Source organism: Choloepus didactylus, chromosome 11, assembly GCF_015220235.1.
Source record: "Choloepus didactylus isolate mChoDid1 chromosome 11, mChoDid1.pri, whole genome shotgun sequence".
NCBI classification, from domain to species: domain Eukaryota; kingdom Metazoa; phylum Chordata; class Mammalia; order Pilosa; family Megalonychidae; genus Choloepus; species Choloepus didactylus.
In genome coordinates, this window is record NC_051317.1 from 61,554,327 (window position 1) to 61,842,684 (window position 288,358).

The window sequence follows — 288,358 nt, forward strand, 5'->3', positions numbered from 1 at the left end:
AAACACCTTTCCTTATTGGATTCCTTTTGCCAGAGGGTGGTGTTTTCCCCAGTCCGACTTTGCACTTGAGGGCAGAGATGTTCAAGATTCCTTCCACAGGCCTTTACTCTGGTTCCCCCAGAGAAAACCTTGTTCCAGGATCAGCAGATACCCCCAAGGTAGCCCTTTGCTTCAGGGCTTACTTACTACTCTATTTTAAGGTTTTTTGTTTTGTTTGCCGCTGTGAAATTCACTTACTTTCTTATAAGTTAAGCTGTGCTTTTAACCAAATGTTTGCTGTATCTTCCCCACTGTTCTCTGTGTTCTTAGAGAGAAATTTTTCAGAATATCTAGAGGCAGAAGCCTATTCCCTGGCTATGTTGTTTGGGATTTCTGCAACCACTAGACTTTCATTAGTTATGTCTGAGGAATTGTGTTCTTGCTACAGTTATGGATTATAGAATGCCTCCTTCCCATTGTGCTTCTATGAATGGGATTCCAAAAATCCATAGAAATATTATATTGCAGCAAACAGATCCTGGGCCTGGGATTCAGAAAATCATGATTTTAGTCTTGAGTCCACCCCTTAGACAAATCACTAAAACTCTTTGTAACTTAGTTTTGTCACCTGCAGAATAGGATAGTGATAATTGCCATGTATATATAAAATGATCGGGAGAATAAAAATGAGATAAATGGGTCTGAAAGTACTTTGTTAACTCTAAAGAGTGGTATAAATGCAAGCTATTCTGTTATGAACTAAGGTAAAGGATACGTCTTAGTTTGCCTGGCTACTAAGACAGATGCCACTCAGTGGGTTGCCTTAAAACAAGCATTTATTGGCTCATGGTTTTGAGGGTAGAAGTGCAAAATCAAGACAATTAGCAAGACCACATTTTCTCGCTGAAGACTAGTGTTCTTTTGCTGGCTTGCTGCAATCCTTGGGGTTCCTTGGCTTGCATCTCTGCCTCCCAACACATAGTGGGCTTTCCCCTGTGTTAGCTTTTCTGGCTTCCACTGACTTCTGACTTCTCCCTGTAGCCTTGTCCAGTTTTGTGGCATCTGGTTTCTTCTCTTTATAAGGCCTCCAGTGATATGGATTAAGACCCACCCTCATTCAGTTTGGCCACACCTTAACTAAAAATAACATATGCAAGAGGTTCTATTTACAATGGGCTCACACCCAAAGAAATGCAGATTAAGAACACATCTAAATTGGGGTACATAATTCAATCTACCACAAGGTACAAAGCTGGCCTTCTGAAAGGAAATGAATTATGCTCAGATATGGCTGCTCCTGGGCATTTTCCTAATTAGGGTATCCAGGCTCATCTGTGAGTTTTTTAAATATTAAAAATAGACCTTTTTAGTAAACTAGCACAGATTGTATAGTGTCAGTATCTTCCTTCTACTTATAAACAACATAATACCACAGTAAAAAGTGAAAGCTGAAAGAAAACAAACACATAAATGCAAATTGAGTTCTCTTGCACCTTATGAGTTCAGCCTCTTGCACCTTATGAGTTCAGCCTATCTACATATTTGTGTTCATTTATTTTGCTCTGTCTCACTCCTTGAACTTCTTTGAGTTCTTTTCACAGTTTCTGGGCAACTCAGGTCAGATTCATTAGAAAAATGCCTTCACAACTGTCCTGTTGCTTAAGCACCTGCCCATCTGTCTCACATGGACCAGGAGAGTCCACTCCAAACATCTCTTGGTTTAGCCCACCCTAAGCTGCTTTTTGCTGCCTGTTGCTGATATATCTGTGGCTTTTATCAGTGACCTTTCCCTTTGGAAAGGGCAGTGACACTGTCTTCTAGTGTAGAGGAGCAGGGGACACCCCCACCCCATCACTGTTGTTTATATCTGCCTCTATATTTTACTATCCCAAAGGGCCTGGATTTGATTTTTCCTCACTTTGTTTTTGGTAGCTCCTCACTACTGAAACTGATTTCTCAGACAAGCAAACTCATGGGGAACTTGTGAGAAATGCAGAATCTCAAGTCTACCTTCAGACCTACAGATGAGAATCTGCTTTGTACAGAGATCCCAAGTGAGTCACGTGCACATTAAAGTTTAAGAAGCACTGTTTTAAAATCATCATATTAAAAGGACTTTTTAAACCAGCAATTTGCAAATGTATTGTGTTTGAGAATCAATTGAGAAGTCCTTCAAAGATGCAGATTTTCTGACCCACCCACTGGAGATTCTGATTCAGTATTTCTGCATACTGAATAAACTACAGACTGCACTTTGAGAAACAGTTTTAAACAGATAAAGAAGACTATCTTCTCTGTGTTTTACATAAGTTGGAGGTATTTTCAGCATGTTAGGGGACTCACTCGACATTTAGTCCAGAGACATATTCAGTAAACTTTTTTCCCTTTCAAAGATCCCCTCGAAGGATTCCTCAAACAAAACTCAAAGCTGTTCGGACTTCTTCCCTAGGTTTTCCCAAGGCCAAAGACAACTGTCTGACTATTCCTGCCTAATTCTTGTCTTAATCTTCTGACTTCCAGCTGTCTACATTCTGTGAAGATGGTCCTAGAATTCACTGGACCACCAGACAAGAGAAGCGAGTGAGCACTTTCTTTATAGTTCTGCCTCAAATCTGATAGGTAGGGATATCACATTTTTCTCTCTGTATCTGCTGAACAAGGAGAGCAAGGAGGATGATACTAAAAATGTGGGGAAAGAATTTCTTTAATGACTATTACACTAGATCCCTGCTACTTGATTTCCTCCTGTATTCCCACCTCCCTACAACCAGAATGTGCCCACAAATCCCTGTCTGAGCTGAACGTTCAGGCTGGGTTCAGTTGTAGACTAGGTGTTTTCTTATTGTGTGACTGTGGGCAAGTTTCATAACCTTTCTAAATCTATTCCCTCATCTCTAAATGGAGATAATAAGAGTATCTACTTCATAAGGTTGTAGTAAGGATTCTCAGAGTTAATGATGGCAGTCAGTATTCAGCTTGAACTTTTTACAAAATAGCAAGTGATAAGTTATAAAATACAATTATCAGATGATGTTGTGGCAAAGATATCTAGATGCCTCCCCATGGTGGACTGTTAGTGTGGTGGTCTCCAGTGAATTGTGCTTCCCAGCATTCATGCCTTTGTGCAGTCCCTTCCCACTTTTACTTGGGCCGTGCAGCTAGCTTTGGCCAATCTGACTTTGGCAACCACAATACAAGTGGATGCTTGATAAGCATTTGTACATTGGCACATTGGGGCTCATCCTCTTGGACACTTCTTGGATCCCAGCCAGCATGCCATGAGGAAGCCCAAAGAACGTCATGAAGGAGAACTAAAGTTCCAGTTAACAATCCCTGGCTGAACTCCAGCCAAGGACAAATGCCAACAACAGGTCCTACAAGTGAAGCCATTTTGGATCTTTCAGCTATCTCAGTGCCTCAGCTAACACCACGTGAAGCAGATGAACCATCTGGTTAACCCACAGAAACATGAGAAATAATAAATTATATTGTTGTTTTAAGCTATTAAGTTTTGAGGTGGTTTGTTTCACAGCAATACATAAACCAAAATCCATTCTTCCTTTTCTCCCACTAGCAGAACCCTAATCTTATTTGGTGTGAAATGTACCCAGCTATGAATCTATATTTCTCTCCTTCCCTTTCAGATGGGAGTAGTCATATGATACAGTTTGGGCCAATTAAATTTAGATGTTGGGTGGAACTTTTAGAAAATCTCCCTAAAAGGAATGTGCTAAGTTGGCTATCCACTCCCCCTCTGCCTCCTGGAACACAGACTCGATGCTGTCTTGGGAATCCAATGAGAAACCGTCTTGTAGTAATGAAGGAAAAATCAAGAGACACCCAAAGACCTCAGCCCTGACCTCGCTGAGCTACAAATCCAAAGTCAGCAACTTTTCAAAATACGAGAAAACAAACCCCTATTTTGTTAAAAGTCGCTGTTATTTTGTTACAGGCAAATGATCCTTATGCTAATGAGGTTTCAATCACATTATTCACCCGCATGGAAGCTAGTAAGTGGTAGTCATGCTCAACCCTGGCTCACATTAGAATAGGAATCTCTGTGGGTGGGACAGAGTTGACATATTTTGGTTCCCATTGTACTCTGTTTCATAACATTTCAGCAGAAGAGTATGTATCGTATTTTTGATGGTACACTTTGCCAGGCAACATGGCTCAGCAAAGCCACAGAATGGTGCTGTGCTAAATAGCCAGAGAGCAACATGAAGACATTGGCTGCCCTGTTAACTCTCTGTCCATGCAGGTCTATATGTCCCTTCTCCAAATGGGTTGGAAGCTCCTTGAGGATTGAGGACATTTCATGTTTTTATTTTGTGTGTGTGTTCAATACGGTACCTTACATATTGGTCAATAAATAAAGATTTCCATCTAGGACTTAGCAAATAGAACCCTAGAACTGTTTGAACTATAGCCTATTAAATTTTTAATGACAGTTGAATTAATTTCCACATACACCACCATTTTATTTTCCCTCAGATTTTATGATTCTTTTATGCTTCTCCATACTAGTAATAATATCAATATCATTTCTTTAGCTCTTACTCTGTGCTAGTCACTGTTGTATGTGCTTCATACATATTAATTATTCAATCTCCACAATGACCCCATTTTACAAATGAGGAGATTGAGGTCAAGAGTGATTTAAATGATCTCCCTCAAATCATGCAGCAGGTAAGGGAAGGTGAAGTTCAAACTCACTACCTGGCAGAGTAGTTCTCCTTTATTAAAAAAAAAAAAAAAAACTATAAAAAAATTTATCATTCTTACTTCATGTTTCAAAACAAAGTGAGATTAAATGAGGGTGGGGGTTGCAGAGAGTTCACCTGTGATTGCAGCCCACTAGCTGGCCAGCCTGCTGTGACCCCACACTCGGAGGGCCCCTGCCTGCAGCACTGCAATCTCTTCTCAACTGGCCTTCTGCAGAAGTGGTGATAGACATGACTCTAAAATTTCTCAAAAATGCCCCTCCAACCTCGAATTCTTTTCCATCCCTCCGAATCAAGTATGCAAGTAAGAATGCCCAGATTTGGAGCAGAAGGCCATGTGGTTAGGGAGGGAGAATCAGAATAAGAAAGAATATGCTGAATGCTCTCATAGTTTCTATTTGTTAATGTGAGTGCATTATGTTGGATGTAGAAATGGAGTCCTTCTTATGACACACACTGTTTAAATAAGAATGTTTCAAAATGCTTCCCAGAAGCCCACAAAGCAAATATGAGAGCCTCTTAGACCTCCCCTTCCCTCTCTTTGTCCCTGAGCCCTGGGACTTTTCGGGGCAAATGTTCCCAGACTTATTCAGCACCAACTTACTTTGTCTTCCGGTTCTCTCAAAGAGCCTCCAAAATTCCCTTTCCTGTTACGTAATTCAAAAGGACAAACTCCCCTCTGGTTGGCCAACAGTGACCTGGATATCCTTAACCCCAGAACCCTGCCCTCCTTCCTTTTATTGGTCCATTATTTTGAAGCCAATTTGTCTTCTTGGCATTTGGATTCTAAGAGTTCCAGGAATCTAAGGCAGGAAGTCACCCTCGCCCGTCTTCCTGCCTCTGCTGGCGGCTGTGGACCTTCCCTCCCCACCACTGCTCTGATGAAGGACCATCTTCACAGGGATCTTTCTGGTTCCCCCAATCCTTCCCCGCTCCTCTCTTCCGGCACACCACAGGACAGACAAACATTTCCAAGGTCTTAATCTTTTTATTCTGAAACTCCAGCAGGAAGTCTAAAACAAAAAATAACAGGACACTCTTTGAAAGAGAAGGCAAAGAATGGTAACTACCTTAGCAGAGTCTTCATCTTGGATCTGAGAAACCCGCTTAAGGTGCATATTTGGATAGTTCAGGAATTTGTATTAAGGCAAAACAAGCAAAGAACTTGTGGTGGAATTTCGTGAAATCTCTTTACAGTGACATGGTCATATAATTAAAGTTTGCTCTGGAAGATGTGTCTTAAAAATGTGTTCACTCCCATAGTGGAAAGTCTAATTTAAAAAATAAAAAGCCGTCTACTTCACATGGCCTATTAAGGATTTTAAGAGAGCAAACGAGAATGGAAAAGTGAAAATGAGTAACAGAAGCCAAATGGCTACAGAGCTTAAAATATATCTATAAATAAGAAGCCACTGGCAGATGAGAAATAACTCAAAGGAAAAGGAACACATGAATGTATTATGGGTGAACTATTTGGATAAAGGAAGATGAATTAAAATGTCCCATAAGCAGAAGATTATCTCAATGAAGGAAACAAAAATCTTGGAGCTTAGGTTTAGTATCCTAACAGAAAACAATTACACCCAGCCAACAAAAACAGCGGCTTGGTTTAGACTCACTCGATCAAGAAATCTTTCTAGAGCATTGGTTTTTGCCATGCCCATTGCAAAACAACCCCTTCCTTGTCACCTAATCTCACTCTGTTTGCAATACTAAATCAAGAACCAGCTGTTCCAGGTAAAGCCGGGATAGCCAATAAAGCAATGGTGGCACATTATAGTGATCTAGAGAGATTATAAAATACTGACACCTGGCACCAGACCAGACCAATTTAATCAGTATCCTAGGATAGGAGGCCAACACATTGGTGGTTTTTAATAGCAGGTAATCCTGATGGACTGCCAAGATTGACACCCACTAGAGAGCAAACAAGAAAAGCCACACCTGTACACTTATGGATTCACATGCGATGTTATTGTTTCTGACTTTGTGGAGCTTTGGTGAATGTCCCTTCTCTTATTCTTCTGATGATCAACTAACTGCTTTTTTGATGCTTGTGAGCTCCTCAGCCAGTCATAATGGCAGAATATTTTCTGGAATTTTTGGTGTGCATAGCAGAATAATGAACAGGGTAGCACAGAGGGTTATTTGGGTTATCTCAAAATGCTCCTTCTGAGAAAGGAGAAGCCACCAAGACAGATTTTGGTGTTTGGTTGCCTGTTCCAATGATGATGCCACCTGGGACCTGATCCTCTCTCATCCCATCCTCTGCTGAAACTGGGGAAAGTAACGAGATCAATATGAAAGTTGTTTATAAATGGAGGTGACCTGATGACATGATGGTGCAGTGGTCCAGAGGCCCACTCTGGAGTTGGGTATTCCAGCTCTGACTCTTGGCTTCAATGTTTCCAGATCTGTAATTTGGCAAGTCGCTGGATCTATTTGAAACTCAGTTTCCTCATTTGCAAAAACAGGATAATACTACATCCAAGTTGCTCTAAGGATGAAGGAAAACAAACCTTGCATAGAGTAAGTTCTCAATCCATATTAGCGGGCATTGTTGCACAATAGTTAACAGGGAAGGTTCTGGAGCCAGATTGCCCAAGTTTGAATCCCAGCATTGCCACTTACTAGCTGTGTGACTTTGGGCAAATTACTTAATCTCTCTGTGCCACAGTTCCCTCATATGGCCAAAGGAGATAATGATGGTACTTATCTATAGCATTGATGTAAGGATTAAATGACCTAATATTAGGGTGGCCTGACACTCTGTTCAGGACAGTCCCAGTTCATGCCTTTTGCCCTAGCATCTTGGTTGGTTTAGAATTTGTCTCACTTCCTTTTACTTCAAAAGTGTGTGGTACTGTACAACACAACCAGTGAACCCTATTGTAAATGATAGACTATAGTTAATAGTGCAATTATAAAAACATTCTTTCATGAATTATAACAAATATACCTCACTAATGCAAAGTGTTCATAATAAGGTGGTATATGGGAACTCCATGTTTTATGCATGATTTTTATATAACCTGACAACTTCTCTAATTGAAAAAAAAAAAGTGCCCTGGTTTGGACAGTTAAGTATAGGTCACTGTACTTATCCTTTAGAAGAGTGATGTATTTATCACTTTTAAGAGTGCCCGGCACAGAGTAGATGCTAAACATGTGTTAGCTGCTAATATTAGTTTTGATAGCAGAACTGTCCAATAAAAATTTAATGAATGCCACATAGTAATTTAACATTTTCTAGTGACTGCTTTTAAAAAGTAAAAAGAAGCAGGTATGATTAATGTTAATATGTTGTATTTAATTCACTCATCCAATGTTTTAGCATTTCAACGTGTAATCAATATCAAGATTATAAATAGGACATCTTCCACTCTTTTTTTTTTTTAATACTAAGTCTTTGAAATCCAGAGTGTATTTTGCATTTCCAGCACATCTCAATTCCGACTGGTGACATTTCAAGTGCCCCATAGCCACAGGTGGCCAGTGACTCCCACACTGGACAGCACAGCTCTGGAGGCTTCAGGTCCCTCATAGGAGATAAAGGCCCAGACAGTCTCAAGGCCTTTTCGGGTCTGTAATGCCAGGGTTGAGATGCTTAGCTTCTCTGCCACTCTCCCACAAGCTGGGCTGTTACGCAGGGCTTTGGAATGTATTTATTGCCTAACAACTTAGTCTCACTGCCTGAGCAGGTGCCCAACCTAACTGAGAAGGAAACTTGGAGACATGTCTGCTGGTTTTCTGGAAAGTGGAAAGACCACGTTTGCAGGCAGCGTTATTGCTATGGTCCTACTAAATTATTAAAAGCACTGCTGGTATTAATTTCTCCCATGTTACAATGTCCTCCTATTTGGAAAAATGCCCAGGCAAACACTAAAAGGGGTTTGAATGTGAATATTTGGACTTTTTTCATACATTACTCCTCTCCAACTTTCTGATTGTCCCCCTCCTCCCCCCATTCTCTGGACTGGGCCCAGTATCTTCACATTCCTCTCAATCAGGCTGCCTCTAACTAGACCCAGAAGTGTAGTCAGATCCTGATCAAAGGCCAAAGAAAGTGGATGGATGGGTTACTTTTTTGGCTCTGGTGCGATACCTATCTCTATGTACTCCTTCACGGACAGCTTCTTTTTTACCTAACAAGTCTTACCTTTGGTGGCCCAGACTTAAGAGATTGCTGATCTGGGGAGAACCAATATTGATGAGAGATGGAGCAAGAAAGACGGGAAGTGATATGGTTTAATTTCAAAAATGAAAATTTAGCTCTGCCAATCAATGCCTTTCATTTATGGAGTCCTGCCAGGTCCTGGTTGGTGACACTCTTAGGAGTTTACAAATTGTTGGTAAGTCACTATTCAATCCCATACTTGACCACTCATCCCCTGCAGGTGACAGAATGTCAGCTGTTGGTCTGAGGCAACTACACACTCTATAAAGGGCAAAGTTGGTTTTGAGTTTCAGGGGAGGGTATTTGTGAAAGCATGTTGTCACATCTAACTATAACCAGAGTCCTTCCCTCTACAACAGTCCTTCACACTAACTTACACTTGCTGATATGAGAGGGTGGGGTGATAATGGGAGAAAAGCACTCGGCCACCAATAGGAGCCCTAGATGTGCCTTTTACCAGGCAGACAGGTTCTTTGGAAGTACCTGGGATAGAGTATGAAAGTATAAAAGAGGAAAAAGGAGAGGGATAAGGCTTCAATGAATAAAATACTCATGACCCTGCCTTAGACAATTACCACTTAATATTAACATTTAAATGCATTCGACTTATCAACCCTTCCTTTAGAATGCACACATGTTAAATTTCCCAGGCAACATGGCATACCCTGTCTGCTCCAAAGCCCACCTTCTCAGCTGCCCCCACTTGAATGAGATTGATCTGGTAAAAGCCAAACAAATGGAAAACTCACCAGTAGTACTGCTCCCTCCTGAAGACCTTACGTTACATCATTAATGTGAACCACAGTGAAAAACCGTATTTTCACAATTGTCAGCAGTAAACCACCCCCCCCAAAAATGCTTGCCAGTTCATATTTCATTTCAGAGTGTAATTTTATTTGAGAGCAGAATGAAGGAGGAGAAGAGGAGTGCATATCTTGTTTTAAACTGTTCATCACTTCCCTAAGGAATCTGTGATGTATGATTTGGGAAGTGTAAACCATGCAGTTAGTTATACAGTTTTTGCTCTGTTTTTGGCCAGATAACTTGTTAAAGCTAGGGCAAGCTATTCCCCTGGAGTGGGTGGGTGGGAGGGTGGTGGTACACAGATAAAGTCCGAGGTGTAGATGTTAAGGGATACTCAAGATGTTACAAACTGAACTCTTGTTTGAGTGCATTTCACTTTTGTTGGAATTGGCTTTTTTTTCACTGACTTACAGTGGATCCCATCAGAAAAGGACTCATACCATTTATTTATTCTAGAAATTCTCCTGCCTAGCGTAAAGGATGCAGAGCTAACCGCGAGGGGGAGGGGCTTTGGTGAACAGAGAGTTTCTGCATCACAGCTGGTTAGCATGACCCGGGAGAGCCGCTCAAATTCGATGAGAGTAGGTGGAGAGCTTTCAAATCCTTGGAATGGAGGAGTCCATTGTGATCCAAACGCTCGGGTCTTAATGGGCTGGGGAAGGGAGAGAAGATGTGGGGGTCCTGGGGGTAGTGACGCCACACATTGCTTTGAGGAAGTTCCACGTAAGCGCCTCTCGGGCTGAAGATTTCCTATTTCCAACTCCTGAGCAGAGAACAAAACTTAACGCTGGTAGTTTTCTCTTGCCACCTGATGAGTGTTATGAAACAGTCACTCCAACCAATTGGTTCAGTCTAGAGAATATAAATACATTCTAGTTTACTTTCTGTTCAACAATTTTGGAAAATAAAACCGATTTGATTCTGGTCAGAAGGGGCTTGGATGAGTGACTTTAACTCCCCACCCCCCCCAAACGATTTTGGAAACTGAGTAAAAACAACACTACTTGCGATCTCATCCGTCCTAAATCCCAGGGGTTAGAGGACCGGTCCTTTCCACAAACTTCAGGTTAAAAGGGTTCCGCGATCCGTGGAAAACCAAAGCAAGGAAAGGACGCCGAGGGGATGCAGCGGCTGCGGGGAGGGCAGGAGGGGCCGGGCGGGCCGCGAGCACCTCCCGCAGGTCCGGGCCGGCGCGCGGGGCCAGGTCACCTGACTCGAGGAATTTGGGGCCGCGCGGGGTGGAAGGGGAGGGGAAAGGCTAGCACCTCCCTTCCCGCTCCCGCTGGATCCAGGTCGGCGGGGGCCGGCGCCCGGCGGCCACGTGGTGGTGCTGCCACTGCCTCCGCCCAGCCGGCCCGGCCCGGGAGCCGCGGCGCCCAGTGACCCCCGCAGCCGGGAGGAGGGAGGGAGGCAGGCGCAGGAAGCCGAGCAGGAAGCGAGCCCGGCGGCCGCGTTTTCCTGGGGAAGCGGCGGACGGGGCGGCGTAGCCTGCGGGGCCCGGGGAGCCGCCGCCTCGATGGGGTGAGTGTGCGGCGCCGGGAGTTGGGAGCCGCCCCGGCGCTGCGTTCCCGGCTCCCTCCCCACCCCGCCTTTGTGTCTGGGGCTCGGGAGGCAGCGAGGCGCTGGGGACTGCGCGCCGGGTGGAGCGGCTTGGCGGGGGTGGCAGCGAGGGTCCGGCCACCGCTCCCTTGTCCGCCGCCGGCCGCCAACTGTCTGCGTAGGACGTATTTGGGGGAGAAAAAGGGAATGGCGAGGCGGGGGTCGAGGGACAGAGGAAGGACCCGGGCAAGTTAGGGGAGGGCTTTCCTCCACCCGGTCCCCCGCGACCGGCACACGGGCTGGGGAATGGCGTTAGGCAGGGGCCACGGGGTTGCCGAGGGAGCGCGAGTGGGAATGAATGGCCAGACCCCAGAAGGGCGTTCTGAGTGCGTCCTCAGGTCAGCACACTGCAGCACCCTGCAGCACCCTGGCCCACCTGCCTCGTCCAGCCCGGCGCCCCTCTCCCTCCGGGTCCCGGCTTCTGGGCTCGACCCGCCTCTTCTCTGAACTTGTAGGAGCTGCGAAGGGAGGCGCGAGCGGGAGACTGCGAGTGGCTCCGTCGCCTTCGGGTCCGCTATTGTTCCTTTTCTGATTCCAGGGATCTCTTCTGCTAGCCCAAGAGCACAGACCAGGCCACTCCGGGCCTGCGACGGCCTCGCCCCCCGCCCTTCTTGCCCCTTTCCCCGCCGCAAGCTCTGAGGAGGGCCGGGAGGAGGGATGCTGGAGTTCGGGCAGACTCCGGAGAGCTGGGTTTTGGGGAAGGGGGAGGAGGGAAGCGAAGAGGGACGCCCGCCCGCCTTCTGCCCAGGAGGGTGGGATCCTTCCTGACCCGCCTACCTTCACTGCCTGTTTGGGTAGCTTTGTGTCTGCAGTTTAGTTTCTGCAGTTTGCAGGGTCCATCTGCTAGCCCCTGGCTCACCCTCTCCTTTTGCGTCTGGGCCTCGCACACCCCTTTTGAGAACCGGGACCCTCAGACCTTGGAGAGGTAGCAGGCAGGATATTAAGGCAGATGGAGGCAAGTGCAGGAGCCAGAAGTGACCTCCCAGGAGTCTGGGCTTGGGCTGTATATCCAGGCTTAACGTTCCCCAGGGAGCACAGCTCAGCGCAACTTTATTTGCAATGATGATTAGGGCAACTCTGCAGACTCGCCGCTGCTCCCCTCGGACCAGCGGCTTCCCTTTCTGCGGGTTCACAGGTGATTTGGATGGATCTCAGTTTCCCTTCCGTGAGAGGAGAATACGAATGTGCCCGAGATGGGGAAACATTGCCAGTTCTCTGGAGAATGTGATCTCAAAGCTGTAAGGGCCGACACAGAGAGGAACTGGTTTGGGCAATCAGAAGGATTTAGCAGGGGAGATTTTCTCCTCTTTAAGATTTAAACAAAGTTGGAGGAGATCTGAATCACAGTGAGGGTGGGTTTTGAGTCTTCTGTCCCCAGCTCACAGCTCTTGTTGAGAGTTTTATTACCAATAGACTAATCTGATAATCTTTTCTTAATGATATCTAACAAGTGTCTTATCCCCCCTTCCCCACCTTCGGATTGTAGAGTAGTAGGTTTTATGTGAGGAAATGTATCCAGTTCTTGTCGTTTTAATCAGTGTGTTCATATCATGGATAGAGAGCATGGTTCCATGCTGGGCTGTCACAGGTTTTCATTGCGGTCCATTGAAATGCTTCATTAATGAATTCTGTGGCATCATTTACACTCTTTATATTTGGGGGATGGGGGGTGGGGGTTGCTAATAACCTTATTGAAACGTCTTATTACTCTGTCTGTGAAATTGGATAAAATGAATGGTTGCTATATGCTGGGGATTCAGTGGAGGAATGACTGGGGTTTGGGGTTAATGGAATACTACAGAGAAGCTTTGCCTCTCATATTCCTCCCTCTCTCCCTCCCTTCCTTTTTAAAAAATAAGTATGAATTATTTCAAACATTAAAAATACAGGATATAGTAAGGCATCCATTTACCTACTATCCCAGTTTGAGTTACTAATATTTCCATATTTGCTTCATATACCCTATACTCCCAATAAAAACTAACTGAAATAGTTTATCACCCCCCTCCTCGCCCCTATTGTCACCACTAACTACTAACGTGAAGTTGGCATATATAGTTAGTTCCCAAGCATGTTTTGGTATTTCTGAATCTTATGTATCCACAAAGAATTTATGCAAGTTTATGTAGTTCTATGTAGCTTGCTTTTTAAACTTACTATATTTTGGGGGTACATGTAGATCTTTATTCACTTGAGCTGTAACAGGGAATTCCAGGGTATGAATAAATCACAGTACATTCATTTCCTTGCCCAGGGAAAATTAGTGTTTCCACTTTTCACTATTATAGACACTTTTTCTGCTGAGGAACATTTGGTCTGTTTCTACTTTTCTACTGTAACGAACAGTGCTACAAGAAATAATCCTGAGACATGTTTCCTTGTGCACCAGTTTCTCTTACTCACTGGACAATGGTTAAGTAGTAGAGTCCTAAGTAAGGCTGCATTGGTTAATTCAATCATTAATCAACAAATACTTAGGGACTATGTAGCATCCCTCTTGGCTATTTGTTGCATGACAAAGTGAAATTAATCAATATTCAGCTTTAATAAAACTACGTTAGTTGCCTGGATTCTTTTGTTGCTGTTGACTTGTTTTCTCAATTTTCTCTTTTTGATTAGAAAAGTGTCTTTTAATTATAAAGTTGAAGCATGAGCCAAAACTGGTGTTGAGTTGGGATACTGGGGTTGATGCCTTCTCTCAGCCAGTCATCAAAGTGACCTTTGATTACTTACTCAACCTCCTCCTTCCTTGGTCAAGTTAAAAGGTTTGAATTAGCATTTGCAAAGTCACATTCCTCGTCTAAGAATTTATGTAGTTGGGTTAGTGCTACATTTTGCCCCCTGATTGTGCTTCCTGATTATTTCTTCAAATGTCAGGCACATTCCTGCCTCAGACTTTGAATTTGCTGTTCCCTCTGTCTGGAAAGCTCTTCCCCTAGATATCTACAAGGCTGTCCTCTTCAACCCCTTGGGTCTTTACTAAGCATCACCTCAGGAAGATCGTCCCTGGCACTCCCTGCCAACATACCCTGCCCTGTCTTCCCTGCTTTATTTTTCTCACCATGGCACTTATCACCTAACTTGTCATGTATTTTAATTTATATTGTCCATTGTTTGTCTCCCTCTACTAGAATATAAGCTGCAGGAAGGCAGGAGTTTTGTCTCTTTTGCTCACCACTGTGTCCCTAATATCTATAACAGTATTGACATATAGTAGGTACTCAAATGCTTGTTGAATGAATGTATGATTATAATGTTTTTTTTTGTGTGATTTCTACTTGAAAATTCTCTTTTAGCACATAATGGGTATCTTAAATGGTACCCGTTTTGACCCAGATATAATTGTGTGCTCCAAGTGTCATAATTACAGTACAGGTTCCATTCAGGATAAAAATCATAGGTCTTATAAAGGAACCACTCTGTTTAAATCAGTGGGAAATATTCCCCAAAGCTCGTGTATCTCCAGATTTTGTTCTCCCAACATTTTGCCTGAACCTAAATTCAAAGGAAAACATGAGTAGCACAACGTCTGGATGCACACCCACCTTTCCTTTCCTTGATGACCTAGCTTTCCAGCATTTTAAATGTGCGAGATATATAACCAAGGGATATTTGGTCTCCATCCCACACAGAATCTGTACAAATAGGCTGGCAGCAGTCTCAAGCAACTTCAGTTGCATTGAATTTCTAAGAACAGAAAAGAGTATTTCTCTGAATTTTTGCTGTGTCTAGACTTATCATTGCACTGAATTAGTGCATTCATCCATGAAATTTTAGTTTGGGGGGAAAATGATTTCCTTAGTCTGAAGATGCATGAGCAACCAATATATAGCAGAGGACCTAGATATACTGCCACATAATAAGATCCTTAATTTGTGGTACAGAAAACATTCATAGTTTAGTGCAGTGTTATTTTGCTAAAAGCAACTGAATTTTCCCTATCTTACATGATGAGTATAGGAGTTGACAAAACAAAGCTAAATATATCAAAAGCCTCTTGGGAATGTTTTAAGTAGGTGATAGGAAAAAGGAGTCTGGAAGTTTTTCCATTGACTATGTAGGTACAAGATACTGATGGTATCCTAAAAAAATCTCTCGAGTATTGAAGTACAACCATTTTGATCATTTGTAATAAAATGCTACTGAAAGGAATCAGTGTATGTCAGATCCAGATAGTTTGTTCCCTCAGGCTGAAGCTTATTGTTCAATGATTTAGAGATTTCTTTTCTTTTGCTTCTAGCTACTCATGAGATGAAAAGTACAGGTGGCTTAAAGAAAGAGCAAGATTGTTAATCAAACATCCATTTCCTAGCCCTAGCAATCTACAGTGAACAAAAAGGTAGTCTAGTCTTTGACATCAGACTCACTGATGGGCAGCAGTTAATTCAGTCAATATTTTAATAAGGAACTTTACTGACTTAGCCATGTGTTTAAAAATAAAGCAAAACAAAATATTCTATTTGATTTAAGGAAACATGCCTCGTTCTTCAGCTTTATATTCTGTGTCATATAGTAGGTGATTTATTGAACGACACACATACAGTATAAAGCCCCTCATAGTGGTCATCGGCTATAGAGCAGACATAGTCTACAGTGGAATTTAAACAATAACCAAAAGGCAAAATGCAGGTCGAAGTTCAGAATATGTAGTTTCCCTCCCTCTAGCTAGGTCAACAACAGGCAAGTCACTTCACCTCACTACGGCTTAGTTTTCTTACCTATAGTTAAGAAACATACTGGTCATCTGTGTCCACCCTTCAAGGAAATGTGTGTTATGTTTGGATTGCTACACCTATTGGCTTTGTGTGATAGATATCACCCTTCTCTAATTTACCTGTGATCTAGTCCAGTCTCTTCTGAAGTAAATGATGTTCACTGAGAAGACAGTGTCCTGGCATATAAATTCTAGGACCATTGGTCAAGCCTGAACCAGGGCAGACCTTTGGAAGTTCTTCATGATTTGTTCATCCCTGCTTCTAAATTAACAGAATCTAATTCTGAGAAAAATACAGGAGCTTACTGTAGTGGTAAGTGGAAAAAAAAATACCTTGATTCTTATTCTTTATTTTTTTCTCAAGTTGACATTTAATGAACACCAAAGTTAATTGGTTATCGGGTAACCCAACAAGCAATTCATCATCTAATGTATCACTTTCCCTGATGAGCTTTTATTATATTACTTTCTTAACAAATCTGAGCCCAGTTTTTCTTAGCCCTGTTAGGTCTTGCCATTGGTGAGACCAAAATTAGACGTACCTGTTTTTTCTTTTATGATTTTTAGATGCATTCAGTTTGTTTAATCTAGAATGTGTTCTTTTCCTTAAAAAAAAAAAAAGCTAAACAATTCTAAAATTAAATAGGACAGCAGTAGCGTTACCTCTTTTCACTTTCACAACATCTGTTCAGTCCCTTTTGTTGGCTGAATCAGTGGTGGAAACTCAGCAAGAGAAGAAAACTCTGGCAGGGTTCATTGATGGAGAATAAAGGACTGAGAAACTTCCTTTTGACCTAGGGCAGCACGGAGTAAAGTGCTTTCCTCCAAAAGGAGCCTCCTTTGCAAACCAGGGCAGACCAAGTGTAACAGTGACTCTTAAATATTTTTGAGTCATAGATGGACACATTTGCAAATCTGATGCAGGTTTTGGACCATTTTCCCAAACGTATATAATACATTGTATGCATTCATAATTTTTATGGATTTCAGGAAGTTCATGGAACTCCCTGCCCTAAGCCCATTTATGAAACTCTTGGGAATCTCGAGGTTAAGAACCCCAGATCTATTGAATATACCTGGAAAACCTTGTTTTGTTTATCCTGTTTACATTGAACAGCCACTTCTTGAGGGCGAAGAGCACAGTTACAAGGGGTCTATTTTCTATCATGTGCCACTATCTCCCAGGACAATTTGATAACTTGCCATTACTATCAATGGAAAGTAATAATCAAGGGTTTTTTATCGTCCATTGGAAAAACCAGTTTCCGGTTGCTATGCCAACCATCTCCATGCCGTTGCCCATGTTTAGGAGCTGTTTCTACTGGATGCAGTAAAACGCTATTTAGAAGTAATAAAGAGTTGCCCTGTACTATGACTTTCACAGAGACCTGATGAATCCCAAGGATGGGCCTTAAGTTCCTCCCCACGAAGGAATGTATTTCTTGGTCCATAGTTGGACCTGTGCCATCCTCTGCTTTCCAGATGACAGCAGTTTCTTGGCTTTGCTGTTGCTAGAGGGAACTGCAGATGTCCTTGGCCCCACCCAGCAACACTCCTAAGCTTGCTGAGGTAGGTCTCTGACTTCTTGGTCCACTGGGGGAAAAAACCCCAGGCTGTTTGGTCCTTCTCATCTAGGCCTCCCACCTGATGTGGGGCTGCCTTGGTGGGGACCCGAGGAAGACAGGGCTAACTTTTATAGCTGGAGAGCTGACCTTCCACTGGAAACCTGTTCTTCCAGAGAAAAACATCCTTCTGCAGTAGGTGGCACAGCTGTGGGAAGGGACTGCCTTGTCATCCACACTTCAGGGAGCCTATTCTGTCAGTATCCATCTTGGAAATTGTCCTCAAACCTCTTGGGTCCACTGGGGCAGAGGACACTGTGTCTGGCCCATAACAGAGGCCCCACAAGGCAAGCTCTTTCAACAACTCAGTTCAATTGACTTGAGCACTTTCTGTGTGCCAGGCACTTTGCTGCTGGCATGTCAGCTCCTGGAGGTCAGGTCTTGTCTTATTCATTGTCAGATATCCTATGAGCAATACATATTAACAGAATACTGAGTGTTAGAGGATCCATAGAGGAATGACAATCCCTGCCCTCACAGAGCTTTGAGTTTTAACAAGTTTGCAATCCACTATAGTACAAGGCAGACTATTAGTGGTTGCAGGGAGGTGGGGGAACTCATTCGACAGTTGAGATTGAGGCCTAGGGAAGGGAAATGATCTCTTGGAACATGGCACAGTTGGTAAGAGTCAGAGCTAGACACAAACTTTAGTTCTAGCTATTCAAAGCTCCAGGTTCCTAAAAATTGTAGTTTTCTGTTCTCACCAATGTAGATGTGGCGTTGGGAGTCCTATGCTTAGCTAATGGTAATTGTCATAAATGAAGAAGATAAATAGATAAGGAGAAGCCCTGTTGGAGAATAGGGTGAAAATGGGAGTCCCAGGTGAGGCCGATGGCATTAAGCAGTGGCATACAAGTCAGACAAATGTGGCTTGATCCCAGGTGTAGCCAAGGTTGCTCAACAGGTGCCCACAAAATGGATCCAGGCCCTCAGCATCCCACTCAGCCAATCTGTCAGTGCATGTTGGTAAATTAGCAGATTCTGTGCTCTTGATTTAGCAAGGGTGCTCAAGGAATTTGAAGACCTCTTCCCATGAAAGACGTGTGCTGGGGAATGACCATTTTTCACAAGTGAAGGGGAGCACTAACTTGCAGGGGACTAGTATGACCCATGGTCAATTCATTGTGCAGCTGATGCACAGCCTCCCCCAGCTGCCCTGAGGACCTGGGAACCTGTGAGCCAAAAGGCTCATGAATGACAGATTGCGTTTTCTTTCTTCCTTATGAAAGGCAACCGAAAGGGAAATAGAAGATAGGGCACATCCACTAGCATAGGCCAGAACCGCAGGAGGGCTGAGCACCCCACCCTGAACCCTGTCAAGGGGTCCTAACACAGATGAGGTGATGAGTCTTCTACCGTTCTCTCTCCCAGAAAATCGTATTTCAGGCCCAATCCACATTCCTCATGGGTGCAAGTGGATTTGGATGCTTTCAGAATCCCCTTGGATCTTTGTTTCAAAGAGGGGAAAAAAAAAGATTTTCTTTGGGGCTATTTTTCTCTTTGGAGAGAAATGTTTCACATTTCTTTCCTATGAGCTTTTTTAAATGAGGAAAAAAATGTCCAAAATATACGTGCAGAAACTATAACCAATATCCATACACCCACCATCCAGGATTTCCTAGGAGCTTTATTAAAGGGAAAACTCATTTCTGCCGCTAACCATATGTTGGCAATCTCGATAAACGTCCGTAGTTGGAGTCTTTCTCTGCTGTACAACTTTATACCATGTTGGATGTGCTTATTTTTTTTCTCATGTGTTTTCTGTAAAAGTCAGAAAGAGACAGGCATACAGAGTGCAATGATTTTCTCAAACTAATACCTACCCAAGCACTGTTTCCTGGCCAATCTGTTGACGACTGTTAACTTTTATGCCTTGAACCAGCCACAAGCTTGCTTGCTTTCTCTCCTTTAAAACAGCCCCTGATTATTTTAAGTGCATACCTCTGGGAACAAAGGGCATTTGATTCTCATTACATTGAAAATGGGTGTCTATATCCACCGTGTTAAAAGAAACAGAAGGAACAGCTCACTAATTCTGGCTGATAACAGCTGTGGGCATGGATGGCCGCCTGCCGGGCTGTAGGTGCTTTTATGAGTGGCTTCCAGAACAAGTATCACCTGTAGTCACCAGCCCCATTCCTGTCTTGTTGGATGACATTTTTAGGATTCCACTTGTATTGAATTATCAGTGCTTTTAATTGTCCTGACAAATTGCAGTATTTCATTTTTCATACCTTGGAGAGAGTTGTTATATGGGTATTAGAATAACTTCTTAAGGACCAGAAATGTCTAATTATAGGGAAGCATCTAGGTATCTAGACTCCTACTTTTCCTTGATGTTGCCAAAACATGGGAAACCTCCACCCCCATCCGTGGGTTGCCAGTTCAGCTGAATACAAAGGAGCCTTTACTTGTCCATAATTATTTTTATATTTTTTCCCATTATTGATTTGGCATATTTAACAATGCTATATGGAAGATGATTTGCTGACTCTTGAGTTCAATAAAGTTATTCATGAAACATATGCTCAGCATATGAAAAGTACAAAGGAATCTCCCCTCCCCTCGAGTGAGGCAAGGACATGCTAGTGTGGGCTAGCAGCCAGAGGGATGCCTTTTTCAAATTGATCCATTCAGAGGGTGTGCCTTTTGGCGATTTGACTTCCTAGAGGGAATCCTGTATGTGCCAGTAGCGGTTCTGAGGATTGTTCCATCTTCAAAGGCAAATGATTTTTTTTTTTTTTTTTTTTTTAAATAATAAGAAGGCTGGGCTGTTGGCCAGTCTTTTATTTTATTTTTTTTTAATTGTTACTGGTGTTGCCTCATATGCAGCCAAGTGTAGTATCTTGGACTCTGGAGCTGAGCAGACCTCAGTTTAAATCCAGCCTCCTCCATTTAAAAGCTGTGCCATTTTGAGTGAATAAACTTTTTGTGCATATAATTTCCTAATCTGGAAACTGGGAATAATAACCACAGCATCAAATTCCAGAGTGGTTGAGAGAATTAAATAACATTCATTTCTTTTTTTTTTTCAAATTCAATTTTATTGAGATATATTCACATACCATACAGTCATCCACAGTGTACAATCAATTGTTCACAGTACCATTATATAGTTGTGCATTCATCAGCACAATAAATTTTTGAACATTTTCACTACCACACACACAAAAGAATAAGAATAAAAGTTAAAGTAAAAAAGAGCACCAAAAACATTCCATACTCCCTATCCCTCCCTATTATTCATTTACTTGTTGTCCTCATTTACTTTTTTTTTTTAGCTGTTTCTTCCTTTGTTTTTTTTTTTTTTCATATACCACGCAGTCATACAAAACAAATCGTACTTTCGATTGTTTACAGTACCATTACATAGTTGTACATTCATCACCTAAATCAATCCCTGACACCTTCATTAGCACACACACAAAAATAACAAGAATAATAATTAGAGTGAAAAAGAGAAATTGAAGTAAAAAAGAACACTGGGTACCTTTGTCTGTTTGTTTCCTTCCCCTATTTTTCTACCCATCCATCCATAAACTAGACAAAGTGGAGTGTGGTCCTTATGGCTTTCCCAATCCCATTGTCACCCCTCATAAGCTACATTTTTATACAGCTGTCTTCGAGATTCATGGGTTCTGGGTTGTAGTTTGATAGTTTCAGGTATCCACCACCAGCTACCCCAATTCTTTAGAACCTAAAAAGGGTTGTCTAAAGTGTGCGTAAGAGTGCCCACCAGAGTGACCTCTTGGCTCCTTTTGGAATCTCTCTGCCACTGAAGCTTATTTCATTTCCTTTCACATCCCCCTTTTGGTCAAGAAGATGTTTTCCGTCCCATAATGCCAGGTCTACATTCCTCCCCAGGAGTCATATTCCACGTTGCCAGGGAGATTCACTCCCCTGGGTGTCTGATCCCACGTAGGGGGGAGGGCAGTGATTTCACCTTTCAAGTTGGCTTAGCCAGAGAGAGAGGGCCACATCTGAGCAACAAAGAGGCATTCAGGAGGAGACTCTTAGGCACAAATACAGGGAGGCCTAGCCTCTCCTTTGCAGCAACCATCTTCCCAAGGGTAAAACCTATGGTAGAGGGCTCAAGCCATCAAACCACCAGTCCCCTATATCTGTGGTCATGTTAGCAACCATCGAGGTGGGGTAGGCAAATACCCCTGCATTCTCCACAGGCTCCTCAAGGGGGCACTACATCTTTTTTTTCCTTGTTTTTCTTTTTTTTTTTTTTTTTAATCATCATTTTATTGAGATATATTCACATACCACGCAGTCATACAAAACAAATTGTACTTTTGATTGTTTACAGTACCATTACATAGTTGTACATTCATCACCTAAATCAATCCCTGACACCTTCATTAGCACACACACAAAAATAACAAGAATAATAATTAGAGTGAAAAAGAGCAATTGAAGTAAAAAAGAACACTGGGTACCTTTGTTTGTTTCCTTCCCCTACTTTTCTACACATCCATCCATAAACTAGACAAAGTGGAGTTTGGTCCTTATGGCATTCCCAATCCCACTGTCACCCCTCATAAGCTACATTTTTATACAACTGTCTTCGAGATTCATGGGTTCTGGGTTGTAGTTTAATAGTTTCAGGTATCCACCACCAGCTACCCCAATTCTTTAGAACCTAAAAAAGGTTGTCTAAAGTGTGCGTAAGAGTGCCCACCAGAGTGATCTCTCGGCTCGTTTTGGAATCTCTCTGCCACTGAAGCTTATTTCATTTCCTTTCACATCCCCCTTTTGGTCAAGAAGATGTTCTCCATCCCACGATGCCGGGTCTACATTCCTCCCCGGGAGTCATATTCCACGTTGCCAGGGAGATTCACTTCCCTGGGTGTCTGATCCCACGTAGGGGGGAGGGCAGTGATTTCACCTTTCAAGTTGGCTTAGCCAGAGAGAGAGGGCCACATCTGAGCAACAAAGAGGCATTCAGGAGGAGACTCTTAGGCACAAATACAGGGAGGCCTAGCCTCTCCTTTGCAGCAACCGTCTTCCCAAGGGTAAAACTTATGGTAGAGGGCTCAACCCATCAAACCACCAGTCCCCTATGTCTGTGGTCATGTTAGCAACCATGGAGGTGGGGTAGGCGAATACCCCTGCATTCTCCACAGGATCCTCAAGGGGGCACTACATCTTTTTTTTTTTTTCCTTGTTTGTCTTTTTTCTTTCTTTTTTATTTTTTTAACTTTCCCTTCTTTTTTAAATCAACTGTATGAAAAAAAAGTTAAAAAGAAAACAAACACACAATAAAAGAACATTTCAAAGAGACCATAACAAGGGAGTAAGAAAAAGACAACTAACCTAAGATAACTGCTTAACTTCCAACATGTTCCTACTTTACCCCAAGAAAGTTACCTAATATAGCAACATTTCTGTGAACTTGTTCCTACTATATCCATCAGAAATTAACAGACCATAGTCATTCCTGGGCATCCCCAGAACGTTAAATAGCTTATCTGTTCTTCTTGGATTACTGTTCCCCCTTCCTTAATTGCTCTCTATTGCTAGTTCCCCTACATTCTACATTATAAACCATTTGTTTTACATTTTTCAAAGTTCACATTAGTGGTAGCATATAATATTTCTCTTTTTGTGCCTGGCTTATTTCGCTCAGCATTATGTCTTCAAGGTTCATCCATGTTGTCATATGTTTCACGAGATCGTTCCCTCTTACTGCCGTGTAGTATTCCATCGTGTGTATATACCACATTTTATTTATCCACTCATCTGTTGAAGGACATTTGGGTTGTTTCCATCTCTTGGCAATTGTGAATAATACTACTATGAACATTGGCGTGCAGATATCTGTTCGTGTCACTGCTTTCAGACCTTCCGGGTATATACCGAGAAGTGCAATCGCTGGATCGAATGGTAGCTCTATATCTAGTTTTCTAAGGAACTGCCAGACTGACTTCCAGAGTGGCTGAACCATTATACAGTCCCACCAACAATGAATAAGAGTTCCAATTTCTCCACATCCCCTCCAGCATTTGTAGTTTCCTGTTTGTTTAATGGCAGCCATTCTAATCGGTGTTAGATAGTATCTCATTGTGGTCTTAATTTGCATCTCTCTAATAGCTAGTGAAGCTGAACATTTTTTTCATGTGTTTCTTGGCCATTTGTATTTCCTCTTCAGAGAACTGTCTTTTCATATCTTTTGCCCATTTTATAATTGGGCTGTCTGTACTATTGTCATTGAGTTGTAGGATTTCTTTATATATGCAAGATATCAGTCTTTTGTCAGATACATGGTTTCCAAAATTTTTTTCCCATTGAGTTGGCTGCCTCTTTACCTTTTTGAGAAATTCCTTTGAGGTGCAGAAACTTCTAAGCTTGAGGAGTTCCCATTTATCTATTTTTTCTTTTGTTGCTTGTGCTTTGGGTGTAAAGTCTAGGAAGTGGCCGCCTAATACAAGGTCTTGAAGATGTTTTCCTACATTATCTTCTAGGAGTTTTATGGTACTTTCTTTTATATTGAGATCTTTGGTCCATTTTGAGTTAATTTTTGTGTAGGGGGTGAGGTAGGGGTCCTCTTTCATTCTTTTGGATATGGATATCCAACTCTCCCAGCCCCATTTGTTGAAAAGACCATTATGGCTCAGTTCAGTGACTTTGGGGGCCTTATCAAAGATCAGTCGGCCATAGATCTGAGGGTCTATCTCTGAATTCTCAATTCGATTCCATTGATCTATATGTCTATCTTTGTGCCAGTACCATGCTGTTTTGGCAACTGTGGCTTTATAATAAGCTTCAAAGTCAGGGAGTGTAAGTCCTCCCACTTCGTTTTTCTTTTTTAGAGTGTCTTTAGCAATTCGAGGCATCTTCCCTTTCCAAATAAATTTGGTAACTAGCTTTTCCAAGTCTGCAAAGTAGGTTGTTGGAATTTTGATTGGGATTGCATTGAATCTGTAGATGAGTTTGGGTAGAATTGACATCTTAATGACATTTAGCCTTCCTATCCATGAACATGGAATATTTTTCCATCTTTTAAGGTCCCCTTCTATTTCTTTTAGTAGAGTTATGTAGTTTTCTTTGTATAGGTCTTTTACATCTTTGGTTAAGTTGATTCCTAGGTACTTGATTTTTTTAGTTGCTATTGAAAATGGTATCTTTTTCTTGAGTGTCTCTTCAGTTTGTTCATTTCTAGCATATAGAAACATTACTGACTTATGTGCATTAACCTTGTATCCTGCTACTTTGCTAAATTTGTTTATTAGCTCTAGTAGCTGTATCGTCGATTTCTCAGGGTTTTCTAGATATAAGATCATATCATCTGCAAACAATGACAGTTTTACTTCTTCTTTTCCAATTTGGATGCCTTTTATTTCTTTGTCTTGCCGGATTGCCCTGGCTAGCACTTCCAGCACAATGTTGAATAACAGTGGTGACAGCGGGCATCCTTGTCTTGTTCCTGATCCTAGAGGGAAGGCTTTCAGTCTCTCACCATTGAGTACTATGCTGGCTGTGGGTTTTTCATATATGCTCTTTATCATGTCGAGGAAGTTTCCTTCAATTCCTACCTTTTGAAGTGTTTTTATCAAAAACGGATGTTGGATTTTGTCAAATGCTTTTTCAGCATCTATTGAGATGATCAATTGATTTTTCCCTTTTGACTTGTTAATGTGTTGTAATACATTGATTGATTTTCTTATGTTGAACCATCCTTGCATGCCTGGAATGAACCCCACTTGGTCATGGTGTATGATTTTTTTAATGTGTCTTTGGATTCGATTTGCAAGTATTTTGTTGAGGATTTTTGCATCTATATTCATTAGGGAGATTGGCCGGTAGTTTTCCTTTTTTTGTAGCATCTTTGCCTGGTTTTGGTATTAGATTGATGTTAGCTTCATAAAATGAGTTAGGTAGTGTTCCATTTTCTTCAATGTTTTGAAAGAGTTTGAGTAAGATTGGTGTCAGTTCTTTCTGGAACGTTTGGTAGAATTCTGTGAAGCCATCTGGCCCTGGGCATTTATTTGTGGGAAGATTTTTGATGACTGATTGGATCTCTTTGCTTGTGATGGGTTGGTTGAGGTCTTCTGTTTCTCCTCTGGTCAGTCTAGGTTGTTCATATGTTTCCAGGAAATTGTCCATTTCCTCTATTTTATCCAGTTTGTTGGCATACAGTTGTTCATAGTATCCTCTTATAATTTTTTTAATTTCTTCAGGATCTGCAGTTATGTCACCTTTTCCATTCATTATTTTGTTTATATGGGTCTTCTCTCTTTTTGATTTTGTCAGTCTAGCTAGGGGCTTGTCAATGTTGTTGATCTTCTCAAAGAACCAACTTTTGGTGATATTTTCCTCTCTATTGTTTTTTTGTTCTCTATGTCATTTATTTCTGCTTTAATCCTTGTTATTTCTTTTCTTGTACTTGGTTTAGGATTGGTTTGCTGTTCATTTTCTAGCTTCTTCAGTTGATCCATTAGTTCTTTGATTTTGGCTCTTTCTTCCTTTTTTATATATGCGTTTAGTGCTATAAATTTCCCCCTTAGCACTGCTTTTGCTGCATCCCATAGGTTTTGGTATGTTGTGTTCTCATTTTCATTTGTCTCTATATATTTAGCAATTTCTCTTGCTATTTCTTCGTTAACCCACTGATTGTTTAGGAGTGTGTTGTTTAACCTCCAGGTATTTGTGAATTTTCTAAGTCTCTGATGGTTATTGACTTCTAATTGTATTCCATTGTGGTCAGAGAATGTGCTTTGAATAATTTCAATCTTTTTAAATTTATTGAGGCTTGTTTTATGTCCCAGCGTATGATCTATTCTGGAGAAAGTTCCATGAGCACTAGAAAAGTATGTGTATCCTGGTGATTTGGGATGTAATGTCCTGTATATGTCTGTGAAATCTAATTCATTTATCAGATTGTTTAGGTTTTCAGTTTCCTTATTGGTCTTCTGTCTGGTTGATCTATCTATAGGAGAGAGTGATGTGTTGAAGTCTCCCACAATTATTGTGGGAACATCAATTGCTTCCTTTAGTTTTGCCAGTGTTTCTCTCATGTATTTTGTGGCACCTTGATTGGGTGCATAGACATTTACGATTGTTATTTCTTCTTGTTGAATTGCCCCTTTTATTAGTATAGAGTGGCCTTCTTTGTCTCTCAAAACATCCCTGCATTTAAAGTCTATTTTATCTGAGATTAATATTGCTGCCCCTGTTTTCTTTTGGCTGTAGCTTGCATGAAATATTTTTTTCCATCCTTTCACTTTCAGTTTCTTTGTGTCCCTGTGTCTAAGATGAGTCTCTTGTATGCAACATATTGATGGTTCATTTTTTTTTGATCCATTCTGTGAATCTATATCTTTTAATTGGGGAGTTTAATCCATTTACATTCAACGTTATGACCGTGAAGGCATTTCTTGAATCAGCCATCTTATCCTTTGGTTTATGTTTGTCATGTTTTTCCCCTCTCTCTATTAATATCCTTTATTGTACCCATACCGAATCTCTTTAGTACTGAACCTTTCTCCAAGTCTCTCTGTCCTTTCTTTGTTTCTCTGTCTTTAGGGCTCCCTTTAGTATCTCCAGTAGGGCAGGTCTCTTGTTAGCAAATTCTCTCAGCATTTGTTTGTCTGTGAAAAATTTAAGCTCTCCCTTAAATTTGAAGGAGAGCTTTGCTGGATAAAGTATTCTTGGTTGGAAACTTTTCTCACTCAGAATTTTAAATATATCGTGCCACTGCCTTCTTGCCTCCATGGTGGCTGCTGAGTAGTCACTACTTAGTCTTATGCTGTTTCCTTTGTATGTGGTGAATTGCTTTTCTCTTGCTGCTTTCAGAACTTGCTTCTTCTCTTCTGTGTTTGACAGTGTGATCATAATATGTCTCGGAGTGGGTTTATTTGGATTTATTCTATTTGGAGTTTGCTGGGCATTTATGATTTGTGTATTTATGGTGTTTAGAAGATTTGGGAAGTTTTCCCCAACAATTTCTTTGAATACTCTTCCTAGACCTTTAGCCTTTTCTTCCCCTTCTGGAACACCAATGAGTCTTATATTCGGACGTTTCATATTATCTATCATATCCCTGAGGTCCATTTCGAGTTTTTCAATTTTTTTCCCCATTCTTTCTTTTATGCTTTTATTTTCCATTCTGTCTTCTTCCAGGTCACTGATTCGTTGTTCAACTTCCTCTAGTCTTGTACTATGAGTGTCCAGAATCTTTTTAATTTGGTCAACAGTTTCTTTAATTTCCATAAGATCATCCATTTTTTTATTTACTCTTGCAATGTCTTCTTTATGCTCTTCTGGGGTCTTCTTGATCTCCTTTGTATCCCGTACTATGGTCTCATTGTTCATCTTTAGTTCTGTGAGTAGCTGCTCTAGGTGCTATGTCTCTTCTGGTCTTTTGATTTGGGTGCTTGGGCTTGGGTTATCCATATCGTCTGGTTTTTTCATATGCTTTATAATTTTCTGTTGTTTTTGGCCTCTTGGCATTTGCTGAACTTGATAGGGTTCTTTTAGGATGTGTAGACCAATTGAAGTCCTTATCTCTAATTTATCAGATCTACAGCTTCGTGGAGTACAGTTTCTCTAACTAACCAGTAGGTGGCGTCCACGAGCCTCCTGTTCTCCACAAGCCAGTTCTCCCCTGCTTAGCCTTTTTGGTGAGTGGGGGAGTGAGTCTTGTGGGGTCCAATTGGTGTACCAGGCTTGCGTGTGTAGTTGGTGTTGCCAGCCCTGTATATGGGGCGTGTTTCTGGGCAGTCAGGGAGGGGGGGGTGGCTCTAACAATCAAATCTCCCTGGTGATCCTAGAGTTTTAAAGCTGCTGCAATAGTCTAATCCTTCAGTTCAGTCCTGCCACAGTTTGTCTCTGCCACTGACCCACAGTCCTTGGTATTGGCGTATGGCTCCTGAGACTTGCAAGTGGGCCCCTCTTCCAGGGTGTGCACCCCGGGTCCTCTGTTGAGGGATGACTGTGCTATGTCATAGGTGAGTGCCGTCCCCCCAGGGCAGTTCTGGGCTGCTGGGCTGTGTAGGGAGGCTCCCAGTCTGCTGAAATGATGGCTGAATGGGGCTTTGTTAATTCATACTGTTCCACCTTCCCAACTCCGGGACAGTCAACTGAGGTTGCAGGGAAGGCTAATGTCCACGCCCAGTTTTGTGGTGTGTGCCTGTTATTTGAAGCGCTTCCGCCACACTGGGTTGTCTGGGGCAGCTCTGGGCTATGGGGCTGGCGACGGGCAGGAGTGTTTCCTGTCCACCAGGATGATGGCTGTGAGCAGACACCCCCGTTTTCTTGGGAAGTTGTGGTGTTTAGTGAATTTTCTCAGCCACTGGATTATTGCCTTTTGTCTCAGAGCTCTCTTAGTTCTGCTCTTGTCTTGACCTGCCCAAATAGCAAGTCTTTGAAGCTTTCTGTATTGGGCTTCTTAGAGTAATTGTTTTAGAAAAAGAAAAAAGGATTTAAAAAAAAAAAAAAAAAGGCCCTCCTCAGAGATCTAATGGGCTATTGAAATGCTAAGAGACAAAGCAATTAGGGCCATTAAGGAAAGGTCCACAGGGCAGAGAGATCAGCTTTTCTTCGGGATTTGCATATGAGCCTCAGGGCCTGAGCTCTGCCCTTCCCCTTTCTATGTTCACCAGAACTCCAAAAATCCTCCGCTTTTATTTTGGAGTTTTTTGTGTTGTTTTTTTCTATGCCTGTCTCCTCTCTGCTGGGCTGGCTGCTCTCAGATTCTCTGGTGTCTGGTCTCTGTCTATCTATGGTTGGAGTTTGGATCAGTAGAATGAGTTTCCGATAAGGGCTGCCACTGCAGTTCTCCCTTCTCCTTCCCAGAGCTGGCAGCCCCTCCTCCCACGGGACTGAGTCTGGTAGGGAGGGGTGCAGGTCCCCTGGCCACAAAAACTTACAGATTTTGCTGATCTCAGCAGTTCCACGTTTTCATGATTGTTGTATGAAGTATGCCCAAAGTCAGATTGCTCTGTGGTGTCCAGTCCACGCAGTTCCTGGCTTTCTACCTACTTTCCTGGAGGAGTAACTAAAACCTACAGCTCACCAGTCCGCCATCTTGCCCTGCCTCCCCGACGAGGATTCTTGAATGAAATAAAATCCTCAGTTAATCATTCCTTCTTCTGCATGTGGCAGCATGAATCTTTTAAACTGTAGTGTTCAGCCATTCTTTAATCATTAATCTGCAGTATTCACTAGGTCTAAGTTTTATGATTTTATGATAGTAAGTGAATGTTAAAACTGGCAACATACAAATTTTCCAGTTTTATGACCTCTTCATTAGTAATAATAAGATGCTGCTATTGCTAAATTGATGTTATCATCACAGTCTTTAAAGGGAAAATTGAAATCATTCTATCCAATAGAAATATAATGTAAGTCGCGTAAGTAATTTTAAATTTTCTAGTACCTGCAATAAAAAAAAATATTAAAAAAGAAACAGGTGAAATTAATCTCACTAATATATTTTGTTTACCTAATGTATCCAAAATATTATTTCAACCTGTAATTGAGATGAAGTTTATCAACGATGTATTTTACTTTCTTTTTTCATAGGAAGTCCTTGAAATCCATTGTGCATTTTTCACTTTCAGTACATTTCAGTTTGCACTAGTCACATTTCAAGCGTGCAATAGCCACACGTGGCTAATGGCTAAAGCATTGGACAGTGCCAGTTGAAGTCATATGTCTTCTTGTGGGTCCTATAACTCCAGTCCCACATCACATCAAGATTGCCCTCAAAAAGCTTCCCTGTGTTTCTATCCAGTCACCCGGGGTCTTGCCTGTTAGCTTTAAATATTTTCCCTAAAGAGGTATAACTCCATTACAAACTGACTACACGTGGTATAATGGACATTTGTGTTTTAGGTTGACAAATTTGTGTGTCTCTGCTTTTGCACAAGTGCATTAGTCTACACACACTTTTCTTTACAATAAGACTGATTTTGTAGACACCGTTGTATATGGTCCACATTTTGACATCCCCTCTGCGCTTAAGTTGATACTTAATGCATGAGACTGAACAAAACAATATAGGTTTCTTATCTTTCTCTTAAATTGCAAATTCTTGAGTAGTCATGATATTTTTATTTTGTAAACCCTCTTAGCATCAAGTACAAGGTGTGTAGGTTTGTGGGATGTGCCAGGTGGGTGGGGGAAAGATACAGAGGAACACATTAAACCTTTGTTGCTGTTAATGGAAGAATTTCCCATAATTCCTGCTAATGCTGTTTGCTTTTTATCCCTAAGCTCAGAAAGTGGTTGAAAATGGACTGATCTAATTCCAAAGGCCCAGGGTATAAAATTCAGTTAGGAGGAGTTTGTCTTTATGAGGTCGGTGATTCTGGGCCCCCATAGCACAAGCCTGGAGCAGCCTGGGACTTCTAGTTGAAAAAGTTCTGCAAGTCCTTTCCATTTGCCTCTCAGGGAGAAAGTGTGGCAAATTGGGGCTGGCAGAAGCCCCTGGGAAGTAATGTCTTGATATTCGAGCCATTGTGCAAGGCTGTCTTCCAGGTGTCTCACTTAGAATAAATTGGGGTGAATGACAGTGTGTTTGCATATCATATCTCCACCATTATTCAAGGATTAACTGCCCAGAAGAATATCCTTGGGCTTTGAGGCCTCTTGGTCCAGCTGAGCCCAGCACCCCAGCCCCCCCCCAGGACCCCCTTTCCATTGTCTGCCCTCCTCTCTTCTGAAGGTTTTCTCTATTCAACCTTCCTTCAGCCCTGGGAGCATTTTCCTTGTTTCCCTCCTTCATGCTCCCTCAGGTCTCTGAGCCAAGTTCCTGGGGAGTAGAGAACATGAGGACCCAGCCGTCATAGTCGCTTTAAAAGAGCGGATGCAATTGATTTCCAGTTAATCGTGCTTGTTTTTGTTGTTGGCCTGGTTCCTGAATGAAAGCAAAAAGCAATACTTACTTTCAGAACGGAAATAGCCCAGAAGACCCACGCTTGGGACTGCTGGCAAGGTCTTCTGTGGTGAACTGAATGGTGGAGGTGGGCAGTGAATGGAGTACGTTGGAGGAGTGGTGAGTAGTGAGGACATGGGGCAGAACACATCAGTTTGCAGACAAACAAACAGATAATAAATATGCCCTCCCTAACCTTCACATTCCCAGGGAACACTGTGGAGTCATCTCATTTACAATCCAGAGGGAGGGTATTTCATTTCTTTAGGTTCACGAAGTAAACTTAGCTACCTGACTTCAGACAAGGGCTGAACAGACAGAAAAATGCAAGCTGCAACTGGGACTTCAGAGTTCTGGGCACCTCCTTTTCTGTGGTGTCTGAGATGACAGCTTGAGCAAGACTGAGTATATGAGAAGACATCAAAGTATCTGTCAGTGCTCTTAGGTTGCAAATGACAGAAGTCCAACTTGAACCAACTCAGGCTGGTTTGGCTTATAGTTATAGGCTCGGTTGTCACATAGTTAGGCCTAAGTGACCCAAAGTCCTGTGCTAGGAGGGTGTGGCTGTGGCAGGGCCTCAGGGATCCCTGGAACCGGGAACCTCCCTCTCCACTGTGCTCTGCTGATTTGACTTCCCTCTGTCAGTGCAGCTTTCTGCAGAAGGATAGTACTGGGGTCTGGCACAGCTTTCAGGTCTACATTCTCCCAGCTTCTCCACCAGAGAGGAAGTTCTTCTCTGCCCTCTCTGCTCTCCTCACCTTTTCTCCGGAGTCTGATAATCCCAGGGAGAATGTGAATAGTCCTGCCAAGGAAGCATCCCCATCCTTAGGTACCAGCCCCATCTGGTTGGGGTTGCGTGGGGTAGGAGGACTACGTTTCACAAAGAAGGGGAGTGCTATTATCAGAAAAAGGGGGGTGCTGCCAAGCAAATCAAACATCCCAGGATCATTAGAGCTGTATAAGGCAGCATCGTTATCCTTTCCCCTCAAGTGAGCAAGCACCCCCTCTCTGTTGGACTGGAGATGAGAAACGTGCTTTTTCGAACACACAATGTTCGAATGATGTTCAAACACCATAGTTGGGGCAGCAGAAATAATCTTTGTGTTCCTGTTCCCTCCCTGACTCCTGCTTCTGGGGCATCAGAGTTTACAGAGTCTATTTTATTAACTTATTTATTGGTCCCATATTCTGAAAAGTATTTAAGGCCCTGCATGACCGAGGAAAGAGATTCAGCAGGCCAAACCACCCCATTGTGATAGTTATAAATGACATTTCCAGCATTCCAGAATGTTGGAGAGTCCAAGTTATCCCTATTTTGAAACTGAGCCAAAGAACCGATGAAATACGCAGCCAGCCAGCTTTTGGCAATTAAGTCTTTCTAGAGTAAAAACAGGGATTGCATATAACCATAAATGGAGCCTACCTCCCGCTCACTTGAAAGATATTTTTCACTACCAAAAACTTTGCTTATGGGCCTCTTTTTTATTTTTTGCATTTGTTCTTTTTTACAAACAGCTTCATTGAGGTATAATTTACATTCCATAAATTCATCCATTTTAAAAACAATTCAATGATTTTTAGTAAGTTTATAGAGTTGTGCAACTATCCACAGTCCAGTTTTAGAACATTTCCACTACCCGAAAAAGATCCCTTGTATGCATTTGCAATCACTCCCTGTTTCTCTGCCAGCCCTAGACAACCACTAATCTTTCTGTCTCCATAAATTTGCCCTTTCTAGACACGTCGTATAAATGGAATCATACAATATGTTGTCTTTGTGACGGGCTTTCATTTAGCCTAATATTTCTGAGCTTCATCCATATTGTGGCACCTATCAGTATTTTGTTCCTTTTTATGACTGGATGGTATTCTATTGTATACCACAATAGATATTATTGTCTGCCATAATAGATAATATAATATTGTAAGCCACATTTGTTTATCCAATTGGTGGATATTCCTCTTTTTTGCTATTATGAATACTCCCACTATAGATATTCATGTACAAGGTTTTCATTTCTCTTGGCTAGATACCTAGGAGTGGAATTGCTGGGTCATATGGGAAATTTGTATTTACTTTTTAAGAAATTGCTAAACTGCTTTCCAAAGTGGTTGCACCATTTTATGTTTCCACCAGTAATGTTTGAAGATTTGAATTCTTTTTAAACTTGATTGGCTTTGTTGAGTTTCAGGACTGGTGAAACTCAAGGAATGGACTTAGGAGGAGAAGCTAAGGTGCTTGCCTGCACATAGGCATACATGTCTTGCCACATGGGGTCAATTGCTGGATATGGGAAGGGCAGATTTTTCCTTGAGAGATGGACACTGTGGTGTTTATAGATGGCGATATTGAAATTGAAAATCAAAAGACTAAAACTCTTAGACTAGGAAGGGCATTTTTAGAGGTCATCTTAAAAATGAGCTCAACACAAGGAATAATTGAAGTTTCTCAGTCTTGAATGATTTGTGTATTCCAGAGGTGGCTTGTGTTATTAAACTCATGCTATTGAAATTGGATGGATTTAGGACAAGTGGTAACCTTGGGACTTAGGAAAGCTCATGGGAGCATATAAGTAGCAGACTTGACAGACCAGATAGTAACGTTGCCCGAGTCCCAGCCAGTTTTTTTTTATCGGTGCCGCTGGCTCTGGCTGATTCATGGACCAAGAATCAGTCTTGGATGATGGCAGGTTTTATTCTGAAAGATGAATGATGTTATTTGGTTCCAGAGAGAAATGTCATCCACTGGTTGAAGGCAAGTTGTGAATATAGGGAGATTGATGTTCTCAAGAGAGTTTTGCTACATGATTATTATGATCCAATATCTGAATGACATTTATGGTTTAAAAAGAATGTGGTCATTTATTTTCTTTTCTTTGAAAAAATGTGAGATATTAATGTATTTTAGAAGAATTCATTGCCAAAATGAAACTATTGCTTATTTGTCCCAACCTCCGCTCCCCTCCCCCCCCCCGCCCCCACTGCGCCCTGTCCCCGGCCTTAATGTCTCCCTTATTTATCATCTGGGCAAGTTCTTTAACAAACGTGGACCTTAAGCAGTTCATTAAAAAAAAAAAAAGAACATATTTGAAAGCATCTGGCCCCTAATTAATGCTCAATAATGATTGCTTGTTTATTTATTCATTCAGTCATTCACTCATGTATCTGGTTTGCTGAACAAATAAAGACTGGTAGGATGTAATCATAATGCAACTTTATTTTGTGTCCCACTGTCTCTTTAAAATATGTTCAGTGGAATTAGTATATCCTCTGGGTCTGGAGGAAATCTATGACTTTTCTGATTATTCTTAGATTTTAAAAAAAGTTCGATTGTGATTTTAATGGCTGAATAGTCTTAATTCAGAAACTAGAATGTCTAATTTCAAACAATAATAATAATAAGTCCAAATTTGATTTAAAGTTAAATATCTTTCCCTTTTTTCTCTCCCTATGACACTCTGCTCACCCACCTCCCCCATCTTCCTTTCATGGTTTCTGATCCCTCAAGGGTTGGCAGTGGTAAAACTGGGGATGTAGTGGGCCGGGTGAGATGAGAGATAGGAGAGATACAGAGTTCTTCCTTGATCCGTACTGTGGCAAGATAGTTTATGCTCTCTGAGCCTAGCAGGTGTTTTCAACTGACTCTTGCCTCTTGGGCTCTTTCTGGGGGCCTTTGGAGATCTCTTTTCCTTCCTTGTTCCACCCCTTGACCATCGTGGAGGATCTCTCCCCTGCAGTTTCCTTGATATAGATGATGTACTCGTCTCTGGCTTTTTGCTTTCTCCATCTGGGAATCAGCTCCTCTCTGCTCTAGTCACCTTGCTAGAAGGAATTGAAGACAAGCCACTTCCCTCTTTTGTGAGATGCTCACATCTGGTCCATAGGAAACACACTCCATGCTCCAGTGAATTCCAGTGTTCAGGTGATCAAAACACAGCAGCAACATCTCTTTCATTGCCTTCACCGAAAGACAGGCCAGTTTCTCTCCTTTTTAGACTTACCTGTGCAATCTTTCCAAGCAGTTCTATAACCCTCTTTCATGGGGTTGAGTAGAGGTGGTGGGGATCATTGCAAATTTCTGTCCAAAGGAAAATTCTCCCCCAGTCGCCACACACTAATCCTTTTAGACCTTGGATGTGGTTGAGAGTTTAAGAGCCCTGTTACTAGCTTTCAGCAAATTTGAAAATTTGTGTCTTGGACTACTTTGGGATGAAATATCTGTTGTAGCTTTGTGCTTCCAATTTAACATTTGACACTAATTCGTTCGTTCATCATCTGTTCACTATTCGTTGAGTGTTGACTATTAAGAGAGGCTTGCTGAAGTTAAAGTTGAAACCTAAGGCCTAGAAGCTTGTGCCTCATTGAGGAGCTCCTGGACTTGAAGGGGTAGAGTCTCATGTAAAACAACTGAGCCGACATGTTGATTTGGTGGAACCCTTGGCCTGTCCCATAGCTCTCTCCTTGCCTCCAGGGTTCCATTTGATGACCCATGCTCTCTGCTGACTCTTAACATTCCATTATTTAAAATGGCTGGCTCCCTTGGCTAGGCTTAGCATGTGGTTGGGGAGAGAACTGTCAGAGGAGCAGAGCAAAGAGAGAGAAGGGGGCAAGCAGGAAAGAAAAGGGAAGGGTGACCTGTTAAAACTTCTTAGAACCTCTCAGTGCTTTCGTAAGTCCATGATGAAACCTAATCACTATGCTGTATTTACTCAAATACAAGCACAGTTAACAGATGTGAATGATCACCCTTCTCAGTGCACTTGCAATCAAAGAGAGATCCTTGCTGAGATCAATGGTGAAGTCTGAAGGCCACCATATGCCTATGCCATATCCTTGACCTTCACATTCATTCATGAAACATTTTACTGATTGTATACAGTGGCCAGGGCCTGGAGGGAGTGCCCATCTTGTTGGAGGGGACAGACAGGAGGCTGTTTCCATCTCAGCTTTCCCAAATCCTATTTCCTTTAAGGCCCAGTTAGAACCCTATTAGGAAGACTTCTCTGATTTTCCCCAGCCCTCAAAGATTTCCACTCTTTGAATTATGGCAGCATTTAACGCCTCATTACAATGTGGTTTTGTTTCATTCTCTACTTGTTCGTTTTGACTTTTCCACAGAAAAGTGTGTTTAGAATTCTGTCTTATTAAAACAAGAACAGAACTGTTGACAAAAAGTCAGTTAGATGAGGGGGAACGGTACCCACTGGCTTCTTATCATTTTATGTTTTTTATTCCAGAAGCAATGATGGAATTCATAGGCAAAGCCCCCATCTGGGGGGCAGAGACTTGGATCAGCTAGTACCCTCAGGGAGGAGTTGGATGATGGATGTGCTGTGTTGTCAGCAACACCTTTATGGGGAAGGGTGGTCTGGAGAGAGAGACCTTGACACCTTTTACAGAGTGTGTTGGCCAGGTTGAGAAAACTGGGTGTTTATACAGCTTTTGGTCAAACTCCATCTTTGTTGTGGAGAGATTATTGTCTGCAGAGGAAACAAGCACTTGAGGGAAAGGAGGTAGATGCTCTACATTTGCTCAACACTTTTTTCCAGAGCTATGTGTTTTAAGTCTGATGTTTTTTTTTAACTTGGAAGAAAAAATTCTGAAGGCTGTTCTGAGGTGCATTAGTGTTCTGGTGGTGTTGAGGATTCTGTGGAAGTAGCCTCATATTTTGTGATGGAAGAATTTGCTGAGGCAATTCAGAGGAAATTTTTTTAAACCACTGACTGTCCTTGAACTGTGGTACAGTTTCTTGGATGCCTAATTTGTTCTTGTGATTTGGGAAAATGTACATGTGTGTTCAGCAACCATGTGCCTTTGTGAGTTAATAATCTGTAGTGGTCAGGAGTAATCAGCTGCTTGCTGATAGGGTGGGATGGGGTGGGTGGGAGTAGAAGTGGCTCAAAGATAGAAGAGAGGAACTATTTTCTTCTAATCACTTCAAATCAGAGGAGAGAAGTGATAGAGAAATAACTAACTACAGAAAATCTACGAGCAACCACATTTTAGCATTAAAGGCACTGTACACCTTTGTTCCCTTTTTCAATCAGTCCAGTGTTATCTAACCTGGAACTTTCCTAACTCTAAGGACTGGAGAAGATGACGGAAATTATTAGGTTGCTTTTTAAAAAATAGCTTTGTTGAGCCATAATTCACATACCGTACAGTGTGAACCGTTTAAGTGGTAAGACGTTTTTTTGTATGTCCACAGGTTGTGCAGCCATCATCACAGTATTTTAGAACATTTTCATCACCACAAAAAGTAACCCCATACCCATTATGAGCTATTTTTAATACTTAAAGAAGTCTGACTTATTTGTTCGTGTTAAAGCTCTCTACCCTAAATATCAAGCCTTTTTGATTTGGGCTAAAATTATTTTGGAAAAGGACTTCCCATGTTAAGCTTTGATTGACAGTTATATTAATTTTTAAAGGGAAAATGAATGAATAAGTAAACCCTTTTGTTGGACCCAGTCTTTCAAATGAGAGGGTAGCAAGATGTGCATCTACACATGAGTCCCTTCTCACCTATCAACACGACATCCCTTGATGATCTGACACCAGTGGAAGCCCGTTTCAGTGACTTTTTTGGAATTGAGCAGGTAATAAAATGGTCAGCATTCCTGCTCAGTGGGGAGGTTGGCCTTATTCTGCTTGAAATGGAAGGATTTCGTTTGGAGAACTTTTCCCATGAATGTGTAACATTTGGCCTCTTTTGTAAATATCCACATTAGATTGCTGTGCAGTTCATTCGGCTTTGCTGCACCTCCTTGGAACGCAGCATCTTGATTAAATGGCTTTTCCGAGGACCACCATTAGGGTAGAGTCGCTAAACTGATTGTGTCACTTTTCTCAAAATAGGCTGCTGTAGCACAGCCTGGGCTTTGGAAATTTGGGATTGGGAACTGAGGCTGTAAGACTGCAGCTGACCCAAGACGGGAGAGTCTCTGATTTACTCGTGAGTCTTCCGGGGCAAGAGAACATGCAGGGCCAGTCATCGTTCCAGGGGCCAGATTGCTTACCTCTAGCTGTGGCTTCCAGACATTAGAACAGGGAAACAGTTATCTCTTAATAAGCTTAATTACCACCAGCTACAGTTCTTGTTTTTGGAGTTACTATCTGTCAGTTTTCCACACTTCTTTACCCTTGAACCCCTGTCTTCCTCATTGTGGAGTTAAACCCGTGAACCTCCCAGCTATCACACACTCATGAGCTCTAGGAAGGCATTCGTTTGATACCTTTCCCTGGGAACTTTTGCAATTAGTTATTTTATTTAATTCTTTTCATATAAGTTTGTATGCTTGTCATTGCCATGTTTTGAGAGAGAGAGAGAGAGAAAAGAAAACCAAAACAAACAGAAAAATACTAGCACAGCACCCATAAAAACCCATGTTATCCGAAACAAAAACTCTTGCCCACTTTTGCCTGAAACTGTGAATGAAGGATGCTTTGGGTGATTACGTCTTGGTTGGCTATGCAGTTTGTGGGTTATTCAAGCCTTGGCTTCTCTTTTCTCCCTTTTTTTGCTGCACAGATTTGGCCTCTTTCCTTGGTTTTTAGCACTTCTACCAGAGGGTGGAAGGAATTGAACTTGAAGGATGATTTCCATTTTCTGTAACAGTTGGTGTAGAAGTCAGAAGCTAGTGATAGTTTGGGAATATCTGATTATCATTATTTCTACTTGTATTCATCAAAAGGAGGGTTGTTTTGATATGAAAAAGAGCTTTTTAATAAAGTAGCCCAACTTGGACAAGTATATTCCCTGTTTGATCTACCTCAATTCTAGGCTCGCCAACTTTGGTGCAATTCCGGGCCCTGTCCTGAGATTCTGTTTCCATGGGATGGGGACTAAGATTCTGCGTTTAGCAAACTGTCCCCCAGGTCCTAACCGTGGAGGTTTTCCAGGGGTCAACTTCAAGACATGCTGTCCTGGAGTTTGCCCTTGAGTTCGGGTCCCAGCCCGGTCTTCTCTGTGTTAAATACTTGACAGTTAACAACATGTAACCACAGTGTGTATGGTTGCCAGGCAACACGGATTCTGGCACTTCTGCCGAGCCTGGAAGCCCGAAGGGGACCACAGAGAGGCGGCAGTCATGGTGTGGCCTGCAGTTTAATGCCACTGAAGTGCTTTGTGATGACGGGGTTTTTGTGCCGTTCACCAAAGGGGCCCTGCAGTTGGAGGCAGCAATAATGAAAGCTAACGCTGTAGAAGCCAAAGGGTCGCGGGTTGACTTCTGAGGCAGCGGTGCGGAGATGATGAGGGATGAGTATTCTCCCTTCTGTCTCCTCGAATCTCTTTGTCCAGGATGATAAGGATGGTGGACCAACATGAGATGACCTTGACAGACTTTTGAAAAATAGTTAGTGGCTAGCAGTAGTAAACACTTGAATGCTATCCCTTAGTTCTCGGCTGGAGAGTGCTGTTGGAGATCCCCTGTGGGGGAAGTTACATTTAGGAGCGCTTGCCATGTGGTAACAGCTTTCACGCAGATTATCTCATCTTTTTGACCTAAATGCATTTTGGTTTATCTCGATGGTCCCACACTTTGTACATTTACAGCATCTAAGGATGAAAAATATGCCATACTATATTTTAACATAGCATTCAGCTTTTTGGTTTTAGTTTAAAGCTGTAGTGCAGTAGAAAAGGCATTCAACTGGAAATCAGACCTCAGGGTCTGGTTCTCAGTTCCATCATAAACAGGCTTTGTGACCACCTCTGTTGACTCCATTTCTACTTCTGGAAAGTGGCAGCTTAGACTCAAGCAGAAGCTCTTCACTTCTGAAGGGTGACCATTCCCCTCTTTCAGGGTCCGATGAAAAGTAGGAACCTTCTTCCCTGGGAAAAGTACATCTACACTAAAAAAAATTATTTTCAATTCCCAGGGGATCGCAGATGCCTCCTAAATGAAATGATTTCTTAAGACTCGTCCGGTGCTGTCTCAGAGGTGCAGGGGCCCAGCAAGGCCCTGGAGAGTCTTGTATTGTTCAGAAAAGCTCCCTGGGGGATGGCTGTTTTATGAGGGAGGTTTTGTTGTTCCTGGAATTTTTCACTAACTACCCTGTGCATTTAGGAGGGGAAGGAAAAAAAAAAACAACCACACTAAGAAAAATAAATAGGGAAGGAATGGCATCTGGAGAATGAACTGTTTTCCTTATCATTCTTCACTCTTGTGGCCTCACCAAAGGAGGTAGAGAATATAATTGTAACATGAAGAATGTGTCGAGACAGGAGCCCGTTTAGTACCTGCATATAGTATTTTGTACAACAACTATTAAGCAGTTACTTAAACTTGTTCTATTTTTAGCATTTGGGAAGTTGGGATAAAATTTAAATTTTTGAATCACTTATACCGTAAGAGGAAAGAGGAGACTTTCATGTCCCAGCTGTTAACTGACCACCTTCCCAAACCAACCCAACCTCATCTCCTACCATGGCCCAAACTTGTAATCTAACCAGAAGGGAATACCGATAATGTTTATTTGTAAATTGTAAACCTCGATACACTTACTTTTTTTCTTTTTCTTTTTAGGTGTTGAGAAATCTCCTCTAGAGCTTTGGAAGGCTGAATGGACTAAACATGAAGAGCTTGAAAGCCAAGTTCAGGAAGAGTGATGTAAGTATCTGTGAGCTCTGTGACTCACTGTCTGCCCACCCCACTGCTCCCCACTCCCTACCCCCACCTCCCACCCCCACCGCCACCTCCCCCTCCAAGGAGCTGGAGGAAAAGTCCTCCCCTTCCACCGTGATAAGTTATTGGGTTAATAAACGACAGAACACAGCAGCACTCTCAGCCCCAGCCCATGGTGGCTTACGTGAATGGTATGCTTTAGGCTCCTTGCTGTTTGTGTCTAGCTTTCAAAAATGGCATTTTAATTTTATTCCTGGAGCCTGTGTGCCTTGTAGAGAAAGGAGAGGTCAAATTAAATACCTTAAAGAAAAATAGCAATAAGAACTTCAGCATTTCTAAAGTGGCCAAAATCTGGATTCTGAGTGTCATTTTTAAAGGAAACTAGTCTCAGGAAGGTGGTTTGAAGAATTGTGTATTAGCATTATTCATCTTTGGCTTTAGGAAACTCCTTTTTTTTAAAAAAAAAAACTCTCTGTTAAGGCTTTGGTGGTAAGAAGACAACATCTATTGCTTCCTGCACCTTTACTCCCCCTGAATTCCTGGGGTTCTTACTCATTTATTATCTATCATAACAGACTTTGGAATGGAGGAATCAATTATGATGCCTAAATTATGAAACAAAGACTTCCAGAGTAGACTGTTGGGGGGAAGTAACATAGCAGAGGAATTATACACAATTATATTTTAACAAAAAGTCACCTCATAAATCCTCTGGTAATTCTAGTCTTGGCACTAGCTACACTCTAGATCTGTTTAATGGGGAAAATTCATAGAAGGATATTAGATGGAAGCCCAGATATGTTGCCCTCAATATGGGTTTGCTCAGGCCATCATTTAACAGTCAGTAATTAAAGGGGAACCTGGATTTTATTGCTTTGCCATGCATTATATTTTGACAGCTGGGCATAACCACATTTTTGCAATAAATGTGGCTGTGTCATTTATGGCTAGCCCTGTCACACGCACACTTACTTTTGGCTGCATCATGACATGTAATTTACCACCCCGACAAGACCCAGGCCAGATGAGATGCTTGTGGGATGATTGTAAAATGTTGTCTCATTTAAAGTTAGAGCTAGGAAGGATTCTTGAGAAAAAGTTGTGGTCTAAGCTTCTCATTCTTCGGAGAAATAAATTAAAACTCAGGATGTGGAGTGACTTGGCCAGTCACACAACTAGCCATTGGCAAGGGTGAAAGCCTCCTTCTGTCTCCTATAGCCCCTGTGCTCTTGTCACTCCCCTGACAAGCCTCCTTCAGCCACCTTATCTGCTGGCTAGTGACATGCCAGCCTACATATCTCATTTGGCTTTTGGTTAAGAAGGTAAAGGCAATTAAGTGGATAGCCCAGTTCAGGAGATGTGGGTTTGTAAATTGTGTGACCAGGTTAATGAGTGTTTTTTTTTTTTTTTTTTCCATTCCAAGGGAGTTCGGGTAGCTTCCATTTATGCAAGCTGAGATTACTTTAGCAATATTTCATCTTTCTGTAGTTCCATGATATATGAACAGGGGCTGGCGGAAATGATAGATGCATAAACTTTTGGTTTAAACATTTAAAACTGGTGGCAGTAGGGAGGGTATTGCTGGCATCCAGTTTTTAAATAATAACTGAACTATTTCTATCATTAAAACAAAATGACAGTAATAACACTAGTAAGAGCTTCTGGGATTTGGCAGCAGAAGAAGCTGGTTGATTAATTTTGGCATTTGGTGCCAAGAGAAGAAATGTTTGAGGAGCAGGCTTAGGGGAGGGGAGTAAAGGAAATTGGTATTATTGGAGCCAGACTTGTTCGAAATGACTCATCAGATTCATCCCAAATTGCTTCCCAAAGCCAAACCACTGTACAGCTAAATGGAGTTAATAAAAGTAAAAAACAAAAAAGAAGAACTTAGTTTCAAATCCCAGTTTGTTAATCAACCAGATGATGATGAGGATGATGATGATAAGTAACCACTAAGCAGTGTTTGCTATATGTCAGATGCTGTGCCAGGCTCTTTACATGAGCTTCATTTGCTCTTATCCCAAACTTTATGTGGTCAGTACTAGCGTTAAGCTCATTTTACAGATGAGGAAACTGAGGTCTAGGGGGGGTGGGACATTGTCTGGGTTCTTAGAGCTGTAAGTTGTACAGCCAGATTTTGAGCCGAAATATTCAGATTTCAGAGCCCACATTTCCTGGAAAAAAAAAAAAGAGCTTTGGATGGAGCATAGAATTTAAGGACAGTCTAGGGAACAGCCTGGAAAAGTGACTTTGGACTTGGACCAGGTTTGTGACCTTGAGTGTTTCTTACACTTCCCAAGCCATGGGTTCCTCTCCTGAAACGTGGAGGAAATACTGTTCTTCTCATTGTGTGCTCAAATGTATGTAAAACCCACCTCAGGGCCTGGCGTACAGGAGATGCTCGGGAATTACTTACTCCTTTCTCTGAATCAGAAGCCCACATTAAAAAATAGGATTCGAAAAGTTTACTTGTCTGGAGGGAAAATAGTCCAGTAACAGTTGCTTTTTCTGAGGAGGGAAACTGAGGAACTGTGAGTTGGTGGGGGAGGAGACTAACTTTTCATTATATACTTTTCAGTTTGAATTTCTCTGTATATATAAAGTACATCTGCATATATTGCTTGTTGCATGAAAAAATAAGTGTTAAAATGTTTATGTTCAGATAAATGAGCCAAACTATAATTTTCCTTGCCCAAAGTGAGTGGTCTCTGTCAAAGAACTATCCAAAACCCTCAGCTGTTAAATTTTCCTGCTTGTCTTTGCGTGAGGCTGAAGAGAGAAAGGGGAAGAAAAGGCTCTTTGTTTCTGGGAGGTACGATGAAGAGGGATAATAGCAGATCATGTTTACCTGCTTTCATAGAGAGAAGGCAGGTGACCCACTGGGGTGGTTGCATTTCAACCAGCTTGTGCCTGGGAGGTCCTGCAGCCAAGATCAGTTGTGGCCATTGAGAGCAAAACTGAGGAGTAAAAAAGGATAAGAATGGCCCAGAGGAGCCTCGTGTGGATGGCCTTAGGGTTACTCTGCTATTCCAGGACCATCATGTGGGTAGAGATTTAATCTGCGTGTCCTTTTTGAAACTTTTGACTTAGACTCAGACTGATACCAGATCAAGGACAGATTTATGTGAGTATAGTAGGGGAATGAACCTGATTCTTGGAGCTCTGTCATTATCTAGTTGCTTTAATTCCTAAGCATATTTGGGACCCTGTGGATAATTTACAAAGGCCAAATTGAGTTATGGACTTAAACATTTTTCCTTTATGGTAGATGGGGTAGCATTTTTCAGTTCAGATTTTTAACTTTATTTTTGACGTTCTTAAACCTGAGTTAGATACTAGAGAGGATACAGGAGAAATGTAAAATGTGGTTCTTGTCTTTAAGAAGCTCAGAAACCTAGCTGGGGGGATAAAAATGACATGCAGGAAACAACTAAGGCAAAATACAACAAGTATAGAATAAAGGGACCTTTAAGATTTTATAACCAGTTGTTAAATTGTGGAGTCTGGACAATAAATGCTGTTGATTTTCAGGGAGGGGCAAATCACTGGAAATGGGAGAAATTGGGGAGCTTTTTAGAGATGACGCTTCATCCAGGCCTTGAGGATGTATAGGATTTGGAAGGATGGTTGGGAGAGGAGGAAAGACTGACACAAGCAACTCAATCGAGAAGCACGGTAGGCAGACTCAGTCTCAAAACTTGGCCTTGACATTCAGAAGCATCATACATAGGAGATTGCCCATGGCATAGCTCTGGGTATTTTAATAAGAACACAGTACCTTTCTCTTTCTAGTTTTACAAAAGGATATACTTGACTGTTATGCTTATAAAATGAGCTCAGAGTTCTGAGTCATCATTATTTATATCTTTCATGACTATCGTTTGAGAGTGGCTTCTTTACCTCTTTAAATATTTGCAGCAACTAGTGTGTGGTTCCACATGGAAAAATGAGCTGTCATGAGAAATGAGGCCAAGGAGGTTGGGATTTCCCTTTGCTAAGGCTTCTGGAATTTCTTTGAAAATGCCAATTTTTAGTACTTTGAGTCAAATGGGTGGAGGCTGGGGGATGGGAAATGGTTGAAAGCTTTTTGTGACAAATCTTGAGACATGCCTCTCAAACTTGACTGAGGGCTTCACAGTTTACTTTATGGATGTGTGTTTAATTTAATGAAAGATATGTTCCGAATTTTTTTTCCGTTGTAGTAGGAAAGCAGTGTATATGCCATTTAAAAAAATAAAAGCAGCCATTTCAAAATGGCTGGTCCTGTGACATATTGAATTGGTGATATATTTTTCCATAGCAGCTACTAACTAATGCAGCATTCAGATAAGGACACACATATGCCCCATGAATCTTGGGGAATCAGACACATCCTGCTCAGACAGGGGTCTGAATTTTTGTTGCCTGTTGAAGTAACAGCTCTCATGAGGGTCGATAACCTACATCTCTGCATCTTTTTAAATGGAGCTTTTAGTCATTTGTAATTAGTTTTTACAGATGTCCAAGCACCCCTCTCTCACCACCAAAAGTAGGGAGTATTGAAAAGCAAGTCCCTCTCTATAGGCAGAAAATCCATGACCAAATCTGTTAGAGAGCTAAGCCTCTTTTTTCATAGATGTAATTTTAAAATACGTTGGTGATGACCCCTTTGGGTGCAGACGGGAAATGGGACTCTAGTAGCTTTCTGTAGAGAAATACCATCAGGTTTGTGTCAAACTATGTATCTTCCAGGTCTTGTCAGGCCTTCTTCAATGGGGAATCTGCTTGCTGTCTGACTTTACTTCCAAGTTTTTCTATCTTGGAGCAGTTTCTCTGGGGCCCTGGCATCCAGCCACTGAGTATGCACATCCATAGACCTTAACTCCACAGTTCCTTCATCTTTTGGAGTGTTCCAGTAGTGTCTAGTAGTGTGAGGCTGAGTATTCCATTTTTACACTGGCTGCCTGTTCTAGTTTGCTAATACTGCTGGAATGCAAAACACCAGAAATGGATTGGCTTTTATACAGGGGGTTTAAGGCCACAAAGTGTCCAAGGTACCTTCATTGGAGAGTGGCCAATGGTGTCCGGAAAACCTCTGTTAGCTGGGAAGGCACATGGCTGGCGTCTGCTCCAAAGTTCTGATTTCAAAATAGCTTTCTCCCAGGACGTTCCACTGTAGGCTGCAGTTCCTCAGCAGTGTCACTCTTAGTTGCACTTGGGATATTTGTCCTCTCTCAGCTTCTTCAGAGCAAGAGTCTACTTTCAATGGCCAACTTCAAACTGTCTCTCCTCTGCAGCTCCTGTGCTTTCTTCAAAGTGTCCCTCGTGGCTGTAGCTCCTCTTCAAAATGTCACTCTCAGCTGCAATGATTTCCCTCTGCCCCTCAGCTCATTTATATGGCTCCACTGATCAAGGCCCACCCTTGAATGGGTGGGGCCACGCCTCCATGGAAATATCTCATCAGACTTATCACCTATAGTTGGGTTGGGTGCATTTCTATGCAAATCTAATGCACCGAAACGTCTGCCCCACAAGACTGCATCAAAGAATATGGCTTTTTCTGGGGTCATAATACATTCAAACCGGCACACTGCCACTGCCTAACAGATGGTATTAATAGCAGGAGTGAACACGTTTTGGACACTGACTGACTCAACAGTCTTAGGAGAAGAGTTCTCACTCACCGAATGCTTCCTGTGTATCAGGAACTGTCCCAAGCCCTTCACATGTTCTTTATCCTTTAATGCTTACAACAGCTCTAGAGACCATTATGTTATAACCATCTTTTACAAAGGAAGAGATTAAGGTAGGGGGGAAGGTAAGTCACTTGACCAAAGTTTAATAAATGGCAGAGAAAGCTAAACGCTGGTTTTCCTTGCTACCAGAGCTTGCCAGGTCAAGCACTGCTCCTGTTCCCTGACACAAGACAATTGCATTCCTAAGTTCCGAAGCTTCAAACTGAGAAAAAGAAATTCTGCCCTAGTCCCCTAAGCTTAAAGACCCATATAATGATTTGGCAATTATTATAAGCGCTGCCGTCCATAGTGGTAAAGCCCACCAATGTCCGAGCCATTCCCTGGTATCTGGGGAGGATCTGGGAAGCGTCTTGGGTTGGTTGTTTCCTGAGAGTCAAGTGCACTCCAGACTTGAGTTCTGAAGTGAGAGAATAGGTGCTACTTCAGCTCTTCCACCGGATCAAATAAAACGTCTGTTTGCAAACGGAGCCCCCTTACTGCCTAACTGCATCACAGCTTCATTCTAGTTTCCCTGGACCATAATTAAAAGCATCCTTGGTTAAATGTGTTACTGTTCCAGCTGTAGCTGGAGACCAATATGAAACGCAGAACCTGGCCCTAAACTTGGGAAAATCTGATAATCTAGTCTACACAGGCACTGAATATCTTTTTTGCTTTGAGTTAGTTATCTGATCATTTCAAGCTAAGGCTGTGGTTGACCTAGATGTTCTTTGTTTGACAAATTCTTGTATGTAATTTCTCCTTTGGAGTGAAATGGGAATTGCTTCTGGATTTATCCTGTAGAGGTTTTCAGTTGAGCTTCCCCACAAAGATCTTTGCTAAATGGTTAGTTTCCATTTATATGAAATTAGGAGTCTGTGTTAGCCGAAGGCCTAGTGTATCTATAAAAATGATGTTGGTAACTAGTCCTGGATTTCCTTTTGTCTGAGTCCCTACCTCCTTTTAAAAACGGAAGTCCATGTGTTCTGATCAATTTGACTATCCAGTTATTAGAGAGGTTTTTATGCATTGAAGAAAATGGCTTCATTTTTTTGGAAGCACTGCCTGAAAAGATTTCATCTTTGTTTTCTAGGGAGGCCAAATGATCTGATGTTCTCTAGCTTTCCTTCCTGGCTGCCCAGTGGGCCAGTTTGCTGGGGAAGGTAGAGATTTATCATGTGGGAACTGAAGAAGGAAAAGTCCAAGGAACCACATGTTTTCCTTGGATGTGTTTATTTTAAGATATATTTCCCAATGCTGAGAATGTTTCTGTGACAATTTTTCAAACTCAGACTACATTTTTGGAGTGGTTTTGACAGGAGTTTGTGTGAATTCATGGGTATCTCCATTCTTTGAAGGGTTGTTTCATAACTGAAAAGCTGCAGGGTCCTTTTGTGAGGTCCCAATGGACATGTTAAATATGGTACAGGACAAGTTGTTGTAATTTCAAAGTACAGTGGCTTGAACAAGATAGAATTTGTTTTCTCTCTTAAGTAACGCTGTTGAGCCTCCCAGGGCCAGCAGGACAGCTCTGCTCCATAGAGTCATGCAGGGACCCAGGTCTTCGTGCTGTGCTCTGCCACCCTCTGGGGCTGCACTGCAGAAGGTGATAGCAAACAGCCACGTGTGATTGTTGAGCATTTGGAATGTGGCCAGACCAAATTGAGATGTGCTGTACGTGCACAATGCATGCTGAATTTCAAAGACTTAGTACAAAAATGTTAAAAAATCTTACCAATGTCTATACTGATTACCCATTGAAGTGCTAATATTTTGGATATATTGGATTAAATAAATTTACTAAAATTAATTTCACCAGTTTCTTTTTACTTTTTAAAATGTTACTAGAAACTTTAAAATGATGTGTCTTGTGCAAAAGTTCTTTTTCTACTGCAGTAGAGTGTTGTCCACTTTGCATGGTCTGCTTTCAAGTTTTAAGGAAGAGGAAAGAGGGGTAGTGAAACACAAGCATTTTCCTTTTTGAAAATGTGAATGCGGCGCTGAAGGTGCACAAATCACTGCTGCCCACATGTAACTGACTGGAGCTTGGTCACATGCCTCTGCTTACCTGCAAGGGAGTCAGAAAAACATATTCTCCAGTTGGGCAGCTCTGAAGACATTTAAACCTCAAGGGGAAGGGGAGAGTGAATACTGGGGATGATTAGCTTGACTGCAAGCAATATGCAGAGAGTCTCGCCCAAGATTGGATGATAAAGCTGTGCCAAATGTTCTCAAACATGATTGAGTTCCAAAACTTGATTACTTTTACACCAGAAGTGAATATTAGTTGCTCCTTGTCCAATTGGTGGAAGCCTCTTGCAGCAGGCTGTGTTAGGTAAATGATTTTTCCGTGTTAGGAATGGAAACTGCTCTGGGTGTTTACCAGCTGGTGACATTAGGTTATCACTCAGACTTTTCCTTTTAAGTCAAATGATAGAATATGTGACCTGATTTGATAAGATGTGGGATTAAGAGGAGTCTGTTTTAAGTATGAAATTTTACAGTCATAATGTTGGGATTGTTTACACAGACAGGAGCTGTCATGACCTGATCTCACGCCTTCATAGCAAAGTTTGGGGATGATGTCAGCCTAACATTCTGTGTTATAATTGATTAGATTGGTTGGTTGAGTTAGATCAAATCCTTATATTGAGTCAACATATCATTTATGGAATTGTGAAATTTGAGGATTCTTTTTCATGGTCTTAATTTTTATCAATCAATTTCATCTGAACATGAAGCATATCAGTTTGATTCTCTTTGTTGAACTTAGAATTCTGAGCAGAGCTTTATATTTGTTCCCAAACAACTTAATGTAGTGGAATTTCCACTTTCTAGATATGCACTTTTAAAAATATAATCTAAGATCATATTAGATTTTTTTATAGTTGGTTCCCCTGTTGATTCATACTGGGTTTATTGTTGATCCTTTTCTACAATTGTTGTTGTATGTCTTTCCTTTCATATATTTGTGCTGTTGGACATTTGGACCCAAATGCAGGACACTTATTTATCCTAGTTAAATCTTATTTTGTTAGTTAAATTTGTTCAATTTCATTTTGTCAGGTAAATGTATTGTTCTAGTTTGTGCATCATTTTAAATCGTGATTTTTATCTATCATAATTACAATGAATCATCCATAAACTTGATAAGCACACCTATTTAATCTTTGAGTCATTAATAAAATACTGCAAAAAGAGTTTTGTCTTCAGATATATATAATAACTGTTGGCATCCTTCCAAATGGACAGTGCATTAATTCACATTTTTTTTGGGTTTTATTTGGTTATTCAGCTAGCTACTAGCCACCCCTCATAATAGTTCTCAGCCCTGTTTTCTGTCTTGTTTCTTCACTTAATAGCTATGTGATATTGGATAAGTTACTTAACCTCTCTGATCTTAAATGCTCTCATCTATAAATCCAGGGCAATGCCCACACTTTCTTTAAGGCATCATCATGAGGATTAGATAAAATCTGGCACATAGTAAATTCTCAATAAATGATAGCTGATGATCTCTGTTACCTTGCTTGCCTTGTGCCTGGCACTCAGTAGTTCTGTAATGAATGAATGGTCTGAAAAGGGCTCACTGTTGAGTTGAGATAAGATAAATAACATGCATGAAACAAATACAGCTGTACAGTGTGTATGTCATTCAGAACAAAATCTGTGGAATATAGACAATAAATACCTTAGGAAGCTTTTAAAGAAGCTCCGGGGAAGAGATGCCATGCTTTCTTGACAGGTTGGTGAGGATTAACAGAGTGGAAACCAGTTCTGGGAAGGGGAATGTGGGGTGAGGAGATTCCAACTGAAGAGAGTGAAGCACACGGACAAGTAATAGAAAATAAAGTTAGATGGAGGGGAGGTACCTCTATGGCATTGAAAGCTGGGGGAGGTGGGGCAATAAAACTGAAGAAAGGTTTAAAGATGATTACATTTTTGGCAGTAGGACGATTTGGGATTGCGAAAGACTATAATCAGAGAAAGGGGTCAGGACTAGGGTCAGGGGTGGGCCAGTGGCTGCGGAGGGGAGGGAAAGGATGTGGTGTCTTTGAGTGGGTGTGGGGAAGAAGACCTGGGAGGGACTCTAGATTCCTGTTAACAAAGCAAGGTCTCTGAATTGTCCTGCCACACCCTGCTTTCTGCAGGGCCAGCGAAGTGCAAGGGCTCTTCCATGGCGTGAGAAATCGTGTGGGCTTATTGTTGCATTTGCATTCCAATTTGGTGGGAGGAGACATTAAGATATTTAAAAAGGGACAATATTTGAAATGTTCTTATGTGCCAGGCATTATTTTAAGCATTTTAGCAAATTGTAATGTGCTTAATTCTCTCCCTTAGAAAAGTACTTTTCTTATCCCAGTTTTACCGATAAGGAAACTGAGACATAGCTTGTCCAAGTCACAAAGGTAAAATAGGACACCGGATTTGTCTACACTTGTCTTTGTTCCTGAGAGGTGGAAAATATGATCATTGCAGCCAACCCAGTAAAGACCTGTCATTGGATTTCATTTTCCTTTTTCTATTTTCCAGTGGCAGCTGACAGATGATAATCATAGATAAACTTTGACCAAAATGCTTCCGTGAAACATATTAGCCAGATGGGGAACTACAAGTCTGAAAAGCGTTGGTGCTTGACAGTAGAGTGGGCAGAGAAAAATGGAAAAGCGGTCAGACCTGTTTTGGTGAGGGAAGGGGCCATGGGGAGGAGGAAGGAAAATGCAAATTGGGACCTGGGACCCAAGGAGTGCTTGCATTGTTACTGTTTTTAAAATAACAAACGGAATGATTTAGCCTTGTTTAGCTTTGATCTGGAAGGTTTGGGACACAGCTGACCCCTGGGTTGGTGGTTTCTGGCACAAAGTACAAGTCCTAGTGAATTTTTCATGCTCCTGCGGATAGCTGGAAGGTGGATTGTTTTGTAAGTTCTGGTCAGTGTTCAGCAAACAAGTCCTGCAATCATGGGCATCTGTATTGTAGATTCCTGCCTTTTGAAGTGCCATTTGCGACACCACTTAAGCCCTTCCCCTGTGGTGAACGTGTGGATTGAGGTGGCAGGTGTCAGTCTTGGCATGGTAGGCTGTTTGCAGTCACCTTCCCTGCTCTGTCTGCAGCATCCAGCCCAGTTCCTGGCACAGTCGCTGAATAAATGAATGACTAAGTGCAGAATGAACATATTGCCAGGTCATTGTCGCCCTCTTATCCCTCTAGCCCTCTGCTCAATATTTACTGGTTTCCCACAGATCAGGGACAGAAACAAAGGGCTGGTGGGATTTCTGGGTGTTTCCTTTAGGGTGGTCTGAATGTCCTCTTGGGCAGCTTTGCATTGTGTGATGTTACCAAGCATCATCAGAGGGCCCATTTATTTATAACTCTCCAGTGTGCCATTCTGTCCCCATGGTGTGCAGTTATTTTGTACCTATATAGTTGGTTAGCTCAGATGGTTGGAGAACCTCATAAAGAGACCACAGTTATGGGGTTAGACCAGTTAACTAGCTTGTGTTCCATGAGCAGAAACTTACCAAATTTAAACCCAGTTTATTGACTGGCCTCTGGGTCCTTTTGGTCACAAGAGAGCCTGAGTGTAATTGATCAAGATCTGGACCACTCACTATGGAAACAGTGGAGCAAAACAGGGCTTAGGTCCTAATTATAATGGAGCAGCTGTTTCAACCTCATTACAAAGTCAATTCTTAAACATTCTTGAGTCATTTTAGCCATATTCTGTTTGGAAAAAAAAAAAGAATTCTGGGCAACTTGGCCCTAACTGGGGAAGAAATTCTCCAGAAAGATTAAGTGAGCCCTCAAGACCAACAGCAGGTCTTGGGTTATGACACAGGGTTAATTATAGTGAACATTAGTTGTCTGTGAGGCTCCCCTACCTTCAAGCCCAGTTGACCCCTTATTGTGAGTCCTGATCACATTAACATTTTATTTTCCCATTACAAACCTGGGCTTTACGTACAACGCTATTGCATTGGCCACTGTTATAACTTTTGACTCATAGTTTTTAAGGGAAAGTATGTTAAGGAAATAAGCTGAAAAATAGAAAGACTATCATAGTATTATTTATAATAATGAACACTTGAAAGTAACCCAGATGCTGGAGGAGTAGGCAAGTAAATTGTCAAATCCATAGGGAGGAATAGAGTCATTAAGTTGCTAAACTTAAAAATTATGTTTTAACTGGGAAAGTGCATATGATAAATTAAGTGGGGAGAAAATCAAATTACAAAATTGTATATTACATTATAATTATAACAGTGTAAAAAACAGATACATATGGTACATATCAACACTTCTACTTAGAGAAATAATATGGAAATAAGGGCATGCACAAATATTTAGCTTAAAGGACATTCACCATAGCAATACTTTTAAATATATAAAAATTAGAAACCACCGAATTGTTTATAGTGGAAAATTGGCTGAGCATATTTTTGGATGCATATTATGCAGCAGTTAAACATGTTGCAGAAATCTATTAAAGAAATCTGTTTCATATATTATTAAGAGATAAAAGCAGCTTCTAAAAATAATTGTACTTTTTAAAAATTTTAAAGTTTTTCACTTCCTAGAAAAAAATCTTCCTAGAAAAAAAGGGACGAGTCTCCAAGGACAGATCCAAGTTTTAGTGGAGCCTGAGTTTTCTGCAAAAATAGATGGGAGTTTTTTGTTTAAAAACAAACAAATAAAAAAACTTAAAGATCTTATTTCTGCAATTATCAAAAAAACAAAACAAAACAGAAAAAACCCCAACAAAAAATGTGAGCACATTCATGGCCTAGGAAAGCGACTGTGCACATGTGGGGGTCGTAAGTTTTAAGCTTCAGTAGCTCTACCATCATTAATTGGCTTTTGGGGCCTGGGTCTGATGTCTGCATCTTTGGAACTGAAAGACAGTGGCTAAAAGGCTATAAAGGTTACATACTGAATGATTCCAACTGTGTGACAATGTGGAAAAGGCAAAACTATAGAGACAGTAAAAAAAGATCAGTTGGATGCCAGTGCAGGTTGAGGTAGGGGTGGAGGAAACGATGACTAAGTGGAGCCCAAGGCATTTTTAGGGGAGTGACACTATTCTGTATGATACTGTAATGGCGGACACATGACATTATGCATTTGCCAGAACTCATCGAAGAACTGTGTACACAAAGAGTAAACCCTAATGGTATACTTTACTATGGCCTTTAGTTATTAATAATGTATTAATATCGGTTCAGCAATTGTAACAAATGTACTACGCTAATGCAAGATGTTAATAGGAAATCCTGTGTGTGTGTTGAAGGGGGAGGGGCTACATGAGAACTCTGTACTTTCTGTACAACTTTTCTATAATCCTAAAACTGCTCTGAAAATAGTTTATTATTAAAAAAACAAACAGACAAAAAAACTGAGGCATTCACAAACCTCCATAGATCCAGACAAGTATCTTCTAGGCCCTAAGCTGATACAGACACAAGCTTAAAAAATTGTCCTAATGGACAAAGTTCCTAAAAGAATTTGTGGCAACAACCCCCCCACTCCCACCCCGCACACATCCCTGGTCGATTGAATGCCTCCTTCTTTTCTCTAACTCAGTAGCATAATGCCCGGACCATCGGCATCAGCATGCCTGGGAAATGGCTAAAAATGCAAATGCTCAGGCCCCACCCCTGATCTATCAAATCAGAAATTCTGGGAGCGGGGCCCAGAAAGCTGTGTATAAAAAGCTGCCCAGGTGATTGTGATGCAAACTAACCTTTGTGCTCTAATCTGGCTCAGTAGTTGCCAACGCAGACTATATATTACAATCACCTGGAAAGCTTTTTAACCTACTGATTACTAGAGTCCACACCCAGAGATTCTATGCACTATGAGACAGAATGTTTCATAACCACAGCAAGTGAAGAATTTAGAGGTTATGGCAACTTTCAGTAAAGAAGAAGCTTAAATAGATAGCTACACAGATGGAAACTTCCATCAGGACATTTGTCTTGCCTGCCTTTCCTAAACTCTGCCCAGGAAATCAGTATCCATAATCACTGGGCAACGTTTTGCACACAGACCCAGGAGTATTTCCAAAGAACTAGTTTACTCAGTGAAACTCAAATTCTGAATGTCCCACTTACTATCTCTAAATTATTGAAACTTTCTGAGCCTCTGTTTCCTTATCAAGAAGTCTGGAATTTCAGAAATGTACCTCCCTCCTAGGGATATTGTGAGGATTAAATAAGATCAAAGTTCACTTCCCTTTTCCAAATACTTTCTAGTTCTGTCCCCATCTATAGCCACTGTCTGTCAAATATACTTTTTTTGGAGCAATGTTCTTTCCATTTCTGTAATCCATCATAAACCAAAGTCGGAGAACTCACTTATCTCAGTCTTAAAACATATTACACAGCTACGATAATCAAAATAGCATGGTATTGGCACAAAGACAGATACAGAAACCAATGAAATCAAATTGAGAGCAGAAATAAACCTGCACATTTATGACTAATTGATTTTTGACAAGAGTATCAAGTCCACTCAATTGGGAAGAGTCTGGTCAACAAATGGTGCAGGGAAAACTGCCATATCCATATGCAAAGCGATGAAGATGGAGCCCTACCTCACACCATATACAAAGATTAAATCAAAATGACATATAATACCCAAAACTATGAAACTCCTAAAGAAAATGTGGGGAAACATCTTCAGGACCTTGCGTTAGGCAGTGATTTCTGAGACTTGACACCTGTGCCGGTTTGAATGTGTTGTGTCCTCCAAATGCCATTGTCTTTGTAGTTTTGTGGGGCAGACCTTTTGGTGATGGTTGGATTTGCTTGGAATGTGCCCCACCCAGCTGTGGGAGATGATTCTGATGAGATGTTCCCATGGAGGTGTGGCCCCGCCCATTCAGGGTGGGCCTTGATAGGTGGAGCTATATAAATGAGCTGACTCAGGGAGAGGGAATGGAGTGCAGCTGGGAGTGATGTTTTGAAGAGGAGCAAGCTTGCTAGAGAGGAACGTCCTGGGAGAAAGCCGTTTTGAGGCCAGAGCTTTGGAGCAGACGCTGGCTGCCTTCCTAGCTAGCAGAGGTTTTCCGGACGCCATTGGCCATCCTCCGGTGAAGGTACCTGATTGCTTGGACACTTTGTGGCCTTGAGACTGTGACTGTGTAGCTAAATAAACCCCCTTTTTATAAAAGCCAATCCATCTCTGGTGTTTTGCATTCTGCAGCATTAGCAAACTAGGACAACACCCAAAGCACAAGCAACAAAAGAAAAAATAAATGGACCTCATCAAAATTAAAAACTTTTGTGCATTAAAGGATTTCATCATGAAGGTAAAAAAACAGCCTGCAGAATGGGAGAAAATATTTGGAAACCACATATCTGATAAGAGTTTAATATCTAGAATGTGTAAAGAAATTCTACAATTCAACGACAAAAAGGCATACAACCCAATTAAAAAATGGGCAAAAGACCTGAATAGACATTTCTCCAGAGAAGATGTACGGATGTACAAAAAGCACATGAAAATGCTCAGCATCATTAGCCATAAGGGAAATGCAAATCAAAACCACAGTGAGAGACCATTTCACACACACTGGAATGGCTACTGTTAAAAACAAAAAACAAACAAACAAAAAAAACACACACAAAAAAACAGAAAAATAACAAGTGTTGGAAAGGATGTGGAGAAATAGGAACACTCATTCATTGTTGGTGGGAATGTGAAATGGTGTAGTCGCTGTGGAAAACAGTTTGGTGGGTCCTCAGAAAGTTAAGTTAGAATTACCATGTGACCCACATATCCAACTTCTAGGTTTCCATCCCAAAGAATTAAACAAAGGGACTCAAACAGATACTTGCACTCTGATGTTCATAGTGGTATTATTCACAGTTGCCAAAAGGTGGAAGTAAACGAAGTGCCCATCAACAGATGAATGGATATTTAAAATATGATATATTCATACAGTGGAATATCATTCAGCTGTAAAAAGGAATAAAGTTCTGCTATTTATGACAACATGAATGGACCTTGAACGCATCATGTTGAGTGAAATAAACCAGACACAAAAGGACAAATATTTTATGATCTCACGAATATTAAATGATTACAATAAGCAAGTTCATTGAGTTAGAAACTACAATACAGGTTACCTGGGGCCAGGATGGTGGTAGGGAGTGGGGAGTTAATGCTTAATTGGTACAGAGTTTCCATTTAGGATGATAGAGAAATTTTTGTAATGGATGACAGTGATGGTAGCACATTTTGAATGTAATGAACACCACTGAATTATATATTTGGATGTGGTTTAAAGTGGGAAATTTTCGGTTGAATATATGTTACTAGAATAAAAAATTTTTAAAAAGTCCATAGGACCTTATAACCAAATAGTGAATCCTAATGTAAACTATGGACTGTAGTTAACAGTATAATTATAATAACATTGTTACATCAATTCTAATAAAGTTACCACATTGCAAAATGTTAATAGGGAAAACTGTGGGGTGGGTATATGGGAACTCTGTATTTTCTGCATGACTTTTTTTGTAAATCTGTAACTTCTCTAATAAATAACTATTTAAAAATCGGTAATTAAGTAAGGTAAACTTTTAGTTAAGTTTCGAACAACTTGAATTTATTTTTTCAACTGCAAATTTTATGGACTCTTAAATGCATGTCAAGCGTTTCTGGTGGAAAAAAAGAGAAGCATCTGAATTGAGATGTCCTGTCATTGTAAAATACACACAGAATTTTGAAGACAGTATGAAAAAAAGTAAAATAATCCATTAGGAATTTTTATGTTGATTTCATACTGACAAGATAATATTTTGGATATATTGGGTTATACGAAATATATCTTTAGAATTAATTTTATATGTTTGCTTTTACATTTTTTACTGGCTACCAGAAAATAGAAAATGTGGCTTGCGTGATGTTTCTCTAGGACAGCACTAGAGGGTCTAACAGAGACCCTAACAAGAAAACAGAAAAATTGAAACACAAGCCTCACACCTGAAGAGTAAAGGTGAAATGATCCTGTGGATATCAGTATTATTCACAATCAGGTGTGAGTGTTCACCGTTGGGAGCTAACAGCCCATTTGAAATCTATAACCACTTTTTTTTCTTTTGATGGGTGCAAACAACCCTGTATTTGAACAGGTGATATCCTGTCATTTATCTTCTGAACTTAAAGGGAATTTGAGCAGGTGCTGTGGTTTAGCAACACTAATTTCAATACTGAGCATCTTAATGAAATGCATTTTTTAATGCTGTGATTTTGGCTGTGTGGGTGTGTGGGTGTGTGGGTGTGTGTATGTAAATGTTCTTGCAGCATAGGAATGTGATTGTTCTGCCCCAGTGTTTTCCCCTGTTCATACAAGGGAGTTAACCATTCTTGGAACTCAGATTTATAACCACTTCCTTATTTTTGTAATGCCTCCTAATATACTTTTAAAAAGGGACTTGACCTTCACATAATTCATGGTTTCCCTTGAGATGTTAAATCATCAATTTGGGCAGCCTTTGCTGTATATGACACATGGAATTTATATATCATTAAACTGAGCACAATGAAGTTTTTTTAAAGGTAAACATAAATATAGTGTCACTTAGGGGTTGATTATTTTCTGCCTTTATATGGTTTTTCCTGTATTTGGTAGGCCCTGAGTCATATTTTCTCTGGCTGAGTAATGGATTTGAGGCTGATATTTAGACACTTAAGTTGACATTTTAAAGATGATACTTGAGCCATGGAGTTCTGGATAAAATTTTTCATTTGGGAACTTCATTGCATTGGTGTCTGCCTTATTGCACAATTATGCTTATATTATAGGACATTGGGAAGTTTTTATTTCTGGTCTGTGTGGTTTATTCTTTGTTGCTAGCTCCTATTACAGAAGGGCTGTTTTCTTTCCTCCTTGAAACACTAGATTATCCATGCCATCTTATGGGCACAGAAGTAATGCTTGTGGCCCCTCTGGGTATACCACATGTGGTTCTTTGGCCTTGAACTCTGGATTGCGCAACATGAGAAATAGCCTCTTCCTGCTCCAGAAAAGTTTTTCATCTTCCTTAACAAGAAGCAGTAACTTAGTCAACACCCCCAGCTCTTGCCCCTCCTCCCATCACTTAGATGGTAGATATGTAAAACAGGAGGCCAGAGAGGCAGAGTGGTGGGCTCAAAATTTTATGTGGGTTTTCAAATAATCAACCTTTAATTGACATTTTTAACTTATGGATACAGTCAAGAAGCAGATGATTTTGTGGACAGAAGAGTAAGCTCTGTTTTCTGTTCTTAGCTCTGCCAATAACTTGTGTGTGACTTCTACAAGATATTTCACTTCTCTGGGTTTCCACTTGGACAAAATAAGATGCTCTCCAAAGACTCATTAAACTTTAATATTCTGTATTTCTTATTCAGGTCTCTTTCTAAACATCCATCCATCTCTGTGTCTACTGGTAATTGCTTCCGTAAGCAAGTATGGAAGCAGTACACTTTTTTTTTCACTGGAGTCATGCAAAGTCCCACAGGCATCTGGAAAAATATATATACTTCTTAATTGAAATGTTTTCAAGTCTCCTCCAGTACTTAGTCAAAATGTGTCATCTTCCTGTTGCCCATGACTTTTCTTGTAATGTCTACTAATTAAGAACAAACAGGGACGAAAGAATGTGATCCTACTGTATGCAGTGATTATAATGACCTTCCTTTGAAATAAGCAAGTCTTTTTTTTTCCCCCATATTTCCTTAAGCACAAAGAAGAGCTGTAGATAGGAAATCCCTAAGTCAGTGACCTTCTCTCCAAGGGGAAAATCAAAGCTTTGAAAAAGCAGAAAAAGAAGAGAGAGAGAGAGAGAGAGAGGAAAACGGAAAGGAGGGAGGGAGGGAGATAAGAAGGAAGGAAGGAAAAGGCTCTTTGAGTGTTACATATCGACCATATTTATGACTTTGTTTTGTTTCTGAAATAAAGTAAGGAAAGCTTATCTTGTCAAGAGATTAAGTAGTATAAAAGCTAAGCAGCTCCTTTATCTACATATAATTAAAGATATAATTTAATATGCTCTTTAGAACCACATGAGCAGTAATAAAACAGCTGAGTACAAAGAAATTTAAATGTTTTTCAGAAGTCTGCAGAGTTCTGACAGTATAATCACATCAGCCATTGAACATTTACCAAGGAATAACCCTACCCTTTTCTCCAAAACAAAACAGGAAAAAAAAATCACCTTTTTTTCCTAAATTTATTTCATAGGAGCTGGATAGCTTTGGATTTTGTTATTTGGATATTTTGCCAAGCTGCAAAAGTGAAAGTCAGTAGCTCTTTTTAAACGACAATAAAATTTCACTTTCTATCAAAATCTATGGTGGGGTTAGGATTGGGGTTGGGGAGGAGATTTGAATGTCAAATACTACAATGCCACAGATAAAATTTGATGCCCAAGAGCCTGCTGGGAGCCATTTAGTTAAAACATTTTTATTCAAACAATTATAAAACAACTTCATATGGAAATGTCTGTGGCTACTTAGTGTAAATTTCACACAGGATGGATTTTCCTAGTATTTCTGAGTTTTGGAGGTTTTCTTTCTATTGATGTTAAAAAAAAATCTTCTTCTATATAACGCAATATTGGGCAATGTTCTTAACCCCTGCTGCACATTAAAATTACTTAGGGAACTTAAAAAACAAAAAACAGAAAAGCAAACCAGCCTATTTCTGCTTCTCATCCCCTCCAGTACCAATTGAATCAAAATTTCCAGAGAGGAGCCTGGGCTGGGTATTTTTGAAGCTTCTTGGGAAAGTGTAATGAGCAGAAAGTGTTTAGAATCACTAATGAAAGTAGCAAGCGGCCATCCAGTCAGCCCATCATTAAAACTGCAAAGCAATACTGTAAATATTCCCCATCATTAAAACTGCAAAGCAATACTGTAAATATTCCCCATCTGAGAAGCTTCAGAATGAATGGGCAGGATAATTTGGTTCCCATCTTCTGCCCGCATTGAAGATGAATGGGGAAACCTGGTTTTCAAACTCTTCTGGGGAAAGCAAATGCGATTTAAGGACTGAATGATTTTCAAGTGGTCTTCTGTGGTTCCTTTATTCTACATACAGACTGAGTAGTGCAGACAGAGAGCCTCACTCTTCCACCTGGGAATTTGACCTTGGTGTTGTGAGGAAATAGGTCATCTGCTTTCCTCACTAACTGATACATGAAAAAGAAATCTCCCTTTAATATGTTTCTTTCTTTCTTTTAGTCATTACACTCCAAGGATGTAATTCTTCACTCAAACACCAGACCAAATGTAAATTGGAATCATTTTCCTCTTTGGAAGGTGTGACGAGGTCATGCCAGATATAAAGAGTTTCTGGTGTAATTAAAACTCCACCTGCTCCCCATAATTCATCACACCAGATTTTCTCAGTATCAGCCTGGGTTAGATCAGTCCTAAAGTTCATTCATTACAAGAAGTTTGTCCTCAGGTTCCTTTTGGTTCTAGAACTGCTGAGGATGGTAGATCACAAGTAAATCTGCCAAACATTTGTTTGGAGGAAATAAATGTTGCAAAGAAATGGACAGGGAAATAGTGTAACCGAGAAGGTAGGATTTAGGGGATGATTATGATTACTGAATCATTATATAGGTATTCCTTCTTTATTTTCTGGTATATTAGAGTAGACAGAGGAAAATACCTGAAATCTCTGAACTGTAATCCAGCTGCCTTGATATCTGATAATGATTGTATAACCTGTACCCTTGTGATTGTAAAACCTTGTGACTGACCCTCTCTTGTACCCATTTTATCCAATTTTTCAACTTTAGAGTCTTAGGATCACTAAACACAGCTTCTAATGTTTATTAATGAAGGGCCTTGAGTCAGCCCAGAACTAACCCACCTCACTTCCAAAGCTACCTTGATGACCAAAGCTGGATGTAACCTAAATGGGCCCGCTTGACATGCGCAGTAGCTTAAACTTTAACATGTGACCTATATCTCATTACAGTACTAAATATTACGCCCATCATCATATTAAGGCCATTTTCTTACATACATTCTGTGACTAAGCATATAATCAATCTGTGCATGATCAGTAATTAGATCCTATCTAATTACATCATCAGGAGCCATTGTGCTCATTATCCTAAACCCTGCCTATCTTTTGATACTATAAAACCATCCGAGTCATGCAGTTTGAGGAGACAGATTTTTAGGCCAATAGAGCACCTGACCTCTTGCTTCAGGCCTAGCAGTAAACTTGCTTTCTTCGAAACCTGGTGTCATGAATTGGCTGTTATGTGTGTTGTGCAGAGAACCCACCACTTTTGTCTGGTGTTAACAGGAGTACAAATCAGTAAGAGCTGAATTCTCAGTGTTACCAAATGTACAGTAGACCTTTCAATCTGTAGCTTTACTTTAATTCTCAAAGAGAAACCCACCCACCCACAGGCTAAAGTCTTTGAACCAATTTGAGCCAAAATTAGTAAGCCTGAGAGATGTGAGAACACACACACACGCACATGGCTCCCGCATTTGTAAACTACCTCCCAGTTGGTAAAGCAAGATTGAAAAAAGTAGAGGTCAGTCATTCTGAAGCTTTCTATAAAGGAATGGGCAGACTTTATATGACCTCCTAGTACTTTTTCATGTCACCAGGCTGACCAGTTAAAGCACTTTGTTGCTTGGCTCATGATTACTTTTGTAACTCCTTCCTGTTGAAGCTCCCTTGGTTTCTTCCCAGGAGACTGGATTGGTAGCTCTCCGACAGAGATGTTGCCTCAGCATCAGAACGAACTTCCAGATCTCTTGCTACTCAAGAGTGGTCTTGGCTGCCTCTGGGGCCCAAGCCTCTGGAATTTGCAGAGGGGAGGCCAAGTAGGGTGGGAGACTAGATTTCAGTGTTTCCCAAACCTGCTTGATGATAAGAATCACCTAGAGTATTTGCTAAAAACAGGGATCCCCAGATCCTCTCCCTGGAGATTCTGGTTCAGTAGGTTTGGGTGGTGTCTGGAAATTTGTATTTTCATGAGGCTCTGCCCTCCCACTCACCCTCATCCCACCCTTACCAGTGATTCTTATCAATGAGTGAGTGTGGGAAACAGTGGAGTAAATGACCTTTGACCTGCTCTCTAAGAAAGTATGTTTCCAAGATCTTTTTCTCCCCCACTGACAGAGATTGCTAGCAGACTACCCAATCTCTACTCTCCTATTTCTTGGTGATAGCACCCTATTTTTAATTTGGAATGCAGTGTATTCAGCTAAAAGAATACATTTAGCAGGGTTTGGCCATATGACCATGTCCTGGTCAATGAGAAGTGATGTGGGGAATTTGGGGGAAGGCCCCATAAAGGGACCTTGGGCTGCTGAAAGCTACTTCCTTTTTGCCTGTTCGGTCTGCCTCCTTTATTCTACCTGGAATGAAGAGTTGATGGCTAGCATTCCAGCTACCATTTTGGACCCTGAGGTGATCTTAAAGATATAAGCCATGTATTGGGATGGTGGAGCAGACCATCAGAAAGAGCCCGAATGTCAACTGTGGGAGTGTCATGCCATCTCTGGGTTGACTACTCTCAGACTGTTTATTTGTATAGACTTTTGTCTTGTTTAAGCCCCTGTTTTGGGGGGTTTCCATTTATGTGCAGTTGAACCTAATCCTTATTGATACAACCCTAAATTTGGAACTTTGTGAGTTTCTTTTAAACCAAACATATTACCAATCAATTCACCTAATTTTCTGTGCTTCATAGTAGATTTCCTGAACCTAAAACCTTCTTTCCCCTTCTCTAAGAGTAAAGGAAATAATTTGGAGTTTATACCTAACGTGCCTCTCAGTTCCAAGATGGCTGGAACAAGTTCCTGGATGGGAGGAAGAGGTTGGTTCATGCTGTATCCTTAGTGCCACTCATTGGCTAGAAGAAAACAAACTTTCGGTGGATGTATGAAGGAAGGAAAGTTGAGAAATAGAGGTGATTGGAGGAAAGTAAGACTTAGTTTTCCCTCCTTTATAATTTTCTACTTTTTAAGTCTGTCTATTGGGAAGTTCAGTTGTCATGAAGTGTTGAAAGTGCAAAATGTGTTGAAAGTGCTTTATAAACCACAAAACACCTTACCTGTGTTATTTACTGACCACCTAGTTTATATAGAATGTTATTTCAGATACTTTATTTCAGTTTCCTCAAGTGACACCACTGGATATTAACACGTGTCATATATAAGAAAAGTTTCCTCCTGTCAAAGAAGTTTGGGAAATGCTGGGTTAAAACAGGTACTTTTATGGGTCTTCTCAGCGCCTTTTTCATGTTAATCTACACTGTAAATATTCTAGAAAGGGGAAGTTTTGTGTATGTGGGGATATTCTACATGGAAGTTTTGTTTGTTTGTTTTTACTACAAAATTCTTGGGCATGTATCTTTTTTTTTGAGGCAGTTTTATTGAGATATAGTCACATAACATGCAGTCATCCAAAGTGTACAATCAGTTGTTCAATGTCATCATATAGTTGTGCATTTGTCATCACAGTCCATTTTTGAACATTTTTATTGCTCCAAAAAATAAAAAAGAACATCCCATTCCCACCGACTGTTCATTTACTTTTTTTATACAGTTTAATTGAGATATAGTCACACACCCTACAGTCATCTACAGTGTACAGTGTTCACAGTGCCATCATGCAGTTGTGCATTCATCCCCAGAATCAATTTTTGAATCTTTTTCTTACTCCAAAAGAAAAATCAAAGCAAAAAAGAACACCCCAAACTTTCCATCCCCTCCTTTCCACCCTATTCTTCATCTAATTTTTGTCCCCATTTTTCCACTCACCTGTCCATACACTGGATAAAGGGAGTGTGAGCCACAAGGCTTTCACAATCACACAGTCACACTGTGCAAACTACATGGTAATACACTTGTCTTCAAGAATCAAGGTCACTGGGTTGCAGTTAAACAGCTTCAGGTATTTCCCTCTAGCCATTCCAACACACTAAAGACTAAAAAATGATATCTATATAACATATAAGAATACCTTCCGGAGTGACCTTGACTCCATTTGAAATCTCTCAGCCACTGAAACCTTGTTTTGTTTCATCTCTCTTCCCCGTTTTGGTCAAGATTTTCTCAATCCATACAGTGCTGGGTCCAGACTCATCCCCAGGAATCATTTTCCACAATGCCAAGGGGATTTACACCCCTGGGTGTCATGTCCCATGTAGGGGGGAGGGTAGTGAGTTCACCCACAGAGTGGGCTTCCAGAGAGAGAGAGGCCACATCTGAGCAACAAAGAGGTTGACTGGGGGAGACTCTTAGACACAATTATAAATAGGCTTAGCCTCTCCTTTGCAGCAACAAGCCTCACAAGGGAAACCCGAGATCGAGGGCTCAGACCACCAAATTGGCAGTCCTCAATGTTTGTGAGAAAATCAGCAATAACCCAGGTAGGGAAGTCCAACACTTCCACATTTCTTCCGGGGGCCCCACAGATACACTTTTACTCTCTGCCCATATCGCTCTGGGTTGTATCGGGATTTCTTCCCAGCCTGTACAAACTCACCAAATCCCACTTCCCAGTCACTCATCCGTGTACCTATGGGGTTCAAACAAACTGATCATGCAAGTTAAATTATCTACTGTGTTAACAAAAAATATAGGCCCTGCACCAGATAAACATCTCTTCCCTTGGTCTCGCACAAAAGTTGTAGTTTTAAAACCCAGTCAGTGTTGTCCTTTACCCTTTGGCCTGATTTGCCTTAGTCCTAACTATACCTGCTTCATTCATATCTCTAATTGAAGTCTGAACTCTCTTTCAGCTCTTCCAACAGTTGCCATATGGGGCAGTACTGACATTAATATTTGCCGAGCTCTAGCTCCAAGTCTTAGGTGTCACACAGATACCCAAAGGTCCAGATGCTGACCAGGTTATACACTTGGGCATGTATCTTGAGGAACGGAACAAACTTGAAGAAATGCAACCTTAGGGGAAATCACATAAGCCCCAAAATATATTTAGTACCCACTAGATGCAAGTCTCTGGATCCATATGTGAAATTGGATGCCTATGAACTCTCTACTACATATATTAATATTAAGGAGCTTACCAGTATGCATCCTATTTTGAAAATAAAACACAAACGTATGTAAATACACTGCAAAGTAGTGCTTTCAGTTACCAAAGTTAAAAAAATATATATATAAAGTAAGACACTCAGGTTTGACTCCTTTCTTCATTGAGGATCCACTTACTATGTAATTCTTAGATGGTTTCATCTCCTTGGGGTGCAATTTCCTGAGATAATCCTACTATGCTAATGTGTATTGGCTCTAGTTGTGTTTTGTTTCTTTTTGAGTAGGGTTATAGCTCTATTACAGCTGGGTTTAAATTCTTCAAATCTAAGTTTCAGCTAGGAGGGTCTATTACCAAACAGTTGTCTTTTTTTTTTTTTTTTTTTTTTTTTAAAGTATCCATTAATCATTTTGGAGTTTTACTTTATGGTTTTTCATCCTCAGTCCATTGTTCTTAGAAGAGCCTTTAAAAGTCACATCAAGCATAAATGAAATTTGCAAAATAATTTCCAATTTTTAGAGAAGAAGCCAAGTTAACATGGTATTGGATTATTTGGATGGAGGAGTGGAGCAAATACAAATTAAAGTTATATACCTTCTATTGCACATTCCAGCCAAGCCCGAAGAGCAATTTTTCTATTTGACTTTCAGGCTGAGTGGTTTCCCTGCTTGCTGGACCCAAGATCATATGATCTTGATCAGGTATTGACGTAAGAAAATTGGCTTAACTAATTATTGGCCAGTAGAGGAAGCAAGAACTCCCAGCTTTTGAAATCCGATAACATATAATAATAATTAGCTGTTTTGTTGAGTCCAAGACCACAGTATTTAACATGAACTATATTATGTCTGAGAAACTTTCTTGTGTTTTCAGAACCTCTGTTTTCATTTACTGCTTTTCAAGATTCTGTTTTTCATTTGCTTTTTCTGTCCACCTCTAATAAGAAGCATGGATGGCATTTGCTAATTCAATTAAAATTAGAACTGCAGCAGCACAACCTTGCTGGATAAATGCGTAATGCACGTCAACCCCAGCCATCAAAGAAAGGGTGGATCGGAGCAGGGAGCCTTCAGACTCTGGGGGTCCAAATGAAATTTCTCTCCCAAAAGAACATTGTTTTATTGCAGGCCATGAGTGTTTGGCTTGACTAAAGATAAAAGTGAATGGGTGTTGTTGCTTTTAAGTAGCACCCAGGTATTACAGTGGGTGCTTATATATAGTATTTCTACCTTGCAATGTAAGTGCTATTATCTCCATTTTCCAGAAGAAACTGAGACTTAGAGGAGTTAAGACATTTTCCCAAGGTCACACAGCTAGTAGGTGGCAGGGTTGGGAATTGACTTCAAGTCTGTCTAATTCCAAAGCCCTAATCTCTGTGCCACGTCAGCATATCATAATAGCTTGCCTTCAAAATGTGTCCACAACCTTCTCGCCATCTCCACTGCTGGCACCTGGTCTAAGCACCTACTGTTTCTCCCCTGGGCTGTCTCTGTGGCTTCCTAATTGGTCTCCCTGCTGCTGCCCTTATCCCCCAGTGGTCTCTTCTTCCACCCACCCTGCAGCCAGAGAGCTCCTTTTAGTTACTCCTGAACTTTAAGTGACTTTCCATCCCACTCCAGTAAAGCAGAGTCCTTAACAGGTCTGCATCCAAGTTCCTCCCTGACCTTATTGTCCGCTTGTTTAAGCTCCAAGCTCATTTGCGGGTCCTGGAGCCCACCAAGCCCGACTCAGCCTCAGGGCCTTTCTCTTGCTGTTCCCAGCCTGGAAGGTATCTGCATGATTCTCTTCCTTCAGATCTCTCCTGCGTTGTCACCCTATAGTAGAAGCCTTCCCTGATCCCCAACCCAGGTAGAAAATCACACACTCCCATCCCTTCCTATCCCTCTCACTTTAACTTTTTAAAGCACTTACGACCCTTGACATATTATCTATCGACTTATGATGTATTTATTTGTTTACTACCTGTTTGTGAGGACATAGGCTTTCGGAGAAGGGCAGGGAGGGGTTGTTCACTGCAGACTCCCCCAGCCTGGCACAGAAATGGTGCTCCATAAATATTTGTTGAGCAAATGGATGAATGAATCACAGTTACCTCAGTTATAAATTACAGATGTTATTATCAGTTGTCAGAATTCTTGCAAGATCAGACTCTTTAAGGGAGGTGATACTTAAGGAGAAAAAAAGCTTTTCCTGGCAAGAATTTATGTATTTGGGTAGTTGCAGTGCAGTGCAAGAAAAACAACCATATTTTCTGTCCTCTAGGAATTTGAAATCCGTTAAGAGCTATGGCCTTGGAAGTGCCCGATAACACACATCTGGAGTTGTTTTTGGTGCTAGACAAGGCAAATAGGCAAATATTCTGTATGTATTAAAGGAAAATAATAGGTTTTAAAGGATTGGTGTAGGTGACTTCACATGCCCCCATCTTTTGAGATAAGGGTAATTTGGATGTAGTAACCCAGGCTGGGTGGACGTTCCTGGGCTGGGGCCAATTTCATTGCAGTCATTCCCCTGCACCTCTAGGGCCAGCACTCCTGCCTCCCTTCAGAAAATACACTGGGGGAAAATCAGGAAGGTTGGCAGTTAGTCATGTGGTTGGCTAATTATGATTGTTGGTTTATTCTAATTTCTTAAAATATCCCCTTGCCTCTCATTTCTTCCACCTTTCTGCTTCCTCCTCCTGCTTTCTAGGCCCTTCTGCAAGAGGAAAGGGGGAGAGGTGGTTTAGGCCAATTTTTCATCCATGGGAGTTATTCCCTCCAGCTCCTCCATTATTTGGAGGCTGCTAGACTCTAGGGGGCAACCCTGGGGACCCAGCACCTGCAGCCTCACCCGCCTTCCCATGTCTGACCATATGTTTTATTATTTTTTAAATTCAGTTTTATTGAAATATAGTCACATATACAATCGTCTGTGGTATACAATCGACTGTTCACAGTACCATCATATAGTTGTGCATTCATCACCCCAATCTATTTTTTGAACATTTTCCTTATACCAGAAAAAGTAAAAATAAGAATAAAAAATAAAAGTAAAAAAGAACACCCAAATTATCCCCCCCACCCTATTTTTCATTTAGTTTTTGTCCCCATTTTTCTACTCATCCATCCATACACTGGATAAAGGGAGTGTGATCCACAAGGCTTTCACAATCACACTGTCAATCCTTGTAAGCTACATACAATCGTCTTCAAGAGTCAGAGCTACTGGGTTGGAGTTTGATAGTTTCAGGTATTTACGTCTAGCTATTCCAATACGTTAAAACCTAAAAAGGGTTATCTATATAGTGCATGAGAATACCCACCAGAGTGACCACTCGACTCCATTTGGAATCTCTCAGCCCCTGAAGTTTTATTTTGTTGCATTTCGCATCCCCCCTTTGGTCAAGAAGATGTTCTCAGTCCCATGATATTGGGTCCGGAGTCATCCTCTGACCATGTGTTTTTGAATGGAGGAAATAAATGCTTCCTCTCCACAGTTGGGAGAAATATTCTCTGACTGCTGGTGATCAGGGTGTGAATCTTTTAACTGTATATTCATTTTTATACATTTAGCATTTGTGTGTGTGTGTGTGTGTGTATAATGGATTCTAGTTGTGCAGTTAATAAGATTAAAAAGACATACACTTCATTTACCAATTAAGTAGTCGTTCATTGGTGGCTCATTTTAAGAGTGTTTTGTTAGTTATCACAAAGAATATCTTTAAATTGTTCATATGCCTAAAATTCCTGATAATAAGAATCAAGATTTTAAAAAGCACATTTCTTGTTTTCTTCCTCCCCCATTTAACCAGAGCTGATTAGGTAGAAATCATGGGTTTTAGAGTATAGGACATGGACTTAATAATTCGTCAATTGGCATTTCTCAGTTGTTTTGACAAAAACATTTTTCACTGGATATTGTAAATCTCCTTTACCTCCCCCACTTTGGGAAGGAAAAAAACTCCTCACGGAATGTAGTGATTTAAGGGCCAGAGAGTGGGGTGGGAGGGGTCCCAAAGCAGGGCCTGCTTGGGGGGTGAGCTCTGATTCCTGCTGCTGAGGAAAATAGCCGTGGGAAGAGTGTGAATCCCACCCCAGCCTGTGCCCGTTGTTGAAGGCCCAGGGGGGCCCTGCACGCTTTGCTCAGCATCCATGTGAAGATGAGGGCAAAGGCCTCTGCTGAAGAGGTCAGTCTTTTGTGCGAAGAGGCTTTTCTAAGGAACATACGTCTGGGCTTTCTTTCCTCTGAATGGAGCGGCCCCATTTCTCAGAGAGGGCAGTGAACTTGCTCCACATTCCTGGTGGGTAATGAAGTTGTTCCCGAATCGATCCCGAACCCCTCCTTCCAACCCTGACCTTATAATCTTCCTTTTAGAGGCAGCCCGAATGCTTGCCCAGTAGTATACTGAAGGATGGAGTGAACGGCTATTTTGAGAGGGGGTTGGGAAGCAAGGTGAGGAGAGGACAGAGAAAGGCTCATTCTCCCCTGCCCACCATCATTGTCACTGTTCCCTGTGTGGGAAGTGGGAAGGCACCATTAGCTAAGTAAAGATAGAATGCTGGCCATGCTTGGTGGGAAAGAATGGTGAGCAAATTAATGAATCCCATCTGAGGGGACCTTTACTCTCAAAGTCCATCATTATTTAAGAGAGATTCCATGGCAACAACCTTTATTAAATAAATGCAGACGGAATGTTGGTCACTCACAGCTCTGTGTTCAACTTACTAGGCATGGCTGTTAATTGCACACAGCGAGGTGTGCACTTGGTGGTTCCCAATGTTTTTAACCGTGGAAACCCTGTTCTGCTCTACATGTGGGAAGTTCATGGACCTTTAATTTTTAGTAGCTATTCTATTATCGTCTGGTGGTTGAGAAAATACATAATGGCCAACAGCTACTGTGAAGTCAGTGTTTTAAATGAATTTGAATTGTAGTTATAGGCTTTACTGTATTTGAAAACTCTGTGTAGTATGTGTCTGATATTACACAAAAGATTGATGCACACAAGGACTCATGGACTCATCCCCACCAAATTGAGGCCTCTGCCTCCACCCAGTCCAGAGCCAACACCCCTCCCCTACCTCCCCCAGGCTGAGATCCACGAGGAGAGTAGAAAGAGGATGAGTTTTGGAGTCAGGCAGATATGGCTTCAAATTTCAACTCTGCCACTTCTTGTATGATCTTGGATAAGTCACTAACCTTTCTGTGCTTCAACTGTTTCATCTTTAAAATGGGGCGTTTGTTGTACTCGCCTAGTGCCTGCCTCAGGGAAGGTGGAATTTAAACGTTTGTGTTTCCGCTTCCTGTCTATTCTTGCCCACCTCCCAGACAAACGCAAGGCCAGAAGTTGAGAAAGCCAAACTTAATCACCTAATTCTTTCTGCCTCTCAGTATTAACTTTATCTGTAATGTATGTTCTGGCTACTAGGGCTGTTTAACAAATGACTACCAAACTTAGTGATATAAAACAAACATTTATTATGCTTGCAGATTCTCTGGGTTAAGAATCTGGACAGAGCGTAACAGGGACAGCTCCTCTCTGATTTATCATGTCGGGCTTCAGCTGGAGACGCTGGGGGGCTGGGGCTGAAACCATCTGGCTTTTCTTCCACTCACCTATCGGCGGTAGATGCTGGCTGTCGCCTAGGACCTTCACTGGGGCTTTTGGCCAGAACACCTGTGTGTCGCCTCCATGCGACTTGGGTTTTCTTACAGCCTGGCAGCCGGGTTCCAAGAGCAAGCATCCCGAGAGAGAGCCACACATACATGTCTTGCCTTTTGCGATGTAGCCTTGGAAGTCACACAGTGTCGCTTGCCATATTCCACTAGGAGAGGCCATCACAATGTCCTGCCTGTGTTCAAGGGGAAGGCAAGTAGACTCTGCCTTTTAATGGGGAGGGTGGCAAGGTTCTGGAAGAGCTTATGGGACCAGAAATCTCACTATGCCATTTTTGGAAAATAACATCCACCACAGCTTATAAGCAGGTTGTAAGTTTATAGGTAAAGTTGCTCACAGAATCCTCTCCCCCTCTGTGCCTTGGGTTACTGCATTAAAGCCTGCCAGAAGGTTTGCTTACCAGAAGCCAGGACCTTAACAGGAGAGCCTGGAATACAGATCTTGAAACTCTGGTCCAGGACAGCGATCACCTTCCAGCTTTGAACTTGAGCCCAAGTTTTCATCTAAAAGCCACACTGTGAAATGTCTGGTTGTCGGAGGCATGTTGGTAGCCGAACTCTCTGAGCTTTACGTTTTGATGGTAATGTCAAAGGAGTAAGACATACTAGGGAAGCCAGGGACAGACTCTTTCCTTCTCCCAGCACCATAATCTTATTTTGTTTCATGGCAAAAGCCGTGTCCCAGGTTATCCCCATTAATAAAAGTTCATAAATGATATATTCTCCCTGAGATTTGTTGTTTAATTCATTTAAATAATAATGGAAGAGTTCTGGTATTTGCAGAGTCACCTCTGGAGAAGAATAATTGACTTCTAGCCTGGGATAAAAGTTCTTCCTTCTGGTGTTATTACTGTCATTTTTGTCAGTGAGTAATTGTTTGTCTGTCACTTTTCTTTCAGAGCTTGTTTGAAAGTGACATCCTTAAAGCTAAACAAACTGTAAACTCTTGGGAGCATTAAGCCAAGAAGAAATTTTACAGAGAAAGAGCAAGCAAAAAATTTTAAAATACTTCTACATCGCATAGCTTGATTATGTGTAAATCAGAAAGTTTAAGGGAAGGATGGTGAAGCAAAAAAAAAAAAATTGCAGGTCTTTATCATTTATATGGAGTAGAGTTAGTCTATAAAACGTTTAATTGATTCCAGACTCTGCAAGTCACTCAAGAGTACTTCCCTGAGGTCTCACTGGGCTGTTTGGGGGAAAAGGTAAAGGACTTTGGAAATGTGCTCATTTTGCATTTTTTGTTCCTAGTCAGAAGTGGTATCTGTGACGTCGTGCAATGTCACTGAGAGAGGATGAACCTAAGACTTGCCAATACATACATGCTCTTCTCTTCCTATTTCTTGTCTGTTTTCCCTTTTGTCCTTCCATCCCTTTCTTATCCTTTTTGTTTTCCTCTTTGTCTTCCTGTTGCCTGTTTTCCTCCCATTGTCTTCCGTAAAGCCTTCAGTCTTCTTGTCCTTGCCCATGATATTGCCTGTTGGATCTGGGCTGTGAACAGCTTGCGGTCAAAATTGTGTCCTTTACATATACTTACATGGATCCCACATCATGCCCAGGGCTTGAGAGGGATTTGGCAACTGATTGTACTCTTTAGCCTGTGGAGAGAATCACTGACTGTGCTCCAATAAGTAAGTCCCTGCTGCTTCCTTCCCCTGAGCAGTACCCCAAATATTGCTGGGTAAGAAGTCGCCTGATGACAAATCAGCACTTGAAGTTGAGTGTCTGCTTCTATCCCTTGGGCTTGAGTCCCTTACTTAAAACCATTTCTTGTTTTGTCTGCCCAGAGCATCTAAATATATTTGTAAGTTCTTCTCGATTGGCCACTTCTGGCTGCTCCAAAGGAAAGCTGCTTCTTAGCTGCCTTCTCCTGAAAGTGAATTTCATTGTGCTATCTTGTCTATATATCAAATCAGACTTCCAAATATACCCTCCGATCTTACTGAAAATTCATGAAACCATTTTGTATGTGTGTAATGTGGTAACAAACAGATATGAATTTATAGGGTGACAGAGTTGGTGGTAATGCAAAGTGATAGTCTGGCCTAACTTTATAAGAAATGTGGAATTTCAGAAGCTGATTTAATAAAGGCTAACTTTCAGATGGCATTATTAATAATGATGCACTTTTACATGTATAACCTCTTGATTCTTTCAGCCTTTTGTTTCGATACATGATTGAGTTGACTGTGATGGTTAGGTTCATGTGTCTCTGTGGCCAAGTGATGATGTCCAGTTGTTTGGTCAGGCAAGCACTGGACTGATTGTTACTGTGAGGACTTTTATCAGTAAGTTGATTGAATCTATGACTGATTACGTCTACAATCAGCTGAGGAGATTACCTTCAACAAGAAGAGAAGTCTAATCCAATCAGTTGAAGGGTTTAAAAGAAGTGAGGATTTCAGCTGTCGGAAGAGAGAATTTCCACCTCTACTTCAGCCAGCCAGCTTCTGCTGGGGAATCCATTGGAAACCTTCATTGGAGTTCTCAGCTTGCAGCCTGCCCTGTGGAATTTGGACTTGTGCATCCAATTTTTATAAGAAGCTCATAATATTTACAGGTATCTCCTGTTGGTTCTATTTCCCTAGGGAATCCTGACTAATACGGTTGACCATACATTAAATCATAATGTGTGCTTTACCCCTAGTTTTCTGTTGTGTTGGTAACACAAGCAGTAAGTGTAGTGTGGACTGTGGACTGGTATTTACACAATGCTTCAAAAGTTTCAACACTCTCGCTACACTTTTTTCATAAATTGCTTGGCCTACTTTTTTTTGCCTTGGTTTATGAAGCAGAATATAGAAAACTGATGAGATCTGTGGCTCAATTTTCTTGATGCAGAAGTAGGCTTTGCATCACAATCTTACTTTTTTACCGTGGGGACTCTTGCTAAAAAAAAAAAAAAAAAAATCTAGGGTTGTAATGATGGTGATATCTGAGTTTTACTTTTCTTCTGTTACTCCTGCTGTCCATTTGATTGAAGCTAAGAAAACTGGCCGTCTATTAGATTGAAGCTGCTTTTCTGCAGTCATTGGCTCTGATAGAATGGAGAGGTGGGGTTTCCTAGGTGATCAAGCTTGTGCTCCATAAATGCACTCCTTAAAAAGGGCTTGGGTCTATTTAAAATGTTTTCGGTAACTGTTGAAGAAGAAACTATTTAAAAAAAAAGAAAAAAAGAAAAACCTGCCCCGACTTCATTATGATTTAAATTAATCCCCACTTTTTAATTCTTGCATAGAACTAATTAACACCCTAATTATTTAGAGTGCTTTAAAACCATATGACAGGTCCAATCCCTTTTCTCTAAAAGGGATTGGAGTTTTTCTTTAGGAACAAGTGGAAATATATTTCTGGTTAGTCTGAAAAAGGATTCAAATCATACACATTTAGAAATATACCTCTGTTATGAAACATTACCCTTTCGGTCTGTGTTTGTGAATTAGGAGGCATGGACATAAATTCTGGGATCTATACAACCCAAGCAGTTTCCCAAGTACAAAAGACCTGGGTATATTTAAACTACACTTTCATTAGAAGGTTTAAGTTTTGGGGGGTGGTGTGTAGTCGTGAGAGTAGATCCCTTCCTCCCATTTATAAGCAAATAATAGAAAATAATTGTAGTAAAAACAGCCATCAGTCTTTATTATTGTAAGTGCATTAAATTGAGAAAAATTTACAAGGCAATTGGAAAAATTTCAATATTGATAGGATATTAGATGTATTAAAACATTATTGTAATTTTTAAAATTGTGATAATGGTATTGAATTCATGTTTTTTAAAAAAATGAGTTCTTATCGTTTATACATACATGCTGGAATATTTATTGATGCTGTGCTATGAGCATAAATGTACTCATTTAAAGAGCCTGGCTCTATTTAAAATGTGTTGGAAAGTGTTAACGAAGAAGCTACTATACAAAAAAAAAGAAGAAGAAGAAAAGAAAAAGTACTGGTAGTTTCTTCAAATAATCTGGTTGGGGGAGGTGGGCAGGAATGGGGTACAGCTGAAACAAGATGGGCACCAGTTAACAGGCATTGAAGTGGGATGGTGGTAAGTTATTCTATCTACCCTTGAATATATTAAAATTTTTTCCATAATAAAAATACCGATTTTTGCCCACTGTTATATAATAGTTAACATTTTCTTCAGTGATGATATCTAGTACCCTCATACATTGCTGGTGGTATAATCCTAATATGTCCTTTATGGAAAGCAATTTTATACAAAATCATTTTGAAAGCCATATGCACAGATATGTGTCTGGCTGTGTACTTTATTTCACGTTCCTGGAAATAAACTAAATGCTGAGCAGCAAAGAAATGCTAGGTTAATGAAGTTTTTTTTAAGTTCATGGAATTTTGTGTGTCTGATAAAATAAGTTTATTATCTTATAAGGGTGCTTTTAATATATTAAAGTGAAGGAAAGCAGGGCAAAAATCATGGTTATGTTAGAAAAGAAGTGCTCAGGAAAATTGACTGAAAGGAAATAAAGCAAAATGCTAACTTTGTTTTACTAGAGTACCAAATTATGGATATGGATTTTTCTCCTGTCTCTCTTCATAATTTTCCATTATGTGGTTATGTTTTGTTTTTCAATCCGTATGGTAACCACAATAAAAAAAAATGTACACTGTTGGGATTAAGAAAATATACTTGCATACATTTATTTAAGCTATTCTATCTTTGCCTAAAAACAAGGATATTTCCTTTATTTAACAAAGTAGTATCTTAGGAGTTAACATTTTAAGCGAATGGTAAATTATTTTACAATTACGAACTTTAGATAAACTTTTCTAATAAGACATTTGTGTACTTGCATATTTATGCATTTAATTTAATTTAATACACAGAGGCTGTTGATAAAGTTGTCTTACACATTGCTTTTCCAATTTTCTGATTTCTTAGCACTCAACTACTCAAGTGCTTCTCTTTTCTAGGACAATTAAAAAAAAAAAAAAAAAAAAAAAAGCGAGTGCCGTCCCATGCAGCATTTGGGAGAAATGACTTAAGGAAAGTAACAGTTAAGTGCTGATATTCTTACAAACTTTCTTTGAACACTTTGTTGTCTCAGCTACTGTTTTGACTCTTCTAGTTGAAAACGCTGTGATTGCACTGACTGAGTGAAGCTTATACTTATTCAAAGCAGGAAAGTCAAGGATTAACCCAAATGGTGAATGGCCTGACCTTCCAGGAGTCCAGACAGGGCCAGTGTGGCTTGTTGTACCAAAGGACCCTCTGTGGAAGGCACTCATAGGGAGGGTAGGGGTTGGGGTGAGGATGGGGGAGGGAGGTGGGAAAATAAAGCCACTGCCTCACCCTCCTCATGTCTGCTTCCGGTTTCCTGAAGCCTTGTCAAGGCGATAATCACGGAAATCAGTTAGTAAGAAAAAACAAAGGCGTGGCCCCTTGGCACCAGGAAATTTGGACCTATCGATGTGATAGTATATATAGATAGAGCAGTAGTGCTGGGTGTGTTGAATTACTTCTCACCAATGTCATGAAAAAAGTGCTTAGTCTGTCTTACTTCACAAAAATACTAGCTATTACTATTAATTTTGCAAAATATTTGCTCTGCTGGATATTGTAAAGTCAGTAATATAGTTTTTTTTTTGTGGTTGTTTTTTTTTGGCATTTAGAGGATTTTCCCCCATTGTAGCTAGAAACATGGATAAGGCCATAATTATCACACAGGGTGAGCTATGACTGGCATCTTCCCCTGGCCACTTAACCTCTATCCTGAGAGCCTGATGTAACTTCTCTGCGTTAAGAAGTTTCTATATGGTGTGTGCTTGAGTTTCTGAAACACAACCTGTTCAAATCAGTTTAGTTGTCTGAAGAGTATATTGCTAAAAAATAAATAAATAAAACAATGTTTTACTAAATGTAATTTCCATGATTTTTAGAAATGAGTTAAGAAGGGGAATATCAGAACAAGATTCTATGAGAAATCCGAGGCCCAAGAAGGTTAAGGAAGTTCCCCAGAATCACACACACCTGGAATTTAGCTTCCCAGCATGGGGTTGGGGGGGTAGGGTGGGTGGTAGGGGCGCTGTCTTGTTTACAGCTATGCCTGTTGTATAGAAGGTACTCAGTAAATACCAGCTGAATGAATGATGAAATGAATGGGCCAAGCCAGGATCTAAACCCAGATCTAGGTGAGTCCTCTAATTCCTCTATTGAACACGTACATTTAACAGTATTTGAGATGTAGTTGAATTATTGAATTCTCTCAAGACCATGAGCATTCAGCCATACCATGTTGCATTTCTCTTCCCTATCCCCCTTTCCTATCCCTTAACAAAGTGCAATTTCCGTAAACTTTCGGGTGTAACCAACTACAAAAACTCAGTCTCAGACCTGATTTAAATTTTCTCCTCTCTTTTCCCCAGTGCAGCTTGACCCTGTCTCAAGGGTACCTGATGTGAGAAGAGGGGAGGTACATATTCTGCTCTTTTTACTCCTTCTGCCCCTTCCTTATTTGGGGTGTAGTCCCCAGAGGCTGGGGACAGAGAGCAAGCAATGGGGGTGGAGTGGCAGGGAAAGGGGCCATCTCTTTTTCTAGCTGGGTGCAGATTATGTCCTCTTGTTGGTCAAGGCTGTCCTCTGCTTGTTGGTCCACATATTACTCTTACCAACACTGACCAGATCATGATGCCCACCATGTGGCAGAGAGCCAGGTGCTGGCTCAGAGAGCTTCCCCATGTCACAGTCCCTTGATCAGGGCTAGACCTTTTCTAACCCCCCTTACTACCCTTCTTGCTGCTGGGATCCCTTGACCCAAGGGCTGGTTGGGTTAGGGGACCAGCAAGGTGGCTTGTCGGGCTTCATAACTTGGTGTCCATTTGACACCCAGGAAACTCATTCATCCTTGCCTCACCAAACTGTGGGTGTATCAGCTGCTCCCCATCCTTTTCCCCTTGCCCAGAGGAACACAGGGGAAGTCAGCCAACCCACTGCCTCCTCCCACCCCCAACCCCGCTGTGTTCTAATGTAAGCTAGGAGGGTGGCTCTTACCTTTTAGTAACTTGTGGAGGAGATGTGTGGACCCAATTTCTTTAGGTTAGTCACTTAGTTCTCTATCTTAAACAGTGGGCTTTTGTCTCTAATTCTGGGGCAATAGGAAAAGTCATACCAAAGTTTTAACATAGATATTTTGCTGTCAAAGGCATTTTTGTAAAAGGAAAATCACTTCTATGTAATGACTTCATTAATTTACATTAAAAAATTGTGAATTTATGTATTGAGCATTAAAGTGGCAGGCTGGGAAGATTCCAGCTGCATTTGTGCATTGTTTTATTTATCTTTGAAATCACAATCATGCTACAAAGATGTGAATGTTCACATCAGTCAAGGCGGGGTATTTATAATCATGAAACTCTGGTAACAGTCTAAATGCTCATCACCATTTTAGCTGTAAAAATTTTTGATGTAGATCTTTATTGATTTGTGAAAATGTTCAGCATATATTACCTAGTTTAAAAAAAAACAAATTATGGAGCAAAATATTTGCTATAGGCATAGAAAAAATATAGGCAGATGCAAAAGAGTTTAACTGTTTATTAATCTTGAGGCAGGGTTGAGTGATTCTAATAATTTTTATTCTTTTTAATTCTCTGTATTTTTAAACTTGTTTATAGGGACTCTTGTTCACTTATGTAAAAAATGTTTTTAAGGAAATTATACTATTAAACTTAGTGAAAAGCTACCATATATGCTTGTATCACTTCTTTTGTATTTTAGGTGTCCTATATCTTTGTATCCTGAAGATTTTTTACATTTCTCATAAACTCTTAACATCAAAATCTGAATAGTAAAGCTTTTACTCAGTTTCTTCTCTTACTTGGCGTAACAACTATTATTTCATTCCATGATCTGGCTTGAATTTCAGCGACTGAATGTCCTAAATATTATTTGGCATTGATAAATGCATGTGATAATTTGGAAAAAGGGCTTTAGTACAATATAAATCTTCCAAGCAACTTTAAAAATTTTGTTGTAGACTAGAACATGTGAACACTTGAACTTGTGAAAAGAACCTCCAAATGCCGTTTACCTTATATCGTAACTATTTTGTAATTTATTGGAATATCTGAAGTGTTTCAGGAAACTATTTCTACAGGGTTTCGTTTAAGTTCCTAGAGCTTAATGAATCAGCATGGAGTTTTAGCATGCAGGAAAGTGGCTGAGGTACAGGTCTGTATCCTTTTGTCTATACAAGTTGTCTATTGGCCTACTAGCTGTATGGGTTTGAAACCTTGCTATGGGACTAGTTTCCTGTGCCATGCTCAGGGTTAGCACATTGCAAGGTACATGACACAGGCAGTAGTAATGAGAGCAGCTATTTACTCCATACTTAATAATGTACAAGGCTCATTCCTAAGTATTTTTTCGTGCATTTTGTTTGATCTTTACAACAACTCCCTGAGTTAGGTGGTTTTAACCTTTATTCTATGAGTGACAGGTCTGGAATATACATAGTAATAAATGAGAAAAGTGCATGTAGTTTCAATACCAAAGTGGCCTAAAATTCCATAGTTAGGGTCACACCTTGGAAAGCTTTTTGATTAAGTCAACTGAAATTCAGGTTACATTAAAACATTTTCATAAAAGTCTGGGTAAAATGTGGGTTTGAACAAGTTGAGGTAACAGTGGGAAAAGACATGAAAGTTCCTTAGTGTTACTTTCAAAAAGTATATAAGAAGGATCTTTTTAATGTTTGGCACATTTTATTTTGTTCTCTAAAGTATGTAGAATCCTTATTATGTGCCAAGGACTGTAATTGATGCTGTTGAGATGCCAAGTAGAACAATTCAGAGGTAAGACAAACACAAATAATTCTAATGCAGTGCAGTGTGCTGAGGGTTAAGGTACCATTTAAGCTGGGCCTGAATGATTTTTGACAAGTTAAGGGAAGTAGTTAGCAAAAAATCTTAGAGGAAGGTCTTGAGAATAAATGGTTTTCCCCCCAGTACAGGAAAATCATGGGGTAATCTGAATGAATACCTGTCATTCATTCCAAGTACATCACCACCTTCCAGCAGAATGCTTTTTTGTAAAGAAACTGTCTTTACAAGGAAGAGAATATAGTATCTTAAGTAAAGAAACTGTCTTTACTAAGAGGGAAATGTAGTATCTTAAATTTTGAAACTTTAAGTCTGAATTTTATAAAGATTGATGACAGCATTGTGTCTTTGTTTTCCAAGTTTCAAGGTGCTTTTTCATTGTTTTACAGCCCTATTAGCAACAATTCTACTTCATTTGCTGCTCAACATTTATATTAACCAAAATTTCCAGATTCTTGGGTTCTTACTTTGATTCATTTCTTAGTCATATTTCATGCTTTGAAAAAATTTTAAGGACCACTTAGGGTAAGGGATGTATTCAGACTTGTAGCATCTCAGAATGTTTTGGACTGTTTTTCAGGAGACAATTTTTGGCTATGGTTGGTTCCTCTCAAAATTGTCAATGATATTCCACTATCTTCTATGTGTAGTGTTTGGGAGAAATTTGTGTCAGTCTGATTTGGGGGAGCTTTTGAAAATAAGGTATTTTCTATCTTGATACCAGTAGACTTTTTTTCTTTATCCTTCAAATTAAAAATATTTCATCAAAATGTGTCTCAGCATACTGTTCTTTTTCCTCCCATTAATTTTAGCCACTACTTGAATAGCCCTTTAGTTTTATATACAAACCTTTCTTTAGCTCAGGGTAGTTTTCTTTGGTTATTTCTTAATTTTGCTCAGATTCCTGCATTAGTTATTATATTGCTTTGGGTCTTCTTTCAAATCTTTTTTTATTCTCCCTTTCATCTTCTTTTTTCTTTTTCTTTGAATTAAGCTTGTCTTTTACTTCAACTCCAAATTTTCTAGATTTCTCAATCTGTTCTTCACTGCTTCCAACACATTTTAAATTTGGCGTCTTATGCAGTCTTCTCTGATTCCAGATTGATCTCTAGAGCGGCTTCATTGGCTTATTTTTCTCCTAAATTTTGTGTAAAGCATGAGTTAGAAAGCCACTCTTGCTTCTCAAAGAATAATTCTGTTTCACAGGAACAAGGATTCCTCAAAAAACTTCCCTTCTTTTGGACTACTGAGCCCTTTCCATCTGCTAGTATTTCTAGAGGGAGGGCTGTGCTTACCTGGAATCGAGGAATGGGATTGGTTCTGTCAGATGTAATAAGATTTCAGGCCAATAGAAAGCCAGAAGGGAAAACTATGGTTGTCGGTCTGCACCTCGCTCTTTCAGAAGTCCAGCAGCCCAAGGAGTTTGTGGGCTGGAGGTGGAGGGGGCTCTTATCTGTCAAGAAGAGTTGAATGTCGGTGTGGCAGGCTGGACTGAGCTGGGGCCATGTCCCCGTTCTTTTCTGGGCACAGCTGCCTTCATTAGGGGCTGGCTGCACTTGCTGGCACTCCTTGCCTGACTTGGCATGTTTGTTCGGTGTCCTGGTGGCACGTGGTTATGACGCCGATTGGAAGCTAGGGGGGCGTGACTCACCCTCAGCACCACCCTTTATCACTCTGAATTAGGCACTGTTAATTGGGTTTCGTTGGGATCTCTTCTAGGTGCTTTCCTGGCAGACAAGAAGGTAGTTTGTTGGTATCATTGGTCCAATTGGCCTTCCTTCAGACTTGTCCCATCTGACCTACAAGTCTGAGAAATTTCCTGAAATTTCTGGCTTGTGGATATCATCCTGCCATAGTTTTCCTGTACACTTACAAGTTTTCTCTTATTTTGATGTTCTGTAGTTCATTTTAACGGGACACTGAAAAACCGTTAAATATATCTGGGAGATAGATGACATGAAAATGGGTGACAATAATATTCAAAGAGATGCAGTGGAGAAGAAAGAATAACTTGGGAGAATCTTGAAGACAGGCTGCCTCCTCAGTATTTTTACTGAGTAGCAGTAAAGTAGCAACATTATATTTAAAGCTCAGTGCTCTGCTCAAGTCTTCCACTCAGAGAAGCATTCTTTCATTGGATGAATATTTATTCATAACTGACCATGTGTCAGCATTTGTGCTAGGTGCCTGGGGTCCAGGTGTAAAAGCCACAGTCCCGCCCTTGAGCTCACAGTCTATGGGACACATCTAGGGGCACTCCAAATTGCTTTCAGCAGAAATTGTCTCTTAAGTGACAATATATTGCGTATACCATGCCGTAGACAATGGAGTTTCAGAATTTCAGAAAAATCCATGTTTTTGTTATTCCATTGTTTTAACAATAAGTGAACTCCGTCATTTTCAGTGTGTGCAGGATTCCTGACATTTATATTAGACTTAAGGTTCAAAATCCATAGCCCAACACCCCATGTTAGAGTTTCAATATTGCTTGACTAGAATTTTCCCCCATTGGTGTTTTTTTGTGTCTCTTCACTCATCACTTGGTGTTTAGCCAAATCATGAAACTCTAAGGCAAGGCATTTTTAAGGAATCCCTTGTGAGCTCTCAAAGGGTAATGAATGAACCTTCACATAAGGAAATCTCCATGGATTTTCTACAGTTCTCCAGATCTGCAAGTGTCTTAGTTTTTTGGCTTCTCTGTTGCTCTCATTAAGAACTGTACAGTTGTAGAGTTAAGTCTTCTTGGATTTTCCAGGGACTGGTGTGGTATGGTGCAAGGGCCGTCTGTGCACATGCTCATCCAATTCTCCAAAGGATCAGAATGAAAATGAAAGTCCCGGCCTCTTGCCTTATGCTGTTAAAAAACACTGACCTCTGCTTTTAGACAAGGGATGAGAATAATTTCTTGGACTAGATTTTTTTTTTCCTTGTGGGTAAGATATTGGAGTTTATTATTAGAGGGTAGAAAGGCTGTAACATATAAGCCTTTTCTTGAGAACTATAAGTTTGTTATAGTAATCAGTGATGTCTCCTGCCTCAAATATATTAATATTCAAACTATTTAAAATTAACCTCTGATACATTAGACAATGTGCTTCTTTATGTGTGTGTGTGGCATTCTAATTATTTAAGAAACTCACTTTCTCTTTTTTGAGGTCTTCATACCTGATTGCAGCATATATAGAAATTCAGGATGGTAATAATGAGTTGCAGCACTAGAAGAATCCCTCCAAGCTGGAGAGTGACTATTTTATTTTAAAGTATTGATTCATTCAGAACATCCAGATATCTACCAGGAGGGACATTATGGAAGAATATGAAGGTTTCTGCCATTTACAAACAATCTATTTGGGATGTCAAATATGTTGGTTAAAATGGGCTGTTATCTCCTATACTGTAGTTGAGGAAACTGAGACAAACGCAGTTAGAGAACTTCTCCAGGGTTCCATAGCTAGTAAGTTGTAGATCCGGGATTTAAACCTGCAAACCCAGGCAGTATGGCTTCAGGATCCAAGCTCTTAAGCTCTAAGCAATATGACCTTTCTGTAAGAAGACATGAAGTCAGAAAACCATGTATCTTAAATACCATTCTAAAGCTTTGTTTGAAAGGCAAGGAGGGAACAACTTTACGCTTTGTTGGCAGAAAGATGGCAAGATAAAAGGGAGAAATGAGAATTATTTGAGAAGTTGCAATGCATTATTGGAGTCATTATAATGTAGAAGAGCAAAGAAAAATGCAAAGACTAATTGGCTACTAGGCACAAAATACTCTACTAAAAGTCACTTTAAATAATAGGCAATGTTATGACCTTGGATAACAGCACATCTAGATGGGGGTAGGTTCAGGTTTGGAGCAGCTCAAGGATGCCGTTAAGGACCCAGGCTCTTTCCATCCTTCTTGGTCACCCTCAGTATGTTGGCTTTTGTCCTTTGGCATGTTGCCTCATGATCACAAAATGGCTGCTGTGGCTTCAGTCCTCACAACCTTTTGTCTAGAGACAAGCAAGAAGGTATGGGTCAATCTCCACATGTCAGTCAGGGGCACACCCAGCAGCATGGAGCCTGAGACCTATCTACGTCTTACAGCCCTTAGTTTGGGTGCTGGGCTCTACCCACAAAGGAGAAGGAAGAGGGGAATGGCTAGTGAATAGGCAACCCACAGCACCATCACCTCAGCAAGGGTGGGAAACAGGCAAAAGCATTAAAGGAAGAGGGAGGAGGTAGAGGAAGGGGAGGGAAAAACACAGGAGAGGCTACAAAGCATATACAATTAATTTGATTCTATTAAGTATAAACCCTGTTTCTGAAAGGAATTTGAGGTAGCTCAGTCCGGTAAGAGAAGCAACAGTATGGAAGCTGAGCTCTGCCCATGTGCTAAAGCATTTCATACCCATAACCTCACTTAATTGTCACAATAATCCTTGAGGTATAGGTACAGTACTATTAATATCCTCATTTTACACATGAGGGGTATGGCGCTTGAAAAGATTGGATGACTTGCCAGAGTTATAAGCTAGTAAGTGACAGAGAATTATTGAACCTCTGCTTGGCTGACCCCCGAGCCTCAGTTGTACCTAGCCTTCGGGGCAGAGGCAGTAATAGAGGAGGAAATCAGCAGCAGGTATTTAAGGAAGAGGGCAGGCAGGGGATCAGACTCTGAGAGACAAGTACTAACAGGTGGTGAATGAGTTAGAGGAAGATTTGCACGAGCAAAGACAGAGCCCGAGATGTATATTGGGAAGTGAGTGGTGCAGCTTGGCCAGAGCAAAGCATCTGGGGGTATAGCAGGGGCTGGAGGGAGAGCTGGGCATAGTGGGAGTTAAGGTTTGAAACTGGATTAGGAAAGGCCTTGAAAGGGAGGCTGAAGAGCATGGGGATCTCTTGTTGGCCATGGGCAGCCTTGGGTGGTTTGGTGTGGGAAAGTGAGCCAGAGCAGTAGGCAACAATATTGAACTGCCAGGGAAGCTGGCTTGGGAGGAGAGAAGGGAGCAAATGAAGCTAGAAAAGCCGTTTAAGAGGCTCTTGAAATATCCCAGATGAAAACTGATCAGTATAAGAACCGTGGGTCTACGAGTATCTATATATGTCAGTCTGTCCCGGGAGCTTGACGAAGAGAAGGCTTCAAGTGTCTGATGATGCCTGGCAAAAGTAGGGACCACGGAAGTGTTGAATTGAGCTGGATTGAATAAAGGCATTGGCTGAGGAGTGGAAAACGGGCCAATGCAGGGAAACCTGGGAGGCAGCATCTACAGTAATTGACGACTAATTGGCTGGGGAGGTGGAGGGAGGGCAGATGATGCCAAGGTCTCCAGCTGGCGTGACCTCACCACTAACTAAGGCCAAGGAAACAAGACAAGGAGCTCGACTGAAGAGTGGGTGCTCGGTGCTTGGTCCGGGCCCTTTCCTCTCTGGGACATCTCTGTCTCCTGTTGGCACTGTCTGTATGTGCTGAGAAGTGTGAATGCTCCTATTTACTTACCCCTATTCTAGTTCAGCATTTTAACAAATATAGATGTGGTTAATATCAGAGTAATTTGTCATCTTCGTTGTTATCAAGGGAGAGTAATTCTGGCTGACAGTAGAATCACACAGGGAGTTTTTAACGGTTAGCGTTCGTATTTTTTTTTAAAGCCACTTAAGTGATTCTCATGGGCAGCCATGCTCTTTGGGAAATGTTGGGTTAAAACAGTCATTTAATTTTTTTTTTAAATCTTTAAAATTTATCTGTGTCCTTTAGAACATTTTTAAAACACAGAGAAGTAGATTTTTAAAAATTTGACAGTCCCACCAGCCTTGAGCTAAACATTATACACAGTCACTTTACTGTGGGTTCACGGGTTTAATATCTGCACAGAAGACACCATCTAGTGATTTTCTGGGAAAACACAGGAAAGAAATCATTGCAGTGTGTGGTTTCTGGAGAAGATGCAGTTGACAGCAGTTAGGAGGGATGGAGTGCTCTGGGGGCCATTTTTTTTAAAAAAATTCAGTTTTATTGAGATATATTCACATACCATACAGTCATCCATGGTGTATAATCAGTTGTTCATAGTACCATCTTATCGTGCATTCATCACCACAATCAATTTTTAAACATTTTCCTTACTCCAAAAAAAAAAAAAGGAAGAATAAAAGTAAGAGTAAAAAAGAACACCCCAAACATTCCATTCCCCCATCCCACCCTATTTTTCATTTAATCTTTGTCCCTATTTTTCTACTCATCTGTCCATACACTGGATCAAAGGAGTGTGAGCCACAAGGTTTCCACAATCACACAGTCACATCGTGTAAGCTACATAGTTCCATCATGTAAGCTACACAGTCGTCTTCAAGAAGAAGGCTACTGGGTTACAGTTTGACAGTTTCAGGTATTTTCCTTCTAGCTATTCCAGTGCACTAAAAAAGAGTTATCTGTATAGCACATAAGAATGCCCTCCTGATTGACTTCTTGATTCCATTTGAGATCTCTCAGCCATTGAAACTTTATTTTGTTTCATTTTGCATCCCCGTTTCGTCAAGAAGATTTTCTCAATCCCCGGATGCTGGTCCAGGCTCATCCCTGGGATCATGTCTCTGGGGGCCATTTTGAGCTCGTTCAGCAACTCTGTCTTCAGGGGTCACTTATGAGTATGCGTTTCATGTGGTTAGGGTTAGGGGACACCAAGTATTGGAAGCTGCCCTGGCCTCCTACCCTAACCTTGGGGTCCCCACTCCTTTTCTTAATCCCCAAATAACAAAACAAGTCACATACAGCTGAGATACCCAGGGCCTGGGATCTGTGCCTAACCCATAGAGGATCCCTGCTCTCACCTTGCATGGTGTCCAGAAGGGTGTGTGTGTGTGTGTTTGTGTGTGTGTGTGTGTGTGTGTGTGTGTGTGTTCAGGCACAGGGTAAGTAGAAGAAAAAACAGAGCAATCAGATTACACATAGAACTTGTGACTTCAAGGGCCTTTTCAATGGCTTGTCAATTTTTTAGTTATTTTGTCCTTTGGTCATCATTTAACATCTATGAGGCATGATGTCTGGGCCTGACAAGGGCAGGTGTCCAGCCTGATCCTCCTCTATTCTGAGCATTTAGCAGGAGACTTAAAATGCACTAAGCAGGCTTTGTGGATGCAAATCGACATCTGGATACTACATGTAGAATCTATATTGTACCACTTGGGTGAAGAGCAAAGCTCATGAGTTTGTGATTGCTGACTACTCAAATACATGTCACACATGCTTTTGTTGTGTTCTTGGAGTATAGCCAGTCATGTCTCCAAGTTTCCTGTCTATGTGCAAGGAAAGCCTGGTTCAGGCTTTGACATAGTCACTCTTACACATGTGTATCTTCCTTTAAGCGATGAATATTTCTTTGAATAAATCAAATCCCATTTATATATATAAATTTTTTATAAGAGCTTGGTATTCAAAGAGATCTTATTGTGAACATTTGTTATAAAATAATCAGGCCTTAATTCCTTTTGTAGAACTACAAATATCCTCTCTAATATTGAGTTTGCTCTAGGTGTGGTTTCTGTTTTAAAAGAGACTTAGAAGAGCTCAGAGCTTCCAGCCTTTTTACTGTCAGGCTGAAGTCTGTCCCTCTGTTCCAAACAGCCCTCCATGCCCTGACCTGGGGTTCTGTTCAAATCAGCGTGCCTTTTTGGAAGCCTTCCTCACTGTGATGGACACTCCGTGCAATGGAGTTCAAACCCCAACTCTTCCACTTTCCAGCTTTGTAACTTTGGACAAGATTCTTAAACTGTATGAGCCTGAGTTTCTTCATCAGTAAAATGAGGATACCATTCCCTCCTTCATGGAGTGCTTACGATGACTTAAATGAGATCAGTTCTTTTTGGCACCAAGTAGAAACTAACACGTTATGGGGACTCAGCAAATTGCAATAAGTCATTTCTTCACATGGCTGGACCTACTTGCTCTACAGCCCCCATCTCTCCCTTCCCTGTGGACAGCCAACAGCTGGGCACCCTCATCTCGTTCTCATGGTCTTTTAGAGCTCTCTAGGTTGTTCCCTGTTATTTTTCCAGGGTTTTAGCTCCCCAGTTTTTCTCTCTGCCATCTCTTGGCTTCATCTTGGTAAATTTAACATGCAAATAAATGGCACACCCAACAGGCTGCCTCTGATCTATCAGGCGGTGCCCTAGACCTTGTCCTTGTCCTTACCCATCCCTGATGTCACAGTCATTTCACATACCCTCTCACGGTACCTCCAGTCCTCTTGATCGTGGAATCTCTCTTTGCCTGTCCTTCTTGTCTCCTGTTGTGGATCAAAGCAACCACCCCTTGCTCTCCTGTTCTACTCATTGCGTCCAGTGGAAAATCACATGGCACTATCCAATGGTTTCTTTGTTTTCTTTGTGGAGTTATAATTTCTTCTCTCAGCTGGACCTGCAGGGTTGCTTGAAAACCCCTTTGCTCCTTTCAAGTGGGTTTCCTTTCTCATTCCCCTCAGGAGCTATTGGGAATGTTACCATTTTTCTAAAAGCTTCTTAGCCCATCACTGACCCTGGTTACTTTACTTCCTATATTCCCAAGAAAACAGAAGCCATAAAACAAATTCCTCTATACCCACCACATCTTCCTCCTTACTGTCTCAGAGGCAGAACACGACCCTAACTTAAGAGATCAGCCTTCTGCCTGACTTGAATCCTCTGTTCTGCCTTCTCCCAGACCCTTTTATCAGTTATCCACACACTCTCCCTTTTATTTTTCATTATCCTTCCACCCTCAGCTGACTCTCTTGCTTGCCATAATCTCTGAATGCACTTAAATCTTATGCGTCCTAGAAAGGTCCTTCCTTCGTTTTTCTTTCAGTTGACCTGCTTTCCCTTTCTCTCGAGTGAATCAACTATGCTCAGCCTCAGTTTCCTTGCTTCTCAGTCTGTCACCTGTAGCAGCTGCTGCTGCTTTGGTGACCCTTGCTGCAACCTGTCCCCACATTTCTGATTCTATGTTGTCTACAAAATTCAGTGCAAGTCTTAGCATGGGATTCAAAGCTTCCATTTAAAACATATTTATTGAACAACTATGATGCACTAGCCCCTGATGTTCACTGGGGATGAAAAAACCTGCCATTTAGAACCTTAGAGTTCATTAGGAAAGAGATGCATGTAGCAGATGCTGCATGTTTCATATCTCGGTCCGCTCCTGCATTCAGGTGTGCCGGACATTGGGTCTGCCTCATACGGCCACAGCAGGCTTTCTCTGTGTGCTGCGCTAGGGCCTGCTCCAGAGCCAAAGAAGCTCTCGGCCCAAGCACAGCCTTGAGGAGCAGGGCAGTTAGTTCTCCAGGACTTCCTCAACCAATAGGTGTTGGGACCTACAAGTGCTCCAGCACACTGCCCTTCAGACAATTCATGGAGGCCTTCTAGACTTCTGGAAGGTCAGGGGATTTATTCCCCAGCTGCTTGTAGCTGCATCCACAATAACACACCTTTCCATTGGCTGTTCCTCTTTTCCTGCCTCAGTCTTCCTATTCCTTCATTCCTGCTTCCTGGGACCACCTCCTGAGTAAACTACCTACACCCAAGTCTTTGTCTCTGGTTCTGCTTGGGCAGTGGGTGTTAGCTGCTAATTGCATTACAAATGCTTAATCAGAATCTAGGAACAATGAAGGAGAGAATGAATAACCAGGGAAAGGTTAGGAACCACAGGTGTGGAATGAGAAGAGAAGAGAAAACTTGAAGAATACCTGTAACTAAAAGTTAAACTCTGAAATTAGGCCACCAGGGCTTGCAATTTTGTAAATTGTGTAACATGACACATATTTCTTGCTGCAGTTTTTTCATTTATAAAATGGCTGGTAATAGTACCTACCTCACAGGGTTATTGCGGAGATTAAATTGTAATGTAGGACAGTTCCTAGTGGTAATAGCATCATCTCTGAGCTTTCACAGGACTTAGTGATAACACTGGCCTAGCACTGGTAAATCCTGATATAACTATTTATTTGGATGAGTTTCTGTCCTCAAGTCTGTGAGCTCCTTAAAGGCCAAGATTATTTCATGTTCACCTCTCTTTTTTTTGGTATTTTTTTATTTTATTATTTTTTAATGCAGTTCTATTGAGATATATTCACATACCGTACAACCCATCTGAAGTATACAATCACTGGCTCACAGTAGCATTGCATAGTTCTGTATACAACCAACCCTATGATCAATTTTAGAACATTTTCATTTCTCCAGAAAAGATATAAAAATAAAAATAAAACCAAAATCCTCCCATACCCATTAGCCCCCTGTGCCAGTTTGAATGTATTATGTCCCCCAAATGCCATTATCTTTGATGTAATCTTGTGTGGGCAGATGTTATCAGTGTTGATTAGATTTCTTTGAGTGTTTCTTTGGAGATGTGCCCCACCCAGCTGTGGGTGATGACTCTGATTAGATATTCTCATGGAGGCATGGCCCCACCCATTCAGGGTGGGCCTTGATCAGTGGAGCTATTTAAATGAGCTGACAGGCAGAGGGAACTCAGTGCAGCTGTGAGTGATGTTTTGAAGAGGAGCTACAGACAAAAGGGACACTTTGAAGAAATCACGGGAGCTGCAGATGAGAGAAAGTTTGAAGACGGCTGTTGAAAGCACTCTTGCTCCGGAGAAGCTGAGAGAGGACAAATACCCCAAGTGCAACTAAGAGTGACATTTTTGAGGAACTGCAGCCTAGGGACGAACGTCCTGGGAGAAAGCCATTTTGAAACCAGAACTTGGAGCAGACGCCAGCCACATGCCTTCCCAGCTAATAGAGGTTTTCTGGACACCATTGGCCATCCTCCAGTGAAGGTACCCGATTGCTGATGTGTTACCTTGGACACTTTATGGCCTTAAGACTGTAACTATGTAGCCAAATAAACCCCTTTTATAAAAGTCAATCCATCTCTGGTGTTTTGTATTCCAGCAGCATTAGCAAACCAGAACACCCCCCTATTATTGACCCATATTATTGGCATAGTGCATTTGTTACTGTTGAGGAAAGAGTATTAAAATATTATGTTAACTATAGTCCATAGTTTGCAATACGTACATTTCCCCCCCATAAACCCCTCTATTATTAACTTCTAATAGTGTCATACATTTGTGTTAGTTCTTAAAGAACTTTTAAATTTTTCTACAGTTAATCACGGGCATTGTTCACCATAAGAGTCACTGTGTTACATATTCTCATGTTTTACCCTTTGACTTTCCTTCTGGTGACATACATGACTCTAAAATTCCCCTTTCCACCACATTCACACACCATTCAGCACTGTTAGTTCTTCTCACAATAACATGCTGCCGTCACCTCTGTCCATTTCCAAATGTTTAAGTTCAACCTAGTTAAACATTCTGCATATATTAAGCAACTGTTCCCCATTCTTTAGCCTCATTCTATATCCTGGTAAACTATGTTCTATATTTTATGTCTATGAGTTTACATATTATAATTATTTCACATCAGTGAGATCATACAATGTTTGTCCTTTTGTGTCTGACTTGTTTCACTTAACATGATGTCGTCAAGGTTCATCCATGTTGTCACTTCAGGACTTCATTCCTTCTTACCACTGAATAATACTCCATAGTATAGATATACCATATTTTGTTGATCCATTCGTCTGTTGTGGACACATGGGTTGTTTCCATCGTTTGGTAATTGTGAATAATGCCACTATGAATATCACTGTGCAAATGTCTGTTTGTGTCTCTGCTTTCAGATCTTCTGGGTGTATCCTGAGTAGTGGGACTGCTAGTTGTAAGGTACCTCTATACTTAGCTTCCTGAGGAACCATGAAACCATCCTCCACAGTGGCTGTACCATTTTACATTTCCACAGCAGTGAATAAGTGTTCCAATTTCTCCACATCCTCTCTAACAGTTGCAGTTCCCTATTTGTTTAATAGTGGCCAGTCTAATAGGTGTGAGATGATATCTCACTGTGGTTTTGATTTGCATTTCCTTAATAGCTAGTGAAGCTAAGTATATTTTCTTGTGCTTTTTAGCCATCTGTATTTCCTCTTCAGAAAAATGTCTGTTTCTGTCTTTTTTTTAAATTGGGTTGTTTGTCTTTTTATTGTTGAGTTGTAGGATTTCTTTATATATTTTGGCATATCCATAATTATATCCCTAAGACTTAGCACAGTACCTGATCTTTAGTGGATACTAACTAAATGAGTGGTTGAACCTAATTGAATTGGATGGCACCATCTTTCTCCCTGAAGGTTCAGGTTGGCTTGATTTATTCCCAGACTTATCTCTGTTGTCATGAGATCATGTTTTTCCCTTATGTTTCATGGTCTTTAGTTTTAACCTTGGTCAACATAGTGAAAGAAGGAATTTGGTAGGATGGAGACCTCTAGTATGTTTGTAGACTGAGACAAAGAAGTTGGTGCCAAAAGGGTTAATGAGTATGGCTCCTGCAGTAGAAGGAAGACAAAGATGATCAATAAACAGCTCTGACTTGAGCCCTTGCCATCTGTTTGGCTGTGTGCAAGGGGCAGGGTTCAGTGGTGAGCAAGACAGAGGCTGTCCTTTCCCTGGGACTTCCAGGCCAGTGGCGGCAGAAAGACCTTGGAAGTTACTCTGGAAGAACTATTTAATTACAACCGTGCTAAAGGCTTTGGAAGAGGAGCAAGGGAGGGTCTAACATGGAGTGCTAACCCAGTCCCAGGTGGCCATGGAAGGCTGGGAGGGTGGGGAGGGATGCAGTGAGGAGAAGGAGCTTGTGAAGTGGGTGGTGCAGAGGGACCGGCCTGTTTCTAGATGGAGGAGTTTATAATTATATATGTGGTTTGCTGTCCAACAGTAACCACGGTGACGTAATGAATTACTTGAGACAAAAGTCAAGAGAGGCGAGAGTGAGAACAACTCAAGGGAGAGTGTCCTCCCCAGCAATTCTCATCTCGATTTTTGTTGAGATTTTCGGGGTAGGGAGATGTGCTGGCACTCAAGGCTGTTCAGGGAGGCAGGAGGGGAGGCAGAAAGTTTTGACCTTTGTGACACAAAGTTCGACAGGCAAGTAGACAACAGATAATCCTGGCCTTGGGACTGGAATGTACTGCTTGCAAGAACATAGCATAGCAAAGCAAGACATTCCCTTCGTCTTCGGTAGGAGTTTAGACAAAGGCAGTCTTCTGCCTATTTGCATGCTGAAGCAGAAGCAGAGTTTACAAGTTTTTTATCCACAGAATTCCCACATACATATTATGTCTGTGACCCAGCTTTCAACGTTTATGTCTAAAAGACCTCAGGTTTCACTGACATGGGTCAGTTAGAGGGAGGTAACGGACCGTCTGTTTGTACGTCAGAAGCACCTGATTTCAGTGTGAATAGCAGAGACAGTGAAGCCTATATGTGCCGAATAATCTGAGATAAACATGCACAGCAACAGGAAACTTGCTTGGACTTATGTATTGGTCTGAAGTAACTGGACACTCTATAGAAAGGTCTTTATGAAACTACTGGGCTTGTTAAAATTGGGAGAATGGTCAAATGTTTATGTCATGATGTATTTGTAATGTTAGGGGTTTTCCGTAAACACAAAAGAGGACAGTCTTGTAAGGCCGTCCTTGGATCGACTTGCTCTTTATGCTGTCCACTAATATATCTTGCATTTTTCAATTGTTGTGTCCATTGCAAAGGCCAGTTTGTGATCCTGTCAAGAAGCCTTCTCTGCCTGGATGGCTGAAAGTTGTCTTTCCCTTCCGTTATGCTCAGTCTGCATTTCACTCCCTTTACCACCTCTAATACTCTGTTTTGTATTGTTGGCACATTTTTCATGTGACTGTGTTTTATCTCTGCAACTATACAGAAAATTCAGTAAAGACTGTGCTGACCATGCAGAATGCTCTCAGTGAGTATTTGTTGAATGAATGAGTAACAGGGATTATGTCTCACTTATCTTTGTAACTTCTATAGAACCTTAGCTATTACTTTGCACCTAATAAGCACTTGGTATGCAGTTAACGGGAAAATAGTATCTGCAGTTTGCCTATTTGTTGTACTTTGCCTTAACATGATGGAGGTATGCATTATTTTTTTCTAACTGGTATGACTTTGAAACCTTCCAGTAAAAACAGTCTACTTTGTCTAGCTTCATCTCAGCCTTGCTGATTATATTGGCAAAAAATTCTGGCCTCTGTGAGCTGGAGAGAGAAATGTAACTTTTCCAAAGATAATCTCTCAATTAGACTCCTGCAGATGGTTGCTCAAGTAGATCAACAAAACAGGAACTCTTTTAATTTGCTGTGGTTAGAGCTTTAGCATCTTTCCTAAAGCAAGTCAAAGGAGCTCTTTCTCTTCCCAGATTGCTCTGTGTCCCTGGATTATTACAGTACGAAACTCAAACCTGCCCACTAGCCAGATGTCTGTGACCACTGGTTTTCCACTGGTTTTTTCAATTTCCAGTGATTAAACCAAAATAAAAGAAGGTCTGGCCAAGGGTGGATATTGCCCGTTGCCAAGGCCCCAGCGAGCATTGCACAGCTGACCTGGTGCCTGCTGTCCTAGATGGGGGCAGGCAAGGCTTTCAAGAGGCCAGGCAAGACTCTTAAGCCAGTGGGTGTCATTTGGAAATGTTTTGTTTCATTAGGAAGCTTACAGGCCAGCCATTGAAAATCTCATTGGTGATATATTAGCAGAAATGTTTGGAGCCTGCATTGAGTGTATGGTCCACCTTTCCCACATGCCGCCCTCATAGCTGACACATTACACATGTCTCTGGAATGTAACATATGGCTTCCCGAACGTGCAATGGGGCCTCGTGCTCTGTTGAAATTGCGTCTGTTTAAACAGTCTCCTGGAAAAGTAAGGCATATTCAATAGCATAGCTCATTTCATGTCTGTGAATATTTCTCTAGAGTCCTTTAAATGTGATTTTTAGGGAGTGTAGTAGAAAACTTGCAGATTTAAATTTGCATTGAGGTGTTATCTACCTCTGAAAGGGTAATGAACTGTCGATCCTAAATTGTAAATATTAAGATTCGTAGAAATTTATTCAAGAAGAAACAGTGCAGATCATCTAATTCAATAATAATAATAGCCACTATTATTTGGGAGCTGATGAGGCCAGGCCCCAGCCTTTATATATATTACACCTTTTTCTCAGAATAATTGGTAAGTAGGTAAGATTTCCCCCAATTTACAGATAAGGAAATGGAGTCTCAGAAGTACTGATGATCTGTTCACAGCCATCCGCTGCAATTTCAGCTCAAAAGTACTTATCTCTGAAGCCTGTCTTTTTTTTTTTCTACACCGGACACTGGGTTTATGGATGGGCTGGGGTTCGGGTTTAAGGTGGAGAATCCTCTGAAATTGTAAGCAAGTTGTCGTGTGTACGTGTGTTACTCCGAGGAAAGTCCATCACTTTATCTGATTCTCAAGGGGGATTTATAAGGTCTCCGAAGACTAAGAACCAGAGTACAGCACCACACCACCTTCATTATAGAGATGAGGAAACCACAGGTGACCATGCAAATCATCCAAAGATACTTGGCCCAGTTTTTTTTTTTTTAAATGGCGTTTTATTGAGATATATTCACATGCCCTACAATCATCCACTGTGTACAATCAATTGTACCATCACATAGCTGTGCTTTCATCTCTACAATCCATTTTTGAACATTTTCATTACTCTCCCCAAAATAAAAATAAGAATAAAAACACAAGTAAAAAAGAACAACCAGAATATTCCACCCCCCCCATTATTCATTCAATTTTTGTCCCCATTTTTCTACTCATCTGTCCATACATTGGATAAAAGGAGTGTCAGTTGCAGTATTTTCACAATCACAGCCACACCATGTAAGCTATGCAGTTTATACAATCATCTTTAAGAATCAAGGCTACTGGGTTGCAGTTCAACAGTTTCAGTTATTTCCTCTGGCTATTCCAATACACTAAAAGCTAAAAACAGATATCTATATTACACATAAGAATAACCTCCAGAATGACTTCTCGATTCTGAGATCTCTCAGCCACTGAAACTTTATTTTGCTTCATTTCTTTTTCCCCTTTTGGTCAAGAAGGCGTTCTTGATCCCACGATGCAAGGTCCAGGTTCATCCCCGGGAGTCACGTTCCACGATGCCAGGGAGATTTACATCCCTGGGAGTCATGTCCCATGTAGTGGGGAGGGCAGTGAGTTTACCTGCCACGTGGGCTTAAAGAGATAGGCCACGTCTGAGCAACAAAAGATGTTCTCTGGGGGTGACTCTTAGGCACAATTATAAGTAGGCTTAGTGTCTCCTTTGCAGGAATACATTTCATGAGGGAGCCTGCCCACTTTTGATAAGAGAATTTCTCCTCAAAACTCCTTGCAGTAATTCACCATCTGTGTCTGAGCGGCCCTTTCAAAACACAATTCAAGTTTGGAGAAAAGGCAGACGTATGCAGCACTGATTTTTTAAAAATGTTCAGTGAGGGCAAGAAAGACCTCTGTGTCTGTGTGCCCCCCTCCTTTCCAGCCACAGTGGGCATCTCTAACTGCTTTGGCAGGAAGCTCCCCGAGAAGTGAGATGGCTCCATTTAGCAGACTGCTAAAAGCAAAGCAGGATTTTGCCTCCCAAAGGTGTTTGCGTGTTTATGATGTTGGCTGATGATTTGTTGCATTTTTTTCACTGACGGTACCAAGAAGGACCCAAAACAAACAGACCAAAGCATGAAATGGTTAAGATATTTTATTATCTGGGTTGATATATTCTGGAGTTACATTAAGTGCCTAAGTATTTGGTTGGTCTTGGTCAGTGTGGAAATGGTGTGAGGCCACTGTGAGGCGCTCACGAAGCCATGTCCCATTTCTCACGTTGCCAGGGAGATTTACACCCCTGGGAGTCATGTTCCACATAGCGGGAAAGGCAGGAAGTCCACCTGCCAAGTTGGCTTAGAGAGAGAGTTTGCCCAGTTTTGACTTGACTAGAAGTTGAACCAAAGACTTCTTTCTAAACTGTATGTGTGTGTGTGTGTGTGTGTGTGTGTGTGTGTGAAATAAAACACATTAAAGAAACGTGCACAAAACAGTTTAAAAACCAAATTTAAAAACCACTAACCAAGTCAGAAAATACATGTCCCCAAAGTATTCCAGGTGTCCCTTCCTGATCAAACATCACGCCCTCAGCCTTAATCCCTATCCTGACTTATGGTAACCTGGTCCTTGCTTTTCTTTATAGTTTTACCATCTACGTAAATAATATGGTTCCACTTCTCTTGCTTTGATCTTTATATATATGCAATCATACTATTGTGTTCTTTTGTATCTTGTTTCTTTCACCAATGTGGTTTTTCAGATCCATCTACATTGTTGCACGTGTTGCAGTTTTGTCATTTTCATCTCTGTGTGGTATCCCATTGCTTGACAAATTGCAATTTATCCATCTCCTGTCTTTGGATATTTGGGTTATTTGTAATTTTTGCCTATTATGAGCAGTGCTGCTATAAACGTTCTCACATCTGACTCCTGCGGTGCACGTGTCCATTTCCACTGAGGGAATATACCCAGCAATGGAAACGCTAGATCTTAAGATCTGTGAATCTCCCACTTCACAAGGCAAGAACTTACTCTTTTCCACATTCAGATCAGCCTTGCACCTTAGATCGTAACATTGCGCATTGCCTATTTGTTGCTTGTTGGCTTCCAGCTGTTTGCCTGCAGTTGTTGGCTCTTGACCCTTCGGTGCCTGTGATGAGGTCTGCGTGCTTAGGGGTGGTAGGTCTGGGAGAAGCAGCAATGCTGCAGTTCACCTCCTGGAGGGCCTGAGAGTGCTCGGGTAGGAGAGCAGGTGAGGATAGCTGGAGAAAACCCAGGCTGGCCTGGCCCTTTTTGGCTCCAGAGATTGGCAAGAGTTGTCACTGGGGCTCAGACCAGTGCCAGAGGAGGTAACCCACAGGATGTTTCTGGCCTCTGGACGAAGGGGCTGGTGGGGAAAGGTTGCCAGAGGGGAGTACTCCCAGGAAGTACTTACATTCTATTGGCAAATACCTATCGCCCCCCACTTTATGCAAGGCCCTGTGGGAGACACAGAAATGGAGCTCTGGAAAATGGCTGGGCCCACCTTCCAGAGTTGGCCTGAGGTGGGGCTCGGACATTGGCATTTTTAAGATGTCAGGGCTTAGAGCTGCTGGCGTGGTCCTTTGCAGGGAAGTATGACCCTTCACTACACTATTCAGCGCAAGAAGAGGCCTTACAACGCTCCTTGCTCCAAACTTCTCATTTTACAGTGTAAGGCCCAGGGATGTTCTGGGACCTAGTCAAGGCCATACAGCTGATTAGTACCCAAATTAAGACTAGAGGGGTCCTGAGGCCTAGGTCTAGAGCTTTCTGTCTCTCTACCACGACCACAGCAATTTTGGGTCACTTGAGGTGGGTAGACGACAAAAATCAGGGAACGCATCTGAGTAATAGGTGGACTAGAAGCTCTCTTGAGCTGAGAATGGGGTTTTCAGCCCAGGGCTGAAGTCCCTCAATGCTTCCTTCTTAATTGGCTGTGGGAGCAGCTCATGGGGGAGAAGGGGACACTTCCAGGGTGGACATGACCAGTCCTGGCCACCGGGAGAAACATCAGGGCCTGCCTCTGTGGCTGGGGGAGCGGGAAGCTGGGAGGAGATGTCAGCTCTTGTCTCAGCATGTGAGGATTCCTTAGATGTGTGCAGACACTGTCATTCAGGTTAGAACTCACCGCAGTTCTGATAAATGGGAAAAGTCCATCATAAACAGGGCAGCGTACAGTGAGATCAGGGCTTCCACCTGGAATCCTAAGCTCCACTCTTTAGGGCTTTGTGACCCTGAGATATGAAAGAAAATCAGAATAGTAACTTGAAAAGCAGCTGACATCATTCAGGTACAGTACTGTGTACAGGCACCTGAAGAAGATCGTTGTACCTCATCCAAGCTTTATCTCTTCCTTTCCCCTCTCCCAAATCTGACAAGCAGTGTTCTAGACTGTGGGCTGCAGCTAAGATGAGTAGGTGGGCCCCACGGGATGTGATGGAGTGGAGAAGCAGAGGGAGGGCACCAGGAAAGGCTTGAGAGAGCTTGCCAGCCTTGAACTAGGCTTTCAAAGAAAGCCTTATCTTAGGTGGATGGGATGAAAGAGCATTCTAAAGCAGTGGCTTCCAGTTTTTGTATTGTGATCTCCCAGTAAGAAATATATTTTACACCACCCAGTATAGACACATGTGTAACAAACAAAAGTTTCCTAAAACATTTACCCTTACTATTGTGATGCATTTTTTTTTTTTTTTTTCAATTTCTTTTCTTTAAATGTTGGATCTAACCCACTAATAAGCTGACAACACCATTCTAAGGGGAACAGGAGCCCAGTGTGGAGGCAGAGCTAAGATTGCACTAGGGAGGAGCTCATTAGAGGAGACAGCTTTCCTGGGATATGGTAAAAGGTGATATCTTTAATGGGATGGGGTATCTGTCTGGAAACCTTCCATAATACTGGAGTATGAAGGAATTACTTTGGGATGTTATGCAAAATTTTAAACTTCACCTGTTCTTCTGACCAAACCTACCTTTGGACAGTAGAATGAACAAGATGACAGTATTAGATTTTTGTTGTTGTTGTTGTTTACATTTGATTTCAATTAGTACCACTCAGAGATTGGGGTTGGAGAGAGGAATTTGCATCTGGATTCTCAAGAGCAATGCTGTTAGAAGTGTTTATTAAACATCTGTTTTGTTTCATCTTGCGGTTGGCTATGGAATTTTCAGTGTAGAATACAGCACCTGATAGGCTCCTCATAGAGGGAAGAAGAGGGAAAATCTCCGTGGGCAGGTTCAGGAGAGGAAGGGGAAGGTCCCTTGAAAACCGTGTTCCTGGAAAGAGTGGTATGGTCAGTTGTGCATACCAGAGCTTATAACTAGTATAAATAGTGGCATGGCCCAGGACCAGAGAAGATGGCTGCATTACCATCAGCTCCCTGCTAGCTCTGGCCAACACTGTCTGAGTAATGACGTTGCACCTTGGAAGATCCAATCACTGTTCAGAATTTGGATTCCTGGATCAGAGGTCTAATTGGGACCGTTCTTGGCCTCCACCCTTTAGCATCCTTGAGAGAATTTTAAGGGTCCAATACCTCCCTTCCCAACTGGCGGTGCTTTCTCCCTGCACTTCCTTCTTCATGTTTGCCCCTACACACACCTTGCCAGTTTGTTTTGAACTGCTCTTTTGGCTCAAAGTTGAATGCTTCCAAGATGTACAGCACCCATCCTTGTCCCTCTTGCTGCTTGCCATCAGCCCCACCTGCAGCGCATACCTGTTGAATGGTGTTGTAGATTACTTATTAAATATTTGTGTGCTCTCTTCACCGCATCTGCTCCAAGAGAAAAGTAACTTCTGGCCTGTACTGAAGACCTCAAGGAGTGTGCCGTTGACCTTGTCCTCCAAAGCACATGTGAGAGGAGGTCTTTCTTGCTCTATCCTATTGACACTGAACTCCCTGGAGCTCTATGTGTAACTAATTTTAGGGAACCCCTGCAATCAGATTTTTCTCTGCTCAAGAGTTTAGGAAGAAAATCCTTTCATGGGGCTGGGCTTTCTCTTTGCTTAAGTACTTGCAACTGAGTTCTCGAAGATTTAGTCCCCCTTTGATCTTCCCAATCCAGTTTTAATTTGGTCAGTGAAGTGTCTGAGAAGTATCTTAAAGCACAGTATACTTTTGCCTTTTGGGATAATGTAGATATGAATCAGTGGTCCTAAGTGTACTTCAATTAAGTTTTTTTTTTTTTTTTTTCTTCTTTTTTTTCTTTTGCTTGTAAAATGCAGTCTGGGGGAAATAAGCTGCAATTTAATTTGGTGGTGGTGGCTGTTTTTAAGTCAAGTTTCCTGTTCCACTTACAAATGCTTGTGCCAGGAGCTGTATATTTATAGTGTTCCCCTTCATTAGGAAGCTTGACTTATAATTGAAGAGAAAACCTGAAGTCTTCTTTGTGAGTAAATTTATTGTTGTAGGAGGAATGTGGATGACATTGGCCCATGCTCATTCTTACTTTGTTAAAAATATTTAGAGAGTCGCCATGGAGATCTACATTGTTCTACTTGGTGACCAATAGCTATTAGCAGTTGAAGTCTAAAATTGGAGTTAAAAATTCTACTATCAAGTCACCACTAGCACTTTTCCAGTATTCAGTAGCCACATGTAGCTCATTCAGAGTTCCTAACCTCAGCCCTTGATATTTTAGGCTGGATCATTCTTTGTTTCACTTGGGGTGGTGCTGGGGGGCCGTCCTGTCCATTGTAGGATGTTTAGCAGCAACCCTGGCCTCCATCTCTTTGATATTAGTGGCCCCCCCCTGCCAAGTATTAACAATCAAGAATGTCTCCAGAGATTGCCAAATGTCCCCTGGGGTGGGGGTTACAAAATCACCTTTGATTGTGAATTGCAGGCCTAATGGCTACAGTAGTGGATAACACTGATACAGAGGATTTTCATTATTGGACAGAACTGCTCCAGCAAAATTTGGTTTGGGGAATTTTCTGGCCATTTGGAGGTTTAGAGACATCATAGGGGTCATCCAGTCCAAAGCCTCGGGAAATTAAGCACAGAGAAGTGTGGGTGTCTAGTTTGAGAAGTGTGGGTGTCTTGTTTAGAGTTCTGGATTTCACGTTCACGCAGCATAGAGGACAAATGGCTGTTTCTCCTTCAAACCTACCTGATTCTTGCTCAGTTCTTACACCCAGTGATGGACATGGAAGAGAAAGGAGTCCTGAGAAATGCACATAGCCCAGTCAGGGATGCAGGTTCCTTACCTGAACCACGGACCTATCTACTGAGTGTTTTGATGGCCTGTGGGCTTTCTCTGAGGCCCTGCCTATGGCTGCAGTTGGAGGGGCAGCTGAGATATTTGAAGGACTCACCCCTCTCAGTGAGAAAGTAGAGTCCTATGTTACATTTCCAAGTTCCATCACTGCAGATAGATTGGGATTCTACTTCTGGGACCGTGGAAGGCTATAATCCTACAAAATTCCCTCTTTTTAGCTTTTAAATCTTCAGTGCCTTTTCTGTCCTTGGTAAAACCTTTAATATGAAACCCCTGGGGGTTCTCATCTTCAGGGGAGAGTCGGGATACCTGTCTGTGGAACGCTTTGTAGAGGGAAGAGGAGTCTCTTCTGGGTAGATGATGTCAGCTAAATGTGGCCAGAAATTAGGCTTAGTCTTTGGGGCCTCCTTCAAAGGAGGATGTCAGGAAGGGCTTGCAAAGTGACCCAGGAGCTTTGATGTGCCCCGGTATATTTTCTCCCTTCATTAATCCTATTTACCATATACAGCACCAGATGACTTCCTAAAACACTCATTCCTCTGATCCAAAACCTTCAGTGGCTCACCACTGCCTTTTCACATTCAAAACTTCTTAGTCATGTACTCATGGACAATTTGCTCTTATAGAGAGATGAATTCTTTCTCTTGTGAGAGTAAAAACTAGTTTTTGTGCATGTGAGAGCTTTTGTGTTCCTGTGATTTGTGGAGCCATTCTTTAGGGTGTGGGGGTTGACGGTGGTAAAGTCTCTGCTCAAAGCTGTTTAATGTTTACTAGCTTGCTCAGGAAGAAGTTTTGTTTCTGGCAGATGTTTTGTTGAGTCAGTAGCCTGGACAACTACTTAAAATCAGTATATAGCTCAAACTCAGGGCCTGGTAAACAGGCCAGAAATCATGGCAATAAAAGCAGGCGGAGAATTATGTGTATACAAAACCTCAGGTAACCTTGCACTGCTGGGCTGTTTGGTTCTGTAACAGTGTACAGAGCACTCTGTGGACTGTGTCCAAGGCCAAAGTTCTGAGCTGTCAAGTTGGGCTAGAAATAAGCTAATATGTAAACTGGACTTGAGGTCTTTTTAAGTTGCTTCATCTTCCCAACCTTAGTTAAAAGAAGTGGCTGTCTCAGAGTTTGGTGACTAGCTGTTATTTCATTGAACTGTTGATGTTTTCATTTGGGAAACCGGCCTTCTTGGGTGTCTCAATGGTGAAGGGGAAGGTGTTTTTAAAGTTACCCATTTGGGGGTCAGGTTTTGACTGGAGCAGTGGGAGGCTGGGGAGCTGGGAGGACTGACGTCCTGTCATACCGTCTGGACCTGGCCACTGCTTTTCATTTGCTCTCTGTCTTTCCTTTGCTCCATAGACCAATGAGTGGAACAAGAACGATGACCGCCTGCTGCAGGCCGTGGAGAATGGAGATGCTGAGAAGGTGGCCTCGCTGCTGGGCAAGAAGGGGGCCAGTGCTACCAAGCAAGACAGCGAGGGCAAGACTGCGTAAGCTGAAAACACTGGTTTATAAACAGGCCAGTTCTGGGTTTTCAAAGAGCATTCTTTAAAATTCTTAGGATCCACAGGGGGATTTCACAAATGCCTTTATGGGAACCTTGTGAAATTATTGCCCATTCCTCCTCCACACGTTAAAATATGTAAGAGGATATTTTAATCTATTCCTTTCTCTTCAAGTTCCAAATTACACATTGGGCTTTACCTTGAATTGCTACTTTTGTTCCCAGATGCAGTCAAAGATTTCACCAGAGAACAAATAGCACCAAGATTGCAGCCAATAGGTAGACAGAAAATAAACTGTTTACCAGACTAGACACAGCATAGAAGAGAAAGAGCAATTTTTTTTTATAACCTTCAGACCTTACTATTTATGTTGTTAGTTATTTTAGTACTCCTCTTAAAATACATTCATAATTATACAAATAGTATGAGTTTTGCTTTATGATTTGTCATACGTGGTGTTCCTGCCAGCCACAATTAGAACTCTGCCTGTGATTATGTGTGTGTGTATTCAGTAAAGATATGCATGGTGGTATTGTAGAGAAATCACTGACTTTGGAGCCAAATGGACTTCTACTGTAGATTCTACCAGCTATAAGCCATGTGATCCTTGAACTTCAGTTTCGTCACTGTAAACTGGGGATAATATTGTTTATCCATAGTAGTGATGACTATAAAATGAAATGCTAAGACTGGGATTTGAATGTAGGTAGCTTCTGGTTGGTGATCCCCAGAAGCACGAGAAGGGAAGAAAGCCTCCACAGGGTGTTACTGGACAAGTTACTGCTATGGGCAGCTGGGGCTCATCCCTTTTGAGGACCTCTGGGAATCTGTTCAGGCTTAAAATAGGGCCTGCTGCACATTTTTGTAAATAAAGTTTTATTGTAACACAGTCACATCCCTTTCTTTATGTATTCTTTATGGTTTGCTTTTTCTCTACAAAGGTTGGGATTGAGTGCATAGTTGTCACCGAGTCCGTATGGCCCACAAAGCCTAAAATATTTATGCCCTGGCCCTTTGCAGAAAAAGTTTGTTGATCCCAGGTTTAGAGTATGCCTCAGAGTTGTCCCACCTGAGGGATAAGGAAACTGGATTTTTTTTTTATCCCTTAATTCCTCTGCCTCAAATATTGAGTGCTGTTCCTAGGAGCCATAATGCCCAAGGCCAGAGAAAGTCTTGGATACTTGGTGAGCACCCGGCTTACCAAGAGGATATGGGAGGGGTGCGGACAGCCCTAGACAATAGATGTAAAGAGCTGGCCCAGTACCCAGCCCACAGCGGGCACTTGACATAGCAGTTCCCTCCCCTTATCCTAGGTTAGTGGTTCTCAGTATTGGCTGCTCCTGCATTAGTATCATCCGAGCTCCTTTTAAAAAAAATATCAAAGCCATGATCCACTCTGGAAGTTCTCAATCATTTGGTCTGGGGAGAGGCCCAGGAATCAGTGCAACAAAAGTGCACCATGTAGGTTCAGCCAAAGAGGAGAGAGATAAAAGGCAATTATCAGAGAAAATTGAGTATCACATTTTTAGTAAATTTTGTAAAACAGTCTTCCTGATCCCATTGGATCCCATTATGAAGACATCCAGCCTATTGTTTTGGGAGTCACCAGATGACTTAGGGGGGCTGAGCTCTGTCCGGGAACCTGGCTGGTTGCTATACAAAGGGAAGAGGGAAACTTCTTGCTTCAGATCAGAGGCTAGTCCTGTATGGGCTTGGCTTATCGTTTCTGCTAAAGCCCCCAGGTTGAGCCTCCACCTTGTTATCCTTGGTTTGACTTTCCTTGTTTGCAGAGGCCTGTCTCTCAGGTATTGGGTATGGGACCATAGCTGGGCAAAACTCTGACTTCATAATCAAAACTCTCATGTGGTAGATAGGCTTTGATTGTTGGCAAATATGTGTTGAGTCGCTACCTACTCAATCTTGGTAATTTTCATTCCTTGTCTTTCTTTCACTCTAGATGGTAAGTTCCTTGAAAGAAGGGACTGTGACTTGGTTTCTCACTATAATTCCATCATCTAACCCTTTGCCTGGCCTGTAGTTGCTTCTCAATAAATATTAGTTGAATAAGTTAATTAACCTTTTCCTATGATGCCACATTTGGAGTTAGCACTGTTTGAGCTACAGTGGCAGATGCCCAAACTCCCAAACCTGTCCTGAGGTCTTTGAGGGGGAACAGTTGTGCTTTGGGGCTGCTTTTTGAACTGCTGTTTAGCCTTCTTGACGTAGCTCCCCACAACCCAGCTGTGCAGATGTGCTGGTTTGAATCAATTATGTCCCCCCCCCAAAAGCCATATTTTTTAATGCAGTCTTTTGGGAGCAGACTTAGTCTTTTGAATAGGGTGGGACCTTTTGATTAGGTTGTTTCCATGGAGATGTGACCCACTCAACTGTAGGTGAGACCTTTTGATTAGATCATTTCCATAGTGGTATGACCCCGCCCATTCAGGATGGGTCTTAATTAGATCACTGGAGTCCTTTAAGAGAGACATTCTGGACAGAAGCTAAGGGCCGACACAGACCCAGATGTTTGGAGACGCTGGGAGATGCAGACAGAAGGATGTTTGGAGATGCTAAGCTAAGAGATGAATCCTGGAGTTCATCCCGGAGAAGCTAAGAGTGGATCCCCAGAACTTAGAGAGAAATGCCCCAGGAGAACAAAGCAGAGAGCTGAAAGAAGCTAAGAGAGACAAGCCCAGAGACATTACAGAAAAAAAACATTTGGAAAGCAGCCTGGGAGCAAAGGACCAGCAGATGCCAGCCTTGTGCCTTGCCAGCTGACAGAGGTGTTCCTGATGCCATCATTTATCCTCTTGTTGATGCCTTAGTTTGGACACTTTTATGGCCTTATAAATTTGTAACCAAATAAATCCCCTTTATAAAAGCCAATCCATTTCTGGTATTTTGCATAATGGCAGCTCTAGCAAACTGGAACAACAGGTACCTGTACAAGAGAACCTTTTATAATCATCTCAGGGAAGAGATACATGTGTATGATAATTTTGTCCAAGATAGTACTGCTTAGAATGAAGATGGAAAATTTAGATTAGCAACTGAACTGCAATTGTGATCACTGTAACAAATTTGTACCTTTTGTTAATAAGGTTATTTATTGTGTGCAAAGTAGAGAGTCAGACTCTTATTTTCCACTCCCTTTTTATGGTAGAAAAATCACCACATCCATTTTGCAGGTGATAATACTAAGGCACACATGTTTTAGCTAGCCTTGGGGATGGTGAATTATCTAAAGAACTGGATCTAACACCTCTATCTTTGCACTTAAAAGTTCACCACTTTTTTTCACTGGATAATCCTGTTATGTAGAAAGTTAAAAGAACTATATGAAAAAGGAAGAGGAGGTAAATATTCTTTTTAGTGCATGGTTTTTCCTAAGGAATTACCTGTCAAAACTTAGTTTTCCAGCTTGGAGTATTACTTTTGATGACTAAAGTTATTAACTGATAACTATAAGAATTTACCATGGAATTAAACCTTTAAACCCAGCTTCATATTTTCATTCAAATTGAATAGTGTCAGAGTTGAGAATGACGTGGAGCTGTGGTATCGGAGACAATCGTTCCTGTCACTTTGGTATCATACAAAGGTTCTGTTGTAACACTGAGCCCCGAGCAGTGCTGTCCTCAGAGGTGTGAGCCTTGTCACCCCTGGGAGTGTGCACTTGAGTATTTGTATTTACTTGAATCTTTGCATTCCTGTCTGCGTATAGATGTATCTCCCTTACACTTGAAGATTTTTCCTAAACTGGGGAGACGTTTTTTGTTGATGTCCCTGTTCTTTCCTCGTGCATTTGGTTTGGTACTGTGTGAACTGGGAACTTTTGGGAGCAGTTGTGAATCCGCAACAGACCAGTCCAGTTGCCTATGCTGACCTCACAGAATCTGCAGACACAGGATTTGTTCGCAGAATCGCATGGTATGTTTTGCCTTTCTATTTAAAGGGTAAGGCCAGATCACACACTTGAAAGTTAGGTCCTTGAAAGTACTTGGCCTCGTTTTCTGCCTGGTCTTTAGGGTTTCCACTTCGGTTTATACAGCTCTATATCAAAATTAAGCTGGAGACCTCTTATAGTGAGCTTCCGTGATAAGCCATTTTGTCTTGTACTTTTGCTCAGGAATCTGCAGTTTCCCTGTTGCTCTGGAGTCCTGATTTTGGCTTTCAAGGTCTTTCCTCTGACCCTCCCCTTATGTACCTACATGTTCTCTCCCCTTATTATTTTTTTTAATGAGATATAGTCACATACCATGCAGTCATACAAAGCATACATTGAACTGTTCACAGTACCATCATATAGTTGTGCCTTCATCACCAAAATTTTTGAACATTTTCATTACCACACACACAAAAATAATAAAAATAAAAATTAAAGTGAAAAAGAACAACTAAAATAAAAAAGAACACTGGGTGTCTTTTTTTCTTTGCCCCCATTTTTCTACTCATTCAACCATACACTGGACAAAGGGGAGTGTGGTCCATATGTCTTTCCCAATCACATTGTCACCCCTCATAAGCTACATTTTTATACAATCGTCTTCAAGATTCAAGGTTTCTGGGTTGTAGTTTGATAGTTTCAGGTATTTACTGTTAGCTATTCCAATTCATTAGAACCTAAGAAGAGTTGTCTATATTGTGTGTAAGAGTGCCCACCAGAGTGACCTCTCGGCTCCTTTTGGAATCTCTCTGCCACTGAAGCTTATTTCATTTCCTTTCACATCCCCCTTTTGGTCAAGAAGATGTTCTCCATCCCACAATGCCAGGTCTAGATTCCTTCCCGGAAGTCATGTTCCTTGTTGCCAGGGAGATTCACTCCCCTGGGTGTCAGATCCCATGTAGGGGTCTCCCCTTATTCTAATCTAAAGTGCGTGCCTTCCGGTGGAGGTGGAACTGTCCACTCTCTCTCTCCCCTTGTGTAGGAATTTACACCTGGTGTCCAGTTTCTATGTCCTGTCCAGAATGCCTTCCTCCCTGGTTTTCTTTGTCCTTTTTTGTTTTGTTTTGTTTTTCTTCTCTTTAAAATAGTAAAGCCTTGATTTAGATATTTGATGTATTTTATTGTATTTCCTCTTTGTTTTCTGAAAGTCTTGAATCCCTCATCACATAGTTGGTATTTATGGAAGTGACTTTTCAGAATGGTTCTTATAGAGAAAATACTCTCTTCTTGCTGGTAATATCTCATGCATAAATTACTAAAGAGTGATATAATTTGGAGTTCAGGGGGAAAAGGTATCCTGGTGAATGTCACAAACTGGACCTTCTGCTTTCCCGGTTTCTGGTAGAATTTAAATGAGGCAATACTCAGCCTTTACTACCTAGAGAACCAGAGGGTCCAGAAAGTCTCAAGAATGTGGCGGCAAATGTTTCTTGAGACATTCTCCAGAAGCTTCCATAATCCAAGGTCAACAGCTAGATGTGTGGTTTAGTAATTTCTCAGACTTTTCAGCTCCTTCCTGGAATATTTAGTTTAGGGAAAGATAAGAAACCTTGTCAGATTTTTTCTCCCTTTAAGTCTGATCAAAAAGGGGTTAACCCCTTTATCTAGTGTATGGATTAGCAGAAAAATGGGGATAAAAACTAAAGGACAAATGGGGTGGGATGGGGGGATGATTGGGTGTTCTTTTTTCACTTTTATTTTTTATTCTTGTTCTGTTTTTTTCTGATGTAAGGAAAATGTTCAGAGATAGATTGTGGTGATGAATGCATAACTATGTTATCATACTGTGGACAGTGGATTGTACACCATGGATGATTGTATGGTGTGTGAATGTATTTCAATAAAACTAAATTTAATAAAAAAAAATTACATATATATATATATAAAAAGGGGGTTAAAAAAAGTAAAAGCAATTGAATGATTGGAATTCCTTTAGGAAAGAGTAAAAAAGGATAGTGTCTTGGGTCAGGAAGAGAACAGAATGGAGCAGGGCAGAGGGTTATAGCTCCAGGCAGTTTGTGGGGTTAGGCTTGGCTTCCCTCTGCCCCATCTGTTCTCTTTCCATGGTGGATGTGAGGAAGTGGGAGGATGTCAACGCCCTTAAACCTCTTACCATAGAACAGTCTAATTGTTTCAAGATGGTTTTCCCTACACTTGGATGTGCATTTAATTAAAGTTATGTGTATTTGTCTTAGGAACAACCAGACTAAATAAAATCGCTGCTGGGCCTGCAGTATTTGAACAAATACCACCCAGGCATGTGCGTAGAGACTGAATAGATATACTGTCTGCATTTCGTGTAGCCCACATTTCAGAAACCTGATCTTTTTGGCTTTGAAAACAAGAATTGTGAAAGTATTTTTAGATGACTCTGTGGAGCATAAATAAAGTAGGGAGGTTGTCCTTGAACTATACAAGTCAGTAGGACAAAGGACTTCTCCAGTGGAGGCTTGTTGTACTTTGGTTCTTCTGGTTTTCTCAGAAAAGGGATGTTAGATATTTTTTACCAGCTGTGCAGTCTGGGAAATCAAATTGTACCACCTGATCGTTTCTCTCCAGTTCTTCTCACATACAGCTGCCAAGTTAATTTACTTAAAAATACTACATACTGTATGTGTAATTGCAGCCTCCTTCCCTGCAAAATTAGCTTCCAAGCAAAATCACCCTATGTCTTTCTTAAGACCTGTTGATACTTGACAGAGGGATAGCCTGAGCAATATAATTGCTGCATAATATGTCCACACGGCTTTGGGTCACATAGATTTTCTAAGGCAATAGAGATTATTTAGATGGACCTCTTGTGAATATGCCCAAATGTATGTGTTTCATATGCCCTGAATCTAAAACGTCCCAAACCCTATGGGAAGTACTTACAGAAGAGGCAGAAAAATGTTCTCTGCCTACAGCATGCATAGTATCTAGCTGAGAAGACAAAACCGATGAAAGTATTAGAGAATAATTAAATTCTGAAGTGTCAAATATTGACCATAGGGGTTCCAACAGGGAGCAAAAGACAGTGAAGCCATGGAGTAGCTAAGAAATACATTAGGAGAGCGATGTGGCGTGGGCCTTGAAGACTAAAGGGAGAGGATTTGGGGGTGTACAGGGGAGGAGGACTGTGTAGGTGTAGAAAACAGCAGGAACAGTAGCTGTCCCAAATTGACGAGAAAAACAATGACATGGGGGTATCTTTTCCTTCCCTCCTTGAAAAGTATATCATAGCACCTGTTGCGTTAGAATCACCTGGTGAGCTTCAAGATTCTGATTTCATTCGTCTGGGTCCATTCTGGGCATCAGGATTTTTTTTAAAGCATTCCGGGTGATTTGGATGATCAGTGCAAACTGAGGGCCACTGCTGTGCACCGCCCAGAGTGAGGCCCCAGGGTTCTAAGCCAGGAGCTTCCCTTGCTACACCTTGACTGGTTTCAGGTGGGCAGTGGAAGGGCTGGGAAGGAAGCAAAGCATTGCTGTCCCAACCTGCTGTTTTGTTATTATTGTTAACTATTTCTGGGGGTTGGGCTGTCTCCTGTACAGTATATGGCTTTCACAGGCCTAGAGGGCCCCACCTTTTAGTCAGTCTTAATTCTACAATTTCAAATTTATATAGCTCTTCCTTGAAATCTTCTATAAAATTCCAACCCTTGTTGATTTTCATTATCTTTGGGCACTTAACTGTCTGTAACAACGTAGTTCTTCATTATGTATTATTTACATAGTTCTATGTTTTTTGTTTTTTGTTTTTTTTTTATTTTGATAACATATACAACACAGAATTTCCCATTATAACCACTTCTAAGTATCTAATTCATTGGTATTATTTACATCCACAATGTTAGTGGCATTATTTATATCCATGATGTTGCACTATTCCTTACCAAAACTTGCTATCACCCCAAACAGAATCTCTGTACCTATTAAGCATCAACTCCCTGTTACCTACCCCCCACCCCCGGCAACAAATTTTTAAAACATTTAAAAACCTTGTGCAGCCCAAACCAAACACTTTGGCTGGTGGAATAAGGCTCTGAGATCACCAGTCTGCCCACCTCTGCTTTATGTACTTTAATCAAGTCCTGTTGATTGGACATGGCTTCCATCTCTTGCTTTCCTTCCTTTCATGCTGAAAGTACTATTCCAAAAGCAACCTTTTGGATTTTGAAGAAAGTAAAATACAGTGAAATGAAAACATATGGGATCCTGGGTGAATTTTTTCCTAGCATTTGTTTATAATATTTATAATATAATGCTTATGCACAAAAGGTAAAGGTAAGGTAAATTTTGGCATATTTAATATAATTCCTGAGGTTTTCAAAGGTGTCTGTTAAAGCTGAACATATATGGTTGTCAAACTGTGCTTCAGAAGCAAGACTTGTTATCACAGTAATGTGCGAATTGATGAGAATGGATTTGGAGATGAAGAATGGGGATGATTAAAATATTTGTAGGATCACAGTATTTTTTCAGTTTAAAGCTATTTTCCAAGCTGGATTAAGTAGACTCTAAACAAAGATCTTTTGACATTAAATAGGGTGGAAATCTTCTGGCTTTGCAGCTCCCTCTGGTCCTCTGCGAGTGCCTTTCCCCAACTCGGCCTGCCCGGAGCCCAGTGGGCAGGAGAGCCTGTGTAGTGTCATTGCCTGTGATGGAGAGCAGAGCAGGGGAGGGTGGGCATGGATCTAAGAGCACGCTGGCCATGACCTCCATCCACCCTAATCACACTGGGAGAGCACACTGGGCCAGGGAGTTCTCACACCGAACAGCAGCCAGACAGTTGCAGCATTCAGGCAAATTGAATTTGTGAGCATGTTCCTCTCCTTTAGAAGCATTTCCTGACTTCCCAATGCCGCCACCACTCATCCCACCAAATCTTACATATCATTCAAGGCCCGGTTTGCCAACTCTTTCCCGAAGCCTTTCCTAATTTCCAAAGTGGTGAGCGCTCCCTTTCCACTGCCTCTCTTAAGTCATTAAGATTTGGTGGGTGTTAGTTACCAATGGGTGTATGTTATCCCTGTTATCAGATTATCAGCCTTCATGCGTTAGAGCCCAGTCTTGCCCAATTAATATGAAAGAAATTGTTTTTTAATAATTATTCTAATTACTGAGTATCCCAATGCAGTGCTAGGAGCTTTTGCATGGATCATTCATTCAGCAAGTGGTTCAGTCTTTTGCCCATTTTTAAGACTTTGCCAATTTTCCCTGGGAATTTCTCATTTGATGTCCTCGGTCACCCTGGGGTAAATTATCCCTTTAATGAAAGAGGGAAGTGTGGACCAGAAAGGTTCTGGAAATAGCAGAAATCAGCTGATGCTAAGTCTTCGAGTCTGGGGCTGTATTAGTGATTACAACAAACAAACATTTGCCCTTTCGTAATGCCTAAATACTATTTCCAGACCACATTTATGCAACCAAACAATCCTGAAGAAAAAGAGCTAATGCTTAGATGTGGTGTGGTTTCCTAAATTGGCATATTTGATCCTTCATCTCAGTGTCTCCTCCCTCCCATCCCCAGAAGAAGTAGCTCTGCTGATTCTGTTGGCACATTGTTGGCCCTTAAAGGACAGTAATTCTGTTTTTACAGTCTCTTAAAAAAAAAGGCCAGGAACCATCTGAAACTTTATTTTACCTATCTGAAACATTTAGTAGGAAAAGGCAATTTCTCCAACTTTCTGCTGCATCAGTTCCTAATAGAAGCCATGATCAAAGTAGCTGGTGGTGCTGCTTTTGAAATAGCTGAAAGCCAGGCTGCAGGGGAGAGCCCCTCTGTGGGCCAGTAGTGGTAGAGGAGAGTTTAGTTTTCCAATGCTTTATAGCTACAAGGTATTAGGCAGTAGTACCACCTTCCTTACCCTCAGATTATAATCTGAAATGGGAATCCAGGCCTATTGTGAGGATTGCCCCACTGAAACATTGGGTGTGAGGTAACCCTCATTTGAGTAGTTCACTGACCTCACTAGAATCTAGATTTGAAGCAAATAAGTGTGTTCTAGTTTGTTAATGCTGCTGGAATGCAAAACACCAGAAATGGACTGACTTTTATAAAAGGGGTTTTTTTGGTTACATAGTTATAGTCTCAAGGCTATAAAGTGTCCAAGGTAACACATCAGCAATCGGGTACCTTCACTGGAGGATGGCCAGTGGTGTCTGGAAGACCTCTGTTAGCATGGAAGGCATGTGGCTGGCATCTGCTCCAGAGTTCTGGTTTCAAAACAGCTTTCTCCCAGGACGTTCCGCTCTAGGCTGCAGCTCCTCTTCAAAATGTTACTCTCAGTTGCTCTTGGGGCGTTTGTCCTCTCTTAGCTTCTTGGGAGCAAGAGTCTGCTTTCAATAGCCGTCTTCAGTTGTCTCTCACCTGCAGCTCCTCTCTTAGCTCATGTGCATTCTTCAAAGTGTCCCTCTTGGCTGTAGCAAGCTTGCTCCTTCTGTCTGAGTTTATATAGCGCCCTAGTAAACTTATCAAGGCCCATGCTGAATGGGCGGGGCCACACCTCTGTGGAAATTATCCAATCAGAGTTATCACCCACAGTTGGGTGGGATGCGTTTCCATGGAAACAACTTAATTCAAACATTCCAACTTAATCTCCACTAATATGTCTGCCCCCACAAGATTGCATCAAAGAACATGGCTTTTTCTGGGTGATGTAATATATACAAACCGGTACAAAGTGCCATTAAACACTTTATAGGTTGGGTTGGAATCATAGAGTTTTAGAACTGAAAACAGCTGTAGTGATTGTATAGACCAGAAGAGTAAACTGAGGCCAGTGAATTTGAGTGACTTTATTGCCACCTAACTTGGGGGTGGCAGAGTTGGGGTCAAAACTTAGGATTCCTGACTTTTACTTCATACTTCCATTTTGCCAATGGTCCTAGAAACTGAACATGCATCAAAATCATGGTGGGGATGGGGGCTTGGGAGGGAGACTTGTTAAAACACAGAGTACAGGGCCCCAGCTCCGGAGTCCGGGTCAGCCTGAGAATGTGCATTTCTAACAAGTTCCCAGGTGACAGAGATGTTGCTGGTCCAGGATCCATGTGTTGAGAATCACTGAATGACACTAAATTGGGAAGCAAAATTGAACTTATGTAACATTACATAAAGGACATAGCCTTTCTCTCTTACGAATTTCCATTACAACCTAAGAAAGGCTTAGAGACAGGCCGGTTTATGGGTGTGCTTTGCTTTAAGGAAACTCAGAATAGAAACTTCAGACCAAAAAACAAATTAAAAACTAAATATTTGCATTACCTTAAATCATTTATGGGTGCTAGGGAAATTGCAACAAACAAGACAAAGTCCCTGCCCTCACGGAATGTACAATCTAATGGGACAGATGGACAATGAACAGATGCTTCTTTTAAGATAATGCTGGGGTGCAATGGAGAAAAGAGTTAAGGAGGAAGAAAATGGTAGGGGCCACTTTGAATAAACCTGGGAAGGGAAGGCCCCTCTGAGCAGACACTTTCATTTGAGCAGATTCCTGCTTGGAGTGAGGGACTGAGCTGCACTTTTCTGTAGGAAGGGCCCTCCTGGCAGAGGGAATAGCAAGGCCCTGAGGCGGAAGCCTGCTTGATGTGCTCAAGAAGCAAATGAGCCAGTGAGCCGGGGAGAGAAGTCAGAGAGATCCAGGGCCACAACATGGGCAGCCTTGTAGGCCGCAGGGAAGCTTTTGGATCAAATAATATTTCTAAAGACCTAATTTTCTTGATTTCTTTAAATATGATTTAATACAATTGATTTTTTTCCTCCAGAAAAAAAGTCTATTAAAAAGAATTTCAATAAAAATGTAGGCAATTCTAAGTAGTTGGGATGTGAGGTAACCATTGCACAGTTGAAGTGTAAAGGTCTCAAGGGTTTATGAGAGAGCTATTCTTTTATCATGAAGCATTTCTTGATCAGAGTTTCTCACCGATCACAGTGGTCCCTTTCTTGGAAATAAAGGGTCCTTAGAAGACAAGAGGAGAGATGGTGGGCATATTAGGGAGAAACTGCTCTAGGGTCAGGGGACTAAGTTCGAGTCCTGACCTTTCACTTGTTTCCTAACCTCTCTGACCCTCTGTGTCTTCATCTGTGAAGTGATGACACAGGACCAAGTTTATCCTCCTTGAACCCTTCTAAAACTATAGGATTCTGGAGCAAGGCTGATGATGGTTTGGTTTGGTATATGGTGTTGTTTGGGGAGGGTGTTGGTAGTTTGCTTGATTTGGTGGATGCAAATTGGTTGCAGAGGCAGTGGGAGGAATTGGAGACCCCGTCAGGGGTGTCAACCTGTTGTATTCTTGACCTTACTCGGCCAGCTCTCTTGGTATCGTGAATCAAGTTGGTGAAATAGACAAGAAGAGTTGGTTGGAGTGAAATTTTGTGTGAATGAATATGCCTGAAAAATTAAAGTCTTTTAAAACTAGCCTTATAAGCTTGTATTTCCTTCAAATATGTTTCAGCTGGTAATCAGAAATGAGAAGAATTAGGTTTGTTTGAAAGATAGAAGGTGGTTTCCAGGCCACAACCCACAGGCTTTTGAAGAGCAGTAATTCAAGTCTCCTTTGGGTTAAGATCCTTGAGAAACCTCTCAGCTCTGTTTTGAAGTATTTATTTAGGGAAAATTTGCACAACTTGCTGAGTGGCTTTGTAGGAAGGGAAACCTTCATTGCAGACTGTTTTGTTCAGTGCTTAAATTACATTCCTATTAGTTTGCAAGCCTTAGCAACACCAACTGCCCCAGTGAGAAGCCTATGTTTGTTTTTTGCCAAATACTTCCAGTTTTTAATTTAAACTTTTTTTTTTTTTTTTAAAGAACAGCACTACCAGTAAGTTATATTACACTAGTATAATGTTTCACAATTTGCAAAGTGATTTAACAAACAAGCCTAGTGGTCAGAAGCCAGCTTTGGAGGCCAAGTATCTAGATTAGAATTCAGGATCCACTACTTGTTAATTCTGGGACTCTGGGCAGGTTACTAAATGTCTCTCTGCCTCCCCACCTTCACTATAGGATTATTACAAAGATATAATGAAGTAAGACATAAAACGCTCCTAGTGCATAGTAATTCAATAGATTAGCTGCCATTTTTATTGATATTGCTGTTGTTTAATTGCCTCAAAAACTCTGGTATCCTACGTTTAGAGATGAAGGAACTCAAGTTAAGTGCCTCAGCCACAGTCACACAGCAGTAACGCAATAGGCTCAAGGGAGTAAGTTTGAGCCCTGACCTTTCACTCATTTCCTAACCTCTCTGACCCTCAGTGTCTTCATCTGTGAAGTGAGGCCATTAGACCAAGTTTATCCTCCTTGAACCCTTACTTCTAACACTCAGGATTCTGGGGCATGGCTGATGATGGTACAGTTTGGTGTATGGTACCCAGGTCTCCTGACAACTCTCCCCACCCCACCCCCACCCCCCCAGCAGCTTCTCCTCGCTCGCTCTCCCTCTACTCTCTCCTCCACCTCACCTTTAGCCTACCACCTAGCTGTGGTTTGACGCTACTGGGGGGACATCAGCGAGTTGACCTTATCTTCAGTGGAAAAAAATGAAAGGGAGAGAGAGACCCACAAAACTTATACACAGAAACCTTGGGAACTTTCCAAGGGACAAAAGCAAGGAAATTCCCAATATCAATAAGCAGCAAAGGGATCAAAGTAATTTTCTGTAAATCTTGAGGCTGCTCTATTTGCCCTTTAGTTACATCTCTGTTGAAGGGCCCCAGCTGAGTTTTATAAGCAAAGCTAAACATTTCCTATTGTAATGAAACATGAAACAGTGGAGATTCCCTTTTTTTGTGGAACATATCCATGAAATTGTCTTTAAGGATTTAAAAATCCTTACAATTGTCTTTGGGGATTATGTTTTCAAAAGAACCTTTGAAACAAAGGATGCCTTGGCAAAAATGACCTTGTCAGGTGTTTAACTTGTCCTCCCTTTAGAGAAGAACTCAAACTTGAATGTGCACACAAGTCAGCTGGAGATCTTATAAACTAAACTGCACCTCTGATTCATTCTGTCAGGGGTGGGGCCTGAGAACCTATATTTCTAACAAATTCCCAGGAGATGCTGATGCTGCTGGTCCGTGGACCACACATTGAGTAGCAAAGACAGACTGTTGAAGTGCTGCCATTTCAGCCATACCAGAAGCGAGAGAGCCACCCTGCTAGCCCTCAGCAGGGGTGTGTGTCCCTATCATTGGGCCTGGGGTTGGAGGACTGAATGAAAGGATTTTATATGCCCCCCACTTCCACTGCATTCTTGGCTTATCTAAAGGAGGAAATAAACAAGAGCAAAATTTCTCATAAAAAATATATTGCTATATAGACTCTTAAACTGACATTTATCTTTAAAAGCAAAGGCCGCATTTTTAAAATTAGACATAAAAGCCAATGTAGAGATAAAGTGAAGGATGTTCGTCATTTGTTTTGCATCCACTGTTTTATATTCCTTCAGGGGGAAATTTCAGCTGAAGTGAGGTAATGACCTCAAAGGGCTCATTAGGAAAGACTTAAATGTTTCTTCTCTGGAAATTTTAGGCTGTAATTAAATTTTTCATCACTTAAAATTTGCCAGACCATAATTGGTGTTGACAAAAATGTAGAGACATAACCCTCATGTTGTTGGTGGGGATGTAAGATAGTACAGTTGATGTGGAAAACAAGTTAACAGTTTCCCATGAAGTTATATATAGCATTACTGTATTACTATATGACCCAGCAATTCCACTCCTAGGTGTGCACCCCAAAGAAATGAAAACATATGTCCACACAAATGCTTATACATGAATGTTCATGGCAGCATTTTTCATAATAGTCAAAAGTGGCAACAACCCTAATGTCCATAAATTGATGAATGGATTAAAAAAAAAATGGTATATCCATGTAATGGAATATTATTCAGCCATAAAGAGGAACGAAGTATTGATATGTGCTGCAACGTGGACGAACCTTGAAAACATTATGCTAAGTTGAAGGTAGGCACAAAAGGCCAAATATCGTATGATTTCAGGTTTATGAAATGTCCAGAACAGGCAAATCTGTAAGGACAAAAGGAACAGTAATGGTTGCCAGGGACTTGGAGGGATAAGGGAATGGAGATTGACTGTTAATGGGTACAAGATTCTAGAAATTAGATAGAAGTGTTTGTTGCACAGCTTTGAATAAACTAAAAATCACTGAATTATACACTTTTAAATGGAGAATTTTAGGGTATGTATATTATAGCTAAAAAATATTAAAATTTGTTAGTTTTGTTATTCAGTCTTATCTTAATTTGTTTTAATGGGATCACATTTCAGCATTATACCTTTGTTTTTAATCATTTATCACCAGGTTTCTCATTTCTCAACTTTGGCGCTACTGATGTTTTAGACTAGATAACTCTTTGTTGCAGGGGCTGACCTGTGCATTGTAGGATGTTTAGCAGCATCCCTGGCCTCTACCCACAAGATGCCAGTAGCACCCCCACCATTAGTCAACAATCAGAAACCTCTCAAGGCATTGTCATATGTCCCCTGGGGGGCAAAATCACCTCCCAGTTGAGAACTATTGGTTTACCTTTAGTCTTCCCACTAAAAGACAAGCTCCATGAGGGCAGGGACTTTGTTTTATTCTCCACGGTTTCCTCTCTATTCAGCACAGGGTCTTAGTGTCTTAGATACAAAGAAACACTAATATCATAGTAAATATGTGAGTGGGTAAATGTATTTAGCTATAGTAATAGAAGTACGTATAAAATATTCAACTGTAGAAATATCAAAAGTACCTGCAAATTCTTTATCTAGTTGTGGGTTCTTTTAGCCAGCTGCTTGGGACACAGGCCATTGGAGGGCACCAGCTGTGTTCTTAATTAGCCATGTGCTGGGCTGGGTGCCATCTGCTCTCTAAGCCTGACATAGCCCTACGTACAGATGCCCATCTGCCATTTGGAGAAGGGTAGCCTCCAGCTCATCAGTCACCGGGACTGACACCATTGATAAACCTACATTGATCAGCCACAGCATGAGAAAAAAAAATCTACTCATTGTCATCTACAAATCTAGGTTCAGTCACTAGTAATTTGTGTTTTTCTACCTAACGGAACCCAATTTTCCACTTGAATATATTCTTAAAAATTGACTCTGCTTCTGGATCACATTCAGAGGCTAAATATTATTGGCTTGCTATTATCAAACCCTGCTTCATGCCCATGAAAAGAACCTAAATATTAGCAGCTCAAGAATGAACTTTAGAAAAGACTGGTCATGGGTGGTTCTTTGTGGGCAGCCACTCTCTACAACTTTGTTCCCAAGTTTCCATTCAATGGAAATGCACATGGCTTTTATTCCACTCTTTTTCTTTCTTGCTTCATTTCTTAAGCAGTCATGATTCTACTTTAACTTCTGTTAGCGTGTCTTTTCTGGATGTTGAGACACTTTTTTATATTACGCAGCACATCGTGGACTCTGTGCCTTGCCTTGTGTTGGTGAGACAATAATAATTGATGGCATTTTTTTGCATGTGTATTACCTGCTTCATATTTTTCTGAGTGTTTTACACATAACTTATTTATTCCTCACAACATCCCATTTTACAGATGTGGAAACTGTTGTACAGACTGTTCAGTAACTTGCCCAAGATCATACCCTCATAAGTGGCAAAGTGCAGATTCAAATGCTCTTAGTTTTACTCCCCTGAGCCTTTAAAGACCACGTGTATCACTTCTGCAGTATCTCACTTCTCATTACTCTTCCTCATTTGATTACATATTTTTGTTCTTCCTCTCAAGTTGACTAAAGTTATAATGTTGGAAGCTTTAATTTCCTAAAATTATGGATATTAGGAATAAGGACCAGATTTCCTGAAGTTAATACCTTGAAATAAGTGGATATACAAATTAAATATATGGAAGAAATAAAGGCAGTTAATTTCCCCCCCTTGCCCTTCTGTCACAGTGGACTTGACTCGGTTCTTGATTAGTAGCTCCTTCTAGGTGTAGAGGCAAGGGGAATGAGAAAGAAGGCAAGGCTCCTATCTTCCAGCTGCTTTCTTTTGGAGGAAAATACATAAATAAAATGATCCAGTCCTTTTTGTTGGAAATTATTTGTTCAAGTAAAATAATATAGTTTGAACACATAAGTGCTCCTATAATACAAAGAAGATGAGTTGCTATTTCTTTGTCTAATTTGTGTCTAGCTTCTTCTGTAATTGTACACCTTCCATAAAAAAACAGGCAAAGCCAAACCAGTATACTCATCATTTTGGTTTTCTTTTATGTGGAAACTGATTTAGTAAACTCTTTCAGACTATAGATACTATGTCCCAAGTTAAGTAGTAAAGTGATTTTCTAACTAAAATTCTATGGCAATGATCATATATTATTAGATAAAATGTAGGATATTTTAAGGAGTTAGAGTAACTAATAGATACCATATGTCTTGATGATTATTCCTTTTATATTTTCTTATTCTAAATCTAGCCAACAGAACATCTTCTTTTACTTCTAATTCAGTACTGAAGAACCCTTGCTATTCCATAGAATATGCACATAGAACCTAAATACTTTCCAAATTTTATACAGTAGTTGTAGCATGTACTTTGTACGGGTAACACTGAGTAAACAACTCCTTCAGAGTTTACATCAAGTTAGAATGAAATAAAGCCTCAGCCTGGTGAGAGGGCCCTGGAACTGATTTAGTTGTGTATTTTCAGAGTGCTGATTATGTTTTGCAATTACAGGGACAGTTGGGCTGGTAGAATGTGTGTGGGTTTTGTTTGTTTATTTGCTTTTTTGCTTTGGCTTTTGTTTTTGTTATTGTGTGTGCATGTGCATATGTTTTGTGGTTGGGGTATTGCTTTTTCTCTCCAAACCAAATCCACAGTTTAAAATCTGAATTTCAGCATTCCTTCATTGCATAGCAGGGCCTTCTGGCCTGAGTGCTGGCTCTCACTGAAGTCAGCTCTTTTTCTTATCTTTGGAGACGTGTATTTTTTTAAATTAAATTCAGTTTTATTGAGATATATTCACATATCATATAGTCATCCATGATGTACAATCAGCTATGATTGTGACTCTTAGGCACAACTATAAGCAGGTTTAGCCTTGGAGAGGTGTGTTTTTGAACTATTTTAAGCTGTTTCCCACTTTGGCCTAAAAGCATGTCATGAAACTTTTTTGAAGTTACTTTTTTGAAGTTACTTATATCTTGTATAATTAAAGTTATATGGCACATTCTTCCATCAAAAGCATTTTAGCCAAAATGTTCAAATACCTTAAATAAGCAGCTCTGTTACATGTGCAGTTGAAACATTTATTAAAAATGCCAGAACTTGCCCTTACAAATATTTAATCAAACAATCTCCACTGGCACTTAACAGTTGATCTTCGAGGATGCCAATACACACACTTCCTAACACTGGTGTCATTCAGGGCCCCTGCAGCAAAGTGATGGCTGGCACCTTCAAATAGGATTATTGATGAGAGTTTAAAAAAGGAATTATTTACAAGTATCTGCAAAGGTTAAGGGAAACCAGCAAGGTTGGGAAAGCATCCCTGGGCTAGCAACAGTGGGAAGCTGTTTAAACTTGAGACCTGCAGGGACAAGAGGAGCGGGGAGGCAGCCTTGAGAGAAGGGCAGCCACTGCCAACCTGTGGAAGGGAGGGAGCCAGAGAGATGATGCCCAAACTCTTTCATCCTCTTGTCTCTCATAAGTACCTTCCATTGGCCAAACCCAGCCAGATGCCAAAGGGCCAGGCAGTCCATTAGAGGTCTGGCTCCTGGGCTGCAGAGCCAAGTGGAGAAGGTTGGAGATAGAATCTGGAGAGGCAAGGAGAATGTTCAGCATTAGCAAGTATTCCCAAGAACATATTTAAATAGTTTCTTGGCTTTGCTCCCATTTCCCAGAAATGCATTCTCAATGACAAGGAATGGTGATAGTGGAATTCTTTGTGTATCTGGAAAAAGGGATCAGAAACTTCTGCCTAAAATGATACATTCTTCTCTATCCTGCTTTCCATCCTTACCCTCGTGTCCATTTGTCTTGACATAAAAGTCATGGCACAAAAGTCAAGCAGCAGCTTTTATATAGCATCAGAATTAAAAAAAAACAAAAACAAAAACTGGAAATTGGAGTCTTCTTTGAGAAGCACTTTGAAATACTGAAATGTTTAATTAAATGAACTAAGAATGATTTTGCTAACTAAAAACATGACATTAGACATATGCAATGTAAAATTGCAAGCATAAATATTTGTGCTCTAAGCAACTGTTTCTAAGTTTGTCCATTTTTATTTATTTGTACTTTGTTCGTTTTATATGTAAGTGCTGAACATTTAGGTAAAATATATGAGGGAAAATTATAAATTGGGAAAAGAGTATGATTATTCTGTTTTTCCAGTGGGGCACAGACATTCTGTAGGAGAATAGTTCAGGAGTCCACAGAATAGAGGAAAAAGTCAACCTCTGATGTGAACAGGATAAAACACACACACACACACACACACACACACACACACACACACACACACACACACACACACACACACACACACACACACACACACACACACACACACACACACACACACACACACACACACACACACACACACACACACACACACACACACACACACACACACACACACACACACACCCTCTCCCATTCTTAGTTTCCTGGATTCTTCAATAAAATGTTTTCCAGGCATTCGAAGATATCCTTTTAGATTTATGTCAAGGACTTTAATTTTAAAAAGCAGTTTCCTCATAGAATGACTTAGGGAGTGTTCCCTCCTTTTCAAGTTTCTCGAAGAGATTGAACAGAATTGGTGTTAGTTCTTGGAATGTTTGGTAAAATTCCCCTGTGAAGCCATCTGGTCCTGGCTTTTCTATTTTGGGAGATTTATCATTACTGATTCAGTCTCTTTCGTAGTTATTGGCTTGTTGAAATCTGTTTCCTCTTGGGTCACTGTAGGTGGTTTGTGTATTTCTGGGTATTTATCTATTTAATCTACGTTGTCTAATTTGTTGGTGAACAGTTGTTCATCATATCGTGTTATAGTTCTTTTTATTTCTGTAGGTTTGAGAGTAACGTCCCCTTTTCATTTTTGATTTTAGTTATTTGTGTCCTCTCTTTTCTCTGTCAGTCTAGCTAAATGTCAATTTTATTGAGCTTTTCAAAGAACCACCTTTTGGTTTTTTTTTTTATTTGTTCTATTGTTTTTTATTCTATTTCATTTATCTCTGCTCTAATCCTTGTTATTTCCTTCTTTCTACTCACTTTAGGTTTAATTTGCTCCTTTTCTAGAGGCTTCGATTGTGAGGTTCGGTCTCTAATTTGAGATATTTTTTCCTTTTTAATGTAAGCATTTAGAGCTATAAATTTCCTTTTAAGCACTGCCCTTGCTGCATATGATAACTTTTGGTACATTGGGTTTTCATTTTCATTCACCTCAAGAATTTCCCAATTTTCCTTGTGATTTCTTCTTTGATCCGTTGGTTGTTTAAGAGTGTGTTGTTTAATCTATACATTTTCTATTTCTCCCCGTTATTTATTTCTAGCTTCATTCCATTATGGTTGGAGAAGATACGTTGCGTGAGTCAATATTTTTTAATTTATTGAGACTTGTTTAGTGACCTAAGATATGGTGTGTCCTGGAGAATGATCCATGTGAAGTGTTCTATATATGGCTGTTAGATCTAGTTTATATAGAGTATTGTTCAAGTCTTTAGTATCCTTATTGATCATCTGTCTAGGTGTTCTATCCATTATTGAAAGTGGTATATTAAAGTCTCCTACTATGCATGTAGAACCATCTGTTTCTATTTCAAAAATACATTTGCTTCATATTTTGGGGCCCTGCCATTAGGTGCATGTACATTTATAGTTATTATACCTTCTTGTTGAATTGACCTCCTTATCAGTATATAATGACTTTCTTTGTCTCTTGCAACAGTTTTTGACTTAAAGTCTTTTTTATTTGATATTAGTATAGCTACCCCAGCTCTCTTTTTGGTTATTACTTTCATGGTATATATTTTTTCCATCCTTTCACTTTCAACCTGCTTATGTTTTTTAATTTAAGGTGAGTTTCTTGTAAACAGCATATAGTTGAGTTGTGTTTTGTTAATCCATTCTGCCAATCTCTGACTTTTGACTGGAGGGTTTAAATTTAAAGTAACTACTGATAATGCAGGACTTTCTTTGGCCATTTTACTATTTAATTTTTGTAAATCTTTTACCATTTTTGACCCCTAGTTCTTCTGTTAATGCCTTCTTTGCTATTTATTTGATTTTTTGTATTGTACAATATTGAGACCCTTCTCGTTTCTTTCTGGATGTATTTTTCACATATTTTCTTTGTGGTTACCATGGGGTTAAAATTTAACATTCTGAATATATAGCAACCATTTTTTATTTGATACCAACTTATCTTCAATAGCATACACGTACACAGTTCCTTTACCCCTCTGCCTCCCCATCTTTTTTTGAACTTGGTGCAGATTATATCTTTGTACATTGTATATCCAAAACCATATATTTCAGTAATTTTTATGCATTTTCATTTTAGTGCCTGTAAGAAGTGGAATTACATACCAAAATAAGAAGTAACAAGTGGAGTTACATACCAAAAAATATAATACAACTGTACTGGCATTTATAGTTACCCAATGGTCATCTTTACTGGAGGTTTTTATTTCTTTATGCTGCTTTAGTCCACTGTACAGTGTCCTTTCCTTTCAGTCTGAAGAACTCCATTTTGCATTGCTAGGTCTAGTGACAATGAACTCCGTCAGCTTTTGTTTATCTGGGGATGACTTAATCTCTCCTGCATTTTTGAATGTCTGGCTGGATGTAAAATTCTTGGTTGGCAACCATTTTCTCTCAGCACTTTTAAAGTATTTCAACCTACTGTCTCTTTGCTTCCATGATTTCTGATGAGTAATCAGCACATAATCTAACTGGAACTCCCTTGTACGTAACACATTGCTTCTCTCTTGCAGCTTTCAGAACTCTCCCTTTGTCCATTGCATTTGATACTCTGACCACCATGCCAGGGCAGGTTGGAACAATGGGGCACCCTCAGAGCCAGGCGTTCCAGTGATACAAATTAGCTAATCAAAATCAGTAATCAGCTGTCAGACTGCACACTCCAAGATCTTGGGGCACTAGGTCTTTACATCCCACCTGAGTACCAGCAAGCTGCACCAGGGGCTGGGATTGATTATGTCCTTGCTGCCTGCTGCTAAGCTGATGGGGTTGGTGATGTTCGCCACTGGCCGGAGAGTGCAACTCACTGGTACGTACTGTGATTTCCAGCTATTTCTTCCCACGCTTTCCTGGATGCCTTACAGTGTTCTGCCAGACTCCAGAGTCTCAAAATAGTTGAATCAAATGATTCCTGCCTGTTTAATAGTTGTTTTGGTGGCAGGAGTGGTTCCTGGAGCTTCCTACTCTGCCATCTTCCCACAATCCTCATACCAAAGCCAAGTAAAGAGACCACAAGAAAGGAAAATTACAGACCAATATCTCTTATTAATAGAAGGAAACTTCTTCAACATGATAAAGACCATATAGTGAAAACCCACAGCTAAAATCATATTTAATGGTGAAATACTGAAAGCTTTCCTTCTAAGTTAAGAACAAGACAAGGATGCCCACTGTCACCACTGTTATTCAACATTGTCTTTGAAGTTTTTGTCACAGCAGTTAGGCAAGAAAAAGAAATAAAAGGCATCCAAATTGGAAAGGAAGAAGTGAAGCTTTCCCTATTTGCAGAATACATGATCCTAGCTATAGAAAATCCTGAAAAGTCCATATCAAAGCTCTTAAAGCTAATAAATGAATTCAGCAAAGTGACAGGGTACAAGATTAATATCCAAAAATCAGTAGTGTTTCTGTCAAGCAATGAACAATTAGAGGAAGAAATCAAGAAAAAATATCCATTTACAATAGCAACTAAAAGAATTAAATTTCTAGGAATAAACCTAACCAACGAAGTGAGGGACTTGTACCCAGAAAACTACAAAACATTGCTTAGAAGAATCAAAGACCTACATAAATGAAAGGATATACTGTGTTAGGATTGGAAGGGTAAATATTATGAAGATGTCAGTTCTACCCAAAGCGATTTAGAGAATAGTGCAATCCTAAGCAAAATCCCAACAGCCTTCTTTGCAGAAATGGAAAAGCCAGTCATCTCGTTCATCTGGAAAAGTAAGGGGCCTGAATAGCCAAAGCCATCCTGAAAAAGAGGAAAAAAGTTGCAAGACTCATGCTTCCTGATCTTAAAACTGATTGCAAAGCTGCAGGAATCATAACAGCATGGTACTGGCACAAGAACAGACATATAGACCAATGAAATTGAACTGAAAGTTACAGAAATCAACCCTCATGTTTATGGCCAACTAATTTTTGCCCAAGCTGCCAAGTCCACTCAATTGGGAAAGAACAGCCTCTTCAACAAATGGTGCTGGAGAAACTGTATGTCCATAAGCAAAAGAAAAAAGGTGAACCCCTACCTCACATCATCTACAAAAATCAACTCAAAATGGATCAAAGACTTAAATATAAAAAACCAAAACTATAAGAATCCTGGTAGAAAACATAAGGAAGTATCTTCCGGACTTTGTGTCAGCAGTGATTTCTTAGACTTTACACCCAAAGCACAAGTAACAGAAGAAAAAAATAGATAAATGGTCCTCATCAAAATCGAAAAATTTTGTGTCTCAAAGAAATTTATCATGAAAATAAAATGATAACCTACATAATGGGAGAAAATACTTGGAAACCACATTTCCAGTAAAGGTTTAATACCCAGAATATATAAAGAAATCTTACAATTCAACAACAGAAAGGCAACCCAACTTAAAAAGGGCAAAAGACCTAAATAGACATTACTCCAAAGAAGATTTACAAATGGCCAAAAAGCACATGCAAAGATGTTCAACATCATTAGCCATTAGAGAAATCAAACCCCAATGAGATACCCTTCCATACTCATTAGAACAGTTACTGTAAAAAGAAAAATTGGAAGTTACAAGTGTTGGGGAAGTTGTGGAAATAGGAATGCTCCTTCATTGTTGGTTGGATTGTAAAATGGTGCACCCGCTGTGGAAGACAGTTTTGCGGTTCCTCAGAAAGTTAAATATAGAGTACCATATGGCCTGACAATTCACCTTCTAGGTATATTCCTCAAAGAATTGAAAGTAGGGACTCAAACAGATATTTGCACAGTGATGTTTATAGCAGCATTATTCACAATTCCCAAAAGATTGAAGCAACCCAAGTGTCCATCAGCTAATGAATGAATGAACAAAATGTGGTGTTCTAGTTTGCTAATGCTGCCAGAATGCAAAACATCAGAGATGGATTGGCTTTTATAAAAGGGGGTTTATTTGGTTACACAGTTACAGTCTTAAGGCCATGAAGTGTCCAAGATAGCACATCAGCAATCGGGTACCTTCACTGGAGGATGACCAATGGTGTCCAGAAAACCTCTGTTAGCTGGGAAGGCACGTGGCTGGCGTCTGCTCCAAAGTTCTGGTTTCTTTATGGCTTTCTCCCAGGACATTCCTCTCTAGGCTGCAGTTCCTCAAAAATGTCACTCTCAGTTGCACTTAGGATGTTTGTCCTCTCTCAGCTTCTCTGAAGCAAGAGTCTGCTTTCAACGGCCATGTTCAAACTGTCTGTCATGTGCAGCTCCTGTGCTTTCTTCAAAGTGTCCCTCTTGGCTGTAGCTCCTCTTCAGAACATCACTCACAGCTGCACTGAGTTCCCTCTGCCTGTCAGCTCATTTAAATAGCTCCACTGATCAAGGCCCACCCTGAATGGGTGGGGCCATGCCTCCAAGGAAATATCTAATCAGAGTTATCACCTACAGTTGGGTGGGGCACATCTCCATGGAAACACTCAAAGAATTCCAATCTAATCAGCATTAAAATGTCTGCCCCACAAGATTGCATCAAAGATAATGGCGTTTGGGGGACATAATGCATTCAAATTGGCACATGTGGTATGCACACACAATGGAGTATTATTCAGCTATAAAGAGGAATGAATTTCTGATACATATAACATCACGGGTCAGCCTTGAAGACTTGTTGAGTGAAATAAGCTAGACACAAAAGGACAAATATTGTGACCTCACTGATATGAAATAATTAGAATATGCAAATTTATAGAGTCAGAAACTAGAATATAAATTACAGAGGTTGGGGTGGGTGTAGAGAATGGGAAGTTAATGTTTACATTGTACAGGGTTTTTGTTTGGGATGATGGAAAATTTTGGTAATGTACGGTGGTGATGGTAGCACAACCTTGGAAATATAATTAATAGCCCTGAAATACATATTTGAATGTGGTTAAGAGGGGAGATTTTAGGTTGTATATATGTTACTTGAATAAAAATTCTAAAAATATATATCCATAGTGAACCCTAGAATAAACTGTGGACTGTAGTTCATAGTACAATTATAGAAGTGTTCTTTCGTCAATTGCAGCAAATGTACCACATTAATGCAGAGTGTTAACAATAGGGTAGTATATGGAAACTCTGTATTTTAAGTATGATTTTTCTGTAAAGCTACAACTTTTCTAATTAAAAAAAAAAATAGCAGTGTCTAAGAAAGTTCCTATTTTAGGATTATAAATTGAAGTCCAGCTTCCTGACAACTCACCTCTCCTGCCCTGCAGTGATCACCTATCCTCCTAGTAAGGAGCCCCAAACCCCCAAATCATCCATAGATTATCACCTTATGTTCTTCAGACAACAATTACTGAAGTACAATTGTGGCCTACAGTAATGTTTCGTTGTCAAATGTGTCTGCAACTTCAACTGCCCATAAATATGGTATGCAATCCAGAGGTAAATTGAGAGGCCTCTGAGTACAAAAAATATAATGTGTGTAGTTTTTTTTACATTTATTTCAGCCAAAAATTAAAATATACATATTTTGAATGTGTACGTATGTGTGTGTACTAATCACTAAGCCTGGCACTTTTATCTTTAATGTCATATGGTTACCCTTTTGTTTAGATACTTTTGATTCAGGTATCCCTTGGTTATGGAAGATAGCAGAGTGAACAGCTTAGAACCAAACACATAGACATCAAGAATGAGCATAAATATTAGGGCATAGTAATCTGGGGACATTTAGATTGGTATTCCTACAAGCAGAGTTCAGTCAATGATGCTCTTGATGGTGACTCCAAATCCTCAGGAACAATTAGATTGTATTATGTGTTCTGTTACAAAGACTGGGGAAATTTTAGAAACTCCTCACCAAGATCAGAAGCATAAGTAGCACCATTTAAATGTGAACTTTACTTACTATAACATTATTACTCCACAAGACTGAAAAATGGAGGTATTGTACTTTTGGTTAAATTGTATTTAATCAGGAATTCCATTTAAACAAGTCACCACATTCCCAAGTCATTCCATGTGATCAGTTTTACTGTATTGTAATGACTCTAAAGAGACATAATACATGAATTGCTATGCAAATGCAGAAATACTTGGTGTGATCAGCATCAGATGGATTAGAACAAGAGAATGTTAGAGCTGGAGGAAACATTAGAAATCATCTGATTTAATTCCCCTACTTTACAGTGGAGGAAATTTAGGTTCAAAGAGGTTAAACTAACCTCCTAAGGACACACAGCCAAAGTATGGCTGATTTACAATCAGAATTGTAGTATCCTTGTTTGATGATCCAGGAGTCTGTCTGTCTTCGCTGAATTATTAAGAGCAGAAGTCTGGAGTCTGACTGACTTGGGTTTGAATACTAGTCCTGGCATTTGCTAGTTGGGTATGAATAAGTGAGAAAATACTGCCTGGGCATTAACTCAGAAGTACAGAAACTAAGGTGCTAGGTGGGAAGTGTCCTTGGAGGTAACTCCCTAATACAGAACTGGAAACTGGAAGGCTTGTTAACCTCTCTCATCGGGAAGAAGACAGAACAGGGCAGGCCTCTGTGGTGGAGATCTTCCCAAGAGTTTTGACTGTCGCGGCCTCTAGGCTTGACTGCCTGGTGGAATTGTGTTTTCCTGCTGCTCACGGAAGTGCCCTCACTCCTGGGGCCTGCAGGGATGGTTGGAATGGCCTTTGGATGTCAGTCCTTCTTTTAATGACCAGTCCAGGCAGGCTGAGCATTTTTTGTATGCCCAAGTCACATTGATTTCCAATCATGGACTTTTCTTAATGCTTTTTGCAATGGACTGACTGTAGACACCAGCATCTAATGGAGAGAGTAATAAGACTCACTGCAAAGGACTGTTATGAAGATGAAAAGAGATAATGTATAAAGGTACATAGTAAGGTGCATGACACACTTCCGAGATATTGTGTGCAGCTGTTGTTATTCAGCTACAACACAACAGTGGATTTGGCATTGATGTTGCACTTTGAAGTAGACAAGTTTCTCTTTATAGAGCATGTTACTTAAAAACGGTGGTTTTGCTGAAAGTACTAGACAACAGGAAAAGTTTATTATTTAGGAATTGAGTCTAGTTGTGATTCTTTATTGCTGCTTTCCGAGGAAACAAATAAGTAGTGGAATCTTCCTACTTCTTTCAAACATGGTCTTTGGGTGAGAAGACCTCAGGTCAAGTTCCTGCTCCATCACTTAAGAAAAGGTGTCAATGAGCACATTACTTGGCCACTCTTAGTCTCAGTTTCCTCTTCTTTAAAATGAGGTTGATAATAATACCTGGTCATTGGGTATCTGTGGAGCATACGTGAGAGAAAGCTCACATGAAGAGGCTTTGTCAGCATGGCTATACGAGCAAAAAACATTGCCAGAGATCAACTCAAAAGAGTGGACATCTTAAAGTGATTGTATTTACCTCTTTTTCCAGTTTTCATCTTGCTGCTGCCAGAGGATACGTGGAATGCCTCAGGGTCATGATTACACATGGTGTGGATGTGACAGCCCAAGACACTGCTGGTATGTGGTTTTTATCTCTCTCTTCTTTTTAAATTAACTTCATTTATCAAAAGATAAGTAAATATATATAAAAAAATACATTTCCAGATAAAATAAAACAAAGGAACTGGAAAAACAAATATCCTGATATAACTTCATTGATATAACTGATATAACTTCATTGCTTCTAGTATGTTCCTACCATACCACAAAAAAATTAACAAACCATAGTCATTCTTGACTCTGGTTTTTATTTCTTATGTCAACAGGCCAGCCCGAGAGTAGGTGGTACATACTCATTGCGGACAATTTAGAAATGACAGAGAAGCCCACAGAAGAAAATACAATCAGCGCCAATATTGAGGCTCTGACATGGTTTCAGGCATTTGTCTGCCTTTACAAGTGTGTTTCCATCTTATTGTATGGTCAGCAAACTAAAGACTGTATGCTTCATATCCTACAGTGTTTTCTGAGGTTATATGTATGGATCAAGCAGTATTCCCTGATTTTTGGGTTTTGAATGGTGGTGTGATGGAGTGAGTTATCTAGGAGTTTATTTCATCCACTAGTTGAGGTGGGTCTATGAACTGAAGCCAGGATCCTCAGCTGGACCAGCTCTCCTGGTTCTCAGCCTTCATTGTGCTTGGGTCCATCAGGATCACCTGGAGAAATGAAAGAAGGGAGAAAAAGAGGAGGGAGAGGAAGGAGGAAGGAAAGAAGGGTGGGAGGGAGAAAAGAAAAGAAAGAGAATATGGAAGAACAAACGAAAAGAGTAAAGGGTACATACACATGCACCCAGGCCCTAACCCCTGAGATTCAGATTCCATTTGTCTGGAGGTAGCCCCCATTGGTACTTTTTAAAAGCTTCCTAGGTGGTTCTGATGTGCAGCCAGTGTTGACAAATGAGCATGACAAAGGGGATTCTGCCACTGCTGGTCACCCCAAAGGACCAAAGCAACTACTGATGGCTTTTCAGTTAGTTCTCTATTGGACTTGAAAATCTTTAGCCTCTAATAGGTTTATGTTAGTTCATACTGGAACATGACCTCAGTCTAACTCTTTAGTCTTTAGGCTTTTCATTAATCCACAAAGGAGGCACCTCTCTCCCTGAAACGCTGACCTCCTCAGAGTAGTCAATTTGGGTGGGCAGCCAGGTATTTCGTGAATGCTATCATTATTCAAAACCTGTGTTTCAGAGTTGTTTTCAAAGTCTGTGGCACTTTCTTTTGTTTTTTAAATATTCTCAGTGGTTGTGAATCAGTTTGTTTTTTTATCCTTTGAGAATCAGTTTGTTTTTTTAGGACAAGCCAAGAACCACTTGAAGTCAAGTATGGTAAAAGAGGGGTGTGTCAAACTGGTAAAACCATTTTTGGTCAAAAATAGGGAGTGATTGAAGTAACAATGATTTTCTTGAGTAGTGCTACAGAAAGTTCCAAAAATATTTTGAGAAATGGCAATACCATTGAGAAATGGGAAGTACTAATTTTGGTTGAATACAGTTAATTATTTTGCTTGCTTTTAAAGTGCACTGTCATTACTTTAAAGTCATACCACATATACATAGTGCAATATGATTGGCTAACGTACCCGTTAGACGAGGTATGTCCTCTTAAGTTGAGGAGGTTTCTACTCTAAGAAAATCATAATCTAAAAGAATTAGCTTAGAGCAAATAAACTGAATCTGTAATGCAATTTTGTTTCACTGCATTTGATGTTAAAAAACAGATTAGATAGATGTCTGATTGTCCCTGTAATAACCAAACTTCACTCCTCACCTATCCTTTTATTATAGGAAAAATGTTTCTCTAATGCATGCTTACTGTAGAAAATTTGGGAAATTTAGAAAACCATAAAGAGATAAACAGTGCTCCTACTCCTACCGTGAAGAAAAAAATCCTTGTTACTATTTTGCAGTAATATAGTTTCTTCTAGATTTTCCCATGCATGTATTTACAAAGTTGAGATCACATTATATAATAAATTCTCTATCCTGTTTTTTAATTTAACATTTCTGCCAGTGTTGGGTCCCCATTAAAAGTGCTTAAGAAGCGTAGATTTGTGTGTGTGTGTGTGTGTGTGTGTATGTGTGTGTATGTGTGTATGCGTGGTCACATACTGTCAGTGGATAGTGTTTGTATTTACTACCAGTTAATCTGTTTTTCAGAGCCTGGTGAAACCTGGCCCCCTCCCCTCCAGTGTGTGCCCTTTACAGAGGGAGGTCACTCTGCACTGGAGGAGGTGCTGGTTCTAGTCTATGCTGGGTGTGTCACAGGGATGGGAACTGCTCTAGTCCTTTTATTTTTTCTTCAACTTTCAACTCCGTAGAATCCATAGCACTTTGTGGCCCCAGGACATTGTCTGAACAATCCACGAGTTGAAAACGTTTTGAAGCTGCCAGTCATTTCCCTCTCTGCTAACATTTTTAGCAAAGAAGTCAGTTATTTGATCCTAGGGCCTCTTTGTTCTACTTTAGACCAAATGAGGCACCAACTTCTTCCTATGATTTCTTGAAAGGATATAAGGAGAAGACAGGAACAAAAGAAAGAAAAAGCCAAATGAAGGGAAATGTCTGTCATGTTATCTAGAACATCGCTTCTCAAACTTTTCTATCACAAGAAAAAGACAAATTGTGGAGGTTTCACTGCCCATGCCTCTGTCTGTTGGCTGCAAAACCCACCTCCCATCTCTTCTTCTCAAGAAAGCATGAAAGAACAAGGACATTCATCACCATTAGATGCCTCAGGGGGTTGTCATTAATCCAAAACATTTTTTACTTGGCAGTCAGGGGAAGAATTAAATAGCTGAGCTTTACAGGTGTTGTCATTTCAGTAAACCTTGGTTAGGCGATGCCAAATCATTACTGAGATGCAGTCATCTTCAGTCACAAGACCACTGAGAATTGGTACAAAATCTGTTATCATAAATCATCCTACCCTGTAGAGCTTTTGGAGAAATCCCCCCTTTTTTTTCTTTTCATCCAAATGTAAATCTACAAGATGGTTGATGTGGTACAGTTTCCTACTTTTCAAACTGCTGACTGGATTTAAGTTATAGAAACAAAGGGTTTTCAGCATCTATTTTTTAGCTATCCTTCTACATGAAACAAACTCTGGGACATCTGGAGAATTTTTTTTTTAACTAAATTCAGTTTTACTGAGATATATTCATATACCATACAGTCATCTAAAGTGTACAATCAGTTGTTCACAGTACTATCATATAGTTGTGCATTCATCACCCCAATCTATTTTTTGAGCATTCTCCTTGTACCAGAAAAAGTGAAAATGAGAATAAAAAATAAAAGTAAAGAAGAATACCCGAAACACCCCCCCACCCTATTTTTCATTTAGTTTTTTGTCCCCATTTTTCTACACATCCATCCATACACTGGATAAAGGGAGTGTGATCCATAAGGCTTTCACAGTCACACTGTCACCTCCTGTAAGCTACATGGGTTTACAGTTGTCTTCAAGAGTCAAGGCTACTGGGTTGGAGTTTGATAGTTTCAGGTATTTACTTCTAGCTATTCCAATACATTAAAACCTAAAAAGGGATATCTATATAGTGCATAAGAATGTCCACCAGAGTGACCTCTTGACTCCTTTTGAAATCTCTCAGCCAGTGAAACTTTATTTCATTTCATTCTGGAGAATTTTTGTGGATGCTTTACAAACAATCTTATCAACCTAACACTGTCAGAATTTGGGGCCTTGAGTGTAGGTGTAACAGCGTCAACAGTCATATCATTTTATATGTCTTTTGAGGCTTAAGTGAGATGATTCAAGTGGGCATTTTGTGCAGTGCCCAGCATTCAGGAAATTCTTGCTGCATTTGGTTACTACTGTTTTGTTATGATTATTTGTATTGCAACCAGATCACTTTTTACACAGTGGGCTTTTAGAAAGGATTCACATCTTAAAAAAAAAAAAAAAAAAAGTTTAACAACCACCAGGCCAACTATTCTCAATTTACAGACCAGAAAGAAGAAACCCAAAGATTTACAGAGAACCATGACTTATGGTTTTGTTTTGTGGGTTCCCTCTCTCCCCCATTCCTTAATTGCCTGTTTGCCAAATAGCACCATAGACATATAGAGATCAGATGGGAAAGTCAGCTGCTAAGCTCACTGTACCATCTCGGAAATGGGCCACGTTATTTGTCTAGCATCTCCCATTGCTTTGTTCGTTCTTGCTCTTCACGACTGTAAGAATTGGAATTTCCATCTGTTTCTTTAGAAATTATTTACCTTGGGCAAATGGTAAGATTGGTTCCTAGGCTTTTTTAGATGCCTGCATTTAGCTCCCTGGAGATAGGACTGCATAAAAGCATTAACAGAAGATTGAAGAAAACCAAGGAACCTTATGTTTTTTTACCAATACTTCTCTGAAGCATTTGCTTTCAGACCCTCTTTGTTAGCAAGGATATGTGTTGGTGGTGTGAGAGAGGTGCCAAAATGAGAGTGGCTTAAACAAGATAGAATGTTATTGCTCTTGGTTGGAAGTCCCAAATTGGGGTGGTAGCTCTGCTCCACAACACGGAGGCCCAGGCTCCTTGCTGCTCCACCATTCAGAGTATCACTACAGTCCTCCTGGCCTGGAATGACTCCCTGTGACACCGCATTGCAGCCGCAGGAAGGGGAAGAGCAAGCACAGGCCACAAATCACACACACAACTTCCACTCAGATCTCATTGGAAAGAACGTGGTCTGTGACCACACCTGACTTCCTAGGAAGCTAGGAAATTCTGAATGGCAATTCGCCAGCTAAAAATGGATGATTTTGCTATAGAAGAAGGTGAAAACACAGATTGAAGGATGATATACAGTTCCAGCCACACTCTCATATCTTGAATTTTCTGCTGTCCGCCTTTGCACACTTGGCTTTTATAATAATACCTAAAAGAAGAGATGCATAGGGGAGTGAGAGGCCGAGCTATGGAAACATCCTAATGCACAGAGTCCTTAGAAGGGGGAAAACTTGTGAACACTGACTCTTCTCTAGGGTCTCCAGTTCCTAGTTTAGTTTTGTTTTGATTTCTGAGTGGCCTTTAGTTCCTTTATGCCCCCTAATCCCACCCAAATTTGACACAGTGTGAAGACACTTAAATTTATACTCATCTAAAAACTCAGGCACGTTAGGGATGGGTCATTTCTAAAATGTTACTGAAATTATGCCCAAGTATGTTTCATATTTTAAGTTGTAATAAAGGAAAACCAAAAAAGATTGTATGATTTATAGAACATTATTCATCTGGCTATTATCTCTTGGGAATGGAGAGATCAAGATGGGCCAACCATATACAAATCATCAGCATTACCCGGCGATGAAAATATTTCAAATGATGCACACACAGGTAAAAACGTCTTTTGATTTGAAATAAAACACTATTCAAGGGATAAATTTGATAGCTCAATTTAATAAGAATCGTTAATATCAATAAATCTTTTACTATCTGATTTTATCTCTCCTGGGGTTATAACACAGTGAATTGGCTTGATATTCAGCAATAAAATTTTGAGGCAGATATGAGGATTTCTAAGAATAATGTTACTTAAAAGTATCTGAAATTTTTGGTATTTACTAAGTACCAAGTAAACTGAGACTTTTGTTTAAATACAGTCTGCTTTCTGAAACTCGGATTTTTAAGAAAATATTTTAGACCTTCTTATCTAGTTTACTATCAGTTAATTCTCTTTTTTTTCTAAATGTTTCTGTATTATGATCTGAAAATATGATTTCTCAAACTTTGGCCTTTTGGTATTTGTTAGCTGTATCTTTGTATCTTGAGATGTCATTGGTTCTAAAAATTTTCACATGTACTTGAAAAGTATGTTCTCTGTCTCATCATTATTACCTCTGTTATATTAGCTAGTTATTCCCTTTTTTTCCCAGAGATATTATGAATTGAATAAACAGTCTGAGGTAGTTTGTGGGAAGGTATTCTGTGGCTTGGGAGGTGGGGCCGTCCTGCCTAGAATCTGTTTCGATACTCGGATTCTGAGATGAACTGTAATAGTCCAAGGCTCTTGACTTATTAAATAGTATTGGCCTTTTTATTAGCAGGCAGAGTTCTGCTGGAATACATTTGAATTAGGGTGGCCCTTGTTCTTTGCCTGTAGGGAGACTGCTTCCTGATTTTCCAGACAGATCCACAGCTGTACGGGAGCCAGGCTTATGCATCATCTGGTTGGAGTGGGATTCTGTCACTAATGTTATATACTCTTTAGAAATTTTTATATTTGGAAAGAGAATTTTGTTTAATATTAGCAATGATAACCATCTCATTTCAGTGTAAGAGTGTCCAGGGAATGATGTGTCAGTTGGAGTCTGAGACTATTTTAAGTGAAAAATACTGTGGTGTTGCTAGTTAGGAAAACATGTCACAGAGCCAGAAAATAAAAGAATTTTTGCCTCTCTAGAAACATAGCATTCGCTTCCAGGTATGACTAGAACATATGAGATGAAATGAAAGTGTGGTATTTATTTATGATAAGTTTTTAAAATCCCCCTACCATGTTGTATTTGGAGAACTTTATTTTTTTTAAGTGGGTGCTATTTATGTAAAACAGCTTTGGTCCACAGCATAGACAGAAGTTAGCACACTGCATACATGACATAAACAGTTTCCAGCTTACAATTAGGATTGTTCCAAAACTTCATTTGTAAAGCATTTGTTTAAAACTCAGAATGTGCTTTTCCTTACAAACAGGGTTATAAATGATGCTTGGGGTGCCAAGCGAACCCACCAAAGCCTATTTAATCCGTAATGTAACGGAATTCATACTATTAGGTATTATGCCTCTTGGAAGGAAGAAACTTCATAACAAAGAAGGAAGAGAAAGGGAAGAGAATGTCTCTACTTCCAGGGTTCCCTTTTCCCTCATTTCTTCATTTTCCTCGTCCTCATCCTTTTGGGAGATGGGTGGAGGGATTCCTGCCTCTCAGTATTCTGCCCCCACTAAAGATCCCCCTCCACACACCCTCACACACCCTACAACTCTCTGTACAGCTGATCTCAGAAAAGAAGGGATCTAATCTTTTGACCTTACACATGCTTTTGTGCAGCTCACTGTGGTCTTATATAACCCTCTAATTTTTAATTGTGGTGTTTCTAAGCCATATGATTCTCTCATCAGTGGATTTCTGGTCAGTGTTAGGGTGGAGAATAATTCAGAGAGGAGAAGGAATGTTTTGGGACTGGGCCACATATAAAAAAATTATTGTTCCTCTAAGCCAGTGTTTCTCCAAGGGAATGGGAGGTGATTTTGCCCCCCAGGAGACATTTGGCCATGCCTGGAGACATTTTTGATTCTCTCAACTGTACATCTAGTGGGTAGAGGCCAAGGATGCTGCATAACATATCCTGTAACATATTGGACATTCTCCCACAACGAGGAATTACCCAGCTTAAAGTGTCATTGGCACTGAGGTTGAGAAACCATGCTTTAAGGCATGATCCAAAGCATGGGCTCTTTACAGATGTTTCATGGGGCGTTGGGGGTAGGGGGAATAGCTAGGTCAAATAGTTTGGGAAATGTAGGATTTAAGAGTTTTCCAGGTGTATTGGGATGGCTGTCAGTGGTAGCTTTGGTTTCCTCCCCGAAATACCTTCAACCCCACACCCTGACCATGGCCATTTGAGAGTAATATACCCTCTAATTCAAAGTAATAAGTATTTCTTAAGCGCCAGCAGTTTTGTAGGCACTGGGGATACAGCAGGAGATAAGACAAAAATTCTTGTTCTCACTGAGTTTATATTCTAGTGAGGAGAGAAAAACAATTAACTACATAAATATGGAAGTGAGTGTGTGTGTGTGTGTTTGTGTCTATTTAGAGAGATAGGTGGGAAAGGAGTGTCAGAAGGTGCTTGATTCTGTGAAGGAAAAGGAAATAAAGTAGGGATCACAAGGATTAAAAGGGAGGAATTGGAATTTTAAATGGGGAGGTCAGGAAAAGCCTCACCCCAAAGATGGCAATTCAGTGGCATCCAAAGGAGGTGAGAGAGCAAGCCCTGGAGTTAGCCCAGAGGAAGGGACTCCAGGCCAAGTGAAAAGCAGAACTGCCAAGGCCCAAGTGTGGAAGCCTGCTGGTCTGTTGGCCACACCTCTGCCCCTTAGGGCACCCCTGAACCCCTAAATTCTGTAGGCCCTTTAGGAAGTCAAGGGAGATGGGGATAGCACTAGAATTTCCTAAACATGTCTGATGCAGAAGTGCCAGAGAGTATAATGTTGGGATCACATTCTATGAAGTGAAAGAAATTCTCCTTTAATACAACTCTTTCCATTGTACATATGGACTTTGGGAACTGAAAACTTCAGGTCACTTCCATCCAGGGGCTGGAATACATTTGGCGGAGAGGGAAATGAGAGGTCAGGAGCAGGGATTTAAGCAAGGAGGTGTTTGTTGTGTTCTCTGCAGGCTTGCAGGCTGCCTTTGTGGGGCTCCTGGGTCTGGTGACTGCAGTGGACACGAGGCATTTGACACACATTTTGTCAGCTGAAAGCAGAACTTCTCAGCTGCATCTCAGGGGTGCACCACAAGTTTCTAGCTTACAGCTTCATTACACCCCAGGAGATCAGTTCTGGCCCCTGGGGTGGTCCTGTGCATGTTATCCCCTGGGCGGGCTGCTTTGTGTTGTTCCCACTTTTGTGGCACTGAACTTTACAGATAAGAATTTGAGGCCTTACTCTACAGAGTAACAATCCCGCCTTTGTCAGAGAATGATTTATTTCCGCATAGTTGTCTTCATTACAGAGATAAGAGATTTAAAATGCCTGGCCATTTCCCCCCCATTTTTTTTTTTAAATCCTTTTAGGGCACAGCGCTTTGCACCTCGCAGCCAAGAACAGCCACCATGAGTGTGTCAAGAAGCTCCTGCAGGTAAAGTTGACAACCTAGAATTATGAATGTGTCATTTGAAAATTTAAAAGGCACCTTATCTCTGAAGCAACAAATACACCCTCCCCGACACATGCACACACACTCCTTTAAATACTATCCTAGAACCTCATGTTTCCTATGAACCTTATTATCGAAATGATAGCCAAGGAGAAGATTGTTTTCATAGCAACTTTCCTGGCAGGGAAGAGGACCCTAAAGAAACTTTGGTGTGTCTTCCTGGGATCGAGCTTTTTACTCCCTTTTATTCTGCTCTTGTTTTTCTTTTCTGAAAGACCATACCCTCTAAACAATTGTTTTGTTTTGTTTTTTTAAATCTTCTTCCATGCTGCTGGGGAACTTTGACAAGCTGCTGCTTTATCTTACTGCTGTTCTCCCTCTAACTTGTTAGTAGAATGCAGCCCTTGTTGAGAAGCAAAATTTACACTATCATTTCCTCGTAATTTGATGAGCTTTTAGTTCTTGGTTTTTATTTAAGTTCTTGTTTTTTATTCTTCTTTATACCTTTAAGCCAGTGCCTTAGTTTGGTAACCTTGCAAGAAGGTTTATCATGGTCGCTTAAGATGACGACTTCTGTAAGTCTTTAAAGAGGACTATTTAATGAAATCTCTATACCAGTCTGTACAGTAACATCCAGCCGTTGCCAGTCAAAATGCAAGCTGTCTGTTCTCAGGCACAGCATCGAGCAATCACATATGTGTTCAGAGTGCTATCAGTTCTGCTAGCTGTTGTCGCAGCCTGCACAATTACTGTTTGGGACCACGCATCTTGCTTCAATTTGGCTTTGCAATTCTAATGCAGAAATGTGGTCACATTCTTCTACTTGTCTCTCTCTGTTGATCACACAGCTTCTTGTCTTGCATTACATGATACAAGCTACTGCCAATGCCTGAAATGCTAAACCTTAACAGGTCTTTGAAGCTATATTCAAGAAAAATAGATGAACTTCTGATGTTGCATTATGTGGCTTCCTCCTAAAAACAATTAAAATAGAACTTTTCTTATCTGCCTCCTCTGGGACCAGGTACCCTAGATAAATGAAGACTTTAACTTGCCCAAGCACCCTGCCTTCCAGCAACCCTCTGTTCTACCTCAATTTTTTTTTTTAATCTTTTTTTTTTTTTTTTTTTTTTTAAATTTCTTTGTGTTTTTAATCTCTGGTCCTATCCTGGCTTGGCTACCCAGACTTTGCATCTGGCTCTGATTTTAAGGAAGAATTAGCCTGACAAGCTGGAAATCCTCATGGGCAAGGAACAGATATTCTAGCCTCTAATGTAATTTTATATCTGGTTATGCAAATAGATTGGTTTTTCCTCTGGAATCTTTGAAGCCCTTAAACAGTTCCTTGTGCTATTCTAAAATTCAAGCCAGAACATGGTAAGCTGTAACTTGATCTCCATTCTTCTTACCCCTGAAGGGCAGATATTTCCCTCTAAGTTTGCCTGTTCTTAACATCCTTCAATTTCCAAATGGTCTTGTTAGTTGTCCAAACCTCAGCCTTCGATGTCCTAACAGGTTGCTTCCTTGGGTCTTGTTTCTGTGTCAATTCTTTTCCTCTTGTGCTGGCAGCCCAGGGCCTCTGCAGTGTGAATCACGAGTATTTCCTGCTGCCTCTCCCCGCTCTGCATTTACCGATCTCCCTAGGCTCTCTGGCCTTTGTTCTTACTTCTTATTACCTGTCTGCTGGGTAGATTGTGGGGTACATACTTCCCCTCTCCATAGCTCTTATTTAAAGTTCTACCTCTGCAAGGCAATGAGCACCAACAGAGCCTTACAAGATTCTTTAAATTCAAATCAACCCCCACTTTCCCCTGATAGCCCACTTGTCCTCCCACCCTTTGTTCTATCAGGTATTCCTGTGCTCTGGGCACTGGGTATGTATGTACAATAAAACTGCCCCTATCTTGGGGGCACTTGCAGTCTGGCAAACAAGTACACAAATAGACATTACAAATTGGACAGCGCTAAGAAAGAGACTAACAAGGTCCTGTGAGAGAGGAGTGAGTGGGGGGATATTCCAGGAAGGCCTCACTGAGAAGGCGACATGTAAGCTGAGACCCTGTTAAGGGTTGAATTGTGTCCCCCACAAAGACATGTTCGAGTCCTAACCCCCAGTCCTGTGAATGTGACTTTATTTGGAAATAGGGTCTTTGAAGGTGTTATTAGTTAAGAGGAATCCAAAATGGATTACAGGTGTCCTTAAAAGAAGGAGCGAGAAGACACAGACAGGGGAGAATGCCATGTGACAACTGAGGCAGAGACTGAAGCCCAAGGATTGCTGGCAACCCACTGAAGCTAGAAGGGGGCACGGAAGGATTCTCTCCTACAGATTTCAGGCTTCTGGCCTCCAGAAATGAGACAATAAATTTCTGTTGTTTTAAGCCATCTGGTTTGTGGTACTATAGACCTGAAGGATGCAAAGAGACAAAGGGAAAACATTCCAAGCAAATGGAATAGCAAGTGCAAAGGGCCTGAGGTATGAAATGCACTGGTCAAGGGAGAAAAGGAAGCCAGGGAATGGGCCTGGTACAAAGCAGATGAGGAGAAGAAGGGCAGGGGATGCAGGGACTGAGTTAGTGAGGGCCTTGTGGTCATGAGAGGCAGACTACTTAATTCTAAGTCCAAAGGGGAATAACTTGAAGCAGGGAGTGACAGTCACAGTTTGAAAAGCTCACACTAGTAGAGAGAGTTGATTAAAGGGGGAGAAAGTAGAACTGGGGAGAGTCACCAGGAGGCTATTGCAGCAGTTGAGTGAGAAGGTGATGGCTTGGACTAGGCTGGTGGTAATGGAGAAAGAGAAGAAGGTGGTAGATTAGATGTGGAAGGAGGAGAAAAAGAAATCAAGGATGACTTGGTGGTTCCTGGCTTGTTGATTGATGATGATGCTGTTGACAGAGGTGGGGAAGAAAGGGAGCATTAGGTTTGGTGTAAGAGAGGGAAACCAGAAGTTTTGGCCGTGCTATGTTTGAGCTGTGTGAGACATCAGAGGGGATGTGAAGGTGGCAGGAGGTTATCAAACCTGGTGCTCGCAGACAACGTCTCTCTTGTACTGGGCTCTCGCCCAGTCTGTCTGGGTTTGAATCCCAGCTCTGCTACTTCCTGTGACTTGGGCAAGTTGCTTAACTTCTTTATGCCTCAGTTTCCTTATCTGAAAGTGAGGTGTTCCAGTTTGCTAATGCTGCCATTATGTAAAATACCAGAAATGGATTGGCTTTTATAAAGGAGGTTTATTTGGTTACAAAGTTACAGTCTAAAAGCCATAAAAGTGTCCAAGCTATGGTGTCAGCAGTATACATTCATTGAAGGAAGGCCAATAGTGCCTGGAAGACCTCTGTTAGCTGGGAAGGCACATGGCTGGCCTCTGCTCTGGAGTTCTGGTTTCAAGATGGCTTTCTCCCAGGACGTTCCTCTCTAGGCTGCAGCTCCTCTTCAAAATGTCACTCTCAGCTGCTCTGAGGTCCTTCTGTCTGTGTGTTCCTTTATATAACTCCAGTGATCCAATTAACACCCACCCTGAATGGGTGGGGTAACACCTCCATGGAAATTATCCAATCAGACATTTCATTCACAGTTGATTGAGTCACATCTCCATGGAAACACTGAATCAAAGGATTCCAATCTAATCAACACTAATACATCTGCCCCCATAAGATTGCATCAAAGAACATGGCTTTTTGGGGGACATAATACATCCAAACTAGCACATTAGGTAAGAATAGAACCTAACCAGGGATTTTCGGAGCCTTCGAAGAATTCTTTGAACATTGCCTGCTATGTAGTAACTAATACTTATATAATAGTTACTATCTTAAGATACACATTTGGGAGTCATTAGGTTCTAGATGGTATTTTATTTCAATCTTTGGGTTAATTGGGATCACCCTGGAGAAATGAGATGGGGTCCCAAGACTGAGCACCATGGAAACGGGAGGTTTTACATTTGGCTGTGGGGGGAGGAATGACCACAGCAGCTAAGATGGGCTAGGACTTGGGGAGACGAAGGAAGGGGATGCTGGAGGAAAGGGGGAATATTCATTGTCACTGGAAACGTACAGGTTGTTGGTGACCTTTACCAGGACCCTCTCCATGGATCCTTGAGGGCATATGCCCGACTACGGTGGGTTGAGGCGGGGATGGGAGGTAAGGAAGCATAGGCAGTGCATAGGGCGTTTCCTAAGTGAAAGCAGACAATTAGGGCAGGAAGTGTGTGTGTGCGCGTGCGTGTGTGTGTGTGTGTGTGTGTGTGTGTGTGTGTGTGTGTGTGTGGTGGGGGAGATTGTTGGATCAAGGTAAGGGTTCCTAGAGCTTGTTTGTTGCAGTGGAGATGATCTGGTGGAGATGGAGAGAATGAAGATATGAGGGGGAGGAATATGCAGGGGAAGCAGCAAAGGTCAAGTTTACGTTGTGACCTGATTACTTGGAGATGAGACACAAGACTTCTTTAGGCACCCAGAGTGCAGCAGTGGGGTTTACTTCTTCTAATATCCTCGCTAGTAAGTAGTATCGTCCCCTGCAGGAAAAGAATGAACTGAATAGAATTTGTGCAGAATATTGTTATTTTATTATATGTATTTACTTATTTTGGTCTTTCAGTCTAAATGCCCAGCTGAGAGTATTGACAGCTCTGGGAAAACAGCTTTACATTATGCAGGTAACTTCCTCTCCCTTATTTGTCTTCTTCTGTCATGAGAAACACTAACTTCATTTTCCTCATATAACTTTACCCGACTATTCCTGGTGCCATTCTCTGTCATCATTCCTAGACATTCCCACTGTGCTCAGTTTGCAAAATGCCTAGTTCTTTACCAAGGAATGCACCCAGAATTCATCACCTGTCTAGCAGGCAGCCAGTGAAAATTATCAGAGTTACATTGTAACTCATTTAAGGTTCCTGTTTAAACTAAGAACTAATCACAAGCATTTATGGATTTTAGGTCATGTGTGTTACAGATTTTTGATATGGAGATATTTGAACTTTGATCACTTATTTATTCACATTTCGCTTTACTATCATGACAAAATGTTGGCACTGCAGTCTGGGATGATTGGATCTACAAATGTCTTGTATTGCTAGTTGTGAAAAAGGACATCCTACTAAAAACCAAAGCAGATATTTGCTTAAAGGTGGTAATGCAGTCATTGCATTAGGCTAAGAGAACTCTGAGATTAAGCAGTAATTTAAAAACACCTTTTCCTTAACCTTCCTGACACCTTTTCTCTCCAGTGCAACTAGAATGAATGTATGCATTCTGGATAGAACAGGAAATTTTCCCTCCTAGAAGTGTTTGATGCCCCAGGTTGTGGGAGTAGTTTTGTGACCAGCTGTGGTGTTTATGCTTTTCTTCTCCCAGCAGCACAAGGCTGCCTCCAAGCTGTGCAGGTTCTCTGCGAGCACAAAAGTCCCATAAACCTCAAGGACTTGGTAAGTACTGGGTGGAAATGGACACGGGTTTGCAAAGCATTGGCACTGTGGGATAGTTGAGAATCACTAAGACTTGAGAGACTTAAATATTTGGCAAAATTCTGTTGCTTTTCAATCTAGATGCTCTTCTGCAAACTGGATTTATATAACATTCCCTATTGGTCCCTAAACTGTTAATAAAACACTTTGGAATTTTGCACTCCATCTATATGTATATTTATTTCTAAGGATGTGTATACCATCACCCTAAATATTAAACTTTAATAAAGCTTCATTTATTGGTTTTGAAAGATGATTAAATCTAAATAGAAATTTTTGTATTTTTTTTCTGCAACCTAGGAACTCATCCTGGTTAGGGTCACCCAACTTGAAAGACTACTTCTCTGGCTTATTTTAACCTCACTGGTTTTATTCAGAATAAGTTTACATACCTATCACACTTGGTCACAGGACTAAAATTCATGCAGGAATTGACATGTACATATTTACCTGATGGGGATATTATAAAGTGAATGTACAGAATCTAAAAATAAATTGAAGCTCTGGGAACCTCAGTACTTTATAATTAGAATAAACTACAACTTCACATAGGTATTTTCTTAGAAATTTGCTTGAAATTCTACTTAAGAGGAAACTTAGGCAGCAATCTTTTCCCTTTGCTTATTGAATGCATCTACCTTAAAAACTGCTGTCAATCCCGTTTGTGGGGTGTAGGCCAGGAGAAAGCCGCATAACAGCTCCTCTTTATGGTTTGTATCATTTCTATTATTTTAAGAAAGTTTTCCCCCCTAAGATTATGAAAACAGTTACCTATATATTCTTCAAGTATTTTTTTTTTCACTTGTTTTAGGTTGTAACATTTAGATTCTTAATCTACCTAATATAGTTTGTATATGAGTTGGGGATCTAATTTCCTTTTTTTTCCAAAAGGATTGCCAGTTTTCATATTCTAACATTAAATCATTATGTCCATCATCCTCTTTATCTAGTCACGTAATAGACAAGTAGACTCTTAATGTATGCCAAGTTTTGAAACCTAATAAGACTACAAAAGGGTTTGCTCCGGACGGAACTAGTAGAATGGTCGGGATACATGTAGTTCACTGGGAGGAAGCCTCTGTGAGGGTTCTGGAGCCTGCTGATGGCATATGGGGACAAGCCCTTCATTTCTCCAGATCATTCCCTCAATACCCACCTATACCTGCCTTGAGTCTTTTTGAGCCTTTACACACTTTGTGTTCTATCCTCTCTCCTATTGCCACCCAGAGTGAGTGACAGCCAAGAGAACAAGCAGGGGATCCTAGAGAAAAGGTAACAGTCAGTGAGACCCCATGAGAAAAGCTGTGCTAAGATGTAAAGGTGGCCCCACAGGACACAGAATATCATAGTTGATCAAACGTTAAGACCAGCCATACAATGCAGGAATAAATATGGTATCAGCAGTGGCCTTTGCAATTCTGCCTTTTGGTGTCTGGGTTAAAATCTTCATCTCCATTTGCCCCCTAGGATGGGAATACGCCACTGCTTCTTGCCATTCAGAATGGTCACAGTGAGGTCTGCCGCTTTCTGCTGGATCATGGGGCAGATGTCAATTCCAGGGACAAAAATGGAAGGTACACAGAACTGGACAGAAACCATGTATTTCAGTGATGTCCATATTCTAAGAGTTTTTTTTTTTCCTTCAAATTATCACTTTATAAAGAGGTTTTTAGCTTTCCTGTTTTTATTTTCTGTATTGTTGGTAATCAAGAATATATTTTGACTTAAAAATGTTTCCCAGACCTCTGTGAGCAACATTACTGACAGAGTCTGTGATGTGACATTAAATTCTAAAGTGAATAAGAATGGTTTATGTCATTTCCATTATTTCCTGTGACTTATCATTCAAAGTAAACAAAATAAAAGTAAATGTATTGGTTGCTTTTTTAAAAATAGTCTTAGTAATGTATAAGCACTTTCACATGAAATGTACCAGTCATATTGAATTCCATCATATTCATCTTATTACATCAAATAGTATAAAAGATGGTGTTTGTTGTTTGACTTACTATGGTTCAATGTTTTGATTTGATCTGAAGTTTTAAAAAGACAACCATCTAATTCTATCTTGACAGCATTCTATTTTAGAGTCCCCAGAAGATTGAATATAGTAATGGTTTAACTGCATGTAATCTTTTCTGTGTTTTCAAGACAAATTAAATGATTTTCCAGGAAAGAGTTTTCATATTTTGTTACTAATTTGGCTTATCTCCTTTCTTCTTTAGAACTGTTCTCATGCTGGCTTGTGAGATCGGCAGCTCTAACATCGTGGAAGCCTTAATTAGAAAGAGTGCAGACTTAAACCTTGTAGATTCTCTTGGACACAATGCCTTACATTATTCTAAACTCTCAGAAAATGCAGGAATTCAAAGCCTTCTATTATCAAAAATCTCTCAGGATGCTGGTATGTGAAAGAAAATAGCCAATGTTGTTTTAAATTTATCCACTTGATTTTCCCCAAAGGATAAAGGAATTTGAGCAATATAATATATTTTATTATTCTTTTAAAAGATCTTGAAAAATGAGTGTTAAATATTGTGTGTGTGTGTGTGTGTGTGTATCTCCCAGCCAAAGTGGATATGCATCTCATTATGGTTCTTATAGTTCTTTTTTTCACCCTTTCCTTTACAGATTTAATGACACCAACAAAACCAAAGCAGGTATTTATCTTTGGGAGACATATGTTTTGTTTTGTTTTGTTTTTGCCTTCTTTTTAGGCTGTGGGAATTTGAAAATGTTTGGATTAAACTACCTATGGTCCACTGGAAAAGTGATACATAATATATTGAAAATACTTAAGGACTGAAATTTCTTTGGAACGAATAGTTCATTATTATAAGGTGGCAAATGTTTTCTTGATGATTTAGCCTATTTTAAAAGCATTTAACTTTAAATGTACATTTATATATTATTATTTTTCCAAAATGTACTAATACTTCCTATTGGTGTGAAAATGTTTAATGTGGTTTCAACTCTGACTGAAAAACAATATTTTAAATATTTGTATTATCATGTGGGCTACAGACCTACAGCCATGAAAACGTTAGATACTTAATGAAAATAAGAGATTTAGCTTTTACTGTTATTTTAAATGTGGCTTTTCTACAATATCATCTAGTGTTGCCTAGAGTAGAAATTGAGAAGTTTACCTGTTATTTTGGAGTTTTTGCAAAAAGCATTTTGTCACTGTTTATTTTATTAATGAAGAACCATATGTTTGGCTACTCTACTTATTCATTTATACATCAAGGTTCTTGAAGAAATCATTAGCAACAATTACTCCATAGTGAATTTATTAAATGTTAATTGTATTACTTATTTATCAATGACCTTCAGAGATGATGATCTCTTCTCCTCCTCCTGCCCCAACTGCCCATTTTTATATTCTTTAAGAAAAGGAAATAAAGCGGAGGTGAGGGATATACCACTACTTTGCATTAAGAGGAAAGGATGGACTGTGAATGTATTCTAGGTTCTAAATTGTGGTAGATGATTCTTCATCCTCTACTTTCCCAGTTCTCCATCACCAACTTAATCTGGTTTTGTCTTGTGTTTTTATTTTCCTGCTATTAAAGCATGGGCTGCTGGAAGAAAACATGGCGCATGCATATTACTTATTTTTTATGTTGGTAGCAGATTTCAGATCTTGATAAAATTAGAAATGCATGAACTGTTGAGGTTTTTCTCATTTGTTTGATGAAGCTACTTGCTTAGACTTTACTAACCTGACTAACCCACCTTCATTCTTTGGACTGTGGTAACTTTCAGCATGATCAAGTCTCTAAAATAAGCTCAGAAAGAAGTGGAACTCCAAAAAAACGCAAAGCTCCACCACCTCCTATCAGTCCTACCCAGGTAACAACAAAACCAAAACAATAGCCAACATACAACAGCAAAGCAATAATTTTGTCATTTTGTGTTTAGGCCAAAAAGGAATGTTTTAGAACTGACCCTTAAATGTACATTTAAAACTTTCTTTATTGGTTTTCCATCACAAATTATGGCATGAAGGATTTTTATTATTAGTATGAAAATTATGTGCATTTTTATTTTATTTCGAAACTAAAGAATGAACAGTATCTTTAAAAAGCCTAAGGAGATTTCTCAAAAAGATAAGATAAGCTCATTATGTTTTTAGTGATTCACATTAACAGATCTAGTGAGTCACAGGGGAATGGGTAACTAGTGAGGCAGTTAAAAATGATTTTATTTGGTTTCTGAAAACATTTCTAAAATATATTTGCCGTATTATATTTAAGGTTGGCTAATATTAAAAGTCGTTTTCATTTCTGACATCACAGTGACTACTACTTAGAAATCTACAACTTAGCAAATAAAAGCAGGCTGGGGTTTGTTACTTAAAAAGATATAGGCCGTAAAGAGAATAATCCATATTCAAATAGAGAGAGGGGAATATCCGTCTGATAAGTAATTTTAAATACTTTTTAGCGTACTCATTAGTAATATGCTTAACCTGCAATAGAAGTTTTATAGATTTGAAAAGTTGATTCTAGTTAATACTGAAGCAAAGTTATTTAGTTATATTCTACCAACTTTCAAAAAGAGTTTGAAGTAGCTGGATTGCAATGAAAAAAAAAATGTTACATCTGAATTAATTGAAGCTTAAGATAATTAATTGAATATATTTAGGCTGGTTAAATAGGTTGATTCTTTGGTACTGGAGAACAAAAGACTTCGAAGAAGCATTCTTTATTGGTGGTTTCATTTTGTTTTTAGTTGAGTGATGTGTCTTCCCCAAGATCAATAACTTCAACACCACTTTCGGGAAAGGAATCCATATTTTTTACTGAACAACCCTTCAAGGTATTTCATTTCTGTGTTCAGTCTTGTTAATGAACTTTAACATGTGTGATAGACTTGCATTTTCAAGTTATACAATGCTGGACGAAACAGAATATGTTCCTGGGTCATTGGTTTACCAATTTTTCACCATGAAAGGACCCCATGATAAATTTTTCCTGGATTAGACCCCAGAAAAAAAGCATAGCGTGAACAAATTACATTTATTAACTAATAATTTTTTCATTTTTTGAAAAAGAGACAAAGATAACAACTTACCTGATAACCAGTCTTACCATATTGAATTGATATAATGCCAAGCAAAAGGATACTTTTTATTATTCTTCGACGTCCTACTGAGATGTATATTTTATTACTTAAATTTTCCTGACTATAAAAGTAATATTATTTATTGTAGAAATTTTAGAAAGTCCATTAGTTCTTTATTCCACCTTTGAGGATCCATTAGGGTTCTGCAGATTTGTGGTTTGAAAGTATTTTGAGGATGTGGTAGGATTTTTCAATTCAATACCTGTTTACCTAACAATCAGTAGGAAATTGTACTTAAAAGTAAAATTTGTGCTTGTTAAAATGAAATGTTGTAGATATATATTAACTTTTCCCCATCTAAGAGTTACTAAAGATGTGTTACTTCTAACATGGATGCAAGTGGATCTGAAAAAGAATCTATCAACCTATCATTTCCCTCACTTCAACTTGACTTTACTAATACACTCTTTAAGATGGAAACACAAAGCAAGGCAAGAAAATTATGCTGTTACAATTAATATCCTAATATCTTCTAATATGGTTATGGCTCAAAGGAAATAATGTATTCCAAAGAATAAAATTACAAATTATGATTTTCAAAAGTAGAGTATAAAAGAATTTCAGTTCTAAAACAAAAGAAGATAAAAGAAAAAGTGAAACCCATTTAGAATAGTTTAACTTAAAAAGACTGAAAATATCAAGTGTTAGTCAGGAACTAGAACTCTCATACCCTGCTGGTGGAAATGTAAAATGGTACAACAACCTTAGAAAACTATGCGGCAGTTTCTTTGAAATTTGAACATATGTGTGCCATATGATCCAGCCATTCCACTCATAGATGTTTATCCAAGAGAAATGAAAATATATGTCCCCACAAAGTCTTATACACAAATGTTTATGGCAGCTTTACTTTCAATACTGTGAAAGTGGAAATAATCCAAATGTCCATTAATTAAGCAAATGGACAAACAAAATGAGATGCATCCATATAATGGAATACAACTAAGCAATAAAAAGGAATGAACTGCTGTATAAGCAACATCATAGATGAAACTGAAAATTATGCTGAAAGAAAGAAGCCAGATACAAAAGAATTCATATCACATGATATTCCGTTTATAGAAATTCCAGAAAATGCAAAAAGGAGAGCAGTGGTTGCCCAGGCACGGGGTGGGTAAAGATTGGCTATGATGTGGCATGAGGAAACTTTTAGTGGAGTAGGAAATAGTCTGTATCTTGAATGTGGTGATGTTTGCATGAGTGTACACATCTGTCAAACCTCCTGGAATTGTAAACTTTAAAAGGGTGCAATTTATTGTACCTCAATGTGGTTGAAAAAAATGGAAATAAATGTATTTTTTAAAGTGAAAGTTCCTTGACAAAAATTTCCTTTGCTGAAACATTATGCCTCTTATCATTGTCTGGAGCTCATCTAGATGAAACATTATTTTCTAGCAAGTCCCTGTATTGCATTTTGAAATGAGAGTCTTGCTTTGAAGTTATAAGGTTTTTTCCAGTATATTAACAGACAGATACTCAGAAACAAAGGATTAGAGGAAATCTTTAGGGGATCAGTTGGCAATCCAAAACCATAAGAATTTTTATTTCCTTATAAAATTACCTTTATTTTCATCAATACGTCTTTACTAGCATTTCTCTTAAAAAGATTAATATGTTAGAAGAAGATAATGTATAAAATGATAAAGCTTAAAAGTCTACTTTTAACATTTTTTAACCAATGTGTATAAACCAGATGGATACAACTCCTATTTGACTTCCCTATGAAAGGAGTATTTGTCATGGATTTTAGGACATATACCAATAAAGTAGCTATTAGATCAAACTATTGTAATTTTAAAAAGATATTTGTATAGTACCCCTTAAATGAAATTTCTGAGAAATATATTGAGAATACACTCTCTAGAACCTCTCAAGTTTCAGAAATTATACTTTAGAAGATAATTGCCACTTTTGTTCACTTACGTTTGAAAATATCATATTCTTTCCTTAAGATTTTTTTAGCTGTTTTTCTGAAAGGATATCAACAACTGTTTGGTGTAAGCCCAAGGAGGAAACTCTGCTTGATTCTTTTGAAGAATAATGTTATGTGCAGGAATATTCTTTTAAGTTATGTTTGTGTTTCTGCAGGCTGAGATCAGTTCCATACGGGAAAACAAAGACAGGCTCAGTGATAGTACTGCCGGTAAGATGAAGGGCATCTGTTTTTGTTCCTTCGACCATTCTTTATTCCACATACATTTAAAGAGCACCAAGGCCAAGTGGGGTACTCTCTGCAGGGAGGACAGAAGAACCAGCTTGTCACCCCAGACCTGCTCATACTGTGGGGAAGGTGGGGGGGTGGGTCACTCTATGCTTCAGGGGTTCTTAACCTGGCATTTAAGGCCTCTCTTATGAGTTTGGCTGTGAGAAAAAAATATATCGGTAATTTTCATTTAGCCCTAACCTAAATTTTAGCATTTCCTTCAGTTATGAATATAAGCAACAAACCACAGTGGTAGTAGCAGATCAGTGACTTTTTTTTGTCACCAAGGTAATTCGTAGATAATTTGATGTCACCTTACTGATATTGCAAAGATCACAGTATCCCTATGAAAAATTATGGTAGTTAGTACACCAACTGCCAGCTCTTGTTATTTGGTGTGTGTGTATTTTACTTCATGCCTTGAAAATGTTATTTTGAAATGAGAGCCATAGGCTTTACCAGATGCCAACAGTGAAGAACCCCTGATTGTAATGTTAATACCTTCATTTTACTTGTGGTATGAGAGGTTTGGACTAGATGAGCGTTTTCTCCACAAAAACTATAAATCAGATCCATGGTAGTAATCTATGTATTATGTGGCTGCACTGTCAACCTGTCATTTCCGTCACTTCAACTAGACTTTATTGGTAAACTCCTTAAGATGGATAGCTACACAAGGCAAACAAGGATATTAGGCTGTCACAGTTAACATCCTAATATCTTCTAATATGGCTGTAATGCATTCCAAGGGATAATATCACATATTTTGATTTTTCAAAAGTAGACTATAAAAGACTTTCATTTCTAAAAATGAGATTAGAAGTGGCATCCATTAGAAAGGATAAATTTAAAAAATCACACGTATTTTAAAATTCCAAGTATGGGTAGAAAATGTGACATGGTACAACGTCTTTGAAAACAGTTTGGCAACGTTTCTACAAGTTATACAATTGCACTTATAGGTGTTTATCCAAGAGAAATGAAAACATATGTCCAAACAAAATCTTATGTACCAACTTCCATCAATAACTGAATGAATAAACAAAATGAGATAAGCAACAGCATGGATGATTCACAAAATCATTCCAAATGAATGAAACCAGATAGAAGTTCATACTGTATGAAATTGCATTTATAGGAATTCCAGAAAATGCAAAAAGGGGAGCAGTGGTTGCTTGGGAATGGAGTGGGTGGGGATTGGCTGTGATGAGGCATGAGGAAATTTTTAGGGGTGAAGGAAATAGTCTGTATCTTGATTGTAGCGGTTGCTTCCTGGGTGTATATACCTGTCAAACCGACTCAAATTATAAAGTTTAAATGAATGTAGTTTATTGAACATAAGTTAACACCCCTTCCAGCATCTCCAGTTCTTGAGGTTTTTAAATCTCTCCTCCTGTGCCTGCCATGGCGATTTGAGAATTTCAGTTGTTGCCTAGTATATTGGTCAGGATTCCGTAGGGAAACAGAAGCAATAGGTGATACATATGTATTACATATATAATGTAAATATTATGAGATTTTTTATAGGAATTGGCTCATTGGACTGTGGGGGTGGGCAAGTCCAAATTCTGCAGGGCAGGCCACAACCTTGGAACTCTGATGAAGGGTTTCATTGAATTCCACAGAAGAAGCTGCTTGCTAAAGAAGACATGGAAATTCTCCCCACTCTGTCCCTTTCAGTTCAGGCTGGCAGTGGTTCCACTCAGGAATCTTGCAAAAAAACTTGCTGGCTTTGCACATAGTTCACGGGGGTCCAAACCGTCAGATATAAGGACTTTTCACAGACCCTTCCTAGAAAACTGCATTTCCAAACCTGTCTTCCATGGAAATTGCTGACTGGTTCCATGTTCAGTTAAACCCTAACCTGGAACCCTATTGTCTGGGGATTTGCTTTCCAGAAACTGAGGTCCCTGATAGAGCTGCTTCTGGTCCTAGTCTCAGAGCACACTACCTAGATAGACTCAGAATTTTCCAATCAATTTCTGGTTTCTTTGTGCCCAGGGGTTCAGTTCTCAGCTTATCCCTTTCCTCTCTCATTTTACTTTAAGCTGCAAGGGAAAACCAGGCTGCACTTTCCACACTTAGCTTGGTAATCTCCTCGGCTAAATATCTGAGTTCACTGTTTTCAAGTTCTATTTTCCATCCAACATCAGAACACTTTGCCAAGTTCTCTGTCAAAACAAGGATAGCCTTTCCTTACCTTTCCTCCAGTTTCCAATAACATATTTATCATTTCCTCCTAAGGCCTCATTGGAAGTAACTTCAGCATCCGCATTTCTACCAACAGTCTCTTCAAAGTAATCTAAGCCTTTTCTGTCAAGCCCTGCGCCATTCTTCCAACCTCTACCCATTACCCAATTCCAAAGCCATTTCTCATTTTTTGGTATTTACAATAGCAGCACCCCACTTTCCTGATACCAGCATCTGGTTTAGTTTCATGTAGCTCAGAGTTTTGAGGCTAAAGGAAAGACCAAATCCAGGCATCATCAAGGTGATGCTTTCTTCCTGAAGACTGGCATTCTGGAGCTGGCTGCTGGTGGTCCTTGGTCCACGTAACAATGAGGCCTCTCCTGGCCTCTTCATTCTCTTCTGGCTTCCGTTGAATTTCAGCTTCTGGATGCTGCCTGTGGCTTTCTCTCTCTCTCTGTATCTGAATTTCATTCTCCTGTAAAGGACTCCAGTAAAATGATTAAGACCTGATTGAGGCAGGACACATCTTACCTGAAGTAACCTCATCAAAAGGTCCTACTTACAGGGGGTTCATGCCCACAGGAGTGACTAAGTTTAAGAACATGTTTTTTCTGGGGTACGTACAGCTCTGAGCCACTACCCTCAGTAAGAGCCATTACTTTCTCCAGGCTTCTAGAAACCACCCTAGCAGGAAATTTGCACCATCCTTTGGGGTCCTTTCTCAGGATGTTAAATTCCATACACCGAAGAGTAACCCAAGTTAATAACACTTATCATTGAGCCCCCTGGATCAAATACCTTCAGAATCCATCCCGGTAACATACACTTTCTAATCTTTCAGCCCTTTCCTCCCTCATCAGGCCCAGTTCATCCCTGGCTTGTTATGCTCTGATTAATCCTTGTTATTGGCTTGGCAGCCAGGAGAGAAGGTGGGGCAGATCCAAGGTGGCCCCTGTGTCATGCTGGGGAGAGGCCTCTGCAGTGTCTTCCTGAATAGATGAGGAGGGAGAGTGTGAACTCCTAATAGGGAATGGTAGGCCACCTCTGTGGGCTCTAGGATTCACAGAAATCTGGGAAGCCAAAATCTTTAGGGTCACCCATCCAGATAGCACCACTGTATGTATCAGGGGCCCAGATTTTCTCAACTGGGGCCCTGACCTTGTATAACAGCTCTCCTTTAGTTAAGCATTCAGTCATCTTTGCAGCTCAGGAAACTCTAATAAATCTATTAAATCCTATATTTGATCTACAGATTTTTTTTTGCTTTCTCAGAATTATAAGAAATAAGGGCCTTTTCAAAAGCTATCAGAATGGCCTTCTGGTCTTCATGCTTTGTTTTCTATTATATCTTAATTCTTCTCAGCTTTTCATAATCCTTCTGAAGGGAATCAGTGCAATTTAGTATCTATCTACCAGCCAGTTCCCTTGCCCTTGTATGCATTGCCCCCACCTGCTCATTTTTAAATACACAAATCATCCCACCAGCCAAGTCATTCCCCTCCACCGCAACATTTTCCCAAGATACCAGTGAAAGTTTTAGCTACTGGGCTGTCACTTAAAGCCAAGGACTATCCAGGCCCCACATACCATGTGGGATAGGGTCCTCCTTGCCAGGAAAAGTGATGCAGTCTGAAAACACCATCTTACCACCTGTTTTTCAGAACATTCCTGGTATTACTCCAATTGGGTCCTCTAGGATGCAGAGGCTGTGGTGGATTTAGGATTGTCACAGGTTTCTTTGGGGGTTGGTCAGAGACTGCTTTGGACTGCAGTGTGCATCATCTGACAGAGACTTGGCCAGCATAAAGGGAGCTCTGGAGCAGAGGTTGCCCAGTGGAGAAATTTGCGTTGGGTGGAAATGGCCAGGCCCTAGTACTTTGCCATACAGAGGATTACTTGGAAAGAGGGTGGTGGTTGCTCCAAAGCTGACATGAATCTGAAGTAGCTAACAGCTGAGCAACAAAGTTTTTTTTCCTGAAAGAGTGAGCTGAGCACCATCATGGCAGCCACAGTCTAACTTTTGACGTGAAATTTTATATAGACACATGCAAAGACAGAGTGCTAATGAAATCATACACAATTATGTTGACTTTAGTAAGGCAGTTTAATGCATCGTATCCTTTAAGAGTCCATCCTTAGAGTTTAATCTCTTCAGAATAGAATACTGTATGTTCAGAACTAAGTTAAAATACATATCACTGTTAGCCTATAGGCTAGCATTTGGAAAATCCCAGACTAGATAATATTAAGTCCCCTTTTTCTCTAGCACTCTGTTTCTTAGTCTGTTATGTTTTTCATATGTGTTTGGAGCCTTTAATTTACAGAATTTAGAAAACTAAACTTCCATTACCGGCAGTGGTCAGAGTTAATATAACTCAACAGTTGTTATGCTGGATACATTTTCAACAATCCATTGTATTTTAGAAGTACTTTCTACTGTTTAGAATTGCAATTATGTTCCCAATAACCTGGTTTCTTCCAAGCTCACCAAACTCCCTGCATGGGGACTCAGAACACTATGCCTTAGGCATCAGACTTCAGAAGAGAACCTTATCAGAAGCAAGATTTTCTAGGAAGAAATGTCATTTTGCATCCTTCCAAATTACAATTAAAGTTTTCATCTTTGAACTAAATGACTGTGAGAAAACAAAACACATACCAGTAAAGAAATTAGATCAGAGCGACTCAAAGTGTGTTCTGTAAAACTATTACCATTCTGTTACCATTCAGTAATGAATAAAGAATTTGCACCAGAAAGTCATCCAACTCTGTCACTAAGCACACGATTTTGTTCAGCTGACATTTTTCTTCATAGGAAGACATTCTAGTTGAAGAAAGCAGTACATTGAATTACATTCTGAAATAAGTTCCTTATCCTATTGCAGTGAGCACTTTGAGTAGCACTGCTTTAGATTATGTTTCAGCATGATAATCAGCTATATGTCAAAAAGTTGTAGTTTACCATCTAATTCTTGTGGGATTCAGAGAAGAGAAGACCATTTCAAGTTGGGGTGGTAAACAATTATCTTAAGGAGGAGGCAGAGATTGACGTGGATCTTGAAGGATACGTATGAATTACCTAGGCAGAGAGATGCTGTGAAAAAGGAGTGTAAGATTCAGCTTTGCATTAAGCATAAAGAGAGTATGATGGAAACCTGAATTTGAGGAAAATAGAAATCTACAGAAAAAGGCAATGAGTCATACAGCTTTTAAAAAGGTAGATTGGGGCCAGAGAGCCTAGAGGCCTTAAGCCTAATAGAGAAATTTGTAGATGATTTTTGGAAGGAGAACAATTCAAGCATTTAAAGCGATGAAGAGACCCAATCAAAGTGTGTTCTAGGAATATTAGTCTGCTTATTATTGTGCAGGCTGCATTTTACTGGGGATAGGAAAGAGGCAAGATTTTTAGGAAGCCATTTGCAGAGTTTCCAGGTAAGGTGATAAAATCTGAACTAGAATAATGGTGGTAGGGAGAAGAAATGAACAAGACGCCAGACATGTTTCAAAAAAAGGATTAATAAAATGGGACTTACTGGGCATGGGGAGGAATCATAATCAACGAAGGTTTTTCAATAGTCAATCAAATGAATGGAAAATATATGACGAAATCCACCAGCTTTCAGAACCAACTAATATGCATCCATAGATCTAGTTTTACACAGTAAGGATACCCCAGTCTATGAAATTTGCTGTTCATCTATCCAGTTGGTGAAGGGTAGCACATTCAGGACTAGGAAGAACTGGATCAGGGTAGAAGACAGGTTTTTCAGATGTTAGAGAAATAACAGTTTAATTTTTTTATATTGTTTTAAATTGCCTTTCTTTATTCCAAGGTGCTGACAGCTTATTGGATATAAGTTCTGAAGCTGATCAGCAAGATCTTCTTGTCCTATTGCAAGCAAAAGTTGCTACTCTTACCTTACACAATAAGGAATTACAAGATAAATTGCAGGTAGGTTAATAGATTGCTACCACAGACTATTCTTTTTTTTTTTTTTAATTCATTTTATTGAGATTTATTCATATACCACACAGTCATACAAAACCAAATGTACATTCGATTGCTCACAGTACCATTACATAGTTGTGCATTCATCACCAAAATCAATCCCTGACACCTTCATTACCACACGCACAAAAACAACAAGAATAATAATTAAAGTGAAAAAGAGCAATTAAAGTAAAAAAGAACACTGGGTGCCTTTGTTTGTTTGTTTGTTTGTTTCATTCCCCCATTTTTCTACTCATCCATCCATAACCTAGACAAAGGGGAATGTGGTCCACATGGCTTTCCCAATCACATTGTCACCCCTCGAGCTACATCTTTATACAGTCATCAAGATTCATGGGTTCTGGGTTGTAGTTTGATAGTTTCAGGTATTTACTGCTAGCTATTCCAATTCATTAGAACCTAAAAAGGGTTGTCTATATTGTGCATAAGAGTGCCCACCAGAGTGACGTCTCAGCTCCTTTTGGGATCTCTCTGCCGCTGTAGCTTATTTCCTTTCCTTTCACATCCCCCTTTTGGTCAAGAAGATGTTCTCCATCCCACAATGCCGGGTCTATTTTCCTCTCCGGGAGTCACATTCCATGTTGCCAGGAAGATTCACTCCCCTGGATGTCTGATCCCACGTAGAGGGGAGGGCAGTGATTTCACCTGCCAAGTTGACTTAGCTAGAGAGGGAGGGCCACATCTGAGCAACAAAGAGGTATTCGGGAGGAGGCTCTTTGGCACAATTATGGGGAGGTCTAGCCTCTTTGCAGCAACAGTCTTCCCAAGGGGAAGCTGTTGGAGTTTTCAGGATCATCACATATATTTTGTTTTAAACATTGACATTAATTTTTTCTTTTAATGTAATTAGTCTTAAGCACCTGATAGTTTCATATCATGTTTCTTGAGAGTGTTATTCATTAACTGTATTCCTCAAAATTGCCAAATTTGTAATGTGTGTGTATATATATATTTATATAATGTTAACCATTCATTTAGTAAAGTTGATAATTTAGTAGATTTAAGAACTTGATAGGAAATAACTGTACTAAGCCCATTGCCCGCCTTGACAACTAGAATGATACAAGAAACAAAGGAAAAAATACTTTAAAGTTTTCCCCTGAGTCACAGGTTTTACACCAAAAATAATTTCAGGGTTTTTAAAGTAGCATAAATAATCTGTCCTAATAGAAGTACAGAACATGCTTCATGTCATTACTCTGACTCTCCTGTCCCAGATCATGTTATTTTTGTGGGGCTAGAAGTACACCTGCAAAATGCTCATGTCACACTCCCATACCTAGTTTCAGATTTCTTCCTCCCATTCTAATTGTTTACTTACCTAACCATGCCATGGGAGTCATTTAATTCTTTTTCTGTTGTTTTTTGTTGTTTTGTTGTTTTTTTCCCCTCCAGGCCAAAACTCCAAAGGAGGCAGAAGCAGACCTAAGTTTTGACTCATACCATTCCACTCAAACTGACTTGGCCCCATTCCTGGGCAAACCGAGCCCAGATGCCAAATCATCTCCATCTTTATTAACACATTCCTTGGGTAAATCCACCATTGACAGCGATGTCAAAATTCAGCAACTACAAGAGATTTTGCAAGACCTGCAGAAGAGACTGGAGAGCTCCGAAGCAGAAAGGAAACAGCTACAGGCTGAACTTAAATCCAGAGGGACAGAACTGGTGTGCTTTAACAATGCAGGGATTTCAGAGAACGGCTCTGACCTCAGCCAGAAACTTAAAGAAACACAGAGCAAGTATGAGGAGGCCATGAAAGAGGTCCTTAGTGTGCAGAAGAAGATGAAACTGGGCCTCACTTCGCCTGAGAGTGTGGGAAATTATTCACATCTCCATGAGTTGAGGATCACCGAAGAGGAAATAGATGTGCTGAAGCAGGACCTCCAGAATGCATTAGAAGAAAGTGAAAGAAATAAAGAGAAAGTGAAAGAGTTAGAGAAAAAACTTGAAGAGAGGGAGAAAGATGTGGTGATTAATCCACCTGTGGAGGAGTATGAGGCAATGAAAAATTCATATTGCTCAGTTATTGAGAATATGAATAAGGAGAAAGCATTTTTGTTTGAGAAATACCAAGAGGCCCAAGAAGAAATCATGAAACTAAAAGACACATTAAAAAGTCAGATGACACAAGAAGCCAATGATGAAGCTGGGGACATGAAAGAAGCCATGAACAGGATGATAGATGAACTCAACAAACAAGTGAGCGAGCTGTCTCAGCTGTACAAAGAAGCCCAAGCCGAGCTGGAGGATTATAGGAAGAGGAAATCTCTAGAGGACCTAACAGCCGAATATATTCATAAAGTGGAGCATGAGAAACTAATGCATGTGACAAACGTATCCAGAGCCAAAGCAGAAGAGGCCCTGTCTGAAATGAAGTCTCAGTATTCAAAAGTATTAAATGAATTGACCCAACTCAAGCAACTGGTTGATGCACAGAAAGAGAATTCTGTCTCCATTGCAGAGCATTTGCAAGTCATAACCACGCTGAGGACTACTGCAAAAGAGATGGAGGAAAAAATAAGCAATCTTAAAGAGCTCCTTGCAAGCAAGGAAGGAGAGGTGGCCAAGCTGGAGAAACAACTCTTAGAAGAGAAAGCTGCCATGACTGATGCTATGGTACCCAAGTCTTCCTATGAAAAGCTCCAGTTTTCTCTTGAGAGTGAAGTGAGTGTGTTGGCATCGAAATTAAAGGATTCAGTAAAAGAGAAAGAGAAGGCCCATTCAGAGGTTGCCCAGGTTAAAAGTGAGGTCTCACAAATAAAAAGGGAAAAAGAAAATATTCAGACTCTCTTGAAATCCAAAGAGCAAGAAGTAAACGAACTTCTGCAAAAATTCCAGCAAGCTCAAGAAGAACTTGCAGAAATGAAGCGATATTCTGAGAGCTCTTCAAAACTGGAGGAAGATAAAGATAAGAAGGTTGGTGAAATTCTACATCTGTTGGGTTTCTAGTTAGTAAGCCCTAGGCCTTTCAGCCTTTAATATACTTAGAATTTGCTGCATTTCTTTTGCATCAACCTGTCAGGAAGCTCAGAGACTTGGCAAGTGAGTATATCTGTCTCTAATGCTATGTTAGTAAAAGTGTTTGATGTTGGTTTTTTAAAAAATGCTGCGCTTCTACCACTTCCGCTTTTACTAAAGCATTTTCATATATATGTACATATATCACATGTATGTATTTAGAAGATCATTTCACAGAAGCTTTGCCATTGTCAGGGATCGGAGTGAACCCACAAACTGAAAAGCATGTGACCCATCTAGGACTTTAATTCTTCTTTTGAATCCAGAACAGATTCTTCCATTATATGGAAACCCAAATACTCTTAGACTTAATCCTATTTCCCTGAGCTCCATGAGCTTTTCCCCAAGTCAATATAAACACTGCCCCCCCTGGCCCTCAAGTTCAGAGGTGTATAGAAGGTTCAGGGAGGAATATGGGTGGTGGGCAGTTAGAGATGGTGCTGGATGTGGCACAGAAAGAGGAAAGCAAAGGGGAGTGTTCAGGCTGGTTCTGCATCTGAATTTGCTGTGCATGTTCCTAGTTCCATCAGGTGTTCCTAATGGTATTCATTAGCGGTCCAGGTATCTTTTATCCGTTGTAATGAGCATTTCAAAAGGATCAAGAGCCTATAAGGGGTGGGGGGTAGGGGTGGGGGTTGCTTTTTTTTTTTTTTTTTTTTTTTTAATCATCATTTTATTGAGATATATTCACATACCACGCAGTCATACAAAACAAATTGTACTTTCGATTGTTTACAGTACCATTACATAGTTGTACATTCATCACCTAAATCAATCCCTGACACCTTCATTAGCACACACACAAAAATAACAAGAATAATAATTAGAGTGAAAAAGAGCAATTGAAGTAAAAAAGAACACTAGGTACCTTTGTCTGTTTGTTTGCTTCCCCTACTTTTCTACACATCCATCCATAAACTAGACAAAGTGGAGTTTGGTCCTTATGGCATTCCCAATCCCACTGTCACCCCTCATAAGCTACATTTTTATACAACTGTCTTCGAGATTCATGGGTTCTGGGTTGTAGTTTAATAGTTTCAGGTATCCACCACCAGCTACCCCAATTCTTTAGAACCTAAAAAAGGTTGTCTAAAGTGTGCGTAAGAGTGCCCACCAGAGTGATCTCTCGGCTCGTTTTGGAATCTCTCTGCCACTGAAGCTTATTTCATTTCCTTTCACATCCCCCTTTTTGGGGGTTGCTTTAAAGCAAGATGTCTAGAGATATCAGGGTTCCTATATCATTCATGTTGCAATATTAGGCAAGACATAGCTGTCTCCAATCAAAGAATGCCTGAAATCCTGTTTCCGATTGATTTGCTTTTTCAATTGCACACTTTTAAGAGATGAAAGAAGGAAATCAATGTCACACCTTTTGTTACCTCCATGTACCGGGAGAAAATGTATAATTCAGGAGCTTATCTGTACATAATGGTCTTAGAGCGCTGTGTTGGTTTCCTTGATTCTATTATCTTTTTCATTTTATGGGTCTTTGTTTAAAAAAAAAAAATCTTTCTTGTTATCCCAGAGGCCAATAGAGACTCTTTTCGAGGCTTAGAAACAGCTGAAACATTGCTTCTGCAGACATGCTCTTGCCTATTGATCTTGTTTTCCTTTGTCACTAGATAAATGAGATGTCAAAGGAAGTCACCAAATTGAAGGAAGCCCTGAACAGCCTTTCACAGCTCTCCTACTCAACGAGCTCATCCAAGAGGCAGAGTCTGCAGCTGGAAGCACTGCAGCAGCAGATCAAACAGCTACAGAACCAGCTGGCTGTGAGTGAGACTTGTATTTGCTGCCTGATTTGGGGAAGGGGTTGTATATTATCTACCAGCTCAATTGATAGGGCAGATTGGAGTGAACAGATTCCCAGCCCAAGGACTTTTGAACTTCAGTGGGCAATTGACTGAAGATATTGTGACGGCAAAGGAGGAAACCAGTGATGAAACTCCTAGCCATTATCTGCCGTGAGATGGGTAAAAATGCATAGCTGGGAAGGGAGGAATCGATAGGATGGGGAAGAAGGCTACGTATTCACTCATTTACTAAGTTTCCACCCATTCCCTGTTTTCCTGTGACAGTGGTCCCATTTCTGTGACAAGAGCTTTTCTTTTTATTAGGGCCCAGGATCTCTGGTAGTTGCATATCTGTATCTGAAGCTGCTTCTTGAACTTTCTTCTTATTTAACCCAAGAAAGCCCTTTCATATCTGTATTATTTCCTATGGCTGTTGTAACAAATCACCACAGACTTGGTGACTTTAAAACAACAAGAATTTATTATCTTACAGCTCTGAAGGTCAAAAGTCCAAAATCAACCTCACTGGGCTAAAGTCAAGATGTTGGCAGCCTCGAGTTCCTTCTGGAAGCCCTAGCGGAAAATCCATTCCTTTGCCTTTTCCCGTTTCAGAGGCTGCCCGCATTCCTTGGCTCTCAAACACTTCTTTTCAACCTCTGCTTCTATCTTGTATCTCCTTCCTCCTTTGATCTTCTCTTCTCCCTCTTATCAGGACCCTTGTGATTACATTTAGGGACCCTGGGATATAATCCAGGATAATCTCTCTCCCCATCTTAAGACCCTTAATTTAATCATCTCTGCAAAGTACCTTTTGCTACATAAGGTAAGTCTCAGATTCCAGGAAAAAGGATATGGACTTCTTTGGTGGGGTATTGGGGGCATTAGCCTATCACTAGATCTGTTAAGGTTTCAGTTGATTTTCTACATGAAATTAATGGTTAATTTATCCTGGACTGTCTCTAGCTTTCATCTACAAACAGGACTTGGATTTTATGATTGTTATTATAGACTTGTAGATAAATGTTAATGGTTTATACAGTAATTCTTAAAACTGTTCTACATGTATTTCTTGAGTTCTTACTGTACAAGATGATGAAATAAAATGAATAAGACACAGAGACTTCTGGGAAGATGGCGAAGTGGGTGAGGTGGAGCGGGCTTCCCCTCTGTGAAGGATACTAGAGAGGGGCCAGAGGATGCTGGGGACTGTGATTTCAGGGTATGAGCAGCCATAGAGGGACTCCTGTAGTACGTGGTGGGGATGTGGATGGAAAGGCAGAGGGACTGTGCCTCAAGGGACGGGATGAGTTTATTCTGCCAGGCAAGGGAGTAAGCAGCGGCTCCCCATTCCCATGCACCTGCCTTAATAATTAGCTGGGGAGATAATCTTCCACAGCCGCCAGACCTTGCGTGAGGGAACCTGGGAGGCAGCAGATGAGTATTGACTGCATTTACTCTCCCCCCATGGAAGTCTGGGGTGTGCATAGGCAAGAAACAGGGATAGGAGAGGGCACCACACAGAAGCACCAGTCGCCCCTCCCACACCCAAGAGGCTCGCAGGTGGATGGCAGGCAGGAAGCAGGGCATGTTTGAGCTGTAGAGTGCCCTTGAACAGATTCCCTGCTCAACTGCATAGGGCCCACATTGCATCCCCAGGGCAGGCAGTCGCTAGTGCACATGGAGAAACGGTGCACTGATTGGATTCTCACCCGGTTTGGGCTCCACAGAGCACAGAGCTGAAGTTGGGGGAAAGCTGCCTTCAGAGCAAGAGGTGGCTCAAGAGCACCATCTGCTCATAGGATAGTGAAAGTGCACTCCAGCAAGCTGTAGCTCTGCAAAATTATATATAAATGCTCAAATAATCCTGTTTCCTAAAATAATCTTATCAAGATAAGCAAATGCCCCAAAGCCAACAGAAAATCATAAAGCACCTGAAGAAACAAGAAAATATGGAAAAGGCAAATGAACAAATTAAAAAGCCAGGAGACACAAAATTTGGAGAAATTAATTCAAAAATTACACACAAGTCTCCAAAACAACTTCAGTGAGATGGCTAAAGATATAAAGGACGTCCAGAAGACTCTAGAAGAGTATAAAAAAGAATTTGAGCTTGTCCCTGTCAGAAGCTTGGGTTGAAAGATGATAGTGGTGGCGGCATTGATGCTGCTGGAGAAGTTGCTGGGCTGAGTAAAGGGAATAAATACAATGCTCAGGGCAAGTGCCAGATTCTAGTTCTTCAAACAAACAATGGTCCCATTCTAACAAGATTGACTACTATAGCAGCTCATCTAGTCAAGCAAGCCAACAAAGAGTATTTGCTTGGGAGTACTGCAGAAGAAAAAGCAATAGTGCAACAGTGGTTAGAATACAGGGTAACTCAAGTAGACAGAACTCCAGTAAAGATGATATCCACACTCTGTTAAAGGATTTTAATTCATACCTTGAAGATAAAGTCTAGTCTATTTTACAAGCTGTAACTTTACCTTAGTATATATCCTACTACACTATGGACTTTATCGCTTTATTGTTGACCTGACAGTTCAAGAAAAGGAGAAATATCTTAATGTTTCTCACTGGTTTTGTCACATTCAGCATTATCCAGGCGTCAGGTAACATCTGTCTAGTGTTGTCTTCATCAAGAACAGACTATATACCAATACCCATTAGATGCTATCCATGCTTTACAGAAGAATGACTAAAAGTGTTTTAAATGGAAAATGTGTTCTGGACAGCAGGAGTAATGTAAATTGATGAGCAGTCATTATTTGTTGAAGTAGAGGCTAAGTTTTAAAGTGTAAACTTGTGTCTGATGTTTTCTTTGTTTTTTAGTTGAAATTTTGCAGTTTTTTTATGTAAAAATTAAACTGTCAAAGAAACTTGAGTTAAGTTGCAAATTACCTTGAGTTAAGTTGCAAATTACCTTGTTTTACAGATGAAATTTATTTTCATAAAAGTTTCAAATCACTGGCTTAATCTTAAAGAAGAAACTAGACATTTTTTAGTGGTTGCCATATTTGGCTATTTATTGACCTATTTTATATTTTAAAATCCACCCCCCCCCCCCATGGATGTTTACCCTAGTATGTTTATTAAGAGGTATAATACATTGTGCCAAGGATACAGGAAGGGAAGAGAGATTAATTTGTTTTCAACTATTTATGTGAGCTAGTAAATGTAGTTGAAAAGAAAAGAATTTGAAAGAGAAAATTTAAAAATAGCAGATACTGTTGCTCAAATTAAAATATACTAGAGACGCAGAAGAGCAGATTTGAAGATGGCAAAGAAAGAAAAGTGAACTAGAGGACAAGACAATTGAATGCAAATATACAAAAGAACAAAAGGTGAAAAAATTTGAAAAACTTGAAATGGATCTCAGGGAAATTATGGACAACATGAGGCACACAAATGTAAGAATCATTGCTGTCCCAGAAAGAGAAGAGAAAAGGGTTAGGAAGAGAATTTGAAGGCAAAGTTGGGGAAAACTTCCTGACCCTTTCAAATGACATAAATATGCAAATCTAAGATGCCCAATGAACTCCAAGTAGAATAAATCCAAATAAACCCACTTCGAGACATATACTGATCAGATTGTCAAATCTGAAGAGAAGGAGAAAGTTCAGAAAGCAGCAAGGGAGAAGAGATTCACCACATACAAGGGAAACAACATAAGACTAAGCACTGACTACTCAGTGGGCACCATGGAGGCAAGAAGGCAGTAGTACGACATATTTAAGATTCTGAAAGAAAAAAATTGCCAGCCAAGAATTCTTTAGCCAGCAAAGCTCTCCTTCAAAATTGAGAGAGAATTTAAAATTTTCACAGACAAACAAATTCTGAGAGAATTTGTTAAAAAGAGACCTGCCCTGCAAGAAATACTAAAGGGGGCTCTACCAGCTGAGAAAAAAAGGAGCAAGTGGTGTGGAAGGGCACAGAACTGAAATGTATTAGTAAGGGTAACTTAAAGGAAAAAAAGAGAGGGGGGAAAATAGATCTGACAAATAAAAACCGAAGGATAAGGTGGTTCATTCAAGAACTCCCTTCACAGTAATAACTTTGAATCTGAATGGATTAAACTCTCCAATTAAAAGATACAGTCTGGTAGAATGGATTTAAAAGTATGAACCATCAATATGCTGTTTACAAGAGACCCATTATAGACCCTGTGACACAGAGAGACTGAAAGTGAAGGGATGGAAAAAAAATATTCCATGCAAGGTGCAACCAAAAGAAAGCAGGGGTAGCTATACTAATATCAGACAAAATAGACTTTAAATGCAAAGATGTCATAAGAGACAAGAAGGACACTATATATTAATAGGGGACAATTCACCAAGAAGAAATAACAATCATAAATGTTTATGCACCCAATCAAGGAGCCCCAAAGTACATGAGACAAACATTGGCTAAACTGAAGGGAGCAATAGACACATATACAATAATAGTGGGAGACTTCAATACACTACTCTATTCTACATTGGATCAATGAGGAAACAGAGAACCTAAACGATATGATAAATGAATTAGACTTAACAGACATGTATAGATTGTTACATCCCTAAATACCAGGATATACATTCTTCTCTAGGGCTCATGGAATTTTCTCCAGGATAGATCATATTCTGGGGTACAAAACAAGCTTAGTAAATTTAAAAAGATTGAAATTATTCAAAGTGTATTCTCTGAAAATAATGGAATGTAACTATAAATCAATAACCAAATATATGGAGATTAAACAACACACTCCTAAACAACCACTGGGTCAAAGAAGGAATTACAAGAGAAATTGGTAAATATCTAGAGACAAATGAAAATGAGAACACAACATTTCAAAACCCATGGGATGCAGTGAAGGCGGTTCTGAGAGGGAAATTTATAGCTCTAAATGCATACATCAAAAAGCCAGAAAGAGCTAAAACCAAAGACCTAACTGAACAACTGAACAGGCCTGAGAATAATCAGCAAACTAACCTTAAAGCAAGTAAAAGAAAAGAAATAACAGAAAGCAGTAATCAATAAATAAAACAAAACAACAATAGGGAGAATAAAGAAAACCAAAAGTCGGTTCTTTGAGAAGATCAACAAAATTAGCTAGACTGACAAAGTTAAAAAGAGAGAAGACCCAAATACACAGAATCAGAAGTCTGAGTGGGGTAATTACTATGGATCCCGAAGAAATTAAAAAAAAAAAAATCATAAGAGAATATTATGAACAACTGTATGCCAAGAAGCTATACAACTTAGAAGAAATGGACAATTTTCTGGAAACACATGAACAACCCTCGACTGACCCGAGATGAAATAGAGGACCTCAACAAACCAACCACAAGCAAAGAGGTCAAATCAGTCATCAAAAATCTACCTACAGAGGGCGGGGCAAGATGGTGGACTGGTGAGCTGTATGTTTTACTTACTCCTCCAGGAAAGTACGTAGAAAGCCAGGAACTGCGTGGACTGGACACCACAGAGCAATCTGACTTTGGGCATACTTCATACAACACTCATGAAAACGTCGAACTGCTGAGATCAGCGAAATCTGTAAGATTTTGCGGCCAGGGGACCCGCGCCCGTCTCTGCCAGGCTCAGTCCTGTGGGAGGAGGGGCTGTCAGCTCCGGGAAGGAGAAGGGAGAACTGCAGTGGCAGCCCTTATCGGAAACTCATTCTGCTGATCCAAACTCCAACCATAGATAGACGGAGACCAGACAACAGAGAATCTGAGAGCAGCCAGCCCAGCAGAGAGGAGACAGGCATAGAAAAAAAACAACACGAAAAACTCCAAAATAAAAGCAGAGGATTTTTGGAGTTCTGGTGAACATAGAAGGGGGAAGGGCAGAGCTCAGGCCCGATCTCAGGCCCTGAGGCGCATATGCAAATCCCGAAGAAAAGCTGATCTCTCTGCCCTGTGGACCTTTCCTTAATGGCCCTGGTTGCTTTGTCTCTTAGCATTTCAATAACCCATTAGATCTCTGAGGAGGGCCCTTTTTTTTTTTTTTTTTTAAATCCTTTTTTCTTTTTCTAAAACAATTACTCTAAGAAGCCCACTACAGAAAGCTTCAAAGACTTGCAATTTGGGCACGTCAAGTCAAGAGGAGAACTAAGAGAGCTCTGAGACAAAAGGCAATATTCCAGTGGCTGAGAAAATTCACTAAACACCACAACTTCCCAAGAAAAGGGGGCTGTCAGCTCACAGCCAACATCCTGGTGGACAGGAAACACTCCTGCCCATCGCCAGCCCCATAGCCCAGAACTGCCCCAGACAACCCAATGTGACGGAAGCGCTTCAAATAACAGGCACACACCACAAAACTGGGCGTGGACATTAGCCTTCCCTGCAACCTCAGCTGATTGTCCCAGAGTTGAGAAGGTAGAGCAGTGTGAATTAACAAAGCCCCATTCAGCCATCATTTCAGCAGACTGGGAGCCTCCCTACACAGCTCAGCAGCCCAGAACTGCCCTGGGGGGACGGCACTCACCTGTGACATAGCACAGTCATCCCTCAACAGAGGACCCAGGGTGCACAGCCTGGAAGAGGGGCCCACTTGCAAGTCTCAGGAGCCATACGCCAATACCAAGGACTTGTGGGTCAGTGGCAGAGACAAACTGTGGCAGGACTGAACTGAAGGATTAGACTATTGCAGCAGCTTTAAAACTCTAGGATCACCAGGGAGATTTGATTGTTAGGGCCACCCCCCCTCCCTGACTGCCCAGAAACACGCCCCATATACAGGGCAGGCAACACCAACTACACACGCAAGCTTGGTACACCAATTGGACCCCACAAGACTCACTCCCCCACTCACTAAAAAGGCTAAGCAGGGGAGAACTGGCTTGTGGAGAACAGGTGGCTCGTGGACGCCACCTGCTGGTTAGTTAGAGAAAGTGTACTCCACGAAGCTGTAGATCTGATAAATTAGAGATAAGGACTTCAATAGGTCTACAAATCCTAAAAGAACCCTATCAAGTTCAGCAAATGCCACGAGGCCAAAAACAACAGAAAATTATAAAGCATATGAAAAAACCAGACGATATGGATAACCCAAGCCCAAGCACCCAAATCAAAAGACCATAAGAGACACAGCACCTAGAGCAGCTACTCAAAGAACTAAAGATGAACAATGAGACCATAGTACGGGATATAAAGGAAATCAAGAAGACTCTAGAAGAGCATAAAGAAGACATTTCAAGACTAAATAAAAAATGGATGATCTTATGGAAATTAAAGAAACTGTTGACCAAATTAAAAAGATTCTGGACACTCATAGTACAAGACTAGAGGAAGTTGAATAACGAATCAGTGACCTCGAAGATGACAGAATGGAAAATGAAAGCATAAAAGAAAGAATGGGGAAAAAAATTGAAAAAATCGAAATGGACCTCAGGGATATGATAGATAATATGAAACGTCCAAATATAAGACTCATTGGTGTCCCAGAAGGGGAAGAAAAGGGTAAAGGTCTAGGAAGAGTATTCAAAGAAATCGTTGGGGAAAACTTCCCAAATCTTCTAAACAACATAAATACACAAATTATAAATGCTCAGCGAACTCCAAATAGAATAAACCCACTCCGAGACATATACTGATCACACTGTCAAACACAGAAGAGAAGGAGCAAGTTCTGAAAGCAGCAAGAGAAAAGCAATTCACCACATACAAAGGAAACAGCATAAGACTAAGTAGTGACTACTCAGCAGCCACCATGGAGGCGAGAAGGCAGTGGCACGATATATTTAAAATTCTGAGTGAGAAGAATTTCCAGCCAAGAATACTTTATCCAGCAAAGCTCTCCTTCAAATTTGAGGGAGAGCTTAAATTTTTCACAGACAAACAAATGCTGAGAGAATTTGCTAACAAGAGACCTGCCCTACTGGAGAGACTAAAGGGAGCCCTACAGACAGAGAAACAAAGACAGGACAGAGAGACTTGGAGAAAGGTTCAGTACTAAAGAGATTCGGTATGGATACAATAAAGGATATTAATAGAGAGAGGGAAAAATATGACAAACATAAACCAAAGGATAAGATGGCTGATTCACGAAATGCCTTCACGGTTATAACGTTGAATGTAAATGGATTAAACTCCCCAATTAAAAGATATAGATTCGCAGAATGGATCAAAAAAAATGAACCATCAATATGTTGCATACAAGAGACTCATCTTAGACACAGGGACACAAAGAAACTGAAAGTGAAAGGATGGAAAAAAATATTTCATGCAAGCTACAGCCAAAAGAAAGCAGGTGTAGCAATATTAATCTCAGATAAAATAGACTTCAAATGCAGGGATGTTTTGAGAGACAAAGAAGGCCACTACATACTAATAAAAGGGGCAATTCAGCAAGAAGAAATAACAATCGTAAATGTCTATGCACCCAATCAAGGTGCCACAAAATACATGAGAGAAACACTGGCAAAACTAAAGGAAGCAATTGAGGTTTCCACAATAATTGTGGGAGACTTCAACACATCACTCTCTCCTATAGATAGATCAACCAGACAGAAGACCAATAAGGAAATTGAAAACCTAAACAATCTGATAAATGAATTAGATTTCACAGACATATACAGGACATTACATCCCAAATCACCAGGATACACATACTTTTCTAGTGCTCATGGAACTTTCTCCAGAATAGATCATATGCTGGGTCATAAAACAAGCCTCAATAAATTTAAAAAGATTGAAATTATTCAAAGCATATTCTCTGACCACAATGGAATACAATTAGAAGTCAATAACCATCAGAGACTTAGAAAATTCACAAATACCTGGAGGTTAAACAACACACTCCTAAACAATCAGTGGGTTAAAGAAGAAATAGCAAGAGAAATTGCTAAATATATAGAGATGAATGAAAATGAGAACACAACATACCAAAACCTATGGGATGCAGCAAAAGCAGTGCTAAGGGGGAAATTTATGCACTAAATGCATATATTAAAAAGGAAGAAAGAGCCAAAATCAAAGAACTAATGGATCAACTGAAGAAGCTAGAAAATGAACAGCAAACCAATCCTAAACCAAGTACAAGAAAAGAAATAACAAGGATTAAAGCAGAAATAAATGACATAAAGAACAAAAAAACAATAGAGAGGATAAATATCACCAAAAGTTGGTTCTTTGAGAAGATCAACAAGATTGACAAGCCCCTAGCTAGACTGACAAAATCAAAACGAGAGAAGACCCATATAAACAAAATAATGAATGAAAAAGGTGACATAACTGCAGATCCTGAAGAAATTAAAAAAATTATAAGAGGATATTATGAACAACTGTATGGCAACAAACTGGATAATGTAGAAGAAATGGACAATTTCCTGGAAACATATGAACAACCTAGACTGACCAGAGAAGAAATAGAAGACCTCAACCAACCCATCACAAGCAAAGAGATCCAATCAGTCATCAAAAATCTTCCCACAAATAAATGCCCAGGGCCAGATGGCTTCACAGGGGAATTCTACCAAACTTTCCAGAAAGAACTGACACCAATCTTACTCAAACTCTTTCAAAACATTGAAGAAAATGGAACACTACCTAACTCATTTTATGAAGCTAACATCAATCTAATACCAAAACCAGGCAAAGATGCTACAAAACAGGAAAACTACCGGCCAATCTCCCTAATGAATATAGATGCAAAAATCCTCAACAAAATACTTGCAAATCGAATCCAAAGACACATTAAAAAAATCATACACCATGACCAAGTGGGGTTCATTCCAGGCATGCAAGGATGGTTCAACATAAGAAAATCAATCAATGTATTACAACACATTAACAAGTCAAAAGGGAAAAATCAATTGATCTTCTCAATAGATGCTGAAAAAGCATTTGACAAAATCCAACATCCCTTTTTGATAAAAACACTTCAAAAGGTAGGAATTGAAGGAAACTTCCTCAACATGATAAAGAGCATATATGAAAAACCCACAGCCAGCATAGTACTCAATGGTGAGAGACTGAAAGCCTTCCCTCTAAGATCAGGAACAAGACAAGGATGCCCGCTGTCACCACTGTTATTCAACATTGTGCTGGAAGTGCTAGCCAGGGCAATCCGGCAAGACAAAGAAATAAAAGGCATCCAAATTGGAAAAGAAGAAGTAAAACTGTCATTGTTTGCAGATGATATGATCTTATATCTAGAAAACCCTGAGAAATCGACGATACAGCTACTAGAGCTAATAAACAAATTTAGCAAAGTAGCAGGATACAAGATTAATGCACATAAGTCAGTAATGTTTCTATATGCTAGAAATGAACAAACTGAAGAGACACTCAAGAAAAAGATACCATTTTCAATAGCAACTAAAAAAATCAAGTACCTGGGAATCAACTTAACCAAAGATGTAAAAGACCTATACAAAGAAAACTACATAACTCTACTAAAAGAAATAGAAGGGGACCTTAAAAGATGGAAAAATATTCCATGTTCATGGATAGGAAGGCTAAATGTCATTAAGATGTCAATTCTACCCAAACTCATCTACAGATTCAATGCAATCCCAATCAAAATTCCAACAACCTACTTTGCAGACTTGGAAAAGCTAGTTACCAAATTTATTTGGAAAGGGAAGATGCCTCAAATTGCTAAAGACACTCTAAAAAAGAAAAACGAAGTGGGAGGACTTACACTCCCTGACTTTGAAGCTTATTATAAAGCCACAGTTGCCAAAACAGCATGGTACTGGCACAAAGATAGACATATAGATCAATGGAATCGAATTGAGAATTCAGAGATAGACCCTCAGATCTATGGCCGACTGATCTTTGATAAAGCCCCCAAAGTCACTGAACTGAGCCATAATGGTCTTTTCAACAAATGGGGCTGGGAGAGTTGGATATCCATATCCAAAAGAATGAAAGAGGACCCCTACCTCACCCCCTACACAAAAATTAACTCCAAATGGACCAAAGATCTCAATATAAAAGAAAGTACCATAAAACTCCTAGAAGATAATGTAGGAAAACATCTTCAAGACCTTGTATTAGGCGGCCACTTCCTAGACTTTACACCCAAAGCACAAGCAACAAAAGAGAAAATAGATAAATGGGAACTCCTCAAGCTTAGAAGTTTCTGCACCTCAAAGGAATTTGTCAAATAGGTAAAGAGGCAGCCAACTCAATGGGAAAAAATTTTTGGAAACCATGTATCTGACAAAAGACTGATATCTTGCATATACAACGAAATCCTACAACTCAATGACAATAGTACAGACAGCCCAATTATAAAATGGGCAAAAGATATGAAAAGACAGTTCTCTGAAGAGGAAATACAAATGGCCAAGAAACACATGAAAAAATGTTCAGCTTCACTAGCTATTAGAGAGATGCAAATTAAGACCACAATGAGATACCATCTAACACCGGTTAGAATGGCTGCCATTAAACAAACAGGAAACTACAAATGCTGGAGGGGATGTGGAGAAATTGGAACTCTTATTCATTGTTGGTGGGACTGTATAATGGTTCAGCCACTCTGGAAGTCTGTCTGGCAGTTCCTTAGAAAACTAGATATAGAGTTACCATTCGATCCAGCGATTGCACTTCTCGGTATATACCTGGAAGATCGGAAAGCAGTGACACGAACAGATATCTGCACGCCAATGTTCATAGCAGCATTATTCACAATTGCCAAGAGATGGAAACAACCCAAATGTCCTTCAACAGATGAGTGGATAAATAAAATGTGGTATATACACACGATGGAATACTACGCAGCAGTAAGAAGGAACGAACTCGTGAAACATATGACAACATGGATGAACCTTGAAGACATAATGCTGAGCGAAATAAGCCAGGCACCAAAAGAGAAATATTATATGCTACCACTAATGTGAACTTTGAAAAATGTAAAACAAATGGTTTATAATGTAGAATGTAGGGGAACTAGCAGTTGAGAGCAATTAAGGAAGGGGGAACAATAATCCAAGAAGAACAGATAAGCTATTTAACGTTCTGGGGATGCCCAGAAATGACTATGGTCTGTTAATTTCTGATGGATATAGTAGGAACAAGTTCACAGAAATGTTGCTATATTAGGTAACTTTCTTGGGGTAAAGTAGGAACATGTTGGAAGTTAAGCAGTTATCTTAGGTTAGTTGTCTTTTTCTTACTCCCTTGTTATGGTCTCTTTGAAATGTTCTTTTATTGTATGTTTGTTTTCTTTTTACCTTTTTTTTTCATACAGTTGATTTAAAAAAGAAGGGAAAGTTAAAAAAAAAAAAAAACAAGGAAAAAAAAAAAGATGTAGTGCCCCCTTGAGAAGCCTGTGGAGAATGCAGGGGTATTCGCCTACCCCACCTCCATGGTTGCTAACATGACCACAGACATAGGGGACTGGTGGTTTGATGGGTTGAGCCCTCTACCATAAGTTTTACCCTTGGGAAGACGGTTGCTGCAAAGGAGAGGCTAGGCCTCCCTATGGTTGTGCCTAAGAGCCTCCTCCCGAATGCCTCTTTGTTGCTCAGATGTGGCCCTCTCTCTCTAGCTAAGCCAACTTGAAAGGTGAAATCACTGCCCTCCCCGCTACGTGGGATCAGACACCCAGGGGAGTGAATCTCCCTGGCAACGTGGAATATGACTCCCGGGGAGGAACGTAGACCCGGCATCGTGGGACGGAGAACATCTTCTTGACCAAAAGGGGGATGTGAAAGGAAATGAAATAAGCTTCAGTGGCAGAGAGATTCCAAAAGGAGCCGAGAGGTCACTCTGGTGGGCACTCTTACGCACACTTTAGACAACCCTTTTTAGGTTCTAAAGAATTGGGGTAGCTGGTGGTGGATACCTGAAACTATCAAATTACAACCCAGAACCCATGAATCTCGAAGACAGGTGTATAAAAATGTAGCTTATGAGGGGTGACAAGGGGATTGGGAAAGCCATAAGGACCACACTCCACTTTGTCTAGTTTATGGATGGATGAGTAGAAAAATAGGGGAAGGAAACAAACAGACAAAGGTATCCAGTGTTCTTTTTTACTTCAATTGCTCTTTTTCACTCTAATTATTATTCTTGTTATTTTTGTGTGTGTGCTAATGAAGGTGTCAGGGATTGATTTAGGTGATGAATGTACAACTATGTAATGGTACTGTAAACAATCGAAAGTACGATTTGTTTTGTATGACTGCGTGGTATGTGAATATATCTCAATAAAAAAAAAAAAAAATCTACCTACAGTGACTAGTCATCTAGGTAGAAAATGACTTCACAAGGGAATTTTACCAAACTTTCCAAAAAGAATTGACACCAGTCCTGCTTAAACTCTTCCAAAAAACTGAAGGAGCACCACCTAACTCATTTTATGAAGTTAGTATAACTCCAATACCAAAACCAGATAAAGATACTACAAAAAAAGGAAAACTACAGGCCAATCTCTCTAACCAACATAGATGCAAGAATTCTCAACAAAGTACTTGCAAATTGAGTCCAAAGGCACATTAAAAGATTTATACACCATGACCACTTGGGGTTCATTCCTGGCATGCAAGGGTCGTTCAAGAAGAAAACTGGTCAATTTAATACAACACATTAACAATTCTAAAGGGAAACATCAAGTGATCTTGATAGATGCTGAAAAAGCATTTGAGAAAATTCAGTATCCCTTTTTGATTAAAAAAATAACAAACTTCACAAGGTAGGAATTGAAGGAAATTTCCTCAATATGATAAAGGGCATATATGATAAACTCATAGCCAGTGTAGTACTCAACAGTGAGAGACTGAAAGCCTTCCCCCTAAGATTGGGAATGATATAAGGATGCCCACTGTCACCACTATTATTCAACGTTGTACTAGAAGTTCTAGCCAGAGCAATTTGCCAAGACAAAGAAATAAAAGGTATCCAAATTGGTAAGGAAAAAGTAAAACTGTCATTATTTGCAGATGATAGGATCTTGTATTTGGTAAATCCTGAGAAATCGATGACAAAGCTACTTGAGCTAATAAACAAATTCAGCAGAGTGGCGGGATACAAGATTAATGCACAAAAGTCTGTAATGTTCCTATACACTAGTAATGACCTAACTGAAGGGGCAATTAAAAAAAAAATCCTTTCACAATAGCAACTAAAAAAGTTAAGTACCTAGGAATAAGTTTAATCAAGAATGTAAAGGAACTCTACACAGAAATTCTTAAAATTATAAATTGTTACTAAAAGAAATCAAAGGGGACCTAATTAGGTGTAAAGATACTCCATGTTCATGGATAGGAAGGCTAAATGTCATTCATCTGTGTAGAGTTCTTTTACCATAATGTCAACATCCCTTTTCAACGTGAACAAATTAGGGTTGTCACTGCCCAGACTGCCCTGAAGATTGAGAAAGTGGTTAAACTAGAGGAAGGGATAGCAACAGAAAAAGATAGAATTTCACAAAGGATTATGAGTACTGAATCTCTATATAATTTTCTTCTTCTTAGTTGCTAGGGCATTAGAATAGCTAGAAGGAAAGAACTGAAAAGGTAGAAGTGTAACACTATATAGCTACTTGTTAAATTGTAATTTGAAACTTACATTTTCTTGCATAGATATTTCACAAATAAGGAAATAACCAGTACTATGGAATTGTAACCCATAACATTCTTTGAAATTTCTAACTACTTGCTAAATTGCACTTGGAAAGTTATAACTTCTATGTATGCATGTTATATTCCACAATTAAAAAATAATTAAAAAATCAATAAGACACAGTCCTTGCTCTCACAGAATTTCATATTTCACAATATGGGAAGTGTCCATTAATAAAGAGATGCCTAGCATATTGATGGCAGAGAGAGGAACTGTGCATGCCCAGTGTGGGTAACTGATAATTGTACTGAGGTCTTGAGGGGATAAGGAGAAGGCAGCAAGGACTGTGATGTGGCACTTAGATGGTCTTTGGAAATGCCGGTTAGAACAGTCTCAGTGGAGTGGTAGAGGAAAATCTGAATGCCATCAGCTGACTGCTAAAGAGGATCATACATAGATGGACATCTGAATCACAGGTGGGGTCCAGGAGCGGCAGCTAGAGTAGGTGAGCTGGAAAGCTAGGAGACAGTGGTCAGAGGGTGGGATGTTTTCCATTGAGACTTCATAGGTGGTAATGACAGAGTCAAGGCTATGACCATGAGAGTGAGTGGCTGGAATGAGGAGGAGCAACAGGTCAATGGAGATGAGGAGGCTGAGGAACTGAGAGGCTCATGTGTCAGGCAGGTCATCCACACAAATACTGAAGTCACCCAAATGATGGACAGGGAGACAGTGAGCTGGGAAATAAAGTTATAATTTAGTGGGGGTAATCAAAGGGTAGGAAGGAAACATCACAGAGAGGAGGTACTTAATTCATGAACTTCAAAGGACTAAGGTTTCAAGGGTTGTCCTTTAAAAGGAAGGACACCTCACATTCTTGACACTGATGGAAAGGAGGAAAGAATGGGTATTAATATACTTTTGTTGATTTTTGAAGTAATCCACATATGATAATTTTCTTAATTTTCCTAAAGAAGTAGGAAGAAAAGACTGCTTCTTAGGATGAGAAGAGTTCAAAGCTGAGTTAAAAGATCCTTGAAATAGTCACTGAAAGGAACTGGAGAAATAGCTCAAAAAGGAGAAATCACGGAGTGAACAGCCGTACTGAGGATTCACTTGAGATTGGTGTCACCACTCTGTTCTGCCCTTTGGTGTACTGGTAGCTGAATAATTGAGCTCCCTGGGGTTGTATAATACTGGCTATGTAGTGGGTGATTAATAACTTGCTTAAAAAGAATATATGTTTCTATGAAATTAATAGGTCAATGTAGAAAAGTTGAAAGATACAGAAAACTGGAAAACAAAAAATTATCTATAATTCTACTGAGAAATTAATCACTTTTTACCTTTGATATATTTCCTTATATTATTTACTCTGGGTATATATGTAAATTTGCCTAAGTAGACATATGTATTTTAAACACATTTGGGATTATAATAAATACTTTTTACCTGCATTTTCTTTTTCTAAAGTTGACATACCAAGATATGAAATAAGTTGGTTTTTTTTCCCTAAGCATACTCACAAGTGATCAGAAATACACAACCCAGTGAGCCCAGAGCAATTATAAAAGCTTCATGCACCAGCATATAGAAGAGGGGACCACTTGGGTAGCTTTTGGTGGATGTTCAGAGTTCTCTTAAGCTAAAGAATAACATCAAATTGTCTTTTACTAGGAATGCAAGAAACAACACCAGGAGGTCATATCGGTTTACAGAATGCATCTTCTCTATGCTGTCCAGGTATGGTAACAACTTACAAAGTATCTGGACAGAAGCACAGTAGCAGATACTGTCCAAACTGCCATCATTAAACTCATAGAAAGAACAAGAAAGATGAGAATCCTTTTCACTGGAAAGCTTTAATATTTATTTTGCTTTGCTTTGGATTTTGTGTCAGGAGCCTCGTGCCCTCTTTACTCGGAACAGCCTCATAATATGTTGAGAAAATGAAGGAGGATGAGCTGCTAGCCCCCTTTGGAGGACCCAGAGTTTTCTTTTACAGGCATGCTTATATTCTTGGAGCCATCTGCACAGCCTTACCCCAGTGACTGTTAACTTTCTGGCTAACTGGGCTTGCATTTCCAACCAAGAACACAAAAACCCTTTCCTGAGGGCTTTGGTTGACCCAGTCTCATCATCCTCCAGAGGGAGAAGAATGGGGCCCTCTCTTTGATTTTGTTCCCCATAGAAATGTGGGAATTGTTAGAGCTAACATTAACCTCAAAGATCGGGGTAGGGAAAAGCCAAGCTCCTAGGCAAAGACGGTGGCTTGACTTAAGTTCTAATGTGTGTGTGTCTTTTTTTTTAATTTCCTAGGGTCAGATGGATGAAGATGTCCAGAAAGTACTGAAGCAAATTCTTACCATGTGTAAAAACCAATCCCAGAAGAAGTAAATTGGATTCCTTGGCAGGACTCTGCCCCTTATTGTCCATCTTTGAGTTAGATTCGGAGTTAGTCATTGGCAACCACTGCCGTTGTTCTCCTTCGTGGTATGCACTGTGACCTAGCATAGCTTCTTCCCTTTCCAAAGGCTTCTGAGGACTGGTCCCAGGAAACGACTGCCCTCCTGAGAACCACTTGAAGGCTTCAAACCAGCAGAGGTCACCCATCCCTTCAGATTCCAGAGCCGGGATCAGCCAGGCTCAGAGGCCTGGGTTGTGATTGGTAGGGGGGTACCCTCCTCCGTATCCAACCAGCTGAGGGGCTTCCCTCTCCGGGAGGTGCTGAGGCTTCCATGCAGTAAATTCTCCTGCAGTTCTTACATTCAGGACTGTGCCCTTCTGCACAGGAGGACTTTTTACCTTTGGCTTCCGATCCCAAAACATGATTTAATTTCTAACCAAATTAGTATGGCACTAGTAATGAGGTGCATGCTTAATACCCTTGATCATGACATCCTGTGGATTTAAAAACTCTAATTCCTTCCTTTTCCCCAATCTACCTTGTCTATCTCATCATCCAGCTCATCAATCTCACAGTCTGATGAGCACTATTAACTAAAATATGAAGTCTAGAAACAAAAGCAAATTGCCCTTAAAAGTTTTTCTTTTGAAGTGAATCCTTGACATATTGCAAATTTTCTATGCAAACTTGCCTCCTGCTGTTATCCCTGAAGCTCAGGAAATACAAACACTTGTGTTTCAACAAGGGATTACAGGAAACTCTTTGTTTACAGTTAAAAGAAATGCCTCACAGTTCTTAACCTCAATTTTTAAAAAAGTGTTTTTTCTCTATAATATTTTTATTGGCTCTTAAAATTTTTTTCATATCTAAACCCCTAAATAAGTGAAATTTACATTAGACTATATTAATGAAATTTTTTTAGGTAACCATGCTTAAGGTTTTTTAAAAATATAACTTTTCCTCCAAGTTTTCAGCTATAGCAAAAGGTGGTTATGTATTCCAAACTCAAGATGAGCTGCTGCCAATACCCTCTTGGACTTTTCCACCACTGTTTCCTTGGAACAGTAGTGCATATCTGAATATAATAACTCTTCTTTTTACCCGTTGAATATTTTTGAATGCCCCAACTCTCCCAGTGCCCACAGATAATCTCTGTAAGGACTCTTAGTATCAGTCAGTTTTGCACCCTTGAAACTAAAAATCTGATATGGTATCATTACGGTGCATAGCGAAGGTCTTGGGGAAAAAACACTTCTGTTCATTTTACTTTCAGGTTAAAAATATTTCTAACTTGCTTGCAGCTTCCCTTATGGTTTTGATCCTATTGAAGGAGATAAACCGAATACAGGAATCTCCAAAATGTGTATGGTGTATGCCTCCTTCAGCAGGGGCCATACACCTCAAGGCCGCCTGGGCTCAGAGGGAGCTTGGCTGTATTGGATGATGTGTTAATCTGTATTGGATGAACACCAACAATGGCAAAGCAACATGGCTTTAAAGCTTGGTGTTACCTTTCTTAAGTTGTTTAATTATAGTTAAACAATTTTGAAAGTGCACCAAAGAAATGTGAAAGAACTTTTTGTTGGCAGCAGTTAAAGACAACACAGAACAAACCTCCCACCTACCCCCACACCGAAATGCTGCAGAGTATAAAACTTGAGACATTTTGTAGGATGCTTAACAAAAGCGTAGCCTTTTATCTTGTTTCAATATGTGTATTTATTACAAGTATTCTGGTTAAATATTGAAAAGTTATATGCTGTAGTCTAGCATTTTGTCTTTGTAATTTACAGAAGTTACTGCAGAAAATAAACTTTTGTTTCATTTTGCATTTTTGTTGTATTCATGGCTTTGGAAGATGAGTTCAATAGCATTTCAGTGTGATGGTAAATTTCAGTGTGATGCTTTACTGCTCAGAGGATGGGAGTTGGCAGTGTCTGTCTCACATAGTGTTTCACATCATTTCCTTCTCCCAGCTGTTGGGCTCACTTGGAGCTCTGTCCCAAGTACCAGCCGTTTTCGGGTGGTTGCATCACAATTCTTTTGTTCAAAATTGATAGGAGTCTTTTTAACTGTTTGGAAGTCTCCTTTGGATTTTTTTTTATTTCCCTCCCTTACTTCTTCTTTTCTTTTTTAAAAAAGTAAAATAAATAAATAAATAAATAAATAAATTCATATACATTCTCCTATCACAAGACAATTCCTGAAAACATTCTTACAGGGTGAATTCTCAAAGGTTAAAATAGTAACCAAAACAGCAAATGACAATGAAATAGGCACAATTATTTGAGCAGTGAACATAACTTATCATAATATAGCATAACAAGACCATTTCCCATTATTAAGGCTGTTTCCTTTTACTCGCAACATGACTTTACTGCCTCTCCCTCAGCCCTCTCATTCCATTACATACTATACAGTGAAAATTTTGCTTTCAAACAAAACATATCTGTAATACTCAATGTTTACTTAATTGAACCTGTAATGCCCCTCTCCAATAAAGGACAAAAGAAATCAGTGGAAATGATGCAAATGGCCTACAAGGTTATTACTATTTTAAACTAGCATCTGGAGAGGAGAGCTTACTTCAACAGGGGCCAACCATGCAACTGAGATGATGACTTCACAGAGACACTCAGGTGTACAGAAAACCCAATCCAGTTTTCTTAGATGTAAAGAAATGCCTTGTAAGCCAAACCAGGCATATAGAAAGAAACTCTCATATCTCAGTGCTTAGATATCAGGCTATAGCTATAGGACAAATGAAAAAAGCACAGTAAATCTCTCTCCAGTGTCCTGTCCTTAGTTCACCTCCCCGAGTTTGTTGGGTGCCCTGAGACATCCTATGTATACTTATATACACATAAGTATGCATTTTACTTTCCCTTTTTGTTGGGGATTGAATCATGTCCCCCAGAAAAGGCATGTTCGTGTCCCAACCTGTGGTCCTGTGGGTGCAAACCCATTTGTAAATAGGCCAAACTGAATGAGCATGGACCTTAATCCACTATGGCTGACATCCTTTCCTTATAAGCAATGAAAATCAAACACAGGAGAGAAGCCATAGGGGACACCCAGAAGCTTGAAGTCAACAAAACCTGGAAGAGAAAGTAGATGCTGCCATGTTTCCATCTGACAGAAAAGCCAAGGACCAAGGATCACCACCAGCTAGCCCCAAAATGCCACATTCTTTGGGTAGAAAACATTGCCTTGCTGATTCCTTAATTTGGGACTTCTAACCTCAAAACTGTGAGGCAATAAATTCTCATTATTTAAGCCAACTCACTGTATGGTGTTTGTTTTAGCAGTGGGAAACTAAAACACTTTCAAATATAGAAGCACATTTTATATATTCTTCTGGACCATGCTTTTGGGAATAATTCTCTGTACACACATATCTCATCATTTTTAATTGCATGATATTTCCTACTATGATTGTGCATAACTAGTTCTCCAATGATGGACATTTAGTCTGCTTCTAGTGTTTTAGTGCTACAAAAAAAGATGCAATAACTATCCAATATATAAATGTCTTTATGTACACGTGATAATTTTGGATTGTTTTCATTTTGGACAATTTTCAAATTGCCCATTTTTATACCACCTTCCATCATATGCTACAGGCAGGAAACAGTAAAATATTGCATGGATTATCACTTTGAGTGAGGAAGTTGATTCAGTTCATTAAATATTGAACACTGATAATATGCCAGACTGTGCTGAATTCTAAGGTGAACATAACAGCTCCTGCTCACAAGGAGATCACAGTGATCAAACCACACCACAAGCTGGTAGGTAGGTATTCAGTATTCTCTGGGTGGGTGGGTGGGTGGGTGGATTGCCTCTAAGGCCTGCATGACCTGTTCCCTCGCTACCCTGCTGATCTTGTCTCTTTCCCCTTCACTCTTATTGCCCTTTTTCTGTTCCAAGTTCAACTTGCTTATGCCTCAGGGCTTTTGCATTTGCTAACTTCTTAGAATGCTCTCCCGGATAATTGCATGATTTGCTCCCTAATTTCCTTGAGTTCTCTGCTCAATGACATCTTGTAACAGTAACCTTCCTTAACTACACTACATAAACCAGCACACCCCTCCGTACCTGACATCCCCTTCCTAGACCCTTTACTGGCTTTATTTTTCTCCATTCAGCCTCACCTCCATGTAAGGTGGTTTACCCAGCTAAAGGTAAACAGCCTGTCCTCTGCTCTCAAAGCAGGCAACAGTCTGGCTGGAGAAAGAATTATTCCTAATTCATTAAAAAGCTGCCACCTATTCACTATGCTATGTCTTTTCCTAATTTTCAGAGACACCATATAGCTTGCTAGGAGTCCTTCATGTTTCTCTTCACCTAATAGAATATAAGCTCCATGAGAGCAAAATATCTTTTTGTTCACTGTTTCCCTACTGCTTAGAGTAATATCTGGCACATAGTAGGAATTCAATATTTTTCAGCTGGGTAAATGGACTGGTGCACGAATAATGGGAGAAACCAGCAAATAATTTCAATACAGTGTTGGTGAATGCCTTGATGAGACTGGAGATCACATATGGTGGGAGCTCAGAAGTAAGGCATCTAACCCCGTCTTAGGTGGCCATTAATATTTTTTAAAAAACAGCCCAAAAGGAAGTTTATTTGTTCCTAAGTTTCACAGTTCCAGGGGTTTGAATAATTTGGTTTGGGGTCAGAAGAGTTCAGAAGTCTATACACATAGTTCTCTGCAATTTCTGCAATAACAATATTTGCCTGTTCCACCATAGGCTCAAGAGAAGGAATGTGAGTGAACACAGTGTAAAAAACACTATCCACCCAAACAGATCACGAGCATTTCATTCTGATAGTGAACTAATCTAAAGCACATATGCTACAATTAAGGTTTGCTTTGGGGGTACAGGGTCAAAATGGAGAAGGAAAAAACAAAAAAAAACAAAACTCAGAGGTTTAGAACTAAGTATTTAAAACTCTTCTAATTTGGTTTTTAACTTCACAGATGAGGGAAGTAGCCTGTTTTGGTACCATACTTTCCTTCACAATGATTGGCAAAACCAAGCGTTCAGGAAAGAGAACTTAAATTTAATACACTTGGAAGCAACTTCATAACCATTTCCTAGAATGACAGAACACTAAAACTTCAATTTGATTAAGACCAACTTACCAAGGGGTAAGGGAATAAAAATAAGGTTTTCCTTTTTCTCCCCATATATGTTAAATACTACTCATAGAGTCATAAAAACCCACAGCTTACCCTCACGGAATTCTGGAATTGGAAAAGACTTCAAAAAGAAAGTGGCGCAAATACTCTCATCCAACAGGCAAGAGAACTGGGATTCGTGGGCTGTGACTTGCTCCAAGCCACAGATCAAAACCGGAACCCTGCTGTCCTGAAGTCAAGTTCATTGCTCTCACACTGTTCCGTATTAAAAACCAGAGAATAAAGGGTGGGGCCTTTCTGAAATTTTGACTCAGGAATCTGAGGGTACAGATTCAAGCCTTGGGCTAATAGCTGTCCAGCTTTTACTTAAGGAATATTTAAACAAGTATTTAAATAGCTCCTCCAACCTGACTCCTGCAAGTCTGTCTTGGATCAATGTCAGTTAAATTTCAACCCCAGAACTGGGAAGAACACCATCCTTCAAGTCCCTGTAAATCCTTTCCTTCTCTTTCTATTCAGTTCCTCTTTCTTTGGAAATAAGAGGGATATATCAGCTCCCACTTGACTTTTCAAAAGCCTAGACCACTGTAGAATTCATCAAAGCACCCTTAAAAACGAGAGCCAGTGCTGTCCGTTTTGGGGGTTGATTCCCCCTGCACCTGTCGATCTGAGTTTTTACCACTGGGTGTATTTCAGGCAACTAAAGGGGGTGCTATAGGAATAGATGGCTGCGTAATTTAGGGCTCTGTGGTGCTTCTCAAACGTGCCCTCTCCCCTCTCGAAAATATTCTCTAACTGCTAACCATTAGCGAAACAAGTGACCCCTTTCTTAGGCTTATTCACTTTCTGCACTCTGCTTTCCTTACCATGCATAGCTCAAATCTAAACGGGAGAGGTAACGCAGGAAGGACTCCCAGCACCGTAAATAGTTTTATCTGACCCTTTCCTCCGGGGTCCGCAGAACAAGAGCACCGGTGGAACTGCCAGGGGAGGAGGGAGCATCGCTGAATACAGTCCGCGTGCACAGTAGCTCAGTATAAATAGGGCCGAGGCACCCAGAGGTCTTTCCCATCCTTCGACGAGATTTATCTTCTCTTTCTGCGCCTTATCTTCCAGAGGTTGGGTCCCTTTGAGAAAATCAATAGAGGATTCGGCGGGCGCAGGAGTAAGCTTGGAGTCGAGTAAGAAACCGAGCGCGAGGAAAGCGGAATGTGGTATGCAAGCAACTCTTGGCCTTTCGCCGTCCGGAGCCATTCAGTAATCCCCGGGACCGGTCCCCGGGACCGCAAGGGCCCTGCGTCGCCATGGCAACGGGCGGCGGCGCTCAAGATTCGACCGCACTTCTGGGCCGGACCGCAGCGTTCCGTTCCCATGGCAACCTCTTTGTCTCGCGGGGCGGAACCCCAGCGACAAAGGCAAAAGCTGGACCTCACAGAGCATCTCGCTATCGCGAGGCAGCCTAGCAGCGCCCTGAACGAGGTCTCCCGAGGCAGGATCCTGACGCCGAAGAAGCCGAGCAGCCCACCAGCCCGGCTAGTTCCGGGGCGTGGCTTCTTAGCCCTCGGCCAGGTACTAAGCGTGCCTCGTAGCTCGTGCAGCTTTTCGGGTTAGAGCCTCGGCGGTGTGGGTGTTGCCCACAAGAAAGAAGCCAGGGGAAAGTTCGGGAAACTCGCGACCAGAGGATGTGGAGTGAGGACTTACGAAATTACGGTGGAACTGCAGAAGAATCGATTTTTTTTGTGCAAGAGAGGAATTGTGGGCCATGTGGACCTCGTGGGAATGAAATTTAGGGATCAGAACCACTCGACCTAGTCATATTTCTGAAAATAGAGATTAAAAAGAGAAGTTAGTGAATCTTTCTGGTTTTCGGAATGTGAATTGTTCTGGAACCTGGGCCAGAGAGAGCTACTCAGGGATCAGGTAGAAATGAGTAACATTCTGCAGGGTGAAATGAGGAACGGCTTGGCGTTAACGGTCAATAAGTAACTGTGCATTTGATTTACATTTGATATTTAGGCGACAGGGATAGCATGAGAGCTGAATTCCACAAGTCATCATAAATCACATTTTCAACCATCTCCAGCATCAACCAACAACAGAAACCAAAATAGACACAGGAATTTTAGCTCCTTATTCATCGTCTCCTATTAAATGGTGAAATGGCCCCATGTAAGGGGGTGAAGCGCGGGGAGTGCACTAACCAATACAGTACCTTTACTTCATTTGGTACTGAGCTGGGTTTTTTTGCTTGGAGCCACCTTTGGCGTACCCGCAAAAGTAATATTTGATTTGAATAGGAGACGATAGATTTAATGATCCAGGAGCTTTAAAAGTCTGCCTTTGGGGGGGGGGGGGCAGCGATTTTGGAGAAGGTGGAGTAGAAATTAGAGGGAAAAACCCTAACTCAGAGTTTTAATTTGACAGCTGAGTGTCATTAATTTCTGCTTTCCAGGGCTCTACACTCATGAATGCTATAGTGTGTGGATTTAGAATGGGTTATATATTTGGACAGTTTCAGTTTATTGTTAGTAACATCTGATAGAGGGTAAAGAGAAGAAGCTTCTAAGCCTTTTCTCCTGGAAACTCACCTCACATGTGCTACTTTGTAGGAAGATGCAAGCCGGCCCCATCCGCATCCCAACTGATAGCAGTGACATTGAGTGGGACTCCTGCTTCCATCTGTAAGTACCGCTGAACCTTGCCAACACACTCACTGTCCTGGAACACTGAGGTATCCCACTCAAGGCCAACCTGGATGTGAAGCTTTGCATGTGCACATCACAAGGGAGAAAAGTTGAGCTTCTGCAGTATGTTTTAATAACAATTCTACTGTAATATCTATGTGTGCTTGTATAACATGCAAAATGGAAAATAAATTTTTTTCCAACCACAAGGAAAATTAAAATATTTTTATAAAGCTTGAGTTAAATATAACAAGATCAGTAAAGTCATGGAGAATTAAATATAACAAAGTTAATGAGTAAATTCAAATTCAGTTTCATGAAATACATTGATAATGAGTAAATAAAAATTTTTACATGATGGTTAACATTTATTGAGCACATACTTTGTTCCAGACAAAGTTCTGAGTACTTTACACATATTAACTCATTTAATTTCGACAACCTATGAGGGAGTGTATTAGTCAGGGTTCTCCAGAAAAACAGAACCAACAGGATATATAGATATATGTAAATATTAAGAGATTTATTATAGGAATTGGCTCATGTGACCTTGGGGATTGGCAAGTTTGAATTAGAGCAGGCCGAAAGTTGGAAATTCAGTGAAGGCAAAGTTGGAAACTCTGATGGTGATATTCAACACAGTTGAAGCTGGCTGAGATTGAAATTCTTCTTTCTGACTTCTGAAATTCTGTCTAGCTTTAAAACCTCCATCTGATTGGATGATACTCCCATCATTGCTTATGGCAGTCTTCTATGGTAACTGTAGATGAAATCAGCCATTGATGCAGTCAGCTGACTATATATCCACCTATGAAATACCCTCATAGTAACAATCAAGCAAGAGCTTGCTTGACCAAACAACTAGACATGATGTCCTGGACAAGCTGACCTATAAACTGGAGATACTGATAGCCCATTATATAGATGAAGAGACTGAATCGAAGGGATATTAGGCAATTTGCCCAAAGTCACATAGCTAATAAATGGCACTCAAACTGGGCAGTTTGATTACAGAGCCATTCTTCATACCTTTAGAACATTTTGGGTGGGATGATTCTTTGTTGTGGGGGCTGTTCTATACATTATAGGATGTTTAGCAGCATCCCTGACCTCTTTCTTATAGAAGCCAGTAGAAACCCCCCTTCAGACATTGCCAGATGTCCCCTGGGGGGCAAAATCAGCCCCAGTTGAGAATTACTGCTGTATACCATGCTGTTATTAACATCCTTGGACTTCCATAACAAATGACCACAACTGGGTGGTGTAAAACAACAGAAACGTATTCTCTCACAGTTCAGAAGTCCCAAATCAAGGTTTTGGCAGGGTTGGTTCCTTCTGGAGGCTCTGAACAGAGACCAGTGCTTCCATGACCCTCTTCTAGTTTCTGGTGGTTTCTTGGCTTATAGCTGTATAAATCCATTCTCTGGCTTCATTGTCACATGGCCTTCTTCGGCCTCTCTCTGGGTGTCCTCTTCTCCTCAAATAAGGACATCTGGCATTGGATTTAGGGTCCACCTTAATCCAATATGACTTTAACTTTATTACATCTGCAAAAACCCTATTTCCAGATAAGGTCATATTCACGAAGAACTGGGGAGTAGGACTTCAACATATCTTTTTGCAGGGGCACAATTCAACTCATCATACTGTGCACTAGAAATTTAATGCAAGCCACAAATTGCTATGTAGGTAATTTTAAGTTTTCTAGTTGTCACATTTAAAAAGTAAAAACAGGTGAATTTAATTCTTATACTGTGTTTTATTTATCCTAGTACACCCAAAATAATATCATATAAAATTATTCAGACATTTAAAATACTTTTTTCATACACATTTTGAAATCTGATATGTATTTTATCCTAAAGGGACACCTCAGTTCATACTACATTTAATGTGCTCACTAGCCACATGTGGCTAGTGGTTACTGTATTGGCTAGTACAATGTTTTTACTATCTCATAAAATTTCTTGAGATTAACGGTTATATAACTATAAAAATTAGAGTTTAAAAAAATCAAGTTAACAGAATTTCTTGGAACAAAATTATCCAGAATTCATATTTATGATGACCAACATATGGAATAAGTATACACCTCACAAGACAGGTCCTTTGCTCAACTTTATTATTCTTGTTAATACATGCTGTCTTTGATCAATAGCCATCTTTATTTTATAACAAGGCATTCAAAGCTAGTTCAGGGCTTTGTATTTTCAAACCATTTGTCAATACCTCAATGTTTCTCATTCTTTTTAAGTTCCTGCTATTGAAGCTTGTTGCCTTTGCTCTCAGCATCATTATATTCAAGGCTCAAATTAAAATAATTAGGGCTTATAATTTTTAATATCCATAATAAGCAATCTCTTTGGTGACTCCAGTAGATTTCTGCTCCAGATCTGTGAAATTGCACACCATGCAGAATCTTTTATTGAGGGACCAAATTTTTTTTCTATTAGTTTTCTAGAGGTTAAAGTCTCCTGCCACTATCCTCTATCCTCAGTATGTTTCAAGCATTCTAGAGACATTCCACTTTCTTTTTGTACACATTTATCATCTAGTAAACCATTATTTGTTTTTAACTGTGGGCCAAGTATCAAGATTTCAGAAATGAATGAGCTTCAGCCTCTGCCCTGGTGGAGTTTACTTGCTAGAAGGCAAAGAAGACTCAGAAATAAAGAAACAAAAAAAAGTAGAACATATTGTGATGTGTACTAAAATAGAGGTTTGGGGGCAAATTTTTGCAAGCCCCTTGGAGGATATCTCTACCTGTGCTCCAGTCAGAAAAGACTCAGCAGAGCTGGCATCTGAGTTGTATCCTGAATGGAAAATACAAAATTCACCAGGCAGAAAAGAGGCAAGTTCATTGCTTGCCTTCTGATAACATCACATTGCCAAGCTTCCCTGGCTTTTCCGTTGAGTTAGCATGTATTCTGAAAGCATGCTCCTCTCTGCAAGCAGAAGAGGACCCTGCCTGGGCCTGGGCTCTCCTCTCTACATGACCTTGGTTGTCTGCATGCCTCTGGATAAGTTATTTAGAACAGAATTCTGGAAGGATATTAGCATGTCATTTTTCAAAACAGATGTAAGGGACTACAGTTGACATTTATTTTCCTTTCCTGCTTTTCTGAATTTCCCTTTTTTATACAGTCAACATTTATTACTTATTTAATCAGTAGAAAAGGAAGACAAACGTTAGTTTAAAAACTACATAATGGAGTTTTAAAAGCGAGTGTGAATGCAAGAGATTCCTTTGAAGGCCTTATTTATAATGAAATAAAGTTTCTATTGTTCTTAAAATTTCAGAATTATTTTTCTTCTGGGTCACCTTAAAGATTTTCTGGTGATGTTAGGATATGGGTTATCTGTTTGGTTGTATAAGATGAACAGTTATGTTCAACAGTGAATTCAAAGATCTGCATTTTGTGTGAGTGAGAGAGAGAGATTTTCAACCCACTCAGTTCTTTCTCACCACATTTACTCCTAACACAACTGAGAGGGTCATGTTGCCTCTGAATCTGCACTTGATGCAGTGTGGGGGCCCTCCCCTCTCCCTGATGGGACCCACATCCTCTTTACTTAGTTGGCCACTACATGATGAAACTTTTTAAGATTTATGAAAAGAGGACATATGAAGTCTAGCCTCAGAATATTAGTTCCCTTTCCCTTATTTTACTATATCCATTTTCTTTTCTGGTTTGTATCAGAATTTTAGAACCAGAAGGATCTTGGGAGATCTTCTAATTGAACACCCTCATTTTATAGATGAAGACATGATGTTATGGAGTTAATGATAACAATAGCTAATGTTAAAAGGGCACTTGCAATTGTGCTAAGTGATTTATGAGTATTGTCTCATTTAATGCTCTTAAAACATCATCAGGTGGGTAATCATATTGTTGTTATTTTACAGAGAAGTAAATTAATAATCTGCCTACGGTCCTTGGTAAGCAGCAGAGCTATGACTCCAACACAGGTAGATGGAACACCAACTTGGTTTCATTTGAACTAACACATAGCTGTTCTAATGCTGGGTTTTGAGGGTGACATAACTTTACCACCTTAGCTTTATTTCTTCACGTCCATTATCGAAAACATATTTCAAGCCTAGTTAGGGAGGCTTTGTTTTTCTATTTTATGTTTGTATATAAGAGATGCACAAAAGTCAAATCTTGACTCCATTTCCCCTTTGATACCCACAGATCACATCAAACCAAGAGCCCAGCACACCAACAAACATACAAATTGTGTCCCTCTTATGGGTCTGGAGAGAGTGAAGAAGACACTAAAACCAAGGAGGAGAACTCCATAGAGACTCTTCCCAAAGAGAAGTTAGCCCAATCCCAGAGGAAAACAGCTGAGCTGATTAAGGAAAAAATGGTAAAACAAAAAACTTTTGAGGTTTTTGTTTCATTTTAAAATATGTCCATGATTAGAGAAGCTCGGCTTTAACTGCAGGTTAAAGTGCATGAATTAGAAGAAGGCATTATATTTCTTTGTATAAATGGGAGAAAACAAAGCAGATGGTGAAGCCAGCCTGCCTTCTGGTTCCAACATGGTTCACCATGCTTTCCTCCTTTAAAGCATGGTGCTCCTAGCTTTAAACTCAGAATTAATGTTTGGTTTTTCCTATTGCTGTTTGATTGCCTGTAATTAATTTTTTTTTTCATTTCCCTTGGAAGGTTCCAGGATGGTATCTTGTTGAGTAACAAGAGGGTTAGGATACTGAGGCAGAAGGCTGAGAAAAAGGGTAGCCAGGCAGAGGTCTAGGCTCAAGTTTGGCAGGAATACAAGTAAGATGCTTGTGATTACAGTGGTATCATAAGCAAACCAAAGGATCAGAAATAGTAAGTACCGGCAGAGGTCAAAGGGTCCAAGTATGGGCTTCTAGGATTGAGTCAAGGACTCAGGAACTAGGATCTCAAAGCAAAAATGTAAGCAAGAGTGTTCCAAATCCACGTCCAGAGACAGCAAGAAAATGGCCCTCATTAGAACACAAATACCAACCTTCTTCCAAAGCATGATCTATAAATAGGGGAATTCTTAGACTGACCTCCTTGTCCAGGGAGAAAATGATCTAAAGGTACATGTGTGGTAAAAAGGTCTGCAGATGGCTTTGAAATGCTGAAAGGCACTCCAGAGGCAGATGATAGAAGCTGATACCTCCCCAGATGAGTCTACTGTATATTATCTAAGGAGAATCATCCTGGCATGGGCCCACTAGTATGAATAGGAAATGATCCAGGTAGACAGATACCCTCTACTGTGGAATGTAAGCATGGGCTTTGAAGGCTTGAAATTCCTTGGCCAGGCTGGATAATGATAAAGATCAAGATCTTAGGAGTTAAATCTGAGGGCTTTCACCCAACTTGGTGCTTGCAGTCCTGAAGGGCAGGGGGATTGCCACCATCATCAGCAGCACTGCTGGGTTAGCCTCTTTAATCAATGTTGGTTAATTCAGTTTCCATAGGGCAGGAATTTGGGAGAAGATGAATGCACAATGTCTAGAGGCAGGACCCAAACTCAGGTGATTTTTCATGGTATTATGCTTCTCCCTCAAAATAGAAATTAGTATCTACAGCAGTGAGCCCCAGGTGAAACTCAAAATTTCTTACTGCATGGATATTTTTAAAGCTTCAGAGGAAATGCCTCTCTAAAATTGTTTTCATCAGTATATTTGAGCAGGGAGCTGGTGAAGCATCAGGTTGGATGGGAGATAGGGGTCCGGAGGGAGCAGTCCTTGGACCCACAGAAGGCACTGCTACTTACCTTTATATTACTCTTTAAATGTGTTATGTGTTGATAGCCCTTAACAAATTCGGATCACTTTGCTCTGACTCATTTTTTGCCTCACAACAATCCTATGAGGTAGATAGTAGTTTCCAAATCTCAGACAAGGAAGCTGCAACTTGGGGCAATTAAATGTCTAACCAAAGCAATATAATCAGAAAACAGAATTGAAATCCAGGCTTTTGATTCCTTGATGTGCTATTTGCACCTCACCTGGAAACAAAGGCCTCTCTTTGCCTGTTGGTGCAGCCAATAAATATGTTTTTAAAGTCACTGAAATCTAAGACTTGAAGACTGTGATTTCTTAGAGAGCTCAGCCTGTCAGTTTACTGGGGCAGGGTAGCTCCTATCTGCACACCATCCCTATCCTTGCTAATAGAGATGCTTCATTCAGCAAATGTAGAACGAGCACCTTCTCTGAGCCAGGCACTGGGCATACAGCAGTGAACATGAGGAAGGAACTTCGGCCCTCAGGGAATGTATCTTCTATTTGAGGAGGCAGATAATAGACAAACAAGCAAAAAATAATAGTGAATGCAATATCAGATAGAAGTAAATGCTATGAGAAGAAAAATAAAAACAGGTAAAGGGACAGTGAGTGATGGGTGAGAGGCTGTTTCAGGGAGGGTGGCCAGACAAGGCCTCCCTGAGATGAACAAGATAAAGCGAGAGTGAACCAATGGAAGAGTACTCTGGACAGGGGGAATAGTAGGTGCAAAAGTCCTACATAGAAATGAATTTGAAATGTTCAGGAACAAGCTGGTCAGTACATCTTGAGAGAGTAAGAGGAGAGAGTGCTAGGAAATGAAGTTGGGGAAGTGATTAGGGTAGGGCTGGATTATACAGAGCCTTGGAGGCTGTGGTATGGGCTTTGGATTTTATTTAGAATAAAGAGTGGGAAACTGTTGGAGAGTAAGCAGGAGAGTCACATGATCTAATACATATTTTTTATGAATACGGAATTTATTTTTTAAAAAGATTATGCCAGCATATGAGATATATATAAAATCCTTAAGTTTATAGTAATACTAAAAAACAATTTAGTCACCATTGGAAGATGCTGGTGATTGAACTCCTTATTTTGAAAGCTGGTAAATAAAGGAAAAGAATAAATCATGTGTCTTATCTTCCTAATATGAATTGTACTATTGAGTAACCAAAAAATCAATAAGGGGAAGTTTTCTCTTTATAGAATTGTTCCGGCTAATAAATGAAGAAGGAACGAGAGGTTTAGGATATTGACATTTTACCATTTCTTATGAATGAATCCATCTATTTCTAACATCAGAAATAGACATTCAGATATTAAGTGTCTTCTAATAAAACACACACCACCACCAGTGCCATTGTCTTGCTTAAAAAAATCAAAGCTAAAGCTAAATCAAACTTCCAAATCCAAATACCAATATAAAGACAGAACAGAGAATGGAGGGGCACATTGAATGACACCAATAAAATTCATGTCTGGGAGAACCACTTTAGACCAAATGACCCAGTGTCTTCAACAAATAATTTGCAAGAAAAAAAATAAGAGCTGGAGGGGGAGCATATAGATGAAAAGAGACTTGAGACAAATCACCTGTAATTGGATACTGAGTCAAACTATAAAAACAATATGAGATTTATGAAACAATTATTAGATTTATGAATATTTATTAATACTGTTAATTTTTGGTGAGATAATGTTTTTTGTGTCCTTATCTTTTATAGATACTTTTGAAATATTTATAGATGAAATGATGTGTCTTGGATTTACTTCAAATAATAGAAGGGAAGCATGGGCAGATGATTATAGATATGAAACAAGACTGACTATGAGTAGTTGACCAATGATGAGGCTAAGTGATTCATTACCCAAGCTGTCTATTTCTACTTGTTGTCAAAATTTTCCACAAGAAAAGGTTAAAAGAAGTCACTCTGGCTTTTAGGTATAAACTATTTGGACAGGGGATGGCAAAGAGTGGAGGCAGTGAGGAGAGTCTGTGTGGTCAGCCAGGGTGGCTTGGACTGGCACCAGTAGCAGAAATGAGGAGAAGGGCATGGTTTTAAGATTAGAATAAAGGTGGAGCCAATAGGACTTGATGGACTGGACGTAGGATGGGAGGGAGACAGGAGACAAAAGATGAAAGGTGAATTCATTCCTACATTCCAGTGACAAGAGCATGGGCAGGAGATTTTCCTCCTTTCCAAAAAGCGTAATGACTTATTTGCTCTCTGCAGAATATCCAAGCAAACAAGGAACTGATTCGCTGTGTCATCCTTTCTCGGATTATTTTTGGGGAAGAACACTGGAAATGTGCACAGGCTTTGACCAACCTGGCTTATGGCTACCTGACACTGAGAGGTACTTGGTTTCAATAGCTGAGTCTGGGTGGGCCAGCCTGTAAGGGCTCAACTGAGCCCACATACAACTACAGTGGAGGAGGATGGCTGGTGAGGGGGCCCTTCCTGCCCCCCTTCACTCACACCTTGTCAAGAGGCAGGGAAGTCCATGGATGAGGCAGACAGTGTGGTGGGGATCCTAGTAATAAAGGTAATGAGGATGATGACAGTTAATTCATTGAATACTTAGTGTATACCAAGCAAGTCTCATTTATTCCTCACAATAATGAGAGGAGATAGCATTATTATCCTTAGTTTATAGATGAAGACACTGAGGCACAGAGAGGTTAAATGACTTACCTAACAACTGCAAGTGGGCAAGGCTCAGTATCAGGGACAACATAGGTCAGTAGGGGAAGGACAGGCAGGTATGGGGTCAGCATCAGGGAGGAAGACCCAGTAATGGGACTGGCATTCCAAGGACAAAACTCAAGTTCCTGGAAGGTTTGACTTAAGGAAAGGCCAGGCCCTAATCCTAGAGAAATGATGCTGCTACAAGTTTCTGTGGTACAGGGGGACAAAATAGGAATCCATTCACTAAAACTGGATCACAAGCGTAAGTTCCATGAGGGTAGGAACTTTGCAGTAGGAGCTCAATAAATATTTGTTGACAGACTAATTGAAGCTAGAACCAGACATGCCAGCCCGAGGAACCCCACACCTTGGCCATCCCATGTCCCCATGCATACATGCCTATCATGGAACTCATTGCTTTGTATGCATATGTGCTTTGTTTAAATGCCTCTGTCTCTGAAATAGAAGCCTCCTGAGGGCAGAGATTAAGAACTTATTTGACCTAGCATAGTGGTTGGCACAAAATATGGGGTCAGCAAATGTAACTGCTTGATAGAACCAGGCCCTATTTTTGAGCCATTGGCCTATGACTTTTTCAAGCATCCCTTGGATTGAGTCTGAGGTGGGCCTAACTAAAGAGATTTGAGGGCTGCAGGAACCAGTAAACTCGGGCCACAATGAGCCTAGATATCATAAATCAGAGCTTTTGAAAAACTTAAAATTGAATTCACTTCTCAGTTATTAGTCTCAGAACATGTTCTCCTTAGTCCCTTTTGAACTCATTTGTTTCCAGTACAACTTTAGATTTGTTGGCTGTTGATGTGACTGAGACATTGTGAGTCAGAGTGAAGTCACAGTGAGGTCATTTCAGGACGTCAGAGCACATCTGTTATGTCCTTAGAGAAGGGCTGACATGGCTTAGAGGAGTCCTCACTCTGGGGCAGAGTAGGCAGCCACACCCGTGAGATTTGAAGGATACTGGGAAGGCCCCCAGCAAAATGAAATCTTCCCTTACTGGGGCTCCATCCTTCCTTGTCCGGAGTCTCTATTCTAGTCAGGCTAATCTCATAAATTTGCTGCCTTCATGTTAAGAGTAGAATTTAGGGCCGTGCCAATCCAACATTTATAGCCTGGTGGCACTGTGTAAGGCCCTGGGGATACAGAAATGAATACTAGTTGTCCCTACCCTCCGGGAGCATACAGGATTCTTATGATAGGTATTCTAATAGCACTAGGATGAAAGTTCTGGGACACAAATGCAGTTCGGTGTTTCTGTCACAGGTCAGGGAAAGCTGCAGAAAGGAGGTGATATTTATCCTGTCTTGGAAGAAAGAGTACAGGTTTACCAAGTAGATTCTGAGGGGAATGAGCACAAATTAGGCCTCCCAAATGTGTTGATCTGGGGAGTTTAAGAGATGGGAAGAAGGCATTCTACATGAAACTCCTTACACAGAGCACTGTGGGTTTTCTCTGGGCCCAGGGGTTGGGGTGGAACAGAAGAAGTCTTAGGATAGACCAATCATGCCTGTAAATGAGACTGAAAAGGTAATTTGGACCCAGATATCAAGGAGTTTGGGAGTTATGAAAGATTTTAAGTGAGGTGGTAACATAAGCAAGTTTGTCTTGCAAGATGAGAAACTCTGGTGGAATGAGCTGGTAGAGAAAGCAGAGGCAGAGAACTGTTAAGCCATTATTCTGCTCAGATGAGAGTCAATCAGGGCATTGGCCTTGGTGATTGGAATGCAGAAGAGGTAACATAAAATGTGGAAGTGGTGATAGTGGCCAATTAAATTTGGGGTGGGAAGGAGAGGAAAGAGTTGAAGTTGAAGCAGGCATGACCTGGACAGTTAACTGAAATAGAGAATTAAAGAGGAAGAGTAAGTTGATGTGGAAGGGGGAAGAAGCTACTGTTTGGTTTCAAATAGACTGGATCATGGCCAGTGTGAGGTGACCGTGAAACATCCACACTGGAATGGGTCTGGGGCTTGTGGAAGATGTCAGTTTGAGAGGGCTTAGCACACAGAAGCAAGTTGTGGCCATTGGAGTAGATGAGCTTGATCAGGAAAAGTAGAAAGAGGGGGGAAGTGGGCAGAGGTCAGAAGGCTGGGGAACAAGAGAATTAGGAATGGACGGTGGAAGAGGAGCCAGCAAAGGTAAAAGAAGAATCAGGAGAGGCTGTGTCATGGAAGCCAAGGAGGAGAGAAGACTTCAAAAAGAAGTGCAGCATAGTTTCAGCACTTTCAGGTGGTACACAGAAGTCAAATAAGATAAAGCCTGAAGAGAGGAGACCCATGGATTTAGCAGTTGGAAGGGTCATTGGCACTTGGTTTGGCATTTGTCAATTCTGGGTCTTGGGAGAGCCCAGATTCAGGGAGACTAGCTAGGAGACTTCTGCTGGAATTCAGACTTCAGGTTATGATGGCTTGAACTGGAGGGGAAGGAGAGGAGGAATACTAGAATTATTTGATAGGGAGAGTAGACTGAACCTGGGGCAGATGTTGCCTGCACTGGACTATGGTATATCTATCGAAGGAGGTTGGCCCTCGTCTTCTGAAAACAGCCCTTTCTATGATCAGCCACAAGTCAACATTGAGTTTTAATTTTCCTCTTAAATTCCAGGCCGAATCAACATAATTAAACAGCCCATATCACAAGATATAGGAAAACCATCTTTTTTCTCCTTAATTCATGGTTATTCCTACTGTTAAGATTAAGAGAATCATGTTTGGAGTCATAAATTAGAGGGAAAAAAATTTATCCTGTAAAGGAAGGTTTTTTGTTTGTTTGTTTTTGTTGATGGGAAAAACAACTTTTTTTCTAGATGAAGTGTCTACATGAAGTAACTGCCTAGCCTTGAAATCAGACTTTCCAGTGCCCAGTCTAAATTATTTTAGAAGACATTATGACTGTGACCTTCCTTTGAGAATAGCCCAGTGCCTTTTCTTTCTATCATAGTCCTTTCCCAGTCTCTTCACATTAACTTTCTTTGGAAGTCTATGGTTCATGGAATAAAGCACCTAAGGCTTTGAAAAATTGCAAACCTTCAAGAGGAACAAAGTACTTGCTGAACTCCACTTAATTTTGTGGTCATTAATCCTGTAACTGCTTTAAAATGGATGAAATTTGGGAGCCAGCCTCCCATGGAGTGGGACATATGTGTCTTTGTGTGTTCCTTCCTTGCTACACACAAGTTTGTTTAACAAGTGCAGATCTGCTGTCCTAATTTCTCTCTGGGCCTTTTTCAGCATTAGGGTGTGGGAGTCAAGCCGAAAGGCTCATTTCTCTCAATAAACATCATTCAGTGACTATTTAGTGAATGACTTCTATATGTGAAGTACCATGGAGAGAACTTTGGGAAATATAAGACACTAGAAAGCTCGGTCTGTGCCCTTAAAGAGCTAACAGCCACCTAGTGTGGAAAGTGAAATAGATAGAGACATAACTACGATCAAAGGCACTTTAAGGTAAATGCCATGTGATTGACTTATATAAAGTGCTTTGGGCACGTTGGATGAAAGAAATCACATCTGGCTGAGGTGGTGACATATTCAATGGGGGAACTAGCATTCAAGAAGGACCTTAAAAAATGAATAGGATTTGAGTAGGCAGAATGAAGGGGTGAGCCTTTCTGATGATGAGAAGGGCATGGGCAAAAAAGCATGTAGGTAGGAAAGTTCAGTTTATGTTTAGAAAGCATTTAACAGCCCTGTCTGGCTAAGGACTGTAAGAAAGGAAGCATGGTTGGTTTTAAATACAGACTTGGAATTTGGTACGCAGGGAGAGCTATTGGGGATTTTCCAGCAGGAGAATGAAAAACTGGGTACTTTTTGGAAGATTAGTCTGGCAATGTTAGCTAGAATGGAAGCCATCTCAGTCATCTAGGTCCAGAATGAGTGAGAAGATAAGGATTCAGTTGTCTCTGAGGGATAGATAACATTTATCTTTTAAACCAGAAATCTAGCTTCTGGGAATCTTTCCTGAATGCCTGCTTATAAAATGGTATATAGATAAGATTATTTTTGCAGCATTGTTTATAATAGTAAAAGATTGGAAACAACTCAAGATCCATCAATAGGTGAGTTGTATATACACACACAATGGAAAATATGCGGCTTTTAAAACAGCTCTAGGAAGCTCTCTCTTATACTAAAAGGGAACGTTCTCCGGGATACATTGTTAGGCAAAAAGGAATTAACAACATGGTGTACAGTATTTATAATATGCTTCTTTTTGTGTAAGAAAGAGGGGAAGAGAAATGAGAATGTATGCTTCTATTTGCATAAAGAAACACTGAAAAATACACAAGAAACCAAACAAATTAGCTAGAGTTTGCTTGAGGTAAAAGCAAGCAGGATTGAAACTGAGACCTCTCAATGTTTGCCTTTTCATATAGTTTTTTTTTTTTTTATTGAGATATATTCACATACCACGCAGTCATACAAAACAAATTGTACTTTCGATTGTTTACAGTACCATTCCCTAGTAGTACATTCATCACCTAAATCAATCCCTGACACCTTCATTAGCACACACACAAAAATAACAAGAATAATAATTAGAGTGAAAAAGAGCAATTGAAGTAAAAAAGAACACTGGGTACCTTTGTCTGTTTGTTTCCTTCCCCTATTTTTCTTTTTTTTTTTTTTTTATCTTCATTTTATTGAGATATATTCACATACCACGCAGTCATACAAAACAAATCATACTTTTGATTGTTCACAGGACCATTACATAGTTGTACATTCATCACCTAAATCAATCCCTGACACCTTCATTAGCACACACACAAAAATAACAAGAATGATAATTAGAGTGAAAAAGAGCAATTGAAGTAAAAAAGAACACTGGGTACCTTTGTCTGTTTGTTTCCTTCCCCTATTTTTCTACTCATCCATACATAAACTAGACAAAGTGGAGTGTGGTCCTTACGGCTTTCCCAATCCCATTGTCACCCCTCATAAGCTACATTTTTATACAACTGTCTTCGAGATTCATGGGTTCTGGGTTGTAGTTTGATAGTTTCAGGTATCCACCACCAGCTACCCCAATTCTTTGGAACCTAAAAAGGGTTGTCTAAAGTGTGCGTAAGAGTGCCCACCAGAGTGACCTCTCGGCTCCTTTTGGAATCTCTCTGCCACTGAAGCTTATTTCATTTCCTTTCACATCCCCCTTTTGGTCAAGAAGATGTTCTCCGTCCCACGATGCCGGGTCTACATTCCTCCCCGGGAGTCATATTCCACGTTGCCAGGGATATTCACTCCCCTGGGTGTCTGATCCCACGTAGGGGGGAAGGCAGTGATTTCACCTTTCAAGTTGGCTTAGCCAGAGAGAGAGGGCCACATCTGAGCAACAAAGAGGCATTCGGGAGGAGGCTCTTAGGCACAACCATAGGGAGGCCTAGCCTCTCCTTTGCAGCAACTGTCTTCCCAAGGGTAAAACCTGTGGTAGAGGGCTCAACCCATCAAACCACCAGTCCCCTATGTCTGTGGTCATGTTAGCAACCAGGGAGGTGGGGTAGGCGAATACCCCTGCATTCTCCACAGGCTCCTCAAGGGGGCACTACATCTTTATTTTTCCTTGTTTTTCTTTTTTTTTTTTTAACTTACCCTTCTTTTTTAAATCAACTGTATGAAAAAAAAGTTAAAAAGAAAACAAACATACAATAAAAGAACATTTCAAGGAGACCATAACAAGGGAGTAAGAAAAAGACAACTAACCTAAGATAACTGCTTAACTTCCAACATGTTCCTACTTTACCCCAAGAAAGTTACATAATATAGCAACATTTCTGTGAACTTGTTCCTACTCCATCCATCAGAAATTAACAGACCATAGTCATTCCTGGGCATCCCCAGAACATTAAATAGCTTATCTGTTCTTCTTGGATTATTGTTCCCCCTTCCTTAATTGCTCTCTATTGCTAGTTCCCCTACATTCTACATTATAAACCATTTGTTTTACATTTTTCAAAGTTCACATTAGTGGTAGCATATAATATTTCTCTTTCTGTGCCTGGCTTATTTCACTCAGCATTATGTCTTCAAGGTTCATCCATGTTGTCATATGTTTCACGAGATCGTTCCTTCTTACTGCCGCGTAGTATTCCATCGTGTGTATATACCACATTTTATTTATCCACTCATCTGTTGAAGGACATTTGGGTTGTTTCCATCTCTTGGCAATTGTGAATAATGCTGCTATGAACATTGGTGTGCAGATATCTGTTCGTGTCACTGCTTTCCGACCTTCCGGGTATATACCGAGAAGTGCAATCGCTGGATTGAATGGTAACTCTATATCTAGTTTTCTAAGGAACTGCCAGACTGTCTTCCAGAGTGGCTGAACCATTATACAGTCCCACCAACAATGAATAAGAGTTCCAATTTCTCCACATCCCCTCCAGCATTTGTAGTTTCCTGTTTGTTTAATGGCAGCCATTCTAACCGGTGTTAGATGGTATCTCATTGTGGTCTTAATTTGCATCTCTCTAATAGCTAGTGAAGCTGAACATTTTTTCATGTGTTTCTTGGCCATTTGTATTTCCTCTTCAGAGAACTGTCTTTTCATATCTTTTGCCCATTTTATAATTGGGCTGTCTGTACTATTGTCATTGAGTTGTAGGATTTCTTTGTATATGCAAGATATCAGTCTTTTGTCAGATACATGGTTTCCAAAAATTTTTTCCCATTGAGTTGGCTGCCTCTTTACCTTTTTGAGAAATTCCTTTGAGGTGCAGAAACTTCTAAGCTTGAGGAGTTCCCATTTATCTATTTTCTCTTTTGTTGCTTGTGCTTTGGGTGTAAAGTCTAGGAAGTGGCCGCCTAATACAAGGTCTTGAAGATGTTTTCCTACATTATCTTCTAGGAGTTTTATGGTACTTTCTTTTATATTGAGATCTTTGGTCCATTTGGAGTTAATTTTTGTGTAGGGGGTGAGGTAGGGGTCCTCTTTCATTCTTTTGGATATGGATATCCAACTCTCCCAGCCCCATTTGTTGAAAAGACCATTATGACTCAGTTCAGTGACTTTGGGGGCCTTATCAAAGATCAGTCGGCCATAGATCTGAGGGTCTATCTCCGAATTCTCAATTCGATTCCATTGATCTATATGTCTATCTTTGTGCCAGTACCATGCTGTTTTGGCAACTGTGGCTTTATAATAAGCTTCAAAGTCAGGGAGTGTAAGTCCTCCCACTTCGTTTTTCTTTTTTAGAGTGTCTTTAGCAATTCGAGGCATCTTCCCTTTCCAAATAAATTTAATAACTAGCTTTTCCAAGTCTGCAAAGTAGGTTGTTGGAATTTTGATTGGGATTGCATTGAATCTGTAGATGAGTTTGGGTAGAATTGACATCTTAATGACATTTAGTCTTCCTATCCATGAACATGGAATATTTTTCCATCTTTTAAGGTCCCCTTCTATTTCTTTTAGTAGAGTTATGTAGTTTCCTTTGTATAGGTCTTTTACATCTTTGGTTAAGTTGATTCCTAGGTACTTGATTTTTTTAGTTGCTATTGAAAATGGTATCTTTTTCCTGAGTGTCTCTTCAGTTTGTTCATTTCTAGCATATAGAAACATTACGGACTTTTGTGCATTAACCTTGTATCCCGCTACTTTGCTAAATTTGTTTATTAGCTCTAGTAGCTGTATCGTCGATTTCTCAGGGTTTTCTAGATATAAGATCATATCATCTGCAAACAATGACAGTTTTACTTCTTCTTTTCCAATTTGGATGCCTTTTATTTCTTTGTCTTGCCGGATTGCCCTGGCTAGCACTTCCAGCACAATGTTGAATAACAGTGGTGACAGCGGGCATCCTTGTCTTGTTCCTGATCTTAGAGGGAAGGCTTTCAGTCTCTCACCATTGAGTACTATGCTGGCTGTGGGTTTTTCATATATGCTCTTTATCATGTTGAGGAAGTTTCCTTCAATTCCTACCTTTTGAAGTGTTTTTATCAAAAAGGGATGTTGGATTTTGTCAAATGCTTTTTCAGCATCTATTGAGATGATCAATTGATTTTTCCCTTTCGAGTTTTTAATGTGTTGTAATACATTGATTGTTTTTCTTATGTTGAACCAGCCTTGCATGCCTGGAATGAACCCCACTTGGTCATGGTGTATGATTTTTTTAATGTGTCTTTGGATTCGAATTGCAAGTATTTTGTTGAGGATTTTTGCATCTATATTCATTAGGGAGATTGGCCGGTAGTTTTCCTTTTTTGTAGCATCTTTGCCTGGTTTTGGTATTAGATTGATGTTAGCTTCATAAAATGAGTTAGGTAGTGTTCCATTTTCTTCAATGTTTTGAAAGAGTTTGAGTAAGATTGGTGTCAGTTCTTTCTGGAACGTTTGGTAGAATTCCCCTGTGAAGCCATCTGGCCCTGGGCATTTATTTGTGGGAAGATTTTTGATGACTGATTGGATCTCTTTGCTTGTGATGGGTTGGTTGAGGTCTTCTATTTCTTCTCTGGTCAGTCTAGGTTGTTCATATGTTTCCAGGAAATTGTCCATTTCTTCTACATTATCCAGTTTGTTGCCATACAGTTGTTCATAATATCCTCTTATAATTTTTTTTAATTTCTTCAGGATCTGCAGTTATGTCACCTTTTTCATTCATTATTTTGTTTATATGGGTCTTCTCTCGTTTTGATTTTGTCAGTCTAGCTAGGGGCTTGTCGATCTTGTTGATCTTCTCAAATAACCAACTTTTGGTGATATTTATCCTCTCTATTGTTTTTTTGTTCTCTATGTCATTTATTTCTGCTTTAATCCTTGTTATTTCTTTTCTTCTACTTGGTTTAGGATTTGTTTGCTGTTCATTTTCTAGCTTCTTCAGTTGATCCATTAGTTCTTTGATTTTGGCTCTTTCTTCCTTTTTAATATACGCATTTAGTGCTATAAATTTCCCCCTTAGCACTGCTTTTGCTGCATCCCATAGGTTTTGGTATGTTGTGTTCTCATTTTCATTCGTCTCTATATATTTAGCAATTTCTCTTGCTATTTCTTCTTTAACCCACTGATTGTTTAGGAGTGTGTTGTTTAACCTCCAGGTATTTGTGAATTTTCTAAGTCTCTGATGGTTATTGACTTCTAATTGTATTCCATTGTGGTCAGAGAATGTGCTTTGAATAATTTCAATCCTTTTAAATTTATTGAGGCTTGTTTTATGACCCAGCATATGATCTATTGTGGAGAAAGTTCCGTGAGCACTAGAAAAGTATGTGTATCCTGGTGATTTGGGATGTAATGTCCTGTATATGTCTGTTAAATCTAATTCATTTATCAGATCGTTTAGGTTTTCAATTTCCTTATTGGTCTTCTGTCTGGTTGATCTATCTATAGGAGAGAGTGATGTGTTGAAGTCTCCCACAATTATTGTGGAAACCTCAATTGCTTCGTTTAGTTTTGCCAGTGTTTCTCTTATGTATTTTGTGGCACCTTGATTGGGTGCATAGACATTTACGATTGTTATTTCTTCTTGCTGAATTGCCCCTTTTATTAGTATGTAGTGGCCTTCTTTGTCTCTCAAAACATCCCTGCATTTGAAGTCTATTTTATCTGAGATTAATATTGCTACACCTGCTTTCTTTTGGCTGTAGCTTGCATGAAATATTTTTTCCATCCTTTCACTTTCAGTTTCTTTGTGTCCCTGTGTCTAAGATGAGTCTCTTGTATGCAACATATTGATGGTTCATGTTTTTTTTATCCATTCTGCGAATCTATATCTTTTAATTGGGGAGTTTAATCCATTTACATTCAACATTATAACCGTGAAGGCATTTCGTGAATCAGCCATCTTATCCTTTGGTTTATGTTTGTCATATTTTTCCCTCTCTCTATTAATATCCTTTATTGTACCCATACCGAATCTCTTTAGTACTGAACCTTTCTCCAAGTCTCTCTGTCCTGTCTTTGTTTCTCTGTCTGTAGGGCTCCCTTTAGTATCTCCAGTAGGGCAGGTCTCTTGTTAGCAAATTCTCTCAGCATTTGTTTGTCTGTGAAAAATTTAAGCTCTCCCTCAAATTTGAAGGAGAGCTTTGCTGGATAAAGTATTCTTGGCTGGAAATTTTTCTCACTCAGAATTTTAAATATATCGTGCCACTGCCTTCTTGCCTCCATGGTGGCTGCTGAGTAGTAACTACTTAGTCTTATGCTGTTTCCTTTGTATGTGGTGAATTGCTTTTCTCTTGCTGCTTTCAGAACTTGCTCCTTCTCTTCTGTGTTTGACAGTGTGATCAGTATATGTCTCGGAGTGGGTTTATTTGGATTTATTCTATTTGGAGTTCGCTGAGAATTTATGATTTGTGTATTTATGTTGTTTAGAAGATTTGGGAAGTTTTCCCCAACAATATCTTTGAATACTCTTCCTAGACCTTTACCCTTTTCTTCCCCTTCTGGGACACCAGTGAGTCTTATATTCGGACGTTTCATATTATCTATCATATCCCTGAGGTCCATTTCGATTTTTTCAATTTTTTTCCCCATTCTTTCTTTTATGCTTTCATTTTCCATTCTGTCATCTTCCAGGTCACTGATTCGTTGTTCAACTTTCTCTAGTCTTGTACTATGAGTCTCCAGAATCTTTTTAATTTGGTCAACAGTTTCTTTAATTTCCATAAGATCATCCATTTTTTTATTTAGTCTTGCAATGTCTTCTTTATGCTCTTCTAGGGTCTTCTTGATTTCCTTTGTCTCCCGTACTATGGTCTCATTGTTCATCTTTAGTTCTTTGAGTAGCTGCTCTAGGTGCTGTGTCTCTTCTGATCTTTTGATTTGGGTGCTTGGGCTTGGGTTATCCATATCGTCTGTTTTTTTCATATGCTTTATAATTTTCTGTTGTTTTTGGCCTCGTGGCATTTGCTGAACTTGATAGGGTTCTTTTAGGATTTGTAGACCAATTGAAGTCCTTATCTCTAATTTATCAGATCTACAGCTTCATGGAGTACACTTTCTCTAACTAACCAGCAGGTGGCGTCCACGAGCCACCTGTTCTCCACAAGCCAGTTCTCCCCTGCTTAGCCTTTTTGGTGAGTGGGGGAGTGAGTCTTGTGGGGTCCAATTGGTGTACCAAGCTTGCGTGTGTAGTTGGTGTTGCCTGCCCTGTATATGGGGCATGTTTCTGGGCAGTCAGGGAGGGGGGGGTGGCCCTAACAATCAAATCTCCCTGGTGATCCTAGAGTTTTAAAGCTGGTGCAATAGTCTAATCCTTCAGTTCAGTCCTGCCACAGTTTGTCTCTGCCACTGACCCACAAGTCCTTGGTATTGGTGTATGGCTCCTGAGATTTGCAAGTGGGCCCCTCTTCCAGGCTGTGCACCCCGGGTCCTCTGTTGAGGGATGACTGTGCTATGTCACAGGTGAGTGCCGTCCCCCCAGGGCAGTTCTGGGCTGCTGGGCTGTGTAGGGAGGCTCCCAGTCTGCTGAAATGATGGCTGAATGGGGCTTTGTTAATTCACACTGCTCCACCTTCCCAACTCTGGGACAATCAGCTGAGGTTGCAGGGAAGGCTAATGTCCACGCCCAGTTTTGTGGTGTGTGCCTGTTATTTGAAGCCCTTCCGTCACACTGGGTTGTCTGGGGCAGCTCTGGGCTATGGGGCTGGCGATGGGCAGGAGTGTTTCCTGTCCACCAGGATGATGGCTGTGAGTGGACACCCCCCTTTTCTTGGGAAGTTGTGGTGTTTAGTGAATTTTCTCAGCCACTGGATTATTGCCTTTTGTCTCCGAGCTCTCTTAGTTCTGCTCTTGTCTTGACCTGCCCAAATTGCAAGTCTTTGAAGCTTTCTGTATTGGGCTTCTTAGAGTAATTGTTTTAGAAAAGGAAAAAAGGATTAAAAAAAAACAAAAAAACAAAGGGGCCCTCCTCAGAGATCTAATGGTTTATTGAAATGCTAAGAGACAAAGCAATTGGGCCATTAAGGAAAGGTCCACAGGGCAGAGAGATCAGCTTTTCTTCGGGATTTGCATATGAGCCTCAGGGCCTGAGCTCTGCCCTTCCCCTTTCTGTGTTCACTAAAACTCCAAAAATCCTCCGCTTTTATTTTGGAGTTTTTCGTGTTGTTTTTTTCTATGCCTGTCTCCTCTCTGCTGGGCTGGCTGCTCTCAGATTCTCTGGTGTCTGGTCTCAGTCTATCTATGGTTGGAGTTTGGATCAGTAGAATGAGTTTCCGATAAGGGCTGCCACTGCAGTTCTCCCTTCTCCTTCCCGGAGCTGACAGCCCCTCCTCCCATGGGACCGAGCCTGGCAGGGAGGGGCGCAGGTCCCCTGGCCGCAAAAACTTACAGATTTTGCTGATCTCAGCAGTTCCGCATTTTCATGAGTGTTGTATGAAGTATGCCCAAAGTCAGATTGCTCTGTGGTGTCCAGTCCACGCAGTTCCTGGCTTTCTACCTACTTTCCTGGAGGAGTAACTAAAACATACAGCTCACCAGTCCGCCATCTTGCTGTGCTCTTCATATAGTTTTAATTTTTGAACCATAGAAATATATTATCCCAAATAATATTTGAAAAAAGAGACTGTGAAGGAAGAATTAGCAGGACATGGTGTTCTTTTTGGTGAGACCCGAGGATGAACCTGAAGTTTCAGGCCCTGAAGGTGTGATTTTCAGAGATAAGTAGGTTATGAAAAGGAAGTGGTCTGGGAAAAGGGATAGTGGGTTCAATTTTTTATATATTGATTTTGAGTTCCAATAGAGAAATCCACTAGTACATGTTAACTTGGCACTGGAAATTTGAGACCAGAACTAGAGAGGAGAGGAGAATTGTAAGCATAAAGGAATATTTGAGGCCAGTGCTTGAGAGGGGGAAATGGAAAATTATAAGCATGGAAGCCAAGGTAGAAGTTATGGGAGTTGATAAAACCTCTTGAGGGAAAGAGAGAAAGAAGAAACTGATAGATAGGTCCTTACAAATGGACACATTAATGGAAGGGAACAAAGAACTTTGGTAATGGATTAGCAAAGAATCAAATAGAGAAGGTCTATCACAGAGAACCAAGTTAGCGCAGGGCCTTGGGATTAAAGGGAAGAAACTAAGCAGGTAAGGGTGTCTGATGCTGCGAGGAGATGAGGTGTGCGAAACAGTGGTTGGATTTATTTAATAAGTAAGTGTCTTGGGGACTTCAGGAGAACAATTTCCATAGAATGACTGGAGCAGAAGCCAAATCCCAGAGATCAGGGGAGTGTGGGTGGGACAAACTGGGACCAGTAGACTAGACTACGTACATATTTTACGTACATCCTGAAAGGAAAGTGGGAAAATAAGAGGGTAACTAAAGAGGGCAGAAAAGTCAAGTGAAGATATTTCACAAGATAAGGAAGACCCAGGAAGATTTTAGGCAAAGAGGAAGGAGTCAGGTGGGGGAGAAAGTTTAAAGATTTTAAAAAGTGGAGTAATTGATGGAATGGGGTTCAGTTGTCAACAACACAAGAGAATGTGAGGCTTTTGCAAAGCAGGGCATGTAAAAGGCTGGTGAAACTGAGTAAGGGAGACTTGCATGTGAAGTGGAACTCTCTTGCCTTCTGCCCTGATGATGATCTTAATGAGATAGTGATGAAGCAACTGAGAGAAGGGCTGGCGGAGAATACCAGGGTGGCGTGCCACTTAGTAGTGAGCTGTTTACAAGGGAGTTTGATGTTCAGGAAGGAGAACACAGTAACGTGGACAAGCAGGTTCTAGATATTTTGCTCACTGTTAATGAAGCAGTAAATTAATCAGTCAGCCAGGTATCTAAGTACACAGGGCTCTGTTTGTGGTGTTGCAAAATGCAGAAAAGGAAGCATAAGCTATGAACCTGCCTTTTTTGTCTAATTGGTGAAAACAAAACTGGTATGCATGAAATAACTGGGAACCCTAAGACCTGAATAATCTGACCTGCCATCAGCCTGATGCCTCTCTGAAGTGAGTTTGCTTTTGAGAATGCACCCTTTTTTTACAGAGATTCTGTAAACAGCTCTGACAAGGAAAAATGTCCAAAATCAGGACAAGTATAATGAATTACTTAAGGAATAGGCCCTGGTAATAATAATAATGCCTGATATTTATTCAAACTCACTTCATTCCTATGTGTCAGGCACTATTTAATCCTTTTTCATCAATTAATTTGATTAATCCTTGTAACAACCCTACAAGATAGATGGTATTACTCTCATTACCCTTTTATAGGTGAATAAACTGAAGCACAGATAGATTAAGTAACTTGTTCAAGGCCATACAGTTAGTAGTAAGTGGCAAAGCCAGGAAGTCTGGCTCTAGGCCCTGCTCTCTTACATTGTGCTGTACTGACTTCTTAAATATAGATAATGGCCAAGACCTTGTCCTACAGCTTTCTGGGAACAACAGCAGCCTCCAAAGAAAGAAAGAAAGCCACTTGCATCTCTAAAGACTGGGCATCTCTGATCAGATTCTCTTTGGCCTGAGTCAGGGTAACGAAGCCCTCAATTGCAGAATCCGATCCCAAACTAAAGCAAAATGATTGATATGTTTGGGGGATAATCCCTAGACTCATTTTGGAAGTTCATCAATATTTCCTTGTAGTTGCTGAATCTCAGGCTACAGAAGCAGGCCTTGAGACCACCCTATGTTTGCTGTAAGCATGGGTGGGTGGGAAGCTGGTGTCCTTGGCTTGGGAGGAAGTAAAGGAAATGACTTGATCTAGGATCAAAGGCCTGGTGGAGGTGGGAGGCTTGGAGTTAGGGAATGAGTTCAGGATCTTCCAGCACTGTCCACAGGTCAATAATAAGCCTTATTCATATATACAGTGTATTGTTTTAACATAAGAGAGTGTATTGTAATAAATACAATGCAGGTTTATTTCAAAGTATTTCTGTATTCCTAGTACCTTTTGTCATGATGAATTTTTTCAAGTAGGGTGTACTAAAAAAATAATTATCATAAAGTAGAAGAAGACCATGTGATTTTTTTTTAACATAAAGAGGTCTTTCATTCTTGAGAAGTTTGAAAACCATCTGTATAGAACAATAGTCCCCAAACCTTTGAGTGTTGCTTCCCTCCTCATTAAACAAATTTTTGAGCAAATGCTCTCCATATATATGTATTTATTATAAATGACATACAACAGTAGAATATATTATGTAACATTATAAATATGCATAAAAATAGAAAACAAAAAGGAAAAGAAAAAAATAGAAGTTTTGATTCTTTCCCCCTGCTATTCTGACTGTTTACATGTCCATAGGTGTACATGCACCCTGCTTTAGAAACCATAGCACATTCAGGGAGGGGGGGAAGAGGCATTTCTTCCCCCCTTATTTTTAAAGTTTAAGATGGAGTTTTAAAACAAGAGCCTTTCAGTTGTTGCTCCTTTCCTCAGGACTTCCTATTGCGTAGCAGATCAAATCTAACCTCCTCGTTTTTGCAGCCAAGACTCCATTTTACCCGTCCCATTTATAACTAACACACCTTTAAATTCAAACTTGCCCTTCTGTCAGACTGGTCTCCTGACCACCTTCTTTACTGCTTCCCCAGTCCTATCCTGCCAGTGCTTGCGTTCCATGCACGTGCACACATATACACATACACACAAACACACACACCCTCGCTTATTCTGTCTTTCTGGGCTCAGGCCAAAGGTGAATTACACTTCCTGTTCAAAGATTTTACTAATAGTGTTTCTCAAAGTGTGGTCTTCAAACTAACTGCATCAGTATCACCTATAGTACTTGGTATAAATGTGAATTCTTGGCTCCCACCTCAGACCTTGTGAATCAGAAGTGCTGGAAGTGAAACCAGGGAATCTGCCTTTTAATAGAGAGCCTATGATGCACAGTGCAATTTGAGAGCCACTGCTACCTGATAACTGATGACACTGCCCTTTGAGAGGGACAGTCCATTTTTCTCTTCAGCTGAGACCTATAGAACATGACATCTCTGAGTGTTCTACAAAGACTTCTTGATTTCTGAATCGCTTTTAGGACTCTAACAGAGAAAGTTTTGTTCCCTTCCATTGCTGCAACTCACTAAGGAGGTCCAGCACATTTGGAACAAATGAGGGCTACAGGCATCAAAAAGCAAGTTCTTCCAAACTAGCCCTATTGCACTGACTTCACCCATACTGTGATACCAAACTCCAAGCACAGGGCAAGCTGAATAGGACCTAGGGCTGACATTGTGAAGTGAAGAATATGATTTCAGGATTAGGGGCGCAGTGGGTCTAATTGGCACTGGTGGATATGTTTACCAGCCCCTGGGTACCTGCAGAAAGGAGGGCTGAAAGTGAACACCAGCCAGTACTTTTTACAGAAGGGTGGGGAAAAGCGCCTAGGATAGTCCTCTATTGGCCTTTTATTTTCCCCAGGGTATCCCCGTCATCAGGGATCACTAGACACAAGCTAGGCTGGAGGTTGAAGAATAGTCCTATAAACAGAATGTTCCCAAGTCTCCCTCTGTTAACTGAACAAATAGCAGCTCAACTAAGTATCCAGGAACACAAGCCTTTAGTTAGAGAACAAAGAAGAAAAACCCACAAGTTCTGTCTAGCTGAGGTTTGGCATTCTCTCTGTCTTCGTAGTGAGGGGCCTCACCACATTTAGAAATTGGATTCTTTTTTATGTGTGTGTGTGCCGGTTTGAGTGTATTGTGTCCCCCAAATGCCATTATCTTTGTAGTCTTGTGTGGGGCAGAAGTTTTGGTGCTGGTTGGATTTGCTTAGAATGTGCCCCACCCAGCTGTGGGAGATGATTCTGATGAGATGTTCCCATGGAGGCGTGGCCCCGCCCATTTGGGGTGGGCCTTGATCGGTGGAGCTATATAAATGAGCTAACTTGGGCGGAGAAAAGAGAGTGCAGCTGGGAGTGATGTTTTGAAGAGAAGCAAGCTTGCTAGAAAGGAACGTCCTGGGAGAAAGCTGTTTTGAGGCCGGAGCTTTGGAGCAGACGCCAGCTGCCTTCTTAGCTAACAGAGGTTTTCCGGACACCACTGGCCGTCCTCCGGTGAAGGTACCCGATTGCTGATGTGTTACCTTTGACACTTTGTGGCCTTAAGACTGCATTAGCAAACTAAGACAGATTTTGGTACCAGAGAAGTGGGGTGCTTTTGCTGCTGAGTTTGCAAATACCAAACATGTTGGAACGGCTTTTTAAATGGATAAGGGGGAATTTCTGGAAGAGTTGTGAGGAGCTTGATAGAAAAGGCCAAAACTGCTTTAAAGAGACTGTTTGTGGAAATATGGACTCTAAAGATACTTCTGATGAGGACTTGAACAGAAATGATGAATGTGTTGTAAACTGGAAGAAAGGCGATCCTTGTTTTAAAGTGGCAGAGAATTTGGCAAAATTGAGTCCTGGTGTCAGATGGAAGGAAGAATCTGGAAGCAACAACTTGGAATACTTAGCTGAGGAGATCTCCAGACTACGTGTGGAGGACATATCCTGGCTTCTCCTTGCAGCTTATAGTAAAATGCGAGCAGAGAGAGATAAACTTAGAACTGAACTCTTGGGTTCAAAGAAACCAGAAGTTGATGGCTTGGAAAATTACGGGCTTCCAGTGGGTAGAATCCCAGAAGCTACAGCCCAACCTGAGGACAAGCCAAGATTGGATAAGGAGTTAAGCAGAAAGGATTTGTGGAAACTCCTATTGTCTGATGGCTTTGACCCCTGCATGCTTCATGCAAAGCCAACAGAATTTTTGTGAGATCTTTATAGACAGAGCCATTGCCGGTCTGGACTGGAGGAGACAGACAAGGAAAAAATTAAAGGAAAAATCTCTTCAAAGACAGAGCCATGGAGGTTGAGGTCTGGAGTCAAGAGGTTTGGGGCTGGGAGAGCGGAGCAGCCCACATGCATGGAAAGGGTGAGTTTGCCCTGGAGGTCGAGGGCGGGCTTTCCGCCTCGATGCTCTGGAAGAGTTTTGCCACCTCAGGTCCCAAAGAGGTTGGAGCACATTCCCAGGGAATTGGGGAGAGCCTGGCTGCCACCACACTGTTCTGAAGGGGTTGAGCGTGTGACCCGGAGATGGAAGGGAATCCGGGAGCTGCCCCGATGTTTGAGGAGGGTGGGGCCGAGAAGGTGGTCTCCCCAATGTGTGGAAATGTTGGAGCACTCACCTAAGTGTTTGGAGAGGAATGGGCTGCTGAAAAGGCCCTTGGGAAGGGTTAGGCTCCCACTCTCTCAAGCCCCAAGGATGCAACATTGTTCTGTAAATGACTCTCGGACTTTGAAATCTAATGGACTTTGTCCTGTGGGTTTTAGGAACTGTTTTGCTCCTGTTAACCCTGTTTTCCTTACTGTTTCTCCTTATGGCAATGGAAATGTTTATCCTATGAATGTCTCTCCTTTGTATATTGGAAGCACATAACTTGTTCTAGGTTCACAGATCCACAGCTAAAGGAAAATTATGCCTTAGAACTGACCAAGCCTAAACTGATTTTGATGGGATTTTGTACTTAACTTTTGTTACTGAAATGATTTAAGTTTTTGTGATATTGTGATGAAATGAATGTATTTTGTATTTGGAAAGATAATGTCATTTTGGGGTCCAGGGGGTGGAATGTGCCGGTTTGAGTGTATTGTGTCCCCCAAATGCCATTATCTTTGTAGTCTTGTGTGGGGCAGAAGTTTTGGTGCTGGTTGGATTTGCTTAGAATGTGCCCCACCCAGCTGTGGGAGATGATTCTGATGAGATGTTCCCATGGAGGCGTGGCCCCGCCCATTTGGGGTGGGCCTTGATCGGTGGAGCTATATAAATGAGCTAACTTGGGCGGAGAAAAGAGAGTGCAGCTGGGAGTGATGTTTTGAAGAGAAGCAAGCTTGCTAGAAAGGAACGTCCTGGGAGAAAGCTGTTTTGAGGCCGGAGCTTTGGAGCAGACGCCAGCTGCCTTCTTAGCTAACAGAGGTTTTCCGGACACCACTGGCCGTCCTCCGGTGAAGGTACCCGATTGCTGAGGTGTTATCTTGGATGCTTTGTGGCCTTAAGACTGTAATTGTTTAGTGAAATAAACCCCCGTTTTATAAAAGCCTATCCATCTCTGGTGTTTTGCATTCTCCAGCATTAGCAAACTAAAACAGTGTGTGACCAATTAGTACCACCGGCTTCATCTTGGATCGAAAAAATCCCCACATGGAAGTAATTACATTCACAAGGCCTTGTATTTATAGACTGCCTTTTCCAGAAAGCTCAAAGCATGGCCATCCATGGCATGACCTAGTGGGTTCCTGCACTATTTCATGTGTTTGTAAAGGGGCAGCATTATAATTATTGTTGTAAACCCAAATTCAAAGCATGGAAGAAGCTTTGTGACCTAAAAAGATCACATGGGTTTAGCTGCAGACTTGGGAATGGGATCCTGAGCTTCTATTCCTGTTTCTATCAATGGTTTCCAAACAGAGGTCCATAGATGAATGCAAGGATGCCTGCATAAGAATCATTTGTGGAGTTTGCTAAAATTACAGATTCCTGGGCTCCATTCTTCTAGAGATTTCAATTCAGTAGATCTAGGCTGGGACACAGGAATCTGTATCCTTAACAGGCTTTCCAGATAATTCTGATGCACAATCAGGTTTGGGAATCGTTACTATAGACCGTATGACAATCATGCTGTCCAACTTATTTCCTCCTAGAAATGTCTTTCACTGAAGCATGTCTTTTTAATTTATTTTTTCTTGCCACCTACCCTCAAACTTCCCCAGGCCTCCCAGCTCAGGCCAAGAAACATGCTGAATCCACCAAGAACACGCTGCTGACCTGGAAGGGAAATATGACCTCAAACAAGGAGAAAAAGGAAATCCTGGGAGCTCTGATTATGCTCTACTACACTCTGGGGGTGGCCTGGCTCCTGCAGAACCAATATCCTTCCCTTCCCAGCTGGGTCTGGTGATCAGAACCACAGATTACATATGTCAGATAGCTCCTCTCACACTGGAGGGTAGGAGATTGAACCGAGGCCTTGTGGCTCTATCCCAAGTTCAAAGCCCTCCATGAGCCTCTTAACTCCATCTGGAAAGGTATGACTTCCCCTTGAGTGTCTGCTCCCATCAGCTCTAAGTTGAGCTATGGGAGGGCTCTCACTGGGGACATATCCCTTAGCCAGTTGAAACTTTTCTGAGTCTGTCTTATTCATTCACTGAGCAATGATGAGGGTCACCTTTGAGAAAATGAGGACATCGGTGATTGTGGTTGGTGGTAATGTAGAAGGGAGAAAATGGGTGGTGATTTAAAGAACTATTTGCAAGCTTGGCTGTACATTGTAATCTCCTGGGCAGCATAAAAAATTACTGATGTCTGGGTCCCACCCCAGAGATTTTGATTTAATAGGCCCGGGGTACATCTGTTCCTTGAGATTTTGAAAAGCTTCCCAGGTGATTGTAATGTACAGCCAAAAAACACTGATTTAATGGACTCTTGATTATTTTGTTCTTTTGAAATGCTGTTGATAATATTGCCCATGAAGCTAAATGCCAAGCAAAATACACACAAAAAAGTAGCTCTCCGTGTTCCAGAAGGAAGCTATTATATGTACCTTTCCTCCAACACTTGTGGTTGGGCAGCCTTTTGGTATTATCTGCACATGAAAACTGTTAAGGGCTTTTCATGTTCATAAAGAACCGTGAGCACTCTTCTAGCCACTGTGTCCCCCCATCTCTTCTCTCTACACCTCCCCCTCTCTATTTTTTGGTCTTGATGATCAGCTTGCAAAATCTTCTATGTGGTCTTCCTCTGTTAGCCCTCAGCAGGGGGCTCTTGAAAAGGTGGGAAATAGAAAGATGTCTGGGAATTAAAGGGGATTTTCTTTCCTGCTGTTTGTCTCTCACCAAAAAACTGCTTTGTGTGGACTTTCTAAATGACCCAGAAAGTCCCTTTCAGCAGAATTATTTCCTCATTTACCATTCTTAGGAACCAATTTGGGAAAAATGAATAACTGTTGTCACGCAGTAGATGCCGCTAAAGGAAATCTTGTGGAATTTATGGTTTCTGTGCATTCCTTCAAATGCCACCCACCCTAGCCCTGGATCAAGACAGCCACCACAGGAAACCCAAGACCCTGATCCTTTTCTAGAGAATTCTTCTCTTTTGACAGCATATGCCCATGGAGAATGAGCAACCCAGTTAAGTGCCCATTTTCAAATATTGCTCCATTTTCCAGGGGGCTCTTTTCCTGCTTATCAACTGCTGTCCCTGGGCAATGGGGTTTAGTTTGTGTGCCTGGCATTCTCCTTGACTGTTTCACTGGTAAAGAGGCCTATTTCAACCTGCAGAAGGCAGAGAGAAGCATGAAGGAGCTGAAGGAATTAGATAAGGGAAGTGTTTATGGATTACAAGTCTCAGAGAAAGACCTAACAATTGCTTTGGGCAGGTAAGCCCCAGGCTCAGAGAAGCTTATGCTTTTCTGAATGAGGCCTGGAATTGCATAATTGTTCTGCACTCTCTCTGTGTAAGGGGAGGGAAAAAAACAGGGTAAACACAGAAACCCAAATAATAAAAGAGGCTCATATTTACCAAACACATATGCTGTGCTCTGAACTTTATGTGCACTGCTCCATTTAACCCTCACAAGGACCATGGAGATAGTTGGTACCATTATTTTTTTTGTTTTGTTTTGTTTTGTTCCATGCATATCTTTATTACTCACCTAACCATACACTGGATAAAGGGGTGTCAGTCACAAGGTTTTTAAAATCACACAGTCATAAGATAAAAGCTATATAGTTATACAATCATTATTAAAGAATCAAAGATCTTTGTGGTACCATTATTATACAGAGAATAAACTAAAGCTGAGTTTAAACAAATTGCAATTCCCTTTGGTAACCTAGCTTGTAAGTATTGGAGCCATGATCTGAACTCAGGGACTCTTAACCCTTCCCTGTACTGCCTTTCACACCTATTCTACAATGACATTTTTTTTTTCTGAATTGCTACACACTTTTGTCATTAAGTGTGACATCTTAACAGATGAGAAGGAGCACTTAATGAAGACAGTTTATTGCTGGCACACAAAAGGCATGCACAGCACAAACATTTTAAAGGAAAGTTCTGTTTCATATGGAAAAAGGTTCATAGAATTTGTTCAAACCAGAACAAAATTTAATTGATTTGCAATTGTTAGAATCCTCTGAGAATCAGAACATCTAGAAATGAGAGTGGGCCCATCAGATTATCAGAAGAAATAAAAATAATAAAAGGTTTACTGTTTCCTAGATTTTTCAACTATCTTCACGTCCTTGAAACCAATTTATTCCCAAAACTGTAAGCCAAAGGGCAGATGGTAAATAGATGAAATGCAGGCATCACGTTTGTCTCCCCTAAACAACTTGGCTAATATCTCTCTATAAGCTCTTGATGTGAGCCATTATCAAGTTCATAACTTCTGTCTGCTTGATCAAAAAAATGTTTGAAAGAATTATCAGATAACATGCCAGTGCTCTCTTGATTATTAATCCTAATCCTAAGAGGAGGGTTAAATTTCCCAGCTTTGAAAAATTTGTAACTAGTGCTAGAATGCCTTATATGGAATAATTACATATCTTATATAATTATATACCCAGGGACACCCACACACACACATATGTTTTTCTAATTCAGCTTGAGTCTACAAAGATGGGGGCAAGGGGTGAGTGGGAAATAATATTTATTCTGGGTCTACTGTATGCTAGGTGATTTTAATTACCATATTTAATCTCATCTACACAACCACATTGTGATTTAAGCATTCTTAACTTTGTTTTATTTGGAAGGAAACCTAGGCTCCTGTAGCTATTAACTGTCAGGACAGCTTTGAACTACCCATGTTCTTACTGTACCTTGCTGTCTCTAGGAAGGTAAAGTATAATGAAATATTCATTAAAAAAAAAATTGTGTCCCTATTAAAAGAGAATTATGTTTAAATAACAATATAATCAATACTCGTGTACCCACAATCCAGCTTAAATAAAATTGTTCTAAAATATGTATGAAGACACCTATGACATTGCTTTATATCCAGGACATAGCTCTAAATAGAAAAGAGATGTGTGCTTAAAAATTTCAAACTTTATAAAAATTTTATAAACTTTGTAAAATTTCAGACTTAGCTGAGAGCTAGCTAAGTTTTCAGTAATAAGGCCAGGATTATGATGAGATATCCCCTGGTTGGAATTTTATATAGCCATTAAAATTATATTTACCGATAATGAGACATTACATTGATGGAGCTATTCAGTTTACATGAATTATGTCAGTTCATCCTCAAAACAGCCCTATGAGATAGGTATTATTGTCCTCATCATTACTCTTTCCCAAAGGCAAAGTGATATTAAGTAGCTTACCCATGGTTTCCCAGCACCAGGATATGGAACTCAGGCCGTAAAGAGAACCACTCCAGGGCCCACATGCATACCTAGTTCACTCTAGGGCCTTTACACAGAGTGTCATAACATGAAAAATGCTCATGCATTAATGTTACATGAAAAAGGCAGCGTACAAAATGGTATGATTACATTAACTATGTTTAAAACCAAGTGAAACAAAACAAAACAAAAAAATAACTCTCACAAAGAAACAAAAGACAAGAAAGAAATATTCCAAAAGTGGCATATGGATAATATTTTTCTTTCTTCGTTCTGTTTTCCAAATTCTCTTCTATGTCTATATATATTTTGGAATATTGGTTTCTACACTAAAGCCGGCTCCTCCGAGATACTAGGAGAAAGTTTTGGGGATTAAATATGCCTTCTTCTGCCACTAAGAGGTCAGAATTTGAGGTCACCTTGCCAAGTTGGCTGTGTGGCAGACCCTGCTTGCTGTTCCTAAATATCCATTCTCCCAAATATCCATTTTCCTCCCTTTCTGTAATGATAGAAACCTCAATTTGTAACTGTGCACATGGCTTCTCAGAATATAGACTATTTATCCATGTGATGGCTAGGTCTTGGCCAGTGAGATGTAACCAGAAGTATTGTGTGGCAGCTGCTGGGAACCTCCTTAAAACACAGCTTGTGTTTGCCCTTTCCCCTTTCTTTGTCCCTTTCCTTCATTCTGCTGACTAGGATCTAGATGTGATGGCTGGAGCTCTGGGTGCTATCTTGAATTGTGAGGATTAGGGCCACACCACTGATGACTGAGTGGGAAGCAGAAAGGAGCCTTGTTGGTTGAAGCCTTTAAGAGGCAGAGTCTCCATACCAGCCCTGGACTGCCTACTTCTGGTCTTCCATGTGAGAGAAAAATAAGTCACTTTTATTTTGTGTTTATATTTCTCTCAACCTACCCTAGTCCAACTGACGCACTGTTATTTGATTAAAATGTTTGGAATTTTTATGCATGTTATAATTTTAAAAGAAAAAGTTGTCTGGATAATTTTTTATTTCTAATGATTATTTTGAAATGTGTGTGCATTTAAAATCTGAGCAGAGCAAAGTGTTTGCTATATATGATCTCATTTAAAAAACAAAAACATGTCCCTATTTTGTTGTGGAAAATTTGGAAATATTCACAGGTGTGAAGAAAATAAAAAATAAATTAAAAATCAAAAGGCACTTAAAATACACTTACCCAGACATAAACTGTTTTGAACATTTTGCTGTTTCCTTCTAAACTAATCTATAATGTATATTGTGATCATATTTTAGGTACATTTTTCCATCTTGCTTTTTTTTACCTAATACATTTTAATATCTCCTCATATGGTTAGTCTAAAAGGAAAACATGATTTTTAATGTCTGTGAAGTCTTTTATTGTATGGATGTGTCATAATTTATTTAACCACCCCCTTTGGGGGATATTTATATTGTTTACTCTATCCTTCTCATTTTCAACTGAGGAAGAATAAACCATGCTAAATCAAACAGAACAAAAACTTTCTTAGAAAGGAAGCCAGAGTAATAAAATTTTACTGTGGTTTTAGAGAGTCTATGTTTATGGGTACGTTATCCCAACTTTTGAGTTGCTGGAAACCTGTTTTTCCATTTGCATTTTTATTAGTTGCATTTTATATTAATAAAGCATTAATTCATTAATGGGTTTAATGAATGGTAGTCAGTGGAGTCTGGTGGTAAAATTCAGGTTAATAGGAGTTTATTGTTTATAGCAAGGCTGAAGGCCAAATTGTTTAGTTTTTAGAATCAGTTCCTTTTGTGTCTGCAAAGTAAATGGCCTCTCTGTGACTTTCCACCTCCACCCCTTTTCTCGTAGAGCCTCCTTGGCCACCCACAGGTTGAATCTAGCTCTGGTATACTTCGAAAAGACAATTGGCAATGTTATTGCTGCCAAGGGTGATAAGACACCAGATCTGATCAGTCTATATGAGGAAATTGCCCAGATCGAGCAGCTGAGGAGGAACCATGACCAGGCCATCCAGTACTTGCAACAGGTTGGTGGGCTGACTGGATTCCAGGCTGGGTGGCTTTGTTTGTCCCTAGGCCCAGTTCCTAGGGTTTGGGCTTTTCAAAAGGACAGGGATGGAAGTGATTCCATTTTAACCTTGTCTTCCCTCCAGACTCACATGAGAGCCATTCCTCAACCTTAAATGACCTAGTCAGAGAACACTGACTCAGAGTGGGTATATCTGCTGCATGCCCTGATCTGTAGACAGCACTTCCTCTCACAGGCTCTCCTTCTCTTCTCTGTCAGTGCTAGGAAGAGGAAGCCAAATGTGAGGCAAAAGGTCATTGGGGCAACTGAACTTAAGGCTTTAGCAAACACAAAGGGCTTTTTAAATTAAAAAAATCATGAGATTTTGGTGTAATGCTGTCATTTGCTCTTTAAGCTAGTCTAGCTGGTTGCATTTCCAAGTCTAAGGTTAAAATAACAAAAGGATGTTTCGCTTGGAGGTAACTAACTTGACGAATGCCCAGAGGAAAACAAACCAAAACATAGGAAGAAATGTTGAGTCTGTCATATAAATAAGGTTTATTTATATAATATATAATATAAATAAGTCTGTCATATAAATAAGGTTTAGGGCACATTTATGTATCATGTATTTGAAACTGCTGATCAAACTCTCGTTTCCACTCTTCCACATGAGAACCCTACTTGTGGCTTCAGCTATCTGCCACAGCCAAAAAAAAAAAAAATGAAAATACTGGATTTCTAGTATCACAGAAAAGGTGTTTATACAATCCAACAGCATATGCATAGGCAGCCTGTGACTGAAGAAAAAGTACTGCAGATAGTTTGACAATCCAAAGTTATTAACATCACAGTTAGGAGAAATGTTAGGTAAGGCCTCCACAAAGGCAGTGATTCTGCTGCTTACAGAGAAAGGTTAGTTTTTGTGTTCAATAAACTCTTAAAGCAGTGGTCAAACCAGAGTGTGTAAAACAATGATAAAAAATAGTTAAAATTTATTGAATGCTTTTACTATATGCCAGGCACCATTCTAAGGATTTTAGAATGTATAAATTCATTTAATCCAAGCAATAGCCCTCCAAGTAGATACCATTATTTTATCTCATTTTAAGGATGAGAAAATTGAAGCCTAAGTTAAGTTGAGCTAATTCAACTCAAGTCACGTAACTAAAAAGTGGTTAGAACAGGGATTTGAACTCAGAAAATTTGACCCCAGAGCCTGTACTCATAACTCTGGTGTGTGTCTTGGCTCCATAGTGTTATCTCATAATCCTTAGAGCTCCTTGAAATCCCTCATGATATTTGGCCTGTGAAATATGAAGCACAGGAGGTTCTTTTCTTATTCATAGGCATGTATTATGTTTTTCCTCTTCCTTCTCCTAAGGTGTCACTCCTTCCATTTTAACATGAATAATAATGATAAAATCTTAACTTCTCTTGTGTTTAGTATATTCCAGATGGTGGTCTAAACCATTTACATGTATTAATTCACTTAATCTTTGTAACAGCTGTGTGTGACAAATCCTATTTTTACTACCCCCATTTTTTAGTTGAAGAGACTGAGTCACAGAAAGATTAAGTGACTTGAGCTTAAGTAAGTGGCTGAGGAGTGATGGAACCCAGATAGTGTGGCTCTGGAGTCCATTCTTTTAGCCACTACTCTACTGGACTGCATTTGATACTTAACCCTTGATAGGTGAGCTAAGTTTATGGGTTTTGTGGGGGTTTTTTGCTATGAAACTTAATAAAAATAGCTAGCAATTATTGAGAGTTAACCATATGATGGAACTGTGCCCAGTTTGCACGCACCATCTCATTTAATCTTCCCCAAACCCTAATCCATGGAAACTGTATATTCTTCTTTATATGAAGGTACAGTTACTTACTCAAGACTCACTGCTACCAGATGGGAGGGGTTAGGGAGAAAAACACAGGTACTTGGGTTGTTGTGGACAGGGGAATCTAGGCACAAAGAGAAGACTACCCCGTTCCTCCTTTGGCTCAACTACTTGCTGGACCTTCAAAAAAGAAATGTTGACTCTGCTGAGGAGTCCACTTCACAGGGACTTAGTCACTGAGATTGAACACAATCTTGGGGATTCTGCCAGACAGCTGGAGAGGGTTTACTAAACAGAGAGCTAGAAACTTCCTGCCCTGTGCACCCCCTGCCTTGAGATCCCCCCTCCTGTGGCTTTAGACTTCCCCAGAACCTTTCCAGAACCAACCTGGGAGGTGCCTGTGGCTTTGGGATAAATCAGGCAATGTCCACTCTGCTTTTTCAGCAATAAAATCCTAGGCAAGAGAGAGTAAACTCCTTCAGAGTAAACTTAAAGAGGTAATCAGATGCCTAGACATCATTAAAAAATTACAAGCCATACTGAGAAACAGGAAGATATGACCTAATTAAAACTTCAGAGGAGGTGACCTCATCAACATGGCAATGTAAATAGCTACCAAAAGCTTCTCTCCAGAGATTCAGTGACAAAAAGGACAATTCAGAATTGTTTGAAACTCTGGAGGAAGATATAGACTGGAGAAGAACCCTGCAAATGCCGAATTGAAGAAAGAAGAAATATCAGCTGTCATTTTTTTTTTCTTTTTTCTCCTCTTCCTTTTTCTTTGCAGAAGAAATGAAAGTGTCCTATATAGATTGTGGTGGTGAACGTATAACTACGTGATTATACCGGGAACCTTTGATTGTTTACTTAGGAGGGAATGTATGGTGTGTGAATAAAACTGTTTAAAAAATAGAAGGATACAGGTGCTGGAGAAAATGTGGAGAGAGGGATATATGTAATCACTGTTTGTGGGGAAGTAGAATGGTGCAGACAATCTGGAGAGGGCTGTGTGGTGGTTCCACAGGAAGCTAAGTATGGGGTTGCCATACTTAGGTCTTGCAACCCTGTTATTTGGTATATACTTGGAAGAACTGAGAACAGGGGCACAAATGGACATTTGCATAGTGGGGGTTATGGTGGCAGTATTCATATGGTGGCAATGAATGGAGATGGCCTAAGAGTACATCAACTCATGAATGGAATGGTGAACTGTGGTGTATACAAACAATGGAATATTGAGCAGCTACAAGAAGGAATGAAGTTCAACTATGTGAATGGACCTTGAGGACAGTACGTTGAGTGAAATAAACCAGAAATGAAAAGACAAACATTATAATACCTCACTAATAAGGACTAATTATAAGGTGCAAACTCTGAGAATTGAATCTGAGTGCATAGGTTATCAGGGGAAGGCTTATGGTAAATGTTACTAGACAGTAAGCTCTTACAGCAGTTAAATCTATTCCTGAGTTGTAATGAGTATTTCTAAATTCTGAGATGCTGAGCTCTTTGTGTATAACCCAGTCAGTTCCTGGAACTTTGGATATCTGTGTGGCATGACACCTGAGACTCAGAGCAAGTTCAGCAGCTGAGAATGTCAGTATTACCTCATACAGCAAATGTTAAAGAGGCTGAAAAAGAAATCAGACTTTAGTTAGAGATATTAATGAAATGGACATGGTTAGGGCTAAGGTAAATCAGACTAAAGGGTAAAGTATGATATTGACAGTGTTTTAAAACTTCAACTTCTGTGTGAGACCAAAGGAAAAGATGTTTATTTGGTGCAAAATATATTTTTTCTGTAGCACACTATATAATCTAACTTGTATGATCAGTTTATCCAAACACCATAATTACATGGAACTTTGAATAGGGAGTGAGATATGGTTGGTTTGTGTAGGTTAGTATGAAGCCCTGATACATGCCAGGGTAATTTGGGCAAAGAATAAAAAGTATTTGCAAAGCCCCCTTGAGGGACTTGGGGAAAATGTGGAAATATTAAACTTCCCCACCTGGGGAATTACTGATACTCTTACAAGCATTGTGGAGTGCCAATTTAGAAGGCTGAACCCTCAATTTTGGGGCTTGTCTTTATGAAGCTTGTTACTGTAAAGAAGAGGCTAAGCCTATTTATAATTGTGCCTAAGAGTCACACCCAGAGAACCTCTTTTGTTGCTCAGATGTTGCCTCTCTCTCTAAGCCAACTCTGCAAGTAAACTCACTGCCCTCCCTGCTACATGGGACATGACTCTCAGGGGTGTAAATCTCCCTAGAAACATGCAACATGACTCCTGGCGATAAACCTGGCTCAGCATTGAGGGATTGAGAAAGCCTTCTTGACCAAAAGGGGGAAGAGAAATGAAACAAAGTTTCAGTGGCTGAGAGATTTCAAATGGATTTGAGAGGTCATTCTGGAGGTTGTTACTATGTGTTATATAGATATCCCTTTTTAGTTTTTAGTGTATTGGAATAGCTAGAAGGAAATACCTGAAACTGTTAAACTGCAACCCAGTAGTCTTAATTCTTGAAGACAATTGTATAACTATATAGCTTATACTGTGTGACCATGTGATTGTGTCAACTTTGTGGCTCACACTCCCTTTACCCATTGTATGGACAGATGAGTAGAAAAATGGGGACAAAAAGTAAATGAATAATAGCGAGTGATGAGGGGTGTGGGATGTTTTGGGTGTTCTTTTTTTACTTTAATTTTTATTCTTTCCCTTTTTTGTGGTAATGAAAATGTTCAAAAATTGATTGTGGTGTTGAATGCACAACTATATAATGGTACTGTGAACAACTGATTGTACACTTTGGATAACTGTATGTTATGTGAATATGTCCCAATAAAATTGAATTTTATAAAAAACTTCAGAGCAGACATGGAAATTGGAAGATGTTCAAAGAAATCTCCTAAATCAGTTCAAGGAGATGAAGGAAAATATGGTTAAGGAGATAGAGGATATTATGAAGACACTGGGTGAGCATAAATAAGAATTTGAAAGTGTAAAAAGAAACATAACAGAACTTATGAGGATGAGAGGGACAATAGAAGAGATTAAAAATACACTGAAGAAAAATGTACAATGTTTTATACTGTAGAATGTAGGGGACCTAGAGATACCAATTAGTGGAGGGGGAATGATAATCTAATAAGAACAGATAAACTATGGAGAGTAATCTCAATGTTATGGGAATGCTCAAGAATGATTATGGTTTGTAAACTTTCTTGGATATAGTAAGATCATGTTGGAAGCAATAGAGTTATTTTAGGTTTTTTTTTTCTCTTATTCCTTTGTTTTCTTAGGGGTTGTTAATTTTCTTGGGGTATGGTAGGAACATGTTGGAAGCAATGTAGTTATTTTAGATTATTTGTTTTTCTTACTCCTCTGTTTAGACATGGTTTATTAATTTTCTTGGGGTATGGTAGGAACATATTGGAAGCAAAGTAGTTATTTTAGGTTATTTGTTTTCCTTAATCCATTGCTTTGTTTGAAATGTTGTGGGTTTTTTTTGGTTGTTGTTTGCCTGTTTGTTTTTAATTTTTTGATAAACAAAGTTAAAAAATTGAAAAAAAATCAGTAGAAAAATGGGAGTAAAAACTAAATGACAAATAGGGTGGGATGGGGGGATGGTTTGGGTATTCTCTTTTCACTTTTATTTTTTATTCTTATTCTAATTCTTTCTGATGTAAGGAAAATATTCAGAAATAGATTGTGGTGATGAACGCATAACTATATGATCATACTGTGAACAGTTGATTGTATACCATTGATGACTGTATGGTTTGTGAATATATTTCAATAAAACTGAATTAAAAAAAAATACACTGGAGACATACAACAGCAGATTTGAGTAGGCAGAATAAAGAATCAGAGAAACAGAAGATAGGACACTGAAAATCTTACAGATGGGGTGTCATCATCAACATGGCAGTGTAAACAGCTACTGTAAACCTCTCCCCAGAGATTGAGTTACAAAAAGAACAATTCTCAGTTGTTAAGAACTCTGGAGGAAGATATAGACTGGAGAAGGATCCCACAAACACTGAACTGAAGAGGGAGAAAAATATCAGGTTGGAAACTTCCGTCCCAGAATGGCCAGTCCTCTCCCCTTCCCCTTACTTGGTCCCACGCAGTTCCCATGCAGCTCAGTCCCAGAGGCAGCAGCTGAGATCCTCTCACCTCCCACCAGGGACACAGACTATAAACTCTCTCAGAGCAGTGAGACATCCACACCTATATCTGGACACAAAGAACCAAACCCACAGGGACCCACAGCAGGACTTAAGCTGCTGGAGAAGGCAGAATATAAAAGGGCAACAAGGAGGAATTTCCAAAATGGAGGCTTAGGGAGGGAGGAGCAGAATTTTTCCCCAAAGCAGCAAGTAGCCAGGGAGAAGCTGTCTGAATCAAATGTTTAGGGACCCAGGGAAACAGGAGAGGATACCTCAAGACCCAAGTCAGTGTGGAATGAAGAGTCTGAGAAAATGTGGACAGAGATTGTCTAGCCATCAGTCCTGGTGCCCATCCCCCACCATTGAGGGAAGCAGCAGCGGATGGCCAGATCCTTGCCTGGGGATGGCTGCAGACTGAGGTAGCGGGGGCAATCCTCTACAGCATGTAAAGCAGGGGGTGCAACCCTACGTTGAGCCAGACTTTGGCCTGCAGAGTGAGGGCATAGGAATCCTGCAGTTTAAGCCTCACACAGACACTGCCAGGCTTGGAGGTAAACAGCTACTGAAAACAATTAAGCCGCTGAACAGCACCATTTGCTGGGGAGCCTGGAAAGTGCAGGGAAAACTGCAGGGCTTTTCAGAGCCTCTCCATACACTATTTCAGGCCTATCAGAGCTAGTTTACACCCCCTGCAAGGGTGCCCACCCCTGTTTTGGTTGAAAAATACTGATGACTGAATTGGCAAAGCAGTTCCCTGACATAAACACAGGCAGCAACTAAATCCTAGACAAGAGAGAGAAGCCGACCTTCAGAATAGACCCATCAAGATACTCAGATGACCAGATATCAGCCAAAAATCACAAGGCATGCTAAAACTCAAGAAGAAATGGCCAAAGGAACAAATCAAAATGTCAGAAGAGACACAGGATCTGGAACAACTAAACATAGATGTGCAAACAGATCACCTGAATCAATTCAAGAAATGAAGGAAAATGTGTATAAAGAGGTAAAGGATATTAAGAAGGCACTAGAAGATTATAAAGAAGAATTTGAAAAAATACATAGAAAAATAACAGGCATTATGGAAATAAAAGACACTGTAGATGAAATTAAAAATGTACTGGGGACACACAACAGTAGATTTGAAGAGGCACAAGAAAGAATCATTGAGCTAGGAGACAGATCAACCGAATTTGGACAGAGCAAATGGAGAAAACAATGGAAAAATTTGAGCAGAATTTCAGGAATTAACAACACAAGGAGCACAAACATATGCATCATGGGTGTCCCAGAAGGGGATGAGAAGGGAAAAGAGCCAGGAAGAATATTTGAAGAAATAATGGCTGAAAATTTCCCAACCCTCATATAAATAACATAAATATGCAAATCTAAGAGGTCCAGTGTACTCTAAACAGAATAGATCTGAACAGACCCACTACAAGACACATAGTAATCAGATTGTTAAATGCTGAAGAGAAAGGGAATTCTGAAAGCAGCAAGAGAAAAGCAGCAAGTTTGAGCAAGAACTGCTTAAATTCTTCCAAAAAAATTGCAGGGGAGGGAACAATGCCTAACATTCTGTGAAACCTATTTTACCCTAATGCCAAAGCCTGATAGAGATACTACAAGAAAAGAAAATTACAGACCAATTTCTCTAGTGAACACAGATGTAAAATCCTCAACAAAATATTTGTAAATTGAATCCAGCAGCACATCAAAAGAATTGTACAGCATAATCAAGGGAGTTTATTCCAGGAATGCAAGGGTGATTTAACACAAGAAAATAAGTTAATGTAACACACAGCATTTCCAAAACAAATGGGGAAACCACGTGATCATCTTGATTGCTGCAGAAAAGGCATTTGACAAAATCCAGCATCCTTTCTTGATAAGCCACTTCATAAGATAGGAATAGAAGGAAACTTCCTCAATATGATAAAGGGTATATATGAAAAACCCAAAGCAGACATTATGTTCAGTGGTAAAAGACTGAAAGATTTCCCTCTAAGATCTGGAATAAGACAAAGATACCTACTGTCATCACAGTTATTCAACATTGTACTGGAAGATCTAGCCAGAGCAATTAGGCAGGAAAAATAAATAAAAGGCATCCAAATTGGAAAGGAAGAAGTAAAACTTTCACAATTTGCAGCTGACATGATCCTATATTATAAAATCCCCAAAAATCTACAACAGAGCTACTAGAGCTAAATAAATGAGTTCGGCAAAGTGGTGGGATACAAGATCAACATGCAAAAATTAATAGTGTTTCTATACACTAGTAATGGGCAAACTGAGGAGGAAATCAAGAAAAAATTACATTTACAACGGCAATTAAAAAATCAAATCTCTAAGAATAAATTTAGCCAAGGATGTGAAAGACTTGTACACAGAAAACTACAAAACATTGCTAAAAGAAATCAAAGAAGACCTAAATAAATGTAAGGACATTTCACATTCATGGATTGGAAGACTAAATATTAAGTTGTCAATTCTACCCAAATTGATTTACAGGTTCAATGCAATCCCAATCAGAATTCCAACAGCCTGCCTTTAAGAAATGGGAAAACAAATTATCAGTTTTATTTGAAAGGGTAAGGGACCCTGAGTAGCCAAAAACATCCGAAAAAGAAGAAACAAGTTGGAGGTCTCACACTTCCTGACTTTACAGCATATTACAAAGCTACATAGTTCAAAACAGCATGGTACTGGCATAAAGATAGATATATTGACCAGTGGAATGGAATTGAGGGTTCAGAAATAGAACCTCACATCTATGGCCAATTGATATTTGACAAGGCTGCTATCAAACTGGGACAGAACAGTTTCTTCCACAAATGGTGCTGGGAGAAATAGATATCCACATTCTGAAAAAAGACTCCTATCTCACACTTGTACAAAAATTATTTCAAAATGGATCAAATACCCAAATATAAGAGCCAGTACCATGAAACTTGAAGAAAATTTAGGGAATCATCTTCAAGATCTTGTGGTAGGCAATGGTTTTTTAGACTTTACATCCAAAGCACAAGGAACAACAACAAAAATAGATAAGTGCAACCTTCTCAAAATTAAAAACTTTTGAGCTTCAAAGGATTTTGTCAACAAAGTAAAAAGGCATCCTATTTAATGGGAGAAAATATTTGGAAACCACATAGCTGATAAGGGTTTTTTTTTTTTTTTTTTTTTTGCTTTTTTTTTTTGTAATGCAGTTTTATTGCTATATATTCACACAACGTATAATCCATCCAAAGTATATAATCAGTGGCTCACAGTATCATCACATAGTTGTACATTCATTAGCACAATTAAAAATAAAAAAGAAAACCCAAAATAGCTCATATCCCTTATCCCCCGTTATTAGTATTTCTTTTAACGATTTTATTCACATACCGTACAATCTATCCTAAGCGTACCATCAGTGGTTCTTGATATAATCACATAGTTATGCATTCACCACTACAGTTAATATGAGAACGTTCTCACTTATTCATTTCTTCTGAAGAAAAAATCCCATACCCCTTGTATCCCCCTATTATTGACATTTAGCTTTGGTAGAGTGACTTTGTTACCATTAATGCAAGAATATTACAATGTTACTGTTAACTATAGCCCTTAGGTTACATTAATTGTATTTTTTGCCGTATACCACCCTAGTATTAACACCTCGTTAATAGTGATGTACGTTTGTTCTAGTTTTCTATTAACCGCCATCATTGTCCGGTCTAGGTTTTGCTAAGCTATACAGTCCCAGTTTTTATACTTTAGCTTTCCTTCTGGTGACATACATGACTCTAGCCTTCCTCTTTCAACCATACTCGTACACAGCTTTGTAATTACACTTACAATATTATGCTACCATCACACAGTATTGTTCTGTACATTTTCTAACCTTTACAATCAACCTTATTGAACATTCTGTACTTCTTAACCATTGATTGCCCAATATCTGCTGTCTTTCTATCTCCTGATAACCTGTGCTCTCTAATTTAACTCTCAGAGTTTGCTCATTATAGTTAGTTCATATTAGTGAGAACATCTAGTATTTGTCCTTTTGCTTCTGGTTTATTTAGCTCAATGTAATGTCCTCAAGGTTCATCCATGTTGTTGCATGCATCATGACTTTATTCTGTATTACACCTGCATAATATTCCATTGTATGTACATACCACAATTTGCTTATCCACTTGTCAGTTGATGGACATTTGGGCTGTTTCCATATTGGCAATTTTGAATAATGTTGCTATAAACATTGGTATGCAAATATCTGTTCATGTCCCTGTTTTCAATTCTTCTGAGTAAATACCTAGTAATGGGATTGCTGTATCATATGGCAAGTCTATACTCAGCTTCCTGAGGAACTGCCAAACTGCATTCCAGAGCAGCTGCATCATCCTACATTCCCACCAACAGTGAATAAGTGTACTTATTTCTCTACATCCTCTCCAGCCTTTGTAGTTTTCTCTTTTTTTGATGATGGCCACACTAGTAGGAGTGAGATGGTATCTAATTGTGGTTTTGATTTGCATTTCTCTGATAGCTAGTGAAGATGAGCATCTTTTCGTATGCTTTTGAGCCATTTGTATTTCCTGTTTAGAAGAGTGTCTATCCATGTCTTTTGCCCATTTTTAAATTGGGTTGTCTTTTTGTTGTTGGGTTGTAGGATCTCTCTGTATTCTGGATATTAAACCCTTATCAGATATGTGGTTTCCAAATGTTGTCTCCCATTAAGTAGGCTGCCTTTTTACTTTCTTGGCAAAGTCTTTTGAGGCACAGAAGTATTCAATTTTGAGGCAGTCCCATCTATCTATTTCTTTTTTCATTGCTTTTGCTTTGGGTGTAAGGTCAGTGAGTGCTTTCGGTGGTAGAAATTGAGAATAGCTAGGATACGTGAGTCATGAAATTTTATTCACTATTGGAGTAGTCTGTGGTCTAAACATTTCAGGCCAACTGAAATAAAACTAGTAAAAGATGAAAATGTGTTGAAAAGATTTTTCTTTTTAAATGCTACAGGTTTTTAAGGTTTATTGTTGATACCATAATTTTGAACTCTTTACCCCCTTTACACAGTTAGCAGCAAGGGATGGGTATTGATTTGTCTGACCTTGGGAAAGAGAAGAGTGGGAAAGAAGTTATTTTTTTGGACTTTGAGTGCCATTCATATCATAGATATTATCAATAAAAGACCTTAATTGATATTACCCAAACCAAGGGATAGGCTTTCTACTTTGTTATATGTGGATAATAATGTTGTTCATGATTCATGGACAGTTCTAGAGCTCATTTCCTAGAATGATACCCGCATGTTGATTTGGAGATCCACTGCTGTGCCACCCAACTTAGGATTTTGAGCTTTGGCATTCTTATCAAATGACACACTAGTGATTTCTTCTCCCATGTCATGCTTAAAATGTAATTATTTGAGCTGTTTTATATAGTTGTTGCACTTAAATCATGATGTTTTTATACTTGGAGCTGCTCATTAGTGAGATAGGTAGCTAGTCATTCCTGGCACACTGTACCATTTCTTGCGTACTGATCCTTGATAACATTAGAATTCCAAGCAACTACAATAACACGATTATGTAGGTTTCTATCGGTTTAGATGCCTTCTCTCTTTTTTTTTTTTTTTAATCATCATTTTATTGAGATATATTCACATACCACACAGGCATACAAAACAAATTGTACTTTCGATTGTTTACAGTACCATTACATAGTTGTACATTCATCACCTAAATCAATCCCTGACACCTTCATTAGCACACACACAAAAATAACAAGAATAATAATTAGAGTGAAAAAGAGCAATTGAAGTAAAAAAGAACACTGGGTACCTTTGTCTGTTTGTTTCCTTCCCCTACTTTTCTACACATCCATCCATAAACTAGACAAAGTGGAGTGTGGTCCTTATGGCTTTCCCAATCCCATTGTCACCCCTCATAAGCTACATTTTTATACAACTGTCTTTGAGATTCATGGGTTCTGGGTTGTAGTTTGATAGTTTCAGGTATCCACCACCAGCTACCCCAATTCTTTAGAACCTAAAAAGGGTTGTCTAAAGTGTGCGTAAGAGTGCCCACCAGAGTGATCTCTCGGCTCGTTTTGGAATCTCTCTGCCACTGAAACTTATTTCATTTCCTTTCACATCCCCCTTTTGGTCAAGAAGATGTTCTCCGTCCCACGATGCCGGGTCTACATTCCTCCCCGGGAGTCATATTCCACGTTGCCAGGGAGATTCACTCCCCTGGGTGTCTGATCCCACGTAGGGGGGAGGGCAGTGATTTCACCTTTCAAGTTGGCTTAGCCAGAGAGAGAGGGCCACATCTGAGCAACAAAGAGGCATTCAAGAGGAGACTCTTAGGCACAAATATAGGGAGGCCTAGCCTCTCCTTTGCAGCAACTGTCTTCCCAAAGGTAAAACTTATGGTAGAGGGCTCTACCCATCAAACCACCAGTCCCCTATGTCTGTGGTCATGTTAGCAACCATGGAGGTGGGGTAGGCGAATACCCCTGCATTCTCCACAGGCTCCTCAAGGGGGCACTACATCTTTTTTTTTTTCCTTGTTTTTTTTTTTTTTTTTTTTTTTAACTTTCCCTTCTTTTTTAAATCAACTGTATGAAAAAAAAGTTAAAAAGAAAACAAACATACAATAAAAGAACATTTCAAAGAGACCATAACAAGGGAGTAAGAAAAAGACAACTAACCTAAGATAACTGCTTAACTTCCAACATGTTCCTACTTTACCCCAAGAAAGTTACATGATATAGCAACATTTCTGTGAACTTGTTCCTACTATATCCATCAGAAATTAACAGACCATAGTCATTTCTGGGCATCCCCAGAACGTTAAATAGCTTATCTGTTCTTCTTGGATTCTTGTTCCCCCTTCCTTAATTGCTCTCTATTGCTAGTTCCCCTACATTCTACATTATAAACCATTTGTTTTACATTTTTCAAAGTTCACATTAGTGGTAGCATATAATATTTCTCTTTTTGTGCCTGGCTTATTTCGCTCAGCATTATGTCTTCAAGGTTCATCCATGTTGTCATATGTTTCACGAGATCGTTCCTTCTTACTGCCGCGTAGTATTCCATCGTGTGTATATACCACATTTTATTTATCCACTCATCTGTTGAAGGACATTTGGGTTGTTTCCATCTCTTGGCAATTGTGAATAATGCTACTATGAACATTGGCGTGCAGATATCTGTTCGTGTCACTGCTTTCCGATCTTCCAGGTATATACCGAGAAGTGCAATCGCTGGATCGAATGGTAGCTCTATATCTAGTTTTCTAAGGAACTGCCAGACTGACTTCCAGAATGGCTGAACCATTATACAGTCCCACCAACAATGAATAAGACTTCCAATTTCTCCACATCCCCTCCAGCATTTGTAGTTTCCTGTTTGTTTAATGGCAGCCATTCTAACCGGTGTTAGATGGTATCTCATTGTGGTCTTAATTTGCATCTCTCTAATAGCTAGTGAAGCTGAACATTTTTTCGTCTGTTTCTTGGCCATTTGTATTTCCTCTTCAGAGAACTGTCTTTTCATATCTTTTGCCCATTTTATAATTGGGCTGTCTGTACTATTGTCATTGAGTTGTAGGATTTCTTTCTATATGCAAGATATCAGTCTTTTGTCAGATACATGGTTTCCAAAAATTTTTTCCCATTGAGTTGGCTGCCTCTTTACCTTTTTGAGAAATTCCTTTGAGGTGCAGAAACTTCTAAGCTTGAGGAGTTCCCATTTATCTATTTTCTCTTTTGTTGCTTGTGCTTTGGGTGTAAAGTCTAGGAAGTGGCCGCCTAATACAAGGTCTTGAAGATGTTTTCCTACATTATCTTCTAGGAGTTTTATGGTACTTTCTTTTATATTGAGATCTTTGGTCCATTTGGAGTTAATTTTTGTGTAGGGGGTGAGGTAGGGGTCCTCTTTCATTCTTTTGGATATGGATATCCAACTCTCCCAGCCCCATTTGTTGAAAAGACCATTATGGCTCAGTTCAGTGACTTTGGGGGCCTTATCAAAGATCAGTCGGCCATAGATCTGAGGGTCTATCTCTGAATTCTCAATTCGATTCCATTGATCTATATGTCTATCGTTGTGCCAGTACCATGCTGTTTTGGCAACTGTGGCTTTTTAATAAGCTTCAAAGTCAGGGAGTGTAAGTCCTCCCACTTCGTTTTTCTTTTTTAGAGTGTCTTTAGCAATTCGAGGAATCTTCCCTTTCCAAATAAATTTGATAACTAGCTTTTCCAAGTCTGCAAAGTAGGTTGTTGGAATTTTGATTGGGATTGCATTGAATCTGTAGATGAGTTTGGGTAGAATTGACATCTTAATGACATTTAGCCTTCCTATCCATGAACATGGAATATTTTTCCATCTTTTAAGGTCCCCTTCTATTTCTTTTAGTAGAGTTATGTAGTTTTCTTTGTATAGGTCTTTTACATCTTTGGTTAAGTTTATTCCTAGGTACTTGATTTTTTTAGTTGCTATTGAAAATGGTATCTTTTTCTTGAGTGTCTCTTCAGTTTGTTCATTTCTAGCATATAGAAACGTTACTGACTTATGTGCATTAATCTTGTATCCTGCTACGTTGCTAAATTTGTTTATTAGCTCTAGTAGGTGTATCGTTGATTTCTCAGGGTTTTCTAAATATAAGATCATATCATCTGCAAACAATGACAGTTTTACTTCTTCTTTTCCAATTTGGATGCCTTTTATTTCTTTGTCTTGCCGGATTGCCCTGGCTAGCACTTCCAGCACAATGTTGAATAACAGTGGTGACAGCGGGCATCCTTGTCTTGTTCCTGATCTTAGAGGGAAGGCTTTCAGTCTCTCACCATTGAGTACTATGCTGGCTGTGGGTTTTTCATATATGCTCTTTATCATGTTGAGGAAGTTTCCTTCAATTCCTACCTTTTGAAGTGTTTTTATCAAAAAGGGATGTTGGATTTCGTCAAATGCTTTTTCAGCATCTATTGAGATGATCAATTGATTTTTCCCTTTCGAGTTTTTAATGTGTTGTAATACATTGATTGTTTTTCTTATGTTGAACCATCCTTGCATGCCTGGAATGAACCCCACTTGGTCATGGTGTATGATTTTTTTAATGTGTCTTTGGGTTCGATTTGCAAGTATTTTGTTGAGGATTTTTGCATCTATATTCATTAGGGAGATTGGCCGGTAGTTTTCCTTTTTTGTAACATCTTTGCCTGGTTTTGGTATTAGATTGATGTTAGCTTCATAAAATGAGTTAGGTAGTGTTCCATTTTTTTCAATGTTTTGAGAGAGTTTGAGTAAGATTGGTGTCAGTTCTTTCTGGAAAGTTTGGTAGAATTCCCCTGTGAAGCCATCTGGCCCTGGGCATTTATTTGTGGGAAGATTTTTGATGACTGATTGGATCTCTTTGCTTGTGATGGGTTGGTTGAGGTCTTCTGTTTCTTCTCTGGTCAGTCTAGGTTGTTCATATGTTTCCAGGAAATTGTCCATTTCCTCTACATTATCCAGTTTGTTGCCATACAGTTGTTCATAGTATCCTCTTATAATTTTTTTTAATTTCTTCAGGATCTGCAGTTATGTCACCTGTTTCATTCATTATTTTGTTTATATGGGTCTTCTCTCTTTTTGATTTTGTCAGTCTAGCTAGGGGCTTGTCAATCTTGTTGATCTTCTCAAAGAACCAACTTTTGGTGGTATTTATCCTTTCTATTGTTTTTTTGTTCTCTATGTCATTTATTTCTGCTTTAATCCTTATTTCTTTTCTTCTACTTGGTTTAGGATTGGTTTGCTGTTCATTTTCTAGCTTCTTCAGTTGATCCATTAGTTCTTTGATTTTGGCTCTTTCTTCCTTTTTCATATATGCGTTTAGTGCTATAAATTTCCCCCTTAGCACTGCTTTTGCTGCATCCCATAGGTTTTGGTATGTTGTGTTCTCATTTTCATTCGTCTCTATATATTTAGCAATTTCTCTTGCTATTTCTTCTTTAACCCACTGATTGTTTAGGAGTGTGTTGTTTAACCTCCAGGTATTTGTGAGTTTTCTAAGTCTCTGATGGTTATTGACTTCTAATTGTATTCCATTGTGGTCAGAGAATGTGCTTTGAATAATTTCAATCTTTTTAAATTTATTGAGGCTTCTTTTATGTCCCAGCATATGATCTATTCTGGAGAAAGTTCCATGAGCACTAGAAAAGTATGTGTATCCTGGTGATTTGGGATGTAATGTCCTGTATATGTCTGTTAAATCTAATTCATTTATCAGATTGTTTAGGTTTTCAATTTCCTTATTGGTCTTCTGTCTGGTTGATCTATCTATAGGAGAGAGTGATGTGTTGAAGTCTCCCACAATTATTGTGGAAACATCAATTGCTTCCTTTAGTTTTGCCAGTGTTTCTCTCATGTATTTTGTGGCACCTTGATTGGGTGCATAGACATTTACGATCGTTATTTCTTCTTGCTGAATTGCCCCTTTTATTAGTACGTAGTGGCCTTCTTTGTCTCTCAAAACATCCCTGCATTTGAAGTCTATTTTATCTGAGATTAATATTGCTACACCTGCTTTCTTTTGGCTGTAGCTTGCATGAAATATTTTTTTCCATCCTTTCACTTTCAGTTTCTTTGTGTCCCTGTGTCTAAGATGAGTCTCTTGTATGCAACATATTGATGGTTCATTTTTTTTGATCCATTCTGCGAATCTATATCTTTTAATTGGGGAGTTTAATCCATTTACATTCAACGTTATAACCGTGAAAGCATTTCTTGAATCAGCCATCTTATCCTTTGGTTTATGTTCGCCATATTTTTCCCTCTCTCTATTAATATCCTTTATTGTACCCATACCGAATCTCTTTAGTACTGAACCTTTCTCCAAGTCTCTCTGTCCTGTCTTTGTTTCTCTGTCCGTAGGGCTCCCTTTAGTATCTCCAGTAGGGCAGGTCTCTTGTTAGCAAATTCTCTCAGCATTTCTTTGTCTGTGAAAAATTTAAGCTCTCCCTCAAATTTGAAGGAGAGCTTTGCTGGATAGAGTATTCTTGGCTGGAAATTTTTCTCACTCAGAATTTTAAATATATTTTGCCACTGCCTTCTTGCCTCCATGGTGGCTGCTGAGTAGTCACTACTTAGTCTTATGCTGTTTCCTTTGTATGTGGTGAATTGCTTTTCTCTTGCTGCTTTCAGAACTTGCTCCTTCTCTTCTGTGTTTGACAGTGTGATCAGTATATGTCTCGGAGTGGGTTTATTTGGATTTATTCTATTTGGAGTTCGCTGAGCATTTATGATTTGTGTATTTATGTTGTTTAGAAGATTTGGGAAGTTTTCCCCAACAATTTCTTTGAATACTCTTCCTAGACCTTTACCCTTTTCTTCCCCTTCTGGGACACCAATGAGTCTTATATTTGGACGTTTCATATTATCTATCATATCCCTGAGGTCCATTTCGATTTTTTCAATTTTTTTCCCCATTCTTTCTTTTATGCTTTCATTTTCCATTCTGTCATCTTCGAGGTCACTGATTCGTTGTTCAACTTCCTCTGGTCTTGTACTATGAGTGTCCAGAATCTTTTTAATTTGGTCAACAGTTTCTTTAATTTCTATAAGATCATCCATTTTTTTATTTAGTCTTGCAATGTCTTCTTTATGCTCTTCTAGAGTCTTCTTGATTTCCTTCATATCCCGTACTATGGTCTCATTGTTCATCTTTAGTTCTTTGAGTAGCTGCTCTAGGTGCTGTGTCTCTTCTGGTCTTTTGATTTGGGTGCTTGGGCTTGGGTTATCCATATCGTCTGATTTTTTCATATGCTTTATAATTTTCTGTTGTTTTTGGCCTCGTGGCATTTGCTGAACTTGATAGGGTTCTTTTAGGGTTTGTAGACCTATTGAAGTCCTTATCTCTAATTTATCAGATCTACAGCTTCGTGGAGTACACTTTCTCTAACTAACCAGCAGGTGGCGTCCACGAGCCACCTGTTCTCCACAAGCCAGTTCTCCCCTGCTTAGCCGTTTTGGTGAGTGGGGGAGTGAGTCTTGTGAGGCCCAATTGGTGTACCAAGCTTGCGTGTGTAGTTGGTGTTGCCTGCCCTGTATGTGGGGCGTGTTTCTGGGCAGTCGGGGAGGGGTGGTGGCCCTAACAATCAAATCTCCCTGATGATCCTAGAGTTTTAAAGCTGCTGCAATAGTCTAATCCTTCAGTTCAGTCCTGCCACAGTTTGTCTCTGCCACTGACCCACAAGTCTTTGGTATTGGCGTATGGCTCCTGAGACTTGCAAGTGGGCCCCTCTTCCAGGCTGTGCTCCCCGGGTCCTCTGTTGAGGGATGACTGTGCTATGTCACAGGTGAGTGCCGTCCCCCCAGGGCAGTTCTGGGCTGCTGGGCTGTGTAGGGAGGCTCCCAGTCTGCTCAAATGATGGCTGAATGGGGCTTTGTTAATTCACACTGCTCCACCTTCCCAGCTCTGGGACAATCAGCTGAGGTTGCAGGGAAGGCTAATGTCCATGCCCAGTTTTGTGGTGTGTGCCTGTTATTTGAAGCACTTCCGTCACACTGGGTTGTCTGGGCAGCTCTGGGCTATGGGGCTGGCGATGGGCAGGAGTGTTTCCTGTCCACCAGGATGGTGGCTGTGAGCAGACACCCCCCTTTTCTTGGGAAGTTGTGGTGTTTAGTGAATTTTCTCAGCCACTGGATTATTGCGTTTTGTCTCAGAGCTCTCCTAGTTCTGCTCTTGACTTGACCTGCCCAAATTGCAAGTCTTTGAAGCTTTCTGTATTGGGCTTCTTAGAGTAATTGTTTTAGAAAAAGAAAAAAGGATTAAAAAAAAAAAAAAAAAAGGGGGCCCTCCTCAGAGATCTAATGGGTTATTGAAATGCTAATAGACAAAGCAACCAGGGCCATTAAGGAAAGGTCCACAGGGCAGAGAGATCAGCTTTTCTTCGGGATTTGCATATGCACCTCAAGGCCTGAGCTCCGCCCTTCCCCTTTCTGTGTTCACCAGAACTCCAAAAATCCTCTGCTTTTATTTTGGAGTTTTTCGTGTTATTTTTTTTTTTCTATGCCTGTCTCCTCTCTGCTGGGCTGGCAGCTCTCAGATTCTCTGGTGTCTGGTCTCAGTCTATCTATGGTTGGAGTATGGATCTGTAGAATGAGTTTCCGAGAAGGGCTACCACTGCAGTTCTCCCTTCTCCTTCCCAGAGCTGGCAGCCCCTCCTCCCACGGGAGTGAGCCTGGCAGGGAGGGGCGCGGGTCCCCTGGCCGCAAAAACTTACAGATTTCGCTGATCTCAGCAGTTCGACATTTTCATGAGTGTTGTATGAAGTATGCCCAAAGACAGATTGCTCTGTGGTGTCCAGTCCACGCAGTTCCTGGCTTTTTACCTACTTTTCTGGAGGAGTAACTAAAACTTACAGCTCACCAGTCTGCCCTGATAAGGGTTTAATATCCAGAATATACAAAGAAATCCTACAACTCAACAGTAAAAACCCAATTAAAAAATGGGCAAAAGACTTGAATATTTTTCTGAAGATGAAATACAAATGGCTGAAAAACACATAAAAAGATGCTCAACATCATTAGCCATGAGGGAAATACAAATCAAAACCACAGTAAGATACCATTTCACACCTACCAGAATAGCCACTATTTAAAAAACAGAAAATTACAAGTATTGGAGAGGTTTTGGAGAAATAGAATCACTCATTCACTGTTGGTGGGAATGTAAAATGGTGCAGCTGCTGTGAAAGACAGTTTGGCAGTTCCCCAGGAAGCTAAGTATAGATTGTCATATGACTCCACAATCCACTACTAGTTAGATACTCAGAAGAACTGAACGCAGTGATGCGAGGAGACATTTGCACGCTGGTGTTCTTAGCAGCATTATTCACAATTGCCAAAAGATGGAAAAAACCCAAGTGTCCATCAATTGATGAATGGATAAACAAAATGCAGTGTATACATATGATGGAATATTATGCAGCTGTAAGAAGGAAGTCCTGATGTATGTGACAATATGAATGAAGCTTGAGGTCATTATGTTGAGTGAAATAAGCCAGATACAAAATAACAAATATAGTATGATCTCACTAATATGAACTAACTATAATAAGCAAACTGATTTAGAATCTAGACTGTAAGTTACCAGGAGACGTGTGGGGAGTTGATGCTTAATTTGTGCAGAATTTCTAATTAGTTTGATTGTAACTGTTTAGAAATGGATTATGGTGATGGTAGGCACATTGTGAGTGTAATTAATAGTGCTGAATTATGTGTGTGCATGTGGTTGACTATGTTACTAGAAGGAATGCTAGAGGATAAAACAGGAAACTGTATAAAACAGTTAAGCCCTGTTGTGGATGATGGACAGTTAATATTACAAATATAAGAATATTATTTCATGAAGTATAACAAATGTATGTCACTAATATAAGGTGTTAATAATAGAGTGGTATATGGAGAAAAATACACCTAATGCAAATTGTGGACTATAGTTAATAGTAATATTTTAATATTCTTTCATCAATTGTAACAAAGGTACCACACCAATGCAAAGTGTCAACAATAGGGAGGTATGTGAGAATGTTGTATTTTTTAAACATTTTTCGTTGTGAAATATAACATGTATGCATGTATGCAGAAAAATGATAAATTTTAAAGTACAGCTTGACAAAGAGTTATAGCGCAAATTTTAAAGTATAGTATGGGTTACAGTTCCACAATTTCAGTTATTTCCATCTGACTTATAATACATTAGAAATTAAAAAGAAATATCTGTATAATGATTCAGTAGTCATAATGTTTTGTTGAATCCTAACTTCTCTGTTATAACTCCTCCCTCTCATTTGATCATTCTCTCAATCTTCAGGGATATTTGAGCATTGACCATTCTAACTTCCTCATATTTGAAAAGGGGTGTCGACATGAGGTAGGGAATGCAACAGGTTGATGTTCTGGGAGAGACTGGTAGCTCTAAGATTCAGGACTTATCTGGCATAGGGACAATCTAGGGGTTTTAATTTTCTGAAAAATAAACTTAATAAGTAAAACTTTTATAGAGTCTTAGATAGAGCCCTGGGTTTTCTTCAGGGTTTTCACCAATACTGTTGTTTGGGGCTTGGCATACTGTGACGATTTGCAATATCTGGCTGAAGCTTGCATAAGAGAAACCTCCAGAATGACCTCTGAACTCTATTTGAAATCACTTAGCCACTGACACTTTATTTTTTTTTAACTTCTCTTCCCCCTTTTGGTCAAGAAAGCATTCTCAATCCCACTATTCCAGGGCCAGGTTCACCCCTGGGAATCATGTCCTACCTTGCCAGGGAGACTTACACCCCTAGGAGTCATGTCCCACATTGGGGGAGGTTGGTGAGTTTATTTGCAAAGTTTGGCTTAGAAAGAGAGTCCACATCTGAGCAATGTAAGAGGTTCTCTAGGGGTGACTCTTAGGCATAATTATAACTAGGCTTAGCTTTGCACTACAGAAATAATTTTCATAAGGCAAGCCTGAAGATGGAGGACTTGGCTTATTAAACTGGGAGTTCCTAATGCTTGAGAGAATATCTGGAATTACTCAGCGGGGGAAGTTAATATTTCCACATTTTTTTCCCAGTCCCTCAAGGGACTTTGCAAATACTTTCTTGTTTTCTGCTAAAATTACTCTGGAATGTGTCAGTGTATTGCATTAACCCGTACAGAATAACATCATCTCATTCCCTATTCTAGATTCTATGTAATCAGGTTGTTTAAATAAAATGACCAATCAAATGCCCAGCTTCTACCCTCTTTCTATCTCCTGATAACCTGTGTTCTAAATTTTAAGTCTCTGAGTTTACTTATTATGGTTAGTTCATATTAATAGACCATGCAGTATTTTTCCTTTTGTTTCTGGCTTGTTTCACTCAACATAATGTCCTCAAGGTTCAAACATGTTGTTGCATGCACCATAACTTTATTCTGTCTTACAGCCATGCAATCTTCCATCATATATGCATACTGTGATATATTTATCCACTCATCAGCTGATGAATATTTGGGCTATTTCCATATATTGGCAATCATGAATAATACCACCATAAACATCAGTGGGAAAATTTCTATTCATATCTCTCCTTTCAGTTCTTCTGAAATGAAGATTACTGGATACAGAGAATATCATCCTTTATCCTGTATTCTGATTTACCTTAGTCCCAACCAGATCAGCTTCATTCATATCTCTAGTTGAATTATGATCTCTTTTTCATCTTCTTTAACAGTTTCTGTATGGAGTAATGCTGACTTTCAGAGTGCAGAACTCTAACACAGTCTTAGGTGTCACATGGGTACCCATAGATCCAGGGAACTACCAAGTTATACACAAAGAGCACAGCGTCTCAGAATTTAGAAATAACACTTAAAACTTAGGAATAAATGTGACTGCTGTATGATTTTACAATCTAGGCCCTAATTTCCTTATATGAATTTCATAAATGAAGCTATACAATATTTGTCTTTTTGTTTCTGGCTTATTTTGCTCGATATAGTATCCTCAAGGTTCATTCACCTTGTTGCATGCCTCACGACTTCATTCCTTTCTGTAGTTGCATAATATCCCATCGTATATATACATCACAGCTCACCCTTCTGCTCTTCAGTCGATGGACCCTTCATCCACCTCCATCCATTGGCTATCATGAATAATGCCACCATGAACATCAGTGTGCAAACATCTATTCATATGCCTGCTTTCAGTTCTACTATATTCTTAGTAGAGAATACTGTATTTTTTATATGACTTTTCTGTAAACCTACAACTTCTCTAATTAAAAAACAAACAATTAAATTAACATTATGCTAAGTGAAAGAAACCAGTCACAAAGTGCTATATATGTTATGATTCCATTTGGATAAAATGTAAATATAAATAAATCTATAGAGACAGAATTAGATTGGTGGTTATATAGGACTGGGGAAGGGTGGAGGGATTGAGAGGTGACTGCTAAGGGGTATGGTGTTTTTCCTTTTGGAATAATGAAAATGTTCTAAAATTGATTATGGTGATGAATGCACTATTTGGTGATTATACATTGGTTGTATATTTTGGATGGGTTGTATAGTATGTGAATATATCTTAATGAAACTGCTTTTTAAAAAAACTCACAGCTAGGAGGTGGCAGAGCTGGGACTCAAACTCATCTCTCATCTAATTCCATGATTTAGGTATATATCAGCTCTCATTCAACTAGCAATTCTGTGAGCTACTAGAAAATCCATAGTGAATCACTGTCATTTGAGTACTTAACTTGTCACAATTTTTTTGTTCCAGGCCCATTCTATCTGTGTGTGTCTGTGTTTACTGAAGTCAGCCCCAAAACCGCAGAGACGAGTGCATTACTAGCCAAAGCATATGCCATGTCTGGAGAGGCCCAACACAGGGGAAGGTAGAAGAGGTGGCCTTACAGTTGTCATGATTTCCCAGTCGAGGAGGGAAGCCTATTGGCAAATGGTGTATCTATAAACATGGAAGATTCTAATTAGCTACTACTCGTGTCAGTAATGCAGAGATTAGGCTGAACATGATTTCATGCAAAATCAATTACACATGAATTTAGACCTGATAATGTCCTCCCAAATTAGTTAAAACATCAAAACCACTAAAATGCGTTGATTTCTTTTTCCTTTGTTCCTTTAGAATCTCAGCAAAATTCACCTCCATAAAGAGTAAAGATCACTGGCACTATGAATATTACCTGTGATATCTGTTGATGAGGAAATCCAGTGATAAAAGAGAAAAACATTTGCTTCTCCTCACCTCCTCTCCCACTCTCAACCTCCTTGACTCTTCCTCTGGTTCACAAGGGAGAATGTTTGTAACAGTTAAATGTATATTCAAAAGTGAGGTATGGGAGTCTAGAGGAAAGTCAAGTGATTCATTCATCGTTCAACAGTAGAACTTTATCTGGCAAGGTCATCCTTTGAAAGTGGGTGGCTTTGGGAGAGAGACAAATGGGCCAGTGAGGGAGAGAGGTCAGTGCTCTGTGCTCAGCTGGTCTGATCAGATTAACGGACACTGATGGATTCAAGGGCCAGCCAGAAGGAATTTGGGCTTTGTGGAAAGTGTAATTTAAGCATTTTTTAATGTTTATTTTCTCTGCTTATAAATGTCTATTTTCTCTGCTTATAACATTTTGATGTATATTATTTTCTAGTCATATATGAAACTGTATGTATGTGTGGGTATAGTTTAGGTAAAGTTTTGTATCCTACTTTTTTCCACTTTTATATTTCCCCATGTCATTAAGTAAACATTTATTTCAGTTTGCAGAAGTTATTTTGATGTTTTAATTCTTTTCATAGGAAGACATTTACATCACTTAAGCATAATATTAACTGAAGATGTTCTGATTCTGTGTTTTCCAGCTAAACATCTTTCTCCTTTTTAGAATTTCTTTGTGTATACTTACAGTCCTCCATATGTATATTTGAGTTTGTGTTTAGTCTTTGTGGTTCTAAGAAATTTAATCTATGTATAAAAATGTAAAATTTGTTGTTTCTTTTAAGTGAGAAAATGTTTATGCCTATAGAATTAAGAGATTCCAAGGACCACTTTGTTCTTTTTTTTTCACATTCTATTTTTTAATTTTAAATAAATTATGGATCTTCATCTTGTAACTTTCATTAAATTAATTTCCAGATTAGTTAAAATTCTCTACATGAAAACTGAAAATATAAATTAGCCAGAAGAAAATATAATACTGGAATAAAAAGAACTAAAATTTATAATTAGAGAAAAGAAGAACTCTTTAAGTACACACAAAGATATACCATAAAAGAAGAGAATTGACAGGTTTAATTGCATAAGGATCTAATACTTGTGTCTGTCAAAAATACATAAATAAAATAAAAAGGCAAACAACTTACCCCAGATGAACAGATAATCTGAATACTCCTATAACTGTTAAAGAAAATGAATTTGTAGTTAATCTCCAAAAAAGAAATCTGTAGACTCAGACGGTTTCGTGGTGAATTCTATGAAACATTTAAAGAAGAAATAATACCAATTCTACACTAACTCAGAAAATAGAAGAGGAGGGAAGTATGGCCAGTATTACCCTGCTACCAAAACCAGGCAAAGACATTATTACAAGAAAAGAAAGCTATATTCAATACCCTTGATGAACATAGCTATAAAAGTCTTCAACAAAATACATAGTAATATAGAAAAAATAATAATATGCCACAATCAAGTGGATTTTTCTCTCAAGAATGTCAGGCTGGTTCAATATTCATCAACCAATGTACTATACCCATTAACAGTCTAAAGAAAATTTCATGATCTTATCAAGTGATTCTGAAAAAGCATTTGGCAAAATTCAGCATCCATTCAGGATGGAAAGAAACATTCTCAACCTTATACAAGGCATGTATGAAAACTTACAGCTAACATTATACTTAATAGTGAAAGACTGAATGCTTTCCCCTTAAGATCAGGAACACAACAAAGATGTCCAACTCTCCCCACTCATCTTCATCGTAGTACTGGAAGTCCAAGTCAGCTATTAAGAAAAAGAAATGAAAGACTTACAGATGGGGAAGAAAAAAAAAGAAAACTGTCTCTATTTCCACAACACAATTGTTTCTGTAGAACATTCTAAGGAATCTACAAAACTCTTAGAATAAATGAGTTTAAGCTTATCAAGGCCACAGCTTACAAATTCAATACACAAAAGCCAATTGCATTTCTATGTAATAGCAATGTGGAACTGGAAACCAAAAATTTGTTAAATATCGTTTACAATAGCTGCCCCTCTCCACCACCAAATGAAATACTTAGGTATAAATCTGACAAAATATGTGCAGGATCTGTGTGCTGAAAACTACAAAATGCTAATGAAAGAAATCAAAGAAGACCTCAATATTTATTTAGGAGAGACATACTGTGTTCATGGATTGGAAGACTTAACATAATAAATGTCAGGTCTTTGTAAATTGATCTGTGGATTTAACACAATAACAAAATCCCAGCAGGAATTGTTGTAAATAGAGGCAAGCTGATTCTAAAATTTATATGGAAAGGCAGAGAAACGAGAACAGCTAAAAGAATTTTGTAAAAGAAGAATAAAGTTGGGAGAATCACACTGATTTTAAGAGTTACTGTAAAACAACAGTAATCAAGAGAATGAGCTATTGGCAAAAGACATACACAGAGATCAGAGTCAGTAGAACAGGGAAGAGAGTCCAGAAATAGACCCACATAAATATGGCCAATTAATTTTTGGCAAAGGCGCAAAAAACAATTCAATAGAGAAAGGGTAATTTTTTTCTTAACATATGGTATTGGAACAATTAGGCATCTATAAGCAAAAAAATGAATTGACTTAGACCTCACACCTTACACAAAAATTAACTTAAAATGAATCACAGTTCTAAATGTAAAATGTAAAACCATAAAATGTTTAGAAGAAAACGGGAGAAAATTTCTGTGACATAGGGTTAGGAAAGAGTTCTTCAGCATGATGTAAATGCACAGTCCATATAAGAAACGATAGATAAATTGGACTTCATTAAAATAACTTATTCTACAAGGAAAACACTGCTAAGAGAATGATGGGGAGAAAATATATGCAGGTCACATGTGCAACAAAAGAAAGATGTATCCATAATATGCAAAGTACTCTCAAAATTCAGTAGTAAGGGAACAAACAGCCCAATTAAAGATGGACGAAATGCCTGAATAGACTCTTAGCCAAAGAGGACATAGGATGGCAAATTAAGCACATGAAAAGATGTTCAACATCATTAGCCATTAGAAAAATGCAAATTAAAACCACAATGAGATACTGCTGCATGCCTGTCAGAGAAGGCTAAAATGAAAATACTGACAATATTAGCTAGGATTTGGAGCAACTGGAACGCCCATACCTTCTTGGAGCTGCTCTGGAAAACAGGTTGGTTGTTTATTATAAAGTTAAGTGTTCTCTTACCAAATGACCCAGCAAACCCACTTCTGAGTATTTACCCAACTGAAACAAACAAACAAAAACTTACACTCATAGAATAACCTGTGCACAAATGTTTACAGCAGCTCTATTCATAATTGCCCAAAGCTGACAACAACTCAAATTGTTCTTCATTTGATAAACAAACTGTGGTATTTTCATACAATGGAATCCTACTTAGCAATAAAAAGGAATGAATTATTGATACATGCAACAATTTGAATGAATCTGAAAGCCTGAGTGAAAGAAACCAGTCTCAAAAGATTATTTAGTAAATTATTCCATTTATCTGTCATTCTTGAAAAGACAATATTACAGTGACAGAGAAGAGATCGGAGGTACCCATGGTTGGAGTTGGAGACCATGTAATTACAAAGGGACATCACCAGGGAGCTTTTTGTGATGGAAATGCTTTGTATGCTGGATGTGGTGGTGGTTATATGAATCTATACTTGTGTTAAAACTCATAGAAGTGTACACCAAAAAAGTTGACTCTGTTAAATTAAGAAATAAAGTTTAAAAGGCAAACAACTAGCATTCCTGTCAGTTTGAATATTTAAACATTTTTACTATTCTTTACAATGTACATAGGCATTTATACATACAGAAGAGTGCATATGTAGAAGACTAAAGAATAATCATAAAAATAACACCCATGTAAGCAACCAACCAGGTCAAGAAATAGAACATTACTAATACCCTAGAAGTTCCTTGTGTGCCCAACCCTCCCTCTCAGTGCTAACCATTATCATGTCTTTGATGTTCATCATTCCCTTGCTTCTCCTTATAGTTTTACCACCTAGGCAGGCATCCCCAACCTTTTTTTTTTTTAAGTTTAGCAGCAAATACAAACCTAATTCTTTAAAGAAGTGGTACTATTGCCACTATTAGATGAAAGTTCCCAGGAAATTTTTTTTATTAAGATTTATTCACGCAGCATACAATCATCCAAAATATACAGTCACTTGATCACATTACCATCATATAGTTGTTCATTGATCACCCCGATCTATTTTTTTAACATTTTCCTTGTACCAGAAAAAGTGATAAGAATAAAAAGATAATAGTGATAAAAGAACACCCAAATTATCCCCCTTGCCTTCTGCCCTATTTTTCCTTTAGTTTTTTTGCCTCCATTTTTCTACTCATCCATCCATCCACAAGGTTTTCAAAATCACCCTGTCACCCCTTGTAAGCTACATTGTCATACAGTCATCTTCAAGAATCAAGGCCACTGGGTTGGGGTTTGATAGTTTCAGGTATTTACTTCTAGCTATTCCAATACATTAAAACCTAAAAAGTGTTATCTATATAGTGCATAAGAATGTCCACCAGAGTGACCTCTCAACTCCATTTGAATTCTCTCAGCCACTGAACCTTTACTTTGTTTTATTTTGTGTCCCCCTTTTAGTCAAATATGTTTCCAATCCCACGATGCCGGCTCCAGATTCATCCCTAGAAGTCATATCCTGCATTGCCAGGAAGATTTACACCCCTGGGAGTCAGATCCCAGGTAGGGGGATGGGCAGTGAGATCACCTGTCCAGGTGGCTTAGAGAGAGAGAGCCCCATCTGAGCAACAAAGAGGGAGTCAGGGAGAGACTCTTAGGCACAATTATAAGCAGGCCTAGCTTCTCCTTTGCAGTAACAGGCCTCCTAAAGGCAAGTCTCGTGAAAGAGGGCTCGGCACATCAACCCGCCAGTCCTCAATGTTCATGAGAACATCAGCAACCATCCAGGTGAGGAAGCCCAACACCTCTGCATTTTCCCCCAGCTCTTCAGGGGGGCTCTGCATATTTTTTTCATTGTTTCTTTTTTAAAATTAACTTTCTCAAAAAATTATTAAAAACACAATAAAAAACCATTTCAAACAAAACCAAAACAAAAGATTAAGAAAAAACAAATATCCTAGAATAACAAATATTCTAGAATTACAAAACCAAAACAAAGGATTCAGGAAAAACAAATATTCTTGAATAACAAATACCCTAGAATTACTTCCAACATGTTCCTGTTCTACCCCAAGAAAATGTACAGACTATAACCCAGGAAAGGAATGAGAAAAACAAATAACTTAAGATAACCACATTTCTGTGAACTTGTTCCTACAATACCCACCAGAAATTAACAAACCATAGTCATTCCTGAGCGTTCGGAGAATTTTAAATTTACCCACAATTCCCAGGAAATTTGAAGGTGAATAGAATAAAATTCTATTCATGGTTTGGTTCTAGCTTCCCTGATAATTTTCAAGAGCCCCTTCTGGAGAAATCAGAGGTCAAGATCATTATTGAGCCTACTATGGAGCCCTAGAAAATGTAGGCGCCCCTTCATGTAGGGCATCTGAGAGGGATGTAGTATTTCCCAGGCACTGAATTTCCAGCACAAATATTGCCAGAGAGAATAGACTGCTCTGTTTTTTCTAATGTCCATGTGGCCTGTCTTCAGCTCTTAGGAGACAGTAAAAGGAGGACACTTCTGAGGGAGAAAATGCCCTTAGTGATCTATGCAGCGGGGCATAGAGGGGGTACAAGGAACTTGACATCAATATAGTTCAAGATAAGCCTGTTACAAACAGAAATCTGGATCAAATTCAGCTGCAGGTAGTGTCTTCAGGCATAAATGGATGGTCCATGGCTGTGGGCATTTTGGTTGGCAGCCCCCAACATGTTTTTGTGTCTTCAGTCACACTGCTCCAATCTGGCTGAACTGGTTGCTCTCTAAATCTGGTAGACAGTAGGGTTACCTTCACTTCTCTCCTGTGTTGGATTTCCTCTTCCTCATTTCTTCCTTTTTCTTGGTTTTATATCTCATTTTAATGGAGTATATATTATAATGTCATCTTGAGAAAGATGCATGAAAAATAAAATTGTTGAGACCTTACATTTCTTTATTTTACCCCTCATATGTAAAGTTTGGCTAGGCACAGAACTCTAGCTTGAAAGTAATTTTCCTTCAGTATTTTGAAGGCATTTTCCTATCTTCTTGCTGCCAATATTGCTTTTGAAGTCCAATGCCACGTGGATTTCTGATCCTTTGTACATTTTTCTCTTCTCTCTAGAAATATGAAGAAATTTCTCTGTCATTTCCATGTTTTGAAATTTCACAGTGGCGATGCTTGGTGTGGTTCTATATTCATCCATTGTGTTGGGTATTCAGTGGGCTGTATCAGTCTGGAAAGTCATATTCTTTGGTTATGATAAATTTCCCTGAATTATTTCTTTAATTCTTTTTTCTCCTTTGTTTTCTTCATTCTCTTTTTGGGGGAGTATTCTATTATTTGGATGTCTGCCTTTAGTAGTATCCTTCTAATTTTCTTTTATTCACCACCTCCTCCCCCACTTTCTGTATCTCTGTCTTTTTTCTTTACTTTCAAGATTTCCTCAACTTTATCTTCTACCTATTGTATGGTAGGCAGAATAATGGCCCTCCAAAATGTCCACATCCTAATCCCCCAAACCAGTACATATATTACTTTATATGGCAAAAGGGACTTTATAGATGGAATTAAGGTACTGACCTGAGAAGATCATCCTGAATTATATGGGTAGGCCAAATATAATCACAGGATCCTAAAAGAGAGAGGCAAGAGTGTCAGAATCAGAGAAGGAAATGTAATATCAGAAGTAAATATCAGATTGATGCATTTGCTGAAAGGTGGCTCCAAGCCAAGGAATATAGGCAGCCTCTAGAAGCTGGAAAAGACAAGGAACAGATTTTCCCTTAGAGCCTCCAGAAGGAATCCAGACCTACCAACGCCTTGATTTTAGCCCTGTAAGATCCATTTTTGGAGTACTGACATCTAGAACTCTAAGATAATGCAGTGTTAAGACACTAAGTTTGTGGTAATTTGTAACAGGAAACTAATATACCTAAAATTGCATTTTTCATGTTGGCTATGGTTTTATTTGCTCTGTGTGTGTGTGTATGTATGTGTGTGTGTGTGTGTGTGTAGACTCTTGCTTTTTGTATCATCCTGTTCTTGTGTCATAGATACATATCTTCTATTGTAACTCTGAGGATATAAATGATGGTTTTATTGACATCTCTTCTCACTGCATAGTTTCCTTAGTTTGATTTTTCCTAATGCTCCTGTTTATTTGGGTTTCTCTCTTACATTTTAAAGTTTTTCCTCAAATGTGCATAATCTTTCATTGTACATACATGATTAAAAGTGAGGCTGAAAAGTTGATAAACTTTGAGGAATTAGTTGGTTACTCTTAGGTGATCCTATATAAACTATGTTTTCAAGATGAAGAAACATTTTGGAGAAGCTATTGAAACCAGAAACAGGAGAACAGCTGAGAGAGACATTTTGAAGAGAAATTTTGGAGAAGCCATTGGAACCAGAGCCAGGAGAGAAGCTAAGAAAGAAGCTAAGAAAGAAAATGCCCCTGGAGAAGCAAGAAGAACCCACAGAAACTGAGAAGGCCATTTTGAGACCAGAACCCAGGAGAAGGGCCAGAAGACATTGCCATGTGCCTTCCCATGTGAGAAAGGAATCCCAGATGCCATAAGCCTTTCTTCAGAGAAGGTGTTATCCTGTTGGTGTCTTAATTGGGGCATTTTCATGGCCTCAGAACTGTAAATTTGTGAACTAATAAACCCCCATTGTAAAAGCCACTCCATTTCTGATATATTGCATTCCAGCAGCTTTAGCAAACTGAAACAGATTTCTTTAGTTCCCTAATGTCCTGCCTGGTGAGTAAGTGTCTTGATACTCATTTTCTGGGAGCTAATTGGGGAAGAGGCTGAGGGATTCTGCATTCACCTTTGGTATGGATACAGTCTCTTAATACTCTTACTTTTATACCAACAGTTGTGCCTGTTGACTGTCTATTTTACTCTCTTCCCAGAATAAACCTCCAGAGTGCTGCTGGGGTAGGAGCAGATGCCCCTCAATGTAGAGTCTTCTTATTTTAACACTGTCCTCTTAATACCATAGTCACTGGTGCTGCTAGTTCCTATACCTGTTATCAATTCTATGGTGATTGTAGGATTGGTGTTCAGTTGTCCTCACTGCTGGCTTAGGATTTGACTCTCTTGATCCTGTCAGATCGGTTATTACTGGTCTGTATGCTTTCCGGCTTTCACAATTTTATTGCTGTTGTCTCTTCTCCTGGTCTCCTTATCTCTGTGAGTTTATATTTTGTATTCTTTGTTAAATTCCTTTAGTTTTGGTGTTTGTTTCAAAAGGGAGAGACATTAAATGCATGTATTCAATTTGCCATCTTAATCTGGAATCTACTTTTAATAATATACAAAAAGGTCTTTATGATTTGGTAAAGAAAATGAAAATGTCAATATAAACTTCCAATAGAAAATTAGGCCAAAACAAAACAAAACACAAAACCAAGCATTGCACAAAGAAGAAATACGTATGGTCAATATCATGTGAAAAAAGTTGCAATCATAGTAATAATCAGGAAATAAAAATTCAAACAACAGGAGTACCTATCAAATTGTCAAAATTTCAAAAAATTATAACATCTAGGATTGGTGAGAGCCATTTGGTACAACCTCTCTGGAGGGCAGTTTGACAGAATGTTACAAGTATTAAAATTGTATGCATATTTAAAACTAAAATGAAATCAAGATTTCACCCATCCTATTTGAAAATTTTAAAAATCTGAAAACATCTAGTGTTTGCCAGATTGTGGGAAATTAGTATGCTCTTCATAGCTGGTGAGAGTGAGAGGGTAAATTGATATGTAATTTAGAAACCAATTTGATAATATTTAGTAAAATTGAAAAGTAAACATATAAGGATGTTCACTATGACACTGTTTATAATTGTGAAAAGTTAGAAACAAATATTCATCAATAAGTGAAAAGAAAATTTGGAATATTTAATACTTGGAATTCTATATAGAAATTGAAAGGACAGAAAAAGGTCTTAAGATAGATAATATCTTAAGATAGATATTAAGAAGGGTAATTTTTAAAACCTCAAGAGAGAAACAAGTTGCATTTTTACGATGCACAAAATAATAATATTTATAGTTTCTTATAGGTAAACCACATGAAGAATGAACCGGAAAGTAAGTAAAACTGCATGAAAATGTAAATAGAGGTAGAGACTTCTGGTTATGGCTTTGTGAAGAAGTCTATGAATTCTCTCCACACACTTATACAAACAACTGAATAAAATTGTCAAAAACAACCATTTGAGGGTTTGGAAAATAGATCAAAAGGTGACAACAAATTGTAAAGCATTTATTCTTGAAAAACTTCTAGAGCTTTGGGTAAGAACAGAGAGAATCTATTGCCTTCTTGCCTGGGCTGCTTGCATCCACTGCCCTAAGCTCAATCAGTGAGAATGACAGTTTAACAGCATAGGGCTTACCTAGAAAACCATCAGCTTCGCTGACAGGATGAACTCAGTTTGGGGCAAGGAGTGAAAACCCACAGATTTATCAGATAAAAGTTGTGAACTCAGTAGAATTTGAAAGGAGAAATCCTACATGCTTGCTAGCCTGGGTTGCTGTCCTGATAGGTGTGAGTGAAGGCCAGTCAAGTTTTAATGGGGAGACCCTGGAAATGAGGAAGTTGTAGAAGGACTAGCTAGACAAGCTCTCCCCACATCCTCGGCCACCTGGGAAATTACATACATGTGCAAGAGAGATTCCAGAGTCTAATGGAAGGTAACAACCAAGGAAGACATGAAATGTGGCAGAGCATTTAGTGTGCTCCCCAAACTACACACAGATCAATCAACAGAGGATGGGAGAAGCATTAGAGATATTTGACCAAAGCCTCTTCCCAAATTAGTGGTTCATCACTAAGCTATGCAAAAACAAAGGCAACCCCTACTAAGCTAGATTAAAATCAACAATAAGCAGTAAGATCTGAGCAAACACATCCAACAGCACACCACAGAGAAAATGATTTTTCAGTTTAAGTCTAGGCAAGTTAATAAAAAACAAAAATCCAAAGCAAAACAGAAACCCACAAAATAAATCAGAATCTGGTGTTACTCCTATATATTATCTAACATGTACAGTTTTCAACAAAGAGATTATGAAACATAAAAGAAAACAGATACCTGTAACTCAACACTCACAAAAAGAACAATCCATAGAAACTGACCGTCAGTAGCTAGATGTTGGATTTACCAGAAAAGGACTTCAAAGCAGCTATCATAAATTTGTTCAAAGAATTAAAGGGCACTATTCAAAAAATTAAAGGAAAATATTATGAAAACAACTCAACAAATAGGGAATCTCAGTAGAGAAATATAAACTGTATATTTATATTTAAAAACCAACCAAATGGAAATTCTAGGGTTGTAAAATAAGTAACTGATTGAGCTAATAGCAGATTTGAGATGGCAGAAGAGATAATCAGACAACTCAAAATAGATCAGTAGAAGTGATTCAATCCAGAGAACAGAGAGAAGAAATATTGAAGAAAAATGAACAGAGCATCAGAGACCTATAGACAACCAACAGTACCAAAACAAGGGTGATGGGGGTTCCAGAAGGAGAGAAGAGAGTGTGGCAGAAAAATATCTGAAGAAATACTGGCAAAAAATTTCCCAAGAATTCTGTAGCCAGCTAAACTATTCTTGGAAAATGAAGGTGAAATAAAGACATTTCCAAGTAAAAACAGAGAGTCATTGCTAGCAAACCTTCCCAAAAAGGAATACTAAAGAAAGCACTTAAATTGAAAGACAAGGACACCAGATGGTAACTCAAATCCACAGAAAGGAATGAAGAGAACTGGAAATGAAAAATATGTAGGCAAATATAATAGAATGTATACACATACACACATATTATATGTTTTAGTTTGCTAAATTGTTAATTGTCTTTTAACAATGGGGATTTATTACCTTGTAAGTGTACAGTTCTAAGGCTGTGAAAATGTACAAATAAAGGCACCAAAAGGATGATACTTCTCCACAAAGACTGGCTACTGGCAAGCTTGGGCTACTCTGACAGATAGCAAGGCACATGGTGATGTCTGCTGTCCTTTCCTGGGTTTCATTGCTTCCAGCTTCTGGCTTCAGTGACTTCCTCTCTTGAGCTTCTGCATGTTTTTCTCTTTTAGCTTCTATGGGGCTTTTTTCTGTGCTTTTCTCTCCATATTCATCCTGTTTATATAGAACTACAGTAAGAGGAGTAAGACCCACCTGGGGCATGTATCAACTGAAATAACTTAATCAAAAGGTCCCACCCACAATATGTCTACACCCACAGGAATGAATTAAAAGAATGTGATCTTTTCCAGATTCCCTCATAGTATGTTTTATCTTCTTCTAATTTCTTTAAAAGATATGATTCTTTAAAACAATAATAACACTATATTACTGGATTGAGAATATACAGAGATGTAATGTATATGGTAGTAATATCACAAAGTAAGGGGGAAGCAGTGGAGCTATATTGTAGCAAAGTTGCTATATTTTACAGGAATTAAATGAGCATTAAATTCAAAGTAGATTTTGATGAATTAAAAATGAATACTGTAACCTCCAGAACAACCATTAAGAAAATAACTCAAAAATTATACCTAAAAAATCAAGAGAATTTAAAATCATACACTACGGAATCTTTGTTTAAACCAAAAGAAGGCAGTAAAAGAGGAACAGAGGAACAAAAAACCTAACACATGTAAAAACAAATAGCAAAATTGCAGATGCCAGTCCAGCATTTCAATAATTATATAACTGTGAGTGGACTAAACACTGATCAAAATTTAGACATTACTGCTGGACAAAAAAGCAAGATCCAACCATATTCTATCTGAAGGAGACAAATTTTAGATTCAAAGACACAAATAGGTTGAAAGTAAACACATGAAAAAGATACTCCATAAGACAGCTAAAGCGGCTATATTACTATCAGAACAAATAGACTTTAAGATAAATATTACCAGGAACATTTTGTAAAGATAAAAGTGTCAATTAATCTGAAAGATATAACAATTATAAATTTATATGCATGTAAGAATATAGCTACAAAATACGTGAAGCAAAAACTGACAAAATGGAAAGGAGAAATACACAGTTCAACAATTATAGTTAGAAATTTAACACAGCACCTTCAATAAACGATAGAACAACTGAAAAGAAAACAATAAAGATACAGAAAAATTGAATAGGACTACGAACTGATGACTTAATTAACATATAAAACACTCCACCCAACAATAAAGTGCTGCACATCCTTTACAAGAGTACGTGGAGGCAAGATGACAGAGTGGTGAGGTGTGGGTTTTAGTTACTCCTTCAGGGCAACAGGTAGAAAGCCAGGAATTGCATGGACCATACACCGCAGAGCAATTTGACTTTGGGCATACTTCATACAACACTCACAAATGCATGGAACAGCTGAGATCAGTGAAATCTTTAAGTTCCTGTGGCCAGGGGACCCATGCCCCTCCCTGCTAGCTCAGTCCCATGGGAAGAGGGGCCATTGTTGCTGGGAACCAGGAGGGAGAACTGCGGTTGTGGCTCTGATTGAAAGACTGCTGATCAAAACTCCAAACATAGATAGACACTGGAGAATCTGGGAGCAGTCAGACCCATGGAGAAGAGATAGGGCTAGCAAAAACAGCAGAAAGAAACTACCCCAAAATAAAAACAGAGACTTTTTGGAGTTCTGGTGAACATAAAATGGAGAAGGGCAGGGCTCAAACAGAATCAGGTACATATGCAAATCCAGAGGGTGAGGTCCCTTGTCCGAAGAGCTGGTTTCTCTGCTTTCTTGACTGTTCCTTAATGGCCCTAATCTCCTTATCTCTTAGCATTTTAATAGCCCATTAGATTTGCAAGGAGGGCCCTTCTTTTTCTTTTTCTTTTATTTAGTCTTTTTCTCTTTTTCTAAAACAATTACTCTTAGAAGCCTATTACAGAAAACCTCAAAGACTTGCAATTTGGACCAGGCAAGAGCAGAGCTAACACCATAACTTCCCAAGAAAAGGGGGGCATCCCCTTACAGCCATCTTCCCAGCAAGCTGGGAACACTCCTTCCCGGCACCAGTGCCACAGCCCAGAGCTGCCCCAAACAACCCAGTGTGATGGGAAGTGTTTCCAACAACATGCACACATGCCACAATATTGGGCATGGACAATAGCCTTTCATGCACCCGCAGCTAATTGTCCTGGAGCTGGGAAGGCAGAGCTGTGTGATAAGGGGGAAATTAACACACCCCATTAAGCCATCCTTTCAGCAGGCTGGGAATGCCCCTACATGGCCCTATGGCCCAGAACTTCCCTTGAGGGATGACACTCATCTCTGACGTAGCACAGTCTTCCCTCAGCAAAGGCCCTAGAAGGGCATGGCTTTGAAGAGGGACCCACTTGGAAGTCCCAGGGACTATACGCCTATACGCCTATACCAAGGACTTGTGGGTCAGTGGCAGAGACAAACTGTGGCAAGACTGAACTGAAGGATTAGACTATTGCAACAGCTTTAAATCTCCAGGAACACATGGGAGGTTTGATTATTAAAGCCGCCCTCCCTCCCTAACTGCTCAGACACATGCCTCATATTCAGGGCAGCAGCACCAACTGCACATGCAAACTTGGTGTACCACTTGGACCCCCCACAAGACTCATACCCCCACTCACCACAAAGACAGAGTTGGGGAGAACTGGCTTGAGGGGAATAGGTGGCTCGCAGATGCCACCTGCTGGTTAATTAGAGAAAGTGTACTCTACCTAACTGTGGATCTGACAAATTGGAGATAAGTGTTTCAATCAGTCGACATATCCCAAAAGAACCCAATCAAGTTAAGCAAATACCAAGAGGCCAAAAACAGCAGAAAATTTTAAAGTATATGAAAAAAAACAGAAGATATGGATAATCCAAGCCCAAACACCCAAATCAAAAGATCAGAGGAGACACAGTACTTGGAGCAATTAATCAAAGAACTAAAGATAAACAACGAGAGCATGGCAGAGGATATAAAGGGCATGAAGAAGACCCTAGAAGAGCACAAAGAAGAAATTGCAAGAGTAAATTAAAAAAATAGGCAATCTTGTGGAAATAAAAGAAACTGTCAACCAAATTAAAAAGATTCAGGATACTCATAGTACAAGACAAGAGGAAGCTGAACAGTGAATCAGCAACCTTGAGGATGACATAATGGAAAATGAACAAAAGAAAGAATGGGGAAAAAATAAAAAAATATTGAAATGGACCTCGGGGATATGATAGATAATATAAAACATAAAAATTAAGAGTCATTGGTGTTCCAGAAGGGGAAGGGAAGGGTAAAGGTCTAGGAAGGGTATTCAAAGAAATTGTTGGGGAAAACTTCTGAAATCTTCCAAACACCATAAATACACAAATAAATGCATAAATACAGATCACAAATGCCCAGTGAACTCCAAATAGGATAAATCCAAATAAACCCACTCCGAGACATATTCTGATCAGACTGTCAAATACTGAAGAGAAGGAGCAAGTTCTGAAAACAGCCAGAAAAAAACAATTCACCACTTACAAAGGAAACAGCATAAGACTAAGTAGTGACTACTCAGAGGCCACCATGGAGGAGAGAAGGCAGTGGCACGACATATTTAAAATTCTGAGAGAGAAAAATTGCCAACCAAGAATTCTTTATCCAGGAAAGCTCTCCTTCAAATTTCAGGGAGAGCTTAAATTTTTCAAAGACAAGCAAATGCTGAGAGAATTTGCTAACAAGAGACCTGCCCTATTTGAGATACTAAAGAGAGCCCTACCAACTGAGAAATAAAGGAAGGAGAGAGAAAGATGGAGAAAGATTTAATACTAAAGAGAGTCAGTATGGTACATTAAAGGACATTAAGAGAGAGAGGGAAAAAAATATATCTGACAAACATAAACCAAAGGATAGGATGGCTGATTCAAGAAATGCCTTCACAGTAATAATGTTGAATGTAAATGGATTAAACTCTCCAATTAAAAGATATAGATTGGCAGAATGGATCAAAAAATATAAACCATCAATATGTTGCATACAAAGACTCATCTTAGACACAGGGACACAAAGAAATTGAAAGTGAAAGGATGTAAAAATATTTCCTTTAAGCTACAGCCAAAAGAAAGCAGGAGTAGCAATATTAACCTCAGATAAAATAGACTTTAAATGCAAGGATGTTATGAGAGACAAAGAAGGCCACTAAATACTAATAAAAGGGGCAATTCAGCAAGAAGAAATAACGATTGTAAATGTTTGTGTACCAAATCAAGGTGCCACAAAATACATGAGACAAACACTGGCAAAACTAAAGGAAGGAATTGATGTTTCCACAATAATTGTGGGAGACTTCAACACATCACTCTCTCCCATAGATATATCAACCAGACAGAAAACCAATAAGGAAATTGAAAACCTAAACAATCTGATAAATGAATTAGATTTAACAGACATATGTAGAACATTACATCCCAAATCACCAGGATACACATTCATGTCTAGTGCTCACAGAACTTTCTCCAGAATAGATCATATGGTAGGACATAAAACAAGCCTCAGTAAATTTTTAAAAATTGAAATTATTCAAAGCACATTCTCTGACCACAATGGAATACAATTAGAAGTCAATAACCATCAGAGACTTAGAAAATTCACAAATACCTGGAGGTTAAACAACACTCTCCTAAACAATCAGTGGGTTAAAGAAGAAATAGTGAGAAATTGCTAAATATATGGAGAAGAATGAAAATGAGAATACAACATATGAAAACCTATGCATGGGACTGCTGGTTTGATGGATTGAGCCCTCTAACATGGGATTTGCCCTTGGGAAGACTGTTGCTGCAAAGGAAAGGCTAGGCATCCCTATAATTGTGCCTAAGAGCCTCCTCCCAAATGCCTCTGTTGCTCAGATGTGGCCCTCTCTCTCTAGCTAAGCCAACTTGAAAGCTGAAATCACTGCCCTCCCCCCTACATGGGATCAGACACCCAGGGTAGTGAATCTCCCTGGCAACATGGAATATGACTCCCAGGGAGGAATATAGACCCGGCATCGTGGGATGGAGAACATCTTCTTGACCAAAAGGGGGATGTGAAAGGAAATGAAATAAGCTTCAGTGGCAGAGAGATTCCAAAAGGAGCCAAGAGGTCACTCTGGTGGGCACTCTTATGCACAATATAGACAACCCTTTTTAGGTTCTAATGAATTGGGGTAGCTGGTGGTAGATACCTGAAACTATCAAACTACAACCCAGAACCCATGAATCTTGAAGACAATTGTATAAAAATGTGGCTTATGAGGGGGGACAGTGGGATTGGGGGGGGGGCATGGGGATCACAGTCCCCTTTGTCTAGTTTGTGGATGGATGAGTGGAAAGGTGGGGGAAGGAAACAAACAAACAGACAAGGGCGCCCAGTGTTCTTTTTTACTTTAGTTGCTCTTTTTCACTTTAATTATTATTCTTGTTATTTTTGTGTGTGTGGTAATGAGGGTGTCGGGGATTGATTTTGGTGATGAATGCACAACTATGTAATGGTACTGTGAACAATCAAATGTACGATTTGTTTTGTATGACTACATGGTATGTGAATATATCTCAATAAAATGAATATTAAAAAAAAAAGAAAACCTATGCGATGCAGCAAAAGTGGTACTGAGAGGGAAATTTATAGCATGAAATGCATGTATCAAAAAGGAAGAAAGAGCTAAAATCAAAGAAGTAATGGAGTAACTGAAAAAGCTAGAAAATGAACAGCAAACCAATCCTAAACCAAGTAGAAGAAAAGAGATAACAAGAATTAAAGCCGAAATAAATGATATAGAGAACAAAAAAATAATAGAATAAATAACACCAAAAGTTGGTTCTTTGAGAAGATCAACAAGATTGACAAGCCCCTAGCTAGACTGACAAAATCAAAAAGACAGAAGACCCATATAAACAAAATGATGAATTAGAAAGGTGACATTACTTCAGATCCTGAAGAAATTAAAAAAATTATAGGAGGATACTATGAACAACTGTATGTCAACAAACTGGATAATGTAGAAGAAATGGACAATTTCCTAGAAACATATGAACAACCTAGACTGACCAGAGAAGAAACAGAAGACCTCAACCAACCAATCACAAGCAAAGAGATCCAATCAGTAATCAAAAAGCTTCCCACAAATAAATACCCAAGGTCAGATGGCTTCACAGGGGAATTCTACCAAACTTTCCAAAAAGAACTGACACCAATCTTACTTAAACTCTTTCAAAACATTGACGAAAATGGAATAATACCTAACATATTTTATGACACTAACATCAATCTAATACCAAAACCAGGCAAAGTTGTTACAAAAAAGGAAAACTACAGGCCAATCTCCCTAATGAATATAGACACAAAAATTCTCAACAAAATACTTGCAAATCGAATCCAAAGGCACATTAAAAAAATATACACCATGCCCAAGTGGGGTTCATTCCAGGTATGCAAGGATGGTTCAGCATAAGAAAATCAATCAATGTATTACAACACATTAACAAATCAAAAGAGAAAAATCAAATGATCATCTCAATAGATGCTGAAAAAGCTTTCAATAAAATCCAATATCCCTTATGGATAAAAACACTTCAAAAGTTAGGAATTAAAGGAAAATTCCTCAATATAATGAAGAGCATATATGAAAAACCCACAGCCAGCATAGTACTCAATGGCGAGAGACTGGAAGCCTTCACTCTGAGATCAGGAATGAGAAAAGGATACCCAATGTCAGCACTGGTATTCAACATTGTGCTGGAAGTGCTAGCCAGGGCAATCCAGCAAGACAAAGAAATAAAAGGCATCCAAATTGGAAAGGAAGAAGTAAAACTGTCATTGTTTGCAGATGATATATTCTTATATCTGGAAAACCCTGAGAAATTGATGGTACAGCTACTAGAGCTAATAAACAAATTTAGCAAAGTAGCAGGATACAAGGTTAATGCACATAAGTCAGTAATGTTTCTATATGCTAGAAATGAACAAAGTGAAGAGACACTCAAGAAAAAGATACCAATTTCAATAGTAACTAAAAAAATCAAATACCTAGGAATAAACTTGACCAAAGATGTAAAAGACCTATACAAAGAAAACTACATAACTCTACTAAAAGAAATAGAAGGGGACATTTAAAAATGGAAAAATATTCCATGTTCATGGATAGGAAGGCTAAATGTCATTAAGATGTCAATTCTACCCAAACTCATCTGCAGATTCAATGCAATCCCAATCAAAATTCCAACAACCTAATTTGCAGACTAGGAAAAGCTTGTTATCGCATTTGTTTGGAAAGGGAAGATGCCTCAAATTGCTAAAAACACTCTAAAAAAGAAAAACAAAGTGGAAGTTCTTACACTCCCTGACTTTGAAACCTATTATAAAGCCACAGTAGTCAAAACAGCATGGTACTGTCACAGAGATAGATATATTGATCAATGGAATTGAATTGAGAATTCGGAGATAGACCCCCAGATCTGTGGCCGACTGATCTTTGATAAGGCCCCCAAAGCCACTGAACTGGGACATAACAGTCTTTTCAACAGATGGGGCTGGGAGAGTTGGATATCCATATCCAAAAGCATGAAAGAGGACCCCTACCTCACAGCCTACATAAAAATTAACTCAAAGTGGATGAAAGATCTCAATATAAAAGACAGTATCATAAACTCCTAGAAGGTAATGTAGGGAAACATCTTGAAGACCTTGTATTAGGCAGCCACTTCCTAGACCTTATAGCGAAAGCACAAGCAACAAAAGAAAAAGTAGATAAATGGGAACTCCTAAAGTTTAGAAGTTTCTGTATCTCAAAGGAATTTGTCAAAAAGGTGAAGAGGCAGTCAATTCAATGGGAAAAAATTTTTGGAAACCATGTATCTGACAAAAGACTGATATCTTGCATATATAAAGAAATCCTACAACTCAGTAACAATAGTACAGACAGCCCAATTATAAATGGGCAAAACATATGAAAAGACAGTTCTCTGAAGAGGAAATAGAAATGGTCAAGAAACACATGAAAAAATGTTCAGCTTCGCTAGCTATTAGAGAGATGCAAATTAAGACCACAACGAGATACCATCTCACACCGATTAGAATGGCTGCCATTAAACAAACAGGAAACTACAAATGCTGGAGAGGATGTGGAGAAACTGGAACTCTTATTCATTGTTAGTGGGACTGTATAATGGTATAGCCACTCTGGAAGTCAGTCTGGCAGTTCCTTAGAAAACTAGATATAGAGTTACCCTTCGATCCAGCAATTGCACTTCTTGCTATATACCCGGAGGATCTGAAAGCAGTGACATGAACAGATATCTGCATGCCAATGTTCATAGCAGCATTATTCACAATTGCCAAGAGATGGAAACAGCCCAAATGTTCCTTCAACAGATGAGTGGATAAATAAAATGTGGTGTATACACACAATGGAATACTACACAGCAGTAAGAAGGAATGATGTCGTAAAACATATGACAACATGCATGAACCTTGAAGACATAATGCTGAGTGAAATAAGCCAGGCACGAAAAGAGAAATATTATATGCTACCATTAATGTAAGCATTGAAAGATGTAAAATAAATGGTTTATAATGTAGAATGTAAGGGAACTAGTGACAGAGAACATTTAATGAAGAGGGAACGATAACCCAACAAAAACAGATAAGCTATCGTGGGTAAATTTAATGTTCTGGGAATGCCCAGGAATGACTATAGTTTGTTAATTTCTAGTGGTTATGGTAGGAAGAAGTTCACAGAAATGTTGCTATATTAGGTTATTTTCTTGGGGTAGAGTAGGAACATGTTGGAAGTAAAGTGGTTATTTTAGGTTAGTTGCCTTTTTCTTACTCCCTCGTTATGGTTTGTTTGAAATGTTTTTTTAATTGTATATTTAAAAAAATTTTTTTTGATGTAGTTAATTTTTAAAACGAGAGTTAATTTAGAAACAAACAAGCAAACAAACAAAAAACAATGAAAAAATATGCAGAGCCCCCCTGAGGAGCAGGTGGAGCTTGCAAGAGTGTTGGGCCTCTCCACCTCGATGATTGCTGATGTGCTCACAGACATAGGGGACTGGTGGTTTGATGGGTTGAGCCCTCTACCACGGGACTTGCCCTTGGCAAAACTGTTGCTGCAAAGGAGAGGCTAGGCCTGTCTATAATTGTGCCTAAGAGCCTCCTCCTGAATGCCTCTTTGTTGCTCAGATGTGGCCCTCTCTCTCTAGCTAAGCCAACTTGGCAGTTGAAATCACTGCCCTCCCCACTACATGGAATCTGACACCCAGGGGAGTAATCTCCCTGGCAAAGTGGAATATGACTCCCAGGGAGGAATCTAGACCCGGCATTGTCAGATGGAGAACATCTTGACCGAAAGGGGGATGTGAAAGGAAATGAAATAAGCTTCGTGGCTGAGAGATTCCAAAAGGGGCCGAGAGGTCACTCTGGTGGGCACTCTTACGCACAATATAGACAACCCTTTTTAGGTTCTAATGAATTGGAATAGCTAGCAGTAAATACCTGAAACTATCAAACTACAACCCAGAACCCTTGAATCTTGAAGACAATTGTATAAAAATGTAAATTATGAGGGGTGACTATGTGATTGGGAAAGCCATATGGACCACACTCCCCTTTGTCCAGTGTATGGGTGGATGAGTAGAAAAATGGGGGGGGGGGGGAGCACCCAGTGTTCTTTTTTACTTTAATTGTTCTTTTTCACTTTAATTTTTACCCTTTATTTTTGTGTGTGTTGTAATGAAAATGTTCAAAAATTAATTTTGGTGATGAATGCGCAACTATATAATGGTACTGTGAACAATTGAATGTACGCTTTGTATGACTACATGGTATGTGAATATATCTCAATACAAATGAATTAAAAATATAAAATTTTTTAAAAAAGAGTACCTGGAATATTCTCCAGGATAAACCATATATTAGAATGTGACACAAGTCCTCCATGAATTTAAAACCATTCCAAGTGTATTCTCCAACCACAACAGAATCAAATTAGAAATAAACAACAGAAATTTGGAAAAACCCCAAGTATTTTTAAATTAAACAACATACTTCTAAATAACCCAGGGGTCAAAGAAGAAATCATAAGGGAAATTAGAAAATATCTAGAGCTGAATTTAAATGAAATCACAACAAAATTGTGGGATGGAGCTAAAGCAGTGAATAGAGAGAAATTTATCACTTCTCTTGTATTAGAAAGGAATAAAGATGTAAAATAAAAATATCAGCTCCCACCTTGAGAAACTAGAAATCAAGGGCAAATCAAACCCAAAGTAAGTAGGATGAAGGAAAAAATAGAGCAGAAATCAGTGAAATAGAAAAAAAGCAAGAGGAAATCAATGAAATTAAAAGCTACTTCTTTGAAAAGATAAAAAAAATCATATTTCAGTAGACTCGTCAAGAAAACAAAAGTGAAGACACCAATTACCAAAATCAGAAATGAAAGAGGAGATATTGGTACATATCCTACAGAAACAAAAAGATTTATAAGGAAAATTATGAACAACTTTATACCAAAAAATTACACACCTTAGATTCATGAATACCTTCCTAGAAAGAGAAAAATTCCCAAATCTGTCTCAAACTACAAGAAAATCTGAATATGACTTTCGAGTAAGGAAACTGAATTGTAATTTAAAATATTACAGCAAAGAAAAGCCCAGGCCAACATGGCTTCACTGTTGAATTCTATCAAACATAAGAAATAATACCAAACTCACACAAACTTTTTCAGTAAATAGAGGAGGAGGGGACACTTTCCAACCCATTTTTTTTCAGGGCGGTATTTTCCTGATACTAAAGCCAGACAACGTTCACAAGGAAAACAAAACAAAACAAAACTACAACCTATATCCCTCATGAATATAGATACAAAAATACTTAACAAAATATTAGCAATGGGTCTAGTTAAATATAAACATCATATACACCCTGATAAAGAGAAATCTACTCCCAGAAAATCAATCTAATATAGTATAATAATAGAATAAGTGACAAAAACATTAACATCTCAACAGGTGCAGAAAAAGCATTTGACAAAATATAACATTCATGAAAATAATATTTTTTAAAAACTTTTAAGAATAACAAGGAAATCTTCCACATCCTGATAAAGGGCATCTAAGAGAAATCCACACATAACATCCTGGTTAATGGCGAAAGACTCAATGCTTTCCCCCAAGACCAGAACAAGGCAAGAACATCTCCTTTTATCTCTTTTTAACATTGTATTGAAGATTCTAGCCAGTGCAATAAAACAAGAAAAAGAAATCAAAGGCATTTACATTGGAAATGAAGAAATAAACTATCTCTGTTTGCAGGAAAAATGATCTTCTGTGTATAAAATCCCAAGGAATTACCAGAAAAACCACAACTGGAAGTAAGTGAGTTTGGGCATTTGGCAAAGTCATAGGATACAAGTAAATATTTTAAAAATCAATTGCATTTTAGTATAAAAGCAATTAACAATTGGAAAATGAAAATAGTAAAGCAATTTGATTCGCATTAGCACTGAAAGAATAAAATTCTTTAAAATAAAAATAATTTTAACAAAAGAAGTGTATGAGTTGTACACTGAAATCTACAAAATATTGCTGAAACTAAAATGATCTAAATAAATGGGGATCTATACTATGTACATAGATTGCAAGACTAATATTGCAGTTCTCTTTAAGTCAGTCTGCAGATCCAACACAATTCCAATCAAAATTCCAGTAGTCATTTTGTAGGAATCAACAAGTTCTTCCTAAAATTTATATGGAAATGCAACAAGCCTAGAATGTCAAAATTATTTTGCAAAAACAAAACAAAAAACAAACAAAAAAAAAACAATGTTGTATGTTAATTGCTTGTGGGACTGTGTAATGATACGGTTTGTATCTGTGGAAGACAGTTTGGCAGCTCCTCAGAAAACTAGATTTCAAGTTATCCTACAATCCAGCAATTTCACTTCTCAGTATATAACCAAAAGATCTGAAAGCAGTGACATGAACAGACATTTGCACACTGACGTTCATAGCAGCACTGTTCACAATTGCCAAGAGATGGAAACAATCCAAGTGTCCTTCAATAGATGAGTAGGTAAATAAAATGTGGTATATACATATGATGGAATACTGCACAGCAGTAAGAAGGAACAAGCTCTTGAAACACATGACAACATGGATGAACCTTAAAGACATAATGCTGAGCGAAATAAGCCAGACACAAAAGGAGAGATATCGCATGTTACCACTAATGTGAACTCCATGAACAATGTAAAGTAAGTGTATTATAATGTAGAATATAGGGGACCTAGCGATAGACAGAAGCTAGTGAAGGAGGAATGATAATCTAATATGTATAGATATGATAATGAGGGTGAATTTAATGGTATGGGAATGGTTAGGTGTGACTATGGTTCATTAAATGGATTATAAGTATCAGTGATGCATTGAAGGCAAATGTTCACTTTAATCAAAAAAGACATATAATACCAAGTGTTGATGAGGATGTGCAGAAATTGGAGCCCTCAGACATTGCTGGTGGGAATTTGAAATGGTACAGTAACTTTGGAAATCAGTTTGGCAGTTTCTTAAATAGTTAAACCTACACTTATCATGTGACCCAACTTTTTCATACCTATGTATCTGCCCAATGAAATGAAAAGCTATGCCCACGAAGACTTGTATCTGAATGTTCATAGCAGCATTGTTCATAATAGTCAAAATTTGGAAACAATCCAAATGTTCATCAGCTGGTAGAATGTGATGTATCTATGCAATATAAAAACTATTCAATAAAAAGGATTGAAGTGCTAATACATGCAACAACATGGATGAACCTCAAAAACCTTATTCAACAGCCTTGAAGAAACATTTCAGGGTGATTGAAGTGCTCTAAAACTGGATTGTGGTCTTGATTACATAACTGTATAAATTTACTAAAAATCATCTGCCTCTGTACAATTACAGGTGAAATGTTTGACATACAAATTATACCTTAATACAGCTGTAAGAAATGTTAACAATGCCTGTTTCTGTGTGGTGTGTATATAGATAATTTTATTTTCTTTTTGCTTCTCTGTATTTCCTATTACATTAACATCTTTCATGTTTGGAATAAAAGACAACATTAGAAATAATTTTTAAAACAATAACAACTATGTATTAAAGTATTTTAAAGTACTTTTAAACAGGAACATTGGTAAATAGTACTCTATCAGAGTTACAGCTAACTAAAAATACAGTCTTGCAATACACCTAGGAGTTTAATATGGTGATTGTTTTGGTCCTAGGATAATAAGAACACTCAAACACAAGGTTCTTTTCTTTTCATACTGAAAATCTATTCATTTCATCAGGAGAATATAAAGTAGAACATCATCTGATGCTATCAAATCATGTCTCAGACTTTTCAAGAGTCCCTGTGAAACCTGAAACAAGAACAGGCATGGTTTTTAAGCATGAAAATGCCTAGTTGAGCCGAAGCTGATGATAGAAACTTGTAGAGGCTAACAGCTTGCCTTAAATAATGGTTTCCCTTTTTGCAGATGCTGTTGAGCTATATTTTATAAAAAGTATCAGTGCATATCATGAAACATTGGGCCCGGAGGATTATGAAACTCTGACGACCATTGAGGAATTTAGCAAATGGCTTATCCAAAATGGGGAAAAACAGGTAAATAAGATGGTCAATTCATAAATGTAATTGCTAGTTAGTTCATTAGATCAGGACAGCCACCTTCATCTCACAGTTGTGGAAACTGGAGGCCAGAGAAGTCCCAGGCAAAGACAGGAATAAAGCATAGGTCTGGTATAGCTTGAGATATTAGTGAAAAAAAATTTCTTATATCCTGATGTATAAGATCTTTCAGATCCAGGACACATACATACATTCTCTGGCCCTGTAAATTTAACATTTTAAGTCAAAATCAGCTTACACCTTTGAATCTAGCTGCCAGTTTTTTCTGAGTCATTGAGGCCTTGTTTTCCTCTCAATTTCAGGTCTTCAGTTCTTTATTATCCATAACTTTGTTTTTACACCAAAAAAAAAAAAGGTCATAGAAAATGCTTTTGATTGTTGACCTTTTTACTTAGAAGTCCCATGAGTCTAAGCTATTACTCAAAAACTTTTGGCCTGAACTTTATACCGAGTGAAGCATGAACACAGTGAAGATCCTTATCCATCATGAGATCCCAAATTGCTTTGATCTGACCAAGCCAACTTTATACTTCCTCAGGCAAGTGAGAAACATGATGAATTTGAGATGGTCTTGGTCATGTGGCACCCAGTTTAATAGTAGTGTTATAGGCACACACTAAAAAAGAATTTATTTCCAGGAAGGAAGAAAAAGCTTCTTTAATTCTGTATTTGAGAATCTTTATACTTGACCTTGCTTGTGATAAAACACCAGTAACCAATGCCTGATGGCCATCTGCTGCTCACCAAATGCCCCCTGGTGTGCCGAGCTCCGAATCTCAACCTTATATGGCACTATAAGCTGGTCACCTCTCCTGCTCGAAAGCATGCTCCACAAGGACAGGAATTTGCCTTTCAGATGTGGAGCATCTGAAACAGTAACTGGCACAGAGTAGGTGCCCAATTAATATTGAATTGATTTGCTGAGATTTATAACACATTTTCTGTGGGATAATCCATTCTTACAAGGTGCTCTTGCACCTGCCCCCAAGTCTGATGTGAGGCTCTAGGCTTAATCTAGAAAACCATAACAAATTCAGAAGTCAGAAGACTTAGGAATTTCATTCCCATGAAATATATATATATATATGTAAGCAGAGGTTTAATCTGCCACCAACAAAAAAGAAACAGGAAAATGATTAACTATATGCATGTTTTCTTACTCTGAAAAATGCAAAGGTCATTATAGAGCCTTGAGATTCCTGAATTATTGACAATGTTTTCTTGGAAACAGCAACTGACATCATTTTTGGGTTGTTTTGACGTGCCACAAGACAAATGATGATTACACATTCCAGCTCACGTTCCAACTCAGTTAAAAATGTTCTGGTTATAACCATCAACATTGTTAATACAGGCAGTGGGTGATGTACAACTCCCGAGGATGTCAGCAATAATTACACCCTTCTAACGAAAGCATACTGGAAAGGCAACACATACAATGAATAATTTCCAGTGTACCCTTGATTTTTCTCTAAAGCATGTGCAGTATAGTAAGTAGTTAAGAGTGAGAGCTGGGCTGAAAAACAACTGGCCTAAACTTTTCAAAAATGTCAAATACTATAAAAGACAAAAAAGGGCAGGAGAATTGTTACACATTAAAGAAGTCTAAAGAATCATGAAAACTAAATGCAATATTTGATTCTTGCTTGGATACTAGATAGGAAAAGTTATAAAGAATACTAGGAACAACTGAGAAATCTGAATATGGGCTGCTAATAGTATCGACTCACTAAAATTTATGGAGAGTGATATTTTTGTTGTAGTTATGTAGGAGAAGGCTCTTGTTCTAAGAAAATACATGCTGGAGTATTTAGGGGTAAAGTGTTTTGATGACTACAACCCCTTTTCCAAAAAAATGTATGTGTGTATACATATATTTGTATCTGTGTGTGTGTGTGTATACATAAGAGATAGCAAGATAAAGCAAATGTGCCAAAATGGTAGCCATTGGTGAATCCAGGTGTAAAACTGATGTGTACTCATTGTACTATTCTTTTAGCTTTTCTGAAGGCTTGAAACATTTCAACATAAAATTTCATGAGAAAAAAAGTGAGGGCAATGGAATTCAGACTGCCTGGTTTGAATCTCGATGCTGCCAAATACTGTATAGGCTTGTGATCTTGGGCAAGACATTTAGCTTTATTAGTCTCCATTCCCTCATCTATAAAATGTTCCTCTCTCATAGGGTAGCCATGAAGACCAAATCATATTATTAACTATTGATTAACTATTATAATTATTTGTAAACTTGGAACTTTACCTCTTAATAGAAGCAAATTACTTAGATGACACATCACAACTGACTAATCCTGGTGGGTTACGTTTTTGTGGAGAACTGCTCCTCCATAGAACTCATAGGATAGGTGACAGAACCCACATGCTCCTTTAGAGTTGTCAGGCTGATGTTTTTTTCTCTCTTCCCTAGGAGGCTTACAGACTGCTAATGGTTTCACTAAAGTCCCAGATCAGCTACCGTGACTGTAGTGAAAAAGTGGCTGAAACCCTTTATAACATGGGCAGGATCTGCTTTGCCAAAGGAGAGCTCCGAAAGGCAATTCTGCTGCTAAAGAAGGTAAATACTGGCTGGTTTTGTTATATTTTCTCCTGGGCTTGTAAGCAGAATGTGAGGGGTGATTTTCTGTTTATTTCTTCCTCCCTTCCTTCCCTTTCTTCCTCCCTTCCTCCCTCCCTTCCTCCCTCCTTTCTTTCCTTTCTTCTTTTCTATATGTTTCGTATTACAAAGTAAAAGAAAAAATATAAACAAAAACAAGAAAATTAAGACCTACCATCATCCTATCACTTAGAGACAAATAGTCACATATTATCATAGATTCTTCCACTTTACCTTTCTTTGGTTTTTGTAGATTTTTAACTAGGGCAAAAAAAAAAAAAAGTGATCAACTAAATAATGTTTTGTTGTTCTTCACTTGACATTGCTTAGCTATCCATATTTCTTTGGGTTCCAATGCCTTTCCTGAACCTCTGATTTCCTGCTTCCAGTGGGGAAACCAAGCTAGCGAGGTGGCCCATGGCAGGATCCATTTGATCTTCATCTGTAATGCCACAGGTATTCATTGCCACTGCTTAGTTAGACCATGACAAACTGAGAATAGAGACCTCAGGTTTTATTATTGCTTAAAACCATATTAAATTTCCTTTTTGTATTTTTCTTTGTTTTCTTTTAAGAGAAAGCACAAACATTGGAACCATACCCTCTGTGTAATGAATCTCTTTTTAAAAGGTTCACAGGATTTAAATCCCATTTTCAAGTTTTCAAATACTCTTATGGCATAAATGGCTACTGTGAATAATGCCACTGTGAACAATCATGTGCAAATGTCTGCCTCCCTACTTTTCAGTTCTTCTGAATACATACCTAGTAGCAGGATTGCCAGATCATATGGCAGTTGCATATTTAGCTTCCTCAGGAGCCACCACACTGTCTTCCATAGTGGCTGCACCATTTTACATTCCTACCAGCAGTGAATAAGTGTTCCTATCCCCTGCATCCTCTTCAACACTTGTAGTTTTGTGTTTGTTTAATAGTGGCCATTCTTAGTAGGTATGAAATGATATCTCATTCCAGTTTTGATTTGCATTTCCCTAAGAGCTAATGATGTTGAGCTTCTTTTCATGTGCTTTTCAGCCGTGAATTTTTAGCCATGTATTTCCTCTTTTGCCCATTGTTTAATTGGTTGGTTGTCATTTTATTGTTGAGTTGTAGGATTTCTTTATATATTCTGGATATTAAACCTTTATTGTATATGAGGTTTCCAAGTATTTTTTTCCATTGAGTTGGCTGCCTTTTCACCTTTTTGACAAAATCCTTTGAGCACAAAAGTATTCAATTTTGAGGAGTTCCCATTTATCTATTTTTTTCCTTCATTGCTTGTGCTTTGGGTATGGGAGTTTTATGGTCCTGGTTCTTATATTTTGGTCTTTGATCCATTTTGAGTTAATTTTTGTAGAAGGTATGAGAAAGGGGTCCTCTTTCATTCTTTCTGATATGGATATCCAATTCTCCCAGCACCATTTCTGAGAGAGACTGTTCTATCCCAGTTGAGTGTACTTGGCAGCTTTGTCAAAGATCATTTGACCATAAATGTGCAGGTCGATTTCTGAACTCTCAATTCAGTTCCATTGATCAATATGTCTACCTTTATGCCATTACCATGCTGTTTTGACCACTATAGCTTTGTAATAAGCTTTAAAATCAGGAAGTATGAATCCTCCAACTTTGTTTTCTGTTTTCAAGATGTTTTTGGCTATTCAGGGCCCTTTATTCTTCCAAATAAATTGATAATTTGCTTTTCCATGTCTTCAAAGTAGGGCTGTTAGAAATTTGATTGGGATTGCATTAATTCTGTAAATCAATTTGGGCAGAACTGACATCTTAACGATATTTAGTCTTTCAATCTATGAACATGGAATGCACTTCCATTTATTTAGGTCTTCTTTGATTTCTTTTAGCAATGTTTTGTAGTTTTCTGTATACATTTCTGTACATAGTATATCGTTTTCTGTATATATTTCAAGTCCTTCACAGCCTTGATTAAATTTTTTCCTAGCTATTTGATTCTTTTAGATGCTATTGTAAATGGATTTTTTTTCCTGATTTCCTTCTCAGATTGCTCATTATTAGTGTATAGAAACACTATTGCTTTTTACGTGTTGATCTTGCATCCTGCCACTTTGCTGATCTTGTTTATTAGTTCTAGTTGGTGGTGGTGTAGATTTTTCAGAACTTTATAATATAGGATCATATTGTCTGCAAACAGTGACAGTTTCACTTCTTCCTTTCCAATTTGGATGCCTTTTGTTTCTTTTTCTTGCTTTCTTGCTCTAGCTAGAACTTCTAGCACAATGTTGAGTAACAGTGGTAACAGTGGGCATCCTTACCTTGCTCTGGACCTCAACAGGAAAGCTTTCGGTCTTTCACCATTGAGTACAATGTTAGCTATGGGTTTTTCATATGTGTCCTTTCTCATGTTTAGGAAGTTTCCTTCTATTCCTGTCTTTTGAGGTGTTTTTATCAAGAAAGGATGCTGAATTTTGTCAGATGCCTTTTCTGTATCAATTGAGATGATCATGTGGTTTTGCCCCTTTGATTTGTTAATGTGGTATATTATATTGATTTTCTTTTGTTGAACCACTATTGCATACCTGGAATAAAACCCACTTTGTCATGATGTATAATTTTTTTATACACTGTTAGATTTTATTTGCAAATATTTTGTTGAGGATTTTTGCATCTATATTCATCAGAGAGATTGGCATTTGACATTCTGATTATTTGTGTCTTGGAGTAGGTCTATTTGGATTGGAGAACACTGGACTTCTTAGACATGGATGTCAGCGCCTTTTGTAAGAATAGGGAAGTTCTTGGCTATTATTTCCTCAAATATTTCTTCTGCACTTTTTCTCTTCTCTTCTTCTGGGACACCCATGATGCGAATATTTGTGTGCTTTGTGTTGCCATTCAGTTCCCTGAGACCTTGCTCAATTTTTCCCATTTGTTTCTTTATCTGCTCAAGTTTGGATGCTCTGTCTTTAGCTTGCTGATCCTTTTTTCTGCCTCTTCAAATCTGCTGTTGGGTGCCTATAGTATATTTTTAATTTCATCTATTGTGCCTTTTATTCCCATAAGATCTGTTATTTTTATTTGCTTGCCTTCAAGTTATTCTTTATGCTCACCCACTAAGCATAATATCCTTTATCTTTTCAGGTGTGTCCTTGAATTGGCTTAGGAGATTTGTTTGAACATCTTTGATTAGTTTCTCTAGCTTCTTTATCTCCTCCGACTTTTTGATTTGCTCCTTTGACTGGGCCTTATTTTCCTTTTTTATGGCTTTTATTTTTTGCTGATGTCTGGGCATTGGATTACCTTTGTGAGTTTACTCTGAAGGTCGGATTTGCTCTCTTGTCGAAGGTTTTGTTGTTGATTGTGTTTGTGTCAATGTTTTTCTTTGACACTTTGTTCATCAATATTCTCCAAGGAGGGCTGGGCCAGGGACCCATGAAGGGGGTGCACACCAGTTCCACAGGGCTCTGGGGAGAGGTTCAGGTAAAGATGCCCCCAAATCCTTTAATTCCACTCCCCAAGGGTGAGCTTTTCTGGTCTGCCCAGTATATGGCCTGCTTCACCCAAAAGCCTTTTAGACATTTCCTGGAGGCGTGCTTTCCTCACTTGCCAGCAGATGGCACTCTTTGGCAACCTATCCCACTTAGCCCTCAGAAGGCAGGCTATTCTTAACCATTGGCTCCAGACAATGGCATAGCTGCACGGTCCCCACAGTCCAAATTTGCCAGCCAAAAGCTGAAACAGTGCTAGAACATGTCCTGCCCTGTTCTTGGGAGAGTGACCCTCTGCTGCCCTTTCAGTCTACTGCCACCCACCCACCAGGGATTAGAGACACCTAAGCTTTCTGCCCATAGAGTGGGAGATGAGCACTAGGAGTTGGAGCCAAGGGGGGTTACTCACAATCTCTCACCACAGCTTCTCCGTATCTTCATCCCATACTTTCCTGGGTATTACACAGCACTGTATCCAATCTCCAGAACTCCAGAACTATTGCTTCAGAAAATTTCTGCCTGTTCCGTAGTTGGTTTTCTGGGAGAGAAGTGAGCCCAGCCTTTCCCTAACCGGCCATCTTGCCCCCTCCTCTCCTCACCTTTGTTTTTGAAAGATATTTTCAGTGGTTATAGAATTCTAGGTTGACAGTTTATTTTTTAGTGCTTTAAAGTTGTTGGCATTGTCTTCTCAGTTGTGTGGTTTCAGACAAAAAAAACTGCCATTCTGATATTGGTCTGCAGTATCTTTTTTCTCTGGATGCTTTAAAGATTTTTCTGTTTATCACTGGTTTTAAGCAATTATGGTATACTACTGTGTGATTTTTTTTCATGTTTCTTGTACTTTGGTTCATTGATCTGTTTGGATCTTTGGGGGTATAATTTTCATTAAGTTTGGAAAGTTTTTAGGCATTTTTTCTTCATAAAATTTCCCCTACTTCTCTCCTTTGGGGATTCTGGTTACATATATATGAAGCTGCTTGAAACTGTCCCACAGCTCACTGATGCTTTTTTCATTTTTTAAATTATTTTTTCTGTGTTTCATTTTGGACAGTGTTTATCATTGTGTCTTCAACTTAATCAATATTTCTTCTCCACTGTCAAACATGCTGTTAAATCCCATCCAGTGTATTTTTCCTCTCCAATGTAATTTTCATCTCTGAAAGTCTGACTTGGGTCTTTTTTTTTTTAATATCTTCCACGTCCCTGCTTAGCTTTTTGAACATATGGAATACACTTACTATAACAGTTTTAATGTCCTCTGCTAATCTATCATCTGTGCCAATTCTGGGTTGATTTTCATTGATTTTTATCATTATGGGTTGCACTTTTGTGCTTTTTTTCTTATCTAATAATCTTTATTTGGATATCAGCCATTATGAATTGCACCTTTTTGAGTGTTGAATATTTTTGTATTCCCATAAATAATCTTGAAATTTGTCCTAGAACTCAGTAAATTACTTGGAAACAGTTTGGTCCTTTGGATCTTGATTTCTAAGATTAATGAAGTGGGATTAGAGAAGCCTTTAGTCTAGGGCAAATTAACCCCCATTACTCAGGCAAGAGCCTTCTGAGTACCCTACCCAAAGCTCCACGAGTCTTTCTAGTATGGCTGGTGGGAACAGGTGTTATTCTGTGTACTATTTCTTCTCTGGTTCTTTGCCTTGGGAGTCTTCTATGATTCTCAGCTCTGTCTTCTCAACCCAGAGAATCTCAAGAGCTCTGCAGTTTGGTTCTCTTTCCTTGTGCTGTGTCCTAGAAACTCTTTCAAGGCAATAATCTGAGCAATCACAGGGCTTACATCATTTTTCATCTCTCAGGGATCAACATCTTCTGTAGCTGGATTTTCAGTGTCTTGGAAATCATTTCATATAATTTATCTACTGTTTATTTCCCTTCCTTCCTCCCTCCCTCCCTTCCTTCCTTCCTCCCTCCCTTCCTTCCTTCCTTCCTTGTTGTTTCAGGCAGGAGGGTAAATCTGGTTCCTATTATTCCATGTGGCCAGAAGCAGTACTCAGCAATAAAACTTAAAATGGAAAACAGCCTAAGAGTAGAGTGATGTAGCATGAATGCAATGCAAATTTGGGACACATACACAGATTTCATTTGTATTCATCCTTTTGGTTACAGCTATTTGGAAAATCCTGATGGAAATCACTAATACAGCCATATTTTAAATAAGGATGCTATCAATTTTCTGCCCTGTTACTTTGGTTATCCACAACTATATATAGCAGTGAAAGGTGCAGTAAAGTGGAGCATTGCATATACACCTTGAGAGGTGCAGAAGTTAACTAGAGAGCCTTTAATCCAGACTCATTTTCCTCTTTGGTAAGAAACCAGTGAAAAGCAATGCAGGCATCTGAAATTTAAACTTGTGTCATTTTAGTTCCACTAGTCTTCTACTGAGTTTAGTTTGTAATTAAGGTGCTTGCTACCTGACTCCCTTTAACCTGTTATGTTTTTCAACTCACCTACAGTGTCTGATGATTCAAATCCTTGTATATGAAAGTTAGCATGGTAAAATCAGAAACACTAAAAACATCCTTTCATTATTGCAGAGGTGAGTTCAGGCCCTGGCTTTCAACCAGGTCATCAATGTGGATGTATGGTGTCACAGCCTCTCCTGTTAGGGGTGACTCGCCATTGTCATCTTGCTAGTAAGACAAAATGTCTGCCTGTATGATAGATTTGACCAAATCCCATATTGGAGGTTAATAGTCAATTTCCTGTTTTCTCTCAGAAGTTAATATTATAGGGACCTGCTGCTATAACATTTAGTATTTATAATATCTCTTTCAATACGGAGCATTATAGCCAAATTCTGCAAGAAAATGTCTCAGCTGACACCCTATTATAGACACAAGGTGGATTTTTATGAAAATAATTGAGTACATTAAAACTTTTTTTTTCTTTCTGAATATGCAATATCCAGATCCCTAAATATTAGGCAAGTTTGGGGGAATATAGTTGTCTCTAAATTTAGTATAATGAAACAGCCACTTCAGATTTTATTTTTTGTTGTTCAGAATTTAAGCCAAAGGGAGTGTTTTGTGAAGACCTGTCTCCTTCTTTATCCTTCGCAGATCATATAAACTTGCTCATGTCAGAATGTTGTTGACCTTGAACTGTTCTAAGAAAAGAGCAGAGAATCAAAATTTGTTGAGTATATACTAAATCCCTAACACTGAGCTAGGTCCTATTCATAAAATGTTTTATTTAATCCACACGAATACCCAACATTTCCCTTTTTTAATAGAAGGAAGATGTTGATATCCTCCAAAGGAACTTTCCTATATTCACCTAGGAAGCCTAGAGATTTGAGCCCAAACAAGTCTGAAATCTATAGTTCATGTGCTTTTCCCTAGATGGACTTTGTACTAGGGTGAGAGTTAGGACCTGATTGCAGTTCACAAGAGGAGGCTGTGGCTAACATTTGGCCCCCTTCTCACCAGATTCTGCAGTGTGGACAGTTGGGGGACAAGATGAACAGAGAGAACACATTCAGTCCACCCTAGCCCCTCCTATTTCAGAGTCACACCTAAAGTAGGCCCAATAGAAACAGTAGGTCTCCTGTTTTATCCTTATCCAAAGAAGGTGGTTTTCTAGGCTCTCTCAGTAATTCCCATGATAGAAGGATATAGAGGATCAGTGACAGGGCAAATGGGAACTGTGCCCCCAGCCTGTCAGCATACATGAAAGTATATTTTCTTAATCAATAACTCCAAAAATATTAATAAAAGCAATAATGTGGATCTTCTATGCCCATGGCATTGCATTATGCCTTTATATAGACTATTTCTGATCCATAAACAGCCCTGTTCAGATGAGGAAGCTGAGGCTCAGAAAGTCATCTAGCTGTTAAGTGTGTTAAGACTCAAATCCAAGTCTGTTAGACTTCAAAAATACACTTCCTTTCCCTGTACAATGGGGATTCTGAGTTTGATGTGTTTAAGTATACATATGGGGACACCTGGTCAGCAGGTAATGTAATGCAATGGAGCTCCATTTTACATATGGGGAAACTGAAGATTGATTTGTTTGGGTTAACTTACACTGCAAGAGAGGTAGAGCTAACTCAGAATGTGCTCTCTGAAGCCAGACTGTCAAGATTTAAAATTCAGGCTCCAACCCTCAGCTCTTGGATCTACATAAAGTTACTTCATTTTTCTCAGCCTCTATTTTCTCATTCGTAAAATAATCAAAATGTCTTCCTCAAAAAGTGGGTTTTCTGAGAATCAATGAGATCATATGTAATACAGCACTTGAATCAGGGCCTGGTAGGTCTTAAATGTTCAATTAATGCCAGTATAATAATAATAATAAAAATAATTAAATTTTTAAAAATAATAAGTCTCTTTCTGAAGTGCTGGAGATGATAAATCAGAATGTTTAAATTAGGGGCTTCTTTGTTTCACCACAATTATTATTACTTTATATTAAGAGTAATCATTAAAGAGTATAAATTACTGGAATCAGACTTGTGTTCTTAACCTGCCTCAGCCACTTCTTAAATATGTGACCTTAGGCAAATCACTTAACCTCCTTGAGCTTGGTTTCTCCATCACGAAAATGCAGAGAATATTATACCACATAGAGTTGTTGTGACTTTTAAATAAAATGATATATATAACATGCTGAATACAGTGCCTGGCAAAGATTATGTGCTCAATAAATGTTAGGAAAACACCCTTCCCTCTCCCTTCTTATCCAGTACACTCATTGCTTTTTGGTTTCAGGGCAACAGATCAGGATATTTGATCTGATTGATTTAATATTACAATATGTTGTATGGTTGAGAATTTGATTGAGAATTTGAATCTCTGAACATATTAGAATATATTTTGTGCTTTGGAGGTAATAATAGTAAAGCTTTTGTTCTTTACTAACAATAGTAAAGAACAAAACACATACTATTAGGGAACAAATGCATAATGTTTTATTGAAATTATAGCAAAAATTTAAAAAGGGAAACTTCAGAACAGCTGGAGTGAAACATTTCCACAGTAGCCTGACATTGATTTTCCTTCAAGTCTTTACTGTTTTGTGTCCATAATATGAAAAGAATCACAGAAGAAGAAGAAATTAAGAAGTATTGGTACAACTTAATTCAGACTTCAAGCAGTGTGAGTTTCTTTAGGTGCTTGGAGATTAGTTGTTCTCTAGTGAGACCTAGACATACCAAGGAAGTCCATATAAGGGGAAAAGAAGAGTCTTTTGAAGGACTCTGCTGTAGCAGAAATCCAATCTTTTAAAGGTTTTTCTTTCCCTGAAACAGGCCCATATTTCATTCCTCAAGAACTGCTGAGCAAAGCCATAGGAGTAGCTGCCAAAGCCAAGATGTCAAAAACCAGTACAAGAATTGTGCTCTTTGCTTCGGCATCTCACTGGAAAAATCAATCCCAGATGCCCTGGAACTCTTCTAGTTTTCTGCTGTGCTCATGTGCTTTTTTACCCCACCTCCTCCAGAAACCCAGTGACAGCACTCACTGGACTTGCATTACTAGAGCCTGAATTCTTGGCTTTTAAAGCCTCTACAGAGAAATTAGAGCAGAACTGACCCCTTGAAATCAGAGTTAATTCCATAATTAAACAATAGTTGCAAGGGCCTCAAATAAGATTTTAATTTATAGAAATGGCATAGAAAATCTAAGAATTGGAAGTTAACTTGGAGGTTGTTTGTTCCAGCTTTTACCTAAATCACAAATGTATTTCCATTTTAATCACTTGCATATCAAGTCCAGAATAGGCACCAGACATAATAATACACTTAAGATATAGTCCTTGCTGGGAAAACAGACACATATGCCCAGATTACAAGTCAGTCTGCAGTAAGTCCTTAACAGAAATGTAAACAAAGAGGATAGGTAGTAAATTGTGAGACTGGAATAAACTGTGTGATTGGAGACTGTGTGGAGTTTTGGGGGGTACTGGATCTTCAAAGAAAAGTAGAATATTGGCAGGTAGAAAAGAAGTCAGAGAAAGGCATTCCAAGTAGCACAAACAAAAGCAGAGTGCCATGGAGATATTTGATATTTCTGAAGAAAAGCAAGAGGTCTTGATTGCTTGTAGCTTAAGGTACATGAGTAGGAACATGCTGAGGATGAATTTGGAAAGATAAGATTGAGACCAGATTATGAAATGTTTTATGTGCCAGACTGAGAATTTCTGAATTTGTTCAGTTAGGCAGAAGGCAACTAACTATCAATGAGTTTTGAGAAGGATACTGGTTTTAGAACAATGACTCTGAGAGCAATGGGAAGGATAGTTGGGACTTAGAGAGATATTTAGATGTGGGAGATCAGTTAGGAGGTAGGTACAATAGTGCAAGGGAGACATGTCGAGAGCCTTAATTATTAAAAGCCATAATAGAAAGAATGTGGAAAAGATGGGTTGAGAAACAATTTGGAATCTGTATTGAGAAGACATTGGGACCAGTTACATGTGAGATGTAACAGAAGCAGGAGACAAAGGTAGTTTTTAAGTTTCTAGCTGGGATGACTGGATGAATGGCAATGCTATTAAGTGAAATAGTATGGAGCAAGAGGAGATCATCTTGGGGGATGTGTACAGGGACTGAGGAAGAAAATGATTTCCATTTGGATATGCTGAGTTTGAGGTGTCCTCAGTACATCTGCTTGGCAATGTCTAGTAGGTCATTGGCCATATGGACCAGAAGCTCAAGGAGATAAATTTTGAAGTCAAGAGAATGGGTTAGATAACCCATGGAATATATGTGAAATGAGAAGGCTTAGGAAAGAACTTTTGGAGAACACTTACACTTATTTTATAGTGAATATAATGTGCTGATTTGGAATCAGAACTACTGGGGCTCAGATTTGAGTTCTCCCACTTACAGTGAGACTTCCTAAGTCTCACTTTCTTCATTTATAAAAATGAGTATAAGAGCACCTCTATTTTAAGTGCTTCACTAAAGGTATGGCACATAATAAGTTTCTGTAAAATGTTATTTATTATAATTATTATTACAATAATAATTTAGTAGTCGTGCAGAAGAAGGAGAAACCAGGAAAGAGACTCAGAAAGAGTACTTAGAGAATTAGGAAAGTCAGGAAAGAATAGAAAGGAAATCAAAAGAGGAGAAAATTTCAAGGTGGGAGTGGTGTTGTCATTGACAGTCTCATTCAGAATTAATAAATTCAAGACATGAAATACCATTTTTAATTTATCATGTTCATGGTAATTAAAAATACAGGTAACACAGACCCAGTTCTGTTAAACATTTATGGAGATCAGCCCTATTAATAGGACTATTTGTTACTATTACCTTTTTGGTGGACATTTTAGCAAAAGTTATTAAAATGCTTAGATGCATATATCCTTTGACTCTGAAATGCCACTTCTAGGAATCCATCTTTTGAAATACTTGCAGAAATGCATTAAAAATATATTTTAATATGATAAACTACATGTACTGTAAAATAAATGTATTTTATAAATACATGGTATATAATTTATTGTATTTAACATTATTTTATGGTACATTTAGAATATATTAATTTATAATAAATATATAACATAATACACATATATATTTCTTGTAGATTTCTTTCTAACAGCTAAATCAATGGAAACAACCCAAATGTACACCAACAGAAAAGTTGTTAAATGAACATTGGTACATGTTTATGGCCATATAATATGGCCATCCAAAAACATGAAATAAAGCTTTGAAGAGCCATGGCAAAATATCTCAGATATATTGTTAGCTGTAAAAACATGAAAAAAATTATGTATTAGCATTATGTGTAGATAGTTCATAAACACATGTAAATATGTAATTAGTGAAGGTTATAGTAATTATCTCTGGGGCATGAGATTATGGAGGACTTTCACTTTCTATGTTATGTATTTCCGTGTTATTTGATTTTTTAGCAATAAATATATATTACATTTGTGATCATAAAAAATAAAGTTTTTTTTTTAAAGGGTATGGTATATGTGAAAACTATTAAGAGATATTATAATGTAGTATTAAGAGAACGGGCTGGAGCCAGATGTCCTGGGTTATAATCCCAGCTCTGCTATTTATTAGCTGTGTGAATTTGGGCAAGTCACTTTATATCTTTTAGTTTAATAATAATAATACCTACCTCATTGGGTTGTGAGTAAATGAGTTAGTATAAATAAAATTGCTCAGAAAAATGCCTTGCCCATGGTATGTGCTAATTAGAGATGATGATAATGATGGTGGTGGTGGTGGTGGTGATGATAATGATGATTGATGATGATTGAAATGTGATGAGAATGACTAATAAGAAACCATTATATTGGCAAATAGAAAAACATCATTGACAGAAGACTGGATAGGATTGGTAGAGCAGATGGTGGAGATTACTGTTAGGCCAGTACCAGGGTTGTCCCTTCCATTACTGGACAGTTCTAATCAAAGAATGTAGTAGTTAAGGTCATGGACTTTAGAGTCAGACAGACCTGGGTTTGAATCCAGGCTCTGCCACTTTCTATGTGACATTCAATAAGTCACCCTAAGGCTCAATTTTCTCATCTGCCAAATGGAATTTAGAATAGTATCTATAATATAGATGCATATGACTTAGAAGCATATTTATAATATAGATACTTATACATATATAATACAGGAGCATAAAGAAGAAATTAACAAAAAGCACTTAAAACAGTGTCTGGTATATAACAATACTCAATAAATATCAACTATTTTTACCATCTAGTCATTTAAATTTGTTGGAAGATGAAAACATGGAGCATCAAATTCATCTTTGTTTGTCCCTGTCAGACATCTGCATGCTGAGAAGTTAATTTGATAGACTTTTCTTAGGATGTAGAAGCCCACAAAAGGAACAAGAGAAACACTCATTTTCTTTTCACAAGAGGCAGAAGAGGGAAGCTGCCTCAGTGCCCATTAATGATCTATGATGCTCTTGTTCATGTGGACACAATGGAACAGCCTCTTTCGGTCTCACAAGGAAAGCCAAAGAAAAGTGGGTAGAAAATGGGGATTTGCGGTGTTTCTCCCCAGAGGGGACTGCAGCAAGGAGAAAGAGAATAGGTGATATGTTCAGTAAGTTTTGTGTCAGCCAAACCCCTCTTGGGCATGACCTTAGTAAAGGAATCCATGCTCCATAGGCTGGACTGTTTCCAGGCTGCTGCACTGGTGGTTTTTTTTTTCCCCTATCATTTGTTAGTAAATATTCAAAATCGCCTCTACCAAAGTAAAGGGAAAAGTATTTAGTCAAACCTTGGTTTTGATGGGGTGGGGAGCACAATCTGCTCCAGCCTCTAGGTGCCAAGTGGCAGCAGCTTGTCCAGGAATAGTTGGAAGCACTGGGGCAGATAAAGAAGTGAAAATCCAGGAGACTTTAGCTCCCCATCTTATGGTCTCTTTTAAAGGGAACAGAGGCTGCTAAGCTGTACAGAGCCAGCTTAGGGCACCTTGTCTTTAACATAGCAGTGGGGAGCTCTAAAATCAACAACCGCTCTGTTATGACCCTGCCCCCCCAAATGGATTAATAGGAGACTATAGCATGGAATAAGGCAAGGATAGCAAACATGCATCACCTAATGAACAAACTCTATTAGTGGCATCCTGGAGTTACGTCAGATTCCAGAGCAAAGTGCTAGGTTTTGTGGAGCTGAATTTATTAGTGTTGTCTGCTGTGGAGCATGTATTGGGGAATGGCTGAACTTCTGCCACACATTTGTTATTCTGGTATAATGAAAAGAGCACTGTACTCTGAATCAAGGCACGCAGTGTGCCATGAAATAGCTACATGACCTTAAATAAACCTGCTGAACCTCAGTTTCCTCATCTTCATTCATTCCTTCAACAAACATCTGTTGAGCATCTACCAAGTGACAGGTGCAGTTAGAGGAGCTGCTGGTAGAAATAAAGATAAATAAACCTTGGTAATTACTATTAAACACACAATAGTCTAGTGAGGGATTTAAGAAATAAAACAAGAAGCATAAATTCTACGATAAAGGTCTCAGAGCAATGGGAGCAGAAAGGGGAGATAATCTATGGGAGCTGGAAAAGACTTCATAGAGAGGATGACATTTGAACTATTTCTTAAAGAGCAAAAACAGTTCATCTAGATGAAGAAGAGAAGCCATTCCAGGAAGAAAGAATCCTATATGTAAAGGCGCACAGGCATGACAGCAGGCAGTGTATGGAGGGAATGGTAAGTTCTTTATGGCTGCTGTACAGGGCAACATTTCCTAAAGGGTATTCAGGGAATGCTGATTCCAAGGGATATGAGCGGGTTGCATGGAGGAGGGAGAAAGGCTCTGCGGTCAAATCAGTTAAGAAAAAAACAAACACTGGGTTAAACAAAGTAACACAGGTTAATTTTTGAAGGACTTCTTAGAACTTTTACTATGCTAAGCTCCATTGTAAATCTCCCAGGGATGTGTGTGTGTGTGTGTGTTTGTGTGTTGTTATGCAGCATTTCCTTAACTTAATTGTCCATGGAACCCTTTGCTCTGGAGCCTTTCCAGAAACCAGTGTGCCAAAAACATGCTCCAGTTCAAAGTCCTAGGTGAACGAGTGGGAAAGGAAAAGGGAGGGGGTAGGGAGTGGTGGGAAATAAGGTTGGAAAGAGCCTTGGGACAGATGGGAGAGCCTCGATGTCTCCTGCTCCAGAGTTGCCCTGTGGAATCCTGGGGCCAGTGAAATATAAGTCTGGATGATCTGACCTCTCTTGAGTCCTCCCAAGCACATGACTCTTTGATTCTGTGATGCAAGAATCTTAGAATTAGGGTGAAGGACAGGTGGGTGGTTTACTAGCTTCGCAAGCCTTTCGCAAGCAGATTTCCAAGAGCAAGGAGTTGGTTTTTCACTGGCTCACTGAAAGAAGATGCCTATGGAAAAAGTCTGGATTTTTCTTATGGAAATCTTCAAGACTGAGATTAAGTTACCCATCTGACTTAGATACTTTTGAGGCGGGAGTCCTTTTATGTTCTATCGATAAAAATCATTATCTAGTCTCCGGAGCCCCTTTCCAATTCTTTTTTTTTTTTTTATTAAATTCAGTT

At 39.6% G+C, this 288,358-nt stretch overlaps 2 protein-coding genes and 1 pseudogene across 6 annotated transcripts; all 3 read left to right on the plus strand.

Annotated features, from left to right (window-relative positions):
* The first annotated feature begins 11,026 nt into the window (after positions 1–11,026).
* On the plus strand, positions 11,027–182,906 carry RAI14 (retinoic acid induced 14). 5 transcript variants are annotated; one of them, XM_037798792.1, is made up of 18 exons: positions 11,027–11,205; positions 41,035–41,118; positions 103,479–103,609; positions 131,393–131,481; positions 140,275–140,339; positions 144,951–145,008; positions 145,709–145,779; positions 147,286–147,392; positions 148,044–148,222; positions 148,450–148,478; positions 149,587–149,673; positions 150,556–150,642; positions 153,037–153,091; positions 159,175–159,293; positions 160,749–162,272; positions 163,997–164,146; positions 180,346–180,411; positions 180,988–182,906. In XM_037798792.1, exons 2-18 carry the CDS (start codon positions 41,083–41,085, stop codon positions 181,063–181,065), a joined length of 2,931 nt encoding a protein of 976 aa, XP_037654720.1. In that variant the 5' UTR covers positions 11,027–11,205; positions 41,035–41,082; the 3' UTR covers positions 181,066–182,906. The 5 variants fall into 5 exon arrangements, with proteins under 5 accessions (XP_037654720.1, XP_037654718.1, XP_037654719.1 ...); XM_037798790.1 differs by lacking the exons at positions 11,027–11,205; positions 41,035–41,118 and adding an exon at positions 103,174–103,334 and having other exon boundaries at positions 145,712–145,779; XM_037798791.1 differs by lacking the exons at positions 11,027–11,205; positions 41,035–41,118 and adding an exon at positions 103,174–103,322.
* LOC119506515 lies at positions 164,344–167,192 on the plus strand (annotated as a pseudogene).
* A 5,931-nt stretch (positions 182,907–188,837) lies between the features above and the next one.
* Positions 188,838–246,072, plus strand: TTC23L (tetratricopeptide repeat domain 23 like). The gene is made up of 7 exons (XM_037799248.1): positions 188,838–188,905; positions 193,105–193,282; positions 196,913–197,036; positions 217,007–217,163; positions 218,545–218,670; positions 222,483–222,664; positions 245,954–246,072. The coding sequence occupies exons 1-7, from the start codon at positions 188,838–188,840 to the stop codon at positions 246,070–246,072; spliced, it is 954 nt and encodes a 317-aa protein (XP_037655176.1).
* Positions 246,073–288,358: the final 42,286 nt, after the last annotated feature.

Coding starts and splice junctions, on each gene's coding strand:
- RAI14 (XM_037798789.1), top strand. CDS start 103,281: ATGTTTTCATTTGGGAAACCGGCCTTCTTGGGTGTCTCAATGGTGAAG. Junction 150,643..153,036: donor TTACTGAACAACCCTTCAAG/GTATTTCATTTC, acceptor GTGTTTCTGCAG/GCTGAGATCAGTTCCATACG. Junction 159,294..160,748: donor AATTACAAGATAAATTGCAG/GTAGGTTAATAG, acceptor TTTCCCCTCCAG/GCCAAAACTCCAAAGGAGGC.
- TTC23L (XM_037799248.1), top strand. CDS start 188,838: ATGCAAGCCGGCCCCATCCGCATCCCAACTGATAGCAGTGACATTGAG. Junction 193,283..196,912: donor AGCTGATTAAGGAAAAAATG/GTAAAACAAAAA, acceptor TGCTCTCTGCAG/AATATCCAAGCAAACAAGGA. Junction 217,164..218,544: donor GCCTGGCTCCTGCAGAACCA/ATATCCTTCCCT, acceptor TGACTGTTTCAC/TGGTAAAGAGGCCTATTTCA.